At 39.4% G+C, this 288358-nt stretch overlaps 1 protein-coding gene and 1 long non-coding RNA gene across 6 annotated transcripts; both read left to right on the forward strand.

The window, feature by feature from the left end:
* Positions 1-26233: 26233 nt before the first annotated feature.
* On the forward strand, positions 26234-207610 carry CADM1 (cell adhesion molecule 1). Of its 5 annotated transcripts, XM_075190674.1 has the most exons (12): positions 26251-26367; positions 119240-119317; positions 135218-135364; positions 139626-139778; positions 140597-140734; positions 142628-142789; positions 161640-161736; positions 167729-167901; positions 178504-178578; positions 186511-186543; positions 202174-202302; positions 203245-207610. In XM_075190674.1, exons 1-12 carry the CDS (start codon positions 26292-26294, stop codon positions 203361-203363), a joined length of 1380 nt encoding a protein of 459 aa, XP_075046775.1. In that variant the 5' UTR covers positions 26251-26291; the 3' UTR covers positions 203364-207610. The 5 variants fall into 5 exon arrangements, with proteins under 5 accessions (XP_075046779.1, XP_075046775.1, XP_075046776.1 ...); XM_075190678.1 differs by lacking the exon at positions 119240-119317 and having other exon boundaries at positions 26234-26367; XM_075190675.1 differs by lacking the exon at positions 186511-186543.
* On the forward strand, positions 27203-32286 carry LOC142107318 (uncharacterized). The gene is made up of 3 exons (XR_012679937.1): positions 27203-29769; positions 30034-30127; positions 32234-32286. It is a non-coding gene; the product is annotated as an uncharacterized LOC142107318 (long non-coding RNA).
* Positions 207611-288358: the final 80748 nt, after the last annotated feature.

Here is a 288358-nt window from a genome sequence, read left to right on the forward strand (position 1 = left end):
TCTGATAAGATTCCAAAACATTTTCATACATATCTATGGTTGCTTACCTCTGATATAAAACAATTACATTTGAGAAATAGGGGTTCTTTAACTTGACTGTGGGTGCAGTTCTTGGCAAAATCCAAGTGTTTTCCTATTTGGAATTCTTTGTTTTAACGTATCTCTGGTATTACCATATAAGAGTGCATTGTGATGTCAATCACCAATGGGTTGATATGCCTCGAGATTACAAGGTTTCCCTGCTCCTTTCCTGATGTGTATCATAAAAACAAATCCTACTCTTTACAAATTTTCGGGATTAAGATTCTGATTACTCCACTGCATCTGCTTTATTTGGAACTTATTAGAGGAATTTGCTTCAATTTTTTTTTTATTTACAAAGCATTCAAAGCATAGATGAAAACAGCTTGGTTTTGCACTTTTGCGCATAGAGGGTCCACTTATTGCATCCGCAAACTTAAAGTGCACCTCTGTGTGTAGGGGAACAGAAAAATCTGAAGAAGCGCATTGTGCAAAAGTACAAACATCACATCAAAGTCCAAACTTTTACTATTTTATAACCGTCCCTTCTACTAAATAAAACTTTTCAGTTTCATCTGCTACAATAATGTGTGGATTAACTCTATTTATGGCTTAAATGAACTAGTGAGAGTACATTGGGATTGTCGTTATTACATGTGGCACTTTTCATCTTTAAAGCATTTATATTTTACAATAGGCAAAGTATGCCTAGAAATGCAACTCTCACAGAAGTGCAAGTGGCATCCAACTATAGGATAAAACCCGATCTTTGCCAAATCTGAGCTGGTATAAACCCCCCCTCAAAGTCCCTTTGAGGAGTGGAGTGAAGAATGCCCCTAAAATTGTGCCCTCTCCACCCCTTTATCTCACTTAACCTCACACCACAAAATGAAATCTAACTTTTGATCTGCTCTGCAAAACTAGATTCTCCAGTGTGCCTACTCTGCACTTTGAAAAGAGCATCCTTAATTTGCCTGGCACATCACATTATCTGGTGCAATCTTCATCTCCTCCAGCGCCATGCTGCATTGCAGACCGTTGTGCTGTGGCGGTAATCTAATCTGGTGCCCTTGCGCAAATCAAAGACCACAGCATTACTAATGGAATTTTGCACTGAGCTGGGGCTGTTTTGAGCTTTGTAAATGAGGCCCTGTATATTACATTACTGACTGTGAATACTTTGCAGACTTCAGTGAACTATATCCTGTTTCTAAGAAGAGAATAGCATGGGCGGTGGACACTGGACAATATGTGCAAAGTGATACATTTGATGAAAAGAGGCAATGCCTGGAAGCTTCTGTTAATAAGCACCCCACCCTAATCTTTGTTGTTTGTATCCAGAATGCTGAACACACTTAATTAAACTACTAAATACAGATAGAGTGCAGAAAAATGCTAATTGAAGACAGATGTAAATAAATAAAATCAACAACCCAGACTAACAGCTGATCACAGACTGGATGTACTATAGTCTGTAACTTCAGCTGATCTAAGTTTGTCTCCATCCTGTCCAATCAGATGAGCAAACAAAAAGTTTTCTTTTTCTTTTTTTATTTCCACACCAGAGAGAGGGAGATGAAATTGGAGCCAAGCTGGTGAAAGTTACAGTACATTAGTAAATTAACCCTAATGTCTTTATATAAAATATCTTTTCTACATGTAATCCACAATATCCCTATATCTTATTTACAATTACTTTTTAAAACAACTTGTAAACTGTTCATGAAAAGTGTCACCTTTTGGTACAGTTGTTAACAGCTGTGTTCTACAAAATCAAAGAAATTTGTTTCAAATGTATACAAATATTTACAATTTGCACCACTTTAGAACAATAATAAGCCTAACATTCTATGGGGGGTATTCAATTGTTCCTCCGGGCGCCGCCGGAACGAGCGCGTTAAAACTATTACCGTTTATACAGTAAACTTGCGCTTAAAAACCGTTAATACGGTAGTTTACTCGCTGAATTTCAGAGCTGCGAGATGAAATTCAGCGAGTAATTACCGTATTAACGGTAATAGTTTTAACGCGCTCGTTCCGGCGGCGCCCGAAGGAACAATTGAATACCCCCCCCTATATATAGTGAAGAGTTGTTAACTTTAACCTTAATGCACCAAGAAAACCCACAAAGATTTGCTTAGTGTATGCGATATGACCAAAAATTACATACTTTGTTCCAGGCTTGGCGTGTACATTACAGTTATCAGAAGACCATTCCTTGGTCCGTATGCCTAAGTGGTCCCCTAGCATATTAGATAAAGCAAATTAGGGAAAAAGTGACATTATTGTCCTTTACTTTCACAAAATCATTACCCAAATAAGTCCACACTGTAAATAATTGTGTATCTCCAGCAAAAAATACAGATGGAACATGTTTTATTGAGATAAACCACACTGAGCATCGATTGCACCATTACAATCTAGTGATCCCACCATGATCCAGGGGTCATCAGATTGCACCATTTGTCGAAGTAAAATGTGCTCCATCTGCCCCAAACACAGTACTTAGTGTGTCATGTGTAATGGGCCTCAAATTTATCAGGGATGACCAATAACATCATTATTGTGTATGTTAATAAATACAGTCAGTATATGACTGCATAGTGTGACTTCATTTTTGACCAAATTTACAGGCTTATAGGCTTAAGTTATTCTATATGCTCCAACCACACCCTGCATGATAAAAACATCTACCAATACTATTTGTAGACTATGATGGGAAGTCTAGTCCAGATTGCAAAGTTAGTCCGTTCATCGAATGCAGACTGGTTGAAAAGGTGGGTCAGTCCTGAATGTGATAGGCATGGAAGCATCTACATCCCAGGGGTTGAGATCAAGTCCAGCAGACCAGCAACCTATGAAAATTTCTCAAGGAGAAGTTGCGATTTAGTGCGATGAAGATGGTTTTAGTATTGGACATGGTTTAAGATTAGTCAATGAAGCGGTCCGAACGTTCCAGTAAGACAATAAGGAAATTCACGATTCCACATGCATGAAAGATTTCCAAGAAGAACAAGGATGAGACGATAATTCCAGATATGAAATCTATTTTTTAAGATGTATCCATTTTAGAAGGAAGCTATGAGGAATCTCTGGAAATCTCTGCCCAAGATTTTTGCCATTATAGCCAGTGCAGCCAGTAAGACGGATATCATATTGACCTGCAGCAGTATATATTGCTGAGGATTCACATGTCAATTAAATATACCCATTACTGGCCTCCCCAGATTTTACTGGAGCTGGATTAGAATCTCTACAGAGGGATGTATAGATAATAGATTATTCAAGTGTTAGAGACAGTCCAGACTACTATTGACTGTACAGCAGAAGCTCGCTCAGATTTTATGTAACTGTCAGTTGAGGGATAGTTGATCATTATGGTTGAAAGAATAGTGGACAATTATTCTTCCAAGAGTTCTCCCTATTGTCTAAACAAAGAGGGCTGAGACTAATGGTTGGCTTATAAATTCCTGGGTGTCATACTTAAGACTGACAGGTATCACGTCTCACAGCCATCTCAGAAACAGCTAGAAATAATCCAATGGGTTTAAGGGGTATATTTACTAAACTGTGGGTTTAAAAAAGTGGAGATATTGCCTATAGCAACCAATCAGATTCTAGCTGTCATTTTGTAGAATGTACTAAATAAATGATAACTAGAATCTGATTGGTTGCAACATCTCCACTTTTTCAAACCCGCAGTTTAGTAAATATATCTCTAAGACTTTAGCAGGAGACAAAGTACTACTGCTTCAACAAGACAACAAGAAAGGAAAGAGTTGAACAGCTTGGAGACTGAAAGAAGAAAAATTAAGGTGAGATAATTGTCAAATAAGACTATTGAAAGTAGGAAGGAATCAACTTTCAGGACCTACTGCAAGGTCTGGTAAACATTTTGTGGCTCATGTCAGATGCTGCAAAACAGTTTAGAGAATCCATGAGCTGAGGTTATTGTGGAGATCTTACAAGTAGGGATACATAAGGACTTGAGCTTAAATATCATCACAACTCTGATTTATGCTTAGCCAGCTTTACCAGATTTATGAACCCTGCATCTGTTAATTATTAGAATTGTCCAGGCTGTCAAGATGATGAAACCTCAATTAAAGGCCTGGATTTCCCATTGGGACCTGACATTGATTTAATAACTGCTCCAATTGAACCAATGGATGAAATCACCATCACTGAACTCATTTAAATGATGACCTCCCTTTGCCATAAGGTCGGACAAACAAGTGATAGAGATATGAGCACTAACAGTTTAAAGCCTTTTGTTGTCTTTCACAGTCACAAGGTTGGAATAGGAGCAACATCAAGCAAAAATATATAAACAGAGGACGGCATATGTTTTGGACAAGGCTAAGGCTCACGTTACCACAGCATGTCAGCTTCCTGGGAATTCTCTGCCAGAGCTTCACCAGATGACACCAGTATGGCAGCTGTCTAGTACTCGTTCTCCACCTTAATCAAATATTAAAATTGGGTGTCTGCTCAGCAGTTTAGGCTGCATTTGGAAATCAAAGGCAGTTGGTAGCCATGAATAAAAGCTTTGTTGCAGCACTTGTCTGTGTCTGTTTTCTGTTTTTGGCAGATCCCTTGTGTGCCACTATCACATGAAGGGAACAGGAAAAAGGAACATTTATATAAGACTTACCGTAATTGGACTTTTCTGGGCATGAACATGGCAGTGGGTGCATGGTCCCTCCCTTCTCAGTTGATATATTGAAGGGGAGTCTTATATAAAGACATAGAGACCAATCAGTAGGACCAGACTGGGGTGATTAAGCAGCCATGACATACAAACCCAGCAGACTACATTTGTGGGAACACCTAAAGCCCAACAAGTTGAAAGATAGTTTTCAAAACTTAAGGTGTAATAGAGAAGGCAAGATTGCTAAAAAGGTTATTATGTTATAGGGAGAAAAACACTTTAAATGGAACTTGAATTTGAATATAGTATAAAATATATTATACTACAGGAGTCAAGATACTGTATAACTGGGTACAATAGAAGATATATATTTATTTTGTATATACAATTTTAGAACAGTTAAAAGGACCATTTGTATCAAGGTTGACACATAAATTATCATGAAAAAATGATGTACAAAAATTAGTGAAGTTAGTAAAACATAAGAACATATACAATCAATTACATATGTAAAATTATTTTCCTGTTTATATAAAATGACATTATAAATAGGTATTTCAAACAATCCATGGGGCACCAATAATACTGTCAGTGCTGATATTTATGTTCAAAGCTTATTGTATATATGTCCTACATATCAGGATCAGTGATAACAAACATTTTAGGTTATAAATTATTTACTTCAAAGAAATAATAGATATGAAACCACTTGCTGATATGGAGATGCAGCTTCATTAACATGACATTGGAAATGTATCTGGACAAACAAGACCTGATTCATCTTTGAATGTAAGTCCAGATGCGTGGCATATCTTGCAGGAAATAGCTCAACGCATGTGAATTGTATGCAATTCATGGCCGATTTGAAGGGCGGAACGGGGAAGGGGGGGCGGGGATGAACGTATACAATGTACAGTAAGGGGGCACCGAAGGCGTGCTAATGCAGAGGTGGCCGAATCAAGTTCAAGGTCTCTCTTAAGTACGTGGTTTTTAGCCGTATCATTTGCACCAGCTACATGGCAAGTGTAAGTGCTGACTGATTGTAATGAGTACATGTATGCGGACCACTAGACAGCACATGTGTTTGCAAGTAAGAAAAACTATAAAATGCACTGTACGTACAGTACGCTATAAAAACATCTTGATTTATGTATTTAATGTACAAAAAAGCTTTTTATTAAAAACAAACAAACAAACAAACCACTGTTTTATACATGCGTTTTAATGGGACATAATATTTCACATATGTATGTACGTATCCTGCACTATGTTCTGTCTCTTAACATATGGCGAGTAATGTTTAGGCAGACCATACTTACACCCAGATTCAAATTAAACATACATTGAGATCCGCTTGAATTTGAATACGGGCGTACCAATTAAGTGCAAGATTTTTAAACTTCAAGTTGCGTTCAGGTTACGTCCAAAAATGAATCATGCCCACAATGTGTGCAGTTCAGCAGCATCTGATATCCTCTTGTAGTAACCAGCAAGACTTGGGTGCAGAGTGATGAAGCCTCACTTGAATTCTGTGCTATTGTGCAGTGTGACATCACTGTTCCCAGCCTGCTCTGCCCAGCGCTCAGTCATTGTCTAACATTGCTAATGGCAGAGATACTGGCACAATAGCGATCATTTACCACTAATAATACACCACAAGGACAATAATTACTAAGCTTGGGAGTCCAGACCTGCCCACTATTAACGTTATTGATACAAGTTCCTCAGGATACAACTACTAGACATGCCAGCTTGTTAGTTCGGGCATGTCAAGGAAATAGCTGAATTAATTAATTTAGCACAAATGGTAAATAAGAAGGAAAATGAGCATTGTGTACCAGGGATAATGGTTCATGGTATAAGGCATTCAATATCAGAAAGACAACATAACTTGCGGAATTAGTGGCGCTATATAAATAAATGGTGATGATGACGATGATGACATAACTTGGTGAATGGTAAGTGTATCCCCTCATTTCAGGAAAAATACTACCTCAAGAAAAAAATACTAGATTCCCTTTGGAAAAGCAGTGCACATGGATTGATAATTTTGTTCAAGTTTTTTGTATGTTGAAAGTTAAGAGCTAAGGATACCATAAAGTACATGCAGTAACATTAATGTGAACCTGTGAAACTCTTTTAATACAAATATAGTCCTCCAGGCAGCAACTTTTATTTTTTTTGGATCTCCCATTTCTTTAGTAAACATCTGGAAATCTGTTCCTCATTTGCCATTCTAAAATACTACTGAGGTAAATGTGAGCATCAGGACCAATAGGAAGCTCCGTGCGTGCTGCTTCTTATGGGTCTAAGCAGTTACACACCAATAAGTTTACTGGAAAAACCAGAGCTGTACTAAAGAAAAGGAAGAACCTCGTTAAAAAAAAACTGTTTGATCATACAGTTCCCAGGGCGGAGGAATAGGTCAGCAAAATGTAAAGAGTAAATTTAAAATTAAGGTAAAATAAATGGCATTGTGGTTTTCTGTGGTGCACAGAACAAGCAGCTACCCTTTCGAGAAGCAATCTGACTGCATTAATGAATGAACGTGCACATAGCTCTAGATATACAAACACAAACAAAACCTATTTTAATGAGATATACTGAATAAAACTATTATTTTGAAACAATATTGGGGTACTTTTGATTTGAGGCCAGGATCAGAATGCCATACCCTTTCATATTTAATTGTATTTATTTCATGTACTGCTGCGTATGTATTGATCATATTGGCTTTACAGTTACTCATTAATTATGACCCAGTCTGGGAACACGCATAGAGCAGTGGCATATCTACAATTTGGGTCAAATAAAAAGGAATCTCCTCCTAAAAGGCAAAAAAAAATGTATATAATGCCTATACTCCTTTCTCCTGCAGCAACCTGTCCATGAGTAGCCGAGTTGCTGCAGGAAATAAGAGCATAGAAGGTAAGTATATAATTTTTTATTATTTTACCTAGCTACCACGTAAATAATGACACAATGCATAAACATATGTATTTTGCGTGGAGATGTCATTTAATAACACTTCTAGCTCGTATACATACACATGTCCATGAAGAGGTGCAGCTCAAACCCAAATACAATAATACATACTAGCACCAAAAAAAACCACAACAGACATATTATTTCTAAGCATAAGTACAGTCAATGCCATTTTACACTCTAAGCAAGCATAAAATTCCAAAACAGCACATAGATGTCACATGCGTGCAAACCTTCAGCACTATATATATATATATATATATATATACATATATATATATATATATATACATATACCCTTTTGATAAAGTCTCGGCTGAGACGAAACGCGTTAAGGGAGTTCTTAGTCTGGTTAATGCTGATGCGAGGATGTTCCTGTCTATCACTGCCAGAGAGGCGCTTGAGGGGACCGCTACAAGCGTTACTTAAAGGGAGTCCTGAGTCTGGTTACTGCTGATGCGAGGAGGTTCCTGTCTATCACTGCCAGAGAGGCGCTTGAGGGGACCGCTACAAGCGTTACTTATACAGATAAGCCTGTTTTAATATACCCGATGTACGGGCATTTTATTGTCTTTTATGGATCTAGGCTGTAATTAAATTGGATATTATCCTATGCACAAGCCTGTTTTATTATGAACGCACTATTTTTAATTTAATATTGTTATAGAGTTTTAGCTGTTAAAGTGGAACCCATCTTGGAAGGGGCTGAAACCCCGGGGGTTTAATCCCTTAAAACTTATAATTGTACTATGAAGGTATCTTTTTGAGTGTCTGGATGTAACTCTCATTTGATGTTATCACACTATGTTTGGCGCTTCTCTTTCTATTTATATATATATATATATATATATATACAGAGAGAGAGAGAGAGAGAGAGAGAGAGAGAGAGGTGTGTATATATATATATATATATATATATATATATATATGTATGTATGTATATGTCCAATGTTTCAATTATTTCTTATAACTTTCATCAAGGATATAACAAATGAAACAAGGTGCATATAGCGTGTTTAAATAGGAAAGAAAGCTCCCTTACCTATCATGCAGATGTACGGCGCAATGGCGTAATAAGAGCACCAAAGGCATATATATATGAAACGTTGAATAATATTTGGATATTAAAGGGCCACACCAATATATATTTCTTTCTGGTAAATAAATCAAATTTACTCTCTATGTTTTGGGGAATCTTTGTAGAAAATCTATTTTAATACATTTTATTATACTTCTAGAATCAATATGTAAGGTATTTTATTGTAAAAGGCAAATAAACAGAGAAGTAACTGCACATTTGTTGCAGAAAAACAGTTTAGCAGTTATAGAAAAGATTTGTTATACTGGTATAGATTTTTCTGGAACCAAGTTTGCATTTTTAAATGTTGAATTTTTTTCCTGACATTTCCCCTATTTTTCTGGATGGTTTGGCTGAATCAGATACAGTCTTTGGGCTCAATATAAGAATTTCAGTCTCTGTGTGCGCTCTTTCTGAGTAACCATAGGATATTTTGCATAATCCTTTGATTTCCTTCTGACAAATAACTACAAATCCTTGTATTACAATGCTATATTCTGACATTGTGCTTGCCACAAGTGTTGTCCAGAGATCCCTGCTGATCATGGTCTAAACATCACACAATTGCAAATTAACAATACATTCAGTTGGAATTAGCTACTTATCTGCAGACTGAGGAATCAAGTCTCCTTCTACTTGCCTAATCCATTCCCTCATGGATTGTGTCACCAGCCATCTTTGCATTGTTCATCCTGGGCATCTTTGCAGTATTTAAAGTTCAGCTTGTCAAAAAAATAGCTTTTATTGTCTTCACCTTAAAGCACAAACTTCATATCAGAAACCTGTCTCCTCATGAGCTTTTCTAGTTATTATACAGCTCTTGCTCGTGTTTGGTCAGGGTGATTTTGAAGTCCATTATTTTCTTCCTTCACTAAATCATACACATTCTAATTTTTTTTTTATTCATGTATCAAAATCTCAACATTTAAATTTCTTATATTCTGTACCAGTGGTTGAAGTGGGGGTGTATACGGTGGTATGCCATACTGCCACGTTCCTGCTGCCTTCATTGTACAGCTATCAAATTATATTTATTTACATTCCCATTACATTTTTCATACCGCCACTTATAAATGTCAAGGAGAGCAACCACATCAGCTCTTATTTTAGGCTCCTAAATTTGAAAGTACAATCAGGGGTATATTTACTAAACTGTGGGTTTGAAAAAGTAAGAATTCTTGCCTATAACAACCAATCAGATTCTAGTTATCATTTATTTAGTACATACTACATAATGACAGCTAGAATCTGACTGGTTGCTATAGGCAACACCTCCACATTTAAACCCACAGTTTAGTAAATATACCCCTCAATCTCTTGTGAAGTGATACTTGGCCCTCCCTACCTCACACTGTTCATCATTCCAGCAAGTTGTCCTATTGCCATTTCCTAGTCCCACCAGCCATATGTACATCATCGTTCCATGTACCAACATATTTTGTAGCCCTGTATTTAAGGGCCTAACAATTAGATATAAACTTGCATAAATATAACAACAAAACAACCACATGCTTCCAATAAATCTATTAATTGCCCCCCCCCCCCACCATTCTACTAACCGTTTATTACAAATATGATGACCTATCTTATAGACTTTAAGAATTCAACTAACTGATGTTCCTGCAAATAACTGCTTACATATCAAATATGCTTTTAGTGAAATTGCACAAGGTTGAATCATTTAAAACCTCTAAAGTTGTTTAGTAAGTGAATCTATACATGTCACATCTGTGAGAATCAAAATTGACTACACAATTGGTTATGACATGCGAATCATAAAACAAATATACAGCATTAAATAAGAACTGCAATAAGTATGGATTTATACAGAGGAAGCGGAATGAACAAGATACTGAGAATTCCGAACAGCATACACAACAAGGGAAGTGGTACTATCTGTGCTCAAAGTGGGGTGGTATGTGCCGATATGTGCTGGTATGACATGCCAGCTCTTGTTTGTATCTCTTCTTCACAGCCAGGGCCAGTGGTAAGCGGGGTAGGCAAGGCTCTGCCAGCTGTCCCCACTTATCCACCGGTGCTGCATCCGGGGAGCGGACGGCTCTCTTCTCCTCATCCCTGCTCCATTCTCATTGACTGTCGGGTGTGACGTCATCACATCAAAGGAAACATATAAAAGAAAGGTAAAGGGTAACATAAAAGATATAAGGGAGATATTTTGGAAAGTTTTATTACAATATTATGGAGATATGAGGGGAAATGTAAGTATACAAAGGAGACATGAGGGAGAGGTGGAGGAACACAGAGGAAAGGTAATTGGACACAGGAGACGTCTGGGACACAGGGTGGATAGCTTTGTATTATTTAATATGTTTTATATCATACTACACAGTGTTGAAATGCATCTAAAATTTATTTCACTCTATCAAAATCAAAATTCCTAACCCTTCAGGAAGCCTAGGCGCTCTCCAGCCGTTTATTTCAAAATGAAAGTTCTATACCAGGACTTTTAAACTTCCACTTCGACCACTGGGTACTATGCTGATTTCATACTCCACAGACACTATAATGTGTCTTTCAACAAATTATATCTTAAACATAGTTACTTACATGTCACACTACTAGATAGCTTTAACCAGAGGTCAATGTTGTTTTGTTTTCTCAGATAAGTGTGACTTTCTTACATGTAGCCTATTGTAACTTTTAAAGTACGTAATACAGTAAAAAAACCAAATTACGTAAGTATTCTAACAGTTAACAGTCATGACTACCATAATAAAAATATGCTGTTGGAAGAAATTCTGTTTTGTTATGATTTTAATAACAAGAAATACATTTAAGTTAAATTGTTTTTTCAAGTGGCATTGAATGCCGTTCAAGAATTGTATGTTAGAATAATTATCCACCAAAAATCTTGATAATCAGCTGGTTTACATATTGCAAACAATGTCAAAAATACCATTTACTCTGTGATAACTCTTGAATCATACTAGTAGGTTAATTGGCTGCTGATAAAATGGACATAATAGTGTGTGTGTGTGTGTGTGTGCGCGTGTCAAGAAATGGACCATCCGGCTTACTTACCGGGGTCCCGTGAGCAAGATGGGCGTCCTCCGTCCGACCTCTCTGCAGACACGACAGTTCCTCCATTTTCCAATGATGCCAGCCATCTTGGATAGCGGGACCATCTTTAATAATCTCCTGTTCCCCTGCATTGGATAATTGTTTCCCACTCCCCCTCTTTATGCTACCTATTTAAAACTCCTGCTTTGACAATACGGTTCCAGATCCTCAGATAGCTGGCTGCTGCTGGATAGTTTGTCTCCTGGTTCCCTGTGCTTCCTTGTCAATCCTGGTATTCAGTTTCCCTGTGCATCCTGGTGTCCTGTGCACCTCAGCGAAACTTTTCTGGGCTAATCATAACGCACCACAAGCCAGCCACCAGGAGTGGTACTTTCACTTGGGGTGGGGGGGACAGTCCCTCAGCTATATATGGCTGTCGGGGCTTAGAACCCCTTATATCTGTAATGGTGGTATAGGGTTGCTGGGAGGGGGGTACCACCCCAACATCATGGCCACTGAGACTGGTGCCCCTAGATTGAACATTAGTGGCAGCGGGAGGGGGATAGGGGTGGTGAGATACCCCCCAGCCACGCAGGAGCATGCTGAAGTTGAGGTCGCAAGAGGGGACACCCCCACCTGTAGCTGCCTGTCTGGAATTACTGATAGGCTGCTCCACCTGGGACAAGGTTGCGTCCTGGGCATCACCGCTGGAAATTGTGATTGTGGCTTGGGCACACTACAGGCCTACTCCGCCTTGCGTTCACTCTTCAGGCATGGGAGCGGCGACCAAGGGACAGGCTATGCGAAACTAAAGAGTGCATTTGCAGTACAAACTCTAAAACATTCATGTGTAGTGAATGCCCCAGCATTTTTCTCATCATCTTCTAACCTATTTCTGCGCACTTCAGTGCCCAAATTACAGTCACCTGTTCACATTTAAGGCCGACATTTCGTATGGGGAAACATTCATAAAAATGAGGCCTACCAAATCTCAGGGAAGTTCTGAATCCATCGGGCACTTTGTTGCTCAGTGATTCTCCAGCTCCTAGTGAAATGCTTGATTACAGGAACAGATAGATGCCATACCGCAATAGGCCCATCTTTTGCAGTACAAAATTTCTGCTGCAAAAAAGAGTACGTTGTTTATGAACAGAATTACACCCAGTTAGGGGCGTGATCTCAGCAGATCTTACATGGATCAATGGTTTGTCCTGATTATTCCCTTTACAATATTTGGAGGTCTGAGATCCAACCAACATCGTTTAAATACAATAATATTTCTTGAAAAGGGCTAAAGGAATTATTTCTTTATATACTTTCTGTAAATAGTATTGTTAAAGTGGACAATTAGCAATTTATCAGTGGTTCACCAAATTCATCAATATTCATTGAATTTATAATTTAGCCAAATAGATTATTATATTATACTGTATGTGTACACTGCTATCAATGTAGTTAATTTACCAGAGAAAATGGTTATATCTTAATCATTTAGTTTACTGCATGACTATTTGAGTCATTTTGTCATTTGGCGTTATGAACCGTATTTAAATAATATTTCAGGTAAGAACATTTTAATAATTGTGATGCTTTCAGGTGTTACTTAGTTATTTTATTTGCCTATGTTTTATGTATTATATGTTTAACCATAGAGCCAATCACTACTATTGTGCATTTAGAGAAACCTGGTTCCAGGTAAAACTTTAATAGATAATTGCACATAATGCATTTTCATCAGTTACTATAGAGAATATCATATAGTTTACAACAGGGTCCCAGCGTTTCTTTGATATATCCTGAAATGATTCTAATAATAAAATATATTGATAAATTATAAGGTTGATTTGACATTTTAAGGCGTTCCCAAACAATTTTATTTTAATTTTTTCATATTATGTGAGCTAAACTGGTAATGTTTTTTGCTATAGGATAAAACTACTTAAACTAATTTGTGATGCTTAAAGACATTCAGTCCCTTTTGTGTTGTTACAGCTGATCTAGATATTATTTTACAATATCTGTATTGTGGTGCCAAGGGGTTTCATTCATATGCAGGAGATATTTATATAAATACCTTCAAACATTTCTGATTGTAAAATCTAGTAATTTACACCCCAATACTCCAAAATCATGCACCAGAATCACAATACATTTCTTCCAAACACAATTACATGGTCCCTTTGCTATGTCCTTATCTGTGTGGAGTTTGTATGTTCTCCCTGTGTTTGCGTGGGTTTCCTCCGTTGCTCTGGTTTCCTCCCACACTCCAAAAAACATACTTGTAGGTTAATTGGCTGCTATAAAAAAAAAAAAAAATTGACCCTAGTCTCCCTGTCTGTCTGTGTGTGTGTATGTAGGGAATTAGATTGTAAGCTCCAGTGGGGCAGGGACTGATGTGAATGAGTTCTCTGTACAGCGCTGCGGAATTAGTGGCGCTATATAAATAGCTGCTAATGATGATGATGATGGAAGCTGTGACTTATTGGGGGTAAGAGCATTCCCTTCATTGAACCCACTATTTCATAGCATAAACAGTATACTTCTTTAACTTTCTATCACTTTTGACTTTGTAAAAAGCTGTGTTTCATGTGGTCGTTTAAAATTGTGGATAGTATAGTGCCTATATCATACCTTCCAAAGGACTGAAAGGACCCATAATCCTTTCCTTTCAAAGCTGTAACTTATTTGGACTGCTGCAATAATATGGATAGATAAACTCTGATACTAGTTTCCAAAGGGTTGTTTGGCTCCCAAAGCCTAATGTTTTTTCTCCTGAATTTAAAAAGTCATCACTCTGAATAAATTGATGTATTTTAGTTCTTGTGGTGTCTGTACCTTAGTATTGTAAGCTGTATTTTATGATTCTGTGCCTGAAAGTCTGCTGAAGTAAAGTTAATGGACATACAGTAACTATCACTGCATAAGTAGTACATTGTGCATCGTGTCCCCCGTGGCCATTTGAAATGTCGGGGGGTGTGATTTACTGGGAGAGAAACTGGAATAAACTAATTATGGTACTGCTAGGGTGAACTTAACTAGGGTCAGAACAAACTTTTTTTTATTAATCTTCATCTGCTGCTTGTACACATGTCCTCATTTATGAAGTAGGCAGTTATGGGTGTAGCTAAACACATTTATTTCATGTGTTTTATAATATAAGATTAGATTAATGGAACCCACAAACTTTTAAACATTAATTATAAAAACATTATCAGGACTGGCTGGGGGGACAATTAATTAAAAAATCACAGGTTAACAAGGACTCCAAAAAGGAGAGAGGGGCCACGTGATACTATTTAGACACGCCTAGTTTAGTCATATCTGCCATTCATACTACCAAACATTATAAATTGTCCAAAAATTGCCTTGACCCCATAACCTCTTAGTTACAACTCAAATATACCATAATCACATCCCTTTTGCCTGGCCTGCCCAGAAAAACGATTTGATTGTTTGGTTGTATGGTTCTGTCCATGCCACGTAGGCTACTTTTCAAAAACTATGTAGCAAATTGCACCAAAAATGTCCCACTTGTGTGCACTAAATAGCAGCAAACAAGCTGCTATAAAGCAGTCCACGTGATTAGAACACCCGGTATACCTCTTTCCCACTAAGTAGAGAATGTTTGCTGTACCCAACCACTGTTTCTATTAACACCTTTCTATTAACATAAAAGGATAGAGGTTACTGCTGTTGTTGGGATAAAAGGAGAAGCTCTGCCTGGGGATCACTATCCCCTTCCAGCAGGACTACCCAAGACTAAGAACGTGGACATTCTTCCAGTACTAGAATTAATTTCAAGCTGGGAGATTTCATCACGTTACCTGCTGGAGTCTAGGAGCATGGATAGGAGGCCATATCAAAAGGGCTTTTGTGAAAGTACCCAAGTTGCCAGTTGGCTGTTGATACCAAGACCTACCCAACACCAGTGAAAACATTTACAGTTTAGGCTATTCGGTTTATTCAGCTATGTTGTGTCCGTTATTTTGGATGTTAGTGAGAGTTTATTTTATTTAGGGGGAGCTTCAATGCGATGTGCCTCCAGAAAAGGAAGTGATGTCTGGTCTCAAATCTCCACCCATTTTTCCTTACGCCCCATAGAGGTGCGCAGAAGGATGAGTGGAGATTTCTTACCATAACGGGCAGCAATGTATGCAACTGGACATCACAATGAATTACATTGAATGCAATCTTCCCTTGGTGTGTTAAATATTCTTCATGTGCAGTATTGTTTAAAGATCTCGGTCTGAACTGTTTCCTCTAAAAGGTGCTGATACTCAGCTCTCACTTCCTTTCTTTGGGCAAGCCGGTGGCTTACTGGTTAGCACTTCTGCCTCACAGCACTGGGGTCATTAGTTCGATTCCTGACCATGACCTTATCTGTGTGGAGTTTGTATGTTCTTCTCGTGTTTACGTGGATTTCCTCCATGTGCTCTGGTTTCCTCCCACATTCCAAAAACATACTACTAGGTTAATTGGCTGCTATTAAATAGATCTTAGTCTCTCTTGGTCTGTCCAATGGACCCCCTCTCCAATTGGTATTGTGACACTGCTTTTCACTAGTAGACTAAACAAAATTTGCAGTACAGTAAGAAGTAAAAGAGGCATTAATAAACTGATTATATTCCTTACTTTAGCACTGTATCTAGCCAAATCATGTTTTCTCGTTTGCATAGCTAAGACTGTAAAACTGTTGGACCACAATTTACATTATACCTCATCACAACTCTTTAAATAACAGTATCCACTAGACTGGATCAAATTGGGGACAGTGAAATTAAGCAGACCAAAATGCTAAAGCAATGAGTATAATAAAAATTATTAATCAAATAAATGTGCTGAAAAAAGCATGTTTTAGGCCTGATTACTGAACTGCTCTGATAGTTGCTTTGCAAGTGCTAAAAATGTTTGTATCAGTCTTGTACTTACTGCCTTTCCAGTTCTAAAAAGAAAAAAACCTGTAAAAATAGAGAAACACAGGAACAAAAAATTACCATTAAATATAACACCCCGAAACTATGTAGTTTTGGGTGGATTTCCCCATAATATGATGACATTCAGACTTCGGTCTTCAGCAAGTTTATTCTTTAATGTTAAGGCTCCAAAGGTACAGTGTTGCATTACCCTTACCTACTAAGGTAAGCCTGGGTACACACTACAGGGCTTTCAGCAGGTAGTGGGCCAATCACCCGATAAACGACTGTTTAGCCCGTATTGCATTAGTATGTACACTGCAACGATAAACGATTATTGTTCCAAATCACATTGTATTGTTACATTTGATTTTTAAACCAGGTTAAAAATATTGTTTAACGATGGAATTATGTCGTTCCAATCCTGCAGTGTGTATGCACTTACGATCAGGGTCTCCATAGAGTTTACAGAGCCGTGATCTTTTCAGACGATGGTTATGACAGAAGAGAACAGATCTGAAGGTAAATATTGTAAAACGTGTATAATGTGTACACATGAATCGGCGGCTGATCAGGACTATTTTTTATCAATGTTTGGTGAAATCGTTATAGATAACAGATTGGGGGGAAAATTTCTGTAGTGTGTACCCAGCCTAAGTCTGTTTCAAACAGGCAGCAGTGTTTTCGGTGCCCTTGCCCCATGCAATTTTCATTTGCATAAATAGGAAGATCATGCGCATGGAGCACATTTTTGCTCTGTGTGATAGGAGGAGTTGGACAGACATTTGAAACTCAGGGCATTCCAAAAAAAAATAAAGCTAACTAAGCTAATGTGTCTGCTTCTGTGGCAACTAGTAGTTAGTATGACCAGGGCCGCCGAGAGGGGGGTGGACGGGGTTCATTGGTGGGGGGAGCTGGAAGAGAAAAAAAGAAACAATACTCACATGATCGCGCGGCGCCGCGTCCCTCCTCTCCTCTTCTCCATTCACACTGACTGCCGGGCGTGACGTCATCAAGGCACGCGCGTCAGTCAGTGAGGAGCGCCGCAGCCAGCATGAAGAAAGAAGACAGAAGAGGAGACAGAAGAGAAGAAAAGAAAGGAAAGAAGTTGACAAAAGGTAAGTAAAGAAACGGAGAGGCAAGGGGAGGAAAACAGAGAGGGACAGTACTATAAAGAAAGGGGAGAGAGGCACAGAGGAGGGAAAAAAAAGTGGGAGAGAGGAACAGAGGAATAAAAAAAAAAGTGGGAAAGAGGAACAGTGGAGGAAAAAAAAGTGGGAGAGAGGCACAGAGGAGGAAAAAATAGTGGGAGAGAGGCACAGAGGAGGAAAAAAAAGGGGGAGAGAGGAACAGAGGAGGAAAAAAGGGGAGAGAGGAACAAAAGAGGAAAAAAAGGGAGAGAGGCACAGAGGAGGAAAAAAAGGGAGAGAGGCACAAAGGAGGAAAAAAAGTGGGAGAGAGGCACAGAGGAGGAAAAAAAAGTGGGAGAGAGGCACAGAGGAGGAAAAAAAGTGGGAGAGAGGCACAGAGGAGGAAAAAAAAGTGGGAGAGAGGCACAGAGGAGGAAAAAAAGTGGGAGAGAGGCACAGAGGAGGAAAAAAAAGTGGGAGAGCGGCACAGAGGAGGAAAAAAAAGTGGGAGAGAGGAACAGAGGAGGAAAAAAGGGGAGAGAGGAACAAAAGAGGAAAAAAAGGGAGAGAGGCACAGAGGAGGAAAAAAAGGGAGAGAGGCACAAAGGAGGAAAAAAAAGTGGGAGAGGCACAGAGGAGGAAAAAAAAGTGGGAGAGAGGCACAGAGGAGGAAAAAAAAGTGGGAGAGAGGCACAGAGGAGGAAAAAAAGTGGGAGAGAGGCACAGAGGAGGAAAAAAAGTGGGAGAGAGGCACAGAGGAGGAAAAAAAAGTGGGAGAGAGGCACAGAGGAGGAAAAAAAAGTGGGAGAGAGGCACAGAGGAGGAAAAAAGGGAGAGAGGCACAGAGGAGGAAAAAAAGGGAGAGAGGAACAGAGGAGGAAAAAAGGGGTGAGGAACAAAAGAGGAAAAAAAGGGAGAGAGGCACAGAGGAGGAAAAAAAGGGAGAGAGGCACAAAGGAGGAAAAAAAGGGCACAGAGGAGGAAAAAAAGGGAGAGCGGATAAATAGATAAAGTATTAATTCTATGGAACTAGTAAGACACTTTGTTACTTAGTTGCTGCCTTAATCTCTATGGGGCTGATTTAGGGTGAGTACAATGGCAGTTTGCGCAGAATATTTAGCAAGACATGGCAGACTATGCCCAAAAAAGTGGCTGCATGTATATGTGCCTATGCCAATATGTGTGTTTTTGGCACTTACGCCCGCTTGCGCCTGGAGAGGCGGGATGAGGGAGGGGAGGGGCTTGTAACCTGCTTCTAAGCAATATTATTTTCCGGTGGTCAATGACTGGTGTAGGTGTAAGTAAAGGATGACAATAATGACGGTCAGTAATAATAGTGAACCGCCTGTGATTGGCTTTTAATGAATGTTCCACTGACGCTGATAGACGCTTTCTTGCATTATGATTTTGTGTGCATGTTTATGCAATTTTTTTCACGTAAGTGAGAAGGGGAGTTGCTTCTCCTGTATTCGTGAGGCTTTTGAAGTTTTAATGATGTCTAATAGCGAATATGTATTTTGCAACCTAGACAAATGGTTATAAATATGGGGGTAAGTGTACGAGACATATACGTATCTATCGATAGCTTTGCATATGCCCACTATTGTGCTTATTTAATCAGTGACCAGCGCATTGTAGTGTCAAGTATGGGGAATGCCGGGACATTGCGTCATATCATGTAAGTGACATCACTGGGCCTCCCAGCAGTTTGGGAGGCACAGCACAGATCCAGGACGTTAGCTTACCTATCCAGGAGTAGCCAATACTGACATTCTGGGAGAGTAGACAACTACACCCCATGGTTTCCTCAGAATAACTGGCTAGTCAGATTGTCCAGCACACAAAAGATAACAGTGAGATTCAGGTCTAGATCTATATTGTATACAAGATATAACCCATATACAGAAGAGATGTCAAGCCGGATCTCACTCTTAGGGGCATATTCAATTGTCGCGGGTTTCCGCGGCGTTAAAACTACTACCGTTATTACAGTAGTAGATAGCTGGATTTCAGCTCGCGGCTCAGGGAGCTGCGAGCTGAAATCCAGCAAGAAAACTAGCGTAATAACGTTTTTTTCCGCGCACTATTACCTTAATTGAATATGCCCCTTATAATCTGTGTGCAGGACAATTTGACTAGCCAGTTACCCTGAGGAAACACTGTGGAGAAGCTTATCAAATAAAGAGAATAACTTCTATACAGTATAGATCTTGAGCTAAACTCACTGTTATATTCTGTGTGCAGGACAATCTCAATGGCCAGCTATCCTGAAGACAGTGATGACACATCAGTCTTACAATCACAACAGACTCATCATAATTTCATAGTAGTCATGAAGCCATATTGCTTATGTGGTAAAAATCACACAGTGGATATACATAAGCTTGATGTAATGGTTGTACATAGTTGTTGAAAAACAATGCTTGCTAAAAGCACAGCATGTTCTTAAATACTCCCTGCAGCATAGTGCACCATGTACTTAATGGATGCTCCTATAAAACACAATTATATTGTAGCGAGCGTTAATACTTCTAAACACTGCCAGTATACTTGACACAGAGGCAAAGCAAAGCAAATGCTGCCAGAAAGTGTGCTCTGAAAACCTTAATAGAGGTAAGACAACAGTAATCTAATATTTTTGGATGTTTGGTCAAATATATTGCACACTGTATGAGGAGGCAAAAACCGAGTTAAAAAAAAAGACCTTGCAGAATAACAAAGCGCCACACATTACAAAAACTACAAATAAAAATGTACTATGCAAGAATAATATCAATCAATACACTTGGTGAGCAAAGTGTATATTTGTGCAATATGGTTTCTCATGCATTTTTGTAGTAAACCATCCTGCATCTCTTGTATCACACAATGAATCCCTACACTTATTTAAGAAATAGCAAACTGACAAATCATGCAGTGTATCACAATGTATATATCATGCACATTATAGTCTTGGGCAAAAGTTACGAGAATGACACAAAAATTACTTTTCACAAAGTCTGCTGCTCAGTTTTTATGATGGCAATTTGCATATACTACAGAATGTCACGAAGACTGATCAGATAAATTAATTTCAAAGTCCCTCTTTGCCATGACAATGTACTTAATCCCAAAAACAACATTTCCACTGCATTTCAGCCCTGCCAAAAAGGACCAGCTGACATCAGGTCAGTAATTCTCTCGTTAACACAGGTGAGAGTGATGAGGAGGACAAAGCTGGAGATCACTCTGTCATGATGATTGAGTTAGAATAACAGACTGGAAGCTTTAAAAGGAGGGTGGTGCTTGAAATCATTGCTCTTCCTGTTAACCATGGTTATCTGCAAGGAAACACATGCAGTCATTTTTTTTTTTATTGAAAGCCCGGGAACAGTGCTTTCGTGCCCTAATAAATGGAAAAAAGTGCGAAACTTAAAAAACGTGTACTAGGGTGCGGCCCATGGCCCTCCTCAAAAAGGATAGGCCCTAGACCCCGACCCCCGGATCCATAAGGACCCTTAGGGGGCAAGGGTCTTCAGACCCCCCTTCGCCGCAAGGCTAGGGGGGGGTCCCTTTGGCCCTGGGATCCACCGAGGCTTCACCCAGGGCTCGACAACTAGCTCACCCCCGGAAGGTTGAGCCAACGATGGGGTTCAGGGGGGCAGGAACCAAAAGGCCACACAACCCCCCCTAGATCTTAGGTGACACAGAGCCCAAAAGGGCCTAGCCGCACCCCTAAAAATCCGTGAGCAATCAACATAAAAGTGACAAACAAGGCGTGTCATAAATAAAAATAATAAAGTGCCGAGTGGTTACGGCCCCAGCTTCATGGCTGGGCTATTGTAAAAATTTTCTCGCCCAGCCATAAGGCCGGGGCAAAGAATAAAAAGGCGGTGCGTATATTGAAATTGGTCTAACGTGCCAACATAATCACATTATATCTGTTTCAAGGTGCTGCTGACCTGTGATTTTTTGGCACCCCCGGATCGCCACTCCGGGGGCACATTATTCCCGGGCTTTCAACGCAGCTCACCCTGCCCCTGGCCAGAGGACCAAGTGCAGCTCTGCCACAACTGCACTTGATCTTAGCCAAAAGGCCGAGAAGTGTGCAGTCATCATTGCTTTGCCCAAAAAGGGCTTCATAAGCAAGGATATTGTTGCTAGTAAGATTTCACCTACACCATTTATCGGATCATCAAGAACTTTAAGGAGAGAGGTTCAATAGTTGTGAAGAAGGCTTCAGGGTACCCAAGAACGTCCAGCAAGCGCCAGGACCATCTCCTAAAGTTGATTCAGCTGCGGGATCGGGGCACCACCAATTCAGAGCTTGTTCAGAAATGGCAGAAATCAGGTGTGAGTGCATTTGCATACACAGTGATGCAAAGACTTTTGGAGGATGGCTTGGTGTCAAGAAGGCCAGCAAAGAAGACACTTCTCTCCAGGAAAAACATCAGAGATAGATTGATTTTCTGCAAAAGGTACAGGGATTGGACTGCTGAGGACTGGAGCAAAGTCATTTTCTCTGATGAATCCCCTTTCAGATTGTTTGGGGCATCTGGAAAAATGCTTGTCCGGAGAAGAAAAGGTGAGCGCTACCATCAGTCTTGTATCATGCTAACAGTAACGCATCCTGAGACCATTCGTGTGTGGGGTTGATTCTCAGCCAAGGCAGTGGGCTCACTCACAATTTTGCCTAAGAACACAGTCATGAATATAGAATAATACCAAAACATCCTCCAAGAGCAACTTCTCCTAACCATCCAAAAACAGTTTGGTGACGAACAATGCCTTTTCCAGTATGATGGAGCACCTTGCCATAAGGCAAAAGTTATAGCTAAGTGACTCGGGGATCAAAACATACAAATTTTGCATACATAGCTAGGAAATACCCCAGACCTTAATCCCATTCAGAACTTGTGGTCAGTCCTCAAGAAGTGGGTGGACAAACAAAAACAGACAAATTCTGAAAAACTCCCAAGCATTGATTAAGCAAGAATGGGCGGCCATCAGTCAGTATGTGGCCCAGGAGTTGATTGACAGCATGCCAGGGCGAATTGCAGAGGTCTTCACACAGAAGGGTCAACACTGCAAATATTGACTCTTTGCATAAATTTGTAATTGTCAATAAAAGCCTTTGACACTTATGAAATGCTTGTACTTTTACTTCAGTATAACACAGCAACATCTGACAAAGAGGTGTAAAAAACACTGAAGCAGCAAACTTTGTGAAAACCAATACTTGTGTCACTCTCAAAACTTTTAGCCATGACTGTACATATAAAACCAATGAGAACTTGTACAACTAATCTGTATGACTAGTCTGTCCCATCCTAATCTTAAAATAAAATATCTGCATCTGGGGTCGGAATAACACTGGTGTAGAGTATATATATATATATATATATATATATATATATATATATATATATATATACACACACACAAAGACTAGACTAGCAACATTTTGAAACATTGACCTGTCAACCTACTATGTATCGGTGGCTATTTTTTATTGAATATAAATTAATTGTTCTATTTAAAAATCCGTTTTGACATCAAGAGAAATATTAAACTATATATCTTGGTTTATTAATGATTTATAGATCTGCATGGTTTGCAGTGTCATGTGACTACCATTGCAACCAATCACATGGCATATGATGTGGTAAGCAGAGAGCAGTGGCGGGCCCCCCGGGCCGCTGGGTTAGACGCCTATTAGGGCCGGGGGGTAGGCCGGCCGGCCGCCCCCCGGATGCAAAAAACAGTTTCTCCCCTCGCGGCTGCATCCGATGTCATCAGATGCGGCCGCGTCAGTGCACAGGCGGCCGCATCACATGACAGGGGATGCAGCCGCGTCATCAATGATGCGGCCGCATCCCCTGTAATATGATGCGGCCGCCTGTGTGCCCCCCAGGCCATCCCTCTCCCAGCCCGCGCCTGGCAGAGAGGCTTTGGAACGCCCTCCGAGCTAAGCCTGCTCATGCACTGTAAAATCTGCCCCCTCTTTCATCTGCAAGCCTGATTTACTGACATACAAATGTGTTCCAGCTGAGAGTCTGTATCACTGCCAGTCATACTTGTCTTCCCTCCAGAGATTTTGAAAAGAAGATAATGATTTGTAGGAGGGACGCTAAGAAAAATGACTATAACATGCATGCTTTAGAAAAATGTCTATAAAATACATGCTTAAGAAAAATGTCTATAAAATGCATGCTTAAAATATACTTAATTTGCTATTTATAGACAAAAATGTTTATGTGGAATTTCTGCTTTAACACAAACTGTGTTACGACCTGTTTTGGAATGTGTCATATGGTCACCCAGCAATGCTCATTATTCAGTGAGCTCCCTCGATGGTAGCAACATGCAATTATATCAGTTTTAGCACTTTGGTTACTTCTGCTATGTGCAATAACAACAGCCAGCCAGAGCTTTTGTTAAGTTGGACACACATACTGTAAAATTACAACAGATAGCGTAGCAAAAAAATGAATGGTATATTTGTGAGTGTGCAGTCAGTCTAACAGACTGCAGAGAGGCCGGAAGTGAACAAGCTATTCGGCCTGGTGTTGAAGCTCATCGGATTTGGCTACCTACATGTGTGGCTAAATTGCATGGCGATTTGGTTGCTCAAGCAGCAGGATCAGCCGTGTGTGTTTGTGGGTTTTGTGAGTAACAGTACTGCAGGTGGTGAAATGTAATGGGCTAAGGGGCACATTTATCAACAAATGCATAAAATGAAAAATAGTTTGCAATTCTTATCGCAATAATAAGGATTTAACTATTTCTCATATTTATGAAAAAACTTCCGCAGTGACAGCAGTCACGATAAACTGCTGTCCCTGTGAAGTGTAGCACTTACCTTTTCACTGACTGGTCACTGCGAACAAACTTGTGATGCCGGCATCTTTGTTGTAGTCCTACTGCGCATGCCCAACCAAAAGTATCGGCCATGCGCAAAAAGACTATACTAACGAGGAACTGTTATCATGTGACACGGAGGGATCACATGATCCCTCCACACATGCGCTGTGCAGCTCTGCTCTGCGGAGCAGAGCTGACAGCTAGGGAAGTTTTCAATTACATTAATGTACGCCAGCTTCAGCTGACGTACATTAACATAACAAGTGTCCGAAAATTACTAATTTTCGCAACTTTCTAGATTGCGTTAGGGAGCAGTCACCATACTATTTGATGGCGACTGCTCAGAAAAATGAAATAGAATGCAAAGCAGCAGATATCCACAATATCTGCTGCGATGCAACAATAGTGAGTTTGAAGGATACTGCAAATTGAGCCTAAATGACAGTAAGGCTAGATTGACTAAACTGCAGGTTTAAAAAAATGTAGATGTTGCCTATAGCAACCAATCAGATTGTAGCTGTCATTTTTCTAGAAGGTACTAAATAAATAACTAGAATGATTGGTTGCTATAGGCAACATCTCCACTTTTTCAAATCCGCAGTTTAGTAAATATACTCCTAAGTGTGCTTTAATAAAATTACACTTGTTGATAAATAGGCCCCTAAGAATTTATACATGGTCAGTGCAAGCCCTGTGGATGCTCCCCTTCAGGCATTTTGCCAGCGGTGGGAGGTGACATTATTCAGTTTTTTAGTAGGCACCCGCTAACTATTGGGAACCTAGATGACAATCTAGGCTCATCCGCCGATATGTAGATTTCATACCAGCTATCTAGTTATGGCCACACGTGGATGCTAACTGGCAAGATCAGTGTCTTGTCACAACTGACTTATTACCTTTCATAATGGCCATTTGTTTGGTCGCAAGACACTTGCCTGATATTGCAACTTGAATGACCAGTAATAGATATACCATAGAATTGTTGCTCAGTGTCATGATTGCTGTAACCAAAAAAAACCAGTATGCATTCCCCAGCAATGAGCAATACACCAAACTCCAACATTATTTATCTACATAGCTCTGAACTGTTGTGAACCAGTCTGTCTCATTACAACAACTTTCATAGTCAGCCACACGCAAACTATTGGAGGCAGACACTACTCTTACTACAAGTCACTATTAATGATTTATAGGTTCATCTATGTCTGTTTAGCAAGTGTGCTATACTGAGGAAATCTCAGGGTCAGGAGTCCCCACCGATGATCGCTTATTACTACCTTTATATTTGTGTTGAGAAGCACAGACTCTTTTTTTGCCTTTATTTTCCGCCTACTTCTCAATACCCTATTTTCCCTCCGTTAAGTATCCACCGATTATTGATCCCCTTCCCGTTCTCCCCCTCCTCCCATTCCTCTGCCCACTACTCTCCCCCTCCTCCTCCTCCTCTCCCTGTTTGTTACTTTACAGCACACGTGGTTGGAGCGGTTCAGAGAGCATTGTGACGTCACAAAGCCGTCCCTCTGTGACGTCAGTGGGAGGACGGGAGGCGTGATCTCCTGAACTCGCCAGCCCTCTCCTGCATGTATTAGCATATGATTAGCATGTGATTATCCCCGAGCAGAAGCTGCACAGTGAAGCAGGTGCCGAACATGGCGAGTCAGCCCGGAGCCGCTCTCCTCCTCCTTCTCCTGATCAGCGGGCTCCGAGCCGGATTACTCCAGCAAGGTACCGGGGATCGAGAGAAAGGGGAGGAGATCTTGGGGGAGAGAGAGAGGAAATAGGCGAATACCTTAAAATAGTACATAGGGGAAACGCTGAGCCCTGAGCGGCACTTCAAGCTAAGCTGCTTTCCAAAGCAGAGAGCAGGAATCAGGGAGCAGGAGAAGGGAGAGTGCGCGGGGATTGGTAATATCCTAGTTTAGCGTCATAACACAGTGGGCAGCATCTGCGCTGATTTATGTTACTCTCCGCGTCTACGCTGTCCATGGTGTTGGAATAATTTATGACGCTAAACTAAAAGATTACCGGGAATTTAACCGAGGGGCAGCGGGGGAAAGGAATAGCCTGCAAGGAGAGGAATGCAGAGGAGAGAAAGTCAGCAGCCTGGAGGGTAGAGCGAGTGAGAGAGGGAGGATAACAGACAAGGAAAGAGAGTGGGGAATGCCACTAGAGAGAGGGATAGACAGCATCCTGGAGGAGAGAGATGGAGGGAAAGAAGGAGAGAGATGTTAGGAGAAGTGATGTATGTAAATGAATCGGGAATAGAGAGTGAAATGAATGAGGGGAGTGGTGCAGAGTGAAATGTGCTTAAACTACAGGGAGAGATTTTAATTTGGAAGATGGAGGGAAAGTAGATGGGGTGAGGAGAATGTATTGGGGAGACAGGGACCAGATCTATAGACAGGAAGAGGAAAACTGCATAGGGTGCAGGGGAGGGGAACTGCGAGTGGACAAGGGGCACAGGGAAGAGATCTGCACGGGACACAAGGAAGGGATTGACATTGGGGGGAAAGGGGGTACAGGGAGCTGAAAGTGGGGGGAGCAGTGTAAGGAGTAGTAATATATTAATGCAGGCAGAAACTAGGAAATGAATGAGTTGATTTATGTCTGAAAGATAAAGTTAAACAGATAAAAAGGTGATGAGGGGAACAGAATATACAACTGAAAAAAAAAATCTGAAAAATGGGAAGAAAGGAATATTTTGCAATATTAAGATAATAGTGTAGATAATATGTTTTATATAGCACTCTGCAGAAATGTGGGTAAATAAAGCATGGGGCTGAGGAAGGGATAGGAGAGAGCAAGTAGTACAGGGTGAGAGGTAAAATCAGTGATGAGGGTGGGAGTGTGAGCATAGGGAGGATAGCCAGAGAGGAGAGAGATTTCACATGAAAGAGAGATGGAAGGATCAGGGAAGATGAGAGGGAAAGAAGATGAAAGGAGAAGAACAAAAGGGAATGGGGGAGAGAGAAGGGAGGGTAATCGGGAATAGGAGGGAGAGAAATGGGTAGACAGAAGGGTAAGCGTGAACAAGTGAAAAATAAAGGAAGGGAAAGAAGTGTGAAGCACATAATGTTTAACCCTGTCTTTCAAACAGCCACTTGTTGCACAGCAGTTTTTATTGTATTGGGCTTTTGAAGTGGTTGATCATCCTCTGTGTTTTTGTTAAGATATCAAGCTGAAGACTCTGCTCTGTGCATTATGGGGTCTAAACATATATTTGGGTGGTACCAATGTGTGAAATAAAGAGTTTGTTTGAGTTGGGGAGTGAGAATTAATTGGAATAGCCCCACTGGTGTCTTAACTCTATGCTGTGGATGTTTGAGCGCACGGTGGCATTCTAATCCTGTATTGTAGCTGCGTCTACTACAGTATATTGATGAGATGGATAAATCACTGCGTAGTACATGTATAACGTATGAATGTGCTCAAACACTGCATAGGGTGGTTTGGCTGTACAGTACTAGATTTGTTTATATCAGTACTGTTATGTTTTGTGTTTTCTTTATGCATCCTAGTGAGTTCACTGCACAAATGTATAATTCTCGTGAAATATGCTTCAGTATGTGGTATGAGACCACTCGGGTATCTTTTGTACCATAACAAGAATTTGCACCAGTCCTAGTTTGCAACAGGGATTCTTTATTTTGTAAGGTTTCGGTGTGAATGATTTCGAACTGTTGCTTGGACTACCCCCCCCCCCCCCCCCCCCACACACACACACCTTCCCTGGGGGCACTGAGTGTAAATGGAGGGGGCTGGTTTTCAGGTGGGGGAGGGAGATGTATGTAAGATTTAAATGTCAGCATTGTTCACTTAGAATCCTTTGATTCCAATATGAGGGGATGTTAATTTTTAGTATTTCTGTTGCTGCTTGAGATGAACCACAGCCCTGTCTTTTCCCATTCATTCTAGTTGTGTTCCCTGCAGTCTGATTCCTACTCTGTAGAACCTGATGCTTGTGCAATGTGTATGTAAAAGTGTCTGCAGAGCTGCTGGCTTCAGCTGCTTTTCATGTCTGTTTACTAAGAAATATATATAATATCTGCACTATACCCCTTTTGTTTTCATTTCGGACATATATGAATAGGAAAGTGTTGTGTGTTTTTTATGTTTGCAGCAGTAAAGTAGGGCAAGATATTTTGTGGAAGAAGAACTCAATTTGGGTATCCGGTACGGCCTGCGTTGTCTCCAGTGATTTTTGTCTTTGCTGCTGTGAAGCTGTACTCTGGTCATTCGTGTTCTTCTAGATTCTAGCTGCAACTGTTCTGGCACAGCTCCGAATCAAGAGGGCAGTGTTTGCATTTGGAGAACAAAAACACAGAAAATACTTCTCAAGCTCTCCCTGTCCATCACACAGATGCACTCCCTGTAAAGCCTTTGCCCACCCTTTAGCCATTGCTGAAAGAAAAAAAAAAAAAATCATCCAGGCTCTCTCCACTTATCATGCAGTAATATTCTCCTGTCTTTTACAATTGGTCCCTTTTTAGTCTTCGCAAAAATACGTATATTTTTTCTAACACCATTGCCAAGCGTGAATATTTACCTCTAAATATTACATATCACCTGTTATAAAACAAATACAGCATAAATGTTTTTATACCCTTATCATCCTTTATATACCACCAACATATATTACCTAGTGCTGCACAATCGGAGAGATGTTTATTCACGTGGGTCCCTGCTCCAGTGGAGCATTCAGTCGAAGTTGTCCACCACATTCACACAAATGCACACTAGGGTCAAATTAGTCAGTTAACCTACCAGTATATTTTTTTGTACTGTGGGAGGAAACTGAGCACCCAGAGAAGATCCATGCAACACAGAGACAACAAACTTCTCACAGGTAGCGCAATGGTCTGTATTGAACTCTGGGTCCCAGTGTTGACCCCAAACTATTAAAAATGTAGTTCAATGAGTTCATAGCTGACAGTCATTTCAGATATTGTGGTTGTGAAAAAATTGCGTTGTTACAACTTTATATGTAAGGATTTATGATTAAATTTCCATGTTTATTGACACTGCTAAACATTGGAGATTTATTTCTATGTAGGGTGAACTTCCGTAAACAATGTTGACATTTTCTGTTGCACGAAGGTCGTCTTGTGGCCCAGTTAGCTTTGCCAGGTTGGTTCTGCAAGGGTGCTTTTATACCACCTTGCATTGTGTCCTGCACAAATCTTTAATCACAAAGACCCATTTCCAATATATTCCTCTTCCACTCATTAGTAACAATTCTGCTTCAACCTTTTGATGGTAGAATAGAAGCATAGTCACATCTACTATACATAAATGTTCTCCTCTCACACACTCGTCTCTTTACTATTGCTCTTGCATTACCATGCAAATGATTTGTGCTTATGTATGTCCTCCCCTCCCTTACTATTCCAGAAAACAGAAATAAGCTATGCATGTCTTGTGCTTCCAGTTCAAGCTGAGACCGTAGCTATGAGCAACACGTTGGAGAACCTAAAATGTTAAGAAGGTATCACACAAGACTGATGTCTATATTTTGGCAGTGTGGCTTTGTTGTTTATAATTTTGATCACCGTTACATCTGACTGAAGTAAAAAGAGTAAATCATTATTATTTGTTGACATTGGGAGGATGGGTTAAATGCATTTAATTGGTAGGGAAGGTAGGTATGTTATTTAGTGTAGAGAGAGCTAAAACAGAATCTTTATTCTGATGTAGCATGCGTGAAAGGTGGGAAAGAAGATTCTTTTTTTGGCTGATTTAAACTGATCTGTGGAAGTTCACTTGATTACCATGATATGCTGAGATTGGATGGTATACCTATTTAGAGATAATGGGAATGAGTGTGAGATATATATTTGGGTTTAGAGGGTTACCATCTGAATTGGGTCAAACGGTTACTTGATTGACTTGAATTGTAGAGAAGTGTTTTCTAGATTTGAACACTGCCACAGTGCTGTGCAGAATAAGCAAAATCTACAGGCCATTATAACGATTGCAAACCCGATTTAACGGTTACAAGGCATTAGGAAACAATAGCAATGAGGTATGTGCTGGCAAGAACTTGCAGCCTAAGGAAAAAAGGGGATTGAAACGTAAGGTAGTGTAAATCTGAGCTAGCACGCAGATATAAATGGTTAGTGGACATTATAAAACAGTTTGTTGTGTTACAGGAGAAAAAAGTTTTAAAATATCCAGCCGAGTGGGTCTAGCTTTTAGCGTACTGTCATTCTCTGGCAGAGAATAGAAATCCTGAAGGGGTAATTAGGATGTTATCTGATAGGAAGAAGTAGCAGGTTTTTTTGTGGAGTGCAAGTTTTGTTTCGGTGTGTGTCAGTTGTGAGGCGGTGAGGTTAGGAGGTGCGATATTGTTATGGGCTTTATGCGGGTTTGATTTGTATTCTGTGTGTGGCAGGCACAGTATAGAGTGACACAATGGAGTGGTGCTTGAGGATTATGATTAAAGTTGTATAAGAATTTCTGTATCATTTATAATAGATTGGAGCAGAGCCAGTCTATTCAGAGGAAGGTTGTAGTGTGTTACAGTAACTTAGATGGGTTATGATAAGAACATGAAAAAGTATTTTAGTTGTCTCATGAATGAGGAAGGGTGAAACACAGGTGACGGTCCTAAGTTTAATATGGCAGGATTTTGTGTGCGCTTGAATGTTGAAGAGTGAAACTTGGGTGGAGTAAAACGTACCCTCTAAACAGAAATCCAGAAGAGTGGGAGAGATTTTAAGTTTTAAGCAGCACTTTATGGTTCATTAGAATGAAGATCGCAAATACATTTGTACTATACTCCTACTGGGTACAGTAGAGTGATTTTGTGTGTTGCTCAGCTCAGATATGGGCAAACTAACATATAATTTAGGAGCCAGCAGTTTTGACCATGGAACATGTGTGGGCAGTGATTTTATATTATATTCTATTCGGTATTCTTAGGGATACGTTTTTAAAATGAATGCAGTGAATGATGTGTGGCAAACACCTTTTGGTATCTGCATATTATAGTAGGATATTAGAATATTATCTGAAAGTAGAATCTTATCTGTTGCAACCCATGTGGTCCATTCTGGCAGGTACTGGCTTAATAACATACTGCAGCTACTGGCTGTGGATCAAGATATTCATTCAGCTGTCTTGAGTGGAAGGTTGTGTGATTAAGAAAAACATTGGGGTTTTAGCCATACATACATCTATTTATACAGTAGCTTTCATTACATGGTAAGATTGTAACTGGTCAATAAATCTATAAAGTATGACCCTATCATATAGATTGGATATGGGAGAATATCTGGTTATACCTGGCACAATTGCAATTACATAATATTTTTGATCATGGCAATCTAGTCAAATCTCTAGTGTTTGACCCTCCAAGATTCCTTGATATATAACTGGATTTCAAAATGTGTGATCATTAGTCAAAAAGTTTGTGGGGCAGAGCTGTGTGTTCACATATCTCTATATACTCCATAGTAGGGTGAGCTAATATAGCACACAATGCAGCAGTGATCAAGTCTACAACTAAATAGTATATTAAAGCTTAATCTTGATGGGTTTGAAGGACCAATAAACGTATAATACGAGTTGACTTATGTACGTGTTTGTGTAGGTTTCCTCCGGTGTTCCAGTTTCCTCCCACACTCCAAAAACATACTGGTAGGTTAATTGACTGCTTCAAATTGACCCTAGTATCTGTGTGTGCGTGTGTGTGTGTTATGGCATTTAGACTGTAAGCTCCAATGGGGCAGGGACTGATGTGAATGAGTTCTCTGTACAGCGCTGCGGAATTAGTGGCGCTATATAAATAAATGATGATGATACAAGAACTAAACTTGAAAGAACTCAAGATGTTTGTTGTGTTTACATTATCTATATTCAGCTCAGTGTTTTGTTTTATTTATTATGCTCATATTTATTTTGACTATTGTATTTCAAACTGATAGAGGCCCACTGTCTGTGTTCTTCTGTAGATTTAAGGAGATTACAACTTTGTATAAAATATCCTCCATTCTGATAAGTGTTTGGAACTTCTACATATGTATTTGTCAATGTTACTAGTAGTGCTTGTTTTTAGGTTTTAGCTATCTTTTAAGTGTTTGCTGAAAATACCACATCTACAGGGACATATTTCATATTCCTCAAGTAGCACTAGCTCAGTAGGTAACACATTTTCATTGACCTCTAGCAAACATTGCCTGCTTATCTACAGTTTTAATGTATAGAGCTGTAATGATGTCATGGTAGTATGTTCAGATTAACTCTGATTGAATAGCATCTGCAGAATATTTTGGTGCTAATGGATGGTAGTAATAATCACAAATGTGTGTATGTGTGTGTATGTATATGTGTGTGTGTATATATATAATATATTATATATATATAATATTTTAGATTTCATTTAAAACCCTGTTGAATCTGTCTAATTTCTTTGCTGGCATGCCCTCTAAATTTTATAAGGTTAACCCTTCCCAACAACAAAACCTTCATATCCCCTCAACTTCTAAATAGTCTCTTTTCAAAACTGCTTCCTTCCTATGTTAACCCTTGAAGTGCTAAGAACATGACTTGGGTTCTCAGACAGCAGATCTTGATATTGAAGCTGTAAGGACAATGTGCAACAATTTTCATTTGGACTTGATCGTTTTAAATGAATCTTCCATCTCCTCTGCTCCTAGTGTACACTTTATTATTCGTTTTTCACTCTTTACTACTTGTATTTGATGTGCAAGAGAAGAGGAAACGCCTGTTTTAATGTCTTAGGCTAAAACGGTCTGTCGCAATATGATTGGGGGTTACACTGTACATTGGGGAACCCTTTCTGCTCCTTGCTGGAGTGGTAGGGGGTATTGTGCCCCTGTGATTGGTCGGGTGGTTAATGCTTAGTTGGAGGTAAATAAACAGGAATGGCTATAGGTGGAAGCTTCACCTGTAGCTACCTGTTACCAACCATCCAGCCATATTTTCTTTTTCTTCTGTTTCAACTGGCTGTCCCTATCCTTGTCACTGTGAATAACTGATTTTTCTGTTTTGTTTTGTTTAGCACATGCCAATAGCTATGCAGTTTTTATGGCCATCATTAGTTTGCATGAATTAAATTATTAGTTGTCTCAACAGCCTTCCTTTTGTTATATTATTTCATTAAGGCTGTGGGTGATTCCTGTTTATCTTTACTTATATGTCTGTGTGTTATTAATTGTCTTATGGTTTTGGGTGCAACAGTTTGGAGGAGACATCCTGGGGACCCTTTCTTCCGTACCAGATATGTGCAATCCCTAAGTAGAGAGAGATGAGGGCTGCTCCTGAGGCTGGTGGGGGAAGTTTGGAGAGGGCAGGGTGGGAAGACAAGTGTCTATTTTGATAAAGATTAGTCTGTGGGGGTTTTTATTTTATTTTGCAGAACAAAATGTACTGCAGCATTCAATAAAATTAGTTAAAGCAGATTATGCAGAGTACAAAGTTCCTGTGCTCTGAGTAGTTTATATCCATATGTTCATCAGTTTAGTTACAAATACATGGTGTGTATATAGTGTTTAATGTATTTTAATTTATTTTTGCTAGTGTAATTTTTAATATTGGTTCATTACAGCTAAATGTTTGTGCTTTACTGTGCGTCATGTAAAGTTGTTGTTCTTCCTGTGCACATATATAAAGATTTATTAATGTTTTTTTCCCCTGTTATTAAAAACCTTTGGCCAATGCTCTTTAAATTATTTCAACAGTTTCATTTCTTCTTTTTTGGTATAAAAATGTGTGATGCCTGCCATGTAGGTACATCCTACGTTGTATACTAGCACTGCTGGAATGAGACCCAGAAAATAAGATTGTTTCTTGGGATAGAGTACTTGGTTCAGATCCTGGGTCTAAACTATAGGAAATCTAGACTTTTTTTGGATCTGGGGGTACACTAATTGGTTCCCTGTTCTCTTTCCCTCTACCCTCAAGATACCTTTGTGTTAAGTGATTAATACGGAGGAGGATTGACGACTGTGGAATAATGACTGTTTACCACCACTGCTGATGTATCATTACAGATAGATCAACATTCACATCTTCATCTGTTAGTGGGTCAATCGTCAAAAATAATTTCAAAAGAAATTGTTTTCTAAATCACTTTTTTTTGTGTTTGCGTCAAAGTACAGACAACACATACATATCAGTAATATCACTAGACTCTACTGGCCTTTAGTGCTACATATTCGGTGGGCTCATGACACTGAAACAATTTAAAAGTTACTGGTTTGTGTGTCAGTTCGTGCTTCATTCAAATGGTTTAGCTTTGTACGTTTAAGTGGTCTCTCTTCCCTTTTTTTGTTTCCTTGATACCTTCACTGCGAGGGTTACCTTTTCCTATTGAATATGTGGTTGACATCTTAACATGGAGGCTCCTAATTAACAGATATGTAGAGAAATGTCAGTTTTCTGTTTGACCCATAGTCCTATTTACAGAGAATGTAAACTTAAAAAAAAAAAGTATATCCTTATTATACTATAAAAATAAAGGTTGTTGTATGGCTGTGTATATTATGAGAACCACGGCTTTGCTGATCACATCATAGGCAGACATGTCGGGTAGGTCAGAAAGTGGTCCCAACCCTTGCTCATATGGATTGTTATCACCGATGCCACTGTGCTTCAGGTAACTTCTATATCTGAGTGCAGACTTGGTCTGACTGACAACGACGTAGGATAACTGAGTTTAGTAATGGCTTTTGTGACCTAAGGCGTCCTGTATCTGCTTCCTCCACCCCTCATGTTACTGTAGCAAAGGGAATTGGTGCTATTTTGGGGCAATTTATGGGAGGGAACAAGAGAGTCTTTGAGGGAACTTTTTGTTGACAAATGAGGGGGTTGTTGGAGGACGAGGGGGCCAGGCGCAGGAGTGCTGTGGCTGCCTTTTCTGTACAAAACAATGTGCCTATTCATGACTGTGTTGTACATGCACTAAGTGAATGAGGTCTTTGCTTTCGGGTGGGGGAATTGTCCCCCCTTTGCTAATGAATGATCCATCCTGCATGTAACCAGTGACATTTACTGAGTTGTAGGTTTTTTGTTTGTTAACCCCTTACTTCCCTGATCTTGATTAGTGATGTAAATGTTTGCAGTGGCATATTGTGTTTATCTGAAGACAGTAAGAAGAGTGGGCTAGACTCATTGATTGGTGGCTCAGGGAAGAGTAGTCTGTACTATGACCTATATGAAAAGACTCTATACATTGCAATCTGGCTCCATAATATCTGTTTAGAGAGTTGGGATATAGAGAATTATGGACCTTCTGGGGAATGTGCATAATGTGCTTAGAATTCTGCTCTTTTCCCACTTTTTCATGTAGTCATTTAAATAGCAAGGATTGAAAAGAAAAGGATGAGAGGAGATAGGGATAGAAATGGAGGGAGTATATGCAACGTTGCTTTAAATTGAGTATTTCATTTTTTTCCAACTCTGTCCTGATGATATTTCACGCCTCATTTGTCACTTCGAATTGCCAATAAAATGAACGCCATTCCTTTTGTAACATGCTAAATCAGGCAGCTCACAAATAAAAATAACTCTGCATGCACCCAAAGGTTTGCCAAGCAGAGGACTAGATCTGAAGATTGCATCCCTGCTGTGGCCACACACACGTGTGATGGAAGATTACATGGGACTGCAGCAAGGTGCTTTTGTATCTTTGCATTCTCTGGAAGTGTGTACTGCAGCAGGACGACATAACAAGCATACGTGCAGCTGTTTTGAGAATATCTACTACATTGGGAGTTTTAACGATGACTGCTCTTATTGTGCTAGAGATGCTGCATCATCTGTGCTGTGCCTCCAGTCTCCGGTTTTGCTGGGGTTTTAGAGACTTTGAGATACTTGTTGGGAGGATTTATAACAAGTTGGATGCATGAAATTCGTTTAATATATAGTTGCATTTTCTTCCCATCAGTACTCTAAGCATATGGTGAACATTGCTCCTTCCACTGTCTAATACCCCTTTCACACAGAGGCACGTGCCCGGGAATAACCCAGGTCGTGTGTCTGTGTGAACGGGGTGACTCGGGTTGGAGCCGGTTACGCTGCGGGCCGAGAAAGGTGTTCCCTGGTTATCCGATCCGGGTTCTGTTAAAAACGGCTCATTGGACGGGCTCAACTTTAGAATGCTGAGCAGACTCTGATCCAGTGTGAAAGGCAGCGACCCGGGATTTACCTGGGACTAAAGTGCAGTGTGAAGGGTAACAACACGGGTTAAAACTGTTCATTATCCTGTGTCTGACCAGGCATTATAGTGAGAAAGGTGTATTAGTTCTCATTGACTTTTCTACTTGTTTCCATTCCCCCTCCTCAAATCTTGACACTGCCCTTGTTGCATGCAGGCCTGTCCCTCGCAAAGGTCGCTGTTTCTCAGAAGACCACCATACTTATCTGGGTGCAACAAATCTGGCAAGATTAAGTATCAGTTGGGGGGGGGGGCATATTTGCATTCTAAAACAGTGGTTCCCAAACTGTGTGTCGTGGCTCCCTAGGGTGCCACGGCGATCACACAGGAGTGCTGCGGCCAGGGCCATTGGCAAGCAAGGCCGGGGACTACTTGGTAATTATTTTGGCTTAGGGGTGCCTTAAAAAAATAGAGACCCTAGGAGTGCCTCTAACTGAGAAAGTTTGGGGTCCACTGTTATAACAAGTGGTTTTGTTATTGTCCCCTTATCTTTAATAGAGTTGTCCCCCATTTTGGACCACCCCCCCACACACTCTCTATGGGATGCACTATTACTTGAAGCCTGGCCGCCCTATTTGGAAATATATATATATATATATATATATATATATATATATATATATATATATATATATATATATATATATATATATATATATATATATATATATATATTAAACTAAACTGGTTTTTCCTGACTTATACTTGGCACCTAACGTCCCTGAAAACTGCAATATGGAATAGTGTACCTTAGACTATAACCCACAGGCTTTGTTCAGCTGGCTACAAATATTGCTTTCTATGGAGAAATGTACTTTTATAGCTGTCACATTTGTGCCATACGAATCTGTAATACCTGCTTCTAGGCAGCACTGAGCTGTTTGGGTCTCTCTGCCCTCACATTACAGCATGATGAGGTATGATTTTATTTATCTTTCTTTACACTGCAGTTTTTGGGCTGCATGTAATGAGTCCTATACATTGTCCTCTTTAGCCCCTAGATTATCTTTTATAGATCTGTGACAGGTCATTTTTAACCCTCTCCCACAGGTTGTGAAATTAATTACTTATGTGGACCATTGCCTGTGCCATTCTGCCACTACTCGTACAAAGAAAGCAACATGTGGTTGCCGTTTGTTGAACATTGATTTTGCTTGCTTGTTAACAAGAGCTCACCTTGGTCTGAAGCCTGAACAATCTGGGTACAGTAATTGAACGTGACAGGACTACAGTGAGTCATTACTGGGGTGTTGTGTGTATGTATACATTAATTTTATGACATTTTAACTTCTAGCATTCTCTGATTAGCACAACTAGGTCTAAAACATCTGATGTCTTCAATCTATTTTTTGTTTTGTTTAGGTGACAGATTGTTTTGTTATCACTGAGCCGTAGCAATGCTATATATACTTGCGCATGTTTTTATAGTATAGTTTGAATGTACGTTTCTTTTGGTAAGGTCAGAGGTTGCACAGTGGTCTTGCTGGTGTCCTGCTGTCTTTAAGGCATTGGAGCCGATCAAATCAGACTGGGGGCTGTTCCTGGCCGTGTTCCCTTTATATATACCCTACTGATGGAGGGATAGGGGCACTGCAGGACACTTTTGTGTACAAATGGTAAGATGCTTCCTTCACGTCTACATTCTAGAAGATGTTCGGGAGGAATGCCAGAGATGCGTGTGAAGTGCTTCTTATGCTCAGGAGGAATAGCTAGCTCTTTGAGGTCTGTGAGATGTTAGGATTGTACTAAGTAACATTTCATGCCTCGGATTTGATATTTATTTGAAGCTGGTAAATAATGCAGCATTTGTTCTAATAGAGGAGCCAAGTCCTCCTTCCTTCATAACCTTTAGGAGGCATTAAAGATGATGGATAAAAAATAAATGAAAAATAAAAAAAAATGCACACTTAAAAGTGGCATCCGTGTAATTTGAACATCAGTCCCCTGTTCTTATGGTGTTTGTGAGAAGTATTCCCTGCGCACGGTATCCTTACCGTGTTGTTATAGTGTGCGGAATAACCCATATGACCATTATCTTTTATGTATGAAAGATGTATTCTGTAGAAGTGTATGATAGGGAAAATTACAGATAATGACATGACTATACAAAACAGGCTTATATTTATAGACTAGTAATATAGAAAGAAGACTAGTTCTTAGAGCTTTCAATCACATGAAGCTTTGAGACACACGGTTTGTTTCTTAAAGCTTAATAAACAAACCAGTTTCACAATCTCAACAGTCAATATCCATATAGGTGCTGTAACAGGTTCCTCTTTTTACGGTTTAGAGTGGACGAAACGCTGTAATCCACTGTATAATCCTATCTTTAAAAGATAAAAAATAAAATAAATTGCCCTTTCCTCACTCTTATGAAAAAAGGAACAAGGGGTGAATAACCAAATTTTACCATGAAATTTCATGATCATTTTGTTGGTTACCTTGATAATCCTGTACAAGTAAAGTGTAACTAAAACGGGAAAAATAAAAGTACTCCTTTTAAATCTCCATGTAGAGGCGCACACAGTGGGGGTTTCTGGGTCTCCAGAAACCCCTCCCCTCCGCTAACTTAGTGCACCACATAGCGGCACTATACTATAAAGCAGCCGCGGCGGTGCTGTATAGTACAGAGCTGCCGAAACGGCGCAGTAGCTCTCTCACGTGTTTTGGTTTTTTTGGGGGAGAGGGGGGAACCCCCCCTAACAATCAATGTATGTGGCATATATGCCATAGATGCCACCTGTCTCTGGTTTCCTTTAACAGTCTCTGTCTTTAAAGAACATTTATCTATAATAATGTCCCAAGTTTTTATTATTGACCGATGGCCAAGTATAAATTCCTTTGTTTTGATTTCTTGACCTGTATAGTATATTTTGTCCGATTTAATTATATATTGTTAAACAGACAAGTGTCAAATTACTGTGACGAGTTTGTTTTTACCTCAGCCAAAAATGATTCTTGTATTTTTAATACTGTGCATATCGCGTACAATTTACGGTTTGGTAATCTGCAATACTGAATTTATAATCCAGCTTTATAACTATTACAATGTACAGATAGATTTAGAAACTGAGATCTGTGACTGCCCCTAGTGTGCATATCACCGAGTTGTCACGAACTGTTGATGTCCAAACAAATTTTAACACTAATCAAGTATAGGTTTTGCAGGAATAGCGTGACGCTGGCTCTGAAGAGAAGTTCTTGTGGCAGTTTATCACATTTTAAGAGCTAAATGCACGACTAAAATGTTTGTTTATGTATAGGGCGTGCAGGCATTTTATTGCTGGGACCATAACATATTTGACTAAATTTATGATATTTTGTGAATTCAGTAATAGGCAGAGCAGTATGCAGTTAGTTTGGGAGTATGGAGTTGCTTTTGTCAGTGCAGGAATGTTACATGCTACATTAATAATGTATTGTGGGAAAGGCTCTGTGATTGGCAGAGAGTTGCTGGAAAATAGCAGACGTGTTTCAGATATCAGTTTGAATTGCAATAAAGAAGGTTACAGAATAGTTATGTTTGCTGGAGTGCCCATAGCATTTTTTTTTCCCCTTTACAAACTGGTTAAGAAATGGAGTGACCGTATCCTTCAGGATGTATCACTGTCTTGTCATACTCCTAAGGCTTTCTGGTCACCATTTACTCATTCATTGTGGCGCATGTATTGCCCTTAACTTCACGAACATGCAGATTTTTAGTGAAGAAACGTTGGTGATCATGTACTTTTAAAACAGGAGTATGAAACCTAGTTCTGGCATGCTTGCATACTGTTTTTTGTTTTGTTTTTTGTTGTGTGTTTTTTTTTTTTGTTTGTTTTTAAATCTCCAATGAACCTCAAATAAATGTAAATCTAATATGGTGTGTAACATTCCATCAATTAGTGGAAATAAAAAAATCGCTCTATATCAAACTTACCCAAAAGGGAGTTGATGGTATTTATATGTATTTTGAATAATCCCTCCAATCCATGATATGATGAGCAAAAAGGAAAAAACAATAATGCACTCAGATTGAACAAAGTTGTGTGTCAGAATGTATACGTGTTGCACTTGCATAATGAAGGTGAAATATCGGCTTTAAATAAATAACTGTGAGGAATATTCTTCTCCCTCTATGTGGATAATCCCTTTTGTTGATGAGCTAAAAAAAAATGATATTCAGAGTGTATTCCCAACAATGGCTATAGCAACCATTTAGGGAAATTCTACACACTCCTTAACTGTCTTGTTTAGAACTATTATTTAATAACACAATGTAAAGATGTTTGGAAAGTAATTTATTCCATAAATGAATAAAAGGCACAAACTGTGCAGTACAACTAAAAAAATTCAAACTGTAAAAACAAGAGGCTGCACTCACTTTTGGGTGAATCAAAACTCGTTTTTCAGATCATCCGAGTCTGTGCAGATACAGAGTGAGAGGATCTCAGATGTAGCGCTTCACGTGTTTCCCAGGCTACTTGCCTGCTTCTTTTATTAACAATATTTTGTTTCTGCACTCTGATCTCATCTACAAACACATAAAAGTTCTTTACACAACAAGATAAAAGACTTGTCAATTTCTGGGTCCCTTCTCTACAACAATTAAATATGTTACTTTTATAGACTGAACTTTATCTGCAGATATTTTTATGTCATGAGGGAGACAATGATTGTGTGTGACTGATCATATATTATTTATTATTATCTTTGACTTATAAGGCGCCACAAAGGGTCCGCAGCGCCGTACATTACATATACAGAAAACAGAACCAAGACACAACATGATACAAAAATATATACAAACACAGGTCAGATTATATCTGGGACAGATGGTGAAAGGGATGGTAGAAATCAGCGAGAAGAAGGCCAAAGCTTAAGAAAACAGGGCTAGGGAAGCAGGCCAAGAGGTACAGAGGGTGAAGGAACAGTAGAAGGAGCACACAAGGAAAGAGGGCCATGCTCACATATTAGCAGTTTAGTAGTTGTACCAGCTGTCTTCCCTGACAAATCCTTCATATTGTGGACCCTCCCTATGTCCTCCAATTAATAATGGGAAACATGTTTGCATTATGGTGACTGTTTTATTTTTGGTTTTTTTTCGAAAATCACCCCATCTGCCATAATCTCTTTGAAGCTGCCAATCAAGTGGTGTTGTCATTTTGGGGTCTTTTGATATCCTAAAATGTAAAATGGCAAGTGCGTGATATTTTGCCCATGCCACAAAATTATCCACAGAGGAATTCTGTGAGGCCAACACAAGTGATTGGTTAGTTACTGTTTCATTTTTGGTGAGGGGGGGCTTTAAGGATCTAAATCCAGAGAAAGCTTGGTCAGTGTGTGGTGAACCACAACTCCCAGCATGCTCTGCTGACCACAGGCTTTCCGTGGCTTTGATGTTAGCAGGACTTCTCGTGTCGTGCTTTACTGGGTGATGAGTATTCTCTATACCATGTTCTTTCAAGAGATCGTTAAAGGCCACTGCAGGCAGCTGGCAGTTGTGCACTGACAGCAGCTTGTCCCCTCTCCTCCCTCCTGTGTTCTGCATTATCTCTGCTACTGGTGGTTTATGTCTGTTTCCCGGTAAACTTCCTCTCTTCCTTTTGCTATTTTTCCTAGTTAAAGACTTTGCATTTGATCAGAGCATTAACGTCAGAACGATTTGGCCCGTCTCGGATAACAGGAACACACAGGCTGCTCCCTCTGCCGCCCATTAATTTATTCGCCGTCTCCCTCGGAGAGATTTAGTGGGGTTTATTTCTCGCCAAATGCCAAGAGGGGAAGTAAAACCCATTGTATCTGATCATAAACCTACTTTTCCTCTCGTATTAGTACTATTGTAAAAGGCTTTTTTTGTTCTTACGAGTCGCGGGGCTATTTCAATTACACGGCTCTCGTCGGCTGCTGCAGTCTGGTTTAACCCTGCGCAGGCTTGGAGCTCGCAGTTATGGAGCTGCAGCTGATTAACCGCTTGTGCATTGTAGCTGTTTTGATGACAGCTTTGACGTAGGTTAATTATGAGCTCTGTAGCATTCATTTGGCCATGGCTTACTATGTTTTTTTTAAGTATCATTTTTACCTAATCCCAGTCCTCCGGTCTCAATAGCGACAATTGAATGCACCCTGGTAACTGGAGACGGCCCCCTTGCATCGTAAATGACCTGTATATGACAGTCTCCTCTCCAGTGCGCCAGCTGGAGATCATTAGAATCAGTTCCCGCCATTTATCCCTCACAGACATAACACTCAGCGCTGTGCACAACTAGAACTACTACTTTGGCACAGGAAAGTCCATTGAGAGAGCTCTGATTGTGCTAGTACATATATGCACTTTTTAGGTGAAGGCTAGGGACAAAGACTGAAGGATTGCAATCAGTCTTCACTAAACAACTTGTCTTTCTACACTGAACAACATTTATGTTATCTGCATTATATCAGTGCATGTTTTATCAGACATACATAATGCAGCAAATAAATGGCTTTATATATGTACCATACCAAACTAAGGGAACAATAAAGGATCAAATACTAAAGTGTTTACACAAGGTGTGGAGGGATAAACAATTCGAATATTACATTTACCTCTATTGACATAAAGTGTTTGAGTATTGTTATGTTCTATCTTTTGTGCTATGTTTCAGTAGTCTATAATCTTTCCATTTTCTAGATTTGAGAAGTTTTCTGGTACAATAATACTGTGCAGACTCCCGGACTGTGCCAGTGTTGTTAGCAGGGGCACATGTAGGCATTTCTGGCCCCCCATGTACCACCCGATGATGAATATACGTGATGAGGAAGGCAGAGATATGCCCTCATTTACCAGCTAATGACGACTATACAGACCTAGGAGGGCATAGATATGCTCCCATGTACCACCTAATGATGACTATACAGGGCTAGGAGGGCATAGATATGCCTTTGGTTGTCAGTTTGTGTTTCTTCATTGAAAATACTTGGGTCAAAGTATGTGATGTCCTCTTTGTCATTATCGTGAACCAGGTTGGATTCTCTTGTAGTAATCACTGTTCATCTTCACTTATCTCCCTTCTTTGAGCAGCATTGGTGGGCACATCTGGTTTTCTGGGTCTTGAAATACCGGATTCATCTATCTGTTTTTTCCAGTTGGTGTTCTGCAATTACTAGTAGGTTAATTAGCTGCTATCAAAATTGACGTGTGTGTGTGTGTGTGTGTGTGTGTGTGTGTATATATTTTAGGAAATTTAGACTATAAGCCCCAATGGGGCAGGGACTGATGTGAATGAGTTCTCTGTACAGCGCTGCAGAATCAGTGGCACTATATAAATTAATGCTGATTGTGATATTTCTGCTTTCCTTTTCCTTTTCCCATTTTTCCCATCTGATCTGCATGTTTTTGTCTTGGGTCAAGTGCCAACAGTGGCCAGGCAGCTACACCGACTAACTCTGGGTCTCCTGCTGCTGTTCTACCCCCTTATATATTACAAGGGGATCTTTGACAGTAACTTTCTGCCCACTAACAATTGAGCCAGTAAATACCTTGTCGTTCATATATCCTAGCTCTGCATTGTGCCCCATTAGTGTGCACTTTGTATGTATTTTGTCCACCATACTGATTGATTGTGAGCAGTATGGACTAGAGATTGTGTATTGTGAAGTCCCCAGCAGTCTGTGATGCACATTGAGGGGGTCACTGTGTGTAATCAGCTCAGATCACATAGACCATGTCTTCCAAGTATTGCTTTGAGATGGGATATCAAGGATGCAAGGGTATCACTGGGCCTTTTGTAAGATTTTGTAGTTTGGCAATTTTAAAATGTCTACTGCAGAGTAATTCTGTACAGTTGGGAATAGTCTCCTTATTCCATTTGAACACGTTTGTTCCTACAATGCGTCATGTTTATTACGGGGATCCCGAGGCATCACTGGTTCTTTGATGTCTCTCTTTTGATTCGCTTGACATGACAATTTGCTATAAACTTCTCCATGTCATTTGTGTTGTCAAAATCTCTGGTGTGTATATTGGTCATTACTGTTCCCAGGAGACCACAATGTATTTTCTGTATAGACACTCGGGAATCACAATTGTGACTCCCATATGCATGCACACTGTTACCTACAGGGAACAGTCCTTGTTTATGGAAAGTACGTTCTTTTGTTTCACAGGCTGTCACATGTGCATTGTTGGTAACCGTTTTTTTTAGTTTTTCTATCTTCGTTGTTTTATATAGATTTCCATTTGGCATTTGTCGCAGAAAGGTGAGCTTATAATTCCATGTACTCAACATCATCCTTCTCAGGTATGGTGCAGCTGCCGTCGGGGTATTTAAAGTATGTGCTGCAGTGGTTTGTGTTGACCACTTATTTGCAACCATGACTGTAACCGTGGAAATTCTCACAACCCACTTGTATAGCCAACATTATTTCCATGTGTTATTTGATTTGAAAATCCTTTAATCAGATATATATTTAATTTACAATCAATTGGAACACCTTCATTTTACACAGGTGCAGTCTAAGCCTATGACCTCTGAAGATAACTGTGCAAGGGGTCATTTTAGTTGGATCTTGGCAATGTGAGCAAATATTTATGTAATCATTTGTCTGTTTTTTTGTTGTGTGTTTTTGTTTATTTATTTGTAATTAAGAAAAATCATTAGGGTTGCGTCAGTGGTAAGAATTCATGAATAGATCAATGATATTCTATGATGCGATATAATAAAATATGATGCGCCAAAGGGGGTGAATAATTTATATAACTACTGTATACAATCTTGTAAAGGGATTGACAGAAAATGCACTCAATGGTTTATCAATAAATGTTAGATGTGCTAGTGGAAATAATGGTTTAGTGGTTTTTAAAGGCTTATGGTTGAAGTATAATAGCATTGTATACATTGAAGAGTGTGAATGGGGCGTTTAAGACTGACACTTTGATGTCAAACATTGGAATTGACAGTCAATAGCAATACTTGTGTTCTTATTCTATTAAGGAAGCTATTGTTTTGTTCCTTTGTTCAGCTGATGCAACCGATATTTAAATGTAGATCTAGCCAGTTGTATTACTTTATGATCAACAGGTGAGGATTTTAGGATTGAGGAAAATGTGCACAGTGGTCAGGGGAGGTCTGTAACTCTATAAACTTGTCTTCTAGAATTAGAGGTGCAGAAGGTGGACAGCACACAGAGAATGTCTCTGACTGCGTGGAGCTTGATTAGGAGAAAATTGATTTTCAGGGGAATTGTTGAAAGAGAAATGTTTGCAGCCGTGTATTACTGCAACTTTAGCCACTATTGTCTGTTCTGCCCTTAACCTTGAACAAAAGGAAGAAGTCAATTCAGACTCTGCTCTGTTTTTTTAATTTCTTTCTGTTTAGTAAATGTAGGTACCCCCTGAGAAGTACTTTATTTAACTATTGTGGTAGTGTCAACCTTGCTTATAATGCTATTTATCATGATAATTTGGCCAACAGATGGCAATGTTGTACTGCCGTTTTGTTCTACCAAGCAAAGTGAAATAATAAACACGTTTTGTAACTGCAAATGCATACAAAAGAAGAATTCATGCATTTAAAAAGGCAATATTTTACTTTTATTTGGATGCAAAATTTAGTTTAATGTAACCTTGGGATGTGGGTTGTATGAGCAGGAGAACCTGTGCGCGCACTGATTGTTCACCCTATTTCGTAGTGTACTTTCTATAAGAGATGCTCAGGCTCGGTTCCCCGAGAACCGAATACACCCGAACTTAGCAGATCCGAGTACCGAGATTTCGCACGCTTTCGCAATTGAAAACGAGGCAAAACGTCATTGTTACGTCGTCGGATCTCGAGTTTTGGATTCTATAAGTACCACCCTCCCCGGTGATCCAGCGCCATTTCACAGAGGGACACAGAAAGGGTAGCTCAGTTTGTAGAGCAGCTGGGCAGCGTCAATGGTAGAATAGAAAGAGGAGGGGGTAGCAGTGTTCTTCAAAGTACAGTGACATTCAGGAGAGCTCCATTGCTGAAATATAATTAATAATGGGTCAGGCAGGCTTGGTCATCTAAATCTGCAGTCCCATAATGTGTACAGTGTTATATAGGTAAAACACAAAGAGGAGAGCTCCATTGCTAATTGTCATTGCTGAAAATACAAATACTAGGGCTGGCAGGCTTGGTCTTCCAAATCTGCAGTCACATTGTACTGTGTAACTCCTCATTGTACTCCTCTTTGTAAAACACAAAGAGGAGAGCTCCATTGCTAATTGCACCACTTTTCTTTACAGACACTGCTGTGTGGCAAGGTTTCCTAGATGTGCTAGGAACTGCCGTGTGTTTGAGTCATTGCTCTGTCGCTTAGCATCCAACCAGGTCGCTGGTTTTTGTTTGAAAGTGTATGAAAATAAGATTGTGACCTGTGAGGTGGTCAAAATTGACTGCAAATGACTTGAAAATAGTGTTATTGAGGTTAATAATAATGTGGTATGGGGGGGGGGGAGCATAAATATGTGTTTTTAGAAAAAATTAAGAACCAAAACCAAGACACGCAAGGGCAGTTCTACTAAAACACAAAGTTAATCCAGATCCAAAATCAGAACACAGGGGTTAGTGAACATCTCTACTTTCTATAATGTGTATATAGATAGATATATAGTGGTGGCATGGAGAATGTAAATATATGGAATTTGTTATTGAATGAAGCCACACACGTGTCTGGGCCTGTATAACTAAAGCAATGTAACTTAATCTTGTTTACACACACTGAGAGTTACGGGGTAGCAAGGCATGTTTGAACATAAGACTACCTTTATTGCACCTGGGGCTTAATAACTATAAAATGTTTTCGGTGTAATTCAAGGGTTGAGCAACAAGTGCTCTTTAGAAGGGTAAATGCTGATGTCTTTTATTTCTCTTTTAGAAAACATGATAGGGTTTTTTTTTTAATGTACTTATGTTCCTGTCCCCAGGAACATGGAAAGTGAGACAGTCCTCTTGTATCTAGCAAATGTAAAAGTTGAGCATTTTTTTTAGACCTCAGTTTTATTGAACTGAGCAGGGTTTTAAGAGCGTATCTGAAGCAGCCAATCTCTTATGATTTATTCCAATGAAGTCTATATGGTCGTACTGAATACCACAGTGTGACGGATTAAGGATATAGATATAGTGTGAGCTGGATAGAGCACAAGTTTATTGCATGCAGGTGTTGTAATATGAATTAAGTCCATTTTCGACTCCAGTAACAAAACATGCAGTGAATTGCACAAAACTTGAGATGAAACGTCAAATTTTAATGCCATTTTATGTAAATGCAAAAGGAGTAGAATTTATTATGGCAAAATGCACATGGTTAAAGAGTGTGTGGTAGAGAATCTAGACTGTAGGCTCCAGTAAGGCAAGCACTGATGTGACTGATTCCATAGAGAAGCAGCTGAGTGCGCCTTACCCTGTACAGCCATGTAAAGTGCTTGGAGTCCTAGTGAGGAAAAGGTGCTATATAAAGATTTATGATAAATGTGTATAATGTACAACGCACATATTTAAATAATTTATGTGTTTGTGTAAAGGGGCTCTGGGTTTACAAGTGCTACTGACATCAGTGTGTGTGTTTTGTGTGTGTGGGGGGGAGGAGGTCATAATATATTGACTATATAAATAAAGAGTAATAATAAACACTACCGTAGGGGGGCATCTTTCTATGTATACTGCTACATTGCTGCTATATATGTCACCTCACTCTTAATAAGTATAGTCCCTTTTCCTTGTGGTTGGTGAAGTATTGGTGCGTACCATCTTCATCAGTGCCCCCACCTCCTCCTCAGGGGCACCTTTGACCAGCTCAGACTCCTGAGCTTTGCAGGTTAACACACAGAAAAGCGTACCTGCTCTTGTGAATTTGAAAACCGATGAATGGTGGGGTCCTTTCACCACAAGTTCAGTTAAATTGGTAAAATCCACTTTTTTTTTTTTAATTCCTGCACAAGCTTATAAGTTGTAATGAAGTCCCACAGCAATGTACATCTGTTAGTCCCCAAGAGCTGACACTTCATGTCTCGTAGAAATCACTCGCACTCTTTTCCACTGTGTGTGAATTATCTCCTGGACTCTTACTGTTCAGTTACTTAGGCTAGGTACCCACTGGAGCATTTTCGTCCAATAATCTGGCAAATCAGCCGACATCCAACCATTCGGTCGGAAGTCGGGTTAGTGTAGGGACACGATGGTCGAAAGTCGTTTCAAAGTGTCGATTGTCAGCTCATTTGGTTGGTTGTACTGTTTAATATTTTCCGACCAATCACCGACTGATCATGTAGTGTGTATGCACTGATGCTCACGATCTTCATAGAATTTACAGAGTCGTGTTCTTTTCAGCCGATGCTAGCGATGACTGTCCCGGTGAGTAGAGGGTGTTGTAGAAGGAATAATTCATTTGTTTGTTCTGAGAACAAAATGTTTAGTTTCGGTCGCAGAAAATAACGAAATTCGTTAGGGCATGTGGATAGCTATAACAAGACTGTTTTAATCAGTGTGACAATAATGAATGAATGAATATTGTGCTGTCATTCTCTGAAGACTAGAGGACCAGATGAAGAGCACAGATCTGAAGGTAAATCATGTTGGTGTATATCCATGAATCGCCAGGCTGATCGGACCTTCAGTCGTAGGTACAGTCGTTTGAGATAACACGTTGGTTGGAAAATTCCTAAGTGTGTAACTAGCCTTACACTTCCCTATATTTCACCTTACACTCCACTCACTCAGGACATGGGTTTCACACACTTATCACAGGTTCACGGTGTTGTCACTTCCTTTGTCAACATGTCGACATCTCCACCGATAAACACTAATCACAGATTAGTCCAGTTTAGCAGTTTTATGTTTGGCGCACTATAATTTCCTGCATGCTGCCTGCAGTCGCACTCGTAGATGCGGTTCCTCTATGCTTTTGCTAAACTCTGTTTCTAGTAGTGGTGGGAAACAGGCGGCCCCAGCTTTGTGCCTTACTCTGAGTTTATTCTCTTTCTTATAAAGCAGAGAATGGGAGCAGCCGGCTTCTGCATCACATGACCTACTCTGCATGGAGGTCATACAGCACATCCAATAAGTGGAGAATGGGAGCCCAGTGTATTCTGCAACATATGCTCTCCCTCCTTCCTCTGCAGGCTAAGTGTGCAAGTATATGAAGATTAGTCAGTGAATGGGGGCATGTGTGGATCATGTGGGGAGATCTCAGTGGCATGGATGTTGGAATACATGTGAGACCCGAGAGGTTATGGGGGGTATTTTATGACAGTTGGGGGTCTGAGTGCACGTGGGGAGGGGGGGTGGATTTTGTGGCATGTGATGGAATGATGCCTGATATGGGAGCATTGAGGTCATTTTTAAAATTCTTTAAGTCATGAATTCCTCTCTTTGATGGATGGCGGGCCAAGCATGTGGTCCGTGAAGTATTTCAGGTTGCCCATTACTGGTCTAGAGGATCTCTTTATTTATTTTTTTGGATGTTCGGTTTAAGATTTGCTACCTTGAGAGCCTAACGTGACCAATCTTCTATATTCTATCAACCTCCTGGATGTCTCGTCAGGATGGGTAGTTAATCAAATGCATATTTCCCTCTACTAGATTCTGTGTCCTCTCACCATATATGCTCCTCACAAATCCCAAACTTCTCTCTCCATGTTTCCCTGAGCGTCCGCCCATCACATCTACAATCTCCTGCTTCCTACTTCTCCTTATGGGCGGTTCTCCTCTTCAGTCCCCTAATAGGCACATCCCAAACGGTGCCTAGTCTAAAGGGTCATTATGCAAGGACAAGGAGGGAGAATAGAACGTCTTCAAACAAACGCATTTAAGAGAGGCAAATAAAGTGATGACTTCTGAAACAAATAAGCATTATATATTGGTGGTAGTCAGCATATCGATGCTGACTACCCCGACAAGACTTACCCCGACGTGTTCACACCGAACGGCTCCTTCCCGACCAGGCTCCTGGATGACTGATGTGACAACATACTGCAAGGCACCGCGATGAATGAAGAAGCCGGCGCGACTTGAGGAAGTCGCTGGCGACCGCGACGCTGTTATCGGTGCTGTTAAGGGAATAATGTAAGTATGCGGCCAGGGACACTGTACTTTGCAAAGCCTTATACATTGTCCATGCCCGCATACTTGCATTACCCCGTTATCGGCATCGATAACAGCGTCGCGGTCGCCAGTGACGTCCTCAAGTCTCGCCGGCTTCTTCATTCATCGCGGTGCCTTGCAGTATGTTGTCACATCAGTCATCCTGGAGCCTGGTCAGGAAGGAGCCGTTCGGTGTAAGGAAAGTCTTGTTCGAATAATCGCCACCATTATTCCGTACTCTACCCTTATATATAGGTATTTTATATACTGATCAATTTAGAAAATGCTTGTAGTGACACGTGTACATTAAATTATGCATTTAATCATCTTACCGAATAAAGCAAATTCTCAACTTGATATTAACTTATTAGAGTGGCAAAATTTCTAGGTTAACCTGTCTTGCTCAGGTGGCAATTTGTTCCACCAATGTAGCTCTGGCCATAATTGTAACAATTATGATGTTGGTTTAAAATCAAATGCATTTAGTGTGATACTTTTGTATGAGTTCAGATGTGCTATACAATGATTAAATACAACATGGTGACTCTGTGGGGTTTGTATGTTCTCCGCGTGTTTGTGTGGGTTTCTTCCAGGGTGCTCTGGTTTCCTACCACACTTCAAAAAAAAAAAGAAAGAAGAAAACAGCATACTGATAGGTTAATTGCCTGCTACTAAACTGACCTTTTAGTCTCTGTGTGTGTGTGTGTGTATGTTAAGGAATTTAGACTGTAAGCTCCCATGGGACAGGGACTGATGTGAGTTCTCTGTACAGCGCTGTGGACTATCCACTTGCTTGCTTGGTGTTCCAGCTGTGCAGATTTTTCTTCAAAAGATAATTTATTTGCCAATAGCCCTATTTATTAACGAATAAGTCTTTTATTAAAGTACATAAAATGCTATAATCATCTCTATTTGAAACCTCTTCATGCATTTGAAAAACATCAAAGACAATATAGATTGATATACATTCTGTGAAAATATTGGCAACAATCTTTTGTTTATCTATTCTGAATTTAACTCTATATATCTTAAATCCAAAAAATTAAAAGAAATTGACACTGCAGTTATTTTGACCAAAGCCTGTGCTGCCAAATATTAAATCTGCAAACACTTCCTCTAGCCATGGATGAATTTCCTGTACACCTCTACTGGCAGTGTGGTCCACTCTTCTTGTGCAAACTGCATCAGCTCTCCCAGATTTGAAGGATGCCTCTTCCATCTGCTATTTTCAGATCTCTCCATAGACGTTCTATGGGATTTAGATCTGTGGATAAATGTATCAAGTTCCGATTTCTGCAAGTAGCCGGAAATCGGCAACAAGTGCCTTTACAAGGCATCGTCGCTTTAAATTTCCCCTGCAAGTTGCCGTTTTCCGGCGACTTGCAGAAATCGGAACTTGATACATTTACGCCCTGGACTCGTTGCTTCAGAACAGTCCAGCATATTGTCTTGAGCCATACCTGGGTGGTTTGTTTGAACTGTGTTTGGGGTCTTTGTTCTGCTGCAGACCCATGTCTGACAGAGTCCAAGCCTTCTGACACTGGATTCAACACTGCAGATTTGCCTGGTTGTCTCCAGATTTCATGATGCCATGCACACGTTCAAGATACCCAGTGCCGGGAGCAGCACAACGACCCAAACACATCACTGAACATCATCCATGTCGGAATTTACATAGTGTTTCCGTTTTTGCTTTCTGTAAACAAGGGATGAAGCTCTTTACAAAAAGCTCTAATTTAGTCTCTACTGTCCATAAGATATACTCCCAGATGGTATTTGGCTTGTTCAGGTGTGTTTTGGCAAACTCCAGTCAGGCTTTTTATGTCTCTCTTAGCCTCCTATCATAAAACCACCTTTCATTGAGTTGGCGATGCATATGTCGTGTTGAAACTGTTGTATCCTTGCATCTGAAGGTCAGATTGAGTTTGTTGGGCAGTTGATCGAGATGCTTTCTCCACCATTCGAACAATCCCGTGCTGCAATCTTTAATCACGTTTTCTCTTTCCAGGGAGGTTGGCTACAGTGCCTTGGGCCTTAAACCTCCTAATAACATAATGTACGGTGGGAAACAGGAACATCAAGCTCTCTGGAGATTGATTTGTAGCCTTGAGATTGTCCATGCTTGGCTACATTCTTCTGTCTGTCCTCCACAGACTAATATCTGGTGCTCTTTCTTTTCTCCATGATCCAGTACACAGTGACACAAAACAAGAGACTGAGTAATTTTCTCTCTTCAAGCTTGTTTAATGAGTGATTTTTATATTGTAGGCACCTACTGGGCGAGTTCAGTTCCAAAATCGTTAGCAGTCTAATTATTTCGAATTACTTATAAAAGGTGCCAATCATTTTTTCTGACCCATTTAGGGATTTCTGATTGGAATAAGCTATGGCTTTGCTTTATGTGTTTTTTATTCTACTGCAAACCAAAGAAATCCACATGTGACTACAAAAAGATTTTTAATTTCAAACATTTTCAGGAAGGAATGGTACATTATTTTATAATTCTGCAAGAATGCCAATATTTTTGGCCACAACTGTAGGGACTGTAGTTTATTGATCCAAATGAGGGACTTGAATTTTTAGAGTTGTTTGTTTTTTTTTTTTGTTTTTTTTTTACCTTTTTACAGAGATATGTAACCTGCAATGTTCTAACATTAAGGTACTGGTCACTTTTCTCTAACAGTACTTCAGTAATAACCTTTTAGTTTCTCTGCATTGTTTAAAATAACAGCAACTTATGATGTTTTGCAAATGTTAGTTCCACTTTATTCTCATTGTTGCTTTAAAAATTAGGAACAGCCATATGCAAAATGGAGCTTGTAGCTACATCTCATCATTTGCACATTATTTCGGTACCTGCTTTTCTTGATAAATAAGATGAATAGTCTATATGTGTATTTTACACTACAGGAGTATTTCCAGACAGTAATTGGAGACTTGCGAGGCCGTTTGGAGGCTGCTTGGCCGTATAGAAATAGTAGGAGTGTTCCCCAGAAAGAAGTCTTATTACTGTCCTCCTAGTTGAAGGTGTACTTTAGTGGGTTCCCTTAAAATGCTTGTTTTGCTTGTGACAATTGCTGTTTAGAGCATATCTCTTATTGCACCATAACCTGTCATCTATTGTTTTTAGGCACTTTAACAACTACTACTACCGTATGGTTGCTTCAGTGTCTCTTCTGCTTGTTCCTGGGCTGCTTCGCCCTACGTCACAAAGCTCCCCTGTCTCAGGACAGAGAATGCTGCCCAAGAACCAGTAGGCTTCATCCTTGGAAGCCAACCTATTCAGATATTATTGTGACCGGAAGGGAGACTTTAGAAAACAAACAACAACAAATAAAAATAATAAACACACACCTAGTGTCGAAGCAACTATGCAGAAAGCTTTTTTTTTTTTTTTTTTTTTCTTCCATAAATCAAATGGGTGCTCATTAATTAATATGGCATGTGACTTGTGGAATCCTGCCACTGACAGGTTGCATCGTAACCTTTTATAATTAGGTTTAAATACTTTTTTGTTAACTTTGATCATCCAGCATGTTTTGAATTAACAGGTTTCTGTGCAAGCAATCTTATATGTAGACAAAATACAAGTTTGCAGTATGACTCTGCACACTTTAACACAAATACATGAGCACGTTTCTGCATGTTGGCAGGTCATAGAGGGACTTTACTGTAAATAATATCTTATTTTGAGTAATTATTTTCCAGTTCTCTTCTTGCTAGCTAAAATAAGTCTAAAAGTGTTTAGAGCTCTTTTAAATGTTTCGGAAGGCTGTTGCAAGCATGTTGGTTTTTTTTCTTTATAATTTGGCCATTTGGTGGTACTGTCATTTTTTGTCAGCAAAAACTAATACTTTTTAATACATGAAAATATAGCAGTAAACAATGTTAAAGCAAAAACAAGTTCTACTAAGAAATCTGCTTCTATTTAATTGAAAACCCTGCTTTATGTATCCTTTGTTTGTAAGATCATATGGTGTTTTCTGTTCATTTGTGCGGACTTGTCTGGAACCTTACATATATGTATACATGTGCATATGTAGCATTTTCCTTGGTTAAAACGTGCATACACTGCTATAGTTAAGTGGACCCAGCATTGGCGTTTCCTGCCTGATTGAACGCATGTGTCACGCCTATGTAGCTGTACCATGTCTACCTACCTCCCTACATTCTATGGGTAAAAAAATGTTCTCAGCAAAATGGGGGCATGAGTGGTTCAAGACGCTTTTGGAAGTCTAAAATCAGGACTGACACCTGAAAGTCAGGACTATGTTTCTTTAGAATGCATGCAAATCGTCTTGGTAAGGAATGATCACAGACAACTCAACCAAGGGAGTGTTGGTTTCCTATGTAAGAGATACAATATCAGATTGGCCCTTCTAGACCAGAATCTTTACTCTACTTCTCTTTTCTCTGCCATGACTGTCTGTCATCTAACCTAGTATCTTATAAAAGACACATACAAATTGGGGTAAAATCGATACCGCAGCATTATTTTATAGGCTGGTTATCTAATTATTTAAGAACATCAGTTATTCTCTCATTAAAAGGCTTCTTTTCATTATGCTTTGCATTATCCCCTTCATTTTGCTCATTTTCTTTCCTTTTTGTTCTCCAGTGCATCAAATGCTCTGTTATCCCCACTTTTTCCACATGTATAATTCCTTTTATAGCTGCAATCTTGAGTTCTCTTGAGTTCTCGAGACCGAAAGACTTACATTTCTCTAGTGCACACTCCACTGTGTGTCTGGAACAGTCTTGTCCACTATACAGTTCCCTGGACTCTCGGGGAGAGCATTGCCTATTGACTGATCAGAGTGCTGGAAGCCATCTAGTGGACATAGCATCTAGTGGATGTCTATTGGAGCCTACATTGTGTCTCCATTAGAGATCCATAGTCTATGCTGTGCTGCCACCGAAAAAATTTTGTATTGTAAAATTGCCAGAGTCTTTGTGCTGCAATGTCCTACCTACAAGTTTTTCACTTTTTCCTCAATCAGTACACAGCCACACGATCACCACCCCATGGCGTGGGCATGCTACCTTCGGTCGTGTTTAGCTCTACATCCCTACCCTTCCGTAAAGACATTTCTCCATTGCTGTTGGCACAAATTCTGTGTAGAGGGGTGGTGAACAGGACATGCCTCCCAACATTCCCAGCAGTTGGGACAAATGTCTGGACTGCTAGGACAGCTGGACAGTCCCTAGAAATGAGGACTGCCCTACTTAATGGGGCAGGTATATAGAACAGCCAAAGATCTGGGATCTGCATTGTGAAACCACCAGAGATTTAGGGGTCCACATTGTGAAGGTACCCGCGGTCTGGGTGTCTGCATTGTGTATTAAACACAAGCATGTATTGTATAGCAGTTACTGGAATGCTCTCTTTTGTATGTTGGATACTAGAATTTTCTTTTGTAATGTTTGTCCGTCACTGGATTGTGTGCTGTATTGATATTGGTTACTAATATGTCCCCTGTATTGTCTGCCTCGCGCCTGTCCTATGAATTGTATAATTGTCATTAATATATGCTCTGCATTGAAGACTGGTCAGATGGGGCTGCAGTGTGTTTGATTATAGTTGTTTGAAATAACATGTCTTCATATTTCATTGGCTGTATATACCCAGATCAGCGTTTTTGGGTCACGCCCATTTTCCACCGCAGTAAACAGTATTTTGTCCATGTCAGGATCCTGTTGCTTTTTGTCTTTAATTTCCCTGATTTCATTCTTTTTGCAATTGTCACATGCTTTCTATGCTCTGCCAGGCACCCTTTCCTATATTTGCAGATTTATTTTCTCCCTTCTATCTGCAGTCCGTGTTTTTCTCCCTTTTCTCCTTCACACAGCCATGTTCCCTTATCCTTCTTTTTCCCTTGTTCATTCCGCAGCCTCTCTTCTGAGCATTCTGTGCATTTGCTGTTGCTTCACCCTCCAGCTCCACTTGCTTTCATTCATTCTATCCATGACACTCCTTGGGTGCTGGCCTTGTGTCCTTGTGATTTATCGATGATTTTTTGTTTTCCCTGTACACTTTAAGGCGTTTTTTTATTTCATTATCAGATAAACTATTGGATTTATGAGTTTGTTCCTGTTTAACAAATTAACTGAATTTATTAGCACAGGACCTGTGTGCTGTATCGGCATTGTATTTACTGCTTGGACATATTGGATGGCTTATGGCAGTGTTGAAGATTCAGTCTCGCTCCAATATATAAAATATGTGGTCTCTCACTTCACCGAGGAAAAACATTTTGATAATTGAAGCTGTGCTGAGATCAGCATATGCACAAGAGGCTGGAGGAAAGTGCCCCCGTTTTTCATGTGAAAAGCCAGGTGTACACTCTGCATTTAATTGTTGTTCAGTGCTTGAATAAGTCAATAAGTAGCCTGTCTCTAGTAGCTAATACAGTAGGTGGCTTATCCAGTGGGAAAAAACATATGCTGTATAAGCTGAATCTAATTGTATACCCCATACCTCACCTTTCTTTTCTTTTTTTTCTTTCTGTATCCCCCACTCCCTCATTGCAATGAAAAACTCAATAAAAAAATGATATATATCAATCAGATTTTAGCTGTTATTTTGTAGAATTTACTAAGTGACATCTAGAATCTGATTGGTTGCTATAGGCAACATCTCCCGCAGTTTAGTATATATACCCCTTGATCTTTTCCTGATGCAGTTCAGTTCATTGGTATATTGATAGTGACAACATGTCTGTAATCTTTTTGGTTCTGAAGCTGGAATGTGCACAGCGAATGTGAGTGTCAATGAATGCAAAATGTGTCGGTATCATTGCCAAGGCCGCATGTGGCCTTCAAGGTTTTCATTCGTGCCTTTAGGCTGTCTTTCTGGAAGTTCTGCCACTGTTTGTTCAGCATCTTGCATTTACAATGTATGCAGCAGCGTGCTTTATGACTGGGTGGTGATGTTTCCTTAGTGACCAGCCTAAGCCGGGATTAAGCCGATTCTTATGTTGTGTAAACAGGTTGTATTGTAATGTGATAAAGTGGTAGATGCACAAGTGCACAGATGTTTGGAGTCTTCTGAATATATAATAGGTTGGGCCTTGTAGAACCTAGGTGGGGCAGTATTTGGCCTGGATGCTACACATGAGCTTCAAGTGCTTCAACTACGGCCCTCCTGAATAATTACCCCCTCTAGACGTTTTCTGCAATTTCTGGCTTGAAGGCAAAAAAATAAGAGTTAAAAAAATGGTTACTGCTCAGATTATTCTGCAGAATGACATACCTGCTTGCTCATATGTTGCTATTTCTGTATGTCCTTCCATAAAAGCCACCCAAGTGTAAACATTTAGTTCTGAGTTTGATCTAATAAAAAATATTTATTATTATTATTAATAATAATAATAATAATAATATTATTATTTTACTTTTCTGTCATGCTCCATGCGTAGCATCCATCAATTTACGTCTGTTGCCCACCCAGGGTAACCCTTGTTGGTCTCTCTAGTGTGTCATGAAGTCACTGTATTGGTACCCAGTGCTCCAGAGCTGGATTAAGGCTCTGGGGGGCCCGGGGCACTTTAGGCAGGGGGGCCCCTATGATGTAACATGGTTATCATTTTAGACAAACACACAGGCAATGCTGTGTGCACTGCTGTTAGGTGCACGCAGCTCTGCCTTCACAAGCAGTACAAGGTGAAGCGGGACATACCTCCCAACTGTCCTTGTAGTCGGACCCAATCCTGACTACGCTGAGACAGTCACCCAAATTCAGGACTGCCCGACCAGATGCAGGACAGTTGGCAGACAGCCCTGCTCTCTCCTACCTGTTCTTGTCACTTTCTCCACCTGTGGCTGCTGGTGTCTTTAGCTCAGTTGCTGCTTGTCTGGATACTGGAATGATGGGGGCCCTATTTGGAAAAAAAATGGGTACATGAAAATTAGAAAATTCCAACCAACCCCAGCATTAAATCAATAGTATTCCCATTTAATATATAAACATATTTCCCTCCCTCGAAATAGCCCTATCAATAAATTAAATGGCATTTATGTTTAAAAAATATAACCATTTTGCACAATCATCCACTGCATTAAATAATTCATATCCACATTTAATAAACAGACCTAATTTTCCCCAAACAGCCCCACATTCATTTATGAGCTTCCAAACCACCCCAGCATCAAATTTAAAGGTCCAATCACCCCATCTTAAATTGATAGCCCACACTATTACATTAAATTGCCCCACCATCACTCCACAAATAAAATAGCACCCATTAAATAATTAGCATCTACCTGCAATCCAAGATTAAATTAAGAACCCCCCTTCCCTCCCACATTATATTAAAAACCCCCCTTCCCTCACACATTATATTAACATACTACCCCCTCACACACACACACATTATATTAACATACTACCCCCTCACACACACACACACATTATATTAACATACTACCCCCCTCACACACACACACACACACACACACACATTATATTAACATACTACCCCCTCACACACACATTATATTAACATACTACCCCCCTCACACACACACACACACACACACACACACATTATATTAACATACTACCCCCCTCACACACACACACACATTATATTAACATATTACCCCCCTAACACACACATTATATTAACATATTACCCCCTAACACACACATTATATTAACATATTACCCCCTCACACACACATTATATTAACATATTACCCCCTCACACACACATTATATTAACATACTACCCCCCCCCCCCCCCCACACACACACACACACACACACACACACATTATATTAACATACTACCCCCCTCACACACACACACACACATTATATTAACATACTACCCCCCTCACACACACACACACACACATTATATTAACATACTACCCCCCTCACACACACACACACACACACACACATTATATTAACATGCTACCCCCTCACACACACACATTATATTAACATGCTACCCACACACACACACACACACACACACACCCTCACACACACACACACACACACATTATATTAACATACTACCCCCCTCACACACACACACATTATATTAACATACTACCCCCCTCACACACACACACACATTATATTAACATACTACCCCCCTCACACACACACACACACATTATATTAACATACTACCCCCCTCACACACACACACACACACACACACACACATTATATTAACATACTACCCCCCTCACACACACACACACACACACACACATTATATTAACATACTACCCCCCTCACACACACACACACACACACACACACATTATATTAACATACTACCCCCCTCACACACACACACACATTATATTAACATACTACCCCCCTCACACACACACACACACACACACATTATATTAACATACTACCCCCCTCACACACACACACACACACATTATATTAACATACTACCCCCCTCACACACACACACACACACATTATATTAACATACTTCCCCCCTCACACACACACACACACACACACATTATATTAACATACTACCCCCCTCACACACACACACACACACATTATATTAACATACTACCCCCCTCACACACACACACACACACATTATATTAACATACTACCCCCCTCACACACACATTATATTAACATACTACACCCCTCACACACACATTATATTAACATACTACCCCCCTCACACACACATTATATTAACATACTACCCCCCTCACACACACATTATATTAACATACTACCCCCACTAACTTTGTTTTATCTGCACGCTGTATGGCCTTGTTTCTCTTCACAAATGGGACGGCACCTGTCACGTGGTGCACGTCCCTGACAACAATAGCAGCCACACATTGGGGTAAGGGGGAACGGATTGTAAGAATCTGCAGCCAATGATAGAACGTGGCTGGTCTCGGAGGAGGGGCCATCCACCAAGTAATAGAGACTTGGGCCATTGCAGGGACCGGCCCAAAATAGTCTTTTTTATTCTTCCCGCCCCAGCCCGCCTCAGAAAATAGTACTGATACTGCACATTAAAAAAAAAAAAAAAACACTGATAAAATTACATCAGTTTTAACTTTTTGTCAGTAATTATTAAAGTAATTATGCCTCTTCTATTAAAGGTTCAATTAACATATACATACACATATTATAATATATATATATATATATATATATAATATATGTGTATTTATGTGTATATGTATTTATGTGTTTATGTATAATATATATTACACATAAATACACACGTTCAGCACAGCATCCCAGACAGTCTCTTCTGGTATTGCATGTGAGGAGCTGCTGCTGCACATGCGCAGCAGCTCCATTTCGGCCATCTTAGAATAGCCTGATGTACAGCAGCACCGCGACTGCTGTACATCAGGACAGCTGTCAAATTTTGCGGGGGGCGGTGCGCCTGCGTCAGGGGGGCCCCACAGCCGCAAAGCAACAGAATCGGATCACCAACTGACAGGTGATCCAATCAGATGGCGGCGGGGGGCCCTCAGAGAGAGGGGGGCCCGGGGCACGTGCCCCCCCCCCCCTTAATCCGGCTATGCAGTGCTCTGGAACACACACTGATTTGAGCCCTTATGCTGACCACATTGAGGGCATGCCTGTCAAAAACAGGAATGTTTACATTTATGTGCAGTTGGAATGCAGTTTTGCAGCCATAGTAGATCCATTTTATAATAAATATCCATGACTGACAACAGTCAACCTGATACCTGTTAATGAAACGGAGAGAGCGCATATAGGCTGTAAATGGGAGATTCTTGAGAAAAAAAATAAATATTAATTACAGGTAAATTCCTGGCATTGCAGCTATAAATATTCTTTTAAATGTATTCCTTTATATTATAAACTCTGGTGATAACTGATAACAAAACATGGGCATACAATGACCGACATTGATGGCAAACTCTGTATCAAGTAATTCCAATATTAATTCCAGTCAGCATGGTTTGATTGCTTGGAGTCATGGTGGAGAGCAGAGTGTGGTTTGCAGTGTACATATTGTGTACTAACCTAATAAAATGTATACGTGCTTATTCTGTGGTAGAAATGGCATTACTTAATATTGGTAAATCTGGACTGGACGGGGACATCCCGGTTACCTGTATTCTCGTGATTGGCTGCTTTAGCAACCAATCACAAGTGCCAGTTCATTTGCAGGCCGAACAATTTGTTAACCTGATTGCCTGTCAATATTTTTATTCAGTTTGAATTTTTCATTTGAAAGGTGGCAGACGGTTTAGTTCCACAACTAATATAGGGAAAATGCTAGGTGCCAGCAGGATTGTTTTTGGTCATCATGACCAGCACATGAGTTTTTTTATTGAGCTCTGCTAATGAAAACAAATGTCTAACTGCACCATTTGCTGTGTAAGCTCGCTTATGTTTATAGCAATTCTTTGAAATACTAGCAGCAGCCACAAGTGCAATATGTAGTGTGCCTTTAATAATTGATACTTTTGTTTCCTAAAAAGAGGTACTCAGGATACTATATATCCACTAAATCGAAGACCTGACCCATAGGTTAAATAAAACTGAATATAATGTGTGTGTCTGCCAAATGCTTGAAAACATTATTTTGAGGATTAGATACCTATAATAGGTCTGATGTATGCCAATTCTATGAGCAATGGTGTCGGCAATCTAGGCAGTAATAAAGTTTAACCATACAACCATAACAGAAGCATTTACTATGCTCAAAGATTTGCAAGCCATGCACACAATCAATGCTAAGTAATAGACATAAGGAATAACTATCTATTCACTGGTATCAGTAATCAGCATAAATGTGTAGCTTATAAGATTAGCCCTAGAAAGCGATGGCATAGTGCCATTTGTACACTATCTACACTAGACTGTCTGGATGAGCAGAACTAGTCTGGAGTGTCATTAGGTTTCGGAATAAGAACCTAAGAGATGACCTTTACTTCCAGACTTTTGTGGGATAAGCAAGTTATATTGTCATTAAGATTTCCTGTGCTGTATGTGTTATTTTGCGCTTTGTATACATAGATATAGAGTTATTTGATGGTGGTAGTCTACTTCCTATGATTTCACATGGCTAAAGAAGGGATGCGAATGCGCTTTTTTTGTGTATTCTATACAACTAGTTCACCTAAAAACAAAAGTTTCTTTACAAAACCAAAAAGCACTAAGATTCACTACCTTCTGACATTCTACACAAAAATATGGAGACTTGTGCAACAGATTCAGAACAGATGTTCCCTCCTTTTGATTGCAGTTTTAAGGGTGACATCCACCTTTTGGAGTTTTACGCTAAAGCTGGGTACACACTACAGTTTTCATCCAATAATCGGCTCACTCAGCCGACATACGACCGCTCATTCAAAAGTCGGGTCAGTGTGTGCAGTGATACGATGGTCGAAAGTCTACCCAAATGGACGATTGTCGACTCATTTGGTTGCTCGTACTGTTTAATATTTTCGTTCCAATCTCGTTTCCGTTGTGTAGTGTGTATAAACTTCCGACCGATCCACAACAGTGAGTACGAAATTAGTCATTGCTCACGACAACATGGCTGTAAAAAGTCGCTAAAGGGACGTCCGCTCTTCCCTTCGTCCTTAACAAGGCTAGTGTGTATGCAGCCCATGGACCGAGCCATCGGACCATCGATCGCATGTAAAATCGCTCGGCCTAAAAAATGGTGGTCGAAATTTCTGTAGTGTGTACCCAACTTTACATATCCTATACCACAGCGCTCTTACCAATGATTCTCTTTGAACCGCAGTCTCTAAGTATAGCTGTCATTCAGCTTGTCTAGAGATCTATCCATAGTTAAGTAACGGTTAGAGATGCACAATGTTTTTCAAACTGTTCTGTGAGATATAGGCCTCATTTAGCTGTGAAATGTTGCACATTTTTGCAGTCAGAATTTGTTAGAATTTCCCAAGTCATACCCCAACCACACCTTACAACACAGCAGAATGGATTGACCATCATTGTCCCAGCTCTTCATGAATTTTGTGATTTGATGCATATGACGAGACATTTTATGGAACTGTGACCTAGAACTTGCGCCCCTGTGAAATGGGCTGTTCCACTGCAGAGGTGTTCTAAATTTCACCACTAGTTTGCTAGTAACAGGAAGGGGCAGACCTAGACTTTTTTTTTTATGGGAAGGGAGAGTAGCATAGTCAAGCCCCTTCCTTCTGATTAGCTTATCCCTGTGGGACCTGCCCAATGGGCCCTTTGATCAGTGTGTTGGCAATTTAACATGTATTCTCCTGCTGGGGGGGGGGGGGGGGTGTTAGTTGCTCTGATTACCCCCCCCCCCCCCCCCCATCCCTCCCTGGATCCTCCACTGGTAACAAGGAGGTTTGAATGTCTGATGGTTATATTTCATTATTCATAAAGTATTTTACAAGGAAGAAATACATTTAGAGTATTTTAGGTGTTGAGCATTACAATCACCAGCATGGTTATAGCACTAAGTAAAACAAGTTCTGAAAGGTGTTGGACAAGTGGTAGTTTTACTTACAGAAATAGTGAGCGGTGCAGGAGTAGGCAGTTTCCTTATTGAATTTTGGAACCATTTGACACTTTTTGGAAGTAGATCTTAGTTGACAAGTGCTGTAAGCTGTAGAGTTAAGAAGTGTGTAGAAGTATGTGAGTGATTTGTCCAGAAAGCTTTATACATACGGATTTATGGATTTGTCAGTCATGTAAAAATCAAAAAGGTGGAAAACTGCAATTTAAGTGCTTGTTTTTGTACTGCGGCTATAGGGGGCTAATTGTATTATTGATCACTAGAGAATTCTTCCTCTGACCAGATGAAAAGATGTATTCCTAACACTTTTTTCTCTTGTCTTCTATTTTTCTCTAGGTAAGTGTCTCTCCTCTCATGAAGCGTGTGTGCCTTTGCATGGAGATTGAAGACTCCTTGTGGGTAATGTCTAACAACAAAAATATTCTACAGTAATATAGGTTATAATTTAATGTTTCATATCTTCAAGAAACCATAGCGAACACGTTTTCAGGTTCTCTTAATGTCAGTTTAGAGAGTTTATATTGTTCAAAAGACTGTAAAGAGTTTGCAAATAGTCTGAACTGCTTGCAAATGAAGGTCCCAGGTGTTCCCTTATGGCTGGCAAGGCATGCATGGATTTGTGGTTCAACAAGAGTCAACGAGCAACATATTTCCTATCTCTACCTCACAATGTGGACTAAGTTCTTTGCTCATCAAGATGATATGTAGCTGCACATCATTTTCTTGTTTTTATACTAATTTATATAATCTTGTTATGTGGCTTTAAGCTTTATTTTGCGTTCACAACTTTAATTCCTTGGGTCTATTTCAAAATGCTCCATTTATAGTCAGGTGAAAAAGTTTTTTGCATAAGTTATGCTTCTCCGTGCAACACGTTCATACCATAGACTTGGTTCCCCTTACGGTTGGAGAGATGGTACAGAGAAGCGGAACCTGATTACGATTAGGGTATGTTCACATAAGTGGCATAGTTAGACAGATACACTTCTTAGGAGCTATACCTCTTACAGATACTGGGGGGCTGGTGCAAGGATACTGGATGACGACCATTAGCAGCACTATCTAGCCCTGTCTGAGTTGATTGCGTATTAACTTCTCCAGTTGGTAGTACTTAATTCATAAATATCGTGACTATATTCTATCATGTCGTAGCAGTCTATTCTCATTACTTGTCATCTCTATTTGGTGTATGGCTGGTAAGAAGATTCCCACTAGATTTTTAAAGGGGTATAAACTAAATGTGGGGGTGTCTGTATTTAATTTTATTTTATGTGGAAAATGCAGCTGTCACATTGCTTAATAGTCAATACTTTATTCTCTCTTGTGTATGACACTTTCTTACATTATTAGATTGTGTACACATAGTAATAATTGCTTGTCACATTCCTCTGACACTTGCAAGCTGCATTTCTATGGTGTAGTAAGGTGGAAATATATATACTTGTACGCCAGACGTATACTTAGTACAAATACTACTGGAGGCATCTTGGGATATGTCCGACTCAACAAACGCACATAGGTTTTATTTTATTTTTTGCAGATGTCCTTTTGAAAGTTTGTTTGAGGCTCTAATTCATCCAACTGAGGCCCCCAATACTGTGTGAATTCTATGCTATATTTGGGTTTATAATAAAGTGGAATGTTGACGGTTTGCTATTATAGTATGTAATGTTAGTTGGACAGTGTCTTGCAGTATTTACAGACTAGATGAGACCAATTTACATACAGTATGGTTTTCATTGCTTTGGAATTCAATATTCTTTTTATGTACCTAGATGGATTTTGAGGCCCTTACACTCAGGTGAAGCTAACTGGGCCGTTAGTTCGCACCATCAGTTCTCAAATGTATTTATTCACTGACCCCTTCCTATCTATAGAGGAAATCTAATGGGCACTTCAGACTTGAGATCTGTGATGAATTTTCTTGCATTACACTTTTACTAATATAATCCTTTGGCCTAGTAGTGGGCGTTAAGACATGAGAAATAAGTTGTGGCACGCTCTAAAAGACTAAACTCTATGCCAAATTTTAGTCAACAATGATAGGTATAGCACTATTGGCTCTTAGTAGTTGTTGTATTTTTTTAATGCACTTTTCATGGGTTTATTAACGTGTGAAAACTGAAAATAATTTAGATAGCTGTGCACGAGTCCTTAGAGTTATTGTCACACTGATTGCTAATTGACTGACTGCTCTTTTCTCTGCTCCAATGATGTCATTTCATCCCTTATCTGCCTCATCTACTTTCTGCCATGGAGCAGAGCACATCCTGAACATGCCTATCCTCCCCATTACTGGATGATTGACGCATGAAAGGTCAGATCTCCACATTACCTGCTACACAACAGATGGATGATGGCACATTACACGGTTTCTTCTTTCACATTTTTATTCTTGTGCTTGTATATTGGCATAGACACAAATATATTCGTTTAGTCTGTGCATAACACGGAAGATGACTTACATACATACATACATACATACATACATACATACATACATACATACATACTTATATACATACATTGAGTTTTCGGCTTAAAAAAGGTAGTCCTATTGTCAATCACCAATGTAGTAAATGAAGAACCATAATCTATACCATTACATACCTTGTTGTCATCAGATCATGTCTTCATTTTGGGGAAAATAAGCATTCTGTTTTTTTAGATTTTCAGATCTAAAAAAACTTTTGCCCTGACCGGATATACCTAGGCTAGTATATTCTTCCCTACTTATGGAAAGCTAAATAGTTATATCCCATTGTGAACAGTTGATATTTAAAAAAAAAAAAAAAAGCTTTTTGGGTGGAGGGGTTGCAGAGCTTCTCTATCTTCCAGCAAACTAAAATAAGGTGTAAGATGCAGAGTCTGATTGGTTTGCAGTGCCCTAGGTAACAAACACTCTAAACATTGATGAACCGAACAATTTTATTCTTACAAAAAATGCCATGTATTTTATCTTTTTGTTGCATATGTGCTTTGTGTGAATTACATAAAAAAGTAACATTTGTTTATGTATTTGACACAAATGCTTCCATACACATCAATAAAACAATTTTATTATTGGTAAAATGTTAGACTTAACAACTATTTATGTATCAGCATCTGTCATATAGGCACCTGTAAGAAATATGTGCCTTTCAGATAGAAAAGTAAATAGTCATATAATGGTTTGTGGCCTTCTTTAATCATTCAGTTTTCTACGTTTGGTAAGCCTACTGGAATCGTATAGTGTTCTAATATACATATAGCAAGGATATTGTTAATATTGTCAGAGTACTAGATGTCTTTTCATGAGGTTCCGAATGGAAGTTTTAGGACAGTAGGTGGTACTTGGAGTGGAGTCCTACCAAAACAGATGTTGGCTGTGATTCTAGAGGCCTTTCCCTGCTATGGCATATTTGTGGAGATATGGATCGTCCCTTAAAGAGTCTGGCTCATGTTAAATTGTTTTGAAACTATAGCTGTTTTTTTGTTTTGTTTTTTAAACAGAATGTTTTAGGATTCTTTTTGTTTTTGAGCTTTGCTGTGCACAAAAAAAGCACCCTTTGCTCTGGTTTGATCTCTCATATGTATTCACTAAACAGACTCCATCTACTGGTGACATCACTCTTAAAGTGCTAATGCAATATACCACTGGATCAATGAAGACAGAACAGAATTGCTGGAACCACGCCAAGATTTTTTGTCTTGCACAGTAAAAGGGATCAGAAATTACAATTGTTCCTCCAGGAATCTGGTGTGGTTTTGTTGCACTCTCTGTTAATAGGGATTTTTTTTTTTTGGCATATAGCTTAGCACTGAGAATGTATTTGCTTGAGTGATGTGGCTTTACTATAAGTTCTTATGCATTTACTTGTACTATCTTTCAGTAAGAATGCTTAACCGTGGTTCCCCTAAGCAGCTTTGATTGGCTGACACAGAGGAGACTATCACTGATGTTAGCAGTAGCTGGGAGATGGTAGCTATAGTATAATCTTGGCAGGATTTTTTTTTGTAATGTTTTTGTTATTTAATTGTTCTTGCGAATTTCCATAAAGAAGACTCAAACCACCAATTCTCAAAGAAAGGCATACGTTTAGCCTTCAGGTAGGCTGGCAGTATGGGGACTTGATGAGCACAGACATTCATATTTATATCAGCATCACTTGTTTGTGTACTACATAACATTTTGCATGTAAAATACTGTGTAAAGTACTGCTGATGCCTCAACCCTCCCCAATGTAGGCTTTTACTTAGGCACGCCAGTACCTGCCCTAGGAGACCTTCCCTACCACATGGCACATACACAACCCAGGGGCAATAAGTCAGAGGTAACCCACCTGAATACTAGGAGAGCGTTGAAGCTCTCGGCACACAGATAACAGCCTTTGTCAGAATTTAAGACACAGTCCTAGCGCTGCAAGGCAGTGCCACTGCAATGCTGTGTTTTGTCTCCCCAGTCTTGTATGTCTCTTCCCAGTTTTCATTTGGTCTTATTTTTCTGTTCATGTTTTCTCTTGGGAAACAAAATATAATCAACATTTAAAATGAGTCCGTTTTTGTTTTTTTTGTTTTTTTTTGCTAGATGTAAAAAGCACAAGCGTTGATAAGTGAGGTTTTACTTTGCAAATCTGATACCTCTGTGTCTGTATGCTTCATCTAGGGCGGAGTTTTTGCTTTTCATTTTACTAATAAATGAGATTGATTTTACCTCAAGTGCTGATTATCTGCGGATTTCTTGGGCCATGGCCTAATAAATAGATGTCTAATCATAGCAGCGAGATCTATGTTGCATGCAGCTGACCTGCGGCATTCAGTTTTCCTGTTCTTTGCTCCTGTTTTTTATTTATCGGATTGTCCCCTCAGGGTTGAACTCAGAAATAGATTAAGAAAAGAGTGTTCTGTAAACGGTGGCTGTAACAGCCTGTCTCTCTTTTTCTTGTTGTCTTCTGCAAGCCGGTTGGGATTTCAGGCACAATAAACATATCTGCATTTTAGAACCCTCATCTACATACCTACATATGAATTTTTCACCCTAAGAGCTGGACTTCTACTGGTGAAGTCCAACATTCTAACTGACATCAACACTATTCAGTGTGAAGATTTGCATATCTTAAATGCTCTCATATTGAATTATACATGGCTTAGGCATCCATATCTGTTATAGGGTAGTTATTGACCCCCCCTCCCTATATAACCCCAAGCAGTGTGCTCTTTTCTCGGAAACGGAAAGCCATTTCTTTGTGAGCGTTCATTCATGTTGATGGATTCTCTAATTGCTCCCAATTATTACAGTCTGGTGCTGAGGTTCCCAGACAGAGCAGTTCATTGATTTTGCTTCATATGAGTACAGACAATAGGGTGTGTATGCCAGATCCTGGGGTCATTATCAGTCTCCACACAGCCCCAATGGTTGTTGCGAAGCAATGACAAATTGGCGCAATATTCTGCGTGGTGAATATTCATTGCTTTTCACCTTTCCTCTGGCCATCCCTCCCATCTGACGCAGACGCTTCTTGCAGGCATATCTTCTCCCACACACACCATGATCCCTCATTATTTTTTGACATTATGCGCTCCTCTCTGGTGCTTCACTTATGACCTATTTGTTTTCCATCTCACATTTTCTTTATCCTTCTTGGCCATATCATCTTTATTGTAATTTATTATTTTTGGTCCTTCATCTAATGTAGCTACAGTTGCATTTTGTACCTGGTTATTTTCCTCTGTTACTGCTGTCAGTTTTTTTTTCACATTCCTTCGGCTCCGTTTTGCTTGCTCCACACAATTGCCTCCTGTCTATTTTCCTGTCTGTATCTCCTGCTAGCTTGCTGTATCATCTTGTACACTTGCCTGTATGCTGAACAACAGTGTGGTTTCTGCCTGCTTGTTCTGTTTGTGCTTCTCACTGTTGACTACACATCATTGTGACGTGGCTGCTGCTTTTCTCTACTTGTACACCTGCTTGCTTACTTTATATCTTTGTGTCAAATGCCTTTTTTTTCAACCTGTCTGTCTCCTCACCTTGTTCCTACCTGGGTGGTACTTGATTGCTTTATAATTTTTCATCTAGAGTACATGTTTTCTAAGCTTTCCTTGCCTCCTGCTTATTCTCCTTGCTTAGTACCACTTTGTACTCACACTTGCACCCAATTTTCTCTATCAAACCCGACATCATTCAATCGTTTTCCCCTGCATCAGCTCTCATGTTCCCTCCCTCCCTCCCTCTACTTGTTTTTTCCTTTCTACATGTATACATCTTTATATCCATCTCTCCTTCATGAAAATGCCAGCCTGCCTTTTATTTATCTCTATATGACTGTTTGACTTACTTTTCTCTGCACTCCTGCTTGTGCTGGCTCTCTGCACTGCCGCCTGCCTTCATGCCTGTGCTGGCTCTCTGCACTGCCTGCCTGCCTTCATGCCTGTGCTGGCTCTCTGCCCTGCCTGCCTTCATGCCTGTGCTGGCTCTCTGCACTGCCTGCCTGCCTTTATGCCTGTGCTGGCTCTCTGCACTGCCGCCTGCCTTCATGCCTGTGCTGGCTCTCTGCACTGCCTGCCTGCCTTCATGCCTGTGCTGGCTCTCTGCCCTGCCTGCCTTCATGCCTGTGCTGGCTCTCTGCACTGCCTGCCTGCCTTCATGCCTGTGCTGGCTCTCTGCACTGCCGCCTGCCTTCATGCCTGTGCTGGCTCTCTGCACTGCCTGCCTGCCTTCATGCCTATGCTGGCTCTCTGCACTGCCTGCCTGCCTTCATGCCTGTGCTGGCTCTCTGGCCTGCCTGCCGTCATGCCTGTGCTGGCTCTCTGCACTGCCTGCCTGCCTTCATGCCTATGCTGGCTCTCTGCACTGCCTGCCTGCCTTCATGCCTGTGCTGGCTCTCTGCACTGCCTGCCTGCCTTCATGCCTGTGCTGGCTCTCTGCACTGCCTGCCTGCCTTCATGCCTGTGCTGGCTCTCTGCACTGCCTGCCTGCCTTCATGCCTGTGCTGGCTCTCTGCACTGCCTGCCTGCCTTCATGCCTATGCTGGCTCTCTGCACTGCCTGCCTGCCTTCATGCCTGTGCTGGCTCTCTGGCCTGCCTGTTTTCATACCTGTGCTGGCTCTCTGCACTGCCTGCCTGCCTTCATGCCTATGCTGGCTCTCTGCACTGCCTGCCTGCCTTCATGCCTATGCTGGCTCTCTGCACTGCCTGCCTGCCTTCATGCCTGTGCTGGCTCTCTGCACTGCCTGCCTGCCTTCATGCCTGTGCTGGCTCTCTGCACTGCCTGCCTGCCTTCATGCCTGTGCTGGCTCTCTGCACTGCCTGCCTGTGCTGGCTCTCTGCACTGCCTGCCTGCCTTCATGCCTGTGCTGGCTCTCTGCACTGCCTGCCTGCCTTCATGCCTGTGCTGGCTCTCTGCACTGCCTGCCTGGCTGTGCACATTTTTCGTTATTAGTATAAACCCTTACCTTAGTGTTCTGGGCATTTGTTCTACTGCAGCTGCTATAGTCTCTGATCTCTATTTGAGTGAATAAAGCACTGTTTTGTATGTTTTGAAGTTACAAATGATAGCACTTGTCTCTTTGCTGTAAGTGGTTTCATTGTTACATATTTAGTCTTTTGGATACAGTCTTGGGCCATTATGATTCAGAGGAAGTTTTGTTTTTCTGACCTTGCTCATTCAGTAATTCTGACATTTTTTTCACACCCTTTACCAGTACCCAGCTTTAGTCCTCTCAGAGAATATATGTGACTATTGTATGTCCAAAGCAAGGTCTTCCATTATGTTACACACTGATTTCTGATTACTTAAAATGTTGCAGACACTTGTTACAAAGAGACAAATGTGGGATAGAGTTTATTTCTCACCTAGATTATGGATCCTGTTTTAGTTGAACGAGCCATTTAACGAGCTTCACGTAGCTTTCAGATCTATTTTTATAGTGTCCATGATTTGGAAGTTAATCCTGTTTAAAAGCTACAAGTTATGAATGCATGATCGATTCATTAGCTAGATCTTGGTGGAAATACAATTCAAGGTTCCCCATCATGCAAGAGGATACATCTTATACCTAAGAGGTCATCACCGAGGGACAGGGCGTTTCCTAGAGGGTTGCTCCTGCCTTTTTATACACTAAAATCTTTAAGCGCTTCAGTTATTACTTTTGTTATACTCGTTGTGGACTATTGTGGCAAATGTGATCCTGGTGCTCACCCAAAAAATAAGATTGTTTCCTTTTCCCTCTTATTATATGTCTTAGAGGGGTATATTTACTAAACTGCGGGTTTGAAAAAGTGGAGATGTTGCCTATAGTAACCAATCAGATTCTAGCTGTCATTTTTGTAGAGTGTACTAAATACATGGCAGCTAGAATCTGATTGGTTGCAATAGGGAACATCTCCACTTTTTCAAACCCGCAGTTTAGTAAATATACCCCTTGAAGACTTAAAGCAACAGTTCTTAGACCACTCCACATAAATAAAAGGTATATAACTCTATTTTCTGCATTGACTTTGGAGCTTTCCATTTGTTGCACCATTTGAAGGAGGCAGCCATGGTTATTGCATTAGCATGGGAAATTAAGGTTTTAGCTGCTTCAAGCCAGAAACTACATGTATTTCTAGATAAGGAGACCATATATTGCTTGTGCTTATTTAAGCAATTCCCGGGTAAGAAACAGATGTGGCAGAAGTATGGTTCTAGATGTCAGTGTTTCACCGTATGATATGTTCATGCTTTAAGTGAAGAATAACAAGACAAATAGTTTTATTTATGTTTATTGACCGTTTTGCTCTTCACATGGATCTGTGTGTTGCCAGTTCATTATTAGTCCTTTCTTCTCAGGATAGTGTTGTCTTTGCACTGAATCTGCACCTCTCGGCCTCAATACTGGAGAGCATGTGTTGTCAAAGGTAGCATCGAAAAATGTGGCCTTCACAGAAATGGGATAAGAGTAGTGCATTCACGCACCTAAGTGTGACCTGAGAAGAGATGGCATATTGCACATTTTGCTTTAGAGACACAAGATAAACAGCAAACATCGGGGCAGAAGCTAAACCTGGAGCTCACTTGACCTGATAAAGGAGGGGATGTCCTGCTCGGAGGGCCAGTGATGAAGTGCCCTTCACGCCTGTGTGCATCAGGCCTCTGCTGCCCGGTCTCCTCCTCCTCTTCATGTGCCTATAAATCTTCCCACCGAGAGTATTAACGTTATCACAGTAATGGAATTTGGCTTTATGCTGACTCACTGTAATCTTAACACTGCCATATTTTATCTCCCACCCAGCATAACTTTATCCCGAAAGTATAATATCATATGAATATGACCCACACATATGTGTGTGAAAGCATGTGTATTTTTTATTTTTTTATTTTTAGTAATTGCATTCAGCCATGAGTAACGCAGAGAGGCTGAAGATGACGGCTTTCTGTTTTGCCCCTCTCCTCATGCAGCACTGACCCAATGTACTGTGTTAACCGATTGGCTATCCTGGCCATAAATCATGTCGAGACTGCAGAGTAGCTAGAAGTTCATGCTCTGTCACTGATCCATTCTACTTGGGCACAAGTACAGAAAGTGGCAGGACCCTTCTCCACACTGAAAACTGCATAAATCAGCCATTGTTTTTGCACTGTAAAGGCTGACTGTGAATTGGTGCCGGAAAACGCACTACTGGCTACTCCGCGGGACTGCGCCATATGTTTGTCGTATCCTGATTTCTACTGTCATAGAAGCAAGGGTAGATTGAAATGGGACTTTGTTTCATACATGTTACGTCTTCCAGGGGGCGTTTCGATGGTCGGCGATGTGCTGCATGGCCATCACTGCAATGTCTGACTGCGCATATTGCCAGCCATTACGGTAGGAATCACTGCTCATTTTTCTGCCTATAACTTCAGCAGTGTGTTTCTGTGGACGTTACGGGGAGACACATCGCACTGAATTGAATCTCCCCCCTTGATGACAGACTGAGAATGATTTTGCATGCTGTCAGGACTTAGTGGTCCCAGTTCTGTTGTTAGCATAGTAACTGGCATGACCACTGCCAGTAACTGTTAAGACCATAACTTTCCTTTTGTGGGCATGTCCTTGCTAGTTAAAGGATAGCAGCCCAAGCCAATCTTTTATTCTTCCACTGTCCATGATTATTTGACCATTGGAATCTGTGCCATTGGAACCTGGTTTTATTTAGCAGTTGCACTTAGAACAATGTTCATAAATAACCCTCATAGTAGCGAATAAGACAATCGCTGTCATTGTCCAACTTGCACAAGACAGAAAACCTCAAATTGCTCATTGATTGCTATAGAAAACTATTGAGCAGTGTTTGTAAATAACTTATTTATTATTTTCTTTCATAGGCTGTTTTCAGGCACAAGAATGTTCTGTTCTTTTCTTTTTCTTTTCTTTTTTAAAGATGTAAATTTGTATTAAAATATATAGTTTTTACAAGTGCTTAATCTGCCACTGCTATCATCTGACAGAGACTTGATGCTAAAGGCTGGGGGTAACAAATTTGAGGGTCTATTTATGTAGTGTGCCCAGTTGAGCAGATCACCAAGGGGACAATAGTGTGGATAAGAGGATAATGGATATGTTTTCAGTTTGCGATCATCATTGCTGATATATAAAAAGAAAATAAACAAAAATGTAAAATAATAATTCTTAAGTAAGTTCTATAACTAGACTTATAAGGGTTTAGCTCTGGGATAGCCAAACGTGTTTCAAAATGTGTAATTTTCTAGTAGTGCAAGTTAAAGGATGTACTTATATAACTTTTATAGGAGAATCTAGAAAACTCTAGAACCCCATTCACAAAGATATAGCACCACCATTCGATATATATCGAGCACCACCAGCATTTCTGTTACCTTACGGATGTTTGAACACATGCTGAGCAGTCTACAAAAATATTGGAAGACTTACCACACAGCATGGTCACTGAAAGTGGCACCTGAGTGTGATTGGCCATGCTTCCTGTCCAATGAGATGCCACTTTAGTGTCATTGCAGCTTCAACAATTCTTCTGTCACTATATTGGTGGTAGATCCAGTGAGGATCCAGTAGCTTCAGTTTTCCTTTAACCACCACTGTTTACAGGCATCTGTTACCTAGTTTTCATGACCCCGTGTGTATGTTGTGAAAGTAACAATGTTTCTGAATTAATTTCATGTTACTACAGAAAGGCTTTTATCAGGTACAATAACAAGGTCATTAATACAATGTTCACTGTCTGAGATGTGTGAACAAAATGATTAAAGTGAGATAGTTGCTTGTAATGATCAACAGATGTAATTTCTCTTACAAGTGACAAATCAAACCCACAACATATTGACCACTGAACAACAGCCACATTTGATTCTTAACCAGTAAACGAACGCTCCCAAATATGGCACCATGCACTATATGCAGTGGTTAACCATTATTTATTGAGTTTTGAATAATGTATGTTTAAAATAAAAAAAGAAACTTACCTTCTGCAACATTCAACATGTTTACTGGTAAGCTTATGTGCGCGGATTGGATCTTGTGTAGAGTAAGCGGCAACTCGCCATCCAAATGTGGGCATAAATCTATACCTGCAATTTCATAAAATATATATATCTATGAATCTTATGGATCTTGCAGTATACTTACATTACCTGAGTCATTTTCCACTAAAATTTAAAGTCGATCTAGGAAATTCCCTATCCCAACTATAAATCTGTCCCCACATTTTAAATGTGCCTCCACCTCTGATGCAACATGGTTTTGCCCAGGTGCAAAGTTATTCCTTTTTTTTTTTTGCTTTTGCTCTCTTAATGACTCGGGGCCCATTGTGTTCCTTTCAGAATGGGAACCTGGGGTATCACGTTTCTAGATAATGAATGTGATGTTGCTCGTATGGTTACCCATAATAAACCTGGTCTTGCACATTGTAGAAACCAGGAGAGAAGTTTCTTTGTTTTATATATATATATATATATATATATATATATATATATATATATATCTATATCTGAATATAGGCAACCAAACTTAAAGTTTTCATTAGTAAATGTAGTAAAACCATTTGATTAATGACTTTTTACTTGCTTCCCATTATCTATAGTAAAAGTTCCTATCTGTGAGAGAGTGAGTCTGCCGCCTCCCCGTCCCTATAATGTCAAGATAGAGAAATAGAAGCTATAAGCATTTCAGGATTACATGAGTATTATGATGTTTTAGGTAGTTTTTAACCTACTGTCCGATATAAGCTTGTGGTAATACTCGGTGACAGGTCTACCGTAAAATGGATCTGTTGTATACACACAGTGGAGTCAGCCATTGTGAAGCCAGAACGAATGAAATAGCCAGCTATCGTTTTACCAAGAACACGTTAAGCCCTAGTGACCATGCTGGTCTCTCGTGCATACATATAGGCTGTCTGCCACTTGTGAAAGTTAGTAATTCCTCTTTAGCTGAAAACAAAATTAGGGCAGGCCGAGATGGGACAAGGCCAAATTAAGCTTAGTTATTAAATACATGGCTCTGTTCATATCACAGAATGGCAGCTCGGGAGCCCAAGTATACATTTCTGTGCTTTATTTGTCAAGCCATATTTTTAAACATGGTAATTCTATTTTTATATTCATTACAGCAGAAAAACCAACATTAGCGGCTAGTGCTGGACACAAGGCGAGCACATTCATTCCTCAATTTAATTACAAGGTTCAGATAAGACTGGACTTCAGATGTCTGTATCAAAAGAGGCAGCATTACCAGTCAATCTGAGTCTAGTATAATTATTTTGTTAAGCTAAACACAATCCTTTAGACTAGATTTTTTTTCTTTCTCAGTGATATATATTAGATGTTAGATTTGTTAGGGCTAGATTTACCAAAGTGCATTTTGGATACCTTACAATAAAATCTCATCAAAATTGCACCCTTTGTCATTGGAAAGGGTTTCATTTACGCATTTTGCCACACTAAATATAGCCTATAGCTTAGTGCAGGGCTGGACAAATCCTCAGGAGCCAGATGGCTGTAATGCCTGACGTTTTCTGTTTATTTCTCTAGATGTGTTGCAGTGACCTCTCTCCCTCGGTTGAGGGCACCTTAGTAAAAAATCTTTTTATATAGGTTTTAGTGCAGCTATACGAAAACCATAAATTAAAAGCTATGGCAACTTGAGTTTATATGCATGCACATATATGTAAAACTGTTTCTGCGAAGACAGTAATTCTAGGTACAAAAATGTTGCAGTTGGACACCCTCAACCATTTGTATGGTAGTACCAATCGCTATAGCTGCATGGAGGTCAGTCCAACCTCGCATATCTTATAAAGAACAGCATGGGAAAGCAGAAGACCTCCCCAGACAGCCAATGGTACCATGTAGTAGCCCATAATTATATAAGGAAATTGTAATGATTTTTGCTAGTCACATAATATAACCTACAAGCAATATACAGAACAAGAAATAATGTAGATGTTGATCTATGTGGATGAGAAAGTAGAATATAAATCACATGGTGGTTTCTTAAGATTTGACCCAGCATGCGACGCAAGTGGCTGCAAATTTGAGAGCCATAAAGTCCACTGATTTATGTTTACCAGTAATAAAGCAGCTACCTGTAGAACTGTCGCCATATAAAGCGGTGCACTGTGGGTATTTGTGGAGGGTGTCTGGGAGATGCAAAGAAATGGCACCACCAGGCCGAGGACTGCATGTGATGGGGACATTCAAGCTTTCACTTTTTGAGGAGCAGAACTGAAACACTGTGGCACCAGTTAGTTGGGCACTGTATCAACGTTTACTTTCCCATCCATAAAAGTTTGGATTTCTCTGAAGGCTTAGGGTATGCTCTCCTTCCTTGTAAAGAGTGTGGTTCCTCATTGATTACCTGGAACTGGCGGGCACCCAAATTGGGCCACTTCTTTTAATGGTGTATGATATATCCCAGAGTATTCCCCATATTTATATACAGTTCTTCCTTAGAGCTGGTCACAGACTGTGCTGTGTAGGTCAGCTGCAAATAAAAATGCTTTTCAAAGGAGAGAAAAAATAAAAATTGACTTGAAAGGACAACTCTGACACAGTCAATTAATAATTAAAACAAATTTTAATGAGCAGTGCAATTACCTGGAAGTCCCGGGGGTGAGACTTTATGGTGTGTTTGTGAACTGGCCTTTCTTTGGTCATGGCACATGGCATTTTGTAAATTAAAGTGGGCGAGTCATTAAAGCTACAAAGATTTTATTAACCTTGTCTAAAGGCCCTAATGATAAATGGTTTTTGTCAAAAATACAGCAGAGGCCTTGCGTATTTAAAGTCTTTGAAGAAAGATAAGGCGAGCAGCGATTACTAGTAACATCAGAGAGCACGGCGCTCCCTGCTGAACCTGTTCTTTATGTTGTTCATGTACCGGCACCAGAGTCAGCTTTAACATAAAATATAAAATGTCAAATCCGGTCATTAAAAATATTAAAGCATATATATATATTATAAGGCTTAGGAAAACAGGAGATCTGTAAACGTATACATTTATACAGCCACATGCACGCATCTCTAGGAGATAGAAGCTGCTAATTAAAACACAATGGCAACCGATGCAAAGCGTGAAGATTAATTTTGCTAATTAGTGCGGTATTCAGAGAGACTGAGCGTTTCCTGGTACTCTGTGTCCCTCACATCTGTGCACACCCGCACGTCAGAGCAGCTGAGGTCCTAATCCTGCTCTGCCAGTCAGATATAGGGAAACTGGGCATGAGATGCAAGAATAGAGGTCCTGCTGCGACAAAGAAGAAAAAGTTGAATTGATTTGTCCTGGGGAATATGTAAGCAGGTTTATATACTCCCCCCAAAGAGGGGAAAATATTCGTTAAGGTGCAGCAATAAGCTCCATATTCTCTCCTGTTGCTGTACATAGTTCTGTTTCCTAGTATTGTATGCCACATTTAGGGGCAGGTTTTCTTTTTGTGATTTGGTCCTTTAACAGACAGACTAGGAAGAAAAGCTGTTCCACATGTAGTGCTTCATATTGATCTGCAGTTTCCTCCGACAAGCGTTTTTATGGGATTTGCCCCTCCCCTTGAAGTGTGCCTTTGTACTTGTATACAGTTGAGGCAGCCATTGCATAAGCTATATCTACATGCCTGAGCCCACTAGTTCATTAGGAGCTACTCAGATCACCGAGGCATGAGACACTTTTTACCTCGTACTAAGGTGATGTCGCTAGTTCCTAGGGAATTGATAGGCTGGATTCTTATGAATCTTTGTTAAGCTCACAAAATGGCTGTCTGCATTTTGTGTAGGTGACAGGTACACTTTTTATAAAACGTTGTAATTGGCTGCCTCAGGGGAGACGGCCAACCACAAAACAGTAAGAGATATGGTAGCGCTGACAGTGGACTGCTTAGCTGGAAGTCTGCATTTTGTGGTCTTAATTCTCAGCCTCACCGATAATCCACCTGTTTTCTATCATTTCATCTAGACTTTATTATGTTAGTTTATTAACTCTAACTAATTGGACCGATTTGTATTTCCCATTTTAAGCTATTTATATGCTTACCAGCCACAACACATGCCTACTGCTTGTTAGCACTTTATAGCACATCTCACTTCCACTTACAATGCTAGTGAACTTCCTTAATTAGAACAGAAATGAATTTTGGAAGTGCTGAAAAGCCTTTACTACCGACCGTTCTCTGTTTTGTTGTGAAATAAACATAATGTATACAATTTTTTTTCTTTATAGGAGATGGCAAAATGTGGTTGTCAACTCTTGTCCTTTTATGTAAAGAGTTAATAATTACTTGAATTTGTTTCATTAACCAACATGCGTTGGTGTAAATGACAAGGATATTAGAAGTCGCCCATGAGTTTAGTGGGATGTAAATGCAGGAATCCGAAAGGTGTGTGTCCCCCCCCCCCCCCCCCCCCGCAAAATAATAGCACATGGTCTGCTGTGGTGCAAAGAAGCACTATCAGTATATTGGGGTGAGCTAGTGTCACAATTCAGTATAATATTCATTCTCCGCTAACTTTTGGCCTGGAAGGCAAGCCATAGCCAGGTGACTTATGGTGTAGCAGACATGATATTATGGGAATTAAAGTAGTGGCAACTCATGATAGGCTGTCAAAAATGTCTGTCTGTAAAATATTTGTCTATATCCTACTGTGGCAAAAATTACTGGTGTTGACCAATGCGATGCAGTAAATTGCCACAAAGGACTTGTCATTAATTGCAGCACTGGTGGATGTCTTGTTAATCTCTCATACTTGCTGCCATCATGTATAAATACAGAAGTCTCTGGGTGCCCTTTTCTCAGCCCTCCCCTGCACTATGACTTTGCTTCAGTAGTATATAAAAAAAATAAAAATAAAGCACTTGCCCATTTCATGCTTTCAATTTGTTCTAGTTGTTTTGTTACTTTAAACTGATTCCTACCTTTCTTGCTGGCAGTCCCTACCTGCCCGTGTTACCAGTTTGTAGATGGTAAGAACAAGGCAAATTCACCAGTATTTTATTTACAAAGGGTAATGACAATAGTTGTCCCTTTTTTTTTTTATGTTTTAAGAGTCCTCAAGAAAAGTCCTTTATTTTTGTTATTTACAGCCCCAAATTTAATTTTATAAAGATAATCGGTCCACTTCAAGCAACCTTTGCCTTATTTACTGCCACTTTCCCTGCCCTTATTTCTACCTTCCAGCCGCTTACCTGGCTCTGTGTGTTCTGTCGCCTTGCCCCATTACCTACTGTTGATTCCAAAAAGTGGTTATATGTGAGAGACATGGTTTCAAAGCTAATCTCCTTTTTATGATCTTATCATTCACTGCCTCTGCTTTATCTGTGACTGATGCTCTCGGCACAAACAGATCTCTCTGGCTGGTGAGGACGCGGACGCTGGATAATTCCTTTTTAAGCCTTGATCCCTGGTGTCCTCAGTTTAGGAAATAAATACATTTGTTGATGTGACATTTTTGTAAGTCTATGACAGTGGCTCACACTTTAGAGATTCATTGTATCCTTATCATAAAGGGCAGACTGGCCGGCAGATTAAAGTTCACCCATACATTATAAATCAGTGGTATTTGGAGAACAATAATGTGGATCAGTCACGTCTGGAATCTTTGGGGTTCTGTTTCATGGAGAGGGGGGAGGGAGTGACTCAGTGACTCTCTCTTCAGAGCGGCTTTGTGTCAGCCACGATATAAACTCTGCCTTTCATTGCATAGAAGGTTACCCTTTCCTGTGCGTGCCCCCTGACACAGTGAGAAGTGGGAGGAGATGGGAACTGATTCATACACAATTCATAACAGCTGAACAATGTTTAGAGGGGTAATAATTGTCCTATTGAGCTCTCAATTTTTTCCCTGCACACTCTTCAATAGACTTCTGTCTTTCCTATGTTCATGATACAAGTGAGGCACTTTATTTCACTCCTTCAGCACATTATATTCATATATTGAAAACCTAACCATACACCTTTTACTCTTAACCTTAACAATTATGCTCCGTAATAAAAATACACCACACAGACTTGTTGGCAGTTAACTTGCTTATTGATATGACCAATTACTGATATGGTTGAGGGAGAATACTGTACTTGGCCTTGGCTACTGATCAATACTAAACTGGATGTCCCATCACGGGTCAACCGCCCTAGAGACATCATCATCATCATCATCTATTTATTTATGTAGCGCCACAAATTCCGCAGTGCTGTACAGAGAACTCTAGCATCAGTTCTTGCGACTATAGAGCTTACAGTCTAAATTACCTAACACACACAGACTAGGGTCAGTTTGATAGCAGCCAATTGACCTAAGCGCACCCTTGTTGTATATTCTCAAACTGGGACAATAATCCCAGACATTGCGGAACCTTAACTCTTCTGGGCTAATCATAACCCACCGCAAGCTATGCCTCAGAGGCCGTACTTGCACCGAACCTAAGCAGACTCTTTTAAGTAAACTGGTTCCAAACGCCTCACTACTAGTGCGCTTTACCTACCTTGCTTATTGCCTGTACAGTGTTCTCCTGCCACACCAAAGGCTGCACCGACAGTCCAGATCCAGCTCACTCACCAAGCAGCACATTATACTTCCGTGGTTATACCAGCACACCCTTACCATACAGCGGCGCGCGCACCAAGTGGCCCATCATACTTCTGGGGCTAGACCAGCACACACGTAACAGATACCAGAACTCGTGCAAAGTCTGGACACACAGCCTCGGGCCTGTACCAGAACCCGGGCAAAGAGAACGCCGGATCCAGAAGCCGGGAATGGTATGTGCATAAGAAGCACTCAACATTTGTTTCAGATGATTTATGAATGGTATTTGTAGCAAATTTTGTATAAAACAAATGCAAGATTAATAGTCCTTTTAAAATGACTGACATCCACAAGCTGAAATCTGAGAGGAAAGTGCTTCTGCATTGTATGTGCCACAGGATTTGTTGAGGAAGGTATCTTCTCCTCGTCCACACAGGTCCACAAATCATCTTGGAACACTGACTTGGCTACAGCTATCCATTTTAAGTTGTTAAGCCTTTGTTGAAAGTATTAAAATTGTCAACAATGTTTGTTTTATTTCTAAAGAATAGGAAGTATTGTCTTTTGGAAGAGAACGTATACATGTATTGTTCCTGCTGCCAGTTCATTAGTCACACGTTCTTGGGTAGGAAGAGTTTGAGGGCTATCCATGTGTTTGATTAAATAACTTCTCTACTGGGAGCTGGAGCACAGCTGTCTGTTCAATCTGGGTTATAGAGTAAAACTAGATAGAACTTTTATCTTCCCAAATTTGCAACTAAGGCTTTAAATGGTACTCCAAATAGTTAAAGGTTATGTGTGGTATTCAGTATAAAGCTGAGATCAAGTTATATCAGTAGGCTGTGAGTCCTAACTAGATTAATGTTGGTGTCAGTAGATATTGCAATTCAGCACATGACTTTCTTCCCAAAATCGTGTGCCATGGGGCAGTGAGTTGTTCTATTTTATGTTGATCTGTGCAATAAACACAGCATATTACACAATGGTTATTTCCTGCCCAGTGGAAGCAGATGATCATTGTCTTGCATGCTATATTTAATCAAGCATTTTTTTTTTCAAGTTTATTGTAAACTATATTAACCTTACAAATTTATTGTACAGACAAGCACTGGAACATGATTGTCTTCCACCACTGTTAGTGGTGTACCATGTTATCTAGGAAAGAAGTGCCCCTGTTGCTCATTTTGAGAGGACACACACTCTCTTCTACAGGCAAAATGACATTATGTTTGTATTACCAATGGGGAAGTTTATATGTATACATGTGATACTAATTTGCATAAGTGCGCTAATTAGTAGCAAATGTAAAGCACAGATTTAAAAGCTCAAAACAAACTTAAAAAATATTACATTGCATACATTAAATCTCTAGTGTATATCTGCAGAATGTGTCTCGTTTATTAAATTCATATCTAACACACCTTCCACATATAAACATTTTCCAGATGTACATACAAGTGTTCTTCTGCAATTTAGAAATATACACTCGGGGGGGCAATTTATTTGGTATATTTTTCTAGTACTGTCTAGGACCCCCTTTGCCCTCAGAACAAGCTAAATTCTTTGTGACATGGTTTCAACAAGGGGCTGGCAGCATTCCTCGGAGATTCTGGTCCGTGTTGACATGATGGCATCACGCAGTTGCTGCAGATTTGTCAGCTGCACATTAATGCTGTGATTCTCCCGTTCCAGCACATGCTAAAGGCGCTCTATTGGATTGCGATCTGGTGACTGTGGAGAACTTTTTAGTACATTGAACTCCTTGTCATGTTTGCGGAATCGCATTGAGATAATGTGCTTTGTGACATGGCGCCTTGTCCTGTTGGAAGCTGGCATTCAAATATGGGTAGACTGTGGCCATAAAGGGATGAACATGGTCAGCATCAATAATCAGGTAGGCCGTGGCATTTAACAATGCTCAATTGATATTAAGGAGCCTAATGTGTGCCAAGAAAACACCCCACACCATTACACCACCACCCATCTGCATCATTGACACAAGAAAGGATGGTTTTATGTTTACGACATTCTGACCTTGCCTTCGGGATGTCATAGCAGAAATCGACATTTGTCGCACCACCCAATTTTTTTTCCAAACTGCAACTGTCCAGTTTTGGATGCTCTTCTACATGCCACAGTCATAAGACATGGTTATTTGAGCTACTGTCACCTTGACCTGGCCTGGCCATTCTCCTCTGACCTCTCTTGTTAACAAGACATTTCGCCCACAAAACTGCTGGTCACTGGTTGGTTGTTTTTTTGTTTTGTGCTCCATTCTCTGTAAACTCTAGAGACTGTTGTGCGTGAAAGCTTCAGCAGTTCTGCAGAACCTCTTGACCATGTCTACATGGTTTTAATCATTGAGTTTCTGCCAGGTGATTGGCTGGTTTTAGATATTTTCAATAATGAGCAAGTGTACCTAATAAAGTGGCCGCTGAGTGTCTATTCCAGGAGGCAGCGATCACCAGGCAAAGGGGCGATAGTAAGAGACCTTCTGGATTTGTACACTAGGGACACTTAAGCCTTTTGAACTTAATGGAATAATTGATTTTACTGATTTATATGTTCTATGTAGTAGATTGTAAGTATACTTTGTGATTTTAATTTTGTGTTTTTCATTTGCTATTAATTAGTGAAGGTATGTAAATTTGTACCAGATTTATACATATAATCTTCCCCACTGGTCATACAAAGTGTGTTCTTTGGCATGTAGAAGAGAGTTAATTTTCTCTCAATGCATAGCAGGGACACTTACTTTCTACCAGATCTTTACCAAAGATGGGGGACAGCCGCAAATGTTCCAGTGTTTCTGTACAACACATTTGTAAGTGCAATATATGTTGTTGTTGTTATTTATTAATGTTTATTTGTAAGGTGTCCGCAGCACCGTACAGGAACAAGCAGTAGGACAGTACAAGGTATAACATTACGGTACAATAAACAAGCATCACAATAACTCAAGTAACTCAGCGCACAACTAATAAGAAAGGGTGAGGGAAATTCAGCACCGCAGGAAACCTGTGCCCAAGAGTGTGGGCACAGCTAACGGGTTAAGAGCCACTGAAAAGGTGCAGAGAAAAGCAAGAGTGGAGCCAGTGGGCAGAAGGCCCAAAAAGAAGGTGGCAGAGTAGCTATAGAGCAGAGTTAAAAGTAGTGGAAACAGGAGGAGAGGGCGCCCTGCTCAGAGGAGCTTACAATCTAAAGGGAAGGGTGGACAAATTGAAGACATAAGGGAAAAGAAATAGGGACAGGGTTATACAGAGAAGGGGGAAGAAGGGAGGAGAAGTAATTAACAGGTGGATTAGTTAAGCGTATGATTGAAAGGCTTTTAAGAAAAGGTGGGTTTTTAATGCACATATGTGTTATATTTTCCAATAAACTTCATAGCAACAGGAAAGGAGTGATGTGGCTGGTGTCCTTAATATATGCTGCTGCTGGTACAGTCCTGCCCTAATGTGAAGTGTTCTCACTGTGCATATACAGACAGTACTTCATCACTACTCAGTTTGATTGAGCATATTGGGACTAGCACTTGTTTCTCAGTGAGGACATCTATTGTTATATAAAAGTTTAACAGTATTGAACTTGTCAGAATTCCCAGGCTGCTGCTAGAAAGATTTAATGTAAATATTATTATTATTATATAATAATAATTATATAATATATCATAATTATTATATTTTATCTGATATACTTGGTACTTTGTTTTCCTGATAAGGGTATTTTGCATCATACCTAAAATATTCTAAATTAAGTTTTTTAAAAAGTACCAATTTCTTTCCCCACACTGCACCTAGCATGATCCCTATTTACTATATTGTTTAGCTTTCTTTTCACAGTGAAAGTAGAACAAAGCGCTTGGTGATCATACAAGATCGCTGAGTGGTAGCGTACATTTCTTCTTGCATAGAAATTAAAACCGGTGACTGGCAGAGCTTGCTGGGAGTTTTAGTCCAACCAGAAAGCTGCAAATATGGACTATTTTTGCATAAGTGCTCCAAGATTCTTGCAGTGTATTAAATGATATGAGGTTGTCAATCACAATTGACTTTTTAAACCAAATGATGTCAACCAGAGCTGCTGTTGTACCATATCCAAACAATAATGGATCGTCAATGTCATTTTTTTGACAGACGAGCAAATCCAAAGCTGGACCAGTCCATCATTTACCTAACAGATACTCATGGCCGATAGTCCTCAGCTTTTCACACAGTTGGATGTCTGTGACTATAATAAAGACATAGTGACTGTGTGTGTTTTAACATAGGTCAGAGCCATTTACTGTGTCGGCACAATTTGCCTGTGCTCAATTCTATATGAACAGACCCCTCGTACTTCTGCTGCATTTACGGTTTAAAAAAAAACAAAAAAAAACTGTTCAGGAGAGTAAAGATTAACCGTAATCTGCCAGGGGAATGGGCCTGGAAACTTACAGCAGTTATTTTATTTTGTTAGGTATTAAAGTTACCACCTTGACATTATTATTTTCATTTGCAAATGTTCTCCATTCTCTGATCAATGAGAGAGGGTAACATACAGTACTAGTGTTCTGCCCAGAAAAGCTTGCCAGCTGGGTGGCATTAAGAAGTAGCAGGGTAGTGGCAGTATAATGCTTGGCAAAAATAATAAATAATGTTGGAGGGTATTGCCAACACTTATATTATTTCTAAAGACTCTGGAGGTTATTGCCCGCTTGCTAGCTGGACTGGACTCACTTGTTGTTCTTTTTAGAACTCCTCATTTTTTTATATGCCTGGCTGCTGAGCCTATGATTGGTCAAACTGGTGGTCAGAGGTCTAACACACTCACACTGTGCCTATTATAACAGGACTCTAAGAGCCGGGAGACAAGTAATAACAGCCGGGTGGAGCGCCCAGGAGTAGATCCTGGGGAGAACACTGATTACGTCCATATTAAAATCGCACCTTATAGCTAACTTGAAAACTTTATTCTATATCTGTGGTTCCCATACTTTTTCAGCTCACGGCACCCTTAGAGTCTCCATAATTTTTTCAAGGCACCCCTCCAAAATAATTACCTAGCAGTCCCATTTTATAAGTAGTTGGGTCAAAATAACGTAATAAGTATTTAGGTCAGGACAGAAATACTAAGTAAGTTGTTTGCAAAAATAATACACATAAATCCAAGGGAAAATAATATTTTTATATATTTTTTTTCAATTATATTTCTGTCAAAGAATAATTTACAGCTAATATTAAGAAGAAGATCAAACAAAATAAAACATGTACAAAAATCATCACACTGTGCCCCTTCACGATCACCCTGTGCGCCCCTCGCTTCACGATCACCCTGTGCGCCCCTTCCTCCACACTCTTCCCCCTCCTTCCCTTTCTTTACTTGCCATACTTGGCCTTCTTTCTTTCGTCACAGGGGTGCTGCGACCAGGAATAAAAAAAAAACACAGAAAACTTACCAATCCGGCGGCGCCTGGGACCCAGCATCCTCCTCTCTCCTGCCGCTTCTCACTGAATATGTCGGATGTGATGACGTCACGCCCAACATTCAGTGAGAAGCGAGGAAGGAGGAGGATGTCGGGTCCCGGCCGCCGCCGGATTGGTAAGTTTTTTGTTTGTTTTTTTTTCTTCCTGGTCGCGGCATCCCTGTGACAGCGCGGTGCACACTTTGGGAACCGCTGTTCTATAGGGATTTTCTGCTGATTATAACAAGGGTATTAATTGTGGACTGCCCTCTCTAGGGTATATTAAGTAATGGGTGTGCTGCATCTTTCTTGTCTGCCAACTGATAAATCACTGGACATAATCCCCTTATAATTACATTTTGTAATGGGGGATTAGACTTAATGGACTTGTTTCCATTGTTACGGACAGAGTATCCGTTTCAGACTGGAAGTATTTGCGCCTCTTGTTTCATATCTACATAAGCACTTTGATTTTTTACACTTTGCAGCTTATTAATTTTTTTTATATTTCCTACTTCACTTCTGCACTTTTTTTTTTTATATATACATGTTTAAAACAAGAATATGCTGATTTTAAGTTGGTCTAAAATATTTAAAGGTATTAATAGAAGTCGTAGCACGAGGCCTGCAATTATGTTACGATCTACAAAGCGTTTTTATTCAAAGCCCGCATAGCAGCAAAGATTCCTACAGGCTATGGGCTCTTATATCCCTTATAAGAAGGGTCTAGCCAAAACATTAGAAGTACAATTGCATATTTTTGTTTCCAATACATAAACAAGTTACATTGAAATTAATCATACTCTGTATGGTAAAACTGTTACACTAATTGTTAAGGGAGAAATACTTCAGTTTGTGACATTATGGGAGAATAAGCTTCAAGCTAAACTTTTGGATATCACCTCCCTTTTTTTAGGAATTGCTTGATGAATGTAATTGTAGTTTGATGGGTATGTTTTTGCCAATGACCTTCTTTAGGAAAGAAGTAGGCTCGAGGCCTGTAGTTAACCTTGCTGCCCATTTCTAATAAAGATTTTTTTTTTTAATACATATATAAGCACTCCGAACTGCTTCGTGTCGCTGAAAAATACATGCCTGCAAAAAGCAATGGACAATTATGGTGGGTACCAGACCAATTACACCCAGCTCTCTCTATTATAAGCAGAATGCTGGGCCCGGATCCAAATCTCAGTGATTGGATTGAACCCTTTGATGGTTTCTACAATGTTGTCCACGTACAGTTAGTCACTTGTTCGTCAGACTTGAGAAAAGCCTGTGCCCATACTGCAGACATATTGGCTATGAAATACTGTCTATAGTGCAGCAGACTAGAGTTGACCTAAATCGTTTTGTCGCTGTCCTATAGACCAGCTAGTTTTTACGAGGGATGCTGCACTGAAATGCCTCGGAGGACTAGCTAAACTTCATCACACAAAGAAAGGAAAATATATTTCAAAGGTCCCCCATATGCGTTTGCAAAAGACCAGTTATAAAAATAGTGGCAAAACCTAATTTTGAAAGCATATATTTTATTTGTCATATCTGATTTTAATAAAGCATTTTGGTAAATGCATCTTTGTTTTTGTTTTTTTTGAGGGGTTCAAATAATATATATAATTTCCATAGCCATTTTAAACTTTGGAATTGGCGGTATAAGATACGGCTGTTGTGATCTCTGGAACGTGAACTAATGTTCTATACCAGGGTTTCCCAAACCCAGTCCTCAGGGATCCATAACAGTGCAGGTTTTCCATAACTCCTTGCTGGAGCACAGGTGTATTCATTACTGACTGACACATTGTAACAGATCCACAGGTGGTCCTAATTATGTCACATGTGATCCAGTAAACCTGCACTGTTGGGGAGCCCTGAGGACTGGGTTTGGGAAACCCTGCTATACTGAAGATGAGCTTCTCCAGTATGTGTAATCACATGTTGTTTATTATAAAGAGCAGAATACAATTACCACTGAAATGGATGCATTTCCTTGTAACATGTAATCCTAGGAATGGTTCTAGACACTTGTGCCTAAGGCAACTATTGAGTTTACATTGTATTTCCCATATTCAATTAAGACAAATAACTTTAGAGAGGAAAGCCTCACATATTAGGCAAGTATCATTAATGACTGAGGGAGAAAGACAATGTAATGGTGATACGATTCTAATGTCCAGGGACAGTTCCCATGTTGTAAATGCTTGTCCATGGAAAATGGCCATATTTTTCAATATTTACCAATTGCATTGTACTGTGTGTCTAAATTGATAATTTTTATCTTATTTACTATTTATATTTTTATTGCAGATAAATGACATTACATTGTCAATTACAAACCTATCGGGATGGGAGCTATAATGTTTCAGGGACCATGTAGACATCACACGTGATGGGCTAAGATCAGTGCTCTATGCCCCTACTCACTCTCTGCTTTATATCATAATGCAGAGAAGACCTGACATGTCTGAGCAGTCGACCTCCTGCACAATGCAGGGAAGGTCATGTTGCACATCCAAATGGAGCCTGCACAGCGTGTTCTCCTCCTTCCTCTGCAGAACGTGGGGTGGTCTGAGTAGTATGTGGGGGTTTTGAGTGAGGTGGGGAAGCCGACAGGTAGTGTTGGCGTGCATGTAGGACCTGCGAGCATGTGAGGCAGTTTGTGGCAAGTCGGAGTCCTCTGGATATATGGGGCAATTTTGGAGTAAACTTAGGCTCCGAGGGGCATGTGGGGTTAGATTAAGACAAGTGATGCGAGGTCCTATCTGTGTGAAGGTCTGTGTAAGTCATTTTGGAACTATTTTTTTTATTTTTTATTTTTATTGTTGAAAATTTAAGAAAAATGTGCAGCCATTTGATGGTGAGCCTTATGTGCAGTACTTAAAATGTATTGTGTACCTGATGACGGAGGGCATCCAAGTGGTGGGCAAAGTGCCCCGGGAATTATTTTAAAACGTTGGCAGCTGTTTATTTTAATAAGTTAACAAGTGGGTAAGAGCAAGAAGTGCTCTTTCCTGTGACTAAACACACCTAATAATAAGGAACATAAACTTGTTATTCTTATTGTTTATATAGTGCCAATCATATGCAGAAAGTACATAGCCGTCTGCATCAGTCCCTGCCCTATTGGAGCTTACGATGTAAATTCCCTAACACACACACTGAGTAGGTATTTTGCCAGCAACCAGTTAGCCTACAAGTATATTTTTGGAGGGAAACCCACACAAATATAAACTGCACACAGACAGGGCCCTGGATGAAATTGTTTGCCACTGTGCCACCATGCTGCCCTTGTAATATTTTAATTGCATTGAAGAGCAGATAGTCAATGCAACTGTCAAAGTGCAAAAGGCTGTAAGCGCAAAATATGGGCACAGGATGTGCGCCTGTGCAGTGCGACAAATGTTACGTATCGCAAAATTACAACATTCAAAAATGCTCTTGTTTTACTCTAAAGGGGCCCGACACTTTATACTAAGGCATGTTCTTTATGCTAAAGCATGAGACTGATTAATCACTCACCTCAGTCCCTGCCCCATTGGAGCTTACATTCTAAATCCCTAATACTCACAGGTAATCTAAGGTCCGTTTTGTTAGAAGCCAATAACCTACTAGTATGTCTTTAGAGTGTGGGAGGGATCTGTAACACCTGGAGGAAATTTATGCAAACACGGGGAGAAAATACAAACACCACACTGATGGGGTCTTGGGTTTGTTCCCAACCAGGACCCTATCACTGAGACAGAATGCTATCCACTGTGTCACCATGCTGCCAGATATCTGTCTTTTAGCCACTACATACGGATTTATTGCTGCCAAACAATGTAACCCTATAAAAGGCTTGCCTCTGACATTAATAAGAGAGAAGATGCAATTTACTTGCAATACACATGCTATCACTTATCCAGTGGATGTAATTGTTCAGGCATAGTTATCAGAAAAGTAGTAATCACACTGAGGCATTAGGCGCTATACCTCATGCCTCAGTCACATTACTAGATCTCATTGAATTGGTAGACTGAGGGCTAGATTTACTAAACGGCGGGTTTGAAGAAGTGGAGATGTTGCCTATAGCAACCAATCATATTCTAGCTTTCATTTTGTAGAATGCACGAAATAAATGATAGCTAGAATCTGATTGGTTGCTATAGGCAACATCTCCACTTTTTCAAACCCGCCATATAGTAAATATACCCCCGAGTATTGGTTCAGGCCACAAAATAGCTTCTTCCACTGTCTATAGATAATGGGTCCACTTGAAGCACATCTGGCTTCAATAAATACTCATCTCCTCTTACAGACAAACATATACCTGAGAATAATGTGTTTCACTTTCAGTGTGTCTTGGCCTACGTGCCTAGCCCTCCTCAGTTGTAGGTCTGCTTGGCAGAGACCGTTGTCATACTTGCCAAAGTTACCTTAATAGTTTCAAGCCCACCTTATCCCCAACTCATTGAAATAGTGGATACATGATAATGGGCAAAGTGTAATCAATAGCAATACAGACACACTTATAACAATTAATATAATTGTAAGTGTAGAAAAAAGCCCTGAGCGGTTACATTAATGAGACTTGCTAAACAGGGAAGCCAAATAACCACAAACCATTACCAAACAGTTCAGTAGTTACCTTGGGCTTCATGCCAAAGAGATTTGTACATGAACAGATAGTTCCCAGGGACCAAGGTTCTTTGAGGAGAAAGCAAAAAAGTTAAACTTTACAAATTCACATTATTTTAACTTCTGGATTGCAAAAATGATCCCCTCATTTACCAAGGACCAGCTAATGGTAGCAGTGAAGACCTGACCCTTTTCAGATAAATAGATTCTTAGCTGCTGCATTCTGCACTATAAGAGTTTGTCTGTACTTGTAAAAGCCACCCCGTTTCAAGTTAGGAGCAAATCTAGATAAAGGGTGCACATGTTACAATGCAAGGAGTGCAAATACAGTTTTTTTTATTCTTTCTATTGCAAGCAGGGAAATCACTGTATTTACAGCTTTATTTTAAAACTGCGATTTAGAGTTGAGTTGGGATGCTCCTGCTTTACTCTAAATCTGTCCACTAAATAAACCCCTCCCCACAACACGACATGGATTTGCCAAGGTGCAAAATTGCACCTTCTAGCTGAATTTATTCCAAGCTCTAAATCAGGTCCTGCCTGCTCCTGGTTGGCTTACTCACTTCATCACAGCACATCACTGGTAGAAGGAAGCCACCTGGGTGTGGGCCTAAGGATTTATGCTGCAGACTATCAAGCAGAGTCGGGGAGTTTATATACAGCATGTGCTGTTTTTGTATGCGCTCTCTCATGAATGCAGCAATCCTAATACTTAAATGGTGCAAAAAATACTATGTACAAATTGATGGATTCCATAGGTTACAGACCCTATTTAAAATTTAGTCACCTCATTGTACGTCAACTATAGTCTTATCTAAAAGCTTTCTCTGTTACTGAGTTAAAGATCACTATTTAATTTTTACAAACTTTGTATACGAGATGTACAGTTTTTAATTTATGATATTTTTAGGAGACCGCTAAAGTACAAAGCCCGAAATGTCTTACCTCTTCCTCCAATGTTATGCATTGATGCCCTAACACCCCAGCCAATACTATATTGCACAAAACTGATCACATAATGCTATTGTAGTATCACCATACTATCTTGAAATCTTAACTGACATTCTTCAGGCCTCCATCGACACATTGGCCACACTATCCATCTAGCCCTAGCACACGCCTAATCTTGCCTACAACAAGAGGAAGAACAAAAAATTGACAACACAACAGTAATAAAATACATACCATTATCTGTTGCATGAACAGAGATGAAGGAGAACAAGGTGAGAGTACATTTTGCCGCTCCACGTGCATTGAACAGAATGCAATTCAAACAGAGATTATAAAAAGGGATCGGAGATCCTATGGTGATCATAAGGGCCATTCACAGTGCCACTTGGAGTATTACAGGCTGAATACTTGACTGAGCACAGTATTTTTTTCTACTTATGTTCTGAGCATTCACTCTGCGTTGTCCTGAGTGGCTGTGTGATCGCCATAGGGATCTATGGTTCCTTTTTAAAATTTTGTTCGAGCTTCAATCTGCAGTTCTCAATGCATTTTCTTTTAACAGAAGGGCACGGTGTGCTGAACATCCGTGTGCGTGTAGCCGGAGATTGTTTCAGTGCATATGATCTGTTTCATTCAATTTTGACAATCGCATACTAACCAAATTTGGTTGTGGCTTGTGCAACAATTTTAGTCTAAGTCTAAGGAGTGTTGCATATTCTTAACATGTCACATGAGGAGTGCGATATATTGCACACGTTTGATTTGGAAATGTTGCTGAACACAAAGTCGTACAAAATATAAAAATGTTCACAATCACAGCAGATACCTTTCCCTCCCATCTTTTTAAAATATTAGTACTCTTTTTCCACCAATAATATTTTGTGGTGTTGATTAACAGTAACGGCTTATCCTAATGTAGTTGCCTGTTTAATTACATGCATTAATAAAATATATTGCAAGTCTTCTACCAGCCTTGATTTTAATTTACCAAGTGTTATACACAAGTTTCCCAACCCTTCAAAATTGTAATTAGTCTATGTCAATATGAGACAGATCTATATCATTAATATATATTAAAAGCTGTGCGTTACTAAGCTGAATAATATGTATGTTTATGCACTCACAGTACTCTGCAGCAGGTTGCCACGTTAGGTACTTCTGTAACAGAGCAGATCCACAGTGACTCTGGGCATTCCTGCAAAGCAAGCCTGCAGATCTCAGTTGATTGGATGGTTCATAGTCGGGGACCTGACCAGTGATGATATAGTAAATAAGATAATTGCATTCTCAGGTTCTTCTTTTTTTTTATTTTTTTATAACTTGTATCAGATGCCATTAGAACATTGCAAACAACCGAAGTATGCCTCCCATATCAAGATAAGTGAGGGTATAGGGGGGGTAGTGCTTTACGTTTTGACACAACTGCTGTGGAGTGGGTAACACTTAACAGTGTGTTATACCTCCTCCTTGATATCTGCAAAATCCAGACTGGGGTGTGTATATCACACTCTGCTGATGTTATTTCCTTGGTGCTTGAGAGAGTGTATGTATGTGTTATTTATATATATGATTTATGTCTATTTTCTGTGTTATAATGAATGTCCTCCCACAGCTCTTTGTTGTTTTCTGTGTAGGTAGAATGTGTATGTGTCTGAGTCTCTGGTGAATATGTCCCCTGCTGGGCTTTGTGCATACATGAGGTATTGTTGTCTGTGTATAGTATTTGTGTGTGTATATCAGAAGACCATATCCCTAATGCCTGTTGCTTTGCTTATTTTTGCTCCCATGTGACTTTGGTGATGGCTCAGGCCCTCATGCTGCAGCCTACTGCTCCCAAATGTCGAGTAAAAGCTTTTCAGAATACTGTGTATTTAGTCTTGCACGTCTATTTAAATCCTTGGCAGTCTGTGAAAAGCAGAAGGGGCCTAGTGATACAGAACTATATCCTAGGGCTGGCAGCGAGAGGAGGGGGGTGTTTGAATCTGTCGTATTTTGTAGTGATGGAGATTTATAAATCTGGCAAGGGTCTTCACGTTTCTGAAGTTCGTAATGTCTAATAAGAATTGGAGTTAACGGTAGCCTGGGATTGGAAACAACCTACTTGATGGCGTGAATGTTTCCGTGGAGACATCTCTTCGGGGACCAGTAATTAAAAATGAAAGTGTAACATTCTCTCAAGGGAGTGTATATAAATAAAATGTGCTAAGATGGAAGAAGAAATGCTTCCTTGTGGATGACCATTACCGCATTGAGACTGTTTGTTGGCTCCCACCGGCTCCGTCTGGAATTGGTGACAGTTCTGATGGATGATGTGACCTCTTTGCGAAGAGCTCAGAAAACTTCCTGAACGGCCCTCAGATTCCATTACCGTGCTGCCAGGAGTCACCTTTCCACTACCGAAATAAATGAGAGGCTACAGAACTGAGATATCAATTACAAAATGAATCCTCGCGCTAAATTGGACTAATAAATGGCCCTAATCAAGCATCCATCATCGTTAATTTTGCAGAAGATGAGAAATGAGTGGAATCTCTAGGATGATGCCCTTCAAGCAGGATGTCCGGCGCAGGCATAGATCCACCCACACCCACAGCCCTGAAGCATGCCTCTTTATCTTTGCATATATTATCTGTTCTTATAACATTCAGCAATAAAATGCCCTGTTTTTCAGTATGAGGGCATCATATTCATTTATGTGGCCTTCTGTATTACTGGAACACATTACATAGTGTTTTTATTTGATCTCCCTCGCTTTGCAGGTGGAAGATTTTAATCTCCATATCCTTTTATTCAGAAATTGCCTATTAGCTTTTGCAATCATACAACCATTGATCATTTCTTCGGACAAATGTACAGATTAGCATTAGGTAAATGAATATAGGAACTCGTCATAACAATGCTATATCTGGATTCTTAAGATATTTTTTTTTTCTCTCTTCTCTCCTGCTATAAACACCAATGATTTCTGAGACTCTGATTTAGACAAACTAAAGCCTTGTTGCTGCTGATGAGCTACTGCTCAGTCTTTGTCTATCAGAGCATCTTGAGAGTACCAGCTCAACAGTAGCTGGAACACTTTTGAGTGCCTAACCACATGTCTTAATTTTGCCAGCTGTACCTGGTTAATCTGCCAATACAGTCAGCAGTTTGCTGACCACTTTGATTATTAAAGTTTGTTAAAATCGCTGCTTCTGTGAGTCCTATCAAGCCCAGTCAACATCTGATTGTGTTTGATCACGTGTTGCTTGATACTGGCAGGTCAGCAGATGACTGTGATTGGTCGCATTGGGCCTGCTTGGTTACTCTTGGGTCGAACGAGAAGCTGGATCTGCCAATTTATGGGTAGCTTTCCTGATGCAGCCTCTTGCAAAGACCAAACGGAGGTAACATTTAGAAAAATGTGCACACACTGAGGATGAGCCTTATTTTTTCACACCGTTTCTACATTGTCTTTCACAGGCAAATGCAAATCTCTTCAAACTTTGGTAAATGAAAATTGGTCTACAATTCAATTTTACATTCATTGTGGCTGGCGTCCAGAGGCGTCTACGCACTTCTCTCCCATCTGATCTGTGCGTGCAGTGCTTTCGGTCCAGTGATTTCACACAAGGCAAGCCTCCGCCAATCCTTTAGTGCGTATTTATCTCTGAAATGGGTCACCGATTCTCTTCTTGGCCTAGGTCCAGAGAGTTGATAAAACTGGATTTGGACTGAACTGCAGAGGTCCCTGCTTTTAGGTGTGTGTGTGTGTGTGTGTGTTGCTCATGCCCAGTTAAGACATCTGGTTCAAAACACTTGTAAACCTAAGAGTATGAAGTATAATAAATATATTAAGGGATTCGTGCAGTCACCTCTTAAAATATGGGGGGGGGGGGGATTTTCTATATCAGACTGTGGACTAGCGATTTCTGAACTATATGTGAATTCATCTTGGGTTGTGTTCTATACCCACCAGCTAGATATCATGTAGTAGAACATATTTGGTGTATTAGGAAAACCATGGGCAGCTAAACATCACATGAGTGTTGAAGTTGTAGCTTTATTCTATGTTACTCCCCCTATGTGTGCTCTTACAACTTGTTTTTCAGATTTTGCTTATTTTGAGAATTGGTGGTGCATGGACTAGTTCAGATGTTTAGGATAATACACAGGCATATGAATCTATGCAACAGATGACTGGTCTATATGACTCTGTTTCCGTTGTCTGAAGCATTGATCCAAATTCCGGACCACATACGTGCACAGCAATGTCCTATCAAACATATATGATTTAATGTTAAATATGTCTGTGGTTTAGTTCTGTTTTTGCAGCTGTGAGACTGATGGATGCCCCCAAAATGATGTTCTGGTGTCATAGAGCAACTGACAGACTGGGTCACACACAGTTGTCCAGGAAGATCTCTTGCATAAACGTCTCTTGGGGGTTTGACTCCCTTAGCAATTCACTGATCAGACTTGGGAAAAGGATGTAGAAGCAGTGGGGGCTTCTGGGAAAGCAAACGTTAAGCGGATACAATATTTTTTTTTTCTTCCCCCTCATATACAGTGGGGCAAATTCTCTATTTTAGTAGTAGATTACTAAAGCATAACATGTTGACAGATCTGTAATTATAAAATAATCTACACCTTCGTTGGCTAACGATCTGTGGTCTGATTAATAGCTTGGAGTGAAGCTGCTGCAGGCAGATGGGATCTATTCGTTAGGGGGACCAGCCGACACGCAAACTGCTTTTAAGAAATGAATTATCTAAAATCTGCTTTAAAAAGGCTAATTGCTGCATATTTAGTGTCCCATGTTAATATCTCTCACTGCTCCCTCACTTACTCTCTCGTTAATGCAGCATTTGAAATAATCAAAATGAAATACACTTCCTTTTACTGTCTGTTATATTGGGGATATGTTGATGTATGAGGGGCATGAATAATCCATCTTGTCGGGAGCTCTTCCAAATGTACAAACATGTTTTATCGTCCCAAAACAAATTCAGCACAAACATCTTGCATTCAGATATTGGCATCCCAAGACATGTTCAGCCACACAGGGTACAATTACTTCATTGTTGTAAGCTGGGGGTCTCTGTCAAATTTCATTGTTTATGGGTTTTAACAATCTGTGAAAGTAATTATCTTGTTTATGTAGCAGTCTGAAACCATTCAACAGCACAAATGATGTCAATTCAATAAAATTACATGTTAAAGGACTGTAATAGTGTTTTGAAGTACATTTACGATTATGTTTCGGGTTTTCATTCATACAGCAATAACGGCTAATATTCGTTTTAGACTGAATTGGCCACAAATTTATTTTTGTGGGCGTAAAATGACTGTTAATCCCAATCAACATATTACAATTATTATTTTTAATATCCTTTATATAATGCCATCATATTCTACAGTGCTTTCCACTATTTAATTTCCCAACCCCAGGAACAGAAACTCATACTAGGACCTCCTTCTGTGGGAGGCATCTGTAGCACCTGGAGGGAGCCTATGCAAACATACATATTATGCACCGCTAGCCCAAGGCCCCTAGGCAGCATTGCTAACTACAGTGCTAATGTCAATCGGGCTTTCAGAAAATGTGGTACAGTCGCAATGTAGTAGTGTTACTATAGTGACACTGCTTCCCGTTGACAGCTTGCAATGTCATCGGGAGAGCATGTAAGGCCTCGCTGGTGTGGACACCATGACGCGGACAGCCAGCCACTGGTTTCCATGCCCAAAGGAGAGCAGCCATATTGCCGCCGTGACTAAGGAGGAAGTATCGTGTCCCACAAAGGAGGTAGCGCAACCCATGCTGCGGGGCTACAAATTCAAAGGGCCTCTGGAGGGGAATGAATGGAGGAGGGCCATTTAATTGCAACTCCACTAAGGAGTCTAGTCCCCCCACTAACTCCCCAATACCAACAGGGGGATCCCCACCTCCAGAGTAACATAACCACAGCGGAAATAGCATTTGCACTACACAGGAAAAAGCAATATAAGAATCTCATTACTCCTATCAGGTACCCAATGGAGTAGTCCCCTTGGAAAAACCCCCTTCCCTGGATTGTGAGGGTGATTTGCTGCACTATGCAGCGTGGCTAATTGGGAATGCGGCTATAAGGGAGGAGAAGACTTTGACAGGTGTTCCTGAATGAGGCACTATTGTGCCTCCCGAAAAGAGAGTCCCTGGATATTGGGATGGTGGATCGTCCATCTGCAAGCCTGCGATCGGGTGAGCTGAAATAAGTTTAAGGCCTGTGTGATGCAACTTGTCTGCGTGTGGAACTACTGCAGACACGGCAGCACGGTGGCGTAGTGGTTAGCACTTCTGCCTTACAGTATTGGGGTTATGAGTTCAAATCCAGACCATGACCTTATCTATGTTCTCCCCATGTTTGCGTGGGTTTCCTCCGGGTGCTCCGGTTTCCTCCCACACTCCAAAAACATACTAGTAGGTTAATTGGCTGCTAACAAGTTGACCCTAGTCTGTGTCTGTGTTAGGGAATTTAGACTGTGAGCCCCAATGGGGCAGGGACTGATGTGAGTGAGTTTTCTGTGCAGCGCTGCGGAATTAGTGGAGCTATATAAATGGTGATGATGATACTGCGCTCAGCAGCAACGGCTGGTATGTAATGTGCCATCAGTTTATAATACTGTGCAGGAGTTATATGGAATATGGTGATAACGTTAACATCTGCTGAAGTAAGGTGCAGGAGGAGAAGGCATTTAAATGTATACCATTTGCAACCATATGCTTACTACATTTGTACCCTATTGATCATATGATTTGTGCCCTTGTTTGCATGCACACAATAGTGGGTTAAAGTTGCCTGTGTAGTCCTGCTCTAAACCAAGAAATATTGAAGTGTACATGTCACATGTATATCTAATTTTTAATCATACTTACTTACTCTGGAGTAGGTATACTCCTGGATCCCGGCAGCGATTAATGCCGCGCCATCAGCCCCCGATAGGCGATGCTGTGAATATCTGCAATACATAGTGCGCTGTGAAGGGGGCACAGTGGCACAATGACGTCAATTCTATCTAATCATCGCCCACAGAATTAATCTACTAATTGGTATATATTTTTTCATATCAATGTATAGTTAAAGGCGCATTACCATCTAGGGATGGAGCGGAGCTTCGTAGCTCCGCCCCCTCACTTGAGCCGTGCAGCCCTTTGTTTCCCAGGGCTGCATGGTTCGTCTCATTGCTTTGGCTAAAGCACGGATTGTGTGAGGTTTTGGAGCAGGGTGTGAGCACGAGGACTAGTAGAGAACCTGCAGTCACAGACATGGCTCCTCATAGGTCCTCCTGCTCACTCTCGGGTGCAGCCATTTTTAAATGAACAAAAATGTTCAACTCTAGGTGGTGGTACAATTTTAAAGAGCAAATAAACCCGCTATTTGATTTATTATATTTTTGGCTCATCTGCAGCAGGTTGCCATTTGAGCACGGAAGTGGTTCTGAGTGACATCTTGGCATACTTGCACTGCCCCCTGTGTATGAATCCCCTCAATTCATATACTACACAGCAACACTGTTTGTTTAATCTTCTGCCTTCTGAACATTTGACAAGTATTAATCAATTAGGACATTGTCCTGAAGAGCTTTAAGGTGTGTCTAGAGGATGTTTAAGAGTGGGATGTTGGGGTTAACACTGAACATCTTATTTTACCTTCATGGTTCACAGCTGAAATGTAGAATTTTGGATTCTAGTGGTCCTCACGTCATATAGAGTATGCTGCTCTTTTTGTTCTGTATTATATTACAGCATTGAGAGCAACGGTCATGAATTTATACAAGTCGGTCTGTACCCATATTTTCCATAAACTCATAACAACTGTCGTCTTTCCCAATAATGCACTCTCTGGGCTTCATTTATTAAGCACAAAATGGCTGAGGCAAAACTCCCTTTGGAATAGTTGTACACCTAGATTTATAGCAAAGTGTATAGGTGGCTGTTGGGGAGGAGGCTCATAGGTGGAGTTGGGCTGCCAGAATGTCCTTGGCGAAGTACGTAATAGGCACAAATGTTTGCACAGTGTTCCTCCTTAGGCTTTTCCACCCCTCTGCACAGTTAAGTGCACTTCTTGTTTGCAGAGGGATCTCCTGAGAGTGGAGAGTAGACGTGCTCCTTGGCAGACCACCTGGGCATATTGGTGGAAAACAAACCTTTTGCACAGTTTTACAATTGATGTCCACGGCGTGTGTAATTTTGGGAACCAAGCTGCTTGTAGTGGGGCACAGCAACTTGTTTGAACTAACCACTGTACCATTTCTGCAGTACAACATGCAGGACCTAAGTGCTAGTTCGATATTGAAGGATAAGCCCACAGAATACCTCAGCACTCCATTTTTTTTATTTTTTTTCTCCTGCAAGATCAGAAAGGCCCTTTGAGGAAAATACCTCTGAATATCTCATTTGTTTTACAGTGTTACTGTCATTTTTAAAGAATAGCTGGAGTACTTTAAAGACATCAGGTCATCTAAAAGTTTTTTTTGTTTTTTTTATGTAGATTGATTTATAGAGTTATTAAGCTGTACTGGAGCAGGCGGGACACTGACTGTGTCATGAAGAGAGTCTGAATATGCAGTATTTTTCTACGTGATTACTTTTTTTCATGTGACATTTTATGCTGTGTGCTTTTCATAAACACCCTAGGGTACATTTATCAAACCTTCTGAATAGGAAAAGTGGAGGTGTTGGCCATAACCAATCTGATTCTAGTTATAATTATCTAGCATGTCCTAATAAATGATGGGCAACCTGATACAGTTGGTGGGCTCATGGTGCGGCCTCTCAGGCCTTCTAAAGGGCTGCGTGTTACTCTTAATCTCTGTAATTTAAGTAATGTAAATTGAGACATTGGGCCTGAGTCATTAAGGCAAAAAAGGAATAAATGTTCTCTGGGACAAACCATGTTACAATGCAAGGGGTGCAAATTAGTTTAGTTTGCACATAAGTTAAATACTGGCTGTTTTTTTTTTTTTCATCTAGCACACAAATACTTGCTAGCTTTATTATTACACTGAAATTTACAGTTGATCTAGGAGACATGTCCTACCCCAACTATAAATCAGCCCCCACATTTTTAATTTACCTCCCGCCTCCAATGCAACATGGTTTTGCCCAGGTGCAAATGTTACACTTTTTTTTTTTTTTTGCTTTGCTCTCCTTAGTGACTCAGGCCCATTGTGTTTAATCAGGTAAGAGACACCTATCTGTAATTACATATCATCTTTAAACAAGTGTTCTAAGCTGTATCAAATCTGAAAATAAAGCAGAAAGGAGCTGGGTGCCGCATCTGAAGGCGGCATGCTGTTGCCCATGACCACTAGATAAGCTATATCTAGAATCGGGTTCCTGTGGGCCACACCATCACTTTTCCTTTTTATAATGTTGGCTAAAATCTAGCCCCCCTGTCTTAAAGGTAATGTTATGTGTCTGGATGGGCCTTCCTATGCCACGTAGTTCACCAGTGTTGTGAGGATATAGAGCCACATTGCTCCTTTAAGTTTGGTGGAGCAGAGAGAAAGTAATTGCAGCTATGAAACAACTTGCAATTAGCTTGTTAATTAAGGGCAAGCTGTTAATGAGGGTGCTGTGTGAGCTCTTTCCCTCCACTCCAGGATCTCTGGGAATTAGTAGGACCTTTGTCATTAATGAATAAGACTTGTTAACCCTACAGTTTCCGAAGAGCTTTGTGTCCCTTTTCTGACATTTCAGTAATGAAACAACTAACCCCTCTATTACTGTTAGCCACATGTTGTTCTAGGACACTGTTTTGTACCTATATTATCTAGAAGAGTGCATCTTGAATATATTGTATATGGTAAACAATTGTAAGTAAACCTAGCAAAATTAATTTTAAACTAGTGTTGCACCAGAACTGTGGGTGATAATACAGATGTGTTGGTGTTTACAGTATAACATTGTTGCCAACATTTTAAAATGTTTTCTAGGGGCACTTTTCTACGGAGTCAATAAATACATCAAAGCAAAATGTCCTGGTTGCTGTCTAGATAGAACCTGGTACACAGCAATTTGTTTATTAAACCTTTGTTATCGTATTTGAGTTTTGAATAACAGGGACAAATCTATATAAATGCCTAGTGGCGTGTGTGGGGAAAAAACAACAAGCTGCAGCGCCACCTGCTGGGCAGAGTTATACACTGACCTATATATTTCTTGAAGGAGAAGTGACAGTTGGGAGTGGTTGGTGGTTGCCGGGGGTGACAGTGAGGAGTTTTTAACACCTTAAGTAGCTTGATGAAGGATGAGGTGATGATGGAGAGAAATGATGAGGTGGTGACATGTGGACAAAACCACGTTAAAAAAGGGCTCTTGCGTCGGGAAGTAACGCTCTTCCCCTGAGGAGGCCTGGGCTAGGGCCCAAATGCATGACAAGAACCTTTTTAACACCTTAAGTAGCTTGATTTGACTAGAATGCATGAGTATCATGCACGGGTTAACTTGTATTGAATATGAGGATATCCTGGTAAATTATGGACAGTTGGCATCTGTGTTATAGGACCATAGATTTAAATAAAGCCTGTTGAATGTGCTGTCTGGTTTGCTTCCAGTATATAATCTGAATGGTGGTTTTAGAATATGCTTACGGAGACAGCATCACTATTTATTGGTCTCTCGGTTTATTGTTGTTTTAGTAAGCTGGCCTGCAGCTGCATTTTGCATTTATTAAGTCATTGTTTTTGTGGAGGAATGTTTGTTTATTGTATCTCAATATAGCATTTATTTTTGTGGGAACCAGTCTATTGAGAGATGCTGTGCCTCTATTCAGTATGGTAAGGGTGATCACTAGCCTTCTCCTTGTGTGGAAAGCAGGGGATCCCATCCTCTTATGTTTTAGATGGCCCCACCCTGCGTAGGATGAGATTTGACCTCTGTCTGTGTCAGATAATCCTCGTAATGTTACTGATTTTATCGTCCGAGAGACGCGTCTGATTTCTACAGCGCAAGCACTGTGCATGCCGATGATGTAGGATTCCTCCGTTTCCATAGTAACTTAAGGGGAGATTACAATTTATCTGTACTTTCCTGTGGTCTGTCTCTACTGCCCACACATTGCTGTATTTCTGGTGTTTCAACTTTGGCCTTAAACAGCATTGAATTTTATTTTTGTTTCCATTTATTCCTTTCTTGGATGATGTTCTGTGTACCCCTAATCTTACACCAGGGACATGATGTGCTGATGGCATTCTATGTTTATTTATTGTATCAATTGATGTTTTATTTGTAAATGCACACATGATACAATGCTAAATTAACCTGGATGACGGTAATGATTGCTCTCCTCTAGCAGCTCTTACAATAACATATTCGTATTGTGAGAGGAGTGCAGGAATATGTTCTCTGCTTGTGTAATTTGGTCCAATCTGTTCTCCCTGCTTTTCCTGCTCTGGCCTACTTTTGGAGGGACGGGGGCATGATCCACACTTACAGCTAACTGGATTCTGGGAAAGCCATCAGTGCAGTAATCAAGTTGTATGATAGAGGTGACACCTCAGTGTCACCGTGCCCAGAGAGGAGGGTCCTCTCCAGGCTGCGAAGAGATAAATAATATCAACATTTGTCAAAGTGGTAGAAACATTATATTTGTGAGGCGGCAACACTGATGCAAATTTATATGAGGAGCTGATGATGTGAACGGCAGTGGGGATTGAGGGCTGAAATACACGTTTTCTGATGAAGGAGGGTGTTCTCAATGGCACTGGGTGCTACAGCGTCGAAGGTTCAGGGTCAGATATACAGAGTAAATTAAATATTTTTTATTTTTATTTTTTCTAAAATTTGAAGGTGAGGACGAGTGAGCACATTTTCAGCAATTACCTCTCATAGTATAAAGCAGAGGTGGACAGCTGCTGGCCTGAGAACTGTCTGTGGCCCCCCAAAAGGGCATGTGCAGCCACTGGAGGGCTGACAAATTTTAGCCGGGGGGGAAGGGGCAAATCTCGACTCAGCAGCCTATTAGGAACATTTTAAAGGGAAAAAAATGCAGGTGACCCAGTCCACTATGGGACCCACCCAAGGAGCAGATGCCCTCCTGCCTGCTCCTTCCGGCAGCCTTTATAGCAAAGATTTTTTTTTTTTAAATTTTTTTTTTTTATTGCTTTTCAACATTAACGTCACAGGTGGGAGAAGCCTTTAATCTGTGATTAGTTGGGGCACAGGTAAAGCTACTGTTTAGATGACCACAGAGCACTGCTTCTCTGATCTTGTTATCTGATGCCTTTCTGTAAAACCAATGTGCATTCCCCCTTGTGTGAGGCTGCTGGAGAATAGGACAATTGCTAGTTTGGATTGTATGTACTGCTGCCTGTAAATGGGACTTTGAATGATGGACAAGATAAGCTGAAGATGATGTGCAGGTGGCTACAGACAGCAGATTGGTGCATGTCAGGTGTTAACATTAGAGGTGGTCGTTTATACATCATAAAATATTTGAAGGCTGCAGACAATCATGATTGTGTCTTGTGAAGGACGTTGTTAGGGTACTTAACAGCGAGCCATTAGCTTATACCTGAGCTGCAAAATTGCTGTCTTTACAGAGTGATTGCAGAGCACCACCACGTTTCTGTGACCCCTGGTAAATATCTTTATCATCTAATGTAAGATTTGTCTCTTGAATACTTACAACTTACATCTGGCCAAGTTGGGATTGTAGAAAACCTATGACCAGCTCCAAATCATGAGTGACAAGATTCTAGGGTACCGTGAGAAATCTGTGTGTGATAGTCCCATAATTCCCTGCTGGGACGTATGAAGCCTCCACAGGAATTCAGTAGGTGGATAGTCTGGCACAGAAGGACCCAAAATAAATAAATAATTTTGTTAATATTATAGTGAATAAACAAGTGAAACCAATTTGTGGTTAAATATAATGCACTCGCCAAATCTATGTGTTTATAACTTGTGTGTAAGAAGGTTCTTTTTCATTTCATAAAAAATAATTCACCATTGTTCATGTAGTAAATGAGAGCATTCCTTTATTCTAAAATAAATAGCTAAAGTATATATGGTGCAGTTAATACAGTGCAGTTGTCTATATCTTGTGTTTCCCTGTCTTGTAGCAGTAATTTGCTGGATTACATATATTAAAAAAAATATATGTTAATTATGATTTTCACCTTAGAACAACCCCATCTTTAATAATAAGTTTCCCTCTATTGTAGTTTTTTGGTGGAGGTCCGTATCTATCAGTATCTTACACAAGCCACTGTTCTGTCATGTGGTGGAAGGAGCAGAGAGCTATCAGTGCTCTAGACTAAGGCTAGGTACACACTGCATTAAAATGCAAGGATCGGGTAAATTAGATGCATAGATGTATTGGGATGTTTGTAGTGAATTCAGACCCTGTTTGAATATGAAGCACAGTCATCTGAGCAGGTGTAGTCTTAACTCATATCATTGCTGCTAGAACCTACAGTGCAGCTTGAGTCCACCAATACTGAAAGCTCTCTGCTGTTGTTCCTGTCACACAGCAGTCTGCGGCTCATGGCGTGGAACCATGGGGTCCCGAGGAGAACTTCTACTAAAGTGCTACATAGAAACAGCAAAGATAACTTCAGTAAGGGAATAACTGGTTACATTAGAAGGTATTCAGCATTGCGGTATCGAAATTCACGTGGGAACCCATGCATTCCATATGTGTAATGCACAGAAAACACAATGGAAGATTTTGTCTTCTCTCTTTTGTAGAAATCTACAAGGAATTGACAAACAAGCACAGCATCTTGTGCCTGAAAATCTATACACAAGTGGGATTATTTATATCCCATTGGCTGTCCTATTGTGTTATTATGCTTTTTATTTCAAATTAATTTAGGGTTCACAAATGGCAGTAAACTAAACTATTCTGTTTCATTAAAATGCATAAAGTGGTTAGTAAAATATTCATATCTTACTGGCTACTAAACTACATATAGCATGCATCATACCGTCATATTGTTATAAACACCCTGGGGATCCTTTCCCTACATTTTCGATAACTTAATTTCTTCTATATCGTCATGTTAATATTCTGCTTAAATAATAGTTGGTTGTCCATAATACACCTGTCAAAAAAGATTTTCATTGTTCAGAAAAATCTGTGTTTAATATCTCTCTATCTTCGTTCACTCCTGCATTGATTGAGATGGAACAAACGCGAGGTGGTTTAATTGGATCCTGGCCAGGTTTTAGGGAGGGGGGGGGGGGGGCTAGGGTCCTGGTCGGACCTCTAGTTGGTGTACGCTGGGCAGAACTTTGACACAAGGAGCCTGTTCTGGGCCTTCTGCTGGGTGGATTTAAATGACATCGTAGTTGCTAATTATTTTTAAAATGTAGACATATACAACCAACCCATTGATAACTTAATAACTTGAAGATTTAAACCAACCCGGACAACGCTGGGTACTTCAGCTACTGTATATATAGATATGCATGTGGTTTTGTGTGTGTGTATATGTATGCATGTGTGTATACATATATATATATATATGTGTGTGTGTGTGTGTATATATGTATGTGTGTGTGTATATATGTATGTGTATATATGTATGTGTGAATATATAGTGTGTTTGTGTGTATGTTATTTACAAAAAAAGCCCCCAACCCTGCTTAAGAACTTTAGTAATGGAGACATCATGGTTTGAAACACCCGACAAAACTTCCAATTCAGTGTTTTCAACGTTTTTATAGAAACGTGAAACCTGTTAAATAATTTTACATGCAGTACAATGCAAAACCTTGAAAAGAGATGCCCTATGGGGAGTATATTTTCCAGATCTCCTTTGCAGCTTTTTTTTGTTAAATAATAGAATGCATCCTATTGTCCCTCACACTTGCCTGCTCCTCAGGAGTCAGCTTGAATGAGGAACGAGTATGTCAAATATGTCTATAAACAGAATTTTTTTCTAAGCACAATGCGTCTTACTCTAATAAAGCCATTCTTGTACAGAGGAAGCGTGCATATAAACACCACCTGCAGTAACTGTACACTGCTCCTTTCCCGCCCATAATAAAATGGCTTTTTCACCATCCTGCCAACACCAGCAGTTTAACACGTTGAGTGTATGGGAGGCGTATGCGCATCCCTATCAGCTCATTGAAACAACCTCTCTAGTATGTGATAGTTTGATTGTCAGCTCTGTTGGGAAAGCTGATCACTTAAATAGTTCTGTGCGCGGCCCACTGCATGAGTCTGATTATCAGCAGATGGTGTTTAGCCCTATGAACAAAATGGAGGGAGGGAGGAGGAAGGCTAACCTTGTCCATCTGTCTCTAAAATGAATATAGAACCTCACCTGAGGAGTAAATAAGGAAAAGGAAGTGTATTACTGTGCATATTTAACCCTTTTGGGCTTGTTTACTGATAGGTGCAAACTTTCACAGTATGGTAACCAATCTGACACTTGTTTTAGTCATTAGTCTACCTCTTGCTAGATTGATTAAAACTGTTTAGCAGCTCTGAGTTACTGCTCTATGCAAGTTTGCACCTATATTATAAAATAGCGTCCTTTTTGGGTCCAGAACATTTCAAGATACTGGTTTGGAAACATTGGTGACACAAAAAGCTAAAGAACAATTAACACGTAATGGCCTGAATTAAAGTAATTATGTTCAGTTTAAATCTTTTTTGGGATTGTCTTTTCTATCTGTGGCTAGGAGCAGCCCACTGTGCCACATTTAATGTGTCCTTTGAACATTGATATAACTGACCTATAATTGTCACATGCTGGATTTAACTATAGCTACTGTGTGCTTTGTGCAGATTCTCTTATTGTTTATACATTTTGTGCCAATGTAACACACATACTGATACCGTACTTTGATTTTCCATTTTCTAGTTAGATGCACAATGTTCATAGAGAAGTAAGATAAAACGTGCACTTTTGAGCAAATATCATAAGTACATCTACTCATGCATAGAAATGGTAACCTTTTTTATAGAGATTTTGTTTTTCTTGTTTTCTGTTCTCATTTTTATACTGTTGCTTTATTGTTTAACAGGTTACAGTGACATCTGGGAGCTCCATTTTTAGCCTTTTGATTAAAGAGCACTATTGCTAGACTTTTAACTATACAGAAGTACATTTTTGACACTAAAGTGAAAATCAAATCCAAACGATCTGGTATGAAAAGTTGTATATATTTAACAAATCCACTTTCGAACAAGTAGTTCCCATGAAATATTTTAGGCCAAAACAGAATATATTTGCAAATACAACATGGTACCTGATTGTGTTTATAGGAATATCCATTGCCTGATGCCTGGCCTCCTGTGGAATAATATCGTTTTGTGTTTTTTGGGTTGTTTTTTTTGGGTAACCGACACTGTTGTGCAGCCTTGCAATCTTCCAATTTCAATTTCCATTTTGTGTTCCCTTCTCCAGATATTAACGCCATTGATTTGTACACTAGCTGCTGCAACCATGATGCAGGTAACTTGATGACTTTTCAGGGGAGACACACAAAGGGCTCAGTTCTGCTATTCTCATACTCTGCAGATCTTCACAATCAGTTGCATATTTTCAATTAATTAGGTGTCTGGTAGTTTATGGCCACCATAATTGCACATAGTACTTTGGTCAGATTATGCCATCTAGGCTCCTGCCTAAGGTCCACTAGGCATGGATGGCCCAGATTCCTGTAATCTGTGTTTATGGGTGGATTTTTTTGACACATGGAAGGGAAAGGGACCCTAAACAGGTATCTAGCGTTTGGCCCCATGGGTCAAACGCAAACAGGGCTAGAGCATTGGAAAGCCTGTCCGACAGTACTGCATGCACCTGCATCTCTCTACCCAGTTCCTGTAGGTCTGCTTTTCACACATGCAGCTATGCAAAATGTGGGGCACACAAAAACACTGAAAACAACCTGATTTTCCAGAGTTTTGGTCTGACCCACATTTAAAGGATGAACAGCAGATGTGTGCAGGCATTCCTACGCCTGCAGGACATTCACAGATCTTTTCTCATGGCGCTTTCTAAATTGAAACAAATGTGATCACATCCATTGAAATGTGTATTTGAACAATACTTAAGCTGTCTTAACCTACCTACTTGTGAGCTGGAGATGTCGGCTAACGTTTCAATTTAGTGTCTTATCCCATTCACTACAACAGAACTTGACAATTGGCCACTTTATTGCAACAACATTGCATCTCTCTGCAAGACATTAAACTTCTGGTGTCGCAAAGTATCTGATATGTTTAAAGGTATTTTATCCACATACAGGCAGCAAAATATGGAATAAAAAATATTTCCTGAAAAGGGTATCAGTTGGAAATGCAAGAATACAGTTTACGTGATTTTTAGGTATTTGCTTTTATAGGTCAAACACCAATAGAATGTAAGTACGTTTTTACGCAAGATGAATGAAGCAGACTACCTTTGGTAAACCGCAGGACTCCACAACCCCAGTAACATCACGACTGCATGGAATCCTTGGCAACAATGCCTTACTTTTTCAGACCGATTTTAGTTCTGAACTAGCGTTCAAATCCCAAGAACAATGCAATGACCAAAATTGTACAATTACCTCAGCATTGGCACATTTGCATCTTGTTCCGTACACATCTGTTTATTCAAGTTCTGCACTCACGGCTATATTTCAAGCACCGTTAACATGCAATTAAAATCGCATGCCCTCACCTCCCGGGTATAGGTGCCTACATCTAACAAGGGATGGCTGGTAAGCCACACCTAAAAAGGCCTTAGATAGGCCTGATAAACAGCAGCCAAGACAAGATTATGCAGAAGTTTGAAACAAAAACATAGAAGAAATAAGCCTGTGCTGAGTTAATCCCATATTATAGATGGTGCCAGCTGCATGGGAGGCGAGTGCATCTGATATCAGTGATGTTTGAAGTATGTATTTCAGTGTAGGATCTGCATAAAATGAGGTAGCGTGATGCTGGGGTGCAGGCTTAAATGTGTTGCTCATGTTTTCATTTTGCTAGATGTACACAGTTATACAGTGGGAAGGACAAGCACTGAGAACAGCTGTTTTTGTTTAGTATACTTATAGGGCATTTATATTACCATGAAACTTGTACCATGTGTGTTATGGAATTAACAGAGTGCAGTTTTATTTTTTTCTCTTGTTTATTCAAGTGCTTCTTGACCATGATCTATACTGTACTTTTCTGCAAAGGCCCAGAGCTGTTTTTCTCATACAAATATCATTTCTAAGTCAGAAGTAACAGGAGCCTTATATAGTAACTTCAACTGTTTTTAGGTATTTAAAGTTTTTAAACGGACTATCATAAAATGTGCTGTTTTGAGCATGTTTGTTAACTTGCGTCGTCTTCTATAGAAAATAGCTTCTACCACATAGATATCGTTTTATAGAGACAGCACTTTGGGGAATGGATAGACATTTTAGTAGGCCTCAGCAGACACTTAACCTTCTCCAGGCTGTAAAGATAGTTTTACAAGGAACAGCGTTGCAGTTTGAATGTATTCATAAAAACAGCAATGTTTAATATAAGTTTTTCTTCAATTCTTTTTTTATAGCTATAGATTTTATTAGTGTGAGTGGTATCTGCCATATGCTTTATTTGCTAATATGTTTAAATCTAATAGGCTTCAGTTGAACAGCGCCCTCTAGTTGCAGAAGTGTGAACCATAATTAGAGTAGTAGATTAATACCATAGCTTACCGATCAATAGCCTTAAATATGGTACCACCTTTTTAAACAATTAAGTATTAATTCAGCATGTTGTCTTCCGTTGATTTTAATTATGATAATATAAGCATTAGCAATGTAAAATACATTTTTTTGTGGTTGAAGTAAAGCTGAATTCAGTGTCCTGACAAATACAGATGAATATTGTTTTTGCTAAATATTTGACTGCTACTGATATGGGCGTTGCCTTATTAACCCATTTCTCAGTTCTAACTTGGAGCCACAGCTGCTAAATGTCTGCCAGACTGACAATTTCACCAGGAATGCCAAATCGCAATGCATTTTTCATACACATCATTAGCAATACTTGTTAATTTAGAGCACAAGTACAGTTTATTCTTTTTAGTTACTGCCCACTAATGTTGGCACTACCAGTCACCATGCACTCCATTGCCGTGCTTATGTTATCCAGCTTGATTCACATCCCACATTATTTTATGGACTGAGGCTCTAATTTTTGCCTTTGCAATACACATTTTAATGTGCTATGTGGTGGACCGTAAGGAAGCAGCTCATTGCAATTTTCCAGTACTTTACTGCCATGGTGTTATGTCATTTGTGCAGACGCAGGCAACCTGCAACTACTCAGCTGCTGTGAGACTACAAGTCCCAGCATGCTTTACAGAGCCACACATAATTCCATGATTGGTGTTTGCTGGGTGAGCAGGCCTCTCCTTTAATCATGGATCACCTGCTGCTGTGTATGATCTGTGTGGGTACTAGGTTAGTGCTTTGATATTTTAATAATTTGGATAATGATCTAAGGGGACAAAGTTTTCAAACCTGTTCCAGCATTAATATATACTCATGATCGGATCTGGTTCAGCTATTATCTGTAGTATTTGTCTGCTCCTGAATCAGTGTTTGTCCATTCTGATATGTAATGTTAGGTTCTGGTGATGCTGTATATGCAACACTAAATCTGTTACATATCCAGGGACCTCGGGGATGTAACACCTTGGTATGGAATGGGGTTTTGCACAGGAATCTTGAATGTACACCCATAACTCTGGCATATACAGTACATGTTTCTGTCCATTGTGCAGCTATTACTATGGTATATTTTAGGGTTTTCTTCTTGCGGTCTCTCACATCTCTCTTGTGCTGATGCTATGAGAGGCTGCAGGTTTTGTGCTGTTATTGAGTGACCCCCGTCTCTGAGACATTCCTCGTTATGAATAGTGAAGATTGCTTGTTAAGTGGAGAGAGGCGCTGGGCACATTTCATTCCGGCTCCTTTTGTGTTTTTCCTCTTGCTCGGTCTCTGCATGGACGCTGCCAGCCTCCCATTAACACTGGAGCCAAATGACTGTCAGCTGGATCCTCCACTTCCTATTCCTCTGCGCGTTTAATGAGTTTGCATTGTGCTGGACTCTGCACTCAACCCTTTCCTATCCAGCCTTTGTGAATACTGGCGGCTTTGTGATTGTCAAAGAGAGATGGAGGGAGAAAGGGAAAATCACACGTAGGATCACCTCCCTGTTTGTAAATGATGGTCCTGCATCCCTGTATGGAAACTGTTATTCTTTTTTCCATGTGTGTGTACCGCATGTTCCATGTGCCCTTCTTAAGCACATACATATACAACTAGTATGACTGTCATTGTATGCAGTGCTAATTCTCTGTACTTTAAACATGCATTTAATGTTGTTCTGAACCAGCATATATGCGACCTCTAGAAATGTAATTGGCAGTGGTTAAATTCAGATCTATTATGACCACCTGGATACTAGAAGTGTACAATTCTTTCTTGCTATGACAGTTAACAGAATCCACATACATGTTATGTGTTCTGGCTGTTATATACATGTATCCTGCATCTTTATAGTGTATATGTAGCAGCTACTGAATTACATTAAACAATATATTAATACCCTTGCGACTGATTATGTTGTCAGAACTGATATGGGACAGATTCAATTCGGCGTGAGGTTACGCAATGTCTCTCCAGAGCAGTCCCCGAAAAACACTTCACGTCTGCGTTTTTCAGAAATCTACTCTCTTCCACTGGCGGCCCATAGAGGACAGTAGGAAACTGTGAGGAGATTTCTTACCGTAATTACTAATGTTCTGCAGCACCCGGTGCTGAATTGAGTCTGCCCCTATTGCTGCGTCTTTAACTAGATGGTTGTAAATTATGTCCATTGCCCAAGTGTGACTCCAGTTTACATACCCATGCTGAATGCATCAAACACATCTGGACCAAGTTTCACCATGGCGATATCACTGCCTGGTAGGGTGGCAGAGACCTACTCCTCTTATTCTTTTTTTTTTTTTTTTTTTTTTACAGAAATGAAAGATTGTGGGGCTCCACCATGATCTGCTACCATGGAAGACATCAGCCCTCCCAAATATTTTGAACAAGATCAGTATATATTGGTTAAAGCAGGGAAAGCGGGTGGATACTGCCAAGTCAAGGGGGTAGAAAACTAGCTCAACGTTCTTCCCATTGTAGCCTGAGAGCTGTGATTTGTTAAATTTGTTTATTCGGCATGAACACTTCTTTGTAACTACAATGTATAGATAGGCTACTGCCTTATTTATTATATCTCCCATGAAGCCTCATTTCAGTTGATGCTCTGCTATCCTGCAGCCTGGTTTGTACTGTGTGTAGTACATAGCTCAACTGCAGCAGGAATTTTGGCCACCCGTGGCGTAGAGTTGGCTCAGAGACCTGAGCAAGAGCAGGGTAACAGAATAATTGAATAAATATTGTAAAACACTACTAAATATGCTGCTGCTTAAAAAAATACTTAGCGTTCTTGTTTTTTGTGTCTTGTAAGTGTGTGTATGTGTGTGTATGTGTGTGTATGTGTGTGTATGTGTGTGTATGTGTGTGTATATATGTGTGTGTGTATATATATATATATATATATATATATATATATATATATATATATATTCAATTGACCTAAACAGACATTTGACACTTGAGTAAGATTTCTGGGGATGTGAAGCAAGGACCTTTTGAAGTGGCATTAACAATAGACTGCTAGATTATTGCGTGGGATCAGAGTGTGATTGTTTTACTTTGTGTTTATATCCATGAACCCAGGAGTAGACAAACGGCACTCCCAGCTGTTGCTGAATGACTACTCCTAGCATGCTTTACTGTCAGATTATATTTTATATACAAGTGCCTCCATTCTTCCTCTGCTTTTGTGAGAACTCTGCAAGGGGAGCCAGATAAGGAAGTTTTCTGATGACACATTGTGGAAACCCGAAGGGGCTTTTTGCTTTTTTTTCTGGAATGTGGAAATGATACTAGATTTTTTTTATTTTTTTTTATTATTATTTAAGTTGTCATTGAGCACTATGCAATGGAAGCAGTTACTGTAGCAAGTCCGTGCTCTCAAAATGTGCACTCTTGTGTCTCTTCTGGAATTCCTAGGTTTTAACAACACACCAATCACAATCTTTTATATATACGGTCATGAGATGCTAGTTTGTCAGTTGGGACACATGTTTCTCTTAGATGTAAAGTGTTCCGAGAGTAGCCACTGTAGTGCAATGAGGACACCAGAGGGATAAGTGAAAGCAGAGGGTGGATCTTTGCAACATACCTGTGGAATAAATGGCTGCGTGTTTATCCCATGTGATAGCAGAGTCCATGACTGTGTTATGTTGGTGCTCCCATAGGGCATAAGACAGAAATACCTGACAATATGGTAGGCGCTTGTACCTCTTGAGATAATGTTGAGCTACTTCTTCCAGCATGCACTGCCTGTAGGATGTCAGACTTAAAAATGCCGTAGAGAAAACATGCACACTAAGCTTTTGTGAAAGAAACGAAGACTTGTTTAATAAAGTATCTTTAGTAGAAGGCTTGTATAAAACATGGATTGCATGAGTTTGCAGTTATGACCGTTTTATTTAGTAAAGGGTATAAACTGCAACCACTAAATACTTCTAACATATGTTGTTATTATTACACAGCAAAATACAAAGATCACTGGGTTCTCTTTAATAATGTGTTACTATGTACATCTGTTGCATGCACAGTTCTGGACACTTGGCTCCATCCATGTATGTGGTAACCATGACCACACATTGTGGCCAAATCAACCATAGTTTGGCATAATATAAGTGACTGGATCTGACATAGTTTCCTTATTCTGATTTTTGCACTAGCTTTCATGGGACATGATGGACGTCTGATTGCCCACACAGGCTGCTGTGTCATCTTATTTTATTGACTTGACCTAATGGAATGTAATCTGTAGAAAGTGGGTCCTTGGCATAGTGAGTTTTACATATGATGATCTGGTCTTTTAAAGTCTAACTTGGCCCAGTAATTTTAGTTTTTGGTAAATGTTGTCAAGTCTGATATGAACCAGGTTTCTTTGGGTATCAGTCTTTGCTTATAAGAACTGAGCTGATCCTGAAAAGCCTGAGGTTTTTCACATTAATGTTGGTTGATACAGCTTTTAGATGAAATATATTAATGCTCTTTTAAGTGTAAAAGCCTAGAGGTATATTGCATATATATATTTTTAGGATGGCATACTGTATGGTGATAATGAGTGTCCTTTGAATTCATTATTTTTGCCGTCTCGGAGAGCTGTTTATTTCCTTTTGGTTTGTTGATCTGTTTTTTAGGACACAGGAAATTTTCTTCTCTGTTAGGTGTTTTTCTGCCCTGGTTTATCCAGGGAGGAGATGTTGCCTGTTTTAACTTGGTGAGGAAGGTGCAGGAATAGTTATGCTGTGCCAAGATATTTGCTCATTAGCCTTTCTAAGGATTGCAGCTCTGTTTGTGAATAACGTGTGGGGACATATTAAGAACTGCCTGTGGCTGCGCAGCATAGTAATCTGCCGCTTCAGATTAATATCACTGATGCAGTCACATTTTGTTTAGGAGTAAAATTCTAACACTAAAGTAACAAAATGTCACTACCAGACAACTTGGCTTTCAGATGGGGAGGTATTAGGGTGTATGCAGCATATCAAATGTCTGAGGAGGTACCCCTGCATTCACCTTGCTTAGAAGCGGTCTATCGTAATCATCCTCATCAGTTATTTATGTAGCGCCACTAATTCTGCAGCGCTGCACAGAGAACTCATGACCCCATTGTTGGGAAGCAGAAGTGCTAACCACTAAGCCACTGTGCGGAACATTCTTATTGTGTGTGTGCACATATACCACAATAAAACCTCTATACAATTAACAGCAACAAATGCCTATCTCCTGATTCTGCTTCTCATGGGAATCCTACCCACAGAGCTCTTCAGTAATGCCAGGTCTTCTCACAACCAAGTGTCTTTGTGACCACAGTGAACTAAGGACATAACCAGACATTCCCTGGGATTGGCCACATATTTAACAGTGTGGAAGTGGTTAGTTGGTGGACGTGTCCAGGACCATTCTCCCCATTATTGATGTGCTGGATGGTGTACATGTTATAAATGGCTTTTATATAGCAGACAAACGCTTTAGTGTCCTTTGGAGCAGTTTGTCCCTCTTTAGACGTGCTGCTCATGGCTATGTAACGTCAGCCTTATTCATGTAGTACAATATAACAAGACATAAGTGTATAATATCAAATTTAGTAGCCTCATAATGGACTTGCGGCAAAAACGTGTGTAATCCTGTGAGCTGGCAGGTGATTACCCCAGTGTTGTCTAACATGCCTGGGAAATCTATATGGGCATAACGATAGTAAAATCAGCAATGCAGATGAGCATTTCCTATTTATAAAGAGACTGTTTGTTTACATAGTGCTGCAAAAATTTTGGCAAGTCACTGAGGAGTTACATGTAGTGCATATCGCTACAAGCATGACAACTCTAGTCCTCTGAACTGGGTAAATGATGAATGGAAATAGTATCTGCTATATCAGATTTCCAGGCTGCAGGATGTTTACTAAATATTATAGAAAGTGTTCTACTATGTGTATAATCTAAACAAATACAGCTTCTATATTCTCTTATGTATGCCTGCATCTGTACTTTTATTGTGTAATGTGTGTGTATATGTATGTTTGTGTGTGTATATGTATGCATGTATGTATATAGAGACGGAGATAGATATAGAGATATAGATAGATATATATAAATAGATAGAGATAGAGATAGAGATAGATATATATAGATATTAATATGCCTTTGTACAGTATTCTTCTGAGCCTTTGCTCTGTTCATGCCTTTGTTTGCAATACCAGAATTACAAATATAATCACACCTGCCCCCACATACCTACACACCGCTACTACCAGATGGCTGCTGCCAATGGTTTGTGCCCTGGTGCCAGCTCCTCTGCTTGCCAGGTATGCATGCATGATATTTAATCTTCTGGCTGGGAATACATGGGCTGTGCTTTCTCGGAAGAATCTCTGTACATGAGCTCTCTGATATCCAGGCTGGGCAGCCAGTTTACTTTACTAATTAGGATGATTCCAGCGGTAGCTGCAGGCGTTAGCACAGCAAATTGTATATAGTATATTGCAGGGGCCATAGTGTTGTTACTGTCTCGCTGCAATATGTATTTAAAACGAATGCTCAGGAAGGTGTATCTGATAAGAAGGCTGGTGAGGGAGAAGGGAACGGGGTGTCCAGTTGGAGGGAGTTTAAAAAACATAAAATAAAATAAAACTGATCAATGAGGAAATGAATATGTGGTCTAGAGCTTGGAAGGTGAGGAGAGACCTAGCGTCACAATGAGCAGCATAGATTACTAGTGGTATTAGAGCAGTTTGGAGGATAACCTGAACTCTGGTATAGGACAATGGAGAGGTAACAAATTAGAATGAGATCATTGAGTTGATTGAATCCATAGGCAATCACTAAGTGCACTTATAGGTCTTAAAAATGTGTGGGTTTTGATGTGCGGTTCATGGCTTTATCGCAATGAAGAACAAGTATTAGCATATACTATAGAGCTTCTTGTCTGCTCTGCATGTGGTAAACATTAACTGCTGAAAAGCAAAGAGTGTATAAGGTAAAGTGAAGAACATTAAGACTTTAGGACACCGTAAGGGTTGAGTAATTGTCTGATTACAGGCTTGTTGAGCTATTTACCTCAATACACAACAGGTTGCCTTCTTGATGAACATGTGAACAGACTCCGCAGAAATCTCTTTGTGACTGAACCTGTGTGTACATGGTGTCAGGATATGACCAGAATGTGCTGGCGCACACGTCTGCAGACCGTTTACAGTGTGTCTTGTCTCTGTCAGGGAGAAGTTCCAGTCTCCATGGGTCTTCAGAAAACATTGCCTTACCTGATTCGTTCTATGAGCAACTCCAAAGCTCTGGTATGTGACACTGTGTGTACACGTTGTATTGTGTCTGTGTTACCAGGTGCTGACTTCTTGCATTACCATTAGTGTGATTCAACCCCTCGGACCCCCAGTGAAGGTGACCCTTTAAACCATACCATTTTCATCCAACCATTTTGCTGTTTTTAACCCATTTTAAATGTGTCATATCCGCTAAAATGCCTTGCCTGACCCTTTCACCCTTTAAACATGCTTTTGTCAGTCTCAAGTTCTTGTAACATCTATGTGATGTGTACAAAATGCAAATATTTATTTGGTATGTGGAGTGAAATTTACAAATGTGGCCTAGAAAAACTGTCCAATACTCGCCACTAATTTTGCTGCAAACATTGATGAACTGCAAGTTACCTCGTCAAGACTACCGTCCAAAAACAAAAGTACTTTGTCAACCAGAATTATAGCACTTGTCATTTACTTAGTCAATATAATGCAGAAAGAGACACAATAGATTCTACTGTTCATGGTAAGAGGTTATTCTACGTGAAAGGTATCTAATGTTTTTTTATTATTTTAAATTGACACTATAATATGTTGGGGGTTTTTTTTGCTTGTTTTTTTTTTTTTTTAAATAAGTTTTATTAGTAATGTTTGTTTTTTTTAAACAAATTATATTGAAGTAATAAATATTCTGTTGTTCTGCCTCCCCATTCACACCCTTTAAACTTATAAACATATGAGTAGTGTTAATTTATTTAGCCAGCTGTTATTTTGCCAATTTTAATTACATGTCTTTAAATGAGTGCAATTGTTTTTTTAAAAAAAATAACTCACAATAATATTGATTATTTAAACCTCTTCTGTCCATGGTTTTCACTAAGAGACTTGCACCTATGTTTTTAAGGTGTGTTCCTCTGAACTACTCTAGGGAAGCTTTTGGAGATATTACAAAACTTGTGTAATGGCAAGAAACCACCTTCCGGATTCCATTTGAACAGCCTTGTCACCAACACAATGTTTAGGTAGTTTTTTTGTGAGCTGAACCGTTACGCATGAGAATGCAGCCTATCTATTCACCAATGACCAGTGACATCACAGAGGCATAAAGGCTCAGTTTCATGTCGCTGGTTCCTAGTGAATGCATAGGCTGCTTTGTCATGTATTTTTATTTTCTGTTTTTTAGATTACAAAATTGTAAATGATCACTTAGTTTACTTTTGTCGTATCTTTACTGTACACACCATTTGGTAGGGGACTTGTTTGACACTTCTTTCCCTTTTCATTATTAAACCTGATACTGTAGTTATGACCTGTCAACCAAAGTGTGATCGTCTCCCTTTTATTAGTCTGTATGTTTTGTCCATTGTTCTGTCCTTTCCGAAGCACAACTGCAGAGAAATAGTGTACAAGTGCTCCGAAGTCTGCAAAGCACTTGGCATGTGGACCAAGATGACAACATTTGAGGAAAGTATGGAATATGAGCACTGGTGTGTCCAGGGCCAGTGCTAGGGTTCGCGGTGCCCTAGGCAAAATTTTGCGCCCCCGAACACACTAAATAAAAAAATAATTAGATTTTATTTACCTTTTCTTCCTCTAGCTGCTCCTCGCAATGCATGCTGGGAGGGGGGCTTCGGGAAGAACTTTATTCACACTGTCTGTCTGTCAGTGCCGCCGGACAGACTATCACATGATCACTGACATCAGTCAGTGATCATGTGTGAGATGCGCCGCGGACATTGAAAAATAGCGGCGGCACCCCGCCACCGCTGCACTTCTCTCCCGAGCCGCTGAACCGCTGACTAGATTAGAAAATCTAGTTAGCGGCGCCCTGCAGGTCCCGGCGCCCTAGGCAACTGCCTAAGGTTGCCTAATGGAAGCGCCGGGCCTGGGTGTGTCTAGTTTTGCTGAACGCCGCAAAAACAAGACTTCTTTTGTGAAGCAAGTTTATTGAAACGCAGCATTTTTAAATAGGGAACATATTTAGGGGTAGTTCCTGCTGTGCAGAGGGACGCATGACCATTTCCACTCCACAAAGGGAGTTTTTTTCCAACTCCGAGCTGGCAAATGTTACATCACATCCTATAGTTTAAATGGGGACACGTAGTTTACAGAGACTTTTTTTGTCTCTGTTTAAAATGGAGAGCAGGCTCGTACCTTGATATAAGCTGGACAGACTATTTAAACATAGTTATGCAAAACCAAGGAGTTTTGCTGTGCCATCCAGTGTGCTTTGTAAATGAGGATTGTGGTGCTGAAGTCTGACTGAAGGTGAGCTAGCATAAAACACTTATTTGCATTGTGAACTGGTGGTGACCGTTTGGCACAGTGCGATGAAGCATGAATTGTTTCCCAACATACATACCGTAGGTGTTGCGTACACTGCAAACCACTGGATCTGAACATTTATGAATGTAATGAATTTACCAGTGCAGAAGTCGAACATTTTAAAATTGTATCAGACCTGTACTATTAACCAGATGATTAGGCTTTCCCAGTGGTATTCAGTGTTTAGATTTGCCCTTGACTATTGTATATGCTTACTTTAAAGACTTTAAAGGAGTATTATAAAGAAAATCATATTTTGAACATGATGAAAAAATACAATTCATCTTTGTAAATTCCATAAGTAAAAAATTGCCTGGTTGTATATTATATTGTTTTATGCCCTTCCTTTTTAGTAAATTACTTTACATAAGGAGCATTTAGTCATTACCCATCCCTGTCCATAGACCGCAGTAACAGTGACCCCTGCAGGCGAGCACATAGTATAAATTAATATAAATATGTATATATTAATATAATTGCTTGAGTACTAAATACAATTGCATAAAAAAACATTTGTTTTTACATGACTAGGTGTGAGGTGACATTTGTCAACAGAGAAACCTGCAGCCATGTTATAGATATAAATAACAATATTAAAATAATTTCAGGGAGATTGCAAATAACACCTAGACAATGCACATCACACCCACAAATAGGTTGTTTCCTGCTCTGACCAAAGACTGTGTCTGGCTCCATCCATGGACGTATCTAGTGCCATCCAGGGGCATGTCCAGCACCACCAGGTGTAAGCTATAGTACTATGTACAGCAGCGCAGCCAGAGTGGGTCTCTGTATAGGTGGCACGCCACCACAATCTAAGTGTAGCCGGGCTGGAGGAAAGTTTATTTTACTGTATATGTTATGGCAACACCAACAGTAACCAAGCAGCACATCGGTGAAATTACTGCCGCACTTCTTGATAAATAAGGACTCCCGTGCAGAAGCATGGGGCCCCAATCCCTTGTGCTAACAGCATACTTGCAGACTTTCTGAAGACGGCGTCCGGGAGCTGCCTGGGGGAGGTGTGCATTTTGGGGAGAGGCTACACAAATTGTGCCATACTGGGGCGGGGCAGAATGTTGCGATTCTCTGAGAATTGCAACATTTTGGCTCTAATTCTGCCCACTTGGGCAGATGCCATACTCTCCCGGGAGTCCGGGAGACCTACCCGGAATCCGGGAGTCTCCCGGACATTCCGGGAGAGTTGGCAAGTATGGATGACAGGGTGACTAAATGGAGCAAAGCAAAAATAAAAAGCCCTGTTGCTGCATGGTTGTGAGTCAAGGGAATGGGTTAATGATGGTGTTATTAGTTTAAAAGGTTAAGGAGGTAGGGTTAATGATGCAGGAGTGAGGGGTTAATGTCCGAAGATTAGGAGGGAAGATGAAGGGGTGTACTTCATTGATTAGGAGGCCAATTATGATCATAATGAGATGATGCGACGGTTTATGCCAAAGAAATGATGATGAGGGGGTTAATGGGATGAAAAAGGGATTGACTGGGCAGTGATGATGCTGAAGAGGTTGGAGAATGGGTTTTAGAAGTGAGAGGGAACATAGATGATGGACTTCACCAGGAATACAGTTATGATGTGTATTAAAGGGTGTGTAATGTCTGTAAGAGGGGTGAGCTATGTATATAGTGGGGGATTATGAGTACGGTCTGCTATTAGAAGATACAATGTGATAATGTTAGTTAAGCTTGCCGAGCTGCTACATTTCTAGTCTGGCTCTTGGATTCTAAAAAAAAATTGTCAAGGCATGCCCTATATCAGGCCTGGCCAACCAGTGGATCTCCAGGTATTGGGGAACTTCAAGTCCCATCATGCTCTGCAAGCAGAGGGCCAGACTACAGCTGGCACTACATGCTGGGGCTTGTAGTTTCACAACACCTGGAGAATCACAGGTTGGCCAAGCCTGCCCTATATGATCATTGAACTCCTCAGTGACTTTGCATTGTTTGAGGTTGTTTGACATGTTCGTTCCACACACCGCACCTCAAGACTGGCAGTATTTGCCAATACCCGTGCGAAGCGCCCTCATTATGACCATTCTAAGCACATTTTGTTAGAAATGAGGTGTTGTCACTTGGTGGTGTGAAATTGCAATTATTTAGTGTGCAAATTAATCTTCCGTTTTAACTAGCAAAGCTGAGCAAGTCATGCAGGCAGTGATCTATTGTCTTTCTGTAATATGTACTTATACACAGACTTGGAGGGTGCACCAGCCAATAAACACCAGTCCCTGGTTGACTATGTGCTTGTGTGTGACACTGCAGCAGGTTTTAATTTCTGCTTACTGCACATTGAGGCCTACTCAGCATTCTCCTGGTGTTCGGTGTAAATTCTCTCTTAACAAGATTCTGGCTCTAACAAGCTCACTTCATTAATTTTTACAGTTTATTAAAAACATAAAGTAGAGTTGCTGCCGGCTGCTTAGTATCTCAGAGTCCTGCAACAATTGTGTCATTGCCACAGCCTGGGATTTTGTGATGCTGCGGCATTGGTGTTATGTAAGAACAGTAATATTCGAGTTGTTGGACATGTTTTATGCAAGCTTATTTAATAAACTGACATAAATCACACACTGTGGGTATTACACATGTCCCCAGGTCTCGCCAAGCATATCCTAGCTTCTGGGATGAGAAATGTGCTGGATTTATTTCTGGAAACTATTGCACCAGAAAAGTTTGCCATTTTTCTAGTAGTTTAGAAAGTGAACTTGCACATCTGATTGTTACCATGGAAACACTGCCTTACTCTTTTTGCACCAGTTTTAATAAATGTCCCCGACTATTGGTGAGACATGAAATGAGGTTTGGGAACCAGTGCTGTACACCAGGTAGCAAGCCAAAAAGACACTACCAGTGCCTATGGTGAATACATTAACTACATGCATTTCATTTTAGCAAATATCACAAATCAAACAAGCAGCATTTATTTATCTGCCCATAGGCATGGAGTGCTGCTTGTAGTAAGTTATTGTATTTGTAGTCGTGGAGCGTCTCTTGTCTAAGGCTGCAATGGTGCAGTTGCTCAGGAGTTGTGGCCAATAGATGCTGTATATGGAGGAGCAGTTGTGGCCAGCACAAGGTGGATGAGTAGAGGTAGGTGGTTCCTGATGGGGAGAGTTAGAGGTTACAAGAAGGTATAACAGGAGTATTGGAATGAGCTCAATTAGTGTTTCAGATTTGGTACAAACAAGTCCGTGAACATAGGCTTAGGTATTGTTATAAAGATGCAGTGGAAAGAGTGGTGTTATGTACATTGCAAGGTGTAGAGGTGAGAAAGGTAGGTCGAAAAGGGAAGGGTGTGAGTGAAGGTTAGGTTTGGGAGGGTAGGAGTGGGCAGGGTGTGGGGGTCAGGAAAGAGGGATGGAGTGGGAGGGGTAGGGGCGTGGTAGTAATTAGTGAATAGATTTTGGGAGTGCAACTAGTGTATATAGGCGTAAATATGGGTATTTTAAACAGTAAAGGTAAAAAAAAACAATTGAGCTAACCTTAAAAATAGAAAATGAAGAGATGAAAGAAGAATAAATAACATAAGTGAATAAAAATCAATAAATAGGGTAATGAAACTGCTTGTAGGTTAATTGGAATGCTATTAAATTGGACTTGGTGTGTGTGTGTGTGTTAGGGATTTTAGACTGTAAGCTTCAATGGGTCAAGGACTGATGTGAGGTGAGTTCTCTGAACAGCCCTGCGGAATTAATGGCGCTATATTAATAGCTGCTGCTGATAGAACCCACTGTGGTGAAACACTTTTGGAATCATATCTGTTCCAAAAGTGTTTTGGAAAGTGTTCCAAAATCTGTTCCAAAAATCTGATTCAAAAGTATTTTCCCATCATGCTCTGCATGTTTCCCAACACCAGACTAAAAGACCAGTCTGGAAAATAGCCGATAGCCTGTGAAAGTGCTAGCTCTTTTTTTTGGGTCTGTAATGTGTTTGCTGAAAATACAGTGCACATAGTTATCATAGGAATTGGAGATCCCTTTTCTTTACCTGCGTCCAAGCTGTGATCATGACTGGTGAACACAGTACAAGATTTGTACGCTATGAGCAAGTCTATAGTGTGCAGTCCTCCTATTGCAGGCAGCACCATAGAGGGAAAAATGTGGACCTATTTTTACTTTATAACTTGGTGCTCTCTTTAACCTTTCATCCTCGTACTGACAGAAAGACTTCACCGCTTGCAGCATAATCTCTCCCCGTTACTCTTTGGAAAGACGGTGATGTATCTGCGAGATTTAATGCCAGATCTAAAACACATGACAAGTTGTTATAAAGTCTCTATCGGTTATAAGAAACCGTTTGATTTGTTAAGAAGTTGCTGTATCAAACCTCAACATTATGATGTGTTCAAGAGACTCAATGTCAAGATGTTAGACAGGATTATGGGTTTTGAGACTAAGGGTTGTGTTCATCAAAGGGTTTTTTATTTTCACTGTGAGGGAAATAAGACACATTTTATGTTCTATTGAGCCCATACAACTGTGAGATACTTTAAACTAAAGTGAAACAAATAAGACTCTTTGAAAAGAACCCTGAGTAACAGATGTAAAAAGTCAGTGATGTTTTTAGAGGCCATGGGCTTGATTTACAGATATATTTGACTCTATTCTGTGTGGCCCAAGAGGTGCTTTTTGTCAGACCTTCTTTTTAACCTTTTCCCCAGACCTCACAGAACTTGAATGTCCTGTGGTTTAGTGCTCAGAAGACACGAACATCTTGTACAGTTTCCAATCATGATTATTTCTGCATTTTCTCCAGATATCTTGTTGACCTGGTGCACTGACTTAGAGATGCTGCCTAAAGGGTAACACAAATAGACAGCTCTGCCTAGTGGATGGAAAAGTCAAGACAAGGATGATGATGATTATTATTAATAAAATAATATCTTTATATAGCTCCAACATATTATGCAGTGTTGTGCACTGGGGGGATCATGTTAATATTTTGACATGAAATGCATTGTAAGCTGAACTGAGCACAGCGACCGTTACCTTCTAAGAGGTGTGGGGAACACTTGATACATGAGATAACATTGGTTAAAAGAAAAGTAAAGGATAATATAAATGTTATTTATTTTTCAGCAATATACGTTTTCTGCTTACACGTCTTTGCTTTTGGACACTGCACGACCCCCACTGTGGAGCATCATGTGAAATTAACTTTTTTTCAAGTTTTAAAAAAAAACCAATTTTAAAATATTATTGGCAAGACGTAATGTAAGTCATTGGAATATATATATATATATATATATATATATATATATATATGTACACACACACATTAACCCGTGCATGATACTCACGCATTCTAGTCAAATCAAGCTACTTAGGGTGTTAAAAAGGTTCTTGTCATCTTCATCGCCACACACACATGCCGCTAGGCTTTTATTTATTATATACTACACTGACCTACTAAATTCTTAGCATTATCTAACTCCGCCCAGCAGGTGGCGCTGCAGCTTGAGCACTCTGTCACCCGGTAGTTCTTTACACACACACTAACACACACCGCTAGGCTTTTATATAGTAGATAATATATATATATATATATATATATATATATATATATATATATATATATATATATATATATATATATATATATATATATATATATATATATATATACTAAATTATTGACTAACCGGTTTCCAGTTTATTTGAAGTATTTCTGGTTTCTGACCGCTGTGTCAAAATGACATGTACAAATCCATAAATCAAAGCTAACCGAAAGTGGGAAACTCCCTTTTTAAAAGTGTAATTAGCTCCTTAAGAAGTCTCATACTGTCAGCGCTCTGTGTGTCATGGTCCTATAGAAGCCACATGTACTGCTATAAATACAATTACGTCTTAGCTGTGGGTGTAATATGCCTGGCGTATTGTGCCCTTACACCAGCGATGTGGGTGTAAAGCCTGGCGTAATGTGCCCTTACACCAGCGATCTAATCAGCTTTTGCTGTTAATGTATTTCTCTTGCATGCTCATAGTGGAAGCAGTAATTTTATAGGATTTATTAGTGATATTTTTTCTCATTTGTTCAAAGGATTATACTAAGGGAATTGATGGTCTGTGTTTGCTTATAAAATTGCTTCTTTTTGCTATTTGCATACAAGAGGTATACTTTAACATTCTTATCAATATATGTTAAAGTAGATGATCTAAGGGGAATATATGCCAGACATTCAACAAATTTGTGTTTAGTGAAACATACAGACTGAAATCATGCTGCACATAAACACTTCTAAATTAAATGATTAATTGCCACTACTCCAAAAGTTGTAGGTGGGACTGTAGAAGACTAAAGCTGGGTACACACTACAGAAATTTCAACCAACTTTTTATGCCGATCGATTTTACATGCGATCGATGTTCCGATCGCTCGGTCCATGGACTGCATACACACTAGCCTTGTTTAGGACGATAAAGGGAAGAGCGACTTTTTACAGCCATGTTGTCGTGAGCAATGACTGTAATTTCGTACTCACTGTTGTGGATCGGTCTGAAGTTTATACACACTACACAGCGGAAATGAGATTGGAACGAAAATATTAAATGGTACAACCAACCAAATGAGGCGACAATCGTCCATTTGGGCAGACTTTCGACCATCGTGTCGCTGCACACACTGACCCGACTTTTGAACGAGCGGTCAAATGTCGGCTGATTTAGCCGATTATTGGATGAAAACTGTGTAGTGTGTACCCAGCTTAACATTGGTCCTCTACGGTAAGGTCTATTTGAGATTATATAAAGGGCTTCATACCACTGTGTCTCGTGTATCGGCGGTGCCACTAGTCCATTAATGGATTGCATTCTCGTAAATATTTGTTTAGAGCAACACAATGATTGTCTCCATTATGTGCAGGCGTTGGGTGCTCTATGATCGCTCTGGCTTGGGAGTATCTTTGTTAGTTTCACTTGGGGATTTTTGTGAAAACTGAGGGAATGGGAAAAGATGGCATTGCCATATCAACCAGTCTGACCCCCCCCCCTTTTTTATTTTAAACATAGTTTAGGAAATGGATTTGACCATCTAATTGATTGGTATGGGCAACACCTCTTTTTTTTATTTACACAAGTCTACTGAAATTCCCCTACCACCACCCCACACCGGCTTTAATTATCTTTTCACCTATTCATTGGCTAGTACTCTATTCCCCCTTCTATCCTTTGGCCAGACGACTTCGCTGCCAATGCAAAAAGCATATATAAAATTAAATTAGATTGTAAGCTCTTTGAACTAGGAGTCATTGTGAAAAACAATGTGTAATAAACATCTACATGGGTGCAGCTGCTGAAAATCTTACATTACAGATTCATCATCCACTAACTTGCAGGTCCTTTAAAACATACTTAAAGCCATATATCTGGAGATTGCATCCTGTATATCTCTTCACTGCACTTGGCTATTGAGCTTATCGCCTTCTCTTTTATAACTGTAGAGAGTCTTTATCTTGTCAGTGGTCCTGTAACTTATTTTATTTGGCATCTAATCAGTAATTAATGAGTGTAAACCATCAGCTGTATGTCGAGACGATGAACCGATTATCTCCCTCTGCCTCTAAAGTATATATTGCGTTATATGTCTCACTCAACACCTGGTGTTCGTATGACATGATATAGAGATTGCTCTTACATGGAGTTTCACACATTACTGCTCCTCTGTCACATACAGTTATCCATTGGTTTTATAATGCAAAGAAGATCTAAGTCTACAGTGAATCTGTTACCCCCTCTGCATAAAACACATGCATCATTAAATCGTCAAACAATTAATCGTTAAAAGCAAATTCATTAATATCTGTAACCGTTATGCTTCGTTAATATTAAATATTAATGAAAAAATAAATGGATTAAACAAAAGTTAAATGAAACTTCACTAAGTATCTTCTTATTGTTCTGTACAAAGCTACAGCTGTATTTTATTTCAAATGTTTAAGTCACTTTAATGTATATGCAAACAGGTTTTTGGACCAAAAAATAAAGTATTAAGCAACGTCTGTGAATATAAGTAGTTTGTTGCTGTTCAAAGATTTTAGACCACACTGCGTCTACCCAGCAAAGGATGTGGTGAATGTACCATAGAAACTATGTTGCACAACTTCATGTATGTAATATGTACCAATCATCCATCTGGTGGCCTGAACCAATGTGGTTCAGTACCCTATCACTGCACTGGGAGCTGGTGACATTACTTGGACTTAAGGCACTTTGCTACTAAAGCTTAACCTGATTGTTTCCATTTTTTCCCTAGAGCCACTAAAAGCTCTGTTTAGACATCAACATATTGATAAGAGGATACCTGATGCCAGAACAATAAACCTAATAAGAGTAAATAATATGTCTGGTTACGGAAACGGTCTAGCCTGGTTATATTGCATTATACAGCATATTAAAATGTATATTGATAGTTCTCCTTCAAGGCTACATACTTACAGGCTATGGCATTGGAAAAACAAGGCTGCAGATTAGGTAATTTAGCCTTGTTTTAAAAGAGGCTTAAGGTGCCGCAGTATATTGTACTGTATACGTCAAATATTGCTTTGACCGCGTTCCTATAGAGCGGAATTAGATTTTACCAAACGGTAACACATCTGAGCGTTTCGGAAAACATTGAAATTGATGTAACTCAAAGCAAACTCTTGTCATAAAGTGTGTTTGTGGGCTGCTTGCATTATTTTTTGGAGCCTGACATCGGGGAGTGTTTATTATACTTTGAGCAATTGATTTTTTTGTCCATGTGTATGGGACACAGAGTGCGTTATTTGTGTGCCAACTGTCCCACTACCAAGAAACTGTTTGTGTCCTGGTTTTACTGGGAAAGTTCTAGTTAATCAAGCTGGAAGTATTAAATGTAAATAATTATTTTCCTAGAATTCAGACTTTGGTCACGGGTTCATATGACTGCCCTCCTGGCACTAATAGGAGATTGTGGGGCTGTCTTTGAGGACGAAGACAAATTTGTCTCGAAATATCGGAGCATATAGCGTACTGGTAAAAGTTACCACTCCAGAAATACACTTTTTATGCACTGACAGAGATGGGGAGGATTCTGTGCTGTTTTAGTGTTTCCTCCTCTCAAGGGACGTTGTGGTGCATGATACATTAGCCTAATGCTTTTCTTATACGTGGTCTTACATTATGCAGTGCAGGCTAATTCAGTGTTCTTGTACTGAATCTCACGTGATTGATAAAGTAGTGTAGTCTATTGTTGGTGATGCATGGTAATGTACAGGGTTTCTGACAGTCTAATGCATCCTATTCAGCAGGGGGCTCCTATAGGGCGATATAGGGCTGACCACTGTTTACTGTGGTTTGGTGTTACATGTTGCTTTACCGTCAATTGGTTTCTTTTAAGACAGGCCTCAAATATTACACAAGCATGAAAAGATTTTTCTGTCAATACAGCATGTTGTTGCGTAATGTGTGGAAACGTGTGGACTAAAGTGTCATTATTAAGTCATCATACTGGTGAAGTAAAGACCAGGGGCCTGATTCATTAAGGATCTTAACTTCAGAAACTTCTTATTTCAGTCTCCTGGACAAAACCATGTTACAATGCAAGGGGTGCAAATTAGTATTCTGTTTTGCACATAAGTTAAATACTGACTGTTTTTTCATGTAGCACACAAATATCAAATTTAAATGTCAGTGTACAAATAAGCTATCAAGTATTTGTGTGCTACATGAAAAAACAGACAGTACTCTTATGTGCATAATATAATACTAATTTGCACCCCTTGCATTGTAACATGGTTTTGTCCAGGAGACTGAAATAAGAAGTTTCTGAAGTTAAGATCCTTAATGAATCAAGCCCTAGATTCTCATAACATGCTGCATGATATCCTTCACAATAAAGTACCACGATAGTCCTTTTGTTGGGGTTGGGGGGCGGATCTGGATTACAATGTTGATCTTCCAAATTGCCAAGTGACCCTTGGTTTTGTTATTTACCAAGGTTGCGTAAAGAATAGCTGGCTGACATTTAAAAAAAAAAAAAAAAGGCACCTGTTGGCCTCCAGTTTATTATTTATAATGCACACACTTGTTTGTTATTCTGAATAGCCTCCTGTTACAGGTGTAACATCCAATCGCTGAGCACCAGCAAAAAATATCTTTGTGGGTTTAAACCTTCTGAGGTCCACACTCTTCTGTCCATGTGCTTCCAGAAATGTCAATGCAAGGGATGCACATGCAATCGAACCCCTCACCTCCGAGCCCCATAGCCGATGCACCCCTTGTGTCAAAAAGTGCACCTCTAACATCTAATGAGTGGAGTTGACTATTTTGTAGGCTAAACCAGTATTCATGAGAATGTAGCCTATAGATTCCCTGGAAATCAGTGATATCTCTAAGTCACTTCATGGCCAAATATTCATGAAGTCCTTGTACCCCAGTAAAATGATACATTGCATTGTCATAAATGTTACATCTAAATACGTATATTTGAAATTTGCAATTATCTTTAGCAGTACTTTGGCAAAAGTGTCATTTTAAGAATGACATACATGTCATTTATATACAGTGTAAAATAGACCGTAATTCACAATTGTTGCTCTTTTAGGTTCCAAATCCTCCTTGCCCCTATTGCTTTTTTATGTTTTACTTAATAGCTTTTATGTATATATAAATTATATAAATGAAATGTTTGTTTAAGTTAATCATCCCTTTTAGAGTGTATTCTGCTTGATTTTTGTAGCTTTGTGTAGTAAAACATTGTTTTGTGTGTATTCTGCTTTTATTTGAATATAGTTGCAGTAAATACAAGTGGTTTATTGATAGTATATAACCATGTGTTGGGGGCACTAATGCATTCCCTGCTATAATTTCTTACTCATGTTGTATTTCTGTGATGGAAAAGTGTACCTCTCACTTCTGGGCAGAAATCGGGCACCGCTCATATGGGGAGTCGTGTGTGTGTGTGTGATGGGGGCAGTAGAGACCTGTGTGCACCTCTTATTATTAGCACACACAGGGATGCAATCACTGCTGCCCTGATGGGAACTGGGGTCATTACTGCGGAAGCATGTCGTGCTTTGTACGACGCCCACCACAATCATGGCCCTGCTGTGGACCTGTGCCCATCGCTGTTTGATTAGTACAGCACTTTGTTCCTTAGGTCGTGCAAATGGTTAAAGTCGCAGGAGGGCTAGCGAGGTGAGACTGAGAATCCATTCTAATAGAATGTAGCTTGTCAGCTGCACCTGCACAAAGCATTTATTATGCAAATCAGGAATGTGCATTTGTATTATACACAGTGTAGCTGTATCATGCAATAGTACATTTTTCTGACTGGTTAACCTCCGTGAAGATTCTTTTTGAGGGATGTATGGTTATATATCACAAATGGCAGCATTTGTATAAAATGTCCACATTATAAGCTATGATTCTGTACCCCAAACATGATGTGTCCAAACCTATGTTGTAGTATCAACTAAATAGACATTTTTTTTTATGCTTGCACTGCCCAGCAGGTCTCATCTGCATTTGGACCATATGTGTTTTAACAATGTTATATCAGCAGTAAATTGTGTACCTGATATCTGGCTTTTACGAAAAGTTACACCTAGGAAATTAATCGGTGGTCAACAACTACAGCTTTCTACATGCTGTGCACCCTGCCCAAGTACTATAAAGGAGAAAAGTACAGAGGGATGTATGAATGTGCAATATGATGTAGCACATGCCCTTGTGTTTCTAACTCCCATTGTCCTATAGGTTGTAAGCTTGCGAGCAGGGTTCTCTTACCTCTCTGTCTGTCTGTATTACCCAGTATTGTCTTATTAATGTCTGTTCCCAATTGTAAAGCGCTACGGAATTTGCTGGCGCTATATAAATAAATAATGATGATGATGATGAATGTATTAACTATGCCATTTATCCCCAGTTAGTTATGCTTAACCAACCTTTAATTATGTGTATAGATAGATGTCCGACTTTATAAAAAAAAAAAACCCCACAAAAATACATTATAACCAGGCTTTTTTTTTTGTCGCCTAGAAATGGCTTTTTATGGCTCGAGCATTCCTGGTATTAGGCATGTGTGGTGCATAGTGGAATGATATTCAGATCAGTGGGTGAATATGGCAGCATCAATCTGGGTTATACATTTTGTAAACATTTTATGCAGACACATGAATTTGCATTAGACCAGCTGTATCTGTACACTGCATTCAGCTGTATGCATGTGTTTGTTACACAGATGAATTAATCTTTAGCATATAGCCGTGCATGGCTGTTTTGACATGTACTGTTAGTTGTAGTGTCATAGTTCAGTGTTACAGATTCACTCTGTTTATCACGTGTGTGCATATTGTTGGGGTATTTCAGGGGGTGGGGAATTTATTCCATTTACACGTGTGTATAAAAAAAACATCTATTGCATCACTAAATAAATTCAATTTTGTCTTTGTCATATGTGTGAAAGATTCAAAGAGATGTCTGTATTCCTTGTGTGTCTAAATTGATGTTCCCTTAAGATTTCCACATGTGCATTCTTTTGTTTTTAAATGCATGATGTGATCACTGAGCAGTCTGAATTGTGTCTAATTTTAGCACAAACAAAATGACCAAATTTTACAGAGGCAGTTGGGATAAGGAAAATGAAATACGATCATTTTGATTTAATTTCTCCAATCTCAAAATACACTAATTGTTAACTGATAATAGTCGAGCAGAATTTTGTTGACTTAATAGGTTATATATTTTATCTTTGAACTGTACCCAAGATAATTTGTTTTGAAAATACATTGGGCAGAAATATCGATGTTTGTGTAGACTGTAATATTTGCTTCTGACTGTCGGTGTGAACTCCTCATGTAAGAGCAAATTAATTGGCAGTAGAGATGAGCGATTTCTCCCAAACCGGTCCATGAAATATTAGCCTCTTTCCAAATTTGACTGCAAAATTTGGCCTAGTAAATGGTCCTAGTCACAGCCCAGCCACACCAAGAGCAGAAAGAATTGCATGACTGATGAGAATTAACAAATCTATTGTGAAATGGCATTCAGAGAAATGGCAAAGCAAAAGCAGAAAGTCGTGAACGACGTACCCCTGCAATTCGCTCATCCCTACTCGGCAGCTATTGTTCCTATAATCTGTCATACTGTCAAATGGATATGTGTATGACAACTAAATACTCGTAGTTTCAATGTGTTAACCATAAAACTACAAACCTCAGCCGCTAAATGCGCTGCTCTTGCCTCACCGGAACAGGTGGCCGGTAGGGGGGAGAGCTGCCGCTCCACCAGACTACTGAATGTACTTGGAAAGGTGCCCAGTAGTGAGTGTCAAGTTTTCAGGGAGCTTGTTTGTATGACACCCACTGAACAGACCTTTATCTTAAATAATTAAAGTTTAGTTAAGAAAAAGAAGCCGTGTATGCTCAATTTGTACGCGTGTTTATATACATGTGTTGTGTAAAGGTGTGATTTTCTCTGTGATGCTGTCGAATGGCATTACTGTTTAAGTCCTGTCTGCACTGAAATGTGACAGCTGCGGAAATGCACAATTTAAACATGTTCTCTCCTGTTTCCCTTATTCTATCTCTATTCGTTGGTACCCAGTCTGTCTTACTCATCGCTCTTCTTTTATATCTCTCAGGAGAGCGCCAGAATCTAGAGACAGAGAATGTGACGGTGGTGGAAGGAGAGGTTGCAACAATTAGCTGCCGGGTAAAAAACAACGATGACTCTGTAATCCAGCTGCTTAATCCCAACCGACAAACAATCTACTTCCGAGACTTCAGACGTAAGTGACGAACCAATCTGTATGGGCCCTTAAGTTATTACGTCTCACTCTATAGTGGTAGAGTTATAATACCACAACTAGTTCCAGAGGAATGTGATATGGTGTTAGAGGTATTTGGAACCCTGTATAATTTACATTCCTTAATATATGTAAAGTTTTACAAAATCTTCAGATACAGTGTGAGATAATGGTGTGAATCATGGAGCACTTCCCTACACATCCCAGACTTTCTGCCTGTAAATCTACACACGCGTTGCAAACTGATTGGCATAACCATAAAACAGAGATTAGCGATACCGCTTTCATACTGCTGCCCTGTCAATATTCTGGGTATATGAACCCAGGATATTGCTGGGGCGGCAGAGGCTCTTACCTGTCAAATTCCCAGGTAGACCCTGTTCATATTGAACCCGGGTCTCCATGGAAACTGCACAAGAGGAGCTCTGATTGGCTCCTCTTGCGATGTGTTTTTTTTCCCCCCCCAAACTTTGACATTATATCTGGTGAGACCTAGGTTGAAAAACCCAGGTCTCGCCATTCATAGTGCGGGTGACCTGGGTCGGAACCGGGAATTACCCCACCAACAGTCCCGGGTCTATTTCCCGGATCAGCTGACCCGAAAATTATATGACCTGGAGTCGTTCGTACTGCAGTCTCGCCCCAGCAAAAACCTGGGTCGAGCCTGCAGTATGAATGAGTAGTTTGACTACAACTGTAACCAAATTATACTGATCCAGTCATTCCGTTACTCAGCTACACAAGACATTGTATTGCAAGTATAGGCTGCGGAACACAATAGATATCATTGGTTGATCTTGTTTTATGTCAAACTCAAACTGAACTAATCAGATCTGATTTTATCCAGGTACACAGATCCCACATAGGGTGTGATTGGCCAATTTGATCAAATTCCAAAATCACACGAGGTGTTCAAGAACACTGCAAGAAATTAATGTAATCAAAACGTTCACAAAGAACGATACCTGCACCTCTATGTAGCATGTTTACTAGCAGTTTGAATTATACACCTAAAATACAAACTGCTTTTAGGACTGAAGATATTTCAGATAAAGTCCCATTTGTTTTCAGCTGGCCAGATTTACCTGTGCCACATACTAGTTTATATCTATTTACGAGACGGAAAGATTTGCTGCTCCCTAGCATGATTTTATGTTGATCACTTGTTTTGACAGCTGCTCCGTGCCATATTACATGTAATATTACATACATCATGTTGCCTTGGAACACACACCTGCCAGTCAGGTAATCACAAATGGCTTCTGACTTATAGATTGTTGCAGGAAAACTGTCATTAGGAACCATCCTAAGCGGACGTGGATACTTTTCCGTTCCACACAATCATCTCACCATTTGACAACTCTAATGTATATTTTTTTGTTTCCTTTTATTTGCTTTTTTTTTTCTCCCTCTATTTTGCCACAGTCTATAATAATGCTTCTACTATCCCCAGCACAGCTATAAGCACAGTTATCATGTTATCCAGTGACTCTCTATAATGCATTATTACTTTCCCAGCATTGTACGATGACTTATTGCAGGTAATGCTACGCATTACTCAGCGGTACTTCTTTTATTTTCCCCTGCCCTGTTACTCAGTGATACTTAATGATGTATTTATTTTCTGCAGTGCTTCATAATTGGCTAGATCCATTTGACGTGTGCTCACACAGTAAATAGTTGGTAAATGCACTGATACTCTGTAATGACGTACTGGTTATCGAAAACATGTTGCTAGTTGTATTACTGTAGGGATAGGTTTATCCCAGGAGTGGAATAACTAAAAGTGAAATATTGCTATTGTGTATCATAAATGATATTTCTATCGTCCGATTGTTTTACTTTTGGCCTATTCATTTCCTCCCATCATCTGTTCCTATGGTCTGATTATGTCTCTGCCTGGACACATAAAATGTGACTGAAAACCACATAAGTGTGCCAGAGTTAATTATTTGTGTTGCCCTTGGTTATGACACAGCCCTTATCTGCTCTGCTTTGTAACCCCGGCCAACAAGAGTATGCCTCTTCCTGATGCTAAAAAGACATGGCTGAATAAAACAAAGGGTGGAGCAATATGTTTAGTGAAGGTTGCAAAGGGGCATATACAGGGCAGTAATTTAAAGGCATCTAAAAGCTAAAACCCCTGCTCAAAATGCATAGGAGAAATGAAAGGACTAGAAAACATTCCACCTCATTCATTACTGTGTAATTTGTATTAAAATGAATTGCTTTCTGTTTTCACTGCCCCCAGCAACATCATTTCAATGGTCTGGCCTTGAATAAAACCCAGCCTGCCTATCGTATTGTAAGGTTGGCGATAGCTCAAGTTTACAATCTTTTTAACATTGCAACAAAAATATTATGCAGCTGCAGCCGTAACTGCAGCGATGAACAGAACCTTGAGTTACATTTGAGATGTAAGAATCTGGACGGAGAGAGTTAAATAGGTTTTCCACCCTCAGGGGACTTTAGTAAATGTTGAAGAACAGTGTGTACAAATGAATTAAATATTTTGCTTTCCATCATCCTTTTGTATTTCCCTTCCAAACTTTTGTCATTTATTTTCATATGACTTTGTACAAAACACACGTGTGTTTTGTGTATTGGAGACAACTGAACTACCTGAGCAGTGCTGTGCTGTATCGAAGGCAAGGGCATAATTATCATAGGAGCCGCAGCTTTGGGGCCAACTACTGAGGGCAGCCCGCCTGCCAAAGCTCAATATGTATGTGAGGGTTTCACCACCTGGGGAAAAACTCGGACATGGCCGCTTACCAATTTTTTTTTTTTTTTTTGCTATGGGGCACATTGATGTCTACTTACACCCGTGATCCAACGGCAACAAAAATAAACAACTGAAAGAATAATGTACATTGGCGGAAAAAAAAAAACACCCATAGCAACCGTTTAGTTATTAGTATTCCTAACTGTGATTGATAGAAGACAACATCTGATTGGTTGGTATTTACTGCTCATGATTGCTCTTGGTGCAGTAATAAGGTATTATATATGCCCCTGTATATTTTATGTGTTGTACAAATCATACAAGTGATAGAACTGTCAGCATAGGTAATGTTGGTGTCATTGAGTTAATAATAAGGGTTCTTTTCAGCCCCCAGTAAGTGTGCTATGGCTGGTTATGTGTCCTTAGTCTTATGTCATGTTTTTTCCTAATTGTTATCACTGTTGAAAGTACAACCTTGAGGACCTGTAACAACCCATTTTTTTCTTTCTAAGTATCCACTGGTTACCACTCTGACTACCGTAGCTCTAATTACATAAAATAAAGGCTCTAAGCTGGTGCAGTTCTTTTATAATTAAATGCTGAACATTGCTTGTAAGTAATAGTAGTAGATAACCAAGGGGGCTGGCAAAAACAAGTAGAAAGTTGATACACAAAGTATGGTTGGTCATTCTTTGATGAACTGTGTAATAGCTGTTGTTACTTTTTAAACCCTGTTACACATTGGTACTTTCTTCGGATTCATCCGACTAGACAGGGTAGTACTGCTGATTGATTTTGGGAAATGAGTTGTGACAAGTCTGGTGTAAGGTTGTATTATTGCTGATTGTGCCTGCACGCTATGAGAATTCTTCCCAGCCTCCAACTTTGTTTACACTCATGTCCACCGCCCCTCCATTCCATTTTTAACAGGAGAATGTAGGAGAGATGAAACCTTTTATCTCAAGTATAGACACCGATGAAGGGTACACAGTAGCCTTTCCAAGGCAGTTTATTTAACAGGAAATGGAGAAAAATATAATGTGACTTTTAAACTACCTTGCTAAGGTATTGGCTTCTCTCCGTAGATACCAATGATCTCTCTATGTGCCTCTGAACATAGAAGAGGCATAAGCTCACAGAGGGGAGATGGACTTACCGACGACTCCCTTAGAAGCCTGTGGTTCTATCAGCCATGGGCAGATCATGCTGGAAGTTGTGTATGACCGTTATTAATCAGCGGATTAACCAGCTGCACTCTGACAATAGAGGCGCTGAGAACTCTACATTGTAAATGCGTTCTGATGAGTCAGTGCTCGATAGAGCTCTGCACTATTGATTTGAGTTTTAACCTCTTCTATTTCCCAACTTAATGGCTTTAAATATTTGGGTAGTTGTTATTTGTTTTTTTAATCCGTAATGTGATTTTCTGTCACATCTGCAGGACAGATGGCAATACCTGCAGTTTTGCTTTGTTTTTGTTTTTTTTGTTTTACTTAATACTATTCTGTTACTTTTCAGCCCTGAAAGACGCACGGTTCCAACTGGTGAACTTCTCCAGTAGTGAGTTGAGGGTCTCGCTCACAAATGTCTCAATCCACGATGAGGGGAGATACTTCTGCCAGCTCTACACTGACCCCCCACAGGAGGCCTACACGACGATCACTGTGCTTAGTAAGGAGTAACTTCCCCACTGTTGTTCTATATATATATATATGTTTTAATGTGTCTGTGTTTAACTATTACTCGGTCACTCCTAGCCCATAAGTGCTTTTCATTATCCGTGGATTTCATGGTTTCTTTTGCATTCTCTTGTTTGCTTCATTCTTGCATTCTGTTTCATTAATCCTTTCGTACTGTCTGTAAGCTAATGTTACTATATTCTGTTGACCTTCATTGTCAACTGTTGTGTCATCTACATCTGCTATCTCCTATGCAATCTGTCCTGTATTTTGTATTAGCACTTTTAGGTTTTTTTTCCGTTTGTTCATCTATTTCGACTATTTTGTCTCGCTTTGTTGCTCGTTTTAGCTGTCCACAACCTACAATGAGGTCTAATCAGTAACTGATTATACCTATTATTTATTGGACCTCGCATGTTGTGGCCAAATTTTTCGGATCTGGTTGTCTGGCGATTTAACTCATGGGCTCCATACGTTCTGGTCAGCTGCTCACACCAACACCCACCAAGCCATTGTCTGACCAGAGATTCCAGTTTGTCCGATCGACATCTGAGCGTCTGGTTATATGGGGGTTTAACACGCACACACAAACACGCACACACGTTAAACCAGATGTTGGACACATTGTAGAGTGTTTGTCCTTATCTAACTGTATTTACCAATCATTGGAAAGTGTGAATTGTTTAAAAAAATAAAAATGAAAACATCACACCATGCGATTTCTTTTGTCTTTTTGGTTTCCATGATTCCTATGTCCTAGCGTCACCGCAGTATTCATAAACCCCTCCCACCCCGTCTTTGTTATTACAGTTCCACCAAACAACCTAGTCATCGATGTGCCGAAGGACACGTATGTGGAAGGGGAAGAAGTGGAGATGAACTGCACTGCCATGGCCAGCAAACCAGCAGCAGTAATACGTTGGTACAAGGGAACTCGGGAATTGGAAGGTGAGATGAAGTGGAGTTAGCTGGGGTGTGGCATGGTGACTTAAAGTGCACCAATCACCTGTGCTCAACCATTTTGTGTACTGAACCAATAGTCTTGAAAATGCAGCCTATAATTTCACTAGGGACCAGCGACTTCACTGAGTCATAAGGTATTGTCTGTGTGTTAATATGTGTGTGTTAGGCAACCGGTATGCTGCTATATAAAAAGAGAGTACTAGGTCATGGAGGGTCAGGCAATTGGAAAGTTGGTGTAATATACAAGTAGCATCATAGAATTTGGAGAGCTAGATGTACAAGGAGGAACAGTATAGACCATTATAATATAAATAATAAAATATAAATATATGTAAATATTACCATTATATCATAGTTGTCTACTCTCCCGGGATATCCAGGAGACTCGCAAATTTCTACCTCCTGGGAGAGCAGGGCAAACTCCCGGGTCCTGGACACACTTAATTAAATGGTGGGGGCGGGACTTATGATGCAAGTCGCGCATCGTTGTGGCCCCACCCTCTACCATAATAGGCTACAACTGATGGTTTGTTTAGGGGGCGTGGCCAAATGATACGGTTCACTGAGCCGCCCCCACACACCCGCTGTAATCGGGACATATACAAGGGACCCGGGACTGCAGTCATTTTTTGTTTGTTTTTCCTGGCATCCCTCTTTCTCCTGTATCTGTCCTGCATTACATCAGGTCTCTCTGCACAGGGGTAAGACTGTGACTGTTAGGTCAGACAGTCTGCCAGCGAATCAGAATGAATTGGCTGCACTCTGATTCGCTGCCAGACACTCTACTGCTGAGCTTAGTCTCGCGAAAGAGAGATGATCAAAGTCTCATCTGATGAGGCTAAGTTTCACTGCTGCTCCCTGGGAGCCACCTTGTCCTCGTCACAGGACAGATAAGAATGATGATCACAATGCAGACACTGGGCCTGGAGGAGAAGAAATGTTTTACAGAGGTATTTGATAGGTTCCACTTTTTCTGTACATTTTTAAATCACTTAATATTTTATTGTAGCCTTTTTCAAATGAGTACAATCCCCAAATGTGGCCCTCAGATCACAAATGCTGTGCCACCATGCTGTAGAGCAGGGCCTGTCCAACCTGCGGCCCTCCAGATGTTGTGAAACTACAAGTCCCAGCATGCCTTTCCAGCTATCAACAGGTTGTCTACTGGCAAAGCATGCTGGAGGGCCGCAGGTTGGACAGGCCTGCTGTAGAGAGTGTAGATAATAAGGATTTCTTAAGTTACTTTAGAATTGTATGGCCTCCATAATAGCACTTAGCCAGCTACATTGCGACTTCTCAGTGACAGCAGAATTTTAAACATTAAGGTATTTATTGTCCCATATATTATATTTAGTTTGTTGCTAGATAAGTGCAGGAGGCCAAGTAAAGCAGGAGTTCTAAAAATGGTGGGATTGCTTTGAATCCGCACAGGGAAGCATATATTTAAACTAGAAAGTGCCTTTGGCACAGTGTATAGGTTTATGTAATGATATTGTGCAAATAGAATAAATGTTATAAAATGTACTGCAACCTATTGTGTGTGTGTATATATGCGTTCATTTATTGTGCACTTGAATGATATCTTTGTGAGGGAAAGTGATTCAGTGTGGAGCGGTTTGAGGGATAGTATGATTACATATTAAATGAGGAAGCTGAATATCTGGTATTTTGGCATTGCATGTAGTGGTAGTTGCAGACACAGAGCTAGGTGCAGTTTACATAATGAGCATAAAAACGGCAAAGCAGAGAGCTGCAATACATAGAAGCAGCAAGTAGGTGACTGACTAAGCCAGGTATGTGAGAGGAGACTGACAAAGAAACAGACAAAGCAGAGGATTATGACATTATAATAAAATGGCGGGCTCTCTGTTTTCACAGGTAGTAAAACTGAAGTGGAGGCCGTGGACAACAAGATGTTCAGAGTACGCAGTCAGATCTCAGTCACTGTTCTGCGGGAAGATGACGATGTCCCTTTTGTGTGTCTGGTTGACCACCCAGCTGTGAAGGACATGGAGGCTCGGCAGTACATTGAAGTACAGTGTGAGTACTGAAAACTGGGGTTTGTTGGGCCTTGTAGGTATCGCTTGATTGGGGAGATGGCAGAGCTTCCAAAACGAACTAAAGACTTTGTAAGCAATCCGTGCAGTTGAAATCCGTTACTTATTTTGTTGAGCTGGACATTGGTCAACATCATGGAAATCCGAGGCAAATGAGAATTTGATAATTTTTGGATATTTATCATGTATATCATACAGATTAGTATTGTTTTTTGTGATCTCTGGATGAGGTTTTTTTTGGATAGTTCTTCCTCACTAACAGAGCAGAAGCTGCAGGTACACAGACCGTAATTATAGTAGTGCCTAACCTGTTCACTCCGCACATTTGTTCAATGTGTAAGACTGGCATATGTCTGATGCTGGTACATGTGATTAACTTAGGAAGCGTTCGTAAGCCCTGTTGGGGTTGTGGGAAAGTCCACAAATTGTTGTGAATGCTGAAAGAGAGGTTTTTTGTTTTTTTATTCCTTAAAGTGATTTCACTTTCACCACTTGTAGGCATGTCTTCTATGCCCAATGTAAAATCCTGCACACTTGATGTGCACATGTAATATGAATGAACCCTTTAGAGTTGGCACGATCCAAACTATCCTGCATGCTCCAGCTAGGCAGTTTCTTGATCCTTTACCACTGACACTGGGGGTGAGGACAAAATCAGTAATCTGTTTTGTTTTTGTTTGTTTTTTTAAAAAAATGATGTCCCTATTTTTTGATGGGAATGATCTTTTATTTACCAATCTATTTGTAAATTTGGGGAAAAAAACACAAGGAGAAATCTAATCTGTGCATATGCTCCATATCTTTGGCTGTCCTCAAGAGAGAGTTTAAGAAATTTACCAATTCTGTTTCAGCGAGCCCAGTTACAATTACTTACTGAAGTAATAATTAAGAAACAACGCAGCTATGCAAAAAATAAATAGTTTTTGTGAGCTCTGTCAGGAGGAGAATGAACTCTGTTTTTTATTATATTGTAGTCTGGTCCCTTCAACCAGCAGAGGGCATGAGCAACAGAATGTAGTACACACCGATGTACAAATGACTTGACTAATATCCATGCTTTGGTAGCTGAAAAACATCATCGTATATCTTGTCTGTGGCTATGTTTCTCCATCTGATCTTCTGAAATGCAGAACAGCATAGAGATTACCCTGAGGCATTTACTGTCATAAACCAGCCCTATTACGTTTAGTTTTTATGCTATTTTGATGACCTGTTTATGTACCAGATTTTAATTGGGTCCAAACATGTGTGTTGATTACATGGTCAATTTAACATTTGACTGTATGTCATAAAGTTGGTTTGATTGTATGTGACCAACTCTGATTGATCAATGGTCTGAAATTTTATGACCTTTAAAAAGAAGAATATCTGAGCACATCAACAAGACAGCGATGTGTGGGACATTATATAGAGCGTATAGTGAGTGACCACTCTATGCTTTTTCTACATTTGAGTTTTCATCTAATTGTTGTAGATATAGCCAAACAAATATGTCGGATGTAACCGTTGACTACTTTAGCAAAACCATGTTGAATAGGGTGAGGGGAGGGATTTAAAAAGTGGAAAATATTTAAATTTGCAAAGGGGGTGTTGTCCTTGATGACTCTAAATCGCAGTATTAAAATAAAGCTGCCCATCATTTGTGTGCTACATGTAACAACACCGGCAGTATTTTTCCTACTTGAAAGGAAAATAATTGTATTTGCACCCCTGCATCACAACATGGTTTGTCCATATGCAAATTTGCACTCTAGCTGGATTAGCTCCTAACTGTGGATGAGGCCCGCTGTGTGCAATCTGATTGCAGTTTTACACAGTGAGATTTAAGAGAATGTAGTCAGTGATCAGTTACTGACACACTTTCCCATTAATTTCCGTTTGAGTCCCACACTGAAGTGATAGCGTAGTCTAGTTTTGTTTTTGTTTTCTCAGTTCATTGTGTTCATTCATTATGATCATTTATTTATATAGAGCGCTACCAATTCTGCAGCGCTATATAGAGAATATTTATTGTTCATATCCATCCCTGCCCCATTGGAACTTGCACACTAAATTCCCTAACACACACACACACACACACACACACACACACACACACACACACACACACACACACACACACACACACACACACTCTAGGGTTAAATTTGTCAGCAGTCCTATTCCATACACAATAGGCCTTGTTCAGGAATGGAAGTCATGACCTGAATGTTATGAGGCATAAGCTAACCACTGAGTCACAGTAATAACTGAGAAACTGTAGTAACTGGAAGATATCTTTGGGGTTTTTTTTTTTTTTTTGGTCAACCCTGTTACCTTCCACAATGTTGTGCCTCATTACATAAATCACTCACCTTATAACTTTATAAGTGATCTGCTCTCTCACCCATCCGCCTCCTCTAATACCAGCTCACATTCCTTCCATTGCCATGCTGATATTTTCTGAGCATTGGAAATAATTACCGTATTTCCCCATGTATAAGGCGATCCCATGTATAAGACACACCTCAATTTTGGCCCCCGAAATTTGAAAAAAAAATATTACGGTAGCTGTCAAAAAAGGCAGGGAGAGTGTAATGGCCGGCTGCTCTGATTGTGATCAGAGCAGCCATGCAGGCCACTCTCCCTGCAATCACCCCCCCCTCCCCCCCTGCTGCCACTGTGCCTCTGTCCCCCTCCTCCTGGATCCCCGCTGCCACTCTGCCTGTCCCCCGCCTGCTGGATCCCTGCTGCCACTCTGCCTGTCCCCCTCCTCCTGGATCCCCCCCCCCATTGCCACCACCCTGCATCCCCGCTACCCCAGTATAAGACGCACCCAGGTTTTAGACCCAAAATTTTTGGGAAAAAGGTGCGTCTTATACATGGGGAGATATGGTATCTGGAGGGCACTGACCGGCTGATCTCAGATGAGCAGATGCATTTGCACATTGTGTACATTGTTTTGTGTGGGGTAAAATATGGACAGGTTTTTTTTAATTGCTTACTTTATACATTATGCATATGCTGACAAACAAGGTTCTTTTTAATATGCATTCATACCCATTAGTAATGGCGGCTGGTCAAGGCTGGAAAGGTCGAGTAGTGCAGAGTTTGAGAACGGGCCTCTCTAAGTGTGCTACACACTCGTAAATCAGAAACAATACAATGCATCATACCAGCAATAATACATACATAAATTATGCCATTATAGATCCCTTAGTTCACAAGAACACCACCCCCCAACCCAGGATCTTATACCAGCAATGACCCTCAAGGTAATTACAATCAATGACCTCCACCATATCCTGTAGTATCATGGCCCTTTATACCATGCCAGCACTGCCCCAAGGATATTATGACATCAGTGATTATCTGGTGATATAGAATATCCTTGAGGTAGTGATATGTCTTCTAATGTGAATTACAAGGACGGAGGCGAGCGCTGCTACTGAGCAGGGGGCTACCATGTGATTGTAAAGGCAGCTCTGCAGCAGACTGTAAGGTGTGACCATAGGGTGAAGAGGGAGAGAAGGGAGGTAGAAATTATGGTTTGGATACGTCAAAGTGATGCTGTAAACCCCGACAGCACGTACCCCCGACATGATGACACCGATCAATTAAAATTCTGGGCGCATACAATGTCGTCACTTTGAATACTGAATTATAGTAATTTAAGGAGGCAACAGCTGTACAATGTGCTTTTACAAAGGCTTGTACATTGTACAGCCGTCGCCTCCTTAAATTACTACCTTAACAGCACTAAGTCAGCCTTCAAAGTGACGTCATTGTAGGCTCCCGGGATCGTTACTGATCGGAATTGTTTCTACAGATATCGGTGCCGTCATGACGGGGTATCTGCTGTTGGGGTTTACAGCGTTGCTTTGAAGACTACCATTGTAGATTTGTAGGTGAATAGTAATGGGGAATGGTAGAGGCCTCTTTTACCTGTAGTTTGCTAACTGACAAATAATACAGGACCGTTCATTACTGGTATTCTTTTGTAAAATGCTGTAGCATTAATGTTTTAATTCTGCCACACATTCAGTCATAAACACTATACTCATATACTGCAGTCAAGAATATATATTTCCAATATTCATAATAAATGAATAGCAGTCTGTATGATATATATGTTCCAGGACAATCTGGACTTATTTTTGTATTATTGGTTAAAAGGCTGCAGTGTTTATACAGCAGTGAATTAGCTGTATATGTATGTGAGAATGAGCAGCATGTTCCTAGAAACAAATGGACATATGAGAAAATCACATTGGTAGCGTTAGAATAAAATACTGCAGCGTACTTCTGATAAGTGAACTTACAAGCAGAGTTAAATACTGCGGCACATCTATAAGTGCAGCAACATATTCATAGCATTAACGTGTGAGTGTACCTCACCATGATCAGTTTTATCAACTGTCAATTCTCTGTACATCTGTTAATGCTAAAAATATGATGTCAATCTATAATGCAGAGTATTAATCAGTACCACAACACTCCATGTTCTTAGTATTAAATATTCAAGTGCCTGTGCATAACCTTTATAGTATTAATAAGTAAAAATGCTGCAGGATGTTCATAGACGCAGTGATTGGAATAATACAGTGCAGCAATAGTAATGAATGTTAGAATGCTAGAGAACATTGATGGACATAGTGTACAGCAGTCCTTCCCTGCTGATGTGCAGAACATTAATGAATAAAATGTTGCAGCCACCCCTTTTCCTCCCCGTTTCCTTTATCAGGATCGGTGATGGGACCACTCTGCTTAATGAACCCAAATATTATAACTTTATAATTTCTACCTTAGAAATATGTTTCATCTTTACCTCCCCCATTAGTACTACTAATACTGTCGATCATTGTAATCTTCAAATCCACGACCTTGTAACTAAAGAACCAATATAAACCAGCTTCATATCTGCTCTAGTCATTGCATTAGCTGTCCATTTCCTTACTTCACCTTATTTGCTCTAGTTTAGTAGCTGGCCAAAGCAACACTATTGAGCACTTTATCCTTGTAGATGTACAGGAGTGGGATTTTTGCTCCAGAAAGGAAGTTACTAATTGTTGCTGCTTCTTGGTAAATATATCAAACGCAAATGCATGCTCTCATGCACCTCCTCCTATCACCATGAGGAGGCAGTGTGAGGAAATACGGAGGAGCATTTATAACTGGTTTAAGCAGTTAGTCAAGGGGCTCCAGATTATTGGAAAGATCCCTTATTCAGAAAACCCTCAGCATTCTGGATGAAAGATCTTATCACATCATCACCATTTATTTATATAGCGCCATGGTCGGGAATTGAACTCATGACCACAGCGCTGTGAGGCAGAAGTTCTAACCACTACGCAACCGTGCTGCCCATCTCATTGTATAATTATATAAAAATGCTTCCTCTTTTCCTCCTCAGTATTGTGTAAAACACAGTCTCCTCTTCCTTCTACATCTTAGAGCTGCTTATTCTTTTCGCCATAATGTCCCTAAATTGAAAGTATTGTGAAGTAATGTCTCCATAATTGGCAAACAGAAATGATCTGATCTTCTTAAATTGGCAGGTACTGGAATTTGCAGCGACTCTTAATGTGTAATTCATTTATTCAAACTTAATGTCCATTAACATTTTGCAAGAGCTCGTTAGCTTTAATAATGCATTTCTACCTTTAGCTTCAGCCACCCAAAGCCAGATTTAGATCAAAGAGATGAAGCTTCATCAGATAATAAGACTTCTTTGGCTCCTGATGTCTATGGCCTTTCTTCTGCCCTTTATGTCAGAGGTGATAGCACAGAGTGTAGTGGTACTGGAATTAATCCAGTGGAGCACATCTAAATGTGACAAGAGATTCTTGCTCTATGCAGTATAAAAGGCTAGGAAAATTTCATACTCTAAAAGAGAATTCATGAGCCCAGGTAAATATATATTTTGTGAGGGGTTGATGTGGCACTTTTAGTTTGTCATTGGCTACATCGAGGAAGGATCTATCCTAGAGTGTTGCTGGTTGAGAATGCTGGGACTTACAGTAAAGTCATAGCTTACTAAGTAGAATACAAACACTGGTTTCCATGGGAGTTGACAATATTCCGTGAATCGAGTACTCCTACACTTTTAACCCTCTCATGCTTACTCCTTCTTCTTTCCAATTTTTTATTTAGAATATGTTATAATCTGGGATACCTAGACTTTGTTATTCACAAGGCACTAAGCGCAAGGTGCGTTTGTTTTAAAACACATGTAAATCGGGTATATGTGCGCCCGAACTCAACGGAGTGCATGTGAAGATACGCGTGGTGATGAATACGGTTGTAGGTCTGGTCTGCTCTGCTCTACTAGAAGAGACTGCAGGACACGTCCAATACATATGTGGAATATCAAATCACAGAAGTGTTAATAATTTAAGCATTATTGATAAAACATTAAAAAATAAGTGTTTTTTTTGTTTGTTTTTTTCTCTGTGAAATACATTTATCAGTATGTTATCAATGTCTACAGTACATAAACTAAATATTTACAGTTGCTTCTGATTGCAAACACATGATATAACATGCATACACAGCCGTCATCACTAGTAATCGGCAGATAGACTAGACCTGTAGCTGGACCAAGAGATACTGCTGAAAAATAAGTACCTGAGAGATGCCCAGAGCTTGAATCTGACGCTGCTGCGTGAGGTCGAGATTGTCACGCCCTTACTATACATGTTGGGTACGCTTTACCGATGTCCACTACTCCGACATGGAGAAGGCCTACAAAGAAAATCTAAAATTATGAAAAAACGATTGGAAAAGAAACAGGCTTACCTTCAACCCGGAGCTGGAGATCTCCGATGGGAGCACCATGCTGATAGCAAGTGATTTCGATTAGAGAAATGTTCAGCACTGCAAGGTGTTGTCTTCGTGACGTCTGTCAATAGAAATTTAAAGCGGCAATGTCGGGTTAAGTGTTTAAACACTTAACCTTAGGAGTCCCCACATTGCCGTTTTAAATTTCTATTGACAGACGTCGCGATGACGTCATCCTGCAGTGCCGAACACTTCTCCAATCAAAATCACTTGCAGTCAGCATTGTGCTCCCATCAGAGATATCCAGCATCGGGTTGAAGGTAAGTCTGTTTCTTTCCCAATCGGTTTTTCTGCCACACTTTCTCCATACCACCTCTATACAAAGTTCCACTAAATCCCAAAATGTAAGTTTTCAGGTGACATGCATTACACTACTTGTCACTTCCTGTTCAATATGCTCCCAAATATGGCTTTTTATCCACAAATCTAAATATCACCCTTTTATTTGTACCTCTGCCATTATATAGCATCCCTTCTGCAATCTGTGAACACTGTCTCACCAGCTTTACCATGTCATGGAACATGTATAACACTTGAGTTACGCTGCCTCATTATCACCATCATATACCACCAGCAATCACCAAATTGTTTTGTTGTGGGCATTGACCGGGTCTGTGTTGCTAGTGTTCCCATACTGTATCTTGTTGTATTGTTACTATAAACTCTGGCTGTACTGCTTTTACAGAAGACATAAAATAATTTTTTGTGCTTTTTAAGTGGAGCGATTGCCTATACATAGTGGACTTTAAGTGAATGCAAGTTTATAGTGTCTGTTCTAATTAGTGTAAATACTATATAACATATAACTTATAAAGTTGAGGGGGTGGATGGTCCATTAGTTTCAACCTTTAATGAATTTCCAATTTAGTCTCATAGGAGGAAACAAGTTTCTTCCTGACCCACAAAATGGCAATATGCTAAATTCAATCACACTCTTAATGTCGGCTACTCACTAGTTATAGATTCCATTTCTTGTGAGGAAGGCTTCCGGTCAATTTTTTTTATTTTTTTTTTAAATTTTGTTGATGAATTTGCTATTACCATGTCATGTGGTAAGAAATTTCACAGCTTAGCAACCCTTACTTTAACGTACCCTGTCGTATGCTGATGACGGAGCCTCCTTTCGTCTGTTCGCAGCTGATGATCCCTTGTTCTGTGCTTTGGACAAATCTTTGTATTGGGTGAATAGAAAATTGACACAATTAATTAGCTTAAGTCTTGAACCTTTTTCCCAAAGTAAACATAGTTTTTCTAACCTCTTTAGAATTGAACCCTTCCATGTCCTTTGTTGAGATTGCCCACGTCTGAATACTCTTTGATCCTATGTCCTTCTTACAGTCAACTATCCGAAACTGGACCCCATATTCAAAATGTGGTCTAACTAGTGACGTGTACCAAGGGAAACACAATGTTTGTCACGTGAACCTATGACCCTTTTTTGCATCATAGTGTCTTATTCATCTTTGTAGTCATGCCTGGCACTGTGTGTTGCTTCCCCATCATATTCCATTCATTGTGTAAGTGTAGCAGGAAATCTGTCTATTAAACCCAATAATGAGAAAATTGCCATACAGTTTACTGATGTCCCAATACTTAATGAGATTAGCCATAATGCAATTTGTGGCTTATCTGTTGTTTTTGTCACTTTTTATTCAACCTTTGTAAACATTGGTTGTAGTGATACAATGCGATAGACAAGGAGATCTCAGCTGTGAACTAATGTGTTCAGACTAGGAATCTGAGAGCTAGTCACCCCATTCATTTGTTTGATCAGCCCAAGTATCACACATCTACTGACTTCTACATACAACAGCACACAAATCCATGTTCGTTTCTAAATCCCCTCAGCTCTGTTTTCAATCCCACTATAATGTATTACAAATATAGACAAACCATCCATTTATCCTTTTTATCAGATGCACATAGACAAACATAGGGGACAAAATCTTTTACTTTGCAGAGTTAATCCAGAGAACCTATATACGGTAAGTATAATCCTTACATACATTAATATATTGCCTGGTCAACTATAATGTATAGGATGTTACTAAACCACTCTCAGAAGTGAGTCTGTTTAAATCCCAGTAATGTATTACCCCATTATGTCACCAAAGTTCCTCCTTATTTTATCAATCCTTTATTTATGTATACATGTAACTACAGGGAACCTTTATTGTGTGTATCTACACTATATGGACAACACTATGTGGACAAAGGTATTTGACCATACCTGTTAATTATTGAATTGAGGTGTTTCAATCGGACCTGTTGCCAGAGGTGTATAAAATCAAGCACCTAGCCATGCAATCTCCATTTGCAAACATTTGTGATACAAAATGGGTCGTTCTGAAGATCTCGGTGACTTCAAGCGTAGTATAGTGATAGGATGCCACCTGTGCAATAAGATGGTTCGTGAAATTTCATTCCTGCTGAATATTCCATGGTCAACTGTACGTGATATTATTAGAAATTGGAAGCGTTTAGAAACAACAGCAACTCGGCCACCAAGCGGAAGACCACGTAAAAACACAGAGCGGGGTCAATGACTACTAAGGCGCATGGTGCATAAAAGTCGCCAACGCTCTGCTGATTTCATGGCTAAAGAGTTCCAAACTTCCACTGGCATTAATGTAAGGACAAAAACTGTGCGGAGGGAGCTTAATGGAATGGGTTTCCATGACTGAGCACCTGCATACAAGCCTCACATCAACAAGACCAGTGCCAAGCTTCGGATGGAGTGATCTAAAGCCCACAGACATTGAGCAGTGGAAACATGTTCTGTAGAGTGACGAATCACACTTCTCTATCTGGCAGTCAGATGGGCGAGTCTGGGTTTGGTAAATGTCAGAAAAATTTTACCTGTCTGGCTGCATTATGCCAACTGTGAAGTTTGGTGGAGGGGGGGATAATGGTATGGGGCTGTTTATCAGTGTTTGGGCTAGGCCCCTAATCTCCAGTGAAGGGCAATCTTAATGCTTCAGCATACCAAGTCATTTTGGACAGTGCTATGCTTCCAACTTTTTGGCAACAATTTGGAGAAAGCCCTTTTCTATTCCAACATGATTGTGCCTCAATGCACAAAGCAAGGATTACAAAGACATGGTTTGATGAGTTTGCGGACCAGTCAAGTTCTTCCACAGCACAGAGCCCTGACCTCAACCCCATCAATCACCTTTGGGATGAACTGAAATGGAGATTGCGAGCCAGACCTTCTCGTCCAACATCTGTGCTTGAGCTCATAAATGCTCCTGCCAAGGAGAGTGGAAGCTGTTATCACTGCAAAAGGGGGACCAACTCCATATTAAGGTATATGTATTTGAATACAATGTCATTACAGTCCCTGTTGGTGTAACGGTCAAGCGTCCAAATACTTTTGTCCATATAGTGTGTGTGTAAGGTTGTGGTGTATGTATAAAGAAATAATGTGTTGGAGTATGCCTGGTATCCGTCTTTCCTCTGTGTCCGTGTGTCTATATGTATAGGTAGAGAGAGAGAGTGAGCACATGAATGAAGAGGAATGTGAGCGTGTTGAATATGTTTGCATATGTGTTTGAGTAGGAGAGTGATTGCAAGCATACATAAGTGCATGAGTGAATACGGGGAATAGAGAGAGATATAGAGCAAGCATGTGTGAGTACATGTAGTTACATGTGAGAGATCAAGTATAGATGTGGTTAGGAATGTGAGCAAGGAGGAGCGAGAGAGATACCCGGACAGCCTTCAATACAGATTAGATCGGGTTAATATAGATAGTATAGCATATTATGGCAAGAGTTAACATGTTGAGATTGTAGGGGTTAATACAGTATATTAAGATTGCAGAAATTAAAAAGTATTGCAGGGTTTGGGTTAATCAGATTGCAGGAGTTAATAAACTGTATGATGCAGCAGTTGCAGATAGAATCAAAAGTGTGCGCCACGGCTCCCAGGGGTGCCGCGGCGCTGTCACATGGGTGCTGTGGCCAGGAAGAAAGGAGAAGAAAAAAACTTAACAATCCTGCGGCACCTGGGACCCAACATCCTCCTCGCTTCTCACTGAATGTCGTGACGTCATCACGTCCAACATATTCAGTGAGAAGCGGTGGGAGAAAGGAGGATCCTGGGTCCCGGGCGCCATCGGATTGGTAAGAAGACAGAAGAAAGAAGGCAAAGTATGGTAAATAAAGAAAGGAGAGGGAAAATAGTGATAGGAAACAGCAATGGAGAGGCAAAAGAATGAAGATGGGGGCAGAGCGAGGATGAAGAGGGGCACAGTGTATGGATGAAGGGGCACAGAGTGATGATTTTTGTACATGTTGTTGTTTTATTTAGTTTGACCTTATTCCTCTTAGTATTAGCTGTAAATTATTCTTTGACAGAAATATAATTGAAAAAAAAAATATAAAAATATTCTTTTCCCTTGGATCTATGTGTATTATTTTTGCAGACATACCAAGTATTTCTGTCCTGACCTAAATACTTATTATGTTATTTTGAGCCAACTACTTATAAAACGGGACTGTTCGGTAATTATTTTGGAGGGGTGCCTTGAAAAAATTATGGAGACTTTAAGGGTGCCGCGAACTGAAAAAATTTGGGAACCACTGGTGTAGGGTTAGTAAAGTACCTGAAATATTCCGAGTGAACAGAGAAACGTGCTGAATGTGTTTTGGAGGCAGCAAAGTATTTTGTGTGGTGTAGTATCAGAGAGGCTGAACAGAGATGGCACCTGGTCTTATAGTCCTGCCACCATTCACCCAGCCTGGTGACCTTTCCTCTGTGTCCGTGTGTCTATATCTATAGACACACTAACACATCAAATGCATGTTTCCAGGAGTGATGATTCATCTAGACCGGTGCTTCTCTAACCTGGACCCAAGACCCTTAACAGTGCATGTTTTCCAAATCTCCTTGCTTTATCACAGGTGTATTCATAAGACTGACACCAATCCACAGGTGGTATAATTATTTTCCTTCTCACCTGGAAAACCTGCACTGTTAGGGGTCCTGAGGAATGGGTTTGAGAAACACTGTTATGTGGAACAGTATCGAAAGCTGTCACGAAATCCAAGTGTTTCCCATCGGCTTTGCTACTGTGCTCCAGATTAAAACTTACTTTCTCATAAAGGTGAGTCATATTTGTGAGGTATGACTGATCTCATGAAACCATGCTATTTATTTCATATCGTATTGTTCACAATACCTTGAAATAATTTCCCTACGACTGAACTCAGTCTCACAGGTCTCTCATTTTCAGGTAACATTTAATGGTGTGCCTAGGCTGTTACTTCACAACCTATTTCCTGGCATTCTTTACTTCTTTGTGAGCAAAGATGAATAAAATGTATTTAAGAATCATCTTTCTCTGTATTTTCTACAGTTATTCTTCCTAGGCTATCCTATAGAGGCCCAGTATGATCAGTTTTGTTTCTTTGCTTTTTATATATGTTAATGATCAGACTTGCTATCTATAGCAATCGTTTCTCTACTTCAATCTTTGCTAACCTGATTTCCTTTTTACAGATTTTGTTACATTCCCTGATCACAAATAATGTTGACTCCTTTCTAATTTTTATAGTTGAAATGTTATGTTTTCCCCATATCTCGCTACTTTCTTATTTTACCATATTGCTTGCTTTGTATTCCTAGTAAGGTTGATGCCATATGGTATATATTGGCAAATGTATTTAAAATATTAAAACAATTATTGAGTCCTGTGCGTTTTCTAAGAGTACACTTCCCCATTCTTACAAGCTCTAATGCTTCTCTGAGCTCATTAAAATGTGTCCATCTAAAAATAGTAGAAGTTTTGATAGCTAAAATGTTATTACATTGTGAACACTATTCCCTAAAAGTATTAGATATAATATCTGTACTACTAGGTAGTACCAAGTTCGCCCCCCCTCCCTCTTCTACCTCTTTAAAAAGTTAGTTGCCTTTTAAAATATATAAACACTGGCTTAATCATACTTGCCAACTCTCCCGGAATGTCCGGGAGACTCCCGCATTTTGCGAGAGTCTCCCGGGCAAGTGTGGCAATCTCCCGAATTCTGCCCACTTCACTAGGAAGTGCCCACTTCCTAGTGAAATGGGCAGAATTAGATCCCAAACGCCGCGATTCCCGATGAATTGCGTCAAATGACGCAATTTCCGTCATGCCGTCACAGGGGGCGGGGCCGAAATGACGCGATTTTTGGCCGCCCCGCCCCCTCACGCCCTCCTCCACTGGCTGGCTCCCGGAAGGGAGCTGAAGAAAGTAGGTAAGTATGGGCTTAATGTGCCAGAATCACTAGTTCATTGTCCAAATTTATGCCTGGATAAAATAATCCTTTGAGAGCAACTTTTTTTCTTTGCTGACCTTTCAATTTGTAATTGATTTTCAGGACAAATATTTATTGTAGGTGGCTTACAGCTAAACTTACGGGCAGCACAGTAGTTAGCATTGGTGCCTCACAGGGCTGGGGTCTTGGTTTTGATTACAACCAGCGCCCTATATATGTTGAGTTTGTATATTCTCCCTGTGTTTGCAAGGTGATTGGTGCTATATAAACAATAATAAATAACAATAAATAGATTAAACCTCTCAGTACTTCGCTTTTTTTTTAGTCTTGGCTATATCCACTAAACTATAATTCTCTTCCACCTTCATTAATACTTGGTTTTGTTTGGAAGACTCCTAGCATATTTTACTATACATTTAATATTTTTAGTGCCACTTTTAATTATATGAATATAGTTGCTGGATTTTTTTTTTATTGTTTTATATAAAGGCTCAGTGACCTCTATTGCAGTTTCCTTTTACCACTTCTCTCTCCTAGTCTGTCCCTGTGTGCTCCTCACTGTTTGTAGCCCCCCCCCCCCCTCCTCCCTGCTCTGTATCAACCTGTCGACCCTTCCTGCTCTTTGTCATTGTCCTCCTCCCCTGTTCACTGCCCCCTGTTGTTCAAGGTCAAATAGAGATGGCAATGGGACTTTAAACATTAATCTATCACTTTTAGAGGGCTCCTGTGTGTGAAGCATCTCTGCTCTGTCTTGTCTCCTGAGCAATGTGCTGTTCCCTCCCCTTGTACTGCACAGAGCTGCATTGTGCACCCAAGCTGAGAACAGCCTATTACTGCCCTGGCGCACACACTGTGTCTTTCCGTTATATATATGACACTCGGACGGATGTATCAGTGTGGAACATGGCAGAGATCTGCAGCTTCACCTCAGCATGAAGGCAAATGAGTTTCCCTCAGCCTGAGCTGCTTTTAAGTGTGAAACCCGGTCAGCAGAAATAGATTTTATGTTACTGTGATATAAATCTGATCGGCCTTTTATTTCCTCTCAGCCTGCACTCGACTCTTTACCTCGCATGTTGAGATCCTCAAGTCAGATAGCAGAGGCCCCTGAGATCCAGCGCACACAATGCAGTGGTGGCAATCAGAACTGCTTTATTTGGCTTTAATTATTGTAAACGGATGTTGCCATTAGTTTACAATGTGCGAACATGGAATGCTGTTGTCATTCAGAGTTTCACAGCTAATACTGCAAATGTTTATTCAGTATTTGTTTTGTATTTTGAGCCTTGCTCACACCTTTTCATTGTGCTCAAAAAACTCTGCCTAAGATCATTTATCTCTTTCTCTCCCTTTCTTACTTTCTCCTTATATTTCTATACCTCCCTTTATTCTCCATCAATGTATCTCCATTCTCAGGTCCTCACAATTGGGCCTATTTTTTTATAGCTTTTTTTCATTACATTTTCCGTTTTTGGGGGACTGACGCACATTTAAGTAATATGCACATTTATTAACCGTGCATCGCAGCAGATATTATATACTTTGCTTTTTTTCAAAAAAAAAAAATCCATAGCAGTCCCCATAGATGTCTATGAGGACTGCTATTTTCCGCTATTTAAGAAGTAATGAAAAGCCATTTACACATACGGTAATGTACACTAGCTCCGGCACATGCAGCTCAGGCTGGCGTACATTGGAGTAGGTATAATAATTTCTGTTCTGCTCTATGGGGAGAGCATTGCAGTAGAGGGATCTTCAGATCCCTCACTGCATCTTACTGCTCTCCTCTCCGGTCACTATCACAAAGGTGGACTTCTTTTGTGACTGCTGTTCCTGTTGAAGTTTTTTAATAAATGCACACAATCTTCCAATCCTTATCTTTGCAATAAGGATTGAAAGGGATCATGTTAAAAATGCCCTCTTTAAAAAATATGCCCCTATCTCTCCTACCTCTCTATCTTCTCCTTTCCTTCCCCTCAACCTGCCTTAATGTCAGCACTGTCTAAAGCATCTCTCATTTCTTTCATTTGTTTTGTACCATGTTATGGTCTTACCCTGCTGTTTAGCCTTCACTGTCCTCCTTGGCCTACACCGTCTTTGATGTGTTATTTGTACACTGCTAAGGAAGAGGTCTTGACCTCCCCTAGAAATGTGTTTGAGTTTATCTCGGGCTCATCCTACTGCATCCTGCGAATCCACAAAGCTTTGCAGTCATGCCTGGTGAGTAAACAGTGTTGCTAAGCAGCCCAGAAACTCACACAGGATACAGATACTACTTAGATATATGGGTAGCACAAAGGAATATGTACATCAGAGGAAAATTATATTGGCCATAACTGTATGCATGTAATGCTAGTAAAAGTTATGAGTGATTAGTACAAAGCATTAAATGGATGTAAATGGTACTGATTCATATAAACACTGGTGGGAGAGGCAACCACAGAAGTGCCGTTACAATAGCTTTTTAGCCAATAGTGTCATTTTCTGGTTGGGTGACAATTGCTATTGCCTATTACAGTTCCTGCAGAGAAAAGAAGAAACTATCACTGAAATTCATTGAGGAAAGATTTATGAGCAGTGGAAGGACTTTGGGCAACCATAGTTTTGCTTTTGCTGGGAGAGCAACGGTAGTGATGGAGCAGAAACACATTGTATAGGTGTAACTAACTGTATAGATGTAAATAGGGGGTGTTTTATGAACTTAGGATGCTGGAACTTCCCAACGTACCCTATGCCCCCTATATTGTCTGTGCTAGAAAGTTGAATGATTGTTGATTTGACAGCTTCAAAAAGCCAGTGATGTCTCAAACTCTCTCAACTTTTTAAAGTCCATTAGATGCCATGAGGATACTCTGGAATATGTGTAAGGAGTTGCAGCTGCAAATGGTATTCTGTAACAACTGAAGGCTTCATAGGTATACAGGTTTCACACCACTCATGATACCCCATTCATACTGCACCAAAAACCCGGGTTTTTGCAGAGGCACGCTGAAAAACCCGGGTCTTGGTGCAGTATGAATAGTGCAACCACAAAATCCCGGGACTTAGACCCGGGATATTGCGAGGGGTAATTCCCGGGTTGGACCCCGCTCGCCTGCAGTATGAATGGTGCAACCCGTGTAATTCCCGGGTCTCACCATTCATACTGTAAAAAAAAAAATGGCAAAGTAAAAAAAAATTATTTTAATTAATAAAAAATACATAACAAATGTTTACTTAACTTATTTTCAGCCAGCGGTGTCTCCGGTGCGTTGCCGGCTGTCAGGGGGACCTCTGGGTACTAAAATGACGTCATTTCTAATGGACTAGAAATGACGTCATTTTAGTACCCAGAGGTCCCCCTGACAGCCGGCAACGCACCGGAGACACCGCTGGCTGAAAATAAGTTAAGTAAACATTTGTTATGTATTTTTTTTTTTTTAATTAAAACATTTTTTTTACACTTTTTTTTTCTAAAACCCGGGTCGGGCAGGTGCAGTATGAACCCGCCCGACCCGGGAATCTTCTTATCTATACTGCCCTGTGCCCCGGCAATATCCCGGGTTAACAACCCGGGATATTGCCGGGGCGGCAGTATGAAAGTGGTATCAACCCTGAAAGATTGTGCTGTATAAACTCAGACCCTATCATACTGTGGTCCCTGGGACACATTGACAAACTCCTAATATTTCCTGTTTTAATCAAGTGCTGCAGCTGTTGCTGACATAATCACCAGATTTAACATTCTAGTTTTTGTTCAGCCCCCTGAAAATCCTCCCGTGTTGGACTGAATGTAAATGTTCCTAAAAATGATTGAACAGTGCCAACAAGACGTAACCTTTCAATAACCATAAGAATAATACATATCTGACGATAAATGCTGCTGGAATTTTCTTTGTCATCAGACAATCTCGGGCATGTATGGGCAACACTTACCAGCTGGACCCCCTACCTGGTTCATCAGTTGCGTAGTTAATGGTTGTCTAGTAAGATTTTAAAACCCCTTTTTTTGGGGGCGAAAAGGCAATATAATATTTTATATAATAATTTATTTGATACTACAATCCCGAATTTCAACATAGCAGTGGAACCTGTCTCACCATGTATCAGTTTGTCCAATCTGTGCTGGTTGAGTATTTTAATTTCAATATATCAACCAAGTTAAAATTGCCTTATCTTGCTACCAGTGGAAACGGATATTTTGAGATGCTGGCATCACCAAACACTGACACTTTAGCTGATAGGTGGTATGTTCTATAGGAGTTATTTATTTAATGATTACTATCATGGATCGCCCTCATTCAGTAAAACAAAATGAATAATCAATTTCATAAGTCCCTTGGTTTTATTGTGTCACTTTCTAGCAAGTTTTAATATAAATGTTCAATCATCTATAATATAAATGTCTAGTGGCGTCTGTCTGTCTGTAAAAAATAAAACCAAGCTGCAGCGCCACCTGCTGGGTGAAGTTATACACCGACCTACTAAATTCTTAGTGTGTGTGGAAAAAAAACCTCAGAAAGGGCTGAAATTTGCTGCAGCGCCACCTGCTGGGCGGAGTTATACACTGACCTACTAAATTCTTAGTGTGTGTGGGGAAAAAAATTCAGAAAGGGCTGAAATTTGGTATACTAAGATGTTTTTGATTTGTTAATTTAATTTGTTAATTGTTAAAAGTGTTTATAAAGACTTTAAAAAAATATATATATATTTCTTGAAGGAGAAGTGACAGTTGGGAGTGGTTGGTGGTTGCCGGGGGTGACAGTGGGGAGTGGTTGGTGGTTGAGGCCTGGGCTATGGCCCAAATGCATGACAAGAACCTTTTTAACACCTTAAGTAGCTTGATTTGACTAGAATGCATGAGTATCATGCACAGGTTAACTTGTTCTTTATAACTACAAATGCTCTGTGTTGGTGATCATGCGTTATCCTGTTTATTTACCAGCTGTGTCTGTTGTTTTTGGTAACTGACACGAATACTTCCATATTACAATCAGCTCTGTACGATTTCATGGACGCCCAGATGAGTGAGGCAATGTTTACTTCTGTATTGGAAAATCTAATAGAGGCACCTATATGGTGTGCAGTAAGTTCAGTAACCGGTGCGCTGCACACGAGAAGTGGTTCTCTAAAAGGAGGATAATCCAAGCAGAAGAAAAACACCTATCTGTAGATCTTATAAGTCTCCTCCTCGCAGGCTCCCACTGATAACGCTCCCAAAACCTTTAGATTACTTTACAGCATTAGTATAAATCTGGCCAAGGAGAAATAATATGCACCATCAATATGCAGATAAGTGCGTTCAGAAGTGGATAAGAAGAACAGTATAGTATAGCACAGCAAGGAAAATTTCTTGACACACAGGATAAAAGCAACGTACATAAAATAAAATTCATTAACCGCTTATCTGGGAAAAGCCATGCGAGGCCTCTGAGAATGCAGCGGTATTCCTAGTCCTATAGAGATCTAAATTTTTTCCTTTACAATAAAAATTAAACCCTTCAGACGCTTAAGAGTGAATACACAGCAATATATCTCACGAATAAATTTTAACCATGAAACAGTGTCCTGTGATCCATGTCTCTGTGCCATATATTACTCGTGTAAGTAAACCTATACTGAAACTTTATGTTATGGAGGCAAAAGGACCTTGATACAGATTAATGCAAATCTGAAAATGCAAGTCCTCATCACAGGCAATCGGGCTTGTAAACGGGTATTTATCATCCAGTCATATTAGAAAACCAATACTTTGCTTTTGTTGTTCTTTTGCAGATAAACCAGTGGTGATGGTGTCTGTGAATTATCCACAAGGACTGACCAGAGAAGGAGAACCCCTGGAACTATCCTGCAAAGTTATTGGTAAACCCAGGTAAATTGACTGTGTAGTACTGTAATTAGAACTTCAATAATGGCTACTGTTAGGAATATAACATTGTAATGCAATTATGACGGAGATTTTGTTAAGACAAAGATGGTCCAGTATACACTATGTACAGTATTAAAATTATACTGTTTTTCTGAAGTGCTACAAATGGGCAGATATGCTTCCATGGTTTGCCATGGACTGTGATGTACTTCATTGGTTCCCTGAGGGATTCAAATGGTAATGCCTATAATTGCTTCCTCCCATGATGAGTGATGTCACAGTTTAAGGCCTATACAAGCAGGCAGGCAGCTGAGGCAAGCATAATAATCATTGCTTAGGTTTGATAGAACACACTAAACTCTGTGTGTAAGCACTTGCATTAACCAGACCATCTTTTGATTTCATAATGATTTTTTTTTTTCTGAACATCAATTCTCACTGAAAGTGAATTCATTATTTATTAAAAAAAAAAATCGATGGACTTCTACCTGAAATCACCCTTTGATAACTATAAAACACACACTTGTTGCACACTTGTCAGCAGCAGTTTTAGTAAATTGTTCTACCCCAACAATGATTTAATGTGAAGAACATCACTTTGCAATGGAACTACCCTCTGCCCCCTTAATGACTGAAGATATTCCCAACCTCTTTGACTTTGTCATTTTCTTTTTTTTTCTTTTTGTTTAAAGAAAATATTTTATTATCAATTTACTTTTAACCATGGTGGAGCTGCTTCGGGAGTCTCTTCCCACTGACTGCACATGTAGATCCCAAACAAACTGGATGGCAAATGAACTGTAAAGCCAGCCAGATGATATTAATCCAGTTTGGCTCTGTTAGTACAGTCCAGCCTGTCTTACTTTTGTGGGGTTGACCTGGTTGTCAACATTGTGTCATCACAGGATTTCCTTTACTAATTGTGAATGTGTAGCTAGCAAGACACCATTCTTGGTGCAAGACATGGACAATGGAAGTCAAGTGGTGGCTCGCTACTTGGAAGCCATGCTCCATCTTTAATTGCAGTTTATAAATGGCCATTTGGAGATGTGGGTTCTCCACACTGCTGTTTATAAACAGCCCATAGTTATGAAGAGATTAATGAAATATGACCTTCAAATTCACTTCAATTCATTTAAGTTTGCTGTGGCATTTTTTTTTATTATTTTTTTTTGAAAAGTTGTATTCAGTAAAACATCCTTGAACTTTTCTAGACATGTACTGGTAATTGAAATGAGGTAGGTTTCATTATTTTCTCCAGAATAAGCAGTTTTTGACAGATGATGATTGAGAAGTGCAACTCTATTGTACAGTTAATGCTAAATTCCCACTAGGAACATGCAACTTTGCCACCACTATAATGGCCTGGTAGACAAATTATCATGGGATGTCAAGGACATAGAGGGTTAAATTTATCAAGCTGTGAGTTTCCAGCGGGTTTGAAAAGTGGAGATGTTGCCTATAGCAACCAATCAGATTCTAGCTATCATTTTGTAGAATGTACTAAATAAATGATAGCTAGAATCTGATTGGTTGCTATAGGCCAGAAACTCGCAGCTTGATAAATTTACCCCCGTGCTACAAAGCATGTACATTGCACACTGTATGTTACACGCATCCTTCTGTTTAAGCACATAATTCAGTTATTTATTTACCTAAACTTTTGCTTAATTGATTGGAACGTGCAAACTGTCACTTAGTATTTTGTTATCTTACTGGTCTTGATAAACATGATATAAAGTGGTTACATGGGAACATTTATAAAAACCTGTTGACATATAACTGCAGAAAATGTGCTTTGCTAATTACATGTGCACCAGGTTTTATATAATATTGGGGAATTTAAACATTCCTGGTATAGATATAAGGTTATCCTAAATCGATATTTGCATTAATAAATACTAGCCTGCATAATTACTAGTAGTACTTACTTTTCTCTGGAAAGAAAAGTAATTCTATTAAGCCACATTGCCACTTTGGTCAGTGACACGTCTGCTTGATTGCTGCTTTGCCTTGTATAAAAACAATTTAAACAAGAAAGTGCTTGGAGCAGTTAAAAGTTCTATTACAGCTTAACTGACTGTTATGGGGAAAAAACAAGGGACATTGTTGGTTATTTCGTATAACCAAGGGACCATCTCCTGTAGATCTCCGTTTGTGATTTACATGGCACATTAGGTTGTCACAGCACAACAGTCTTCTTAAAAGTAGAAACAGAGTAATACTGGTTTCCAAAAGGGAGCAATATTTAATCATCAATCATATGGTTTTAGACATATTATTTAATTATTTAAAATTAATGTTGGCATTTACATTTTTGCTGGTGAAGGATTGAGCTCACAACAGTTTTGTCACAACATTTGGTAAAGACTGTCCCCGGTTTTTGCATCATGGCGGTAGTTAGGGGGATTGACGTAAGTGTCTGCTTGTGCCTTTTTTGCGATTTCTTTGAAAGCGCACAGTATTACAGTCCCAAACTCCTAGAGATGGTACAAAGTTTTAAAGCTTCTGCCCTCGGGGGAGCTGGGGACCTTATTTTTCAGTACTAACCAACTGTACTTTATACTTTATATTGAATAAAATTCTCACTTTCTTTATAAATTAATATTTATTAAAGAGTATTTGAAACACGCAAAAGTACATCCAAACTAAATTTCGTAAACATGACATGTGAAGACATAAATGCTCCAATGTTCAGACAGACCGCATTGTACATGACGTGGTTAGGTGCGCCCTCTCAGCAGCAAGGAGTCCGTGGAAATTAGTTTCAAATATTTGTAATATTACACTAGTATTATCTAAATATATTATAGCATCTGGATGTGAAAATGATTTTATATCCATTATGGTGACAACACAATTATCAATGTTCATATTTAACACTGGGAATTGTGACAGACACAGGGCATGTCTTACAGACATTGTGTGCTGTAGGTTGATACATCTGCAATGTTTTGTTTATTACTGTGCACACCTTAAATTCACAGATCCACCTACTTTGCTTGCTTGCTTTTTATCATTCCAATATCCTCATAATATAGAGTATTCTCTCCTGCGTTGTAATGTTGGCTAAATGACAGGATACCACAGTTTCTTTTTTTTAATCCTACATACTTTTTAATAAACATTTGATGGAAAGGAAGAAATGCTCTGCTTATTCCTGATACAGTGTGAGTGGCATTGAGTAAGTGTGACTTTGATGGTGACAATGACGTTGATGTGACGCTGACGTGGTGCAGTGTTTTCTTTTTGTTTTGCCTTTTTTTCTTTAAACATGATATGCTGGTTTTGAAACCTAAATAGTTTTAATGGCAGGACATGGCACCTATAGCTTATTGTTAATTAACATAGCTGTCGTTTACATCTAAATGGAAGGATGATCCAATTCAGTTGTTCTGCTTCATCTCAAATTAGCAAAACTGTAGTTTAATTAATGGAGAAACAAAACTTCCTTTTGGCCAGTGGTAATGTCCCCCTTTGTGTAGTCGTCATTTTCATGATCACGCCCAATCTGATGTTGATTGTGGGACCACCCACGATCCATTACTTTGGTCTACCTATGAATGAACCCACCTGACCGATTTTACCTACCACTAGTGGTCACATATTCCACAAATCTGGTCTTTGTGGAATCGTGGAATGTGTGGCCAGATTATCTGTCACTTATATATTTTTGGCAGCTGCTAGAGACCACATGTTGATGGTTTTATAAACCACAAAAGAAGTAACTTGCTTAAAACTCTTGTGACATATTCAGTATATGAATATAGAGTTAACAACAAAATTTGATACATAAAGGCATGTGACTAATTATTAGTAATCACAGTCCAATATACAAAATCCTTATATGCACTTCCCATGTATAGGCGGCTGCCAGTCCTCCAAGAAACCAAACGGTTTATTGCGGAAAAATATCTAGGAATACAGACAGAAGGACAAGGCGCACAATAGTGTAGTCTTTTGATACTATAAATATTAAATGATTTAAAAATGCGTACCAAACTGAAGTGGTCTAGTAGTACATACACCAAAACCTCATCACCAAAGGGAGGTTAAATGAAATCTTACCATATTACACTATTTGGATTTTATTGATTCATTTCTATGAGGTATCTGGCTGCTTTCGGGGACCTGGGGACCATTGACCTGATATAGAGCTTTTGGAGCCCATACAGATAAGCCTCAAAGACTTTATATTTGGTACGCAGTCACACACATAAGTGCACTGCTTGAAACACTATTTTATTGCACAGTTTCTCTGGTTCTATCTATTTAACCTTCCTTTGGTGATGAGGTTTTGGTGTATGTACTACTAGACCACTTCAGTTTGGTACGCATTTTTAAATCATTTTAATATTTAGAGTATCAAAATACTACACTATTGTGTGTCTTGTTTTCTGTCTTTATTCCTATGAATATAGAGTTTATTATAATTTTAGTAACACCTTTTCAAGAAAAGAATGTTTTAATTAAATAGAGCCAGTCACTTTTTACATTATAATACATAGTAAGCTATACAAGTGTGCAAATAAAAAAAAAAAAATCTGTTTTCTCTTCTTCACTTGCGCAATGTCCAGCACTTACATACAGGGTGTGCTTTTATTCTGTGCTCTCTGAGACTGCAGAGAAAAACTACTCGACAGTCATCTCTCATTCTGCTCTATCCTCCCTCCCGGGCACTGCGTGTGCCCAGGAGAGTCTTCATGTGACTGTGAGACAAAGGGACCCGTGATGTAAAACAAAATAAAAATGTATACGTTTGTGTGTCAGTGCGTGTTTTTTGTTTGTGTTTTTTTTTTTTTTTTTTTTTAAAATGCCTTCTGAGTGGGGGAAATATACATGGGAGGAGGTTGTACAATTACGCTGGGCACTATTTAAAGATCCTTGTGTCTTACTTGATATTTCTACTGAGTATTTGTAAATCATCAGGGTAATCTTATTTAGCAAGTTGCCAGATACAGCCCTGCAGTCACAAATACAGAGTTCCCAGTTCTGGCTTTTTGTGTCAAAGAGCTGAAAATCATTATGCGCCTACAGTGACTTTGGACACATTTAGTTAGGTGCCTTTATTTACATTCAGTATATTTTCTAACATTGACAAGCACTTAGCCCAGCATTTATATTGCACCACCTTACAGCACAGTGTACACAAATCTCTTGCATCTATGAATGTTAAGAACATAGACAAGTTAATACACTAATTACAAATCTAAAGTGGACATTGCTGTGTCATGCTAGAAAGTCATTTACTTGGCTGGTGTATGCTGGCAATTATAGTGTGTTACAAATTTTGTAGAATTAGAAAGCATTGAATAGTAAACGACAAATACCATCCTTTGAATCAATCCACCCCTGCTTGTATCCGGGTCAGTACAAGCAAGTCCTGCCCATCTGCAGTTGCCATGTTTGTAATGTGCTGTCTAATGCTTTTTACAACTAATCTCATTTTATACAAATAAATTCTTACATTTGCACGAGGTCTGGACAGCAGGGTATAGGGGTGAGGTAGCAGACGATGGTTGTATGGTGAAGATGAGCAAGGACTATCTTTGAGACAGAGTAGGATGGTGATAGGCTGCATGAGAATGTGGGATCTTTATTAATATTAGACAGTTGCATGTAGCATACAGTAGAATCTATGTGGGCCTAAGGTTGCTGCAGTGTCCATCAATGCATTCTTATTGGGCTTCAGGCTAAGTTTATTGAATTTTTAAAACTGTCTTGGCCAGGGATTCTCAACTACAATCCTCAAGTACCATCAACAGGTCATGTTTTCCGGATTTACAGATTTACTCTGCAATTATTGGCAAGATTGGGAAAGACAGAACTGATGATTGTAGCACTATCCTTTTTGGTATACTGCATAATTTAAGATCTTGTGATCTTATTGTCATATATACATGATGAGGACAGTTGTGTGGGATAGGAGGTGGCAGATTAGGCCTCGGTGCTTATTTGAGAGAGGCTGTCTCAACACCTAGTTTTGTCTTTGCAGGCCAGATGGAGTATTATGGCAGCGAGTGGATGATGAACTTCCTGAACATGTTGTCATTGAAGACGACAAACTCTACATCCACAGTTTAAATAAGACAGACAATGGCACATACAGGTGCGAAGCCTCCAACATCATCGGAAGCTCCTCCGCTGATTTTACACTTTATGTTTACGGTAAGTGATCAGGGTAATGTTAAATGTTGGCTACTTTTTTCCTGCGCCTCACTCCAACATTTTACTATTTACTCCGAATGTATCGTTCTACCTCCTGTACACCCCAACAGTGTTACCCCCAGTAATGACTTAAAATTTTAATGTACATGCATGTCGTCACTTTTCTTCATTCACCTGGAACAAGTTTCCTTCCTTTCTTGTGTTTTTTTTTTTTTGTACTTAAACCGTATTCGTGGCATATAAATATTTCTCGCATATACCTTTTTGTACATACGTCATGCTCCATATCCCTATGTACCATTCAGTGAGTATAGAGGGGATCAACTGCTAGATTATTTTCACCTTTCTCACCCCGTTTTATTTTTTCATCTTTTCAAATTTCCCTTTTCTTATAATTTGTGCCTGTGAATTTCAGTAAAATAATAACATAGTTTTGAGTTAGTCAAGGAGTAAATGATCTATTTTTTTATTTTATTCTACTTTTATATTACTTTGTTTTATAGTTTAGCCAACTTTTAGTTCTGATCAAATTTCTCGCTATTCTTTCCTCCTCTCCTCATCATAACTATTAATACTTTGTTATACCTGCTCTTCCACTTCTGTAATTGTTGACCTTGTAGGTTGTTATATTAATATTTGTACAGATCTAGGTATGATACGGACACTGAGTCCAGCCTAATAGCATAACATTTAATATTACTGAATACATATTATGTATTTAATAATATTATTGCTAAATATTCAAATTCATGGATGACTTAATAATAACCATAATAAAATGCGGTGAGATACCATTTTCTCCACAATTGCTGTGAAATTAAAGCTTGGAATAGTGTGGAAATTAAATTTAGAATACTTGTCACTAGATGGAACTGTGGAGAAAGTGTGTTTCTTCACTCCTGCATAACTTTATTAAGATGCTTTTCCTGACGACGCTCACTGCTTCATGCAGCGCGTGTGAATGGATTGTAACACTTGTCACACCATAAGGACAGTATGTTATTGCTGTTGCATTGATGAGGTTATGTTGCTCAGTAAATTAGCATGGTTGGATTAGTACATTTTATTTTATGGAGACACCACACACTTAATGTCCATTTTTATATTTGCAATCCAATTTAATAAAGATGCTGAATATGTAGACAACTTTAGGTAATGATACAAAATCGACCTGATATCTTTAATCCATAGGCCTAACACGTTTCCTTACAGCAGATCTGTAGAGAACGTAAGGTGGTTTTTGTGCTTAGAGGCCTCTTTACAGTTCTTCTGTCAACTCCTTCATCAAACGCAAACATACTCTGAAGTCTTCTAGTAGAACCAAAACTCACTGCAGTGATTATGAACTCAGAATGCAGAGAGCTCTTCTCTGGCTACGCCATCTTTATCAAGCTTTTCATTTGAATACAGACGTTCTTTCCATACATATGTTATTCCGCACAGACTTTTCTCTAAATGAGTATTATGAATGGGAGCAGCCATATTGCTTGCTTTAGCTAGATAAAAGATGGGGTGGAACTGTGCTTCTAGAGTTCAAAATATGAAAAATGAGTTTTTCCTTTGCAATAACCTTTGAGCAAAGCATACCTGAGATATATGAAATTATTTTAATTTCACTCCACAAGAAGAATATTGTCATCTAATGAAACACTGCTTTTCTTATAATACCCCTTTAACGTCTGCAAAAATAAGTTTCTCCCGTTGCACTGCCAATGCATGCCACTATTGGTCTTGACAGATAATTTGTAAGTGGAGGTTTTCCCTTAGGTTTGTATACATTAGTGTATCAGTGACGTGCATGAATATAGCTATATCACACACACAATCAGTTCATAGTAAGAGACTCTGCCACATTAAGCTGTCACTTTGTCTTCTATTTGTCTTTGTCATCTTGACAGTGACACCATTCTGCAGCCATATTCCCTGAACACTCATAAATGTGCTGTCTGTAATTAAGGGTTTGATGTATTAATTACAGACAGGACGGCTCTGGGAGAGATAAAGGGACTTCCAGATGTGCCTCTGATTGGAGGCTGACATCCTGCGAACGTTTCATATCACACGCACAGTACACGCGCCTCACTCCCTACTCACCTTTCCATTCTCACAAGTTCAAAGCCAGATTACTTCTCTGCATCCCTTTCATCTGGGCCTAGGGAACAGTCGCTCATTAACAGGTGGCAGCAGGAACATGAAGTGCTCCCCAATTTAACACATTATTGTTTTTTCGATCACTTTGGGAAGAGTGGAGAGAAAAGCTAGGTTATTATGAAGGCTGCCATAACTAGTCTCTATCTCTAAAGAAGAGATGTTGTAATTTTGTAATGGTCCAGATGTATAGCACACATACGGTAATAATTGTAACACAACTACATGGGGTACGAAGCTTGCGTGTTCACTTTCGTTTTCAAGAAGGTAGAACGGTTTAACTGTAGTAATTGGGTAACTTGCTTCTGACCATAGAAATATATAAATCTCTTATGTATTTTACCAGTGGAAAATATGCCCCATTTAAAAACGGCTGCTTTAAGCTATATTTTCTACTAATAATCCTTAAACACGTTGGCTGTTTTTAGCCAGATAGCCTAATTTCTCTGCATATTTGTGTCAGTTAATGGGAAAGCAGGCTGCAATTTTGCTTGCACTGCTGAATAAAAATCACACATAATTGTTTGAAAAAGGAATCTGGCAGCATTTCCAATTGGGAGTACACTTTTCATCGGAAAGGACAGCAACTTATCTACACCAAAGAAGCACACAATTAAAGCCATTGATTTGTGAAAAATTCCATATATTGGTATATAAGTACTGACAACACTATGTAATCGAGTGACTAAGTCATAACGCTGATACCAACAAATATACATGAGCCCTTAAAAATTTAAAATGTGTATAAAGAATTGTTAAAAATTTCCGTTAACTGACTTAATTTAAACCACATGGTCTATATAATTGTGAAACTGATGTAATAGGGAATGAACACAAGTGAAATTGAATTTGAATAAAAACATAATGTTAATATTTAGATGCATCATGTGTACTTATTGCAAAGCTAAATTTATGTTGGTGCTAACATAGTTCACTGACCTGAACTGTAATGTGTGGCCTGTACACGATAGAATGCTTGCATTCTGTTAACCTTCCAATAGATCTTACCTCCAACATTCTGTACGTGTCCTGGGCAGCATAAGAAGAGAGAGCCCAGTCAGTCCGTTGTAATGCAGCTCAAGGCTAGTGGTACTTCACTTTTGGAGGGCAACGGCTATATTGGATGTACACGGGGCTAAACTGGAACTATAGAACATTGAACCACTTGCCTGTGGTTTGAAGGAATTCCCCGTCTTTCTTCATGGCAGAATGCTATTTAGTCATTTTATTTTTAACATCAGTCTGTGGAAGAGAAATGAAATTCTATTCAGCACTTGGGGGTATAATTAGGTTCTCGTTATCATTTATTTAGTATATTCTACAAAATGACAGCTAGAATCTGATTGGTTGCTATAGGCAACATCTCCACTTTTTCAAACCTGCCGTTTAGTAAATATACCCCTTGGTGTTTCCAATGTCCCATGCTGACTTGCCTATGTCAGCTATAAGTTCAGTTATTGCCCTTTTGGTCAGCTCAATTATTTTTGACATGGATATCTGTTCTTGATTGCCTTATGCTTATACAGCTTCCCTGGGGGTCATATTAATAGAATCTGAGTCTATCTAAGTGTCACATCATTTTCTGATTATTTATTTTGTTCTTTGCGTTTATTTTGAGGCACATCACCAAATGTTAATTAACCGTGATAACCCATCTATATGTATCCTGAGGGGAGTGGGAGTGATTTCATGTTTGTCTAGAAGTAGTTACAGCTCTGGATTTTCGGTAAAACTGTCTTTTATGGGAAGTAGGCTTTTTCAAAATGAAAAGCTGGTGTCCTATGTGGTATCTGCCATTTGGGGCTAAGATCAGTTAAATGAAGATAAACTTCAAAAAGTGAAAATAAAAATGCATGGCTTTTTATAGACTGTCTACATGACACAGCGATAGATTAGGATAACACAGAAAATCTGTCAGTCTGAAATATGACAGCAAGAAGGCAAAAGGGAATAACTTTAGCATCCATGCATCCTAATGAAGGGTGTTGCCTTTCTATGTCAAGAAGTACAGAAAGTGTTTCTGTCCTATTTTGCAGTCCTCTGTTAGCTCAGTCAGACGGCTGTTTGTGGCAGCTCTTTGGTACTAGAGTCTTCGCCTATCTCATTCGGCCATCCTTCAACATATTTGGATGTATAAGCATTCTTATACCTTCACCTTCTTTTTACTACAGGAATGACATATTTTGCTCCCAGCAGCCATTGTATTGCATCAAGGTCATCAGAATTATTCTTTTTTCCATACCAGTTGGCTATAAAGTCCATAGATTCATATCTCTTACAATCTTCAGTTGAGCTGCCACTGTGCACTGTCTATTTCCTATTCTAACTCTGCAGGGTCATTGTACAAGCCCAGCAGCCCCTCTAACCAGTGTGTGCTCTAATGTGCAGCCCAAAACTATTTCTTGCTTTTCAGTTTAGTCACTCAGTGCCAGTCTGACATCACTTCCTCAGGTGCTGCAGGCAGGATTGCTTTAAGGAAGCCAAAATCATAATATGAAACAAAACTACTACATCGTAATCTGTCCGATCACTGTAAATGGTCTGTCAGCCATTGCCAGCTGGGGGAGGGGTCCGGTCCACCGCAGAACACATTTCTGAATAGTTACAGTGCCACAAATTAACCAGCTATATGCAGCACGAAATTAGCTGTTCACATTCTTGCTCCCAAACTGCCTGACTATCAAGTTATTTAGTAATATTGTTGGGTTGACATTAGTGTGAAGTTATTTAAGTATATTTGACATGAGGATTATGGTAACGCACCAACATAAAACCATTGTTTTTCCTAGGGCTCCTCTGTTCCTCTTGTTGCCCTGTCCATAAAAACAGGGAAACAGGAGCTTGCGTGGGAGGACCAATCAAAAACTGCAAGAGATTATTATTGGCCCTCCCACTCACACACCCTCCACTGCCTATTTAAGATTGATGAACTAAATTAAACCAGCAGAGGAAAAATGACTGCATGTAGCAGCCTCCATATCTCTGGCTAGGGAACAGTGCACCTTAGTAAAATATTTTATGTAGGTAGTAGTGTAGATTAAAAAAAAAAAAAGATAAAATCATGAATTCCATGTGTTTTATTGTTATACAGCTCTTATCTTATGCTTTACCGGTTAGGCATACATAATATATCCTTGGTCTAGATTTTAAACATTTGATGGTTTAATATTCTGTTTTATATTGTATTTCAAGTATATGGGCGTAGACACAGGGACATGGGATGCGTCAGACAGCAACATTGCATATTAGTAGATAGTGCCCAAGCTTGTGTGTTAGGAACATTCCATTATTGAATTATTATTATGTTCAACAATGTGTGTGCAAATTGTTTCAATATTATCCATTGGTTAGTGATGTGTGAAATCAATTCAGTGTACAAATATAAACACTATATTTAATATTTCTTGAAAAATAATAATTGTATAGTTAACTACAATAATTGTAGTTACTTATTACTACTTTACTCAATTCAAGAATTTGAAAGGTAGAATCCATGCATGGAAGTTTTTAACATCTTCACAAAGCATGCTTAGTAGTAGTGTGAAATGATTGTAATTTTCCACAGAATATTTGTGATATATTACATACTTTAAATGTCATCTAAGGTTCAGCCTTTTCTCTTAACCAGTTATTGCCTGATTATTTCATATTTGATAATGCAAAATGAGGCCAGAGGTAACTTTATTATTCAATTGTGATTACGTATGCCATGTCTGTCCATTTTATAGTTCCTAGGCTGAAACTTTTGGCTGCTAGCTCTCTTGCTTAATACTGGAATATTATGGCCAATTTAAGAGGCAAAAATATTTCCATGGGCAAATCAACTGCTGAGACTGTCTATGGAGATTAGGGGCTGTAGGCCACAAAGAATCGACTGCTTTCTTTAGATTGCGCCATCTTTTTCGTCCTAATCTAACGAGTGTCAGGTTTATAGGACACATTCATGCAGGTGATTACATGATGTAACTCTGGATTGCTTAAGCGTTGTTCCAACAATCACATGATTTGTAACAGTTGCTACCTATCTTGTTGATTCCAATGCCGATTTGAAATGATTCTGATTCCCCCGGCACAGCTTAACGATTAAATCAAACAATGTGTACAGAAATGCCGTTTGCCCCAGCTCTCTCCCGAGCTCAATTGGCATCCCTCAATGCCGACGTTACCCCCAGAAGAATTGAAACACACGGTTAAGTTGCTCAAGAACTCATCAGTTGCAGGACCTGATGGCTTTCCGACCGTGTACTATAAAAAGTTTCTCTCACCCTTCACGCCCCTCCTGCTAGACCTTTTCAATTCTTTCCTTTGAGGCAAGAAGTTTGATGGAGCCACTACCAGAACGGATTTGGTGGTTATACCTAAGGTGGAACCCATTCTTATGCTCCAGTTACCGACCCATCTTGCTCCTTAATGTAAACATCAAACTCTTTGATGAACTACTAGCAAATAAACTTACATGGTCATACTGACCTTGGTACACCCAGTCCAAGTCGGGTTCATACCTAGCACACCCGCAAGGTAATAGACCTAATCCACATTGTCAACAAAACATCCAACTCCGCCCTGGCCCTCGATGCTGAGAAGGCGTGCAACTGAGTTGCCTGCCCCTTCGTGTGCCATATCCTCTAGGTGTATCTCAGCACTCTACCATAACCCCACGGCGTCCATCCTCGCTAACAGTTGCACGTCACCCCTACCTTTTAAAGGAATTGTTATTGTGCTACCCAATACATTTCTTGGGTTGGTAGAATAGCAGTGGTTAAAATGAACTTGCTCCCAAGACTACTCTACGTTCTCCAAACCCTTCCAATCAGTGTCCCCTCCACAATTCTCAAGTTCCCCCTTTATAGACGCTCATTAGACAGGTGTTTATGCCTTCCCTGCCTCCATAAATATTACATGGCCGTACACCTTACACAGGCGGTACTGACTCCCACACCCATACCAGACTTTGGGTGAACATTGAAGGTTACCTTCTATACCTGCATTCCCCCTACTCTTTGCTCTGGATTGACCCCAAATATTGACCCCCTTCCTCCCAACTCTCTCCAACTCTACGATTCATGCTGTTGATCTGGAACTTTTACATCTGAGCTTTTGACCTGATAACAGACCGTCCTCGCATGTCCCCTCTCTGGAACAACCCCAAGTTCGCTCCAGGAATGGACCCTAGCACATTCAAAAACTGGACATCTCATAAAATTTAATTATTTTATGACATAGTACTTTCAATCCTCTTCCCAGAGTTCTTTGGCCTCCAGGATTGCTTTGGGATCCCATCTTTGACCTTCTACCAGTATATCCAGATTCCCCACGTCTATCATGACAAAATAAAACGCAGGAACCTTCATCTCCCCTCCATGCTGGAGTCCTTCTGTCTTGGCAGGTCCCCCTCTATTGGCCTGATCTCAGTGTTTTATTGGCTTTTTATTAAACACAACTATCTCGCCAAGGAAAGAAATGAGCTTAGATGGGAGGAAGTCAAGGGTGAGGTCCTGTGCCCGGAGGAGTGGACCCGAATCCGTGAAACTTGCTGAAAGCATCCAACTTAAAAAATACTCATACAAACTCCTTTTCATTTGGTGCCTGGTGCCCATGAGATTTACCCCAATGCTTCTACCTCAGGCTGAAGAGGGGCTGTGGGGAGGAGGGCGTCCTGTCCCGCATGTGGTGGACTTGCCACAAAATAGTACACTTTTGGAACAAGGTCCGCCACCTGATTGAATGCAGCACTCATCTCTGACTCCAAGATATAATTTCCTATCCCTGTCTCCCAGGCACAGTCCCCGATACACCAAAACACGCAAAAATTAAATTTGCACATTCTCATGGTAGCGAGATGCCTAATCGCTCTAAATTAGGGGATAAAAACTACCCTCCCACATCCAACCACTCTGAAATTTTGGCAAACCCATAAAATAAAACACATTACCAGTATTATTCATAATCCCCATCTCCAGTTCTCTTCCACCCGGAACCCATGAACTTCCTACTATGTTGATAGCCCGTAATACAAGCCTAACCTATAGCCCATTATACACATTCTGGTTCCCATCCCCCTATTTTCCTATACAAACCCCCACCTTCCCCCTTCCCCTCACATGTCCTCAAACCGCCCAAAGCCCCTCCTGTCCTCTTGGGACCCTCCTTCAGGTGACCACAAGTTTGTATATTGTATAATTGCCATTGGTCCCAAATGAACCCTGTGCCCCTCTCCCCTACCTCGCTTCTCTTTCTGAACCCCTTCCCCCCCACTACTCCTTTTGATATGCAAAAATTCAATGAATACATTTTCACACAAAAAAACAATTCTAAAGGGGGGAAAAAAAAAATTCAAATAAACAAATCTTTACCATGACATGACTTATTTTAACAAGGAATTAAAGGTTTATGAATTGGTTTTCCCAGAATCTGCCTATTGCACCAATTTTGTTAATCGGTCTACTTACCATGGCAGATCCACTCATCTCTATCCATAACATATTGGCTATACATGTTTTGCTTATTGTGTTCCTGAGAAAATTGCACCGATGTAAGCATGTTTCTGTTCTTGATGTTCCATTGTTTTGGTTTACAGAGGAATAGTAGTACAACATTATTATTATTTTTTTATCGCACCATTTTCTTATCAGGGATTTGCAGCGGCTATTAAAATACATAAACTATTCCGAATTTCACAATTATATATGCAAATTATACAACACACTGCTCAGGGATGAGCTACAAATCACACTGCCCTACTGCCAGTGTGAAGGTTTTTTGCATTGCTTGAATTTTTTCCAAACACCAGGCGACTGCAAACTTGCCTCCACTTTCCCATGTCACACAACATTTACAATTGGAAAAATTAGGAACAAACAACAACACAACCTGTCCCAGACCATGTTTTATCCATTCATATTGCCACCTTTTTCTACTTGTTTCTGTTTTTACTACCAACAATGGGGAATGTACGTAGGTGACTTCCACATGAACAATTCTCCTTTTATCCCTGCATGTGTTTTTGAAAATAGACGGACTTAGAGTTAAGAGTGAATGCCAGATTTGTACCCGAAAAGTCTATTTTGTGCTGCAGGGTTAAAAGTGTAAAATTAGAGTTGTGAGTGTGGCCTAGCCCATCTTTAACATAGTGTGATAATAAAGCTGGCAAGTATGTGTGTGGAGCATATGCAGCATTTGCATCCAGGAAAAGTTTGTATTTGCACCCCTTGCAGCGCAACATTGTTTGCTCCTAGGCAAAACTTGCACCTAAATTAAAAAGGCTCTTTAATGTGTGACATCACTAAGGGGTGGGGTTAAATCATTCCAATGAAATTATTCTTTAACCAGATTACTTGAATTGAGAGCTGATTTCAGGGATGTTCTGTGCATGGTGCATGAAATCACATTCATGTAGTCAAAAGAGCTTAAGATCTACGCTGTGACTGTGAAGTGACTTATCAGAGAGCATTGCACACAGTTGTCACTCCCTATATATGCACACAGACCTTTATTGTAGGCCAGATCAAAACTGTACGGACTGGTTTAGAAAGTAGTGAAAAAAATACCAATCTGCCTTTCTAGAATTTGAAGTTTGGTACATAGCATTTGCATGAGTTTTATAATTATTCCAGCAATAATGAATCTTGCATCATGTGTACGTATCTTCTTATGATGACATCAGGGGTGGGTGTGTCCACCGTAAAGCTTGTGAACACGATATTTGCACCAGTGCAGCTTAGCAAACAGGCACAGTCTTAACAGCACACAGATGGCATTGTTGAAATCACGCACCTAACAATTCCTGCATGCCAGGCCCAAGAGACAGGTAACACTCTGCAGTCACCACATTTATAGAACTAATTCGCTCATTAGTATATAAACATGACTTCAATTTAAGTTGTTCCCCTGCACTTAATGACATTACCTATCAATGTTTTTTTTTTATTATTATTTCATTGTACAGCTTGTCGAAATGTGTTCATGCTTATTATGACGTTCAAAATTTTTTCTTTATTTCTGATATCTACTGATTACAGACATTTTTTTGCTTTGTTTTTTATCTTATTTTAGAATTTATTACCAATTTTAACTTCATATTTGGGGATTACGCTTTTTTTTATTTGTCTGCTATATATCATGTAAATTTCGCAAATAATTCCCTTTGTGTACTATGTAATTCATGTTCATTTTATATTTTATTAATATCCTGCTGATTTTTCCACTTGTATAATGTTTGTCTTTTTTTTTTTTACTGTTGTATTAATTATCCTATTAATTGCCTGTTAACCACTTTCTGGATACTTTCCAGATTATATCCTGCTTAACTCTTGTTGCTTTCACATTAAAAGTGTGCTGATTCTCATCGATACATTGATATCCTACTGATCCTCCATTAAGATTGTGCTGTTTGTGATGTGTTTTTTGTTTTATTTTTTAATTTGGCTTTTTGTTTTCCTTGTTTTTTCCATCCAGATCCCCCCACTACCCCCCTACCACCCACAACAACCTCCACTACCACCACAACTACCACACCCTCCACCATCCCAGGTATGGTAACGTCATTACATGTGTGTGTGTCACTTCCCTGCATGAATTTTGGGTTGAGGTCAATTGACCAAAATTCTTTCATGACAATGTGGCTGAGCACTTTCATATCACTATGGCAGTCCCATGGTTTCTATCATCCCGAATTTCCAGTATTTCATTCCCTTACAAAATTCGATTTCCAACCCTGATCGGTCCACATGTTGCGAATTTGTCAGCCAATTTTAGCCAATGTAGATCAACTTGGCCAAATATGTGACCTTCAACGACTGACCATTGTTCTTGAGGGACAAATAGTCAAAGCAACAAGTTATGGGCCAAATAAACGACCATGTTGGTTTGTCAAACTAGAATGCCGGTATTGATGGGTGGGCGAGGGGTTTGTTGTTTCAGGGAGGGGTGACAAAATATAACAGCCCTTTACAGATCAAATACACATGGATGTAGCAAGACAATACACATAAGAGGTAAGACTTGTCTGCTACTTTGATATCCTATCATCATGGCCCAAGCCATTAGTGTGCCTGTTTAAGCCGCAGTAGCCAGCAAAGGTAAGTGTAGACATGGGACCAAATGTACAAAACTGGGCATAATTACAAACATTGGGAAATACGGTTCCTGCACATTTTGGACAAATTTCGAAACCAAACCGAAGACCGTTTTATGGTCCGCTTCCAGTTAGAAAGACCTGGAACTGAAGAGTCCAATGATGTGGGCATCTATATAATTGTAAGGTGATCCTTTTTTTATACATCTCTCTAGTAGTAGATTAGTAGGCTGTCAGGTAAGGTAGGGCAAATAAAAAAAAGTTCTGCAACAGTTATTCTAATACATCATTTTACTTTCAAAGTACACAACGTACAGGTTTCTTTGGTGTGTGTGTGTGTGTGTGTGTGTGTGTATATGTGTGTGTGTGTATATATGTGTATATATGTGTGTATGTGTATATGTATATGTATGTATATATATGTATGTATGTATATGTATGTGTATATGTGTATATATATGTATATATATATATATATATATATATATATATATATATATATATATATATATATATATATATATGTGTATATGTATGTATATATATATATCCACCACATTAACTACTACAGGATACGTGAGTACTCACGCTACGGAGTTTTTTTTTGTTTGTTTTTTTATATATTTTTTTTATTTTTAATCTTTTCAACATTTCTATTGACTTTTATATCAACATACACTGTTTTTTCGAGATTATCTTGTCTATCATCTTTAATGAATTCATAGTTATGACTTAATGGTGGTTATACCATTATGAATATATCTCATTTTTAGAATAAACAATAATTGAGTACACCCTTTTATATTCTCCTTGATTTATGGTCATTTTTTGAATGCATTGTGTGGCGCCAGAGATAAATATAAGACACTCTATGGAATATAATCTCAGTAGTTTGGATATTAGCTACTAATCTCTAGCATCGCAACGTATGACATCTATGGTGAATATGTTGTAATGTAAGGCAGCCCCTATTGCACTCATAAGGAAAGCGCTTCTTTTTTCTACTATACTGTATATGTATGTATATATACATTGTTATTTTTTGCATAAATGCATTAGAACTCCCAGTGTTCCAGGTAAAGATCACCCCCAATGTGATTAACAAGGACAAGCTGTAGAGGCTACATAATATGTATGATGGTAGTGCAACAGGGCAATCTGTACAACAATAAGGTGGAAATAGTCTATCCCTGAAGAAGCCTCTTGCAGAAAGCTTTCACATTATGCCTTTATCGCCAGGTACCATGCGGACCATGTGACCTTCTTGCAGCAGCTGAATGCCCAGTGTCTAGTGCTTTCATCACGTTTAGTTTCTATTATCCACCTCAATTTCATTTCTCCTGCACAGCACTGGCTTTTTGATGACTAAAGCATCAACTTTTTATATTTATTTTTTAAATGTCAATTTATGATATATTCAATGCAACATTTCTTATAAAATTTTTCTCTAGTTTAGTGCACTTTATTTATGCATTTTAGCGTTTAACCTTCATGATGCAATTCAGAAATTATACCACTTGGTTTACAGTGTACATGTATTAGTGGCAGTATTTGATTGACAGACATCAGCGAGGCTTGCTAATTTTTTCTTTCTATAATTTTGCATTTCAATCCATTTGAGTCTTTAATTAATCATGTGCATTTGATATTCATTTATCATCGTGCATGCATATATTAATTACCATTGTGGTACTTTTCGTATTATTTGCATTAATTACAGTAATTTGAGGTGACATTGACAGTTTTGTTTATTTTCAGGCTGAGCTGGTTTTAGGCGATTTCACAATTTGAGTATTTTCACAATAGATGCTAAGTTTTTACTGTAACGTTTTACGACTGTATTTGGAAAAAATATTTGTTTCAATAAGTGTATATTTTTCAGTAATGGTCTTAAAATTATGGTCTGTTTCCTTCTGTTTTAAATTACAGTGAAACTTACCAGTGCTAAAACATTTTTTTTGGGGGGGTGGTGTAACATAAACTTAAATATTTTTAAAGACCAATCTATTGCCAGTTATTTTAGTTTGCCCAATCATCTGATGCCACGCCAGTGTTCTCCCCAGCACCTATTTCCCAGGTGTTTTTACTTGCTATCCGGCTCTTGGAGCCCAGCAGAGCCCTATTATAATAGAATAAACCATTGTTTCTCCTGTTAGAACAGGCACTATATGAGCACTACAGCCAGCAGTGTGTGTGTGTGTGTTAGACCACTGACCGCCAGGCTGACCAGTCCCTGACCAGTGTGGGCAATAACCTCCAAACTTTTTCAATACTATTGCAAAGTATTACACTATCCTCACCCGGCTACATTTTAATGCCACCCAAATGTTTTGGGGAGAACACTGCACACGTACTATATATATCTTGAACAATGCAGGAATCCTCTTTCTGTCATTTTTTGTCTTGGCCACTTGCAATGATAATAGGCACAATTATAAGCCTGTCGTAGGAGAATTGTGATTATAGGTATGTGCCAGTTTCAGTGGTGGTTGGGGGTTAGAATTTGGGGGAAACAATGTAAGAGATACAGGATGCTCATCTACATATTTTTATTTTGTTTTCAACCTGGTTTTACAGAAGAGTAGTTTCAATTGTATTCTGGGATGACTAACTACTAGGATTAATCATTTTGTATCTATAATTTTATCACGTTCTTTCTTTCTGTAGATTAGAGAAAACAAAAATCTTCAAAGCATGTTTTTAATAGCTCATGCAAAATTAATAGTATTTGAACACTAATTTTATTTATTGAATTGAATACCCATGTAGTATTTTAATTATATTATTCTGATAACGCTTGTGTTTACTTTGTTGCTTTTGTGCTAAGCTTTAGAATTTTAGACGTGTAGTTGTAGTTCCCGATGCTTAGACCAAGCTCCAAGTGACGCTACATGTGTGAGAGCACATTAAACCGGTCTCTCTGTTAGGTACTTGGCTGAGTGGCCTTATACTATGGAGGTCAGTTAGTGTGAATAGCTGATAGCTGCACACACTGTCAGATTAGTCACTGTGCAACCTCCGGATTGGTGATGGTTTTAAACATACACTTAAAGTGGTTTGTGTATAGTTTGGTCTAAAACTTCCACATTTCTGGGTGTACAGCTTTCATCACAGGCATGAGTAATTTGTGCAAACTATTAAAAAAAAAAATTGAAAAGGACTGATCATCATAATAAACTATATATATATATATATATATATATATATATATAACAAAAACAATACTTTTTCTGAATAAATAATATATATATATATATATATATATGTGTCTTTTTGGGTGACCAAATTAGAGAGATACAGTTGCCCAGTGCCTAAGTTGAGTGACCAGACCACCATTTTCACATAGGGGCTGGTTAGTACGGTCACATTTTCATAATGTGGTTCACTGGATTTTGCAACAGATCTGATTTACATCCGATTGATCCATGGCAGCAATCCTGATCAACATTGGCGCTTTTGACCTCACAAACTGGGTGATATGGGACTAAGCTACACTGACAATATTGATAATCCATATCTTTGCATGCCTTGGTAGAATAAAACGTGTCGCACACATGCAGATTTCATAAGTCACTTTTGAATAGTCTGGGACACTGTTCTTCCAGATCAAAATCTGATTGGCTGAGCTCAGATTTGACTTGGCAAAGGGCAAAAATGATGATCTGTATTTGCTTTTAGTTTTTCATTTGTAACGATCATCAGGCAACAACACTAATCTTTAAATAAAGTTCCCAGTTCCAATGGACAGTTGATACTTTCATTGTTGAACACTGCTGCAGTGATTGTTTGCTTTTAGAGGTATACACGACACAAACAGTTAACAGTTTTTTTGACAACTGTACCAATCCAACCCTAATAGTCTCCTCTCACCAGCACGATTGGTACAAATCACATGGACAAATGGAGGATAGATCCTGAGGTTTCAGCTGATATTTTATTTCGCCCATTTAATAAGAGAATTGAATAGGTATCTATCAACATTAAGGTGGTAGAAAACCTGATAAAGGTGGATTTACCCCCAAATGTTATTACTATGATTTGTTAAAGTGGTAAATAACCCCATGGCAGGAAACCAGTTTTTTCAAGCCGGAGCTCACAATACAGTCCCGGTTCCCTAGAGTCTACAGACAAGGACAATATACAACATTATCTTTATTACACAATATCAAGACACAGTGCAATACTGTAATATACTATGTACAATATCCTGTTAACAATAGGCAGACTCTGAACATTGCAGCTTCATGACTATGTTTTGAGATCCAACTTCTATATATATGGACTTCCTCCAAAACCACCTCCCAACAGCTTGTCAGAATTACTGGTAACCCACCTGTAACAATGAAATCTGGAGACAAGGTTACACTGTATCACATAAATGACACACATGGCAGCACTGTAACATACATACACATAATACTCCTGATCCCCACGCATGAAGAATAGCCCTGCACTTGTGTATGGAAATGTCCCTTCCATATATATTATGACATTTCAGCAGGACATTGGCTTACAGAGTACATCACAGTTACATAAGGACACATTTACAATCGCAGATTACGCTGAACCCCAAGTAATGGGACATTATTCCCTTCCCTGTGCCCAAGGGTTCTGGGGAACATCAAAAGGGCGATAAGTACCAGTTCTTTAGCCTGTAATTTGTGAGAAACTGAGTAAAGTGAAAGGAACACCTCGTTTCCTCTTACCCCATAACTGCAACCAACATTTGCCTCTGCTGTAGATTCTGCTGCCTCATTTAGCAATGAACAATAAAGTACAAAATAACACATCAATGAAGTTTAATTTTTAGTTGTATAAGGTCAGTGCATTTCCTGGCTCAAGCCCACTCGTTGTCGGATAAACTCTACAATTATCTTATCTGATAATCCACACACATGTGACACCATCGCTATTTGTCTCCACATCTGAACATGGGACCATAGTAGTCTCATTCAGAACCCCTCATCTATGACTGCCAAAAGAACGTGTAGCTCTTAATCAGACTAAACACTAACATCCCTAATCACTTTTTTTTTTTTTTTTTAACTCTTCAGGGGAGCAGGCCCCAATACTGTAATACAATCGCTGCATGTTCCGTGTACAAAAATAGCTTGGTTTGTATTTTTATTTTTTTTGTAATTATTACATACCTTTTCCCTAGTCTTATCAGTCTGCTGTAAGCCTGTATCTTTGCGCTAACCATTTTAAATTTGATACAGTGACTGGTTTACACCTTTTTAATATGACATTTGCTTCCTACTAAAAATGGATTTATGCCAAAGTGAAGGTGCCCTTTACTTTAAATAAAATAATTTTGGCAACTAATCACTGGATAGAATGATTGGAGAAAACATGATTGGCTGATGGGCATAATGTTCTTGTTTTGGTTTTGTTGTGCTTCCTATTCCAAGTGCATCAACTTCATGTATATATTTCTTTGGCCACAAAACCTATTGGGCTGGATTACAGAGTTTTAATTTTGTGTATCATTTCCAAATGTTTTATCTCAGTTGGCAATTGAATGTTAAATCCTTTCTTGCTAATAATGCTACTATCACAGTGTTAGTGAGTTGAAGGTAACAGGACAAAAGCAGCATTAATGAGGGGAAAAAGAGGTGAATTCTTTTCTCTCTCACAGTTTGAGGATAGAAATCAGTCCTGTGTATAATTCTATTGTGCTTGTGTCTTTTCAAACCTGAATGAAAGCAATTCCTTCAAGATGCTTTCCTCGATATCCTACTTTATCTTACTGCGCTGCCTATATTTGTTTTTCTCACCCATTGAACGTCATTTATATTTTTCTATTGATACATGTTCTCTATGTAAACATCAATCAAAAATTGTATAAAACGCCATTAAAGAAAAAAAAAACTTAACTTACTGGAGGGTACATCCATAACTAGACTCCTTACCTAACACACCACAGTTATGCCAATTGCACCAATGGAAGTGAATAAAAGCCATACAAAACTATTACATTGTGAATAAGACCTCTTGAGGCAATGCGTGTACTGTAGCTGATATGATTTTTTTTCCTTGTAATCCTAATAAAAGGAAACCTTTCTAAAGATTAAATAGTTCTTTTGTGCAATTGTTGTTCAAAAATCTCTAATTTAGTAACTGAAATGAATTAGAATTGTCCTCTACTACAGGACACTCCTGTTTGCACAGTTACAATACACTGTTGTTTACATATCTCATGCAGGGTTAACTGGTTTATTTTTGCTGGTGCCTATAGTGCACTGTAATTTCTTGTGGGCACATTTTGCTTAATTAAAAGGCATTTTCAAATGTGACCAGTGTTTCTAAGTCTCTGGTCTGTGGGCACGCACTAAATTGCTGTGTGTACTTCCTTTTAACCCTGGAAATGCATAACGAGGCTTAGGCTTGTGGTCACGATAAATGGTGCCACATGGAAATGGATACCCGCTTGTCAAGTTCATATGTTTTTACAAATACATCTCTTGCAGACTTGTAATTTTATAGAAATATATTTAAAAAAAAATCTACATAAAGGTGGCAGATAATTACTGTAATAGGACATAAGACACTGTTCTGTAAACCAGCTTGTCTAAATCCTTTATGTAACTATTGTGTATGTAAAAATGTTTTCTTCTCAGTTTCACTTTATGCTACTGTAGCATGATGCTGATCTTTTTTTAAGATAAAATGTACCCATATTCAACACAATGGAGGCATCCATTGTTTAACTGAATCAATTTTCATGAGTATGCATCTTATTCACTAGTAACCAGTGACCTCAGTGGGCCATGAGACACTTTGCAGATTTAATGCACTTATAGAGCATTTACATTGCATATATGTGAACATAGCTTATGCTTCAGTAATGTCTGTGGATAGATAGCATGCTCATCAACATTGGTTTATCTGCCAAATGGCTTTCTATAGTTGAAATGCTTAGCTTATGCATGTAAATCAAAGCAAAAAATATGTTAATTTTAATGCAATAGAATATTTTATATTATATCTGCTATAATGGAGACCTTCATCCCCTTTGTATCCAGAGGAACCTATAACAAATGACCTTATAATATCTTGTTTGCTTCTCTGCCATGGAGGAGTGTAGCCAGTGCCTTTCTATATTATTCAGAAGGACAGTAAATAAATGTAGTCTCCTCTATAGTTGTATCACTACCCCTAGTTCCTTTGGTCCTAGAAGGTTGTTCCCCTTTCAGGACTGAAGGTAAGTGTGAGGTGTCTCCTTTTTGTATGACTGTCACGTTCTCCCTTGTCTTACTGATTCAATGCTGTGTGAGATTCATTATTGCTCGTGTATTATCTGTTCCCTTTATTTTGTCCCATTTTTCCCTTTTTTTGCATGCTGTTCCTTCCGTTTCTTCCCTTCCTCCTCCTCATCCTGTGTATAGACGCAAGTGCAACGACAGAGCCTGCGGTTCACGGTTGGTATCAGCTTTCTGTTCTCTATTTAAAGATGCCAACAAGCCAGACCGTTGATGTAAAGGGATGTTTTTAACTATCCAAACACTAGGGGAAGTCAAATTCCTAATTCCCTTTCTGTATGTTGGAGGACTAATTTCTGTTGAGCTTTAATCAGTTTGTTTTATAGTTCTTCGCATTAAGAGATTCAGCACATCCCTCTTTCTTGGAGTAGATCCCTTCACAGAGACAGGCTTGGCTTGTTGCTCCGTTTTGTGTGTCTCGTCCATATTTTGGTCCTTTCCTGAGACCGGAGCATGAAATGCATGATTGCACTAGGGGTGTCTGCAATGGTGGGTTCGGAAATGGGCGTGGTCTGATGCCGGGTCATTAAGGATTTGTTGAGAATTGCTTTTCTAATGCATTTATTTTCATGTGAAAGTGCACTCATGTAAACAAAGGCAGGTTTAATGTAGGTTTATGTGTTTTTTATGCTGATTTTTTTTCTCACTTTGCATGAGAGGTCTGCAGTTTACCTGCACTAAAATACTGCAGTTGACCGCACTGGTGGGAACACTCCAATTGACTTATGGAATGTATTTTCATGTAGAAAAATTGCATGAAGTTCAGTTAAAGTGTGAGTGAGCCATTGAAGCTAATACTTTTCTGGTGATGGGTCTGTGTGAGTCTTAAGGAAATCTGGAATAGAAAGTTTTAGAGAGATGTTTCTTAAAGTTTGTCCTCGGGGACCACTAACAGTTTTCTATATCTCCTAGAGCACAGGTGTATGTAAAGATCTGCATGTTGTTTCACTTGTGATTCTCCAAGGAGACCTGGAAAACATACACTGTTAGTGGTCCCTGAGGATCGGATTTGAGAAGCATTGATTTAGAACTCTTCATTGAAATATTCTGGAGCAGTTTTTAAAACCAATGGGACCTAGAAAAGATGATAAAAGTGATCACAAAGGGAAATTATTGCGTTTATCATAATGCACCAAGCAAGATGCCAGCTTTTTTGGAGGTTCATATAATTTCACTGGATAATGGGTGCATCAGGTGTTCTGTGTGCATAAGGGGCTAATTGCAGTTATGCTCCAGAGTGGTGGAGTTAAGGAAAAACATGAAGGCATTTCCCACTGTGCATGGGTGGTACTAAGCTTTGACACTGTACACATGGCAATGTCCTTTAACCCTGGCTAGAAGGTGACATTAACATTTCTTTCCAATGGGCTGACGTTTGGACATCACTAGATATGCATGGGATATCATACATTGAAAACTAAACAATGAATTATATGATAGAAAAGTCACATATCTGATTGTTGAAATGAACAGTGACTTTGTCAATTTGGGACTTATATATGGGTGCCTCTTGTGCCACCTGTCACTTCATTTATCACTGTGTATCCATCTGTGTGCCACCTAGACCAGCCTGTGTTCCCCCATCCATGCGGTCAGCTTTCTCTGCCACCCACAGCCTGGAATGACGGGTGTGGGGAGTTAACTTGACATTTTTATATGGGCGTCTCCTAAAAATAATAATAAATGTATGTTAAATGTCTAATATGCACTCATGTCTAATTTGCCCTCATATATGTGTCAGATTCACTCCACATGAGCACCGCTGCATTCACCATGGGATGAATGCACCTTAGACGGAAATTCATACTGCTAATAAATACCGTGCAAACACTTTTTTTTTTGTTTTTTTTGCAAAAGCTGACAACACGAAAAATAAGAGGGGTGCTCTTGAGTCAGAACTTGCAAAAGTGTCTTTGCCAATGTTCTTTTTATCATAAAGATTAATAAATCTCAATGGTTACAACCATCCAGCCACACTCAGCCTTAAGCTATGTTTAGTGGATGGAAACCGCATGAAAACAATAATACTTTAGACTTTTTTTTTTTCTCCCATGAGTTTTGTGTATGCAATTTTTAATGCTGCATTAGCACCTGATCGTTAAATTCACAAGTTCCTTCCCCTGCTGAGCGTCCTGGGTGCTGTTCCATGCAGAGGTTTTTTCTAAGGTTTTGTGGTTCTCATAGCCCTGGCTGGTTGACATTGTGGTGAGGAGGTGTGAGCAGGAAGACCAATAATAAGCCACAGTCAAACCACCTCTCTGAATACTCAAATAACATTTAGAAGTTAAGTAGCAATGCAACTTTAAGTTAACCTCTGCCCTTTGTTTTGCTTTCTTTTTGGGTGGGGGGTTTTGTTTATTTTTTTGCTACTTCACTTATGGGGTTTAACGCATGACAAGTGCATGTAGATTATTTTCTTATGTTTTTCATTCATTGCCTATATGTTCCATATCACAAAAAACACAAGCTGCTGCATTAAGATTATGTAATGCCAATAACATTCTGCAGTGCAACATGAGGCATGTCCAATTTGATTTAACCTGAAACAAGTTAAACTTTGTTGTATAAAAGATATTGTCCTGACCTACAAAGCCTTCTGGCTGCACGCTGTGCTCCTGATGGGTCTACCCACCACACATCAATGTTCAGACCTACTCTCCATTCTCAGGAGACGCCTCTGCACCAGTGGATCCCAAGCTTTCTCAGTTCGAGGTACCTTTAGGGTCTCCATAATTTTTTTCAAGGCACCCATAAGCCAAATTAATTACCAAGTAGTTCCCTGCCTTGCTAACCACCAGCCCTGTCTGTGGCACCCCTGTGAGATAGCTGAAGCACCCCAGGGAGCCACAGCACACAGTTTGGGAACCACTGCTCTGCACACTAGAAGTGTGTCTTAGGAGTATATTTACTAAACTGTGGGTTTGAAAAAGTGGAGATGTTGCCTATAGCAACCAATCAGATTCTAGTTATCATTTATTTAGTACATTCTACAAAATGACAGCTAGAATCTGATTGGTTGCTATAGGCAACATCTCCACTTTTTCAAACCCGCAGTTTAGTAAATATACCCCTTAGTCTGTGAAGAGGTGGAAAAATCTGAAGAAGCGTACTATGCAAATGTGTACATCCAACCAGAAGCTCTAATTTCATTAAACAAAATTGCATTTCTTCTAAAATTTTGATTACTTTAGCCTTGATTATGGCTGAAAATGGGAGGTGGGAGGGGACGTCAGGGCAGATTTGATTACAGGTGTCACAGTTGTTGCTGCTTCACCAAACTGCAACAAAAAGGAGCCACGTGACTCCCATTAAAAGTACGTTAGGAGTCCTGAAGACCACCACAAATGAGAAAAAAAAAGTATTTTTGCGGAGTGGAAATGGCTGTGTGCCCCTTCTCACAGAAAGGAACACCGATACAAATGTTCCTTCTGCACCACTTTAAAATGATAATTATTGAAATGAGGTAAAGTTCATCCGCAAAATTTGACACACTAGCGTTCCATGTGCCTATTCTGTATTGCCCTGCAAGCCTTTGTGTTTTGGCAGGAAGCTAGACACATGTATACAAACATAGCGCATTGAGGCACATCTGATTTTGCACCGGATGTATATGATCTCCATTGTGTCTGATCTGTTTCATAGAGCATGTTATTGCATTCCATTGCAACTAGCATGAAGGTAAATATTTTTTGTTATATGTTAATATATATATATATATATATATATATATATATATATATATATATATATATATATATATATATATATATATATATATATATATATATATTTATATAGTTTTAGAACCTGTTAAATTCTTTAGATTCCATCTGTAACATGTTGGGTCTCACCTGTGCAGTAGAACCTTCCTCTGTCTAATTCTCAGCAGTGTTCACATTCTCCAGCAGCTCACCACCTTCATCTAATTAGAATGTCTGAGGTTTGGAGACATGTTTTCCATGTATACATTGTGACATTCTGTCTGTATACATTAATTTCCAGATAAAGTGAGTCTGCGGAGAAGTTTAATCAGTTGGAATTTATCAGCACTCCTCTTGTATAAATGATACACACACTGACAGTTTGCATTACTCCTCCTCCCAAGCTGGAGAGGATTTATTATTATTGCTTTGCAAGCGTTGGCTTTAATCAGGATTCTTCACATGAATAACATGAGGCTGCAAATGCCTGACCTCCTTCACACTCACACACATTGTGTGTCTTGCTCTCATTCACTTCATTTTGCTTCACCATTTCTGTCCCTTACACTTGCCCCCCCCCCCTTTTCCTTTCCACTATATTTTTCTCTTGTTAACCCTTTCACTTTCCATGTTCTCTCTTTTTGTTGTATTTTCATTCTAAAGCTTATATTCTTTTTTTTTTTTTTTTCCTCTCTCCTACATCACTCTACTTTCTAAGCATTTGCTTTTCTCCTGATTCTGCAACACTTTTAGGTTCTCTTCTATTATTACCTTTGTCTCTCTTCCTGCTTTTATGCCTGTTTTTATTACCAATGGTTTGCATGGTGCTTAACCCTAGTATGTATGTATTCTAGCCCGAGTTTTCTAGTGATCTGCTTGTGCCTGTAATATACTTTTCAACCTGAACTGAGACAAACTTGCAGATAAAAACATATCTTGTTTGGGAAGTTCTTGGCTGGCCTGCACTATATTCTACATTATTCTTCCTTTTTACTGTCTTCTGCGTCATGTGCTATATACTACTTTGTCATGCTGGGTGCTATGTCCTGAGCTTTGTTTTGTCCTGCTGTGCAGACTGGTCCGGCTCTTGCTCCCGTTTAACTTCTGCTTCATTCACCATGCACCGTGCCCTCAATCATTGTCCTTATGTCCTCTTTCTTCCTTGAGCTTTTTGCATATTGTCCACCTTTCCTCATACTGTCCTGAAGCTCTTGTACTGCTTTATGCTTTGCACACTGTCCACCTTTCCTTATACTTTGTCCTGGAGCCCTTTTACCAGGGCCTGACTAAGGGTTCTGACCACCCGCCCTAGGCTAATACACCTGTAGCCCCCCCCCCCCCCCCCAATGTATATGCTTATGGAAATATTCCTGAATATGAATGTTCAGGAGTATTCTCCAGCATTCAAATTTAGACAGATTGTGCCGCTGTTTCTTACCTGTTGTTGCTCGTCAGTCTTGCTTGTTCTTGCAGCTTTGTTGTCTTCTCACTGGCTTCTGGAGAGTTGGGGTCCTGTTTTGAAAATGCAAAATTTGTATTATAATGCAAAATGTTAAGAAACACTGAATGATTAGGCCCTTTAGTTAAAACAAGATACTCCATTATGGCCAGATAAAATTACCCAATTGTACAGACATATATATAAGTAATATGTGAACATTTTGTGGTCAATCAAGTACAAACCTCCACCAGTCCCATCTCTCTAGTATTTCGTATTCTAGTGATCACTGAAACCACAGAGAGCATCCATATAACAGCTACACAATAAAGAGATCATGCCCCCCAAAGCTGCTCTATTCCTTAAATACCTCCTCAGTCATTCCTTACCTCCCACCCTGCCTCCTCACCTCCCTCTGCAGCTATTTTCCTCACCCCCCCTGCAGCCATTGCCCCCCATGCAGCAATTTTCCTTTCCTCCCACCCTGCATCCACACCCCCTACAGCTGCTTTTCTCACCTGCCCCCCCCCCTGCAGCTGCTTTTCTCACCTGCCCCCCCCCCTGCAGCTGCTTTTCTCACCTGCCCCCCCCTGCAGCTGCTTTTCTCACCTGCCCCCCCCTGCAGCTGATTTTCTCACCTCCCCCCCCCCCCCCTGCAGCTGATTTGCTCACCTCCCCCCCCCCCCCCTCAGCTGATTTGCTTACCTTCCCCCCCCCCTGCAGCTGATTTTCTCACCTCGCCCCCCTCCCCCTGCAGCTGATTTTCTCACCTCCCCCCCCCCCCCCCTGCAGCTGCTTTTCTCACACCTCCCCCCCCCCCCCTTTGCAGCTGCTTTATTCACCTCCGCCCCCCTCAAGTGACTTCATTACAGCACACTTCTTCTTCTACAACAGTCAGCTTGCATGATATCCATTTGACTGTCAGTGCTGGGGCAGAGAATGTTTAGTCAAGTCTTGTGAGTTGTGTAAATTTCGCGAGACTTGACTAGGAGCTCCGTTGCTGCACTGACAGGTAAGAGATGGGATTTGCTCACAGGCTTCCTGTCTCCATAGTGACAGTCAGGGCCACCCCCTTTGGACCAGGGGCGTCCCCCGGTGCCAGACGGCAACAGAGCACACCATTTTAAGAAAAAAAAGGTAAAAAAATAATAAATGCTGGCAGCGCCCCATAGGACCCAGCAACCCAGGCTACAGTCTGATCAGGCCCTGCCTTTTATGGCTTTATGTTTTGCACATTATCCAGCTTTCCTCTTTTCTTTGTCCTGCTCTCTTCCTGCGGAGAGCTTTGCAGATCATCCATGTTTCCCTTCCTCTGTCCTGCTGCCCTCTTCCTAAGCTTTTAGTCTCATTATCATAAACTTTACACACCATCAACCTTTGCACCTTTCTTTAATCTCCTATCCGCTTTACCCACTTTCTATCTCAGGTTCACACCTTGCTCTGCTGTCCTTTGCAGCTGCAGTGTCTAGTTGGGGTGTGGTATGGTCTCACATGCAGATAAATCTGCTCTGTGTGTTGGCAACCATTAAAAAACAAAACAAAAAACAGTACAAGGAACATTTTTAAAATGTCTTGTATAATAGGTATATGTTTCCTTTTGAGATATAATTAGTAAAATTCTGAAGGCAAACTGTCCCATTACATGAATTAGTTACAATCCAGGGAGTTGTATCAACCTCAATAATATAATTATACACGTTAACAATCTGGATGGAAATTACTGCCCCAGGTAGCTGCATATGTTCATTGATTGTTTTCTGCACTTGTGCAAGACAGATCTGTCACAAGATTGAACGGCCCATAATCTAGGATACACTAAGGGGGGGTATTCAATTGTTGCTTTTAACGCGCTAAAACCAAACAAAACGAGCGCTCTAAAAATATTAGCATTAATACGGTAATATGCGCGTAAATACCGTTAATACGGTAGTTTACTCGCTGAATTTCATCTCGTAGCTCAGGGAGCTGCGAGATGAAATTTAGCGAGTAATTACCGTATTAACGCTAATATTTTTAGAGCACTCGTTTTTTTTGGTTTTAGCGCGTTAAAAGCAACAATTGAATACCCCCCTAACAGTTTGTGCACCTGTGACCGTAGGTAAATAAAGTACAGTCACGCTGGCCGCTACCATCATATAATAATCATCCCTATAGCATTAGTTAAGCTTGTAACACTCACATAGTATGTCCCCAGCCGTCAGAAGTGTGTGAAGCGTGTAGTTGGTCTTACTGGTGGCCAGTGGTGTCATTTTGTCCAAAGAGTGCATGACATTATCAACTGAAAGTTGCAAGTGCCTATCTCTGAGACGCAGTCTCATTTGCTCATGTCTACCTGGGTATCCAGTGCTATACAAAAAGATAGTGTAGTAACATACGATACTGAGTGCACAAAAAGACAATTGGACATACATGTAAGAAATATGGCCCTGCTTAGAGTATTTAGGACAATAGCAAACTGAAGCAGCAGGTCAAATTGAAGAGCTTATTGCAACAAGAATCAAAATGTGAAGCAGGGGGTCATGTGCTTTTCCCTGGATTCTTCACTTATCTCCCTTCAGTTACCCACTATCCTTTATTAGTACTGCTTATGAATGTGAGCTTTGGCGGTTGGAATCCTGACCCAATCATATACAGGTATGTGATCTTTTATCTGGAATACTGTGGGTTTGGAAATTTCCAGGTAAGGTCTGTAATTTAGAACACTATGCCTAAAATATATACCAATTATAATTTTAAAATCTCCCCAGATTTTCTTTACGCGGTCACCAGCATTACCCTCGCTGTATTAACCCCTGCGATCTCAATATGTTAACCCCTGCCAAAATATGCTATACTATCTATATTAACCCTATCTAATCTGTATTGAAGGCTGTCCGGATATCTCTCTCTCGCTCCTCCTTGCTCACATTCCTAACCACATATATACTTTATCTCTCACATGTAATTCACATGTACTCGCTCATGCTTGCTCTGTAGCTCTCGCACGTATCCCCCTTCACTCATGCTCTTTCTACTCAACTATGACGTTGGTTCCCCTTTTGCAGGGATAACAGCTTCCACTCTTCTTGGAAGGCTTCCACAAGATGTTGGAATGTTTCCTTGGGAATTTATAGAGCATTTATGAGGTCAGACACTGATGTTGGACGAGAAGGCCTGGCTCACAATTTCCGTTCCAGTTCATCCCAAAGGTGTTTGGGGTTGAGGTCAGGCCTCTGTGCAGGCCAGTGAAGTTCTTCCACACCACACTCATCAAACCGTGTCTTTGTAGTCATTGCTTTGTAGAAATTTAGAAGTGGCAGTGTAAAAAAATGTAATTGGACTGTAAGTGAATTTAATTTGTTTTAAAATGAAGGCCGTAGGAGAAGTAGCAGTAGGACATACCACTGTATACACCCCCACTTTGACCACTGGATAGATAGAATTAAAAACCTTTATACATTGGCAATGTTTCGAAAGAGCTATTGATTGCTAATCAAATACAAGTTTAGAAGTAACTAAAATTATTTTTATTGAACTATAGGTTTACATTACCACATTGCTTTATTTGGAGAAAATATGGCCTCTCTCCCTCTGCATTGCAGTAAATCCATACAGACATACTGTAAAGAATTGGCGGTAATTACTAATAATGGAGTTATCATTTGACATTGTTGGAGCTGTTGACTCATTGTGAAACTTTTATTCCTATTATTAGAGTAGTAGAATTTTATGTCTCTCTTTATTGAACAATAAGAGACTGTGAAAGATTGATAATGGGGTATTTGGTACCTGTGACTGAGGTGCTGATAGAATAGTGATGCTGGCACCAATTTTTCTGTCATTAGAAATAGATTGCAGGGTTGAAATAATGTAGCAATTTTATGGAGGATGCACTGGTGTAGATTATAGAGAATTACTAGCTTCCTGCTAAATCTGAGCAGTGTTCTGCATTACCTCTGTGTAACGTACTTCAGGCATTGATGTGCACCAAGTTTAGAAAGTGCTCTGTCCATTTGGCTCCCTCTATGTTTAGAATTTCTCCCTCCCCTCCTGACTTCTCTCCACAATCCTGCTCACATATTTACCATTGCATCACCAGTATATTTCACATCATTAGCATTTGTTCCTTCTGGAATTGAACTGGGGAGAAACTCAATGTTCTTCTAAAGCAGCATATTAGGATTTGCAAGTAATGTGAATAATGTAGCATTTGTCATGTGAGGATGTCACACAGACCTCTGCTCTGTGGGATTATTTTTTTGTTATTGTATTTTAATACATTTGGTTTGGTATTTGTTATCAGAGCTACTCACAATAAGCTTAATCTTTCTGCATTACATTTCTAGAATTCAGAAAAAGGCCAGTAAGACATGCACATGACTAAATACTGCAGAAAACAGATTTTAGAACTGGCTTCTATGAAATAACCTGTAATAAATCACTAATAAATGAATGACGCAGACAAATATTGGAAGCACTATTTTATGCGGTAAACATTTTAGCACATGTTCTACATAGATGCAGTACGGGAAGCTTGATTACTGGTAATTGTTTGAATGTTACTCCCCACATGTAACCAGACTGGTTTAATGAATAGTAGACCAAAACCAAGGGGTATATTTACTAAACTGAGTTTGGAGATGTTGCCTCTAGCAGCCAACCAGATTCTAGCTGTCATCTTGTAGAATGTACTAAGTAAACAACTAGAATGTGGTTGCTAGAGGCAACATCTCTACTTTTTCAGACCCGCAGTTTAGTAAATATACCCCCAGGAAGTGCAATAATCACCTGATGTTGAAGGGGATTTTCAGATATAGATATAGTGTGCATATATATATATATATATATATATATATATATATATATATATATATATATATATATATATATATTATATAAATGCCTAGTGGCGTGTGTGTGGAAAAAAAAACAAACAAGCTGCAGCGCCACCTGCTGGGCAGAGTTATACACTGACCTATATATTTCTTGAAGGAGAAGTGACAGTTGGGAGTGGTTGCCGGGGGTGACAGTGAGGAGTTTTTAACACCTTAAGTAGCTTGATGAAGGATGAGGTGATGGAGAAAAATGATGAGGTGGTGACAGGTGACATGTGGACAAAACCACGTTAAAAAAGGGCGCTTGCATCGGGAAGTAACGCTCTTTCCCTGAGGAGGCCTGGGCTAGGCCCAACTGCATGACAAGAACCTTTTTAACACCTTAAGTAGCTTGATTTGACTAGAATGCATGAGTATCATGCACGGGTTAACGTGTGTGTGTGTGTATATATATATATATATATATATATGTGTGTGTGTATGTGTATGTGTATATGTATATATATATATATATATATATATATATATATATATATATATATATATATATATATTATTGTGTAGCAAAATTTTGACAATAGTATTTAACATCACATAGATATATATATAGAGAGAGATAGATCTTTTATAAAGTGCTCTTAAGGTGCACACACATATGGAAAAACACAGAATCCCTCATAACTCAGTTGCTACTAGCAAATAAAACAATCTAAAACTGCTACAGCATTCATACAAAGTTTTTATCCATATAAATATGATCACTTTGAACCTGTCCCAGCACCCAATGATGCAGAAGTATCATTTTGGCGCTTAAAAATTAGCTAATGCAACGCACATCGCATCATGGAGGTTCCCGTCCTGCCCACTTAACAAGGAAGAGGGCAGGATGCAGAAGAATGACCTGCTCTCCTGGGAGTCCGGGAAATCTACCCGGAACTCTGAAGTCTTTCGGACATGCCGGGAGAGTGGGCAAGTGAGTGATAAGCTATCTGTCACTTTCAAGTAGCTTGGTGAGTTTTGCTCTCCACTTAAAAATAGATGTATATGTTTGACCCACTGTTGGTGTGGGTACTCTTAATTGCTTAGAGTTAAGGCCATCTCATTAACGGAAGTGCCCTGAAAGTGATGGTTTGCTAAACAGTTTACCGAGACAGGAAGTTCCAGGGGCAGAGTGCTGGAACTATGGGTAAGTGTTACATGTATTTTATTATATTTTAGGCATGGAGTTTCAAGTTACAAAAAAAAACCTTTCTCCATATTATAAAAAAAAAGAAAAAAAATGTTATACAATTAATACAGAGCTATAAAGAAATGAGTTTCATATTTCTTGTAAGGAATATTCATTATGTCCAGACAAGGAAATAAATCTGCATTTACAAGAGACAAGGATATACCTATACCAGTGTATCCCAAACCCAGTCCTCAGGGGGCCCCCTAACAACATAGGTTTTCCAGGTGACCAGTGATATAATTATACCACCTGTGTCAGTCAGTAATGAATACACCTGTGCTCCAGCAGAGACATATGGAAAACATGTACTGCTAGGGGTCCCTGAGGACTGGGTTTGAGAACCACTGACCTATACAATAACTACATGCTGGATTGGTAGTGGGCAGCATGATATTCTTTTTGTCCTTGGTCTCACAAGTGGAGAGTGCCTTAGCTGAGTAGCATCATATCACATTGTGTCTCCAGTATGAAACGAAATGTTCACATAACCTCACCAATCGTTCATGGACTAACCTGCTATATAGACTGTGATTGCACTGCATTCACTGGTAACCTCAGAATCCGAAAGGAAAGGGGACAAGTAGGGGAATGAACTCTGGTAATGAGAACTATACATGAGCACACTGAGGAGCCACTTGTTGTCAGTGGGCTAGAACCAAAGTTACTATATATATATGTATATGTGTTAGATGCTTCTTGTGTCTAGGTGAGTTTGTGTTATAAACAGGACCTCTCTTATGAAATGAGTCATGTGACATAAGTAGTCTGTAAAGTAGTTACAGACCCACACATGGGTCGGGTGAGTGCAATAAGTAGCTGCTTACTTTCGCAAGGCCACCTTTAATTCTAAAATAGAAAGGTTATTTGAGGAGAGCAATACACAGTCTAGGACTATTGGCCTTTTCTATTCAATCAAACTACAATCACAACCTGTCTGATGTGATCCAGTACTGCTGCTTCTAGATGTGCATATTAATCTATAAATAAGAAGTGTTATGTGGAACAATATGAAGGTTTAATTGGTTGCACTCTGGTGATTTGTACTGTTCTGTATTAGAGTAGGGTGTCCATGTGAAAGCTGGAGGAGTTAAAGGGAAAGACTGTAAGGCAGTTTCTACAATTTGGTCAGTTGTCTGGCATTTTTGCCTGCTTATGTGACTGTATGCGATAATTAGATTTGGGAGATTTCTTCATTTTTTTTTTCTTTAAATTGGGAAAAATGTCTCTCCTGACAGACTTAATTAAAGTGTCTTTCAACCCCTATGTTCCCAACTCCACACTGGTGCCTTGTTGCTGGCTCTGGGTGAACCGCATGAATAGACATTTTAAATCATCTGTCCCCAGAGAACTGTCTTACCTGTACCTATCAGGACTTGGATCAATATCAGTCACTTAGCATTAGGGTTGCTGCTTAGAGAAGTTCAGTCTGAACCTGTAAATGACAGATCTATCAGCCAAGACACTCGGTAGTACATCACTGAACTATTCTTTTCCTAAACACATCATACCATTTTATTTAAAGGTGTTCTGCAGGAGAATAGTTGTTAGTTTATATTGCAAATTGGCCAACTGATGGTTTAATAATCACAGCAAAGTATGCCTTACATGTAAGTAAAATGTAAATGTAGACAAAAGTGTTAAATGTAAATGTTTTAATTTTTGCATAATCGCTAAACATGAAACGGGTTTTGTTTTTTTAGATTGTCTTTATTTAATTTTTTAAAACTGTAGTTAGCAACAGTACCTCTTTGGGATCTTGTGTGGCGTCTATCTTCATCTGTCATTTTCCTGCTGATTGTTCTTCCGTTGAACAGCACAACTATTGCATCATAAAAGAAGAATTCTTTCCTTTCAAGTACAGTAAACCCCCTTTGCAATCAGCGGTAGGCAGGAGGTCCATTGGGCAGTGCTCCTGCCATTTGCATGGTTTGTCTATCCAATAAGCTGCTGTCGGCATGAGTGTCGGTAGCTCCGAGATTCAAAATTCTCCTGCTGCAGTAGAATGTACCATTACAGGGGTGCCGGACACCCGGCCTCTGCTAGTTGAGGGCAAAGAGCTCCCGTTTCAATATTTGGTATGAACAGAGTTCATATGAACCTGTATGTGATCATGCCATGTTTGCACTCTTATGCTATGATGTGTGGGCGGTAGGTGCACACATTCATTACATACGTAATAGGAATGGTTGTATAACCTTCTTGAGATTGCAGTGGCCCCATTGAGGGTGCTTGGAATATGCAGTGTTCCATGTTTTCTACTTCTTGCCTGTCTTAATGTTTAGCAGTACTCAGTGCTTCCTGGTTTAGAATTTGTTTTTGTTGGAGTCGTTTAACTTGTTGCCACTGTTGAACAGTTTCGTAGAGAGTGTTGCCCCTCCCTCTGATTCACTAATGGCCCCTGGCTTTTCAGAAAATGTCTGTTCTTGTGGTGGTATTACATACAATGACTTTGTGGTTTTTAAAAGGTTTCGTTTCATCAATGTGAGGTTGTCACTCGAGTCAATTACTAGTTGCTTCCTATATTGTCTTGGATTTAAGATTATTCCTAAAACTAGACATGGCTATATAGAGAAGTCTATTCATTCATTTGGCAAGGCACCAACCTAGAAAATGTTATCTGATTTTATTTAGCAATCAACTATTGTACTCCGCTATGAATCCGTTTTTTGCTTATACAGAGAATGAATTGACCGTGCCCACTTGTATCCCATCTTTATTTTGAAAGTCTTCTACAGTAAAAGGACTGTGGTTTAAAATGTTTGTATAGTGTGAGCTTCATTTCTGCTATAGTATGTTGATTGAACAGATGTTCACAAGTGCATGAACATTATATTAAATGAGTAAGACTAAGTATGCTTTTAGAAACCAATTGGACAGTTCTCTCACTGTTCTATATTTCCTCAATATCAATGACTATATAGCCCTCTGCCTTTCTACCTTAATTTGTGTTTCGTGATCCCTTATTTTATTTGCCCTGGGGTAAGTTAATCAACATGTTACAAACATTTAAACCATAAGACCGTTACCTTAAGCACTATGTGTTAACTGTAAACTTTAGAAGCCTTTGTAGAGTTATTGCTACTGCTCATATATCATTTATTTATTCTACATAATCTTTATTCAAATGGTTAAAATATTATACCATATTGAATATAAGTGTTCTCTTAAAGATCGGTCAAATTTATGCATTTTAGTACCAATAGAAAATTCCATTGCCTTAAGAGTATTGGTAGAATATTATACTAATGTTTAATTCGTTTTACATATGAATATAATACAAAATTTATATTTGCATCTCCAACCGCATTCAAAAGACCTTGACACACTCCTTAATTGTTCAGGTTAATGTTTTGTGTACTATAATGTTATGTAATTGTATACGAATACTATAGATCAGAGATTAATCTTTTTGTAACCAGGTCCCACATAAAGTCTGCTTGGTCAGCTTTGGGGTAGCTTTGGGTCCCATGGATCAGGAAAAAAGTAAAATGCATTACCTTTAAGTTACTATTATAACCAAATATAACAGTTATCTATAACTTGTTTGTTACATTATTAAAGGGAAAACGGCAAATATGAAAATTTGCAGCAAATCTTACATGTCTTCATTGCAAATTTCAGCAAATCATGCACACTATTACCCGTGAATTGCATTGGAATCTTACTGTGATGCCAATTCACTAGTTTGGTAATCTAACTGGTCGTTCAAAAATAATTTATATACAGGAACAGTTTTTTTTTATAGAAGGGATTAGCTAAAATTTTATACTGTTAGATGACAAGTACTTTTACTGATAATACTATCTTCGGTGTTTAGCGTAGTGTCTTGAACATAGATCTCTTATTTTAGCTGTAAAAGCAAGTATTTTAATCCAGATTTTGTTTAAAAAGTTAAGTTTTGTTTTTGAACCAGGCAAAACTTTGAGGCTGGAATAGTTGGTACATTTTATGTAGAGATGAGTGGGGAGAGAGAGGTGTGTTCTGTGTGTGGGTGGTTTTTGTTCTAATTTTATAATCAAAAATGTTCAAAGATTATAGAATCAGGAGACATATTTTTCTTACACATTTTACGTTTTAAGTTCCATGTGCATAATGTTTGAATGTCTGTATTTTGATTTTAGACGGTAAGGGGCTGTCATTTTAAAATATATAGGATTAGTTCCTTATGTGTCCCATAACTTGTAGTCGCATGTTTCTAGTAGGATAGTATTTCTTAGTTACAGGAATCATGCCTGCATTCATGTGTAATCGCTAAATAATCTGATATTAATATAGGATACTAATCATCCAATGTCTTGTCATGACTTACAATTTTTTTGTATTAAATTTCTTTTACAACTTCAAATGTATAAAATTGCTGCGGCATTAATTATGTTGTAATCAACTACCAATACAGTCAGTAAGGCCTCAAAATCATATAGAGCTGTATAATTATCTGAGAGAGGAAGGGTCTCTTAAATAGTCATCCATGATGCTCTCATAACCATCACCTCCCTCTCATTATTGGGATGTCCACAGACCTTTTTAATGCCACAGTAATTTTGTATGATTGTCTCAATAAGCCCTTGTTCCCCTGCACTACTAACCCATGTCTTCCTGGCACAGATACCCGGGCAGGAGAAGAGGGACCTCTTGGTGTAGATCATGCAGTAATTGGGGGTGTTGTGGCTGTCGTGGTCTTCGCTATGCTTTGCCTTCTTATCATCTTGGGCCGCTACTTTGCTCGGCATAAAGGTAAGTAATCTTTCAGGATTGTCTGTCTGTTCCTTTAATTGTATTTCAGTCACCAAGTGCATGAATCCTTATTCTAGCACTTTATGCCATTAGTCACACTGCTGCTTGGGTAGCATGGAAAAATCTGACTAGTGCCCTAAGTCCCAATATTCATAACCTCCTTGGGGGATGCTGGAAAAGTCAAAGAATGTTGTTAAATCTTTTTGTTACCCTTAGTGCATGTCTAAAAATGTTTTTGCATCTCTGCTACCAGGATACCTGGAAATGATTTTCATATAGCAGAAATCGCCATGTTGTAAAAGAAATACAGATATTGTACGGTGTTGTATGACTTAAATTGGACGTTACCCTAAATTATTCCATTGACTATTACTTTCAGTAATATGATTCTAGAGATCCCTACCACATCACATGTTGGATTAGTGATAGGCAACCTGATACGCTGCAGGGGCCACATGGTGTGGCCCTCTAACCTTCATAAGGGTTGCAAATTACCATTAATCTCAGTGAGAAGTTACAATAATACATTTAATTAAAGAAAGACGCCTAGCTGTAATAACATATGGGCTCGCATTTTAAACAGGTGTTACAAGGTATAATTATTATTATTATTATTATTATTATTATTATTATTATTATTATTTATTAATAATAAACAAATATAACAATAAAGCAGAAAGGGACTGGGGGCCGCAGGTGAAGGCACGGAGGGCCGCATGCAGCCTAGGGACCACCTGTTGCCCATCAGTGTGTTGGAATATATCTTTCTTTGTTTAGAGAATGTCTTGCTGCAGGTATTGAGAATGCCAGATAAATGTGGAGGCTGCCCCTCTCCACCATTTCAAATGAAGAGTTTCTTGGCCCATCACAATGTGCTGCATAATATTGGAAAGTGATGTGCTACTATGCAAATTATGTTTATCTTGTCTTTCCTTACTACAGGAACATATTTCACCCATGAAGCCAAAGGCGCGGACGACGCAGCAGACGCTGACACTGCAATCATCAACGCAGAGGGTGGGCAGAACAGCTGTGAAGAGAAGAAGGAATATTTTATCTAGCCTGGCCTTGCTATTGGGTGTGAGCTCTGCTCAGACTCATCGCCCAAGGGAGAAGGACCTTCCAGCGTTTTTTTTTTTTTTTATTTTATTTTATTTTTATTTTCTTTGATCATTTGATTTTGGAGCAGATAGAGGAGCTGGGGACCCATCTGGTATAAAGTGATTGTCCCACGAAACTCTCTGCTGTTTTTTGTTTGCCACTTTCCTTTCATGGGAATAACAGGAGCTTGAAATGTTTGTTTTTATTCCGTAAAAAGGGTGGGGGGATTGCAAGTGAAACGTGGATTCCGGGGCTCCTCAGTGCAGGAGGATTCTGTATGCAGAGCTTTCTGCACCCATATGTAAGGAAATATTACACAGGCTTCTCCTTCACTGAAGAGGCATATTTATCATCTGCAGACAATTTGGTGCCTTGCTTGTTTTTTTATTTCACTTTCCCGAGAAGTTCTTGTTTCCCCGGCTGGTTTTTGTGTCACTTCCTGCTGGGGCTGCTTTATTCTCTGTTTTGTGCCACTTTGTTCTGAGGTTGCTTTTTTGTTTATCCATCTCATGTTAGTGCTGTTCTTGTTTTTGTCTATTTTGGTTTTTTTACGTCATTGCTTGTGACCACTTTACGGTTGTTTTGGTGCAACCACCCTTTAGTATTTTCTACTCTTCCTTCTGCTTTCATAGGGTCTTGTTTTCCTGTGAAAATAATTTTCTCAACCCTTACCCACCCACCTACTGCTGGGTTTAATCTATCTATCCTCGCCCTTCCCCTTCCATAGGGTCTGTCTGTCTCATGTAGCATTGCTAATCTTTTCCATGTATTGTTTTGTTCATCTCACATAACTGATTGCTGGGGGCACTCTCTTTAATACTTGTCCATTTTGTGCTATGCCTTATGTCTGTCTATATTGTCACTTCTTGCTGTGGCTGCATCTTTACTGTCCAACCTGGTTTTAATCTGTGTGTCCCTTTCTGGATGTCTGGCTTGTGATACAGAGGAGTCAATTTGCTCTTCTCTGGGAAGTGAATATTCTCTCACTTAATTAACAATGTTGAGCTTGGAAAAGAGAGACTTTTGGAACCAACTGCGTTTCAGGTGTGACGAAACTCCTACAACTCCCCCCTCCCCAGCTCAGACAGTTGGTGGAAATACAAGCGGACGTGCCTTTTTATTCACAAGTGAACAAGCTGGAGGAAAAAGACAGGAGAACATGCATGGGAACATTTGCTTCTGCTCTGATATATCCCATTTAAACTAATGATTTCAACATTCATAGACAGCCCTTCTATCTCCTATCTTCTCTGTGTTTCTCCCTTTCTACCCTTGTTCACCTTTTTCTATCCAAGCCTTTACCCGTACCAAGTTTATTTTTTCCACAACCCTTCATTTTCCTGTCATTCTTTACTCCTTTCCACTCACATATCTCTCTCTCTCTCAGTGCTGAGTCTTAGTACAGGGTTGTGATGCATTGTCCACTACAATGTTACTACAGTAGGAGTGGATAAGTTTACCGTTTTGCCATGCTGTTTGGTATTCATGGTATTAAAGGTGCAGTACCACTAACTGTAAGGCTAAGGCATTCAATTCTTCACATGACTGTACTAAGAGCAGCCTGTAATATAGATCTGTAATATTATTGTGTTGTCCGGAGGGTTCAGTCAAAGTTGTTAAAGTGTAAAACAATGAGAAATGTCATTGCTGCTATAGAAGGTGTTAGCAGGGTAAGTGCGTTGCTTTCTTGTCACACCCACTGTATATTGCTGAGTAGAGCTGCACCTATATTCTGTCTTACAAAATTTGAAATGTAGGGGTTATTTTAAGATGGCCGCTGAGCTGATTATATGTTTTCTGTTGTGTACATGTTAAGGAAGAAAGCAGAAAATGTTGTTTTTATGGTCGAGTTCCCCCAATCTTAGGTAGAATTGTGCTGGTAGAATGCTCAGGCTGACCTGCCACCATTTTGTGTGAATGTGTGTGTGTGTGTGTGTGTGCGTGCACTATCACAGGAGCCATTATCATTTCAAAACCCACCTGCCTCATTACTTCTCTGGCCTCATATGTGATATAAAACACACAGGGGCTCACTGAAAACTGAATTCTGTTCTTCATTTTGCTGAGGTAGAGTGTAAAAATTGACTTCTTGCACATATGAAGCTGTGAGAATCACACAACTAGCCCAAATCTTAAGAATTTTATCCAACATAATGTATATTTGTATAGAATATTGACCACACAACAATCGCTACCTTTTTGGTCCTTCCCTTTGGAAAATCAATTTTAAAGATGGCCTTCTAATTTTATTCTTACAAACCTGATCATATCAAATCAAGAGCTTTAGAGAACATATTCTGTGGATATAAAGCTATTTTTTTTTTTTTATTTTTTTTTTTTTAATCCAGTGATCACAAAAAGAGTTTATAATGTTTTTTTTCTTTTTTAGCTAAAAGGGGATATTTAAAGGTGTTAAATGGGAATCAAATGAAGGTTATAGAAATAGGCTTTGTGGTAAACTTCTATGATCATATATCTATCTGCTGGTTTTGTGAGCTGTTTGTATGCATTTGACAGAAATATATTCCCTTTTATGTAACAACTTATAAATGGCTATGGGTGAGCCAGGATTTTACCTCAGGTGTGGTGTACATTTTATTTTAAAATACAATTCTTTAAGTTTCTAGGCAATCACACTTGAGGTAGCTGTGGGATACATTTGGTAACATGAGCTGGAATGTAAAAATTGCACTTTTTTTTTTTTTTTTTTTTCAGTCAAATTGCTTACAAATATGCCATAATCGTTGCTTCGAGGATCTTGCAGCAGCATTGACCTGAATAGAGTTGTGTCATTCTTTCTGTAGAAAAATATTGAGAGGCATCCTATTACTGTATAGACTGATTATTTGATGTTGCTCTTAATTGTTTGTGGCCTGCAGTGAGCCTGGGTGAATTTTAGCATCTTCTTGTTTTCTTCTGATAAAATGTAATTTTTACATTCTGGCTAAAGACATCTTATCACAACTAACAAAACTACAATTGTGTTTTTTTTGGGTATTTTTGTTGGTTTTTTTTTTTTGCATTAGCAGAAACCTCTCCGTAGACACTATTGTCTGTCCCATCCATCATAACAGTTTTAAAAATATTATATTGTAGAGGATATATGTCTTTCTGATATCGAAGACTAGCTTTTAATATCGGCCGTTTACAAAAACAGCATCACTGTGTATACATAAATCCATGTTACTAAATTATAACATAGACCGGTTTTGTCTTTTTAGTTCTGTAAACATTTTTTTTTATTTTTTTTTGGGTGAAAAATGTTCATTTTGCTACCATGCTTACTTGTTTGAGACAATAATGAATTCATGGCCCCAAATAAGAAATATTTTAACAGCTGTGCCTGGGGCAATGATGGACTAAAGTCACCATTTTCAGAGTGTTATTGTGTTAACGTTACAGAAACTGCTATTTTTTTTTTTTTATTATTATTATTATTTTTTTTTATACAATTCTTATTATTCATTGAAATTAATGGACATATTGTTTCCTATTTTTCTTGTTCTGTGTGAAGTGTATTGTTTGAATATATTGTACCTGGACTCCTCTACAGTTATCTGTCCGTGTTGTGCCACTGTTTGCCCCCCCCATCCTTCCTCTGCTCCCATAGCAGGATATCACAGGGTTTAACTTTTTACCTGCAATTAATTTTAGTAGAGCTTTGTTAATATTTACAGTCCTTAATAAGTATTTTTACAAAAAGTAATAATAAGGCTACATTTCTCTCTAGGAATGTGATATTTAACATGGGAGTGAGGGGGAAGGTATAAGAATAGACATTAGCCTTGCTGGCTGGTTTTAGGGCACATTGTAAGTCTCTTTGGCAGTAGATATATTTTCCTGTGTAAACTCTTGTGTTTACACTCCCCCTGTTGGCGGCTCCTGGAGTTTGTTTTGTTCATTGTGAGCGCCCGTTTTCTCGCTTCTGCTTGTCTCAGGTCCCTGTGTTCCCACCCTTGTTTGTTCTGTCTCAGGTAGGCTGCTAAACCTTAGCCCCCCCCACATTGGAAAACGAAGCAAAACCAACCACATTATGGATAGATAAATATTCATTCCTTTTTTTTTAATTTTCTTTTTTTTTTTTTCCTTTTTTTGGCTTTTTAGTTGTATTATTTCTGTATTTTTTTTAATATACGGTACACTGTTTGAAATGTATTGTTGAGTATTACTTTGTAAGAAAATGACAATAAAATATAAAATTATTTCATGTTCTTTTTTTTTTTTCTAAAAACTAATTTTGTGTCCTGATCAGAAGACAAAGTTGAAATGGACAAAATGTAAGCACACCATATTAAAATAAGTACTTCTGAACAAAAGTTATTTAAGGCTCAACCTTATGCAGTATTTGGTTACTCATTTTAAGTTGGACGTACACCCATTCCTAAAATTTTACTTTCAGGCTCTGAAACTTGGCACTTTGTAACTTGGCCATTTTTAGTAATCGTCAAATGAACTGTCTGTATACCAGTTTGAGACCGTAGATACGATTGAGGATAAAGCAAGAATGGTTTAAGAATTCAGTCTATGAAATGCACATGACACTCTATTCAAGTGTCAGAATCGAACTCTCATAACTTGTTTCAAACATTCATTCACAAACACACATGACATGAATTTGATTACTCAAGTTAGCCTGGACTGAATTATAGTCTAAATGAGTTATAACTCGTTACAATGTGAGAGAACCTTGAATTTATCTGTACAGTGCTCGCTTGCTACATTTATTTTGTTTTATGGGTCATTTATTTTTGTATCTATCTCTGCCAATTGAATAACAAGCAATTGAGGGGAGAGGTTATATACTTAGAGTAAAGCTTAAGTGGTCTAATACCACTCTGCAGACTAGCCCACTGTTAACATTTATTTATACAGCGCCAGCTTATTACATAGCGCTTTTGCAATTGGGGAAAAAACATAATCACAAATTGAGACTGGTTATTAACAGACAAAGCGTGCCCTGCTCGCAAGCTTACAGCCTATAATTCACCTAGGCACTCGTCTCTCCATGAGCATTTTGTTTAGAAGTCCCACTTGTCCTACCTTTTTAGGGACATTGAAAAATTAAATGCCTGTTCATTGAGTTCAATGCCTCATAATCTCCAAATATATTGATCCAGATGAAGGCAAAACTATACGCCCAGTGTGACAATTTGGTGCCAATGGGGAAATTTCTTTCTCCGTTCCTCAAAAAGTGGCAAACAAATTCCCTGGAATAGTCATCACCATTTTATCCATCGCAAATGATATCCACAGAAACGACTTCTAATAAGGCATGCATCAAATATATTTTTAATTTATGTTCGTGCATTTGCCGTTATCACCTCATGAGGTAAGGAATTCAACTTAAGCACATTTGCAGTAAAGAACCTATTCCTTTGCTGGTTTTTGGAGAATGAGCTTTCTTTCCTTTATTTTTATTTTTGTTTGCTAAAAAGTGACTCCTAGTTGTGTGATCTGTCAAACAGGCAAATATTTTTATACTATCAGAAGTGACCTGGTCATTGTCTGGTAAATAGTAATAAAAATACTAAACCACTGTGAAATAAATACAATGCCAAGAATCTTATGCAGTATTGGGACATGGGAAAATGTAAGTGTGAATATTGTTACTCCTCAAGTAGATATGGAGGAAAGGCAGTGTGTTTTTTTTTTTTTTTGTTTGTTTTTTTTGGAGGGGGGGGGGGGGGACTCATTCTGTACAATAAAATAGTGGAAGTGATCACAACACTTATTTTCTTAACACTATATAAGATTAAAAAAGGTCTTTGTGGGAAACACACAGGAAGTCATTCATGACATACAAAGCAGCTGTTTAACAGCTCAATCAAATGCAGCTTTATACTCTCGGAGCGACTCTGTTGGCATATGTGCGCAGAGCTGTCTGCTGGAGCAAGCACATTACATTTGAGGAAGAGCAGAAATTTGCACAGGCAGAGGGGTGAAGTTGAGCAGAATGAAGGCGTTCCTACATGTAGTACAGAGGCGGTGAGGAGCAGTGCTGAAACGATCTAATTGTTCAAAGTAAAATAATTATGATATATAGGGGGGGCGGGCACATTTCCAGGGGATTTCATCAGCACAGTATCCATAGCACAGACAGTTGAATTGCACCAGCTCAAAGCTAGCAGAGATTATTGTTAACATGTATTTCTAGCCCCAGCATACTCAGTATTGCTTTACGATTGTATCTTGTCTAGTGGAGTAGCAGATTTATAGGCCAACACCAATCAATGTAATGAACAACACACAGAATTGCCACATGTCATTTAGACAATCCCTATACTTTCATGATTAACACAAACCATAAATGAGGCTAAGCTGAGAAGTATTTCTTTAGAAAAATGGTAAGGATTGTTTTAATAGAAGGGGTAGGAGGTTGGAACTAGATGTGTTTAAATTATTTTCTTCCTCCATTCATCTACGCACACTTACTTTACAGGTGTCATTCTGCGGGACAAGCAATGGAGCCGAGATTTCCATGCTTTCCCACAATATAGAATTTGAAGCACATACATCCGAGTGCATATGTATGTGTGCAATAAATGGTGTATATATATAATAAATATATAATGTGTGTGTATATATATCATTTGTTTTTAAAAGCACAGTTCTGTTAGAGGATTTTGTAATGACATCATGAATCGACAAATGATATCTCTTGTGTTGCTTAGAAAATGGTCCTCGTATATGAAGTGCAGTGGATGCGTGCTGCAAATACCTATTGTTTTGTGCCTTCCTAACACATTGAAATGTCTGGTATTTGGCAACATCTCAGCAAAATAGAAGGGAGTCTAGGTTTGCAGGTAGAGGCAAAAATATGAAGCTGTCCACTGTGAAAAAAGTGTCTACGATTTGTAAAAGTCCAATCTCCTACCACTTTGGAACCAACCCTTTAATTAAATGAAACTTTTTTCAATTTAGCCTCATTTCTGGCTTAAATTAGTCATTAAAGCAAGATAATAGGACTGTGTTTGTTTATTACATTTATCAAGTTTGTGTGCTTGAGGTTTGTTTTTTTTCTATTGTGCAAGCCTAGTAATGGGAGCCTCTGTAGAAGTGCCATTGTAAGATGCAAAGAGAATCATTACAAGATTAGGATGAGAATCCAATCTCTGCTGTGGTGGTGAGCTGGTGCACAATTTAGTTGTATTTGCAGAGTGAAACTGGTTATGCACTCTTCTGCCCTAAAAAACAAGGTGCCCTTTATCTCTCTTTAATAACCCCTCTACACTAAATGAAATGTAATTTTGCACTGCTCCATAGAATTGGGTGCTCCAGTGTATCTACTCTGTACTTAAAAAGGAACATCCTCACTACGTCTTACTCCTCCCGTCCGCTTTTGCAAACTCTATCAACTTGCTTTGCAACTAATGCAGTTTTGTGGGAACCTAGGCATACCAACACTTATAAGAGCAAAGGTTAGATTGTTATTCTAGTTCAGTGCAGATTTGCTCATTTGAGCAATGCTAGTAAATAATGCTGCATGTGCTTTAACTACCAGCAGTAAATACAAATCTGTAAAAGGAAGAACCTTCTAAATACATTGGACCTGATTCATTAAGGAAAGTTAAGCAAAAGTAAGCAAGTAAGTCATGTTGCATTGGTGGAGAAGGTACATTTAAAATGGTAGATTTATAGTTGGGGTAGGGCATGTCCTAGATCAACTTTACATTTCAGTGTACAAATAAGTTATCAAGTATTTGTGTGCTACATGAAAAAACAGCCAGTATTTTCCTTATGTGCAAAATAATAATAATTTGCACCCCTTGCATTGCAACATGATTTTGTCCAGAAAACTTACTCAAGTTTTTGCTTAACTTTCCTTAATGAATCGGGCCCATTGATGTTATGCCCTGCCGGCCCCTGGCCTAATTTTCCATTTTAACTAACTTCCATAGGGACCTGCCACATGGAATCACCATTAATCATAGTCATCAAATTCAGGTTACATTTTGTAGGTGCTTTTCATACACAGGGGGTTCTTCTAGTAAAAGAAGAATGTGGAGGGAGGAGAAAAAAATTCCCTTGTATACTAAAGAAATTCAATCCAAAGCATGGAAAATTGTAGGAACACTTGTGTCTGTGGTTGAGTAAGTACTGGTGAGACATACTATATTACAGTGGGTGAGTCTTACTTGTGACTTGCAGGGAAAAACAATTGTAAATGCAGGTGGCCGTCTAACTATATAGGTATTTCTCCATGGCTTGCATGGGAGCTACTTTGTCCTGCACCTAACTCGTCTCTTATGTATAGTTGTCATGGTAATGATAAAGTCCCAGAAATAAATTTCCCCAATAAGAAAGGTGTGAGAATCTGCTACAATACCAACTACAGGTGGAAGTGCACCATCGACACTGATAACTGCACTTTTCTCTTGTCAGCACTTTCCTAAAAGTCAAGTCAATTAGGACCAAGAGACTTCACCTGTTTGCAGCCTCTATAATGCCGTCACTATTACCAAGCTTTGCAAAAGCAAAGTTTGAATTTTGTTTCTCTGCTGGTGCTTCAAAGAGTTTAGTTTTCCTGTTTTCAGCTCAAGCCTTCATGATTCTTCATTATCCAATCTATCAACTTCAGCTTCGTCGCTCTCTATTCTACCTTCTCCAACCCATCGACTCAGTTGTGTCCCTCATGACCCATCCTCTCGGAACGAAGTGGCTTGGCTGATCTTGGTGTGTCTCTGATAGCTACCCCTGTCAAGTAGTTCTCTCCAGGGAGCCACCAGCACCATGTCATTTTGCTTGTGTCTCAATATGGACAATGCTGGGATAGAACTGTGGTCTTATGCTTTACTACACTGCTCAGAGATACGCGTAGTGAAGGTTGGTGCCCTAAAGCAAGCAGTTCTTTCATCTGATGCCCACTATGAGTTCTTGGTCAGCCAATGTAGCCAACTCAATCTCCTGATGACAGAATCCCAGATTTTTGTCAGGGAGCAACAAATGGCGTTGCCTTTTTTTTGCTGCTCTTGCATTTTTTGCTACCCCTAAGGATGAGGGATTTCTGAAACATTCACCTTCAGTTCGAACTACAAGCAGCATTGTTCCCCACAGAGGACTAAAGTGGGATATGTCATCTTGCTGACTGGCAAGGTTTTGGCCTAGGCCACACCACTCCACATGAAGAACAATCTGTTGATGGGCAGCAGCAAGGAGATTTTGGTAATGTAGAAGCTGATCTTTGACTCTCTTGGTCAACAATGCCTTGGCAAGACTGGCTTGGATCAAGCAACATGGTCACTCAGTAGTCCAGTATGCCATTAAATTTTGTAATCTCGGCAAAGATCGCTGTTCCTGTCCTGTCAGAGGATTGTCTGACTCCATTATAGACAAACTAGCTTGCTAGGACCTTCCCATCTTCCTGGAGGGACTCATTGTCATTTGCTCTTGACTCAACACCAATATTTAGGAGTGCCAGTGAAAATACATGGCTTCTTACCATCTGCCATTATCTCACTATCCACTAATGATCCGTGCTGTGCCAGATGATTGTTTTGAGGAGCCTATACAGCTTGGGAGATTTTATTTGCCTGACCATGAGAGAACTCCCTGCCGAGAGATGATCGAATGCCTCTATTGTAGCCTCAGATGTTTAAGGCCACTGGAAAAAAGAGTGCCTAAAATTTTAGAGCCACCGAGAAACCGCTTTGCTCACATTAGGGCAATTCTTTCTCCACATTCCTTTCTGCAATCCAAGCTATTCATTGCCCTCTCCTGGGGGGCTTGCTCCAAAGCAATTGCAATCTTTTTGGCTTATGGAAAATGTTTAGATTTGAATTTTGCCCAAAAGGTGAAACCTCCATTGGTTCTGAAGATCATTCTAATGGCCGTAGAAGCTGTGGATGGACGACCCATAGCACCAGCATCAGTAACTAGTAACCCACAAGAGATTCTGGGTGCTGTTGATTCCAGTCACTGAGAGCTGAATTCCTTCAGCACTATCCACACCCGAAGAGCCCTATAATCTTGGGTTAACCCTGGTTCTGCACACACAACAGTGATCATTTGGAGAACTAAATGATTACATGATTGTAGGCAAGTGATCTGGCATTACTCTTCCCAACCAATGAAAGCAACAATGGTATGTGCTGCTACCCAAAATGAGAAGACTAAGTTAAGATCAGAAAGGTTGCCTGAGGAGTACAAAGGTTTCAGCAGGGGTTTTCATAAACAGCAGGCCAAGACTTTACCACGCCACAGTGAATTGAACTGTCAAATTGACTGGTTACCTGGTACCATGCTACCAAGGGGTAGGAAATACCTGTTATCTGAGCCTGCATACTATGACCACTAACAGGCAGGAGAATTTGGAGCAATGTTCATCAGAGCCCAGGTCCCTGTCTGGTGCATTACCTAAAAGCCTGCAGTTTCACTGATTTGTAAGGCATCACAGTACTCCACCGCACCAGATAATGGAGAAAATATAAACATACATAAAACATGGACATGCAATGTGGACAAAACAAATGCAGACATCAAAACAAAGGGTAGGGAGGGCCCTGCTCATGAGAACATTGAGCCACACTCACTCCTCTGTAAGAGTGGAGATTGGGATGGTAAGGGTGCTTTAGTGTGGAATCGGTGGGAGAAGGGGTAAGCTTTAATAAAAAGATAGGTTTTCAGAAAGTATTTGAAGGCTAAGGGAGAGTCTGATCGACATGCTAGGGCATTCCATAAGTGTGTAGCAGCATATGAAAAGTCTCAAAGGTGGGAGTGAGAGTGGTTTCGTACTTGTAAGAGTGAGTGATTTGGATTTTAGAGGACACAGGAAGCCAGTGTTAGGGATTTGCAAAGGGGAAGATCAGTCTTGCTGCATCATTTAAGATTAATTAAATTTGGGATTGATGGGTGAGGGGAATGCCAGATTGGAGGAGGTTGTACTAAGGGCGTATTATGGCAGTATTTCTAAGGAGTGTGGTTTATTACCAGTTTATAACACTAGGTGGTGATATAGAAAAAGAACATTGAGCACTTATGAAAACTAAGTTAGGCCTTGACTGCTGCTGTTGTAAGTAGAGAATATGGTGAATAAACTGTTGGATTTTACTGCTGTGCAGCTCTGCATTCTGACCACTACACAACATGTTGGCGATATATATGGTCCACCTGCACCATTCCTTCCAAATTCAAGTGAGCATACATTGTTTTTTTTCTGTGTGGTTTACAGTGTTTGAAAACTATTTGCTTGCAATTAATGTTAGACCTCTAGGAAGCCAGTTAATGTGCTTTAATAATCCACTGCCTTGATGCAGAAAGCAAGTGCATTTATGACATGCTTCCTTTAATGGATGACAGCTATGCTACTGTTCTAACAGTATTAAATAACCTTTTCTGCATAAAGTCAATGCTGTAGCTGAACCTTGATGACTATACAGAACAGTACATTGCTATTTTAAGGGTGTTCATGTGTGATTTTGGTAACATGGCAGATGAAATGATTTGAGACCAGCTTGTGGAAAAATATATTTTACCCCACAAAAGAGTGGTTGCTGCTGGAAACAGATTTGATACTACAGAATGCTGTTACTATTGCCAACCAGCAATGACGGAGGCAAAATGATAAGCCAAAGAACTGCGTGCACCATGTAAGTCCTACACCAAGTACAAGCCTCGGATACACAGAAGTACAAAAAGCCCTTCCAAAATGCTGTGATAGGAACTGCACAACATCAGCGACGTGCAACATGTACAGGAAATTGTGCTACCAGTGTGGATCAACATATCACACTGCAGATTTTAATAGATGCAAAAAAAAGGACATTTTGCCAAGGTGTGTTGGATAACTCAATCTAAAGTGTTGAAAACACAGATGCATTGCTGATAAATTAATGTGCATCGTACGGATTAATGCTACATTGAGATGACAGCCACAGGCTATTGAATTAATGTTGGACACTGGTTCAGCAATTTCCATACTACCCGAATCTGTCTACTTGACATACGACTGACTGAACAGAGACTTTGTTGGTGAAGCACTTGAGAGATCACATTCCTGTATGTAGCTGCTTGCAGTCCTCTGTGACATTTTACACACACACACTGCATTCCTGCACAATTCTACCTTGTGCATAGTGTTACTGCTATGTTAGGCAGAGATTTCTTTACTGTGTTAGACATGCAAGTGTTAAATTGGCCTAATATAAGAAAAAGCAATGCACTTCACCATAAATTTCAGCTCTTACAAGTGACAAAATCAAAATAGGGGCATATGACATTCTGTACAATCCAAAATCTAAAAATGTTTCAGCCGACTGTTTCTCACCTGCCTTTACCTTTCTCTAACTCCAGACTGAATGACGACGTAGAAATATTTGAGCTTATAACAGCTCATCTTGCTGCTGTTACAGCAGAACAATTCAAAGATGCTTGTCTTGTCTGTCCTATTCCAGCGCAATTAGGTGGATTTCTGACAAGAGAATGGTCTGGCTCTGCTGAAGCCCTGGATCTTGCTTTATTGCCATGCTTCAGGATAAAAGAGGAACATTCGCTGCATGATGGAGATGTAATTTGTGGTACTCACCATCGTCTTGACATCGCTGTTACAAACATTCACATGAGAAACCTTTTAAGTGTTCAATGTGTGATTATTCCAGTGTTGAAGTAAGCAATCTGAAAAGACACAGCAATTCGCATACTGAAAATATGGCTACATTTCACACTTATTGCGATTTGGGACTCTTGTAAGGAAGCAACATTTCTACATTGGGAAAGGCAAGAAGTGCCGTTATATTGGGACTGTCTTTAGTGAATGTTATGTCCTATCTGGAAAACCTTCTTTCGCGTGGAGTCTGCATCACCTGACTTGGTTCCGCTAGGTGGAGCGATATGGCAAAGTGAGTGATTTACCACGTGTGTTTAGCAGAGACTTCTCTCTTACAGCTAGCAGATTCCAGAGTGTGACTCTGAGGCCTTGTATATAGGCAAAACAGAGAACCTGTTCTGATCATTTTTATCTAGGGAAGGTGGGAAGTGTCTGACCCGGTGGGCGGAAGATCAGGCTAAAGCTGTGGTGTAGCTTAAAAGGCATCAGTTTCCTGTAGGCAGGGCAATTAAAGTTGGAAGAGCAGGTCAATCTAATAAAGAGTTGAACTTTGTTAGTCTAGTGCTACAGATTGCCAAGGGAGTATTGAACTTTTGTTTGAATATTATTGCTATCCTGACAAATTAAATAAAAAAAAGTCATATACCAGAATTATGTTATGAGCATCATCTTGGAAGTGTCGCAGTACTCAATAGCATTTCCCATTTGACCGTAGAATTAAGAGTGAAAGTACATATTGTTAGAACTATATAAAAGAAACTTTGAGGGGTAACTGAGACTGCATGAACAATGGCTAGGTTAAGATTCTGCACTGTACATGGTACAAATGATGCAAATTTACATGCTTTACTGATTATCCCTTGAACACCTTTGTTTTTCAGCCATATTAGCTCTGTTGTCATACTCTGTCGCTAAACTGTTACCAGTTTTTCACTTTCTTGAATGAAATAAATAACAATTTATAAAGTTTCCTGTTGATGATATGCATATATCAAATTACTTGGCATATGTAATTGTTTATGATGTGAAACATTGGGTGTGCTATCAAACAGCAAATATTATTATTAATTCACTTTTTATATTCCTGATGGGATTTCAGTACCAACTGTACATTCTAATAAATATAGAAAATGTGTTTTATTGGATAATAAACAAACCGTTCCCTTCCAATGATTTTTAATATGTAGCTTTAACTCAATGATGAAATTTAAATTTTTGTCACCCTCTTTTTCTGACTGAATAGTTCATACTTGAGCATCACCAATAAAGCCAGCACTTGTTATGTATTCTTCCATGTAATTTTAATTTTAAAAAATATTTACAGTGGTCAGGGGAATTCTCATGGTCAAAAATACAACTCAAGTTTTCCAAAATAAGAAAAACTTTTCGAGTTGGCACAAGTAACATTTGAAATATGGTTTCCAAATACAGTAAGCAAATATTTATTTTGTTTTGTACATATCTCAGAATGTTAATCAACTTGATTCACTCATTCACCATCAGGAAGTTTCTGTGTGAACCACTGTACAGAAATTCTTTGGCTATCTTCTAGTAATGAGTCGAGAAAAATATTCATATTTGCCTTGGTTAGGACCATGTTCTATCAAACTATCTTACATTATCATCAGTATCTGGCCAAGATATTTTAGGAATACAACATCTGTAAAGTTTCAGAATTCAGTTAATAAGTCTTGTTTTTTTGAATATAGAATATCAGGAGCACACAGGAAGTTTGAACCTGAGGCTAGATTAGCTTGGCACTACTAGCGTCCAGGGCTCGGAGTCTAACTTGATGCTGGTTTTCACCAAGGACCCCAGCAAGTGGGTATGCTTTTCAAGACATTTGACACATCGTTTGTGGACCCTAGGTTGGATAAGAAGTGTATTCCCTTAAAGAGAGAGTGAGGATAAACAGAAGAAGAGGGTCCCTTAGATGTAGCTGGAAAACTGTAGAGGCAGTTTGAACAAGGATGAAGATTCCCAGGAAAACCCTTGGATTGACAAGACTAGAATTAAAAGGAACTATAGCCCACGGAAAGAGCAAGGAGCCTGAGAAGCTATAAAAAAAAAAAAGCTGTATTCTATACGATCACAGATATGTACTCTGACACGCTAGAGGTACACACAGCAAGTTTAAGTACCTTACTGAATGAGTAGAGGTCGCAGAATAACCAAGCTGCAGTTATGTGAATGCATATCTGAATAGCCTGCATAATCGCCAGTATGCGGGTGGTACAGAACAATGATTGCTGCTGAGGAGGAAGGAACCCAACAGCGCAATGAAAATGTAATAAAGAAGCACTATGAACGCAGGGAGCGGTGAGTTGCCAGGGTTTCAACTGGAGCAATTGGCTCGACAAATGCTTATTCTTAAGCTGGGTAAAGACACAATTCACAAATTAAATCCAGTCTGACTTTACAAAGAGGTTGCTATCCAACGCTTTGTGAATGAGCTCACACTTTGCTAACAAGCACATTCCTCCAACTGTATTTTTTATTTTATTTTATTTTTTTGCTGTGTTCTAAGCTCCCAGTTCCTCAGACCAAACACTTGGCAACACTCTACTGAAGTATATTTGAGTAATTTATGCTTTCTCTCTTTCTATTCTTTGCCTCTGTCTCTATTAAGCTCTCCACTCTCTAATCTTTGCTTCTGATTCTGTACTATTATTTTTTTCTTCAGCACTATCACTCCCTTTACTAAGTTGTCCCTTAGTTTCTCTTGCTGCAGCTGCTTCTTATTTCCCAAATATCAGCAGATTACAAATATTTCTAACTATCTCTCTTCAAAGTTCTTCACATACCTACACGTTTGTAGCAATGTTATTTCCGTTCACACACTTTAGTAATACCTGATCCCTCATTCCATTGCCTTATACATCCCTGTAAACAAAATGATAATCGCATCTCACCCTGGGGTTCTTTACCCAAGATATGATAGGCGGCCCAGGCTTGGACTTGTAGTGCTGTATCCAGCGCTAGAGGTCAGAGGTTAGTCTGTGGCGACTGTCTATTCACTATATCCCCCCCCCACCTGTATGGCTAATTAGCATGGAAAACACCTTGTTGAAGGTACTGGAGTGGTTGGCAATGCCAGTACGGAATAATGTGTAACCACTGCGCTGCTCCACTTGCCACTCCAGTACCTGTAATAAGGTATTTGTCATGCCAAGTCTGGTGTCTGTAACAAGGCACTAATCCTCAATAATACTCACTAGAAACCAAGCTTTCTGTCAAATAGGTTGGAAACGAAAGCCAGTCTAGTTCTCAAAGAAGGGAGGAAGCATTGTAAAAAAAATAAAAATAATATTGCTTTTGGGAAATCAGGACATCTCACAAGAATGAAGATGACAGATGTTCACTGACCTCCGTGTTTTGGTTTTGGATCTGGATTAAGTTCATGTTTTGGTTTTGGATCTGTATTTTTTAGAAAAATAGCTATAATATGCTAAAATGACATAATTTTGCTCATTTTTGTTCTTACATTATTATTCACCTCAATAACACTAATTCAAGACCATTCCATTCAATTTGACCACCTCATAGGTCACAATATTATTTTCATCCACTCTCTGACAAAGACTGCAGCTAGCTGGCTGGATGCTAAGCGAAAGAGCAACGACACAAACACACGGAAGTTCATAGCACATCTAGGAAACATTGCCACACAGCAGTGACAGAAAGAAAAGTGGTGCAAGATGGAATTGTCCTTGGGCCTCCCACCAACCCTTATGTAAGATATTGAAAAGGACATGTACAGTTTAACAAATCAAGCACTCCAGCGAAAAGGAGTGCCACTTTTGTGGCTGAAGTGCTTGGTTTGTTTGGTACCCTACAAAACAAGCTACCAATAGCTTAGCTGCCTTAAGCTCAACAGTGCTGTCAATGAACTCTACATTATTAAACCATGTCTACTTGTGCTGCATCTTTAATCTCCTTCTCTCTGGGTACCTCCCTCTCATCCCTGAAGAACTGCCAAACTTAGACACAGGAATGGATATTACAACTGGAGTGGCATTACATCTGCTTCAGACAGACTGTGAAAAGGAACATATGGTCAGCATAGAAACGGTCATCTTGGGATGCGCTGCATTGAACAGAGATTTAAACCAATATAAAGATGCAGTTGAGCAGACCGTACTTAAATGAAAACGTGACCCACCGGATGAGATCCCGGATTTAAGGGAGCTTGTACACGAGAGATACACTGCGCTTCAGAAGAATAATACAGAGGAGGTCCTGAAGACGGACGATAAATATGTCCAGCTTGAAGAACAGCTAAGAGACCTGAGAAAGCAAATGGTTATGTTACTGGCCCCTGCAGACAAAGATTTGGAAGATTAAGACAATGAGATCGCCATCACCCAAAGCACTCCTATAATACAGATGGAGATGGTGAACCCAATGAAAAACATGTATGTGGTCACATGTATGAGAGCGAAGCATGAAAGGATGATTAAAACAAACTTCAGCACATGAAAGTAACATTGGCACACAGCAGTAGCTGAAAGGAAAAGTGGTGCAAGATGGAATATTCCTTGGGACCCTCCCATCTACCCTTATAATGGATCTTAAAAAGGACATGTGCACTTTAACAAACCTATCACTTCAGCGACAAGGAGTGCCACTTTTGTGGCTGAAGTGCTTGGTATGTTTGGGTCCCCCTCAAAGCAAGGTAACAATGGGCTTAAGGCAGTTAAGGTAACAGTGCTGCAAATAAACTCTACAGTAGCAAGATGTTTTCATTATCTTCAGCCTCATCCTCGCCCTCATCAGTGTGTACATAATCCTAACACAATATTCAACACTGCAGGAAACCACCATTACAAAAGTCTCTAGAGCATAAATGTCAAAAACAAAAATGTAAGAAAAAAAAGATTTTTACCTTTTGAAAGAAAAAAAACAAATGTTTATAAAGGTGAAACTTTACTGTAGAAAAACATAAAATTGCCAACATGTCACTTTACATTTTATTAATAAACATTCCAGCATCAGCCAGCTTACTTCGCTCAACTAGATCCTAGCACCTGCAATCCACACTGTCATCATCCTTACCCTCATCAGTGTTTACATCATCATCATCACCACTCAATACTAATTAATCCCGGCTGGAATCCATTATCACAGAAGAATCTGTATTGTGATCTAAGTGCCAGTGAAGATGTTCGTCATTGAATTTGTAGTTCATTTTACGACAGAGGTCACGGTTTTTGGGCAATTCTTTTAGACCAGACCAAATGTCAAAATGTTCTGCTGAATCATCTACATCATCCTTGGGTCTCTTAGAAAAGCTTAGTTTTTTCCTGGCAGCAGTAGCCTGAGAAACTGGAGGAGGGGACGATGTTGTGTCAGGTACCACGTCAGCTGTCAACTTGCTTACCAGTAGCTCATTGCATCTCTTGTGATCTGGGACAGTGGGAAATTAAGAGGAGACATAGCTCTTAAACCTAGGATCAAGCATAGTCACCAAAATGTAGTGATACGATTTCCAGAAGTTGATAACTCTTCGATCCTGGTGAAGCGATTAAAGTACTTCATCTACAAGTCCGACATACATGGCGTAATTTCTTTGTTTCATTTCCTCCAATTTTTCAAGGTGCTTTTCCAAAAGTCTAATTAAGGGAATCACCTTGTTCAAGCTATCAATGTCTGAACTCATTTCACAGGTGACTAGTTTGAATCGTTACATCATCTTGCACAAAACGGAAAGTATTCTACGCTGCGCTTAACTAAAATACATATGGATATTGACTGCAGATCTAGCATAGTCTCCATGGCATCTGTGATCTGCTTTGCAACTGGGTGACAGCTTTCATTCTTGCTTCCTCTTGCAAAGGATTATTTAACAGTCAATTATTGTTGTAAACTACTAGTAGTTTTCTTCTTGGTCTGCTTCTGGGTTGAAGATCCACCTTCAGCAGCAGCAATGGGAATAACGCTCAAGAATTCAGAATAATCCTGGATAGGGGAGAATTCATCTAGCCTTACCAATTGGATGCAGAACTAACTCTGATCAAAAGTGAGGACATTGACGAGGAAGGTGTTCTTGGTGTGGCTTTACAAACGCTACAAATGGCTAGACAACTGTTGTCAGGATTGGGTAGAAATAATTGCACACATAAGAGGTTTATTTTTTGGTCTTATGCCCAGGCATGACAATGGCCACCTTCTTATCACTGGCAAGAACTGCCTCCACTGGTGCAGGACTTACACAAACAAAATCATTCTCATCATCATCCTCATTAGCGCCGTCAGTTACACAAATATCCCCCTCATCCTGTTGCAAATACAAAGTGATATCCTACATTTGTGTTTTACCAGCTACACTAAGAGGCATACCGCTGACAGCCTGTTTGAAAATCTAAGGGATGTCATTGCAACATGGCTTATCCCGCTTGGTCTCTCCTGAGCATATGTCATTTGTGATAACGCCACCAATATCGAAAGAGCATTACAGCGGGGAGAATTCCATCATATTCCCTGTTTTGCTCACACAATCAACTTTGTGGTAGTGAGCTTTTTAAAAAATGATAGTGACATGCAGGAGATGCTGTCTGTGTCCAGTAATAATTTGGGTCATTTTTGGCATTCTGCAACAGCATGTAGGAGATTGCAGCTGCTGCAAGAAGAATAGAATTTAGGGGGAATATACTTTCCGTGTTGTGCAAGGTGCTGAAACCACTCTAAGTAGTGACCTCTGAAGTAAGTTCAGACACTGCTGGCTTGAGTCAAGTGATTCCCCTAATTATACTTTTTGAAAAGCAGCAAGAGTAATTGAAGGAGGCGATAAAACTAAGCAATTTCGCTATTAAGACTTGTAGAGCAAGTACCCTATTCGCTTCGCCAGGATCCGAGAGTTATCAACATTTTGAAATCAGATCACTACATTTTGGCAACTGTGCATGATCCTAGGTTTAAGAGCTTTGTCTTCTCTTCTTTTCCATCTGACCCAGATCTCAAGAGATGCAATGTGCTCCTGGTCAGCAAGCTGACAGCTCAACTGGTACATGATATGGCGACTCATTCTCCCTCAGTTTCTTTGGCAACTACTGCTAAGAGAAAATCTTATCTTTCCAAAGACACCCAGTGGTGATGCAGATGAGTCAGTACAATATTTTTACATTTGGTCTGGTGTAAAAGAAATGCCCAAATATTGTGACAGCTCTGTTGTAAAATGAATTACAAATTCTACAGGGAAGGCCATTACTGGCAATTGCATCAAAGTGCAGAGACTTCTATAATGGTGGATTCCAGCGGAGATGAATTACTATTGTGTGAGGATGATGACAGTGTAGATTGCAGGTGCTGAGATCTAGCTGAGAGAAGGGAGCTAGCTGATGCTGATATGCTTGTTAATATTGTGGGTAGAATGGTATGTTGGCAATTTCATGTTTTTCTACAGTATACTTTCACCTTTTCTTAGGTGTTTTTTTTTCTTTAAAAAGGTACAAACTTCTTTTTCTTTTACATTTTTATTTCCCTGACTTAAAACCACTATGCACTTGAACATAGGCTTTAGCACATGACATAGAGGGATTACTGTCATCATGACTGAGACTGGAAAGTGACAAGAACAATATTACTGAAAACTGAAGAGTGACAAGGACACTGCCACCACTCCTGTTTCTGTATGAGTTATGGCACAATAGAATGTCACTGTAGACTTTTAAAAACACTGCCAGCCCTAATATTTGAATTTCTGTTTCAGCACTAAACACTACTACCTTTCCTATTTCTGGGTGAGCTACGGCACAGTACAATGTGACTGCAGATTTTGAAGTACACTGACAACCCTGTTATTTCTATTTCAGCAATGACAATTAGCACTGGAGCAATGGAACTCTCCTGTTTCTGTGTGAGCTATAACGCAGTAGAATGTCACTGGAGACTTTTAAGAAAACTGCCACACCTCCTCTTTCTGTTTTAGATATGACACTGCCCAACTGCACTAGAGACTGCCAAGAACCATGCTACCCCTTCTGTGTCATTTGCGAAATGGCGCTGGATTGCCGTGGAGGGTGGTACTACTTATAGAATCAAAAACTTGCGGTATCCGACAACGCAACATTTATATTTTGCCTCGTTTTCACTTCCGAGGGCTGGCGAAAATGCTGAGCTGGCTCGGCTCGGTACTCAGATCGGTGAAGTTCAGGTGGGCTCAGTTCTCAGAGAACAGAGCCTGAGTATCTCTAATGAAGATAAATTATATCTGGTTTATAAATTAATTAGTTAATCCCTCTTCCACTTAGAATGTAAGCTCTCAAATGAGCAGGGTCCATCATACTTTGTTTTCATGTCTGTGTTAATTTTGTCTACCTTGTTTGTCCCTGTTTTATGTATGTCCTGTTTTCCCTACTGTATGGTGCTGCAGAGCACTGTGGCGCCCTACAAATCTACAATAATAATCAGAAAGAAATCAGATGGGCTCTGGAGAAAATGGCAGAGCCGGTAAGTTAAGAGGACAAAACCTTTGTTTATTTTTTTTTAAGGTTAATGGAGAATAATAAAATGCAAATAGTAAGATATAAAGGCAGAAGTAGGAAGTCTTGCAAATGGAGACAAGGGTGTAGCAGATAATCCAAGAAGGGAGGTCTAAAACCTCTCGGCTCACATCTTGTGTGACTATGGTTGCCATGGTAGTCACATGACACAGTGCAGAATTATAAATGGCAGCCTGAAAAAAACAAATAAAGTTAAAATGGTAGCTACCAAGATTCTTCTTATAATCATAGTCACAATGATTTAAGTGAAACAACTAAGAAAAGCCACCTGCATTTTTCATGGGCTTGCTGCTTTAATAGGATACAGGTAGAGTACAGTAAATGTTTTTGTTTTTTATAAGGATGAGAAATATTAGCAAACGAGGGTAGCCAGTTTAGGTGAAATCCGTAGAAGAATTACTTTACTGAAAAGGTAGTAGATTGCTGGAGAAGCCTTCAAGCAGGTGGTAGAGACAAATATGGTAGCGGAATTTAAACATACTTTAAACAGGCATATCCTATTAATATACTAAATCTGAATAAAAAATAAAGATTAAATAGGAACTGAGGTTTTTGAGAAATATAATGGACAAATTAGACGGGCTGTATTTTTTAATCTGCTGTCAAACTCTTGCTATGAGCCAAACATTTGAAATCAATGTAGACCTTTTTTTTGTAATTAATTATAAGTATCCGTACTTCTTAAATATATATTCAATTTCTTCAAGGCCATTCATTTTCAATATATTATTGTGATTTTTAGCAACATATCACTTTGCTTCTATGCGGGAGTGATATATGTTTACCCAATTCTTTAATGACCTGACTGTACAGCCTGAATAGAAATGCTTTATTGGCATGTTAAATAATAAATTACATATCAGGTTTAACTATTTCACGGAATCAGTGGCACTCTATAAATTGCTGCCGATGATACTTCTTGCCTGTCAATGGATGTGGTAAATATTTGGTACTATAGGTTGCATAAGTTTACACTGGTCACAACTCCCTTTTTTATATGCGTATAAGAGCGAATCCGTATCAAGTAGTTATTTATTTGTATTTTTTTTAAACTGGATCCTTGCCAATACTAGTGTCCGTGATGGTTCATTCTTTAAAATAAACAGAATCATTTATGTACATACTTTGTGATTTACAGACTTTTAATAGTGATCTGTATAATATGAACAACGAGATTGCAACACTGATATACAGTTTGAAACACAATGATTTTGTCACAACAAGAAAGCAATTCTGATTTGACTATCAATATAAAAGTGTTTTATAGACTTATTTCATGATTTCTAGTCCATAGTCATTGTTTGCCATATGTTTTAGCACCTGTTGAGTTGTCCATTCTGATAAAATGTTCCACCTCTGTTCCCAGGTTAGGCAAATCATTGTGTAATTTTAAGGTTGTTACGGCTAACGGCTGATTATCATAAGCTTGAAGAACAGGGTGTAGAGGTCTTCGCCTATAGCAGCTGCCTTTCCCGTAGAGCTTGTAGTGCTCACAGGCACTCAGATGCCCACAGGACTTAAACTGCAAGCTTATGCATATCACCGCATTGTGGTACAGAAGGTGATGACAGGAGATAATCGTGGACAGGAACAAGCAGGACAGAAGCAGGCAGAGAGGTAAGGTTCAGGCAAGGGCCAGGGCCGGCAGAAAGCAAGGATATCCCAGTCACAAGTAAAAGGTCAGGGCCACCAGCAATAAAACACAGGAAAAAGCAAAAGGTCATATAAAGAAAATCAATCCAGGAATGAGCACACTACATAGGAGCATATCAGCAAAAAGGAACTGAACGCTATAACCGAAAAAGGTTCAGTGAAACTGACAGATATTTAAATAAGGAGTAGCCAATCAGGGCAGGTGTCAGATTGAGCTGCAGGTGAGAGGAGTTCAGGTGAACAAATCCAGGCTGAGAACAACACTGCAGCAGACAGAATGAAAACAGCAATTACCTGCTGTTCATAACATAGGTTGGTCTTTTTTATTATAAGTGTCAATATAAAAGTTGGACGTATACAGTATATGCTAATAACCCCCTATTTTAGTCATAATATATATATATTTAGCTATTCATGTTGAAACTGATGTTTCATTAAAATCTTTAGAAAATAGTATGTTCTATATCAGTAATTGGAAAAAACAAGACTGTTGATCTTCAAAATCATAATTCATAAAAAAAAATGTAAATTATTCCAAGAAAAGTCTGACTTAAAAATAAATGCAAGAATTGCTATATATCTATGTCTATATAATTTCACTCACTTGCTCAGTGGCCATTTCATTAGGTATACCTGCTCGTTATTGCAAATATTTAATCAGCCAATAATGTGGCAGCAACGCAATAAAGCATGCAGAGATGGGCAAGAGGTTCAGTTGTTCAGATGAAACACCAGAATGTGATCTAAATGGCTTTGACCATGGAATGATTGTTGGTGCGAGACGGTAGTTTATGAGTATCCCTGAAACTGCTGATATCCTGGGATTTTCGTGCACATCAGTCTCTAGAGTTTGCAGAGATTGGTATGCATCCAGTGAGGATAGAGTCAAATGGCCAGTCTGGTTCAAGCTGATTAAAAGGCAGCAATAACTCAACCATACGTTAGAACAGTTAAGAGCATCTCTAAATGCTCAGCATGTCGAACATTGAAGTGGATGGGCTATACCAGCAGGTGACCACACTTGGTTCCTCTCCTGTCCGCTCACCAAAACTGGTCAGTTGAAGTTTGGAAAGACATCAATGGGTCTGACAAATCTTGATTTTTGCTGGAACATGCAGATGGTAGGTTCAGAGTTTGTCATATGGACCATAAATCCATGGATCCATTAGGCTTCGTAATACCATGTGAGCATCGTTTAAAGGTCACAGCCTACCTGAGTATTATTGCTGACCATGTATATCCCTTCTCATGACTACTTCCAGTGGATAATGTGCCATGTCCTAAAGAACGTATCTTCTTAAGTTGGTTCCACAATTATAACAATAAGTTCAATGGTTTCCACAATCATGCAACATGAACTAGAACATCTAAGGAATGTTTCTAGCACCTTGATGAATCCATGCCACAAAAAATTCAGGCTGTTTTGGGGACCATTTGTGTGTATATACACAAACACACACGCATATAAGTGTAAATAAATGAAGGAGAGATGTGTGAACACAGTAGACACAAGGGAGAGGTGGAGGGACACAGAAGAGGTTTAACATGTCTGACTGAAGCTTGTTACGCTTACACGTCATCTAAATTTTAAGAAAACTATTAAAACTCTTCTACTGAAACTCCAAAAAGCAATGAAATTATGTTGATCAAGGCAAAAGCCTTAATGGTCGTGTTCCTTGTGCAATAGGAACATAGTATTCCCTTACATCCTGTAGTTATCTGCAGATTCAGCACTATCATGGAGTGAGATTTTTCCTCAGATTTCCTCTAAAGCTAGTTCCTTCCTTCCATTTCACGTTAATGTCTTTTTCTCACACATACACCCCAGCCCACCAGCTTCTCGATTGTATGCAAACCCCCACCATCTTTTCTCTTACATCCCCCTCCCCGTTCTCAAACTTATCTCTCTGTCTACCAGCGTTTCTCACACGTCACCTCTGCGCACTAACTTTTCTAACAAGATTCATAAATAACCTGCGCACTATGTTTTCTTACAGGCCACCCCCTATGCACAAGATTTTCTCACACATGCCATCCCCAATATGCAGCATCTATTTTCTCTTGTCACCCCATTCACGAGCTTTTCTCACACATCACCCCTTGTGCACCAGTTTTTTCACAAGTCAATCCTTGCGCACCAGCTTTTCTCTCACATGACACCCCCTGAACACCACATTTTCTCACTGTGCATCAGCTTTTCTCACACATCACCCCTTGCGCACCACCTTTTCCCACAAATGACATACCTGTGCGCCAGCTTATCTCACACGACACCCCCTGTACACCGGCTCATCTCGGGCCACCACTTGCGCACCAGATTTTCTTTCACATGTCACCCTCTGTTGAATAGCTTTTCTCTCACATGCCACCCTAAGTTCCAACCAGATTTTCTCTCAGGTGCCACCCCATATGCCCACCAGTTTTTCTCTCACATGCTATCCTTGATCACCAACAGATTTTCTCACTTGCCACCCTATATATACACCAACTTTTCTCTCACTTTCCAGCCGATATGCCCACCAGCTTTTCTCTGAAATGCTGCCCTTTAAGCCCAACCGATTTTCTCTTACTTGCCACCCCATATACTCTCCAGCTTTTCTCTCATATGTGATCCCATGTTCCTTCCAGCTTTTCTATATGTCATCCCATGTGGCCTTCAGCTTTTCTTTCACATCAACCCCTGCCACTAACATATGCCCACCAGTTTTCTCTGATATGCTACCCCATATATTCACAAGTTTTTCTGTCACATGCAAGGCTTAAAGGTTTTTTTTTCCTTTTACAGACTGCTAAATTTGCTGATGGTTAACCAATTTGCTAAGGCATTTTAAGTTAATTTAACAAAAAATACCTAAAAGATTTTTTTTTCCAACATGCCTCCAAACCTATAGCCTATTAGATCGGACCTGGCTGTAATTGTAATTTTACCTTTTTTTGAGGGGGGGGGGGAGATTAACCATTTGTATTACACTCTACAGTGGCTAGCTGACTGGTTATTACTCAGTGTAAACATATATCAGGTTACAATTTCATCTGTAGTGCCTAGTGAAGTTGCCTATGCAGTTGATAAAACTCTAATTTCACATTTTTGAATAACGAAAAAAAGCACTTTGTTTTTGCTATCAAGCATATAAAACTAAATTGGTAAAAGCGAATATAAAAATTAAAGGAATAAAAATCCGCCAACCAAGTCTTGTGCCATAAATGTACTGTTATCACACACAAATAAACAGTGTTTGCCATTGAAACTTCTAATTATATTAAATTGATATTTTTTTCATTTAGAATGTAGCTAAAATGTTGAATTTGGTGTTGGTGCCATTTAGTATATGTTAATGAGTGTACATTGTTATATACATAGTAAGCAAGATTTAAAAATTAGTGAAAAACAGTAGACACAGTAAATAAACTCAGGACTATTAAATTATAATAAATAAGCAACACATTTCTTAAAACATAGGCATGTCACAAAACAATGTTATAAGAAATGTGTTGCATAATAATTTTATGAACTATCATATATCAATTCATGTACCTGATGTTTTTTGGATGATTGTTTAGAATGGTGTTTTGAAAGTTCATTTGTTCAGTGACAATGTATGAGCTATTAATGTAACATTGGCAGTTTCCTTAAGTAGTTTTTTTAATACTCTGTTCCCAATGATTCATATATAAGTTCTCATTGACTCCTATATAAGATTACCGTAGTTTTTGTGGCTAGTGGACTTATTGATTTTCATCAGATTTAGTATAGTTATAGGTGAATGTCTAACTTTGTATTAAATGAGTTTGGATATTAGTATTAGTGTAAGTAGTAAGATTTTTCATTAACCAACTGACCCCCATTTAGCATTTAGGCAATTTTGTCATTGGGTCTTAATAGGAGATGCATTTTAGTACTGATTTGAATGTATCGGTTTTGACTTAAAACAAAGAGGGGGGGTTTGCTTTTTTTGCCATGGACAACCGTGTTTAAGCCTTAGTGGTTAGAAGTGGAGACTTGAGAGGTTATAGATAGACTGGCTAGCTATGAGTAGAGTCTCTTATTGGAAGTGTTATCTAAATGGATTGTAATTTTAGGAAAAAGAGAAAAACGTATTGCTTTGTTTATATACATCATCATGTTCATGTTATGAAGTATGAGATAGCATTGAGAGGGATGTGTTGGCTATGAGTATATTTGGATATAGATTTCTCTGTATCCCTAATAGCAACACAATCAGCACTTATATACAATATACTGCCTCAGGAATGGAAGTGGATAACACCCAATTATCCACATGCAATAGATCAAATATACACAATTTCCACACCTATAGGCGCTACGCACTGGAGATAATATATAATACAATACAATATAGAAACTGATAAAATTGAGACAAATGTGTCCATGTGTCCAAAAATTCCAGTCTTTCTAGAAGATGTTCATCAAGATGATCTCATTTGGTATTCCAGATTCAAAACATGTGAGAGAAGAGAAGGGAAAATAGAGAAACCCATAATGCATTATCTTTCACTTAATTTATTAGACTACATATTTTATTTACATTTTATGAAAATACAAACACATAGCACAAAACAAATTCTGAAATAGTAAACAATGGCCGCCTACCAGAAAAGACCAGTAATCTGCACATGTAATTATGGATCTTTAGATTTTGTATCAGCCTGGAAGAAAGTTCCTTTCAAGATGAAGATGGTGCAGCCAGAGTGAACAGTTCCAGGGTCTCAGCCAGCCAATGCGTTTTGACCCACCTGGGGTTTTTATCAAGGCATACATACAAAGTCATTCTGGTCTCATTTTTATAGTGTCCTACAGGACCAGACAACAAGTCATAGACAAAGTCTCTAATTAAAACTTATAACATATTTATCACATGCATAGATATTTAAATTATATAAACAAATAACAGTACATTCTAAAAAACTTCTTATACATAAAAATGAAAGAAACAATAATGTCCAATGATAAATGTATATACACAATACCCAATTAGATGTATGGATTTTTCATCATTTTCTAGGAGAAAGAACATTTACTTTTTTCGCACAAATATACAATACATACTGTGTAATGCTCATAAAAATATATATAAATTCTTTTAACACAATACATTTATAAATATTTATAAAAGCAAATAAAGTTCGAAATCAGCATTTAAACCATTCAGAATTAACGTGTTCAATCTATGAATCCAATATATTTTTTTTCTTTCTAATTTAGAGATACCATCTTTATCTTTCCAGTCCAATTCTATCAAAGAAATGCCTATAATATCTTTGAAAAGATCAAAAATATGTAGGAAAAAACAACTTAAACTGAAACATAAAAATAATTTCAACTTAGTTACTGACGAAGATCCCAGTGACAAAGAAAATATGTGTAAGGCAAAAAAATGTAATTTAAGTACCCATAATCTCAATTCTGATAAGACTTCAATTTTAGAAAAAGGTCTAAAATTTGCTCCCACTCAAAAGATAGATTATTTTTAACTCTATATTAACCTACAAAGATTTATAAGAAAACTAAGTATCAAGAATTTTTTTCTAGACAAAGGATAACAAAATGATGAAGATACCCAGGTGACATCTTTCAATAAATTTAGAAAATAATATAAATTGTATCCTTCTTATAATAAGGGACCCTTCATCAATAGTTTTTCCAAGTTAGTAGAGGATGACCTCTCTACAATTAATAAAAGGAAATATAATAAAACATACATTTCTGAAGGAAAAATTATACAAATGGGGAGTATAGAGCAATTAAGAATCTAGCAGACAATAGGGAATTAACTATCAGTCCTGCTGAAAAGTGGGGTTCTATTGTTGTGATAGATACTGAACAATATAAAAATATTGTATCCAATCTCCTAATTGACAATAACACCTATACAAGGATTCAACAAGACCACATTCATCAGATCAAAGTAAAATTGATCCTATTATTAGATAAATATAAAAACTTAGGAGTCATAGTTGAAGCTATGTATACTTTCATTAACATTGAGAAACCCCTTACACACTCCTTGTACATTTTACCTAAGATACACAAGGATACATCTAACCAACCGGGTTAGATGCAAGGAAAAGCAATTAATTTGAAGGATAAACTAGTTAAGGGTTCTGTATCTATATCACATGACAATTCTATTCCATAGTTTCAGGGGTGAGTTTCATCACCTCTAATCTTTTAGCTGTCATTGATTCATATTTACAACCTTTGATATTAACTACAAGATCTTATATTAAGGACACAACAGATGTCCTTAAAAAACTATCTTCACTGGATTGGAATGAAGATTTCATTCTAGTTACTGCAGATGTCAAATCAGTTTATACTATTATAGATCACAACAAAGGTTTAGTAGCCATTGACCATTTCTTAAAAAAACCCAATATCAATCCTGATTTAAGTAATTTTTGAAAGAAGGAATTAGATTTATTCTAGAAAACAACTATTTTTATTACTACAAACATTATTACATGCAAAATGTAGGTACGGCGATGGGCACCAGGTTTGCCCCAAGCTATGCCAGCTTGTTCATGGTAGAGATCAACTTGCTTGATCTAACTATATAAAAGAAAACCAGTTGCATACAAAATTGTACAAGAAACCAACGGATTTAAATTCACTAATTCCAAATTCAAGTGAACATCATTGAAGATGGGTACATAATATTCCTTTTATTCCTTATAGCCAATTCATACATTTTAGAAGAAATTGTACAGAAGATACAGAATTTAATGAGGAAGTGGAAAAATCTTCTTTCAATTTTAGACAAAAGTGCTATCCTGAATCCATTATTCAGGAAGCAAAGAAAAAAGCAATGATATTAGATAGAAAATAATGTCTACAGAAAGCAATAACAAGAAAAGATGGATATGCACAATGGTCCTTTGTCACCAGATTCAATTTTAAACACAAAGAAATTGAGAAAATAGTAAAGAAACATTGGGGTATAATAAAAAAAGAATACATCATTGGTCCATATTTACCAGAATTTCCAAAGTTTATTGGAAAGCAAGGAATTTGAAGGATAAACTAGTTAAGGGTTCTGTATCTATATCATTTGACAATTCTATTTAAAGTTTTTTTCAGATGCGGAACCTGTAAATGTGTAGAAATTCATTCACGGATGATAAGAAAAATAAGAGTATTGAATTTATGGTCCATGACACAAAATACAAAGTCAACCAATTTTATTGCATGTAATAGTAAGAATGTAGTATATCTTTTAAAATGTAAGTGTAATAAATACTATATAGGATGAACCACTCATTCTTTAAAAATCTGCATGGCCGAACACCTTTACAATACAAGGTATACTTACCCATCCCCTTTCAAAACACTTTAAAGAGAAACATAATTGTTCAGAAAAGGAAATTAGTGATTTTATGGATATTTCTTTGATAGAATTGGAATGGAAAGATAAAGATGTTATCTCTAAATTAGCAAGGAAGGAAATGTATTGGATTCATAGATTGAATACTTTAATTCAGAATGGTTTAAATGCTGATTTCAAACTTCATTGGTTTTTATACATTTTTATAAATGTATCATGTTAAAAGAATTTATATATATTTTTATGAGCATTACACAGTATGTATTATACATTTGTGTGAAAAACGTAAATGTTCTTTCTCCTAGAATATGATGATGAAAAATCGATACATCTAATTGGGTATTGTGTATACTCTATTTGTATATATTTGTAACCATATGTCTCCATTTATCTATCAAATATGGATTGATAAATTTGTGACTAGCTGCTTTGATAATAAGGAAACAAGCAATACTAAGGTCTATTACTACTTCATTGCTTCCATATACCATTATGATAAGTCATTCACTGTAGATTCAGGAAGAGCAATTAATTTAAACCGTTTTGGAATAACATATCAATTTTGTACTAGACCCGCTAACATCGAGTCAACAATCATAGTAATTAGTGACCCGCCCATTTATACCTGGATGGGTCTTTCTTATTCTATGATCGATAATCATTTTAAGGGACTCATCACATCTCGTAAACGATGTAAAGTTTACTTAGCAACAGCTAGCCAGTGACCATAGTTACCAGTGACTTGTCTGTCTGTAGCTTGATTGGTTACTCTCATCACATGATCGGATAAAAATTGAAGAGACTCACTAACTTTTGTAATTATGTAAACTATAGAAGAGTTCCTTATTGTATATCTAGATGTGTAATTTGATTGTCAATAAGGAATACTTATCTATATAATCGGATAATGTATGATCATACTCAGCATCTCTGGTCAATTATGGCAATGAATAGGTATCCCTTTTTTGAATTAATAGTTGGACAATTACAAGTGGTACCAGGAGAGCCATGAAACCTTTTTCCATATTTATGCAAAGCCTCCATTGGACTCGCTGAATAGCGAGCCGGTAACCATAGCAACCAGGGTCTTGTGTGTGCCCAATTTGATTGGTAATCCTTGTCATATGACCAGACTAAAACTTAAGGCACCTGTTGTTTTCTGTTAACATGTAGATCATGTGACTCAGTAAGGTATGTTTAATCACATGATCGGACATTGTACTACGATATTTAGATTTCACTATGATAATCATAGATGTTTTTCGCTCTCCCAGCAGGACAATTAAAGATAGTATTAGGGAAACTATGATATCATGAGGAAAAAGTTTATACTGCTTTATCTAAAGAAATCACATGATTGTACCTCTCCACGATCAATACAGATCACATGATATACACATTTATCATTGGACATTATTTCTTTCATTTTTGTGTATAAGAAGTTTTTTAGAATGTGCTGTTATTTGTTTATGTAATTTAAATATCTGTGCATGTGATAAATATGTTATAAGTTTTAATTAGAGACTTTGTCTATGATTCGTTATCTGGTCCTGTATGACACTATAAAAATGAGACCAGAGTGACTTTGTATGTATGCCTTGATAAAAACCCCAGGCAGGGGAAACCCGTTGGTTACTTGAGACCCTGGAGCTGTTAACTCTGGATGCACCATATTCATCTTGAAAGGAACTTTCTTCCAGGTTGATCCAGAATCTAAACATCCATAATTACATGCACAGGTTACTGGTCTTTTCTGGTAGGCGGTCATTGTTTACTATATCAGGATTTTTTTTTGTGCTATGTGTTTAGTATTTTATTTACATTTTATGAAAATACAGTCTAATAAATGAAGTGAAGGATAATGCACTATGGGATTCTTTATTTTCCCTTCTCTTCACATGTTTTGAATCTTGAATACCGAATGAGATCATCTTGATGAACATCTTATAGAAAAACTCTTTGGACATATGGACACATTTGTCTCAATTTTATCATTGTCTCTATTGTATTACATATTATCTCCACTGCGTAGCGCCTATAGGTGTAGAATTTTTTTTCTATTTGATCTACAGCACTTATATACAATTGTTTTTTTTGGGGGGAAAATATATTCATGGAGTAGTGTGCAAACTAGATTCATAGTATCTGATTAATCATTTAGTGAAAACTGTTGGGTAACAGCAGTTGAATAATTAAAAGAAAGGAAGTGACATATGATTGATTCATATCCTGAAACTGAGGTCTGTGAGGACAAATCATACCACTGATGAAGTTCGAGAGAACAAAACCTGTAGGGTTTTGTCCTCACAATATTGTTATTTTCTAGAGCTATTTTTTTAATGAAGTGATTACAAGTGAGAGCCGAGGATTCTGTCTGTAGTCCATCTATCGTGCATTTGACAGGTAATCTTTATCTTTATTTGAAAAATGTACGCTTCTTTCATTCAACAGTTTTGTTTATTGTGCATAAATTAATACACCATGGGCACCCTTTCTCCCTATGTTTATATGTTGAGATACCTTGGGTCCTTCACACTTTCTCTTTGTTGGGGGCCTTCAATGGTGAGTAGGATATTCGGGCGGGATAACTCCTTAGCCTGAATAACAAAACAAGGTGTCAACAATCAGAGTAGAGTGAAGTATCTTTTCTCCTGGCTGTCACCTCGGACACCCCCTCTCCTGCTATCCTGCCCATTGGTAATTTGTCTGGTTTCTCACCCTAGATCAAACTGGTGTGGGACGCAGTGCTGAGAAGTTGGTACCACTGCAAGGTGAGTACTATTTATTCCATAGTCTTTCCTCAGTATCCATACCAGGGGTGGTAGAGGTAAAGAATTCCTTATGTATTCTGTTTTCCTTTTTTAGCACCCATTACATTTTGGCAAAGTAGTCAGGATCCTGACAGGACGCTTTGGATATAGACAGCAACCCGCTTCCAGGCGGCAACTTTCAAGCTGTTGGCAATACACCAGCAGACACCAGCAGACATCAGCCAGGAGCCAGTCACTGACCAGCCTTTGCATCCTGCAGCTCCTCCACCACTCATCTATGTGGGGGCAGTGCTTTTCCACATTCACAAGTTTGACGGGAGGAATTTGATTTTGTCAGATTGGGAGGAAAGGTTGTAAGCGACAGCTTGGTAGTATGGAAAGCCCTAAACTCCCTATAAGGAGACGTCCCATTGGTTCTGCTATGTGCCCTCGATTAGTGAAAATCAGTGGCGGATATTCAGAAGACCTGTCAGATCTTTACTGATATTTCTCTTTTGTTGTAATGTTGAGGAGAAGATTTTGCACCAGGATCCAGCGGACCGATGAGATTTTTCCTCAGTTTGCCATTGTCCTCCAGGAACTGCTTGTCCAACTTAAGAAGGATGAGGGAGGATGAGAAAACACAGACCACCTACTTAGAGACCAAAACAAGTCCAAACATCTGCATAGTTTGTTGCTCTGGTCATCAATCCCTTGGAAAGTTGTGTGAAGGATTTGACGGATGTGATTCGTCAAATGAAGGAGGAGATCAGTGGTCTAAAGAGTCACAGAGGTGGTGAGAGGGAGCTCAATTGAAGGACGAATACAGATGGACCCCATTTTTGGCTGTGATGGCGTTTCGGGCACATTGCATGAAATTGCCCAGAAGCTGGTCCCCAACAGCCTTTAAACTAAAATCCCTTGTGTTAACAGGACCATCCGGAAGGGAGTCCAGCACACATAAGTGTATTGTTAATTTGGCTGAATTGATTGGAGAGTGTCACGTGGTGGTCGCTAAGCTTCAAGGAAAGTAACAATGCTGCCTGCTCTATACTGGCTCGCAGGTGATGACCATGCCTGCATCGTGTTTCCAGGAGAAGTCTGCTCATTTGCAGAAGGACAATGTGGGAACATGGGTGACCCTTACTGCTGCCAATAACTTAACCATACAAAAAAACAATGCACAGCACTCAATCACTAATCACACCGTAGAGGCTGGAACATTCCAAAAAAGAGTACTCATTGTACAGATTGTTGCATACATAACATGATGTTCATAACATGCTCACATGAAATATAGTAATGTCCAAATGTTCACTATTCTCAGCAAAAGTCATATAGAATTTGATTGTAGATGTTCAGTGGTCCTACCCATCTGTTGTCATAGATCATTTGATGCACAAGTTAGGTTTACTGGCGTGGGTGTCGTAAGTTGTGATATGGTCCAGTTACTCTTCTAGATATCTGGATGCCGTGATGATCATGCCAAAGGGACAGCTATGTGTATCACAAGAGATCCTTGTTCGTGCTGGTATCAAGTGCAGACCCTCTCATGTGTTGATATGGTCAGCCAATTGAAGAGATGGTGCACATTAAAATAAGGTAACATTTATTTGTTAAAAACAAAGTATCTACTTACATGTAAAAATCTGCAGTCCTGCGACTTCTAGGACAGAGTGACATACATCCCAGACATGTGTGAGGCAAGAGTGATAATCCTCAACGCGTTTCGTCTCGCGACTTTTTCAAGAGTGTAAAAGATACTACTATCTCCCTTCTTGTTTATTTATACTCGTGTCTTGCTGCTGATGAATATTAAACTCTGAGGTACGAGGGGCATGTTTCTTATGAGCGATAAAACTCCCCTAGTGAATATAAATGCTGCAGACAGTGGCCATCTTAAGTATGGGCATATGTAAAACCGGATCTTGTGTCCCATATTGACATCTTATAGGGCAATACTATATACTTTATCAGTAATCCTCATCAGTCATATTACGTATGTGCCATCATACTGTGAATAAATGTACATTAACAACGTTCTTATCAAAAATGACAATATAGACATTATGAGGTACTCCGTTCATTCTGTCCCTTATATCATGTTATAGGGCATTAGTATGTACCTTGTCAGTCAGCCTCATCAGTCATATAACTTGCATGCCAACATACTGTAAATAAATGTGCAAAGTTCTCGTCAAAAATCTTATCAAAAATGGCAATATAGACATTGTGAGGTAATCAATTAACCCTACTATATAGGTAAAACTCATCAGTTTTATTCAGGTACTAATTCCCTTACCATCCTACTTCTCCTATAATTGTTAAAGGGTTTATCTCCCCTTACTAATAATGGACTGTATTTCCCAGTCAATATTAAGTCCCATTGGTGCTAACGTTCGCATTCTGAAAATCCATGATGCCTCTTCTTTGTTGATATTTTTAATAAAATCTGCCCCACTCTAGTTGCATTCTACTGTTGAAATGACCATAAATGTTAGCCAAAGCGGATCCTGATTATGTGATTTCTGAAAATGGTTAGAAACGCTATGCAATGGATAGCCTTTCTGTATGATATTAAGATGTTCTGCTGTTTGAACCTTAAGTTTCCTAGTGGTCCTCCCAGTATATTATTTGTTATATGAGCACTTTAGCAGATAAATCAAATTTGATGTGTTACAAGTCATGAACTGTTTAATATTGTTGGTTTGATTTGATGGAAATTGTGTTGCAGGTTTGGTGCTAGTGCATCCTAATTTATTGCAATTTATACAAGTGCCACAGTAGAAAAAAACCCTTTTGGGTGTCCTTTTATTTAGCCATGTATTATCTTTTTGTTCCATAGGGATATGGTTCCTAATAAGTTGTGAACTTATATTTTGTGCTTTTCTAAATAGAAGTTTTGGTTTGGCAGGTAATAGTGAGCTAAGTTCACAGTCTTTCTCAAGGACGTGCCTAATAAATACTGCCATATCCCTATGGAACAAAAAGATAATACACGTTAAACAAAATGACACCCAAAAGGGTTTTTTTCTACTGTGACACTTGTATAAATTGGAGATGCTCAGGCTCGGTTCCCAGAAAACCGAACATACCCGAACTTAGCAGATCCAAGTACCGAGGTGAGCCTGCTCGGTACTGTTGTGCTTTTTCGGAATTGAAAATGAGGCAAAACGTCATTGTTACATTGTCGTATCTCGCGAGTTTTGGATTCTATAAATACCACCTTCCATGGCGATCTAGCGCCATTTCACAGAGGGACACCGAAAGGGTAGCACAGTCTGTAGAGCAGTTGGGCAGCAACATAGGTAGCAGAATAGAAAGAGGAGGTGATAGCAGTGTTCTTCAAAGTCTACAGTGACATTCAGGAGAGCTCCATTACTAATTGTCATTGCTGAAATAGAAATAATAGGACAGGCTTGGTCTTTTAAATCTGCAGTCCCATAATGTACAGTGTTATATAGGTAACACACAATGAGGAGAACTTCATTGTTAATTGTAATTGCTGAAATGCAAATACTAGGGCTGGCAGGCTTGGTGTAAATCTGCAGTCAAATTGTACGGTGTTATATATGTTACACACAAAGAGGAGAGCTCCATTACTAATTGTCATTGCTGAAATACAAATACTAGGGCTGGCAGGCTTGTCTTCTGAATTTGCAGTCAAATTGTACGGTGTTATATACACCCAAAGAGAAGAGCTCCATTGCTAATTGTCATGGGCGTTTTCTCGCCCATAAGAAACATGCCCTTCGTACCTCAGAGTTTAATATTCATTAGCAGCAAGAAATATTTTCATTCCTCAGACACATATATACGAGGATCACAGGACAGTAAACTATGATATATAAATAAAATACTACAGTATACCTCCCTTGAACGGACTGCTGCTGGGTGACGCATGCGTGGTGCGCTTATATCTGGACCACAAATTGGTGTGACAAGAAGTGGTACTGGCTGAACTGGCTTCAGAGTTGGTGGTCATGGTTCATGAGGAAGAAGCCCACCTGGCATTGCTAAAGACTCATCAATGGGTTAGAAGACAGTACTTCCTGCCTGGTCTACAATTATTCATTTACAAAGTATGCCAACCAAGCAACATACCCTGAACAGTTAGGGGAAATCAGTATGCACTGGTGATAACCGATCAGTTCACCGTGGTCATGACTGCAGTCAGCAATGAAGGCAATTGTAGAGTACTTCATCTTATGGTATGGCTGTACAGAGCAGATCCATTCTGGCCTGCTTCCAGGGCAGTCTCATGGAGGGTCTGTGTTGGATTTATCCAGATCCAGAAGTCTCGCAGCATTTCATTCCACCCCCCAGGGGAATGGGCTTTTGAGCGCTTTAACATGACCCTCATTCAAATGCTGCGAACGCTGGTGGAGGCCAGGAAGATGCAGTGCAGTGGTTGTACAAGAGCTGGTGTGGGTCTATAATCATTCAGGGCATCACACCACTGGATACGTGTCATGTTTGCTGATGTTTGGTTGGCCGGGTAAAGAAATACAAGGTTTGGTACACAAGACACTCAAAGAGGACTGGGTGGAAGAAAAGAGATGGAGACTGAAAATTGCATGTTAAGTGGCGGAGCAACTGATTGGGACTAGAGTACAGCTAGGGTGAAAGGTCATCTGCCTCATTCTCTGTCAGGAAACGGATGCTTGTCCGAATGAAGAGGCCGAGTAACAGGCTAGAAGAACATTGGGAGTTGATGTGTGTAGTTCAGCAACTGGTATCTCCTGATGGCTCAGTGTATGAAATGTAACTGGCAAAGGGTACTCCCTGGATGAGGGCCATATTGGGCAGTACAACCAGTGCCTGTTTGTGGGAAGTGGAGGAGGAATGGAGGCTGCCCGGACTGGCTGAGGGTATCCCCTTTGGTGGGTGTAAGTAAATTCAGGAGTAGCCTGTGCAGCATTTTAAATCAGGATTAGCCTATGACCCCATTTAATTCAGGCAAAAGGTCTGCAAGCATAGTTTGGCAGCAGGCCAGGTATCTTTTTTTCCCTTGTCTGCAATTGTGATTGGTTTCTTTGTTACTGTGGGTTTTAAGCTAGAGTAGTACACCACACCTAGTGTTAGTATTGTTAACAGTGCCAGGTCTGATCACATGTTGGTTGTTAGGATCATGGCACTGTTTGTTGTTAGTGTAGATAATACTAGTGTAGGAGGAACATAGTAGTTGACAGCTCTGTGGGTGGTTTGTGTTGCCTCTTTTTCTAGATGCCAATTCGCAGAATTGCAGACAACCATCAAGAGAAGGTGACGATTTCCTGGTAAGTATCATCTTTTGGTTTTGTCACTCTCTCTCTTGGTGGGGGCCCTCACCAATACAACAGTGTATAGGATATTCAGACGGTATACTTCCCTGTCCCGAATATTCGTAGTCCTGCTCCCAGGCCCAGAACAAAATTATGTCGGCAGTCAGGGTAGATTGAAGTGTCTCAACTCTTGGCTGTCGCTTCAGACACGCCCTCTCCTGTTATCATGCATTCATGGCCATTGGTAATTTATCTGGTTTCTCTCCTAGTTCAAATTGGTGTGGGAAGCAGTACTGAGTAGTCGGTACCATTGTGAGGTGAGTACCATTCATTCCATAGTTTTCCCTCAGTATTTGTTGAGTACCGGGGATGTTCTGTTTTTCTTTTTTAGCACCCGTAACAAATAACATGGGATATTTAAGTGCTTTATTAAAAAAAAAAAAATAACTGTAACCGAACTGTAATTTCTAATATCTTAAAATTACTTCATGCTTCAATTTTTGCTTCACTTGCAAGCATGTTTCACAAGTATGGCTCTTTTGTTAATTAAAATCACCACTTTACCATGTCCATGCTAATTCTGCCCCTAGCTGGTACTTTTCTGTTAGGTGATTTATCATTTTATTTGGTCAATGCAGGCAGTAAATTTAAACAGGAAGAAAGAAAATAAAAATAACTAAAGATAATCTTACATCCCCAAAATGTTATTACAATACACATATTCTGCATTGTTATTTATATTATTTTATTTATACTTACCTCTCCTGTATTATCTATTCATACCATTAGCAGCTTCTTTCTACTGTATTTTACTAAGTTCTATTCAGTAAGGAACACATTCAAATGAATTTGTTCATTTTACAAAATGGACTTTCATGCAAGAGCAACTTGTATATTAGCTTTAGCTTTTAAAGTCATTACAGCCCCAATGATATAAAGTGTGTTGTCCTCTTGATAACAGGATTCTCAAATTTAAGTAATAATGGAAACATGTTAAGCAGACACTATGTTGTTATTGTTGTCTGTTTTCATTATCTATATTGACTGTAAAGCAACTAAGTGCACTGTCAATTTAATATGTGATGGCTTAAACAGGAAACTAGATTCCTTCAGTAATTGTGGTTTCTTCACTGTGCCCATGAAAAGAGCCACATGGAGCATCTCAGCTTAAATGGGGTGTAGAGACATCATCAGCCAAAAAATTGTCAAGGTTCAGCCCACATTCTTTAAATGTTGGAACCTTGCAATGTGTCTGGTCTTTAATAATGCTACGATAATGCTCAGAATTACCTCTTCTGTATGTGGATCTCTGTATCTGCTTTGTTTGTCTTAGTTATTTTTTATATTTTATTGCAAATATGATGAGAGATAAAAACCTATCTATCTAGCTTGCTTTTAGGATGAACCCTCACAAATTGTTGGCAACTTATTTGAGTGTAAGCAACTGCTCAAACAGCAATTCCCTGAATTTCCTTACTACAGGAACTTGATGGAGACAACAGCCAAGTCCTAACTCTCCTCCCCAACACTTTTACCTTCTGCCAATTACTAAACCTTAAGGATAGGAATGCAGTAAGAGGGGTAAGCTTGCCATACCTGCTTGTCCGCCAGCCCTAAAAAACAGAAACAGAAAAAAAAACCCCGGCTGAGGCACCCTCCTCCTCCTTCTCCACTCTGCTCCTGGCCCCTTTCTCACTGACCGTGTTGGATATGACATCATCACGTCCCGACCCTGTCAGTGATGAGCGGCACACTGACAGAAGATGACAGAAGGTGAAGAATAGAAGAAAATACTCAAGAGAAGAAGACCGCAGAAAAGAAGAAGTGAAATGGAAGAAAGGAAGGTCGTAGAAAGGTAAGTAAAGAACAGAGGGGGCAGCAATGTGATGCAGGGGACAGCAAAGGAGGGTGCACGATGTGATGGAGGGGAGCAGGGATAGTGATGATGAAGGGCACAGTGTGATGAGGAAGGGACACTGTGTGATAAAAATGACACCATGGCACAGTGTGATAATGGAGTGGGGACAGTGATAATGAAGGGCCAGTGAGATAAAGATGGCACCATGACACAGTGTGATTTTGAAGGGGCACAGTGGGTTCAAAAGGGGGCACAGTGTGATGGAGGTGGCACAACCAAACTAATTTGCCAAAAGTGTAATATCTTTTGAGATGCTCAGGCTCGGTTCCCCAAGAACCGAACACACCCGAACTTAGCAGATCCGAGTACCAAACCAAGACGGCTTGGTACTTTCGTGCACCCTCGGAATTGAAAACGAGGTAAAACATCATTGTTACATCATCTTTTCTCACGAGTTTTGGATTCTATAAGTACCGTCCTCCACGACGATCCAGCACCATTTTCACAGAGGGACACAGAAGGGGTAGCACAGTTCTAGTGCAGTTCATAGGTAGTAAAGAAAGTAGAGTGTCCTTCAAAGTCTCTAGTGACGTTCAGAAGAGCTCCATTGCTAATTGTCATTGCTGAAATTTAAATAATAGATCTGGCAGGGTAGGTCTTCTGCAGTCACACTGTACACATTGTACTGTGTTATATAGGTACAACACATTGCTAATTGTCATTGCTGAAATAGAAATAATAGGCTTGGCAGTGTTCTTCAAAGTCTCCAGTCACATTTTACTGTGCCATAGATCATACAGAAACAGGAGGGGTGGCAGTGTCCTTGTCACTCAAGTCTTCAGTAATATTGTTGTTGTCACTCTCCAGTCTGTCATAATGATACTAGTCCCTCTACCTCATGTGCTAAAGCCTATGTTCAAGTGCATAGTGGTTTTAAGTCAGGGAAACAAAAATGTAAATAAAAAGCTTGTACCTTTTTAAATAAAAAAAACACATCTCTAATAAAGGGGAAAGTTTACTGTAGAAAAGCATAAATTTGCCAACATACCATTCTACCCAAAATATTACCAAGCATACCAGTATCAGCTAGCTCCCTTCTCTCAGCTAGATATCAGCACCTGCAATCTACACTGTCATCATATTCACCCTCATCAGTGTGTACATAATCCTCAAACAATACTAATTCATCCCTGCTGGAATCCACCATCACAGAAGTCTGTGTACTTTGATGTAATTGTGGTGATGGCATTCCTCATGGAATTTGTAGTTCATTTTATGTAAGAGCTGTCACGATTATTGGGCAATCCTTTTAGAGCATACCAGGAGGTAAATGAATCAAGCTGAGGTTTTCCAATCGGATTCTATCTATAATTTTGTGGAATGTACTAAATAAATGATAGCTAGATTCTGCTTGGTTTTTCAATCCCACCAGAAAACTCTCAGCTTGATAAATTTACCCCCAAAAATGTCAAAATGTTGTGCAGACTCATCTGCATCACCACTGGGTGTCTTGGGAAAGAAAAGGTTTTTTTCTAGCAGCAATTTCCAGAGAAACGGAAGGAGAAGATGTCATTGTGTCAGGTACCACTTGAGCGGTCAGCTTGCTGACCAGGAGCTCATTGCATCTCTTGAGATCTGGGTCAGTTGGAAAGAAAGAACACATATATATATAAATATTTATACAGTCTTGTTTTGAGAATGGTTTTCACAAACTTTGCTGGTTTAATGTTTTTAAACCACCTTGTCAGATATTTCTATGGTATACTGAAGTAAAATCACAAGCATTTCATAAGTGTCAAATACTTTTATTGACAATTACATTTAAGTTTATACAAAGTGTCAATATGTGCAGTGTTTGAAGACCTCTGCAATTCACCCTGGCATTCTGTTTATAAACTTCTGGGCCATGTACTGACTGGTGGCCACCCATTCTTGCCTAATCAATGCCTGGAATTTGTCAGAATTTGTGGGTTTTTGTTTGTTTTTGTTCTCAATGGAATTAAGGGCTGGGGAGTTTCTTGGCCATGGACCCTAAATTTCAATGTTTTGATCCCCAAGCCACTTAGTTATGACTTTTGCCTTATGACACAGCACTCCATCATGCTGGAAAGGGCATTGTTAGTCACCAAACTGTTCTTGGATGGTTGGGAGCAGTTGCTCTTGGAGGATGTTTTGATACCATTCTTTATTCATGACTGTGTTCTGAAGCAAAACTGGGAGTGAGCCCACTCTTTTGGCTGAGAAGCAAACCCACACATAAATGGTCTCAGGATGCTTTACTGTTGGCATGACACAGGACTGATGGTAGCGCTCACCTTTCCTTCTCCAGACAAGCGTTTTTCCAGATGCCCCAAACAATCTGAAAGGGGATTCATCAGAGAAAGTTACTTTACCCCAGTCCTCAGCAGTCCGATCCCTGTACCTTTTGCAGAATATCAGTCTGTCTCTGATGTTTTTTTTGGAGAGAAGTGGCTTCTTTGCTGGACTTTTTGACACCAGGCCATCCTCCAAAAGTCTTCGCCTCACTGTGTGTGCAGATGCACTCACACCTGCCTGCTGCCATACCTGAGCAATCTCTGCTCTGGTGGTGCCCTGATCCCGCAGCTGAATCAACTTTAGGAGACGATCCTGGCACTTGCTGGACGTTCTTGGGCACTGTGAAGCCATCTTCACAACTATTGAACCTCTCTCCTTGAAGTTCTTGATGATCCGATAAATGGTTGATTTAGGTGCAATCTTACTAGCAGCAATATCCTTGCCTGTGAAGCCCTTTTTGTGCAAAGCAATGATGACTGCATATATTTCCTTGCAGGTAACCATGGTTAACAGAGGAAGGACAATGGTTTCAAGCACCACCCTCGTTTTAAAGCTTTTAGTCTGTTATTCTAGCTCAATTAGCATGACAGAGTGATCTCCAGCCTTGTCCTCATCAACACTCTCACCTGTGTTAACGAGAGAATCACTGACCTGATGTCAGCTGGTCTTTTTGTGGCAGGACTGAAATGCAGTAGAAATGTTGTTTTTGGGATAAAGTTCATTGTCATGGCAAAGATGGACGTTGAAATTAATTGCAATTCATCTGATCACTCTTCATGGAGTATTTGCAAATTGCCATCATAAAAACTGAGGCAGCAGACTTTGTTAAAAATAAAATTTTTGGTATTTCTTAAAACTTTTGACCATGACTGTATAATATATTTATATATGATATATTGAGGAAAGATAGCTTCATTTAGGCAGAACAGTGGGTGCCAGTTGCCTGGAAATCTGAATTCTCTCGTTACAGTAGCACTGCTGAATTATGCAAAAGGTGCAGTGTCCACAATGTAAAATTCTGCAGGTAGTGCTTCCTGAGGGGACATCATTTTTGGTAAGTGTGACTGTGCTTCCATCACTTTTGCTGTAGACAGTGGTGGTGGTTGAATGAAAGGAAACCTAAAAATAATACACTTTATTGAAAATAGCCCCTTAGTGCATAAGGACAAGTATGAAAAAAGTTTAGTAAAAATGTTGTGGGCACAGATGAAAACAGTGTAACAATAAAACTGTATTTCAGTAGCACTTCATTATGCACCAATGTAGAAAGAATCTGTGATTATTTACATCGGTTTCTAAACTCCCTACCACCCACACACACTAGAGTCCATTTTGTCAGAAGCCAATTAACTACCTGTACGTTTTTGGACTGTGGGAGGAAGCCAGAGCACCTGGAGGTACCCTAAGGAAATACATGGAGAACATACAAACTCCACATAGATAGGGCACTGATTGGAATCAACCCCATGACCTCAATGTTTTGAGGCAACAATGCCAAACAGTGCCACCACGCTGCCCAATAACATTTGCACTTTTGCCTCTTAATGCTTGGGATACTTTGTTTCTCTCTTGCAGTGAGGCCTTGGCAATAATGTGATCACTGGGGGAATGCAGAAAGTGGAAGTATTGCATGCTGTATACACTGCACTGCATTCTGTTGAACACTGTGTAAAATGATCAAGCGATCACCAATTGTTTATTACATAACGGTTGCCTACAGTCCTTCTGGAGTTCTTAGCTTTCAATGACAGCACTATGCAGCCACCATTCTATGCACTGTAAAAAGGTTTAAAGTCTATGTCCACCTGATCTAAAAAGTTTTGTGGATGTTAATGGGTTAAAGAGCAAGTCTTACAGTTCAAACATACTTGCCTAATTTTTGGACCTCCCTTCTGGGAAATCACAGACAGGATGTCCAAAGGGCAAGTGTGGGGGAAAATGACAACACAATCAATGTCAGCCCCACCCTCTGTGCAATGATGTAACTGTGTCATTGGAGAATATGCCATGATGATGTGAATAGCATGATCAGGACATGCCCAGCAATGCCTGATAAAGGAAACCACTACATCAAAGCCCCTGCCCTCTTTAAAATATGGAGTAATCCCTAAAACTCCAGAGTCTCCCGGACATTCCAATGGGGTAGACAAATAGGATTATAAATAGAATAAATGGACATACTTAATTCTTCACTCTTTTGTGGTTTGCAAACAGTTGTTCAGATCTTTATTCAGGAAAGTTAAATATTTCTTCTTACTCACAATTGTAGCTTCCAGCTGTGGCTTTTTTTGTTATCTTGCATGCTGCTACTGAACTGGGAGGAACACTGACGTTTCATGTTGCACAGAAACCAATGCCATCGTATGTGCCTGTGCTCTCTCCAACATATACTGCTGTAGACTAGATTTTATGTAAATGTTCTGGTACTGAGAACAATCTGTATAAAATGTATCTTTGGGTCTCCCTATTAGGTGCATCTAATGATTTTAAATAAAATTGGTATAATAGTGCCTTCCATTCTTCAGGTTACTATTCCTTCCCAATTTTTGATCAAGGTAGGTTTGGCAAATATTTAAAGAAGAACAACATAACGATAACCTGTTTTCCTTGTTATCTCTCTGTGTGTGTGTGTGTGTGTGTGTGTGTGTGTGTGTGTATATATATATATATATATATATATATATATATATATATATATGTATGTACTGAAACACATACTGAATTTAACAAACTGCTCATATATCTAAATCACATTTGAGCAATAGCTGGTTGGGTTGAAAGTAGCCTCATTAAGAATTGAAAGCAGTGATCGTTTCTGTTTCTGAGAGTAAAGGTAAATGTTCTTTTCCATTCCTTTACAGATGATCCTATCATTATTTTTAATATTATTAAAAAAAGAATGATATTTAAATAAGAGCAAGGCATTTTTGAGAGATTATGTACTAATTACAGACAAGTACTTGTATTGCCCTTGAATAAAAAAAAGATGCCCTTCTCTAATAATCTAAAAGAGTCGGATTCAGTACTAGGTGCAAAGAAAAAATGTTGGAGAATAAACACAAAAAAAACCTTAGATCATAATAATGACAAACCCAGCTATGTATTAACAATACGTGTGTGTGGGTGTATTTTCTTATGCTATCTATTATACTTCTCCTTGCTTCTAACTATGACCCATAATAACTATTTGTGATCTGGTACAAGCAGTGCAGGAGCTTATTGTATAAGGTGAAATGATTAGTAATTCAGAGCGCTGACATAGTGAATACTGTACATTCTTAAGTTTTGATTGAGAAAACATGAAACTGCATTGTGAATCTCTGTTAACCGTTCTCTGCCTCTGATCATGATTCTTGCTCTATACTGCTTCTCACTACTAACTTATAATCTTATAATAGCTATCATATTTTTCCCTGCCTCCAATTGGTGACTTTTCTCTATTTCTCATACTGCTGCCAAGCTTGAACTGTGGACAGGACATATTTAGGCCTAGGCACTATAGAATGGGGGGGGGGGGGGGCAGGGTTTGGGGGGCAGCGACAGATCCCCTCCCTCCATGTCTTCCTGCAGCCAAAATTCCCTCTAATAACTACCTGGGAGTATAGTTACTAAGCTGGGGGGTTGAAACAGTGGAGATTCTAGCTGTCATTTTGTAGAATGTACTAAATACATGGCAGCTAGAATCTGATTGGTTGCTATAGGCAGCATCTCCACTTTTTCAAACCCACAGTTTAACAAATATACCCCCTGGAATCAAGTCATTCCTGCTTCAGCACCTGCCCCAGTTAGTAACTTAGACATTGTCAGGAAATTGTTCGATATGTGAAGTGAAATTGAACGCAAGTGTTTCAATTTTATTTGTTTCTCTATTTGATTATGGCGCAATTGCACTTTTTTGCACTTCATTCGTCTTTACCCTTTGCATCCTTAATTACCTTAATTGACCTTATTGTTTGAGTGCTTATTGCTCCTAAACACTCATGTTTCATGACAAGTACATCATATTAACCCTTTCCCTGCATTAACTCATCCACCTGCAGTATTCCATGATAACAATAAGCCCTTTATTAAGGTTGTTAATGATTTGATCACAGCTAAAACTAAAGGCCATTACTTCTTATTATTACTATTATAATTCTCCTGGATCTCTCTGCTGCATTTTCACTGTTGATCGCTCTGTTCTTATACAAACGCTACAATCCCTATGTATTTAAGACTGTCTTATCCTGATTTTCATCCTACCTACCTAATCGCTCTTTCAGTCTTAATTTCTTTGGATCCACCTCTGCTCCGCTTCCTTTATTGGAGTACGACAAGGCTCAGTACTAGTCGCCATCTGTGTTGTCCTGTGTTACTGACTGTCTTTCTGCCATTTTGACTAACAAATATGTCTCATTATTACATATTTGGTTGTAAAAAAATAGACACAAAGTTTTTTCAAGCAAACTTTTTTTTATATTAAAATAAAGAAATTGAACAATTGTAAAACAAACTTTTAATTTTGTGTTATTTCTAAACATTTTGTAATTTGTTTTTTATTTTGTGTAAAATAACGCACAGAGGGAGTATTTCTTCTGCACCTGAAAAAAAAATACATTACATTTTAACATCACAAAATCTTTGCTCTATGGGTGTAAATTGGTCTCACATTTTCCTAGCTCTGCAGAGTTCAGAGGTGCTACAATAACAGAAATTCTCTGAAAGATTCATTTTGGAGGCACATGCAGATGTATTGTAGGGGTTGCTTTACTTAAGGGCAACGCTCATACTCTTGTATAATAGCAATGCTTGTCAAAGGCCTAGGCCTAGTAGTCAGTGACATTTGAGCAAATCCTAATATCATTTTAGTATACCGTATGTGAGATCCATTTAATTGGTGCAAATTTAGAATAAACCATTAGATGCACAATTTAGAATGTTTTTATAGTCAATCACTAAATAGTGAAGGTAAACATCTATTTATACCATTATACGTAATCTAATTTATACATAGCTTAATCTACTGATGATAAAACAAGGGGAACTATAATAAATCTTACAACCCCCCTAAGTATTTAAGCTCAAAGCGTTATATAGGCTCCAGTAAAAGTATCTAACAAACTTTAACACTGTATTAAAACACTTATGCGAAAACATTGTCGTGCTGAAATCTATAGTGTGATACATCGTGAACTACATAACATTGTTAGTGCAGCCACCACCGAGTCCTGCCCAACTAGATTTCTTCATTTTAGTCCTTTAGAGTTATTTCAATATTTGCCCATGAACACTCACTTATTTTAACATTAGAATATTTAGCTTTTTAATCAAATTTTATGGGTATGGAATAAAGGTAATATTTTATTTGTTTTGTTCTGCTTTTGGTTTTGTCCTCTATGGCAATACAGGTAATTTCATGACTGTCTAAGTAGTGATGTTAATCTGGAACTATCTATAGACTTATGTAAATTGGTTAAAGTTATGTAGATAGGAGTGCCTCTCATATGTAGTATTTCCTTCATCTTTTCTTTAACACTGGAAAATAAAACATATACCACTGAGGGAGCACCCTATACCCTTGATCAGCTATTATCAGAGGGACAATTGACAATGTTTGTGAATTAACTGGTATTAGATTGGTGCGGAGGGATTTTATGTACTTTATGCATATTGTCAATTCATTGGGTGTAATTTTTTTCCTAAATGCCACACATATATACACACGAAAAAAAAAAGAAGAAATTACTAATAAGTATTATGGACAAAAACATACATGATTTTAATCAGTGGCGGAACTTTCATTGTTGCAGCAGGTGTGGTGCACTGGAGCCAATGGAGATAATGGGACCCTCTGCATGATGAACTAGCAAGCTGTGGGCCCCTTCTTCCTGCTTCCCTGCAACAGGGCCCACAGCTCATTAGTCCCGCCTCTGATTTTAATGTTAATTTTTTTTTTCAATTTGGGAGCTGTACTTGCTGAGGAGCCCAGTGAGGAACAAAAGACGTCTAAAGATACTTTAAATCCTGCTGCTGGATCTCAGGACAGCGCAATAAGTCAATATCTCAACAATTATTTTTTTAAAAATGTAAGCGGTTACCGCCTCTTGAACAAAACACTGGATCATATAGAAAACACACTAACCAGTGATCCATAGCTCTTTTGAAAGATTGACCAATTCCATTATAAATTATATGGGGAAACAAAATGGCATTGCTAAACCCCCTCCTGCCCCTGATACACCTGCTCAGTGGCGGATCCAGGGGGGGGGGGGGGGGGCAATCGCCCCCCCCTACCAGGTGGCTTGCTGCCGACAGCTGCACACTGTGCAGGTCCGTTCAGCAGTGACAGTGTGCTGCCCGGCTGCTCTGATTGTGTTTTAAACACAATCAGAGCAGCGGAACAGCACACTTTCACTGCTGAACGGACCTGCACATACTGTGCAGCCGCCGGCAGCCTTAGAACACAGAAAGGGCGCGGGACCTAAATCGCCCCCCCTAAAATCGCCCCGGGAAGGGCAAATGTCTGGGGCCGTCCCTGCACATGCTGCCCTTGTGGCACTTGCTACTTTGGGGGAGACTGAGAAGGCAGAGCCAGTGGCTGTTCCATTCCTTGCTCTGGTGACCCTGGGGCAGATATGGCCAAGCAGCACAAGAAATATTAGGCCAGGGGTAAAGCACCTGCACAAGTTCTTATTATATTTGTGTGTTTCACTTGTGTTTGAGTGTGTCACTAATTTACATGCTTGTTACCACTAAATGCACGGTTTTGATTTCAAAGAGTTTCCTGTTTTTTTAAACATTTTTAATAATCATTACATTTTAAGTCAACTAAAAAGGTACATAAATGTAAAGTAAAATTGAATCAAATATGCTTTGAAGGCAGAATAGTCTTGTTAATCTTGAAGACTAGGATTAACATCATTTTTCGCCTGGCCGGCAACCGCAGTCTCTTCCATCCATGGAACCCACTCCAGAAATATCACACACAGAGCAATGATGTCACAAACCATGTCTAGAACATACATAAGGCCTCTACCAGGTGATCATAGTAGCCCAATTTGGCTTTTAAAATGCCAAAAGTCTGTTCTCTTTTATAAGCAGTCGGTATGACCAGTCTGTCGGGGATGACTGCTTCGGTGTCATTATGAATGTGTTGTCTGTGTTTAGATGCTTTAAAGACTACCACCACTGCCTATAACTGCTAACTTTACTATATCATACTTGCCCACTCTCCCAGGAGACTCATAAAGGAACCATCGAATTGCGTCATGGATGGGGCCTCCATGACTCAATTTGTCAGGAAAATTAAGCAATTGTGGCATTCAGTTATCTGGGACGGGGCCAAAACAATGTATTTATTCCTTACCCCCTCTGTAGTTGTATTTCACCTTCCCTCCGGAAGAAAAAGAAGTAAGCAAGTATGTATTATATTTACCAAACTACACACATCTATGAACATTTCTATATCTATCATAGTGACTCCATCCACTTCCTCCTAACCTTTTCATTTAGTATTTACAATAAAGTTCCTAGCCTTGCCCTATAAATTCTAGTTATGTTTCTGCTCACTTTCCTGTCTGCCATATGGCAGAGAATTTTATGAATAGCTGTTCAACTTCATATTGATTTCTAATGAAAGGTGGAATTTATATTTACATGTTGGTAAATTAACAAGGGTGAGATGCCCATGTTGTTTTTCTCTCTTTTCTTTGTGTGTGCATTTCCCAAGAGAACAAGCCGACAAGACACTTGGCCTTTGTATAAACAGGATATTTAAACTGAAAGCCCATACCCATTTATTTTAAAAACATAAACTGTTAAACACTGTGCAAGACACGTAAATTTATGTTTGTTACATGCAGGTCAATTCAGTCTTGTCAAATGGTTCCTATGCTGCCTTCCCCCTCGCCTGATGCTCTGTAATTAAGGACGGTCTCAATTTACTGGTCATTTGCACAAAGATTACATGTTGCTTCCTGCGCCTCGCCTGTAACCGTTCATCTTCGTGTAACGATGGCCACTTGAAGGCAAGCAATCTCACAAAGAACACATTCACCCTCAGGCCAAAGCTTTCTGATAATAGTGGCACATCAAGATTTTACAAAGGGTCTTTTTAAAGGATCGTGTGATAGGGAAATTGCTGAAAAACGGCAGTGAGGTAAAAGAGCCTGGTGGAAGCAAGAGGATCACAGAAAAGCATGCTCTACCCTAGACATTTGTGTCCAATTTCCATAAATAAAGTGAAGTGTCTTTAATCTGGGCTGCTCTGTTCATTCTCAGAAGCAACGTATATATAATTTTTTTTTTTCATCTGCAATTTTAGAGCTGAACAACATTTTTTTTAATCTGATCTATGATAAACAGAGACGACATAATAGGAGAAAGATTCTGCACACATTGTTGTGGGGGTAATAGACAGCGTTGCAGGCAACATACAGTACATTTAAAGGGATGCATTTTTCAAATGATAGTTTTTATGAAAGTGGACTGGCCAGAGAGTGGATTGTTGTGATAATGCAAATAATGTTGTTTACACACATACTGCTGAAAGGAGCTGAGAGGCTTTTACCTAGATAGAGACCACAAACAATACCGTATCTACTTCAGTATTAATTTCCAGGGGTGGGCAGGGTATCATAGCTATGGAATTATTAATGGAAGAGATAAAATGGTAATGTGACCGTGTCCTATATGTTTGTATTGAAGCATGTTTTCTATTATTCATAAATATATCTTTGTCTCTGTGTGTGTTTTAGCAATTAGTGGGAAAGCAAATTGTTTCTGAGATTCATCTACCTATCTATAATATAAATGTCTAGTGGCGTGTGTTAGTCTGTCTGTGTGTGGAAAAAATAAAACCAAGCTGCAGCGCCACCTGCTGGGCGGAGTTATACACTGACCTACTAAATTCTTAGTGTGTGTGGAAAAAAAATTCAGAAAGGGCTGAAATTTGGTATACTAAGATGTTTTTAATTTGTTCATTTAATTTTTTATTTGTTAAAAGTGTTTATAAAGATTTAAAAAAAATATATAAATATTTCTTGAAGGAGAAGTGACAGTTGGGAGTGGTTGCCGGGGGTGACAGTGGGGAGTGGTTGGTGGTTGCCGGGGGTGACAGTGGGGAGTGGTTGGTGGTTGAGGCCTGGGCAATGGCCCAAATGCATGACAAGAACCTTTTTAACACCTTAAGTAGCTTGATTTGACTAGAATGCATGAGTATCATACACGGGTTAACTTGTCTATATATATATATATATATATATATATATATATATATATATATATATATATATATATATATATATCCACTTTTCATTCATGATTCACACATAATTCAGAAAATAAAAAACAATGGTTTATAATTGTACTGTTGTCTACAGCGCAATTATTTTTAACACCTTTCTTTTGCACTGTAATACCTGTCCATAGGTACATAGGGGAATAACAGTTTTGTAAGTATAATGACAAATCAGAACAGATATTTTTTAGTAGTGACAGATATTGGTCTTTTTGCTCACCCAGATATTCATATTTTCCAGCCATACAACTATTGCAGTAGATGTTATTTAAATAGTTGTAATATACATTCTAGCAATTCAACATTAGATAGTCTTTTATATACCCAATTTTTCCTTTTAATAAATGCTGCAATATGTGGTTTAAACCCTACCACTCTATTCTATAATATGTAATACACAAAATCTGTATAAACTAAAACAAAAACGCCACAATAAAACAAAATCTAAAAAAACACCAACGCTAACAAAACTCTCCCTGTCTCCTAATCTCTTTAGTCGAAATCAAGGCCAGGATGGGACTATTAAACAGCTATTGGTACAAACCACACCAGCCCACATTTATGTACATAAAGCCAAAATTTTACTGGCCAACCTAAAAAATCCACATAAAACACAATTAGTTTCTGGGCAACTCTCGTTTGCGTCTTTATATTAGTGCCATGAAAATCCTATTACAGTACCAAGTGCAGAGCGTACATTGATAACAGGCTGGTCTACAAATATTTTGCTAAAAAAAAAAAAGTCTGGGAGGCATATTAACAAAGGTTTTGGAGCCTGGATATGAATTGGCAAACACCAGTTCACATCAATTCATCCATATTCTTTTGATATATAAAAGTAATATTGATGCATTTTTGGCTATTTGGGCAGCCCACTTGTAGTTTCGCACACACTGGCCCTTCTGGCAATTGCTAGATTTTCCATATTTGACGGTCTGTGCCTAGTCACTTCAGAGATATATTTAGATAATAACTAGAGATGCTCACTGACCCCCGTGACGTGGTTTTGAATCTGTATTTTTTTGAGAAAAATTGATAAATATGCTAAATATATCAAATTATGGCTCTTTTTTTTGGATCCTACATTATTATTAACCACAATAACACTAATTTCAAGTCATTTGCAGTGAATTTTGACCACCTCACAGGTCACAATATTATTTTCATACACTTTCAAACAAAGATTGCAGCAGTTCTTGCCAGTGATAAGAAAAAGGCCATTGTCATGCCTGGGCATAAGACCAAAAATCCACCTCTTATGTGTGCAATTATTTTTACAAAAATCCTGACAACAGTTGTCTAGTCATTTGTAGCGTTTGTAAAGCCACAGTCAGTAGAGGTAGGGACCTTAACCATCTAGGATACTCATCCATGTTACGGCATTTGAAGCGAGTTCATGGAAAGCTGTTAGGAAAATCAGAAACTTTTATGTTAAAAATATAACAACAAGCATTCCAGCATCATCTACCTCCCTTCTCTCTCTAGATCCCAGCACCTGCAATCTACACCCCCAACACCTTCATCATCAATATCCTCACAAGTGATGGGAGTTAGTCCTGCATCCAAGTTGCTAAGGCTAGAAGACTTCTCCACTAACCATGATTCCTCTGAAGAATTATTGCTGCTGCTGGGGGTGGATCTTCAACCCAGAAGAAGACTACAAGTAGTTTACAACAATTGACTGTTAAACAATCCTTTGCTAGAGGAAGAAAGTAAGAAAGCTGTCACCCAGTTGCAAAGCGGATCACAGATGCCATGGGGACTATGCTAGTATTAGATCTGCGTCCAATATCCACTATTAAAGCAGCTGGTGTTTAAACAATTACTTGAGGTATTCCTCTCCTCTACCAGAAGGTTCGTAAAAATGTAATTATTGGGCTACAAAATGCCATTCTACCCACTGTACACTTAACCACAGACATGTGGACAAGCGGACCTGGGCAAACTAAAGATTATATGACATTTTTCTGAGGTAGGCTACTCTGTGTATCATATGCTTCATAATATATATATATATATATATATATATATATATATATATATATATATATATATATATATTATTGTCAATAGTATTATTGAGGATAAGGTCACCTCTAAAAAAGAGATGGGTTTGCAAAGAGCATCTAAAAATTTGAAGGCTGTGGGAAAGTCTGATTGAGCGTGGTAGGGAATTCCATAAGTGGGGCGCAGCACGGGAGAAATCTTGAAGGTGGGAGTGAGAGGTGGTTATCAGACACGAGACAAGGCGTAGGTCAGAGGTAATACCGCTGACAACCTGTTTTAAAAACTAAAGGATGTTATTGCAACATGGCTTATCCTGCTTGGATTCTCCTGAGGATATGGGATTATTGATACTGCCACCAATATTGTCAGAGCATTACTGCCGGGGGAATTTCATCACATTTCTTGTTTTGCTCACACAATCAACTTGGAGGTACAGAACTTTTTAAAAAATGACAATGACATGCAGGAGATGCTGTCTGTGTCCCGAAAAATTTAGTGTAATTTTCGGGATTGTGCTACAGCATGTAGGAGAATGCAGCAGCTGCAAGAAGACTAGACTTTGAGGGAAAATGTACTTTAGTCCAGCGAAGTAGTCACCTGTGAAAAGAGTGCAGACACGGTTAGCTTGAGTCAAGTGATTGCCTTAATTATACTTTTTGAGAAGCAGCTAAAGAAATTGAAGGAGGAAATTAAACTAAACAAATCCGCTAACTATATTGTAATTGTAGACTACTTAATATGCTTCGCTTATCAACATCTTGTAATGACGTCTCCTCCTTCAGTTTCTCTGGCAACTGCTTATAGGAAAAAACTTAGCTTTCCCAAGACACCCAGTGGGGATGCAGATGAGTCATCACAACATTTGGCCTGCTCTAAAAGAATTGCCCAAAAATCTTGACAGCTCTGCCATTCAATGAACTACACATTCCATGAGGAAGACTATTATTAGCAATTACATCAAAGTACACAGACTTCTGTGATGGTGGATTCCAGCAGGGATGAATTAGTATTGTTTGAGTTAGATGTACACAATGGTGAGGCCGAATATGATGACAGTGTAGATTGCAGGTGCTGAAATCTAGCTTAGCGAAGGGAGCTACCTGATGCTGGTATGCCTGGTAATATTTTGGGTAGAATGGCATCTTGCCAATTTAATGTTTTTCTACAGTAAACTTTCACCTTTTTAGAGAGGTTTTTATTTCTTTAAAAAGGTACAAGCTTTTTATTTAAATTTTTGTTTCTCTGACTTAAAACCACTATGCACTTGAACATAGGCTTTAGCACACGAGAGAGAGGGATTAGTATCATCATGACTGAGACTGGAGAGTAACAGCAACAATGTCACCCCTCCTATTTCTGTATGAGCTATGGCACAGTAGAATGTCACTGGAGACTTTTAAGAACACTAACAGCCCTATTATTACAATTTCTGTTTCAGCACTGAACCCTGCCACCTCTCCTGTTTCTGAGTGAGCTATGGTACAGTAAAATGTAATTGCAGATTTAGACCAAGACAGCCAGCCCTATAATTTCTATTTCAACAATGACTCTAAGCAATGGAGCACTCCTCTTTGTGTGTTACCTATATAACACAGTAGAATTTGCCTGCAAATTCAGAAGACAAGCCTGCTAGCCCTCCTATTTGTATTTCAGCATTGACTCTTGGCAATGGAGCACTCCTCTTTGTGTGTTACCTATATAACACAGTAGAATTTGACTGCAAAATTACACCAACCCTGACAGCACTAGTATTTGTAGTTCTCTGCAATGAGAATTAGCAAGGCAGCTTTTTTTTTTTTTTGTGTGTTACCTATATAACACAGTAGAATTTGACTGCAGAATTACACCAACCCTGACAGCACTAGTATTTGCATTTTTCTGCAATAAGAATTAGCAATGGAGCTATCCTGAATGTCACTGTTGACTTTTTTTGAACATTGCTACCACCTCCTCTTTCAATTCTATCAACTTGGCTGACCAACTGCTCTACACAGTGTGCTACCCCTTCTGTGTCTCTCTTTCAAATGGCGCTAGATTTCCGTGGAAGGCGGTATTTATAAATTCCAAAACTCGCAAGATCCGACGACATAACAATGACGTTTTGCCTAGTTTTCGATTCCGAAAAATTGCGAAAGTACTGAGCCGGCCAGGCTCGGTACTCAGATCCTCTAAGTTCGGGTGTGTTAGGTTCCCTAGGAACCGAGCCTGAGCATCTCTAATAATTATATTGCTAGACACAAGCTTCAAGTAGTAAATTCAATAATAACAGGCAGATAAATTAATCAATTTGTAGATTTACAAATGTCATGGGCGAATTTGGTGAATCGGTCACAAATATGAATTTTCAGCACTTGGTTAATATCTCTATCCAACTATGTTTAAGATATGTCAAATGTGCCTTTTTACTTATATGTTTAAATATGTAAATAAGTAGGGTGATGTTTATCCCTGTCTTGTGAATATGCCTTGTATCATTTTGTATCCATCTTTCTATATTACAGTAAAAATTGCGTGGCACATTTAACAAACCCCATTTTCAGCAAGATAATTACACCACATTGCACCTAATCTATTGCAAGCCATATTGCATAAATCTCAAGGTGCCAACTAGAATTGATATCAGAAGTTAACAATGATAAGAGCACAGAAGAGCTTTCTGCTCAGGATGTCCTAATTAGAATAAAATGGTTCAGACACTTGGTGTAATCGTAAGCCAATCCCCCCTCCCACTAGTATCCTATGTATTAATAACAGAACCAACATACTTCTAGGCTATGGCACCAATGGTTTCCGAGTATGAATCACAAACAGCCACATTGGTAAAGGACCATTCTACAAAGAAGCTATTTTGCATACAGAGATATCCCAAATGGATCAGTCCCCAGACTGCTGCTCCCTTTATCACTTCATTCATTCTTATTCAATGTAATCAGAGAACAATGGGGAATTACATTTTGTAATTCCCCGGAACAGTCTGTAGAAACACATAACCTTAATGTTATGACTTCCGTGACATATGACCTCTGCACACTGCAGGTAGGAGGAGGGGGAGGAGTTAATTTAGTGCATTTTATATCATGTGCTTCCTCCTTCCTCTGCTGCTGCTGTCAAAGAAAGTTTTTAGACTTTATTTAATTTTCCTTTTACACTTGTGTTTGGTCACTATCCCATCTTTAATTTAATTCAATAACCAACATAACCTTCAACAGTTCTTTGTGTAGTCGAAAAAAGTATGAATTTTGTGACATAATATTGGGAATATCGTGCCAACCCAGTCTGTCATCAGTGGGCCAAATGAACAACCGTGTTCCATTCTGTTATTAAATGCCACCCGGTGTCCAAATCTGTTATTGCTGTGGTGTCTTGAGAAGAAGAAGGAGGGGGAGGCAGGTCACAGGAAGTGTATGTGTGTGGACTCTGTGACATCAACAAGAGTGAAAGGGGTTAAAAACAGGAGGGTCAGGACCTTGTCAAAAATCAGGAGGTGGACTCTTCCTGTTTGTTAACTATTGTTCCAGCAACTCTTCAGCACAGTCTAAATAGCACTATCACCGCAGGTGGGAGACCACTGATGTCATGTTCTATTTCCACCCCTGTTGCAACCCAAACTCTTCACACCACCAATCACAAGAGGACAATAAGCGGGGGGGTTGGTCCAGGGAGATGGCCAGGATCAGGTGTCTTGTGAGAAGGGACAAAAAGGAGATGTCTGGGGAGGGGAGGGGATTGTGGGAGAATCTTGAGAGAGCAAGGACTTGGACTGATTGAGATTAACCATATTCTCTCAGGGCCAAAAAGGAATGCTTGAAGCACAAGCTTCTTGAGACAGATCAGAGAGTGTACCTCTAGGATTTAATCTGTCACCACTCCATTGGAAGGCCCTCGCAGATTCTGGAGAATTAGTGAGCCTGCACGGTAGGGAGACTAAAACCCAGGGTCCCACCAATCTGGTGGAGAGTTGGCGGAACGACTGGGATCAGCAAGATACACCCACCCACCTTACAGATCAGAACCCCTGACCCATTTGGATTGTCAGCTGTGGACTTTATTAGCAGGAGTTTGGGCCTGCTAGGACTCTGTGCTAGGAGGTAACCACGTTCTAGGGACTTTGTTGCGGAGTTTTTACTTAGACTGGTGATTTTCTGACACTTGCAGATTTGGTTGGAGAACAAGTTTCTCCATGGGGAGCACTGTTGTATTTTACTAAGTGTGTGCACTTTGTTTAATAAAACCAATTATGTCTTTTCTGACTCCTTACCTGTGTGATCTGTGAACCTAGAGGACCGGGTATCTAGTGAGCTTTGGTTCCAATCCCGGTGTCCTCACAATTTTATATACTGCATTTCATAAACAGATGTGAAGCTTCAGTTTATTTAGTTATGCTCATTAGAAAATGTGGTTAAAAGTAGTTTTTGCAGACTTACTGTGGGTGGTCCATGCCAGGAGGTCATGCTTTTAGCGAGCTCTCCACTCTCTCCTTCCAATCTCTTTCCGTCTGGATTGGAGGGGGTCACGGTAATCTCCTTAACCCTGGAGATATTGGCATTTATTTGCCTAGCTCCCCGCTATACTTTCCACGGGAGTGGAGCCCCACATTTTCTGGTGCTACCGCTATCGACAATATTGGACACGTAGCATGTAGTGCTTGGCCATTGGATATGCCGGCCCAATCTGCCTACACATCATGTCACTCCTACCTGTGTTTCTCTGATGACTTCAATAAGTCTGCCTGGACTGCTGAGGCATGGACCAGCTATACGGCCATTGGTTGGGTTTGCTACTGCCCTGAGGCCCTATTTGAACAGTGGAGCCATTGTTATACTTACCACTCATGGGTTCTTTGGGCTGTTCCAATGCTTCACTCAAGTGCAGGATTGTGTGGTGAATCCTACGGCAGACGGACCAATTCTCCTGGACTGTTGAGCTGCCTTCCTGGGCTTGAACTTGGGACATCTACTGCCTTGCTTGTGAGACTCTGATAGACATCAATAGCAAATGAACTAATATCTTCATTGCTACTCTATTGGATCCTTTTATCTAGATTCTACAGGTTTACTTTGGTTTCTCATGCTGCCTAGACAAAACTGCTACTACCAAAATAGGCAAAACTATACTCACCCAATCTGGTTCACAATCACAGAAAAGTACTTAGTCCCCTGGCATCCCCTTCTTTTTCTTCTGGGAGAAAGCATCATGCCCACCAAAAATATATTAGCTGTCCCCTCCGATACAGAGATGTCTCTCTTTATTATGCTTAATTTGAACAGAAATTTGGGGAAATGTAGGCTTCCACTGCCTCTGTGACACTAACAATAAGCGTATGTTTGTCCTTCAACAGCGGGTTCATGAAATTGATGACTCCCATACTGATGTCCTTAATGTTATCATTTCTCAACAAAAAACTTCTACTCTTTAACAGATAAAGTTGATGACCTAGAAAAGCACCATAGCTGTAGTAATTTATAGTTTGTTGGGCTCCCGGAGTCCTATTAAGGGACCAGAGGTCATGGACTTCTTTCAAGTGGAGATCCCTTGAGCCTTGGGGACCCAGAAGTCTAATTATACCATAGTGGGTGAGAGAGTTTATATATTCATCCCAGATCGAGATACTGAAGGCCTATGGCCGTCATTGCTAAATTATTGAGTTTTCGTGACAAGGACATTTTACGAGCTTACAGAAAGCGTAATAATGTCATAATTCTTAAGCCATAAACTCTTAATTTTCCAAGATTTCTCTTCCTAAGTCTCACAGAAATGTAGAGTTTACCTCTTTATGCGAATATTTAAAACCATATATGCTTTGTTCTCTTGTTTACGGTCAAGTTTTCGGCTCACCCATGCGGGTCATGCTTCTGTTTTTGATGAGGTGTATAAGGCTAGAGATTTCGTTCAACACTTAAACCCAGATGACTGTAAAGTTGGGTCACAATTCTCATTCTCACTCTCATAAGAGTTATGCTAAGATTCCTACACCTTGCACTCCTTGTTATGCTTGTTACAATGTTACCGTTACCCAACTATTGGAAACATATAGAATGCTTGAGACACACAGATGTACATCTCTTCAGGCTAAATGATGCCATTTCAGTACCCAATTTTCTCTCCCCTTATGATTGTTCTAATGAACTTAATTGATTATTGTCTAAACCTCTACGTGAGTGGGGGCAGGGGGGGTCTTTTTCCTTACACTATAATCTCCTCCGATATTCATTTGATTATAGTACTTTAAATTGGCACTATCCCACTAGCTTACCTTTTTGCCAGATGTCATCATTGACAGTTCCTCAAAACCTTATCCTACTCGTGCTCCACACTAACAGCTAGTTCTTACAGGAAGATGTTCCTTGATATCTTCTATCAAAGTTACCTGTCCGTTCAATGTATACACTTCATGGGTTTATATGACACTGATGTTTGTCTGAAATGTAGCTCTGGTCGTAAATACCATAGCGGGAGTAGGAGTGTAGGATAACAGTGAGTAGTGTACCACATTACATCAAGGCACCCCATGTAAGTGACCGTATTAGACCAGTATGGGTTTCACACTACATTTATCCGTTATTCCTGGGGCACTATAAAAACCAGAGCAGCTCTCAAGAGGGTACAGGGGGTACAACTGTAAGGGACAGACTTGCGGGCCCAAATTTTGTGATTTCACAGTTCTCAGTCACTGATCTCGCATCACATCAAGAATAAGAATGTTAGTTTTTCGAGTGGGAGTTTTGAATAGATATGAGGAGATGGGGTACGTGGACAGAAGGGTCTTGTCTCTTATTTCTACTGGGCAACACAGTTTCTTATGGCAGCCCTGATCAGAACCAGCTAATTCTATTATGTTAACCAAAATTAATTAAATTTTAGTGTAGAACAGATGTGAGCAGGGTTTTTTTTGTCGTGAAGGGATGCCTGAGTGGCATGTGGGGGAGTTTTGGAGTACATGTGGGATCTTGGGCTTGTGAGGGTCTGAGGTAATTTCATGGCATTTTACAGCTAGTGTGGCCTGAGTACATGTGGTGGCATATTGGGGAATTTTGGAGCAATTGGGATGTCTGAGTGGCAAGTGAGGGGTATGTGCGGGCATTGCGGAATGAGCTATTTCAGGTGCCAAGGTCATTTTAGGGATGTTTCTTCATTCTTAAATTTAAGGGTAATATTTGGCCCTTTTGAAGATTGGAGGGTCACTCTTTAAGTATATCAGGTTGCCCACCACTGTATTAAGGTGCAATACCAGTTCCATATTTACAGTTGCTCTGACAGACAAAGTTAGCTGGAGGGAAAGAGAAACATTGGACCTTTTGATCTAAAGAGTTTTAAAATTTGGGAGTTTAAAATATATTATATTGGTTGTTTACTCTTATGATGTCATATGACTTGCCTTGTGTTTTTTTATTTTTATTAGATAATGAGTAAATTAGGGTTTTATAATGACAAGACATGCTTGTTGAACCGCCTTGACAGACACTTTTTACCGGCCTTATTGCTAACTGCATTACACAAATGACATTAGAAACCCCATTAATAACCACATTGTACATATGGGTTGGGTATTAATTTCTGATGAAAATAATACCAACATTAAAATGTTGACAGGCTAAATGTCTGCATGTAAATGTCGCCAACCTGGAAAAAATACAGACATTGTGATTGCTGACACTGGAAATGCAGACGGGTCTGGCGGCTGTATAAAAAAATGTACCACCCCTCCTAAATCATATTAACCCAATTTTCCTCCGACCAGTACTAGGCTGGCAGCACTAGGGTTAATATGACTGGGGAGGAATTACTGTCGGCAATCAGAATGTCTGTATTTTATCTGTGTCTGAGAAATTTATATGCATGCATTTAACCTGTCAGCATTTTCATGTCATATTTGTGTATGTATATCTACCGTTGGAAATATGACTACCACTTGTACATATTCATTGACAGCCAAATTCCCCACCTACTTTACACAAAACCATTTGACAATCACATTGCACAAACTCTGTTGCACAGGCCTCCCTGCCAGTCACATAACACATACTCCTTTGTGAGTCACACTGCACAAACCCTATTGTTAACCACAGCTGCCATATTCCACCAATCCAATTGCAGCAATAATGCACATATCTCATCACCATACACTCTGCACACACTTCACTACAAGATACTAGTATTGGACAGAAAAATAAAAAAAAATATATATAATCACTCAATTCTGTTGGGAGTTACGCCACTTTGAGAGGTCAGTACGACCTATATGCACCATGGCATTTAGTCTGTCAATATCTGGAATTGTCCAGGGGAGATTATTATTTTTTTTTTTTTATTACCATTGATTTGCAAGGTGCCTTCAGTGGGGAATCATGGCAAACATAAAAGAGGGGAATACAGTCATGGGCAAAAGTTTTGAGAATGACACAAAAATTATTTTTCACAAAGTCTGCTGCCTCAGTTTTTATGATGGCAATTTGCATATACTCCAGAATGTCATAAAGAGTGATCAGATGAATTGCAATTAATTTAAAAGTTCCTCTTTGCCATGGCAATTAACTTTATCTCACAAACAACATTTCCACTGCATTTCAGCCCTGCCCAGAAAAAGGACCAGCTGCATCAGGTCAGTGATTCTCTCGTTAACACAGGATAGAGTTTTAACGAGGACAAGGCTGGAAATCACTGTCATGCTGATTGAGTTAGAATAACAGACTGAAAGCTTTAAAAGGAGGGTGATGCTTGAAATCATTGTTCATCTGCAAGGAAACACCTGCACTCATTATTGCTTTGAACAAAAAGGGCTTCACAGGCAAGGATATTGCTGCTAGTAAGATTGGACCTAAATCAACCATTTATCGGATCATCAAGAACTTCAAGGAGAGAAGTTCAATAGTTGTGAAGAAGGCAAGAACGTCCAGCAAGTGCCAGGACCGTCTCCAAAAGTTGATTCAGCTGCGGGATCGGAGCACTACAGTACAGAGCTTGCTCAGGAAAGGCAGCAGGCAGGGGTGAGTGCATCTGCACACACAGTGAGGTGAAGACTTTTGGAGGATGGACTGGTGTCAAGAAGGCCAGCAAAGAAGCCACGTCTCTCCAGGAAAAACATCAGAGACAGATTTGATATTCTGCAAAAGGTACAAAGAATGGACTGCTAAGGACCGGGGTAAAGTCCTTTGCTCTGACGAATCCCCTTAAATATTATTTCGGGCATCTAAAAAATGCTTGTGCGGAGAAGGAAAGATGAGCACTACCATCAGTCCTGTGTCATGCCAACAGTAAAGCATCCTGAGACCATTCATATGTGGGGTTGCTTCTCAGCCAAAGGAGTGGGCTCAATCACAATTTTGCCAAAGAGCACAGCCAAGAATGGTACCCAAACATCCTCCAAAAGCAACTTCTCCCAACCATCCAAGGACAGTTTGGTGACGAACAATGCCTTTTCCAGTATGATAGAGTACCTTGCCATAAGGCAAAAGTGATAACTAAGTGCCTCGGGATCAAAACATCAAAATATTGGGTCCATGGCCAGGAAACTCCCCAGACCTTAATCCCATTGAAAACTTGTGGTCAATCCTCAAGTGGACAAACAAAAACCCACAAATTCTGATAAACTCCAAACACTGATTAGGCAAGAATGGGTGGCCATCAGTCAGTATGTGCCCCAAAAATTGATTTACAAAATGCCAAGGCGAATTACAGAGGTCTTTAAAAAGAAGGGTCAACACTGCAAATATTGAATACTTAATGTAATTGTCAATAAAAGTCTTTGACACTTTATTATACCATAGCAACATCTGACAAAAGGTCTAAAAACACTGAAGAAGCGAACTTTGTGAAAACCAATACTTGTGTCGTTCTCAAAACCTTTGGCCATGACTGTACATGTTATACAAAATAAACATCCTTGTAAACAAAAGTATGGAGGACCATAATTATATGAAAGCTTACAATCTAGTAGGAAAAGAATTGGGATATCTATGTGGAGGTAGCAGAGAGAGAGAGTTGGTCACACAAGATAGTAGAGAAAGGGTGAATTTCCTGTAAATTAATCACAAATCGGAAAAAATTATCGAAGTCCGTGAAATGTTTGGGGTGGAAGCCTAATTGTAGAAGAGAAAAGAGTTATTAATAGAGAGCTAGTTGGAGAAAGAGGCTGGGGCAAGAGATGGTTTCTTTAATATTGGTGAGCTGAGTGCTTGTTACCCAGCAGCACTCTTTCACAACAAGCTCACTCAAATGATGCATTTTTGGTGGTTTAAAAATGCTATCTTGGGCATTGTGAAAGGATGAGATTACTTTGCCACACTGTTTAGGGTTTACAGATCTATTTGGGCTTTACTTATTCTCAGGAACCTCATGTTTCTGACCACTCTTACTGGTGCTGCTTGACCAATCCAGGCCCTCACCTGCTGTGTCAACTGTGACGAAATGAGCAGATTCTCTCACTTTACTCATTCTGGTACTTTATAGCCCTTTTGATGTTGCTCACATCTCGAGGTTGCTAGGAAGAGTACAATGTTCCGTCACTTGGTGATTAAGTTTACCCTGTGATTGTAAATGTGTCCTGATAATTGAGGTACTCAGTAACCCTCCGTATTAATATCATAGCCCTGGAATTGCTATCGAGTGTATGTTCATTACTGTGTTGCTATGCGTATCATTTATACAATACGATATCTTGTCACCATATTGGACAATTGGAGTGACATTGAAATATATTAAATATATATATATATATATACATATGTGTATATATGTATGTATGTGTATATATATGTATATATGTATGTATGTGTATGTATGTATATATATGTATGTATGTGTATGTATGTGTATGTATGTATGTGTATATATGTATGTATGTGTATATATGTGTGTGTGTGTATGTATATATATATATATATATATATATATATATGTATATATATATATATGTGTACATGTGTATGTATGTGTATATATGTATGTATGTATGTGCATATATATATATATATATATATATATATATATATATATATATATATATATATTCTTAATTAAACATGGCCAGGTGATTCACCAGTAATTCTGACAGAGTGCATGCAGAAGGTTTTGCAGAAAGTCTTTTTAAAACAGGAGGCCTACAACAGTTGCTGCTTAATTTTCAAAGATAAAGCTTGCAAATGGTCCACCTCATACAACTTTAGAGGGCACACGACTCTATGATCTTCAGACAATTAGGATTTATAAAAGTCTAGAATTCATCCAATGCAAATTTTCCAACATAGGTCTCAGCAGGTAAACAGCAATTCTGTCCACTAAAAATAGAAAGTTACACTTTGGATGACCAATTATAACATCAGAAATTTTATTTTGCTAACCAGATAGGAGTCAAATAAGCCCTTGTATTTGTTAAAACCGTTTAAAAAAAATAAACTAAAAAAAAAGACTATCAAGAATAGCCTCCCAATTCTTATACGTTTGAACGCTTTGTCCGCTTCTCCAACCATATGAACATATATCCTTGCAGATCAAAGTGCAGGTAGTCAGTAGAGATACTTGGGCTCGGTTCCTCAAGAAACAAACACACCTGAACTTAGGGGATCTGAGTGCTGAGTCGGCTCGGGACTGTCACGCACCCTTGGAATTGAAAACGAGGCAAAACGTCATTGTGACGTCGTCGGATCTCGCGAGTTTTGAATTCCTTTTTAAAATCCAACATAGCGAGGGGTGAGGGGGGGGGACCCCCGTTTTTCTTTTCTGCCACTGCTGTGTGCTAATGTGTCCTAGATGTGCCAGGAACTGCCATGTGTTTGTGTCATTGCTCTGTCACTTACCATTCAGCCAGGTCGCTGCAGTATTTGTCCGAAAGTGTATGAAAATAATATTGTGACCTGTGAGGTGGTCTATATTGACTGCAAATGTCTTGAAATTAATGTTATTGGGGTTCATAATAATAATGTAGGAACCAAAAAAAGAGCAAAAGTATGTGATTTTAGCATATTTTAGTTTTTTTCTAAAAAATCCAAAACCAAAACACACAAGGGTGGTTATGCTAAAACCAAAACCAAAACACGAAGCTAATCCAGATCCAAAACCAAAACCAGTTCACGGGGGTCAGTGAGCATCTCTAGTAGTCAGCTAAGTGAGCGGTTATACATGCTAATCCAGTGGCAACATGTACCATTGCGTATTCCACTCTTTCAAAGTAGCACAGGTACTCGCAAGCTCAACCATCCATAACTGACCGCCTCAAGGAGGCTAATGCATATAGGGAGTCAAGCCACCAATACCATATATTTTTTGGATCCTGTCTGCTGGTATAAATAAATCATTCATGCCCTATTGTAGAATTAACCAGTGCTATCCAAAATTGTATTGTAGGACTTGTGGGAGCTAAACAAAACCTGGCTATAGAAACTTTAGCCATCATATACAGATGTAATATATACAGTTGCATCAGTCTGTTTACTTTACCCTTTAGACTGAGCCCGAACAAACAAGTGGCCGGTGACCGAAGAGAAAAATCAATACAAGTTTTTCGAATACATCGGGAGATCTTACTCCAATAGGTTTGTATTTGAGGACATTCCCAAATAAGATGCCAAAAAGTACAATGTTCAGAATGGCACTTTGGACAACAAAGAGCGGATTTAGGGTGGAATTTTGCTATATGGGTTGGGGTTAAATACATCCTATGCAATCTATTATCATAGATTTGTTAGGCACCAGAGTGCTCCACAGTGCCGTACAGTAGAGAAGACAGGACATACATGAAACAAGAACATACAAGGCAGACAAAATAAATGGAGATGTCAGGAACATGCTCCCAGCTGCCGTGACTTTGGGTGTTTGATGTATGAGGTCACACACGATTCCAGCCCACAGTCTCTCTCTACCTATCACACAAGTTATAGACCTACTGAATAGCCCCCAAACAGCGCTCACACCTCACACACTTTTCAGGTTTGCAACCACCTATTGAATACGGGCAATAAGACTCCAATATACTGTCCCACACTGGCACACAAGGCTTCTAGCTGCTTACAGACTAGCAAGACACACACCAGCAAACAAAGGATTAACTCTTCACACCTCCAGACTATTACACAAATGTAAATGCAAGCACATACTAAGCTTGTTAATAAAATGTAGCAACAAATCACACACTGGCATTCAAAGGGTTAACTTGATCAAGATATTTTTTCTTAACAAGCTAATTGATTCGTTAGAGTATCAAGGATGCAACATATTAAATTATAGATTTAATATACAAAAGTGCAGGGCATTCAAATGTAAAAAATAATTCATAAAAAATTAATAGATTGACATAACATATACAAGCAAAACAGTTTAAAATAAAAAGGATTAGATTCAGAGCATAACTTATATCGAAATAGTATATTCTGGCCAAGGGAAATTGGCTTGGAAGATGGACAGCTTATTAATGTGAATTGATTTCCCAAAGTCTGACAATTTTCTATACCTTTTCTGAGCCTTTTAAAGACACTTCCACACCTCTTCCTACCCCCAGGGAGTTGTACGCTGTGGCACTTTTTTTCAATCACCATTTGCATGTTGCCTGATTTACTAACCAATTCTACTATGTGACCTAACTTTTCTGTGGAGCGTCACACAGATCCAATTTTAACATTAATAAATCCCCTATGGACTGGTCCATCTTTTGATATCACACACCACCAGATACAGTGTAATCGTAGAGCTTATACTCATTTCCTTAACTTCCCTGTGGGGCAGAATTCTAAATTTGACATATGAGTTGCCCTTCATCCTGCTATGGAGGAATATGTGGTTGATTACTACTTTTATTGATTTTAAGTGGCATATTTTAAAACTGAATTATATTTGTCTATATAAAGTATAGCCAAGTGAGCAGGTGGGCTCTGTGATACAGACACTATGCTGAGCGGTCCCTAAAAGTATATTCAGGTGTCAACTCCATCCCAGACCAGGCTATTTCTCACAGCAGGGACTATTTGTAGTTACCACAGGCGACACTCCTATCTTCTTGCACTGGAACATACAACAGACTTTGTCTTCCCATTTTACACTTTAATACCTCAATTTATCAATGGATTCATTTTATATAACATATTTACACTGCAGTTATGATTTATCCCTTATTCTTCACAATTATGTGATGGGTTAACCTTTATAAATAACTAAGTGTTCCATGTTCACAACAGAATACATGAAAACAAAGGATGTGGCGGACCATGCTCATTAGGGCGCTTACATTCTAAGTGGAAGAGGGCAAATCTGAAACAAAAGGAGAGATTGTGGCTTTGAGTGGAGATTGGGACAGCTGCGAGGATGTATTAGTGTGAATAGTATCATCAGGGATAAAGTAAGCTTTAAAAAAGTAATGGGTCTAAACATTTGAAGGCTGTGGGAAAGCCTGATTGAGCATGGTAGGGAATTCCATAAGTGGGGAGCAGAGCAGGAGAAGTTTTGTAGGCGGAAGTGACAGGTTGTTACCAGAGACGAGACAAGGCGCAGATCAGAATTAGATCTGAGGGCGAGATTTGAGATGTATGAAGGAGTGGTGGTGTTGAGGGCTTTTTAGGTAAATGTGAGTAATTTCAGTTGGATTCTAGAGGACATGGGGAGCCAGTGTAGGGATTTGCAAAATGGTGCAGCAGATGTGGAGCGGTGAGAGAGGAAGATCAGTCTTGTTGCAGCATTTAGGATGGATTGACGTGTTGATATATGGGTGTCGCGAATGCCAGAGAGCAGGAGGTTGCAATAGTCAAGACGGGAGATGATCAGAGAATGGATAAGCGCTTTGGTAGTGTGTTAGAAGCGGGCATATTCTGGCAATGTTTTTTGAGGTGAAATCGACAGGACTGGAAGAGAGTCTGGATGTGAAAAATAAAGCAGATAGCAGAGTCAAGTGTGACTCCAAGGCAGAGAGCTTGGGAGACTTAGCAATTTGTGGCATTATTAACATTGAGTGAAATTTGAGGTAAGGTGGTGATTCTGGCAATACGAAAGATAATAAGCTCTGTTTTGGATATGTTGAGCTTTTGGTAGCTCTCTGAAATCCATGTGGAGATAACTGAAAGACAGTTGGTTACACAAGATAGTACAGAAGGAAAGAGGTTAGGGAAGAGATATAGATTTGGGTGTCATCAGCGTAGAGGTGATATTGTAGGCCAAATGAGCGAATTAGTGCCCTAAGAGAAGTGGTGTACAATGAAAAAAGTAAAAGATCAAGAACAGAGCATTATGGGAACCCAACAGATAGTAGGAATGAAGGAGAGGATGTGCTAGAAGTGGAAAACACTTAAGGAGCGGTTTGATATGTAGGAAGTGAACCAGGAAAGAGCTATGTCTTGAAGGTCAATGGAGTCAAGGGCATGTAGGAGAAGGTGATGATCAACAATGTCAAAAGCAGCAGAGAGAACAAGGAGAATGAGTATGGAGAAATTACCCTTAGACTTTGCAGTAAGTAGATAGTCGATCACTTATGTGAGAGCAGTTTCAGTGGAATGTCAGGGACGAAGCCTGATTGTAGAGAGTCGAGAATGGAATGAGAGGAGATAAAGTGAGACAGACGTTTGTACATTAATTGCTCAAGTAGTTTGGAGGCAAAACTAGGAGAGAAATAGGGTGGTATTTGGAGAGAGAGGATGGATTGAGAGATGGTTTCTTTAGTATGGATGAGATGAGCACATGTTAAAAGGAGGATGGAAATGTGCCAGTGGCAAGAGACAGGTTGAAGAGGTGAGTTAGCGGTGGGCATGCAGTGGAGGAGAGGGAGCGTGGAAGTTGGGATGGAATAGGGTCGATGGGACAGGGTATCAAAATCTTTATCCGTTAGAGAACCTGTATATGCCTCCCATTTATTTCTCAAAACATCCAGGTCACCAACCATTGATTCCGATAGAAAGCAATAGTTTACATATAAAATTAAACCTCTAGCTTTTTATCTTTTTATCAATTTCGTTTATTCTGTAAAGCAAGACCAGCTTACTAGATGTCAAGTCTGACCTCAATTTATCCTATTCAATATTTTCACACTTTTCTGATGCCCTGAAGACTTTGTGCTGCAAGATCTGGTGGCAGTTGAAGAGAGATATGATCCCCCAAAGGGAAGTGCCCTGTTGAAGGTAAAATAACTGACTTATTTCAATTCCCTAATTGTCTGCTTACACTATTTTAACCAATAATCATCTCTTATTACTTTACTGACTTTTAAATATTTATGAGAGAGGAAGGTGGCAAATATTGTTTAGTCTTTTTGTAATAAACCACATTAGTTTCTACATTACTGGGGCTTTTGCCACATGTAGAAGATGCGGAAAAGTGTGGAACAGTCTTGGATGCTGACCTGAGAGTCTGCACACTACAGGCACTCCACTTTTTTGCTTTCCACTTGATAATCTGTTATATTTTAACTTAAATGTACTAGTATGTTTATTTCACTAATCTTTACAAGTATCCCAATAAGCTCTGCCACATCAAGGAAATACTGCTTAAATCCAGCACTTATGGAGAGCTCAGCTCCTGTTGGCAATATTTTTTGTGCAATGTAGCTGGCAATAAGATCTATTCAATGTGGAGGAAGTGCACAAAAATGGTAACAAAAATGGAAACACGTCAGCAAATGAGAGATTCCATAAATATTGAATGCAAGGACTTCCACACAGATGTGCCCATGAATCAACTAAACATAGTCAGGGTCATGTATAAAATTGCTGGACTGAATGCCTATATCTATGGATAGAATGGCTGCAAAAGAAGTCTTCAGTGACTTTGAGAGAAAGATAATTGTTGAGGAGTGTTTGGCAGTAGATTCGGTGACCAAGATAGCTCAACTTGCTAATGCTTAACAAACAGTGTCTAAGTTGATGTCACAATGAAAATCTAAGGAAATAACATCATCAGCAAAAGGTAATACTTGGCAAAATCACACACTTCAGGATCGTAAAATATGTGTTAATTTGAAGTGCAAGGCAAAACAGTTGAGCAACTGCAGGTCAAATATCTGCAAATTTTAAGTTGTGATGCAGTTTTATCAAAGAAGAGTCAGACATGAACTTCACAGAGCATCTCCCTGTATTAGTCATTTGAATTAAATTATTGTAAACATTTATTTATATTATTCTGTGCACTTTGTATATATTAATGTAAGTACAGAAAATATATGAAGGTGCACTAGGCTTATAGGTTTCGTTCCGACCAGGCCTCTATCAGCATGGAGCTTGTATGGGTTTCCAGTTTCCTCTCTGTCAAAACAAAATACTGATTAACATAATAGGTTGATGACAAAAATTACCCATAGTGACTGTGTGGAACTGATGTAAATGCTTAAACATTATCAGTACAGTGGTGAGTAATTTGGTGACACAAATAAATAATAGCAACAATTACAGGTATAAATATTTCTGTTTCTGTGGAAACTAAATGTAGCTATGACTAGTGAGTGTTCCTGTGTTTTAGAATGGTTATTGTTGTGCTTTCCATAGGAAGTGACATAATAATTAAGTGTTTGGTCTTTTGCTTAAGGAACGGATGATTGCAGTCTTAACAACCACTTTCTTTTCTTAAATGTCAAAAAACTGCAGAAGTTCTTCCTGTGTAAATTATGAATAGTGAGGAAAAATATCCCAATGATGAGCCATGCCTATGTAGACATATGCAGTTATTGTTGTAAATGGCTTTTAAATTCCAATTTTTAGATACCCAATAGGTCCTTGCATTCAGAGCTACACCAGAATGCTAGCCAATAGTATATTATGTTACAGTGTTGCATGCAGGAAAGCTTTCAAGAGTAGGGTTCTGTCGTGGTGCTTGTCTAGAGAATAATGAACTGCACATAAGCAGAAAATCTAAGCCCAGTTATCCAGTCAATTATATTCCTGATTTGTTGACTCAGTGCAGTCTACCTCCTTTACCAATTTGGCCATGTGGCTTACAACCCCAACTAGGAGTGCCTCTTTATTGTCAGAGACCTATTATCAGGGCACTTGTTCTGTTATATATAAAATAGGTGTCAGCAGCGTTGGTGGTAGATGTTAAACCACAAGATGCTTTTAAACTTAACCAGTTTGTTGGTTTTATTTCAGAACTTTTTGTAACAGATGATATATACATATGCTAGCCGAAGTAACTGGCCTTTCCCGGGTTTAAATATTCAAGGTATTAAATTATCAATGAGTTGGATGTAACTGTCAAAAATAATTAGCCGCTCTTCCAACACACCCATGAGATGGCTGCCCAGTGTTGTTTTTTATTTCATACTAAATGTCATTCAAATCCATCCAGTGGAAGGCCCAGAACAGGCTCCTCCGGTCAAAGTTCTGCCCAGCTTACACCAAAGTAAGGTCCAGCAGGAAACTCAACCCCTTAGCATGTCTTCTGGGAACCAATGTTACCAGTCAGTGAAGTTATCATCCAAATCCATCAAGTGGAAATCTCAGAATAGGCTCCTCCGGTCAAAGTTCTGCTCAGTGTACACCAACGGAAAGTCTGACTGGGACCCTAACCCCCCTAAAACCTGGCCAGAATCCAACTGAACCACCTCGTGTTTGTTTCATCCCAATTAGTGCAGGGGTGTCTTAATGCAGGCTCAGAACAAGCTCCGCTGGTCAATGTTCTGCCCAGCGTACGCCAAAGGGGGAGTTTGACTGGACCCTAATCCCCGTAAACCTGACCAGGATCAATCTGGACCACCTCAACTTGGACTAATCCCAATCGGTGCAGGGGTTTCTGAATGCATAACTAGACAGACAAATAAACAGACCAATGATTTTTATATATGATACAGTTGCTCACAGTTGATACTGACTGTTACAGGCAATATAACAAGTTTATGCAGTTAATGTACTTAATAATATAGCACATGTTAAGGTTTGTTTATGGACAGACTGTATCTTAGAATTCATTTGATCTATGTAGAAAGGTAAGGAATAAACACCCTTTCCAACAAATGCCTCCATTCTACCATTGCTACTTTTACAGTTAGTAATTCAGGATCACCAATTGAATAGCAATTAAATAAAAAAGAACTCTACTGTCAATAACGTCTTCGGGTTTCACTCATAATTTATCCTTTGCCTCCAGATTGCTGTACTCCGTGTGCAAAGTGCGCACTATGTTCAGCATAGTAGGGAAGCCTGGGCTTCCACTTTGATCGCAGCAAATAACTGCTTATGTCACATAGTAACATAAGCAGTTATCTTCTTAAGTGAAGGGAAACCGTTGATGGTGTGGTGGTGTTCTGCCTTCCATCTACCCTGGCTGTCAGCACTGATTTAGAGGTAGATTACACTTAATCTACAAATTATGTCAATATGAGGTTGCTAATGGAGAAAAAAAACAAAGAAAAATAATAAAAGATATTTACAAAGGTAAACCTATCACTACATGAACTTACATAAAGTACACTTACCTGCTAGCTCGATACTTTAGAGCTCTAGTAAATTATATAACAACATGGTCTTCTAAGGTTTCATTAGTTGGGTCAAAATAACTATATATTTCTATCTTTGCCTGTTATATCTTTAAAGAAAAAAAAACTTTTAAAAGATACTTCGCAATACAATCAAAGGCTAGCTCTATCTGTTACAACTTAAATGAATGTAAAGTTCACTAGTGTACTAGTTTGAAATGAAACCAGAGAATTGTGAATTTTATTCTCGTCAGAAAGGAATATGTGTGTTACTCCCTGTAATGAAGACTTAAACATACTATTGTGGAAGATAATTTCTGCTCGCATTATTTAAGATGGGAATTGTTTTTAGAAATTAACCAACTGTAGGAAAGTGACATCTTATATTAGTATGTGCAGATAAGATATTTAGGGGATTAAGAATCCTAAAATACCCTAAGCACAATTGGGATAATGGGAGTGTAGTGGTTTGAGACAGGCTTCTAAGGGAAGAGTTCGGTATTTATCTGACAATCTGTAGAGAGATGCTGCAAACAGAGTTTTATATATTTGTACAGTTGTGCACCCAAGTTAGAGATTCAAGTGGAGGACATATGTGTGACAAAATAATAGAAAAGAGTCTGATTTAACTTGCATATTATGAAGTAGTTTAAAAGCATCTCTTTCCACAGCTAGCATCTAAATGACAGAGTGTATCTGCAAACAGAGCATGTACTCCTTTCAAAGGCAGGGTGGGAATGTCATCTGTCCATCAAGTTAGGGCTGTAGGAGGAGGGTTAACTATTTAAACCTGTTTTTTATTCTTTTGTATAATGTGACTGATGCCAGACAGTGACCATTGTCTAGAAAACTGGCCTCTGTTACTTTAGCGTTAGGGTCGCAAAGAAAGTATGTACAACTTTGTCATGAATTACTTTGCCATCCTGACAGTAAACACAAAGTAAAAAGCAAGAGTGTGTTTGTGTGTGCATCACCTGAAGTGTGCATATATCACAGAGAGTTAATGAACTAGTGGAAAAATATAATGTACCAATGCTCTCTTCAATTGATTCAATTAATCATTGAAAATAGAAAATCAATGATAAACACTAAGGTAGAAATTTTTGCTATTCAAAATAGATTTTGAACCAATGAAAACTCTTGAAGACTTCATCAATCTTCAGGCACTTACTACAAGTAAATTAGATGGAGGAAGAGTAAATCCATAGAAAGCAACTTGAACTATATATATCTATAGATAAACAGTATTACAAATGGTCCAGCTGCACAAATAGTAACATGAGGCTATTTAAAAAGAATTTATTTTAAAAACAATCAACTGCATTTCCCTTTATTTCAATTTCTGATTCATGCACACAATAGGACCACATCTCATTCTGTTTAAACAACCACTCATTGATAAAATACCTGAGCTCAGACTTCAGTATACAAACCATACAGTTGAAAGAATTTCTTATATAAATCTTCAGAATTAAATCCCAATAACTCCCATAGTACAAGGAGGATTTAAAGAGGGGTGCATTATTATTATTATTATTATTATTATTATAGATTTGTTAGGTGCCACAGTGCTCTGCAGTGCTATATAGTAGGAAAACAGGACATGCTTAAAACAGAGACATACAAGGCAGACAAAATAAATGCAGACATGAAAACAAAGGGTATGGAGGACCTTGTTCAATAGAGAGCTTACATGGAAGAGGGAACAGTAGAAACAAGAGGAGGAGCAAGTTTGGCTTAGAGTGGAGATTGGGATAGTTGTGAGGGTGTTTTAGTGTGAATAGTGTTATCAGGGATAAGGTAAGCTCTAAAAAAAAAAAGAGATGGATTTTCAGAGAGCATCTAAAGATTTGAAGGCTGTGGGAAAGCCAGATTGGGTGTGGTAGAGAATTCCATAAGAGGGGAGCAGCATGGGAGAAGTTATGTAAGTGCGTGTGAAAGGTGGTTACCAGAGACGGGACAAGGGGCAGGTCAGAGGTAGATCTAAGGGGGGGGTATGGAGAGTATTTTGATATGAGATGCATGAAGGGGTGGTGTTGTTGAGGGCTTTGTAGATAAGGGTGAGTAATGTGAATTGGATTCTGGAGGACACAGGGAGCCAGTGTAGCAATTTGCAAAGTGGTGCAGCAGATGTGGAGCAAAGAGAGAAGAAGATCAGCCTTTCAGCAGCATTTAGGATGGATTGAAGTGTGGATATATGGGTTTCGGGAATGTCAGATAGCAGGAAGTTGCAGTAGTCAAGATGGGAGATGGTGAGAGAATGGGTAAGAGTTTTGGTAGTATGTTCAGTAAGAAAAGGGCGTATTCTGGCATTCTGTTTTTAAGGTGGAGTCGACAGGACTGGGGGTGTGTCTGAATCTGAGGAATAAATCAGAGTGTGGAGTCAAGTGTGACACCAAGCCAGCGGGATTGGGAGACTGAGCAAATTGTGGTTTTACTGACAGTGAGAGAGATTGGAAGAGAGGTGATGATTCTGGAAGGAGGGAAGATAATAAGCTCTGTTTTGGACATGTTGAGCTTTAGATAATGTTGGGACATTCATGTGGAGATAGCTGAAAGGCACGAGATAGTACGGAAGGGGAGAGGTCAGGGGAGATGTATTGATTTGGGTGTCATCAGCTTAGAAGTGATACTGGAGGCCGAATGAGTGCATTAGTGCCCAAAGAGAAGCGGTGTACAATAAAACAAAAAGTAAAAGTCCAAGAACAGAGCCTTGTGGGACCCCAACAGATAGTGGGAGTGGAGGGGAGCATATGCCCCGAGGTAGAAACACTAAAGGAGGGTTTCGATAGGTAGGGTGAACTAGGTAAAAACTGTGTCACGAAGACTTATGGAGTGAAGGGTCTGTAAGAATAGAGGGTGGTCAACAGTGTCAAAAGCAGCAGAGAGGTCCAGGAGAATGAGTATGGAGAAATGCCTTTTAGACTTTGCAGTAAATAGATCATCGATCACTTTTTAGTGGAATGCTGGGGACGGGAGCTTGATTGCAGAGGGTTGAGAAGGGAGTGAGAGGAGAGAAAGTGAGACAGGTGTTTGTACACTAATCACTCCAGTAGTTTGGAGGCAATCATGAGAAAATAGGGTGGTAGTTAGAGAGAGGTTGGATTGAGTGATGATTTCTTTAGAATTGATGAGATTAGTGCATGTTTAAAGCAGGATGGAAATGTGCCAGTGGAAAGAGAGAGGTTGAAGAGGTGTGTTATAGGTGGGCATTCAGTGGAGGAGAGAGAAGTTGGGAGGGAATAGGGTTGAGGGGACAGGTTGTAGGTTGAGATGATTTGATGAGTGTAGAGACTATGGATCTGAGTCATTAAGGAGAGCAAAGCATTAAAAAGGAGTAACTTTGCACTTGTGCTAGACCATGTTGCATTAGAGAGGGAGGTAAATTAAAGATGTGGTGACATATTTATAGTTGGGGATAGGCCATGTCCTAGATCAACTTTAAATTCAGAGTCATATACAATCTTCGTCCCCCTTGTCATATGATCACATTTCATGGCAGCAGGGTAGTTGTCCTTAGCTAATGGGTTAAGAACTAGAAGGGTAGTCATCAGCAGCTAAAGGATCAAGAAACAGAAGGGTGGTGGTAAAAAGCTCAAGGTAAAAACAGAGGTAATATTCCAATAGAGTCAAGAGCACAACTTCAGAGATGCTAGTCCACAAAGAAAGCTCAATGTACTGTCAATGTATGGTTCTCAGGATTCTGCTTATATAGGCCTGAAACAAAGTGCTGACAACGTATTACTAGCAGCAGGTCAATAGGCCACTCCTTGATGCAGACTGTAATGACCTGCCTACAAGCTTGCTGTTTTGTATTGACCGCCACTGCCTCCTGGAATTTTTCTGTGTTTCATTTTATGTGTCAGCAGCAGTACCTCTGATCACCAGAGGTGCTGCTATTGTGCCTGTTTCTTGTGTTTTAAGAGTTTACCTTGTGGAAGTAATTATTCCTTACACCTGGGTTTTACCCTATGTATACTTGTCACTCCCAGCATACATTGCTGGTTATTGTTGTCACATCCTGTTGTTACTTGTTGTTCCCGTCTTCTGATATGCTTCTAGTTACTCGCTGCTTGGGATCTCTCCATAACTCCTGCTTCCCTGCATCAGGTGTTTTCTGCAAGTTCATATTACCTCCTACTTCCTACATCAGATTTGAACCTAGTATTTACTACAAACTCATGATTACCTGCTATTTGTACACTTCTGCAAATAAACAGCGTTTTTCACCATATTCGTGGCTCCTAGCTGTATTCCTGTATTTAACCGTGACACAGACATACACAGGTGAAAGAGAAAAGTGTGCAGTGGTTATTAACTGAGCCTGTGACTCACTGTGTAGAGGCATTACTGCTGAAAACCAGAGTATGTGGTTCTCGCAACACCAGAATCTTCACGGGCATTGGTGGTGTCAAGTGGCAAACTCTCTGCTTCCAGTGACTGTACATTTTTGACAAATTATTGGGACTTTACCCTGTTCTCCTGCCTGCTTAGAAAGCAACTTTAATGGGACACCTGGTAAGGGCTTTGGGGAACCCTTTGACTGAATTATTTAGGCCTATGATATGATTGACATGAAATTTGCCTCCCCAAAAATGTGAACCTGCTGCTTTGGAAATGTTATTTTTATGACATGTTCTAAATTTGGAAGGGGACAGTGTAAAAGTGGCTATAGTTTATCCTAATTCAGTAAAATTAGGATTCACAGCAAACAACAGTATGGCTTATTCCTACAATCAGAAATCTATAATTCAGAGAATAAAGTAATTGAAACTAAACTTATGTCAAACCTGTTGATTGTAATAACATACCAGCCATTACTAACCACCCTAATGGATAAATCTATTAAAGCCCATGTGGACAATTCAGAACAACAAGAATGAATTGCACACATAAGGCTTCCTTCGTCAAACAATGAAAAGTGTTAGCTGAAAAATCAAAAGGAAGCATGACGGAAAAATAGTTGATAAAGCACTTATATAGGCTGTAATCTGGTAGGTACACAATATTGCATTATAAAAACAAGTATCGATGTAATACAAATTAAATTAAATACAATTTCTCTTGTTTTACTAATATAGTACAGTCTAAAACACTACTACTACTACTACTACTACAACAGTCGCTATTCAACAATTGTTGAAAATATTCTGGCCAAACATTGACATATTCTTCGTAAAGTTGAAGGTCAAACACTAAAACTCCTACATAAAAAAATCATCTAATGTAAACAGTAAACTTATTACAAACCATTTCCTTATTTAAACATGACACCAGGATATATAGCTTAAGAATTTCGCAAAATATTCCAAGAATACAGGTGTAAGAACAGTTATAACATGGAAACTAGGAAAGAATATACATGCCAGGGCATCGAGAGGAGAGGGGTGGGAATACCAGTGGGTCTGGGCCCGTACTGCAGACCACTAATATTTTTAATTTTGTTTTTGTTTTGCTTTTTTACTTTTTTAAGAAAAAACTATTTACGCCTGTTGGGTCACTGGAAATGTGGTGCAGGCAGCCCATGCACTCCATGCATAGGCTGCTACATCACATACTAGTAAATGCTGTTGCATCATTTATTCATAAAATATTGTACTTCGGCTTGTAGTACAATATTCTATGAATGAATATATGATACAGCCACAGTGAGTACTATGCATAGTTGCCTACTCTTCCGGAATGTCCGGGATTTCTGGAAGTCCTCCCGCACTCCCGAGAGAGCAGGCAAACTTCTCGGTTCTCGAAGAACTCAATAGCAAAGGGGGCGGGGCTTATGACGTGAATCGCGCATCATCATGGTCCCCTGTTGTAATTGCTACAAAAAATTGATTGATGTTAAATGACTCGACCCGTTGGTCCCTGCCCCCAACACGCCCTCCTCCCCCTGATCTCCCGGAGAACTAATTGCCAATGTTGACAAGTATGGTACTATGTGATGTAGCAACATATGCATGGACCACATAGGCCCTGCACCACATCTCTGGTAGTGGCTAGATCCTCTTCAAACATCACTGTGGCTGCAGCAGTAAAATGGTACACAGTGGCTGCTGCTGGAAATCTTCCTGTTCCTGTGCTGTCACTGGTGGAGAAAAGGGTAAGAAGAAAGGGTAATAAGATGGGGAGGGAGTATGTGTGTATATATACAGCATGTAGGCAGAGGTTGCATGTGTATGTGTAAAGCATGTGTGTAAAGGGGGCATGTGTGTGTAAAGCATGTGGGCCGAAGGGGGCATGTGTGAGTAAAGCATGTGAGCAGAAGGGGGCATGTGTGAGTAAAGCTGCTGGGCACAGGGGGCATGCGTGGGTAAAGCATGTGGGCATTTTGGTAAGCACCAAATTACTGTATCTTCTCATGATGCACAGTCATGCCCCCAATGGTACGGCCACACCACCTTTGTCGCATGTCGTCACACAACTTTACATGCTAGTCGGCTACTGTACCATGGCCCAAAATTCCTCTTGGCAGCCATGTATACATGTAATAAAACTAAAGAAACTTCCAGGTGATAGATGTGAGTTGTGAATCTGAAGATTTAGTATACTGTACTTGTTGCAATATCCCTGTGGTCTTCAATATGTAAGCTGTACTAAACACGATTTAAAAATGAGGATTGCTGGACATATTTAGAATAAAAACAAATGCCCTAGATACCCATCCAGTCTTATAACATTTTGCTAAACCTCATAGCAAAAACCCCTCACAATTAAAGTTTATGGGAATCTGCAGACAAAAAGAAGAGGTCAATTTATTTATTTTAGAGCAAAAGAAAAAGATTATTGCACATTGACACAAGTTTAAGTTTCAACATAGATGCTCTTTTAAACACCTCCTCCTCATCAACATTTATTTATATAGCAATTCCATAGTGCTTTACAATTGTCTGTATTACCCAGTATTGTATATTACTGTGTTTGTTCCCAAAGATGTGAGAGGGCCCTGCTCACTAGATTACAATCTATGGGACAATGGAAGATGACTACATGAGGATAAGTCTACATATTGCATTTCGGTCTAGCCAGATTGCAAAGGTAAAAGGTAAAAATGATTGGTATGCTATATGGTCCAGTCACACAGCAATGTTGGTCAGGGGGTCAGAGGGTTGTTGTCTTGTGTGAATTGTGTTCTATTAGGGTAACTTATTGAGGTTAGGAAGGTGGTTGAGCAATATTATAAGCTTACCTGAGGATGTGAGTTTTCAGAGAACACTTGAAGGTATGTAGACCAGAGGAAACTCTTATTGTGCGAGGGAGGGAATTCTATAGAGTAGGTGCAGCTTGAAAAAAGTCCTGTAAACGGAAATGGGAGGATGTAATGAGAGTGGATGAGAGACGCAGATCTTGTGCATAACGGAGGTGTTGTGTTGGGAGATATTTTGAGACAAGTGAAGAAATGTATATAGATGCCGTTTTGCTGACAGTCTTTTATGTTAGTAGAAGTATTTACTGAACCCAATATTAAAAAGTAGGCAACCAATGTAGACTGACAGAGTGGTTCAGCAGAGGAAGAACGATTTGCAAGGAAAATCAATCTAGTTGCTGCATGCAAAATAGATTATAGGGGTATGAGTCTGTTTCGTGGAAGACCATTAAGGAGGTTTTTTTTGTCACAATCACTATGGTAATCGGATCCTTATAGCCTGTCTGACTAGGCGCTACTCAGCCTAGAGGTGTGGAGTCTAACAAGGCAGATGGTTTTCACCAGGGACCACCGCAAAGAGGTATGGACTTTGCGGCCTCTGCCCCACAGGTTGCGGTCCTTAGAGTGAGTGCCAGATGAGACCAGTAGAGAGAATGCAGAGGCTGGGAAAAAGTGATGATCCAATAGAGACTGATGAAGGCCTGATGGTCTACAGAGTTGTTGGAGTCAAGGAGTTATAATCTATGGCAGGTGTCGAGCAGGAGAGCAAACTGAGCCACATCTGAGTACTAGAGAAATATGACCCAAAGAACAGGCTCCGTAACTGTGGAACAGGTGCCTTAAAGATCCTGAGGGATAATTAGTCTCCCAATAAATTGGTAGAGGAGGTGATAAAAGCTGGGTTGCAAATGCTCAGTCCATGCAAGCAGACTGGTGTGTCAGAGGAAGCTGCTGTGTCACGGAGCTGGCAGAGTGCTCAAGGAGCGTGGGCAGGTAAGTGCACCAGACCCCAGACATTAGGTCCGCAGGGAACCGATACAGACCCCCTAATGTGACAGAAATGCAATAGTCAATGAGGGAGATGGGTCCTTTTAGAACACCTATATCTGTTCTAAAGGGCTTTAGAACTTGGATTCTTCTAAGCTTTTAAATGGAATTATTTATTTATTTTTTCTACTCTATTTGGATGCTAGTATTTCTTACAATAAATTAAGACTGAACATTTTATTTAAATAATTTTGACTATTTTAAATGATCTTACTAAATAGCAAATTCACATACTGTTTCCCCTATTCTCTTATCCAAATGCACTTTATCATGGACATTATGGGCCTAATGCAGAATTGGCCGCATTTGTGTCCAAAATACACAGAAAATGTGTGCAGCAAAAAATTAAGTAATTATGTGTAGTACCCCCTTTCCTGTAGACCAGCTGGGTGTCGATGTAAAGTGTATTGTGATCTATGGTATTTCCTTTACCTTTATTCTCAGCACAGTGCCTCCACCTTGGTCTGAGTGCAGTAGGCTCTTCGATGGGTAGTGTTTTTTCACAAGCAACACCAGAGGGCGACCAAGGAACTCTCCGCCCCTACTAACAAAACCAGAGGCACACATGGAAAAAAGACAGCAATAGGCAAATTGGTCTTTGAAAGCCATACCGCCACTTTTATTGATTAGCCACGTGCTCTCTAAAGGATGTTTATGTCTGATTGGACTTATTCAATATATATATATATATATATATATATATATATATATATATAGAGATAGATATAGATATATATATATATATATATAGAGATAGATATATATATATATACTCTTATATAAACCATATTGTAAAAGCAGCCCTTTAAAACAAGTGAAATATAGTAAATGTGCAAGAATACACTGCAATACTTCCACCCTTTCTTACCCTCGTTAAGAGGTACCTGTACTTTAAATGCTTACTTGCAATTATTCTCCAAATGTAATATTATCTAGCAATAGTACATTCTAAACTCAACACATATGCATCCAATAACTTATGTTATATATTAACATATGCTTATTTATCAATAAAATTCATTCAAGTGGTCTCATGAGGAAATTAATGACATGCAAATATCTCTCCAATTCTCTATTTCAGAAACAGTAAACTATGGTAGAAAATGCACCAGAATGAAGTTGTTGGTGTTAGTTTTCCTTTGTTTTGTCAAACATAAATCTCTCTTAATGGTGACACTCTGTAGTATCCCTCACTTTTCCGATAAGCGCAATTTCTAGTCTGTCTTTATTCTGGCAAAATATGACTTGAAGAAGTTAGGCGTGTACACATTTTGCTCCTTGTCTTGTCCTATTACACAGCCCTACCCCTTCTATCTCTCCCCTGTACTTCACTTTAATGAATGTTACCTGTCTCATGCACATTTTGTTGTTTAGTGCAGATTTTCACAATCTGTCTCAGTCTCTGATCTCTAACTGTCTTTCCCTATCACTACCCCTGATAGTTTAACAGTCCTGCAAAGGGGTGTACAAATTATCTTTGGGCCTCCCCACCGAGTCCCTATCTACCTAATAACAAGATTCACAATACACAGTCCCATCAAATAATAAACAGTGGTTACTTATCCATTTAGTTTCCGTTTTCTCCTCGGACCTTTGACAGGAAATTTCAGCTGTTTTTCCTCATAGTACAGGGTTGACAAATTTGACAGGGCTCTCCTTCCTTTCAGAGCTGATACTTCTCTGTCCCTCCTGGTTGTTTACTCCTGGGCTGATTTGCTTTAGAGACTCACAGGGCTTTTCTGCTGACAAGATGACATTCGTTCTTTGTTGACAGGTTTCTCTGTTGACCGGGACTCACTACCACTCTTCAACTGCTAGCTTTCTAGTTTTTTTCATTCCTCTCACACCTGTCACTTTTTCTTCTGAGGTAATTCCTCTTCATTCCAACTGTTACTCTCCCCTTGGTCTGTTCGGAAATGTTATTTTTATTTATGAATCCCTGACAGTAGTGCACATTGGCGGCCATCATATCCACCGGCACTACATGTGTTTAATCTAAGTTGCTCATATAACTCCAAAAACTTACTAAAAGGTTAATTGGCTAATGTTTAATTGACCTTAGTCTCCCTTGGTCTGTGTGTGTGAAAGAGTTAACTGTTAAATTGTCTTTGTTCAAAAGGAATGTCATACAAAACTAAGCAGCTTAGAAAACACTTAGTTTTGGAGTTTTGTACTTCGCTACATGCTAGCTCAGTGCCATGGAAGCTATATAGCTCTCTATTACTTGTTGAACCCAAGGTCTAATGACGTGCATAGATAATGCACCTGCTTTAGTTCAATTATTTCTAGAAATACGTTGAAATATTATATGCATATCTAATATATTTTTTCTCTAGCCTGCTTAGCCTTTAGATATGTACTTTGTGGTAGTATTCGTTGGCATAATGCCTTATATTTTACATACTTGATACACTTGAGCAATTGTGATATGTCTAAGTAATCTGAACTTCAAAAACTGATGTCTTTGTTCTAGTAAATCAGAGTTTTTGCAATACCAGACCTGTGTTTATTTCACGGACTCTCCTCTTATCTGATTACTGACCACTCAAGAAATATCACTGACATGTGTATGTTAGGGAATTTAGACTACAAGCTCTAATGGAGCCGAGACTGATATGAGAGAGTTCTCTGTACAGCGCTGTGGATTTAGTGGCGCTATATATAGCTGATGATGATGGGTGCGAATTTCCAGAGGTGGATATGCCGACACTTATCCTGTTGACACCAAAATATTGATGGGTAAATGTTGGCACATCCATGCTGACTACATGGTTAAAGTGTACACAGTGTGCAATGTTTCACCTGCACAAAACCGTTATAACACACAATTAAAAACAATAATTAAGTTTAAACCCCCTTCTATTCTAAAACACATTAGAACTTGTGCTGGCAGTTGGAGAATGCGCATAGGGTTAAAAGAGGTCCCGTATTACTGACAACCGGTAATCAGCCAATATTAAGTATTCTTGAACCTTCACATCAATCTGACAAATCTTAGAAGACACAGAAATATCAGTGACCCTTTATAGTGCAGAATAAAACTTCTATCCACTGCGGTTTTGTTGTTCCTAGTTGTGTTTCTGCTCGACCCTTTCGCAGTTTTCTGGAAGATTTTTGAATCTCGATGGGACCTCCAAGTAATGTTAAAGGCAATAGACCTTTTGCCACCTGTAAAATCACTTCTAATTCAGGTATACAGTGTGCACTGGCGAATTAATCTGAGACTCGCACACAGTTCTCTGGAATAATCAGTTATGTTTTACTGAAACTGGTATACTAATATTTATACAGAAAACAAAGCATACCCTCTTGTGGTTACATAGTATAATAATTAACGCAATCCTTTACATTGCAGTTATGACCTTCAATCAATTGTACAAAGACATCTGTAAATCTTAAGCTGGGTACACACTACACAGTTTTCATCCAATAATCGGCTAAATCGGCCGACATACGACCGCTCGTTCAAAAGTCGGGTCAGTGTGTGCAGTGACACAATGGTCGAAAGTCTGCCCAAATGGACGATTATCGCCTCATTTGGTTGGTCGTACCGTTTAATAGTTTCGTTCCAATCTAGTTTCCGTTGTGTAGTGTGTATAAACTTCCGACCGATCCACAACAGTGAGTACGAAATTACAGTCATTGCTCACGACAACATGGCTGTAAAAAGTCGCTAAAGGGGCGTCCGCTCTTCCCTTTATCGTCCTAAACAAGGCTAGTGTGTATGCAGTCCATGGACCGAGCGATTGGAACATCGATCGCATGTAAAATCGATCGGCATAAAAAGTTAGTGGAAAAAACTGTAGTGTGTACCTAAGTTTACTTAGAGCATTACAGACAGCTTATCTTGCTTATCTTTACGGAAAATTAGTTGTATCTAAGTTT

This window comes from Mixophyes fleayi, chromosome 11 (assembly GCF_038048845.1).
Source record: "Mixophyes fleayi isolate aMixFle1 chromosome 11, aMixFle1.hap1, whole genome shotgun sequence".
Lineage (NCBI taxonomy): Eukaryota > Metazoa > Chordata > Amphibia > Anura > Limnodynastidae > Mixophyes > Mixophyes fleayi.

Excerpts from the sequence above, each read along its gene's own strand:
- CADM1 (XM_075190674.1), top strand. The coding sequence starts at position 26,292 with ATGGCGAGTCAGCCCGGAGCCGCTCTCCTCCTCCTTCTCCTGATCAGC. Across the intron at positions 139,779-140,596 it reads CACGACGATCACTGTGCTTA|TTCCACCAAACAACCTAGTC; the intron begins GTAAGGAGTAAC and ends TTGTTATTACAG. Across the intron at positions 142,790-161,639 it reads GCAGTACATTGAAGTACAGT|ATAAACCAGTGGTGATGGTG; the intron begins GTGAGTACTGAA and ends GTTCTTTTGCAG.